Source organism: Salvelinus fontinalis, chromosome 8 (genome assembly GCF_029448725.1).
Source record: "Salvelinus fontinalis isolate EN_2023a chromosome 8, ASM2944872v1, whole genome shotgun sequence".
Classification (NCBI taxonomy): domain Eukaryota; kingdom Metazoa; phylum Chordata; class Actinopteri; order Salmoniformes; family Salmonidae; genus Salvelinus; species Salvelinus fontinalis.
The window spans coordinates 22,253,070-22,541,427 of record NC_074672.1 but is presented as its reverse complement, the minus strand read 5'-3'; the positions used below and the strand labels follow the sequence as shown (position 1 = coordinate 22,541,427).

At 42.7% G+C, this 288,358-nt stretch overlaps 3 protein-coding genes across 6 annotated transcripts; 1 reads left to right on the top strand and 2 right to left on the bottom strand.

The window, feature by feature from the left end:
* Positions 1-57,731: 57,731 nt before the first annotated feature.
* On the bottom strand, positions 57,732-265,981 carry nphp4 (nephronophthisis 4). Of its 2 annotated transcripts, none has more exons than XM_055931730.1 (29): positions 265,509-265,981; positions 265,164-265,322; positions 224,426-224,595; positions 220,700-220,764; positions 213,118-213,267; positions 205,297-205,433; positions 192,689-192,879; positions 187,831-187,960; positions 152,382-152,573; positions 152,067-152,211; positions 143,505-143,560; positions 138,349-138,486; positions 133,700-133,881; positions 130,261-130,452; positions 127,190-127,377; positions 123,410-123,570; positions 121,483-121,651; positions 91,406-91,543; positions 89,190-89,413; positions 84,614-84,840; positions 79,977-80,166; positions 79,527-79,610; positions 78,950-79,106; positions 78,555-78,631; positions 78,046-78,131; positions 73,742-73,913; positions 73,099-73,278; positions 71,416-71,559; positions 57,732-58,370 (listed from the first exon to the last, which is right to left on the bottom strand). In XM_055931730.1, the coding sequence occupies exons 1-29, from the start codon at positions 265,656-265,658 to the stop codon at positions 58,230-58,232; spliced, it is 4,395 nt and encodes a 1,464-aa protein (XP_055787705.1). In that variant the 5' UTR covers positions 265,659-265,981; the 3' UTR covers positions 57,732-58,229. The 2 variants fall into 2 exon arrangements, with proteins under 2 accessions (XP_055787705.1, XP_055787706.1); XM_055931731.1 differs by having other exon boundaries at positions 187,831-187,957.
* Positions 265,982-267,455: 1,474 nt separating this feature from the next.
* Positions 267,456-272,049, top strand: LOC129860867 (DNA fragmentation factor subunit beta-like). The gene is made up of 7 exons (XM_055931726.1): positions 267,456-267,646; positions 267,797-267,923; positions 268,366-268,551; positions 268,705-268,784; positions 270,286-270,459; positions 270,599-270,699; positions 270,860-272,049. Exons 1-7 carry the CDS (start codon positions 267,467-267,469, stop codon positions 271,062-271,064), a joined length of 1,053 nt encoding a protein of 350 aa, XP_055787701.1. The 5' UTR covers positions 267,456-267,466; the 3' UTR covers positions 271,065-272,049.
* On the bottom strand, positions 269,954-275,474 carry LOC129860868 (UPF0688 protein C1orf174-like). Of its 3 annotated transcripts, none has more exons than XM_055931728.1 (4): positions 275,172-275,474; positions 274,583-274,675; positions 273,458-273,817; positions 269,954-272,435 (listed from the first exon to the last, which is right to left on the bottom strand). In XM_055931728.1, the coding sequence occupies exons 2-4, from the start codon at positions 274,673-274,675 to the stop codon at positions 272,289-272,291; spliced, it is 600 nt and encodes a 199-aa protein (XP_055787703.1). In that variant the 5' UTR covers positions 275,172-275,474; the 3' UTR covers positions 269,954-272,288. The 3 variants fall into 3 exon arrangements, with proteins under 3 accessions (XP_055787703.1, XP_055787704.1, XP_055787702.1); XM_055931729.1 differs by having other exon boundaries at positions 275,327-275,474; XM_055931727.1 differs by having other exon boundaries at positions 275,021-275,473.
* Positions 275,475-288,358: the final 12,884 nt, after the last annotated feature.

Genomic DNA, 288,358 nt, shown 5'->3' with positions numbered 1-288,358 from the left:
TGTAACACAACTAATCGTGGAATAACTCAAGGGGGTTGAATACTTTCTGAAGGCACTGTATTCTCTCCATGAAAATGAATATTGTACTATTATAACATTTTACAAATGGTCTGCTATGCTTTTAGTCTATATAAGAGCTAGATAGGATCTTGTGTATTTCAATATGTAAAGAGGATTTTAAATCATATTAGAGCAATCTTCTCAATGTTACAGTGGTATAACCTCAATGTCAATAGTACACCATTGCTTTTTAACTCTCTGTTCTGCTCTGCTTTCAGTATATGAAGGGCTATAAAATATATAAGGCCAAGACACTGCTGTGCTGGCTATCACACGTGGCTCTCCCAGTGCCACAGAGGCTCCAGCTTGGCCCTTGGCCAATCCTTCCAATTAATTTAATCGATGCTAGCCCCTGCGAGAGCCCGCTTCACCTCTAAAATATACAGCAGGGTTGCGGCAAGCAGGACAATTATTAGAAATGCTGTAACGCGGGCTGACAGAAGTGTAAAATCTGGGGCCCTTCACTGGTCACAGTTCAAACTACTGTTGGAGATACGCAGGGGGGGCTGGATGCAGGGCCACAATTACTGGTAACTGGGAAAAATGTAAGCTGATCTGGCCATACTCTGCGTCCAAAAGAATCGCCTTGGCAACCGTTTAAACTGAACATGGGGAGAAGAAAACAAGATGTGTCATAAGTACGTGTTAGGATGTGATATTTCCATGGCTTGAGACACTGAATTATAGTGCGTTGAAAATTGAATTATGTAAAAGAGGATGTAAAGGTAAAACCTGAAATTGGCCCCCAAACAAATAGGAAAATGACACCGTAAATTCATTTTTCTCTCTAGGGAAAGGCAAGGGAGATTTGCAAGGTTCAGATGATAGTTTTCTGAGCCCTTCAATGCAATTTCACACAGTCTCTGAGTTTACCAAAACACCCTGTTTGTGTACAGTATCTCTGACCGAGGAATCACTTTATTCCAAGGAGAGTGTAAAAGAAAAAAATATATATAAAAACAACAGCTGCCACAAAACCATATCTCTTTTGAAACCCGGATCCAATCTTCATATCGATGTTATCTTTCCGATTCTAGAGACTACACTTTGAGGTAGAGTTTTTCAAGTACATTTTTACTTTAAAATGATCATCCTCAAACAGGCAGAGATTGTGCTGTGCATAGCAAGAAACCATATTTGTCTGATAAATTAGTCTTCAGCCTGGTATGTGTGTAGTGTCCTGTGGAGAAGGAGTGTGACACTATGTGTACAAAGGCAGCAGGTTAGAAGTCCTGACCTATGACATTGCAACTGCTGTGACTAAGATCACTTGGCTAATGTCCATCAGGTAGGCACTGCGGTTGGTGGAGAAGGTTGAAGGTTAATGACGAATGAATGGACTTTGCCTTATCCGCAAGCTGAAGGCTGTAGTTCACACTTCGAATTAAGTGTAAGCAAACCTGCAGTTTTTAGGGAGGCTAATTTGAATGAGATAATAAATATGTTTGAGTGACTTCTAAGGATGTACAGTGGGGCAAAAAAGTATTTAGTCAGCCACCAATTGTGCAAGTTCTCCCACTTAAAAAGATGAGAGAGGCCTGTAATTTTCATCATAGGTACACTTCAACTATGACAGACAAAATGAGAAAAAAAATCCAGATATTCACATTGTAGGATTTTTAATGAATTTATTTGCAAATTATGGTGGAAAAAAACTTTTGTTATTGACCAAATACTTAATCTCAATACTTGACAGTATTGAGCAATATTGATACAGTATTGAGCAATGACAGAGGTCAAACGTTTTCTGTAAGTCTTCACAAGGTTTTCACACACTGTTGCTGGTATTTTGGCCCATTCCTCCATGCAGATCTCCTCTAGAGCAGTGATGTTTTGGGGCTGTTGCTGGGCAACACGGACTTTCAACTCCCTCCAAAGATTTTCTATGGGGTTGAGATCTGGAGACTGGCTAGGCCACTCCAGGACCTTGAAATGCTTTTTACGAAGCCACTCCTTCGTTGCCCGGGCGGTGTGTTTGGGATCATTGTCATGCTGAAAGACCCAGCCACGTTTCATCTTCAATGCCCTTGCTGATGGAAGGAGGTTTTCACTCAAAATCTCACGATACATGGCCCCTTTGCAGAAAAGCAGCCCCAAAGCATGATGTTTCCACCCCCATGCTTCTCAGTAGGTATGGTGTTCTTTGGATGGAACTCAGCATTCTTTGTCCTCCAAACACGACGAGTTGAGTTTTTAACAAAAAGTTATATTTTGGTTTCATCTGACCATATGACAGTCTCATATGACAAAGTAGGCTTTGTTACTTTGGTCCCAGCTCTCTGCAGGTCATTCACTAGGTCCCCCCGTGTGGTTCTGGGATTTTTGCTCACCGTTCTTGTGATCATTTTGACCCCACGGGGGGAGATCTTGCGTGGAGCCCCAGATCGAGGGAGATTAACAGTGGTCTTGTATGTCTTCCATTTCCTAATAATTGCTCCCACAGTTGATTTCTTCAAACCAAGCTGCTTACCTATTGCAGATTCAGTCTTCCCAGCCTGGTACAGGTCTACAATTTTGTTTCTGGTGTCCTTTGACAGCTCTTTGGTCTTAGCCATAGTGGAGTTTGGAGTGTGACTGTATGAGGTTGTGGACAGGTGTCTTTTATACTGATAACAAGTTCAAACAAGTGCCATTAATAAAGGTAACGAGTGGAGGACAGAGGAGCCTCTTAAAGAAGAAGTTACAGGTCTGTGAGAGCCAGAAATCGTGCTTGTTTGTAGGTGACCAAATACTTATTTTCCACCATAATTTGCAAATAAATTCATTAAAAATCCTACAATGTGATTTTCTGGATTTTTTTTTCTCATTTTGTCTGTCATAGTTGAAGTGTACCAATGATGAAAATTACAGGCCTCTCTCATCTTTTTAAGTGGGAGAACTTGCACAATTGGTGGCTGACTAAATACTTTTTGCCCCACTGTATACTTTTCGGAATAACATGTAACGTGTTACAATGAAATTCTAAAATTAAATGACAGATTGCACCCCCCAAAAGTGAAACATTTATGAAATTATTAAACTGTTTGCAATGTACAGTACCAGTCAAACGTTTGATCACACCTACTCATTCAAGGGTTTTTCTTTATTTTTACTATTTCCTACATTGTAGAATAATAGTGAAGACATCAACACTATTAAATAACACATATGGAATCATGTAGTAACCCAAAAAGTTTTAAATATATTCTTCAAAGTAGCGACCCTTTGCCTTGATGACAGCTTTGCACACTCGGCATTCTCTCAACCAGCTTCACCTGGAATTATTTTCCAACAGTCTTGAGGGAGTTCTCATATATGCTGAGTGCTTGTTGGCTGCTTGTCCTTCACGCTGTGGTCCAACTCATCCCAAACCATCTCAAATTGAGGTTGGGAAGGCCAGGTCATCTGATGCAGCACTCCATCACTCTCCTTGGTCATATAGCCCTTACACAGCCTGGAGGTGCGTTGGGTCATTGTCCTATTGAAAAACAAAGGATAGTCCCACAAAGCACAAACCAGATGGGATGGCGTATCGCTGCAGAATGCTGTGGTAGCCATGCTGGTTGAGTGCGCCTTGAATTATAAATAAATCACAGACAGTGTCAGAAGCAAAGCACCCCCACACCACCTCCTCCATCCGTTCAATTACTTTGCGTCTCACAACGACACGTCAGTTGGAACCCAAAATCTCAAATTTGAGTTCATCAGACGAAAGGACAGATTTCCACCGGTCTAATGTCCATTGCTCGTGTTTCTTGGCCCAAGTAAGTCTCTTCTTATTATTGGGGTCCTTTATTAGTGATTTCTTTGCAGTAATTCGACCATGAAGGCCTGATTCATGCAGTCTCCTCTGAACAGTTGATTTTGAGAGATGTCTGTTACTTGAACTCTGTGAAGCATTTATTTGGGCTGCAATTTCTGAGGTGCAGTTAACTCTAATGAACTTATCCTCTGCATCAGAGGTAACTCTGGGTCTTCCTTTCCTGTGGCGGTCCTCATGAGAGCCAGTTCCATCATAGCGCTTGATGGGTTTTGCAACTGCACTTGAAGATTTTCCTGATTGAATGACCTTCATGTCTTTAAGTAATGATGGACTGTCGTTTCTCTTTGCTTATTTGAACTGTTCTTGCCATAATGTGGACTTGGTCTTTCACCAAATAGGGCTATATTCTTCGTACACCACCCCTACCATGTCACAACACAACTGATTGGCTCAAATGCATTAAGAAGGAAAGAAACTTTTATCACGACTTTTGTTTGACTGCGGTTACAAAGTTTGTATGAATCGACAACGCTATAGCCTACTCCAGGTGCACTCTGTGTGTCTGAGCGCGCTGTTTCGAGATACAGTAGCATAGGCCTACTCCTGAAATACTTTGAATTGATTGAGGAGCATGATAATGCTCGGAATTTATGAACGTTCTGTTTCGCAATTCACAACCATATCATTGGCGATCAAAGTTACTCTATCATTACTAAATATCAGTTTCACTTGCTGTGAAACCTTTAAATAGTGCCGCAGCAAAGCCGGTTTTGTGCCGAAAATCCCCCCTTCCAATTTCCTTAATTTTGTGGCTATAAACATTTCAGAACAACTATGATTGAATTATTATCCTTACACTCTCAAAAATACTAGTCGAATAAGATATGGGAGAGATTATGAATTTTGGCAAAGAGATTTATTTATAGACTAATACAAATCAGTAGGGGAATTAGGTACGGGCGACATGGACAGCCACCCAGGGTGGCATCTTGCCGCCCCCGGGGGCAGGCGGGCGCTTAAGGGGGTGCTCGTCCAGGGCGCCATACAAGCTAGAACCACCACACTTGAAAAAAATAGCCAAACCGACAACTGCAGACAAAAAATGCTTTCTGCTACTAAGATCAGTGAAATGTAAGCTAAACTGACAACGGAGCGAAGAGCAGAAATCTCAACTAGCAAGCAAGTCGCAGCAATGAAGAACGCGAAGGGGGGGAGAATTCTGTCAGGGGGAGATTTTCGGCACAACACCGGCAATGTGACGCAGCGACAATCTTATAATTGACCATATCTTGGTTTTAAATGCTTTAAAATGGCCACTTCTGTTTAAAAAAAAATATTGTGCTTAATCCCTACTCTGTGCTCTTTATCATGCTTGACCAAAGCCACCTTCATAATACGTTTGTTGTGTTTTGTCCCATTTCTTTCCCTTCCGTTTCTTTAAACCATCCGGTTTATGCCAACAAAAAAATCCTTTCCCCACATTAGTTACAAATCATTTTTTATGCACAATGGTTTCCCGCTGTCATGGATGGTGTTTCGGTAAATGTTGTATTTATCCTTTGAAACACGTCAGTAAAGTAGGTTTTCTAATTAACCTCATTGCATATGCGGATTGAGGCTAGTGGCGGCCTGAAACTAAACTGGTCTCAAATGTGTTTTCTATTTTATTAAGACCTAGTTATATAGCCCAAAACACAGCTAGTGTAACTGTGGAGTTACAGTAGCCTCCAGTATGCCTTTGCCAGAACTACAATGCTTTGAGAATATCCTCTAGTTTCCCTTTGAAAATGTACAAACATTTACTCTCATTTGTTTCACTCCTTTGCACTATAAAAACATACCATGTTATACTTTTAATGAAACATTAGCCAACTGATGAAAAAGCAGCAAACGATCTGAACATCATTGGCCCACTAACCAGGCTTTTTTCGTCAGACCCAACGTTCTGTGGCCCCCTCTTTTTTTTCTCCCTCCTCCACTGTTTCCTTCCACTGTGTGCTCTGTTTTCCACATCTTTTGTGTGCTCTCTCTAGTCTGACAGCCAAAATAACACATTTGATGACAGCTGCACCTTTGCAGTGTCAATGAAAGCCCTGTAGCCAAAGACCTTGGGGGGGAGACAGTTCCATCTATTATCTTGTTATCTCGTGTTAGGAAATTGAATTGGATGAGAGCGTCTATACAGTAATCATCCTGCCAGATTCTATACATTTTGTGTTTCAGTAAGCGTGATGCAAACAACCTCCTTGGTAGACTAGCAGTGAATATTTGTTCCGTAACTGTCGAAGCGCATATTATTTGACATTCTATCAGTTTGTCAAGACGCAAAGGAACAAATATTCCCTCCAGCGTGTCAGCCACGCTGGCAAGGAACAAAATAGAGAATGTGATATGAAAAGAAACATGTTAGTCGTTGTTAATATGGAATGGGAAATGTGTGGATATGTATTATATTACAGTTGAATGCTATGTGCAATAAGAAGACACTAGATCATCTTGACTCCAGCATACAGTATAGTGCAATTAACATGTCAAGTGACTCATGGCTGGAATAACTTATAAGCACTGTAGCACAATAGCTCAACAAGCCTGCATGTATGACTGATGTTTTCACTCTGTAAACAGCTTTGTTAACAACATTACAAAGAAATGGCAAAGTTCATGTTTCAAGCTGGGTGGCTGTTATGGTTGACAAAACATTGATCGATAATACTCAAACAAACAAGTAACATAACAGCTTGGAGGATGTTTATGGTTTATCATTTTGATTTATCTGCTTTCTAAAAATCTGTACCACAAAATGATGGAAAAGGAATCTGTATTTGTTGTATTTCCAAGAAGGTAACCTTGAGTGAAAGAGTGCATTGCTGGAAAACGAACATTGTCGCACAAACCTTTGCTGTTCAACTGAAATTCACATGCAGAGTGGACTATTTGTTTGAAGGTTGCTCCTATCAAACAACAGCTGAACAAAAGAAAACATTGTATATGTTTGCCTGCAGGATCATGACCCTGAGCGCATTTGATGTAAACATCGATTTAACAGACCGGCTTATCATGACCAAACCTTTGACTCAGTGTTGCCTTGATCAGAGGTTGCTTTGAATAAAAAATTGTGGCCAACACTATATTCCAAGCACTAAAAGTAATCTGTCCACAATGCATATTCAAAAGGTTAGACGTTACACTCAACATCATAGGCAGGACATACGCAGATCATGAATATGGACCCGATACATTTCTCCTTGATGCGAGATCATTTCATTCAGTCTGCTAGAGTCTTCCCATGAAAGGTAACAGGCATGCTTCATCCCCTTGAATATAAACCAATACTTTGTTATTATCTTTCCCCCCCTGAAGCTTAGGAGTAGGTAGACTAGGCACATCACACACAGACTGGGTTTACTTGATGTTCCGCAAACATCCCAGAAAGGAAAACCTAACAAAGCATGAGAGGGAATGTGAGTGGCACCTGTCACAGATATGGGTCAAAGCATGAGAGGGAGATGCCTTGTGAGTGACATATGAGACCCGAGCACAACATCGAGTGAAGCATGGCAAATGAAGACTGACACAGCAAAGTCAATATTCACTGTGTGTGCGCCTGCTCTGTGCTCGTTGGTCTGTCTGTCTGTTGCTGTTACGGTTGCTAATTCTACCGGTTCAAATGATAGGTCAAACATATGAATGACAACAGCGTGAATGGAAAATGCATCAACAATTGCTGTTTTGTGTACGAGGGGTACATTGGTTCAAATGTGCCTCTAAATATTTGCCTTTTATTCTAACAAATTGCGAGACTGTTTTATGTTTCTTATATCATCCAACTGCTACATATTTTGAAGCATAGAGCTCACACCTTTAGGGACTCAATCAATCTTGAGCTATGATTTCCATGCTACTACAGTACCTAAAATACAGACATAAATCTGTATGTTGCCAAAGTCAACTTGTCAGAGTTGTAGAGGAAATGTAAGTGGCTTGCTTTACTCTACTCCTACAATTATTCTATAATGGGACAATAACAATGTCCTTTTTGAAATGTAGCCATAATAATTTGTTGGAAATTCAAAATTGTAATAGAATGTGGGAAGATTACATTGTTGATATATTTGTTGTTGTTGCAATTGTTCACAAGGTCATGAATTCTGACCTTGGTTGATAATTCTTTAAGTGTTTGTGTTATCCAATCAGATCAGGGTTTAAATATCCACTCTTGGGAGTGCGCATGTTATTGTTTTAATACATAGGGCTGGTTTCCCGGACACAGGTTAAGCTTACTGTAGTCTTTGACAAAAAAACACTTTCAATGGAGATTTTCCACTTAGTATGCTTTTTAGTCCAGAACTAGGCTTAATCTGTGTCCGGGAAACTTGCCCATACTGTAAAGAAGCATGCACTTATTTGTTATGGGAATCCCCCATCATTCAAACCCATCATTCTATTGATAACATTTTGTGCAGGTTTTCATGTCCTTTTAGTTTCATAAAAGATTACAAATATAAACAGCCTTTTACATAACACAATTTGATATACTCTTATTAGCAAAGAGACTCAAAATCAATATGCAATACATTAAACATTGCCTTGTAAGATGTTTATTTTATTTATTTTTTGTTACGGTAGGAAAAATTAAAAAGGTTTTTGGGAAAAGTGTTATTTGGAACCTGGTATTGACCACTAAGTTAGGTGTAACATCCTGGCCGAAGGTTATTATTGAACTCATCCTAATACCATAGATCCTACTACACTCCCAAACAAAATTAAGCACATTTTACTGTATTTCAGTGGCTGTGAGATTACAGTAGAGCATAAAAACAACATTCATCAGAGAAATAAAAGATTGAGCGAGAATATGTCTACTACAGGGAAAAATGATAAATGAATAATATTATGTGCTATTGAGTAAGTGTAATGAGAATATGAGGAAAGATGGGTCATCCAGAAAATAAACACGCAATGAATGTTAAAGCCAATGTCAAACCCGAGCTCAGGCCAATCTGACATGTACGGGTGCGGAGACTCCGATGGCAAATCTCATTTATGTTTGATTGATTACTGCTCTTGCTACTTAATTGGGTAGGCAAGCAGGCTAATAACTGATGTAGATACATAGGGCCATTTCCTAGAGCCTCTTTGTACATGTCATCTGGCTAAGGCCACTTATCTGTTGGAGTTGTATCCTCCGTAATTTGATTAAATTGATAATCGGTTAATTCCATTCCCAATTTTGCAGGCACATGAAATCCATCTTTACTCAATGAACTCTGAGGTCTTTTACATGTCTTCCCTCCATGCCACAATCTTCCGTCAGGTATGTGAATGACCTCTCTGACAAACAATACTTGACCTTGTGATGCTTAAATCACGCAGGGAATTTACAGAGGACAGAGAGCTGTTGGACCATATATACACTGAACAAAAATATAAATGCAACAATTTAAAAGATTTTACTGAGTTACAGTTCATATAAGGAAATTGGAATACATTTATTAGGCCCTAATCCATGGATTTCACATGACTGGGAATACAGATACGCATCTGTTGGTCACAGATACCTTTAAAAAAAGGTAGTAGATCAGAAAACCAGTCAGTATCAGGGTGACCACCATTTGCCTCATGCAGTGTGACACTTCTCCTTCTCATAGAGTTGATCAGGCTGTTGGTTGTGGCCTGTGGAATGTCCCACTCCTCTTCAATGGCTGTACGAAGTTGCTGGATATTGGCGGGAACTGGAACACGCTGTCGTACTCAATTACCCAGATCATCCCAAACATGTTCAATAGGTGACATGTCTGGTGAGTATGCAGGCCATGGAAGAACTGGGACATTTTCAATCTCTAAGAATTGTGTGCAGATCCTTGCAACATGGGGCCGTGCATTATCATGCTGAAACATGAGGTGATGACGACAGATGAATGGCACGACAATGGGCCTCAGGATCTCATCACGGTATCTCTGTGCATTCAAATTGCCAATGATAAAATGTAATTGTGTTCATTTTCCGTAGCTTATACCTGTCCATACAATAACCCCACCGCCACCATGGGGTACACTGTTCACAACATTGACATCAGCAAACCGCTCTCCCACACAACGCCATACATGCTGTCTGCCATCTGCCCGGTACAGTTGAAATCGGGATTCATCCGCGAAAAGCACACTTCTTCTTCAGCGTGCCAGTGGCCAGCGAAGGTGAACATTTGCCCACTGAAGTTGGTGCAGTCAGGTCAAGACCCTGGTGAGGACGATGAGCATGCAGATGAGCTTCCCTGAAAGGGTTTCTGACAGTTTGTGCAGAAATCCTTCAATTGTGCAAACCCACAGATTCATCAGCTGTCCGGGTGGCTGGTCTCACGACGATCCCGCAGGTGAAGAAGCCGGATGTGGAGGTTCTGAGCTGGCGTGGTTACACGTGGTCTGCGATTGTGAGGCCGGTTGGACGTACAGCCAAATTTTTTAAAATGATGCTGGAGGCGGTTTATGGTAGATATCCAAAAACAGCACATGTTTTTTCTACCAACCTGTACATCATCTTCTCTCTTTTCTGGCACCAATGTGATGGTTTATGTCAGGGGAAATGGTTTTGCAGTAGTCTAGTGTGTGGTACGGGAATAATGACAAGCGAACCTGGGTAGCTTTGTGCCCACATTTTTCTAATAAAAGGGAACCAGACAGATAGAATTCAAGCGAACCGAACTTAGACCACATCTCGAGATGGTCTCAGTTCGGTTCGCTCCGGGGGTTCTGTTGAGGGATATGAGTCCCTTTGGAGTGTTCACAATGCACAAAACATGAAGTGAACTGCACTGAGTTTACAAAAAAATGGCTGAAAGGGAGCAAGTGTGAAACACTTTTGATATCTGTGCCATACTATGGACACATTCCAGTCAACTCAGAAAGTAAACCAAATTCCAATTCTAAATGTTGCCAATTGAAAAGCATTCAAGAAAATTGGAATTTCAATGCACATCCCGAGTTGACTTAGCCTTGTAAGAATCATCCTGATCTCGCGAGCTTCCATTCTCTAGTGAAACAAAATGTAAGCTCACCAGATCAGGATGGTTCGTACAAGGCTAGAATTGACCGGAATTGACCTCAACCCTGACTATAAACCTACTGTATAAAATAAGCTTCTGCATGCTTTCACAAAGTAGTTACTACATACTTAAAGTGTTTAGGAATCGTCAAATCACCACATTCTCACATGCAGCAGGGATTTCAAGCCAAGGTAAAGCATTATTAGCATGCACAGTTTGCAAACACAGCAGCGTTGAACCTCTGTTTTCTGATGGTTGAAGTGCCAGGCTTGGCTGATAGTGATGTGCCGTTCAGTTTTGAACAACCTTTTACTGACTCAAGACTCATGATTTGTTTTTATGAGTGACTCGTTCATTTTAGTCGTTTGTTTGACCTGCTAGTGGTGGCCGCAATGAGTCCTACGGCAGGATTAATACACGCTCCTCCGGCTCAACGGCTCCAGAGACGTTCACCAACCACCAACCAACTGTCTGTCATATGCGCGCACAGGAAAATAGATCATGAGTATAGAGAAGAAAAATATATTTTTTGACCAGGTAATTGTTTAGGCATGGTGCAAGAGTGACTGCAATTAATTAATTATTGAATGTTATGATGGACACAGCTTTGTAGAACCATAACATACACAGCCTCTGCTCAACAGACTCAAACTCAAGAATGAATCGGCATTGCACATCACCCTCACCGCAGTCAAGCAATGCATTCTGCCAAGAGTTGTTCACAATATAGTCGAGTTGCGGCCACAACTAGACCTCGTTTAAAATGTATCCAAACATAATCTTATTTGTATGCCTAGCAATCACAAATGTACATTGTTTAAAGCACACGTTTACAAATCTCAGTCAAAAAATGAAAGCTCCAATAAGTCACCTATGGTGAACGACGTAAATGAGAGGCTTGTAGAATAATGACTCTTTCGAGATTTCAGTTCATTGTTCGCCGGTAGGGGGTGCTGCGTGCTCTGGGCATGACTGACTCAAATGAACGAAATGAGTAGAAAGATTAGAGACAGTAAAAAGAGCCGAACTTTCCATCACTATTGGCTGAGTGACGTGACTGACTCCAGGAGATTGGACTGAATTCATTAGAAACTGTTGAGTGATGTCAGAAAGACAGATGGTAATGTAAGGAAATGCAAGACCAGACTCAAGCCATGACAGCACGCCACTGTGTGCTTTTGTAGAGTTGTTGTTTGGTCTGACCCTGGGGGGAAAGTCTTTCCACAGGAAGAGAAGCTCGTCCTGACATTGCCATGCTAACGGGGGGGGGGGGGGGGGGGGGGGGGGGGTGTTCAGGGAGGTGAAACATTCAGAACGTAGCAGATAAAGCTGATTCGATTCCGTATTCTACATAACAGACAATCTGCTGAACACAATACATTTTTATCTGAACTGGCCTTCTTGAAAAAGTAGGCGTATGTATACAGTGCATACAGTAACAGATGGGTTCCGACCTAGGCTTGAACCAGAGACCTTCTGCACAAAAACACGAAATATTCAATAAGCATCGTAAATACCACTGATGCACATAAACCAAGGCAGGCAACAGAATCCCCAAAATAGCCACAATCCGATAAATCGAACAGAAAAGAAAACCAAAAAATGATAACGCTTACCAGTTCAGCTCTGCTCAATGTGTTCAGTAAGCCAAAAGAAAGTCATTATTGTAATCCAGGAGGCTTTAGAAATAGCCCCCAGTCCAAACAGTTCCACAAGATCCACAGGAGAAACTTCACTTGATTAGCAACACTCTAAAGGTCCAGTGCAACGTGTGTTTTTCTGTGTTTTATATATATTTCCATACACACACACACACAGTATATACAGTTGAAGTCGGATGTTTACATATACCTTAGCCAGATACATTTAAACTCAGTTTTTCACAATTCCTGACATTTAATCCTAGTAAATATTCCCTGTTTTAGGTCAAATAGGATTACCACTTTATTTTGAGAATGTGAAATGTCAGAATAATAGTAGAGAGAATTAATTACTTCAGCTTTTATTTATTTCATCACATTCCCAGTGGGTCAGAAGTTTACATACAGTCAATTAGTATTTGATAGCATTGCCTTTCAATTGTTTAACTTGGGTCAAACGTTTTGGGTAGCCGTCCACAACCTTCCAACAATAAGTTGGGTGAATTTTGACTCATTCCTCCTTACAGAGCTGGTGTAACTGAGTCAGGTTTGAAGGCGTTCTTGCTCCCACACGCTTTTTCAGTTCTGCCCACAAATTTTCTTTAGGATTGAGTTCAGGGCTTTGTGATGGCCACTCCAATACCTTGACTTTGTTGTCCTTAAGCCATTTTGCCACAACTTTGGAAGTATGCTTGGGGTCATTGTCCATTTGGAAGACCCATTTGCGACCAAGCTTTAACTTCCTGACTGATGTCTTGAGATGTTGCTTCAATATATCCACATAATTTTCCTCCCTCATGATGCAATCTATTTTGTCAAGTGCACCAGTCCCTCCTGCAGCAAAGCACCCCAACAACATGATGCTGCCACCCCCGTGCTTCACGGTTGGGATGGTATTATTCGGCTTGCAAGCTTCCCCTTTTTCCTCCAAACATAACGATGGTCATTATGGCCAAACAGTTCTATTTTTGTTTCATCAGACCAAAGGACATTTCTCGAAAAAGTACAATCTTTGTGCAGTTGCAAACCATAGTCTGGCTTTTTTTCATGGCGGTTTTGGAGCAGTGGCTTCTTCCTTGCTGAGCGTCCTTTCAGGTTGTGTCGATATAGGACTTGTTTAACTGTGGATATAGATACTTTTGTACCTGTTTCCTCCAGCATCTTCACAAGGTCCTTGGCTGTTGTTCTAGGATTGATTTGCACTTTTCATCCAAAGTACGTTCATCTCTAGGAGACAGAATGCATCTGCTTCATGAGTGGTATGACGGCTGCCTCGTCCCATTGTGTTTATACTTGCGTACTATTGTTTGTACAGATGAACGTGGTACCTTCAGGTGTTTGGAAATTGCTCCCAATGATGAACCAGACTTGTGGAGGTCTACAATTTTTTTTCTGAGGTCTTGGCTGTTTTCTTTTGATTTTTCCCATGATGTCAAGCAAAGAGGTACTGAGTTTGAAGGCAGGCCTTGAAATACATCCACAGGTACACCTCCAATTGACTCAAATTATGTCCATTTTTTATGTCTAGTTTGAGAAACATACACATCACAAGTTCTCAACTAGCAGCTTCATTAAATAGTACCCGCAAAACACCAGTCTCAACGTCAATAGTGAAGAGGCGACTCTGGGATGCTGACCTTCTAGGCAGAGCTCCTCTGCCCAGTGTCTGTGTTATTTTGCCCATCTTAATCTTTTATTTTTATTGGCCAGTCTGAGATACGGCTTTTTCTTTGCAACTCTGCCTAGAAGGCCAGCATCCTGAAGTCGAGACTACTGTAGTTGCTATTGAAACTACAGGTTTTTTTCTTGGTTGGCTCTGGTGTGGCTGCCCTAATTTGCCTGAGTGGCCTCAGGTGTGAATGTGGCTCTGCAGCCTAGCTTGCTAGGGGAAGCAGCTTGTGGTTGGGAGTGGCTGGAGCTTGAAATAAAGGGCAATTCTCTGCCTGTCTGCCACAAGACAGACAGACAAAGCCAGACAGACAAACAGAACATACTAAAATAAACAAGAATCAATACAAGAATCAATGTATTCCCCCCACACCCACTTTATGTATTAATATCCTTGTGGGGACCTAACATTGATTTCCATTCAAAATCCTATTTTCCCTAAACCCCTAACCTTAATTCTAACTTCTAACCCTGATTGTAATCCTAAACCTACACGTAACCCCTAGTGGGAACCTGGGAAATATCCCCACAAAGGAAAATGTTCCATGTTTTACTATACTTGTGTGGACTTTCCGGTACCCATGAGGAATGTAATAAACCCCCCCCCCCCCCCCCCAACACACACACGCACTCACAAACACTTCTCAGGGGATACCATGCACACTAGCTTTTGATTTGAAAATAAACCAGCTTAATTAGAGGAAACTATTGGCTGTGCCCAAAGCCATAAATTACTTTTCATGACAAGGGCATGAATCGATTAGTTACATCTCATGCAATATCTATCAACTACTTAAATACAAGCAGCAAGTCCAGAAGTGGAGAGCACACAACAACCCTATCAGCTGAGATGGATGGCTCCACCCAGTGTAAATCAATATGTATCCAGCACATGCTGAGAATCAAGCTACTGCTCAAACTGAGCTGGCTTTAAATGAATCAGATGGATAATGTTGTGGTCAGTGTGCTTTGAGCAACTTCAAGCTCCGACTGTGGATTTCTTTCAGATAAATGACAGAATTTCTTTGAGACGTCTTCAACAGAACAGGAGCCATGTACACATACTGTAGGATGTGCAACTTATCACTGAAAAGAGAAACACAAAAACTAATATAATCAATGCACATGCTGTTTCAAAACAACGCAGAAGTGTACAGCCTATCATCAGAGGGCAAGATGAAAAAATGGCGCCGGAAGAAATGGCAGCCAGTTTACGGGCGCCTAACCAATTGTGCTATCATGTGGTTTTTTTTCGTGTCACTTGTAACTTATTTTGTACATAATACTCCGAACACCCGACAAGGCCAACATCCCAGTTATTGGCAAGAGGAAGAGACGCAGGTATAGAGGACGCAGGGCGGGGAGCCTTGTAAGGATCTGCCGACGGCGAGTGGGAAATCTGCCTTGACCATCAATACTACTTGCCAATGTATAATCATTGGACAATAAATTAGACGAGGTACGATCACAAATATCCTACCAACAAGATATCAAACTGTAATGTCTTATGTTTCACCGAATCGTGGCTGAATGACGACATGGATAACATTCAGCTGGCGGGATATACGCTGCACCGGCTAGATAGAACAGCACACTCCGGTAAGATGAGGGGGGGCGGTCTGTGTATATTTGTAAACAACAGCTGGTGCACGAAATCTAATGAAGTCTCTAGATTTTGCTCACCTAAAGTAGAGTATCTCATGATAAGCTGTAGACCACACTATTTGCTGTTTATTTAGCACCACAAAGCACCACAAAGCTACAGGACTGTTTTGCAAGCACATACTGGAATATGTTCCGTGATTCCTCCGATGGCATTGAGGAAGGAGTACACCACATCAGTCACTGGCTTTATCAATAACTGCATCAATGACATCGTCCCCACAGTGACTGCACGTACATACCCCAACCATAAACAATGAATTACAGGCAACATCCGCACTGAGCTAAAGGGTAAAGCTGCCACCTTCACGGAGCGGTACTCTAACCCGGGCGCTTATAAGAAATCCCGCTACGCCCTCTGACAAACCATCAAAGAGGCAAAGCGCCAATACAGGACTAAGATTGAAGCGTACTACACCGGCTCCACTCGTCGGATGTGGCAGGGCCTGCAAACTATTACAGACTACAAAGGGAAGCACAAACGCGAGCTGCCCAGTGACACAAGTCTACCAGACGAGCTAAATCACTTCTATGTTTGCTTCGAGGCAAGCAACACTGAGGCATGCATGAGAGCATCAGCTGTCCCGGACGACTGTGCGATCACGCAGTGATCAGGTCAACATTCACAAGGCCGTTGGGCCAGACAGATTACCAGTACGTGTGCTCCAGGCATGTGCTGACCAACTGGCAGGGGTCTTCACTGACATTTTCAACAGGTCCCTGATTGAGTCTGTAATACCAACATGTTTCAAGCAGACCACCATAGTCCCTGTGCCCAAGAACACTAAGGTAACCTGCCTAAATTTCTACAGACCCGTAGCGCTCACGTCTGTAGCCATGAAGTGCTTTGAAAGGCTGGTCATGGCACATTAACACCATTATCCCAGAAACCCTAGATCCACCACTCAAACAGATCCACAGATGATGCAATCTCTATTGCACTCCACACTGCCCTTTCCCACCTGAACAAAAGGAACATCTATGTGAGAATGTTATTCATTGACTACAACTCAGCATTCAACACCATAGGGCTCTCAAAGCTCATCACTAGCTAAGGATCCTGGAACTAAACACATCCCTCTGCAACTGGATCCAGGACTTCTTGACGGGCCGCCCCCAGGTGGTAAGGGTAGGTAACAACACATTTGCCACGCTGATCCTCAACACTGGAGCCCCTCAGGGGTGCGTGCTCAGTCCCCTCCTGTACTCCCTGTTCACCCATGACTGCATGGCCAGGCACGACTCCAACACCATTATTAAGTTTGCCTGATCACTGACAAAGACGAGACAGCCTATAGGGAGGTCAGAGATCTGGCCGGGTGGTGCCAGAATAACAACCTACCCCTCAACATAATCAAGAAAAAAGAAAATGATTGTGGACTACAGGAAAAGGAGGAGCAGGCCCCCATTCTCATCGACGGGGCTGTAGTGGAGCAGGTTGAGAGCTTCAAGTATCCACATCACCAACAAACTAGAATGGTCCAAACAGGGCACGACAAAGCCTACTCCTCCTCAGGAACCTAAAAAGATTTGGCATAGGTTTTCAGATCCTCAAAAGGTTCTACAGCTGCAACATTGAGAGCATCCTGACTGGTTGCATCACTGCCTGGTATAGCAATTGCTCAGCCTTCAACCGCAAGGCACTACCAAATGGTAGTGCGTACGGCCCAGTACATCACTGGGGCTAAGCTGCCTGCCATCCAGGACCTCTATACCAGGCGGTGTCAGAAGAAGGTCCTAAATATTGTCCAAGACTCCAGCCACCCTAGTCATAGACTGTTCTCTCTGCTACCGCATGGCAAGCTGTACTGGAGCGCCAAGTCCAGGACCAAAAGGCTTCTCAACAGCCTTTACCCCCCAAGCCGTAAGACTCCTGAACAGCTAATCAAATGGCTACCCGGACTATGCATTGTGCCCCCCGCCCCCCCCCGCACATTGACTCCGTACCGGAAGCACTTATATATAGCCTCGCTACTGTTATTTTTTACTGTTTTCTTTTTTTAATAATGTACTTATCTATTGTTTACCTAATACCTATGTTTTACTTGAGGGCTTGTAAGTAAGCATTTCACTGTAAGGTCTACACCTGTTGTATTCGGCACACGTGACAAGTAAACTTTGATTTGATGAGGCTATAAAATACCTTTGCTATCCAATCCTCTCAGATCTTCTGGAAGTTGAAGTGCATATGGGGTCGGGTAAAAGGGGTCGATTTGGGATTGGGCTTTTAAAGGGCATCTTGAAGTTAGGTTATCAAAGTTGCTAACAACCATATGATTGCTAGTGGATTCCAATGTCGCAGTCAATGTCTGCAAAGAGCAATTGTGCTTCTCCCCTGTAATATGTTTGCCGCAATCCATTTGAGCACAATATAGGCTACAGCACCTGTTACAACTGAAAATAATGACATTTTCTCACAATGTTACACATTGAGAAATACTCAAATATTGCCTAAGCAAAAGATAAATACTATCATGACTTTTGAGGTCTATCTCATCCTTCTCAACCATGTTGCAGAAAGTCCAAGGTCCTTCCCCTTAGGCCTTCTTCTACTTATTTTATCCAGATTGACTTACAGTAGTAGTAAGTGCATACATTTTTGAGAGCTTCAAGTTCCTTGGTGTCCACATCACCAACAAACTAACATGGTCCAAGCACACCAAGACAGTCGTGAAGAGGGCACGACAAAACCTATTCCCCCTCAGGAGACATGGGTAATGGGTCCTCAGATCCTCAAAAGGTTCTACAGCTGCATCATCGAGAGCATCCTTACTGGTTGCATTACTGCCTGGTATGGCAACTACTCGGCCTCCGACTGCAAGGCACTGGGGCCAAGCTTCCTGCCATCCAGGACCTCTATATCAGGCGGTGTCAGGAGAAGGCCCTAAAAATTGTCCAAGACTCCAGCTACCCTAGTCATACTGTTTTCTCTGCTACCGCACGGCAAGCGGTACCAGAGCACCAAGTCTAGGTCCAAGAGGCTTCTAAACAGCTTCTACCCCAAGCCATAAGACTCCTGAACATCTATTCAAATGGCTAACCAGACTTTTTGCATTGCCCCCCCCCCCCTTATACCGCTGTTATTCTCTGTCATCTATGCAGTCAGTTTAATAACTCTACCTACATGTACATATTACCGCAACTAACCAGTGCCCCCACACATTGACTCTGTACCGGTACCCCCCTGTGTATAGTCTCGCTATTGTTATTTTACTGCTGCTCTATAATTATTTGTTACTTTTATTTAGCATTTTTTTCTAGGTCTTTTTCTTACAACTGCGTTGTTGGTTAATGGCTTGTTAGTAAGCATTTCACTGTAATGTCTGTTGTATTCGGTGCATGTGACAACATCTTTGTTGTTGTTGGGATTTTATACTTTTTTTAATACTGGTCTCCCGTGGGAATCAAACCCACAGCCCTGGCGTTGCAAGCGCCATGTTCTACCAACTGAGTCACATGGGAAATTGTATTTGTCACATGCTTCATAAACAACAGGTGTAGACTAACAGTGAATTGATTACTCATAGGCCCTTCTCAACAATCCAGAGATAAAAAAAATATATAAATAATAATAACACAAGGAATAAATACACAATGAGTAACGATATAGGGAGTACCAGTACAGATGTGCAGGGGTACAAGCTAATTAATGGTAGATATGTATATATAGGTAGGGATAAAATGACTAGGTAACAGCATAAATGATAAACAGTAGCAGCAGCATAAGTTGAGTCAAAAGAGTTAGTGAAAAAAAGGTCAACGCAGATAGTCCAGTTAGCTATTGGTTAAATAGTTACCAATAGCTACCCGGACTAACTATTTAACAGTCTTATGGCTTGGGAGTACAAGTAGAAGCTGTTCAGGGCCATGTTGGTTCCAGACTTTCATCAGTACCACTTGCTGTGAGGTGGCAGAGAGAACAGTCCATTACTTGGGTGGCAGGAGTCTTTGACAATTTGTAGGGCCTTCCTCTGACACCGCCTGGTATAGAGGTCCTGGATGTCAAGGAGCTCAGCACCAGTGATGTACTGGGCCGTATGACCTACCCTCTATAGCGCCGTGCAGTTGGATGCCAAGCAGATGCCATACCAAGCGGGAATGCAGCCAGTTAAAGATTCTCATTGGTGCAGCTGTAGAACTTTGAGGATCCGAGGGCACACGTTGAATCTTTTCAGCCTCCTGAACGGGATGAGGTATTGGAGAAGGAGGCGAGAAGAGAGCATGAGATGAATCGAGGAAAGAAGAATTGGAAAAAGTCTCATCTGTTGCCATTCCCAAAAGTGAGTGATTTCTGTTCTTACTCCCGTTTACAAAGCCTCAAGAGGATGTTGATAATCACTACAATTAGCAGCCAGCTAATTAAAGACTAGCTTCCTGGTGCCTGAATAGGCACACAATACAGACAAATTGATCAGTGCTTGGATAACAAATCTGATTTGATAAAACAAGAAACCATTAATCTCCTGACCCAATGACAACACCAGACAAAAGTCTAGGAGAAGTCTGATTGGCTGCAGCTGAGATTGGCAAGGGTCCATTCTTAGCATAGCGCAAATAAGGCAGACCAACTTTTTTTCAGTGTTTGCTTTTGAAAATCAGTATTTGTATTGTAGGGAACGGTTGCATCTTACTGTACTTGTCAAAGTTCTTGTAAAAAAATCCTATGACAACTTTTTTTTCCTTCAAATTGTGGGACATAATGCAACTTATCTTGACAGCCTTGAGTTCCCCAGAGTATATCAAGCCTAAGGGTCTATACTGCTGTTTTGCCTGTTGTTTGTCACAGTACAGAACCAACTTTATAGCCACCCCCCCAAACACTAGTCCTGGAAACCGTAGATAGCAGTGTGACATCACATGTTCTGCATTGTTCCTTGGGATTTCAATACTCTTCTGCAGTATATCCCTTGGGAGATTCTCAATGGAGCAAAAGTCTGTCCTCTCCTCGACTTCTCCGTATTCCTCTCCTCCGTGGTCGCCATAGGAGAGCGTCAATTGCGCCTCTTCTCGATTGCCGCCTCCTGTGAAGAATGCTCAGGTGTATCCTGCCTTGGAAGAGTTATGAAATCCACCACACCAACCTTTAAAACAGATGTTGCTTTCTCAGGTGAGAAAAGTATGCACACGTTTAAAAACGATACGCTACTTAATTTTTTGGGCCAACTAGCTACATTTCTTTTTACCACTTTACAACATAATTTGCCTGATGACGTGCTAGAGAAGGAGTCTCATTTAATTCAAGCTCATTTGTTTCCACGTTTCCTCTCATCCACTCCTCAATTATCTTTGACCTTTTTCAAAAGGAGGCGAGGAGAGGATACGAGGAATCAAGGAAATCCAATTGAGATTCTCCCTTTGTTGTGCTTCCTAATGAGGGGGACACCACTGGGCAGTGTACGAAATGTGAATAACATTATCCTGACGTTGATCTAAAACCAGTGAGCTTGTCGCTGCCGTTGGTTGGAGCTCAGAGGAGGCTGAAGCCGGAGAACTGTGATTACTAAATTAAGCAGCAACCGACATGCTTTGTGGTGCAGATGACTCCCACTGAAACAGGTCAGACGTTAAGAACAGAATTTCACGTTTTGCACCACATTCCCAAAGCATCCCTTACTGGGATGGCTAACGTGTGATTGGGGGTGAAAACAAAGTGGATATTAATAAAGGTAGGCTTTCTAAGGGTTGTTGCCTTGATAATGTGCAGTGTATTAAATTCATGCTGTGCAGTATAGTCGTTTCATTCCCTAAGTCTCATCTCGTAGGATGAAGGAGGGGTTCTTGAATTCAACCATGGACATTTACTGAAACAGGTTTACTGCAACAATGTTGAATAGACACACATTGCATAATTGCAAAAACAAACATGTAGGCCTATCGACTATATCAGTCTCCAAAACCTTTAAATAACAAGAACCTTCAATTACCATGAACCTCTGGACCTTTACTGAGATTTATAGAAATGTATTGATTGCCTATGTATGAAATGAAGAAGCAAACACACTAATGGTCTGCTGTTCCATGTACATTGTATGGTAGTGTAACTATACATACTAGCAATTCAATAATAGTTCCATGAGATATTGGCAGTGAAATGATATACAATGTGACCACCATGGGGAATAGCACTTCAACCTCATCTCAGATATTGCTTGTTTTGTGCCTAGTCTATATGGTGGCAGCTCTATCTCCATGATTGATAAGTCTTGGGGGCGTGGGCCTCTGCTTTCCATTAGAGAGGATTGGCTCCCTACTGATTTATGCTGCCAAGTGAAGAAGCTCATTTCCTCATAATCCATTGTTTTCACCCATGTTTACAGGGATGGTATTCATGAAGAGGTATCCTCTCTCTCTGTGTTTGTGTGTGAGAGAGAAAGACCACACACACACACACACACACACACACACACACACACACACACACACACACACACACACACACACAGAGGGAGAGACCGACACACACAGATAGAGACACAAATGTACACACACACATCACCTCGTTAAATGTATTAAGGGGTCTTTGCTCCGGGGAAGTGTATTAAGTGTTGAATGCACTTCCTCGTTTCATTTATTTACCCATTTGAGCATGCAGCCTACACGCCTCTCTCTCCAGGCTGGGTAAGTTTGTCTGTTAGTCGGCTGACAGACATATTTATGGTGGGTGGGGGGGGGGGGGGCCCTGGGGGAGGGCAGGCAACATCTGTTTGAGGAGGTAGGCTCTCCCAAGCAGACGGAGACACCGGTTTCAGTACAGGAGGGCAGGGGCTTAAGGGATTGGCTGGGGGGAAGGAGGAAGGGAAGGGGGCATATTCACATTGCATTGCACCTTTTGGCAGAGGCTCTCTGTGTACATTCACATTAGGCGAGGGCTGAGAAAGTGAAGGGAATGTGATCACGGCAGCGCATTGTTTCTCCACTCTGTAATCATTATGCTGTCTCAGTGCTGCACCTACTAATTAGTCTCAGACGGAATTCTCCAGCGCATTCATTTCCTGAAATAATCAGGCATCTTTTCAATGCATTTTGGGGTGAGCGAATAATCACCTTAAAACAATAGGATTGTTAAAGTGGAAAAATTCAAAAACCTCATTCCTCAGCTCACCCAAAGTGCCGTTGCTGCGTTCCTCTCAAAACCCTTCCCTGATGCTACAAGAGAAAAAGAGGGGCCAAACACAAATTGCCGCTGTATTTAATTCCGTAAGTAATGAGTGCACACACTCAAGCTGCACTGGGATGGGCGAGCTGGAATTGTAAATGTGTTTTAGCAAACTGATGCGTGGGTCCTTGACATTCTGAATTCATTGTCAATATCCTTGGGTTGTAAATAAGATGCTTTGCCTTGTTTTGTAATACGGGTGCAGGCGGCTGGTGTGTCTCCGGTGGAGAGGCGATGTCTAATTGACTTCTCCAGTCCAGGGGTGAGGATGACAGCACAGAGCAACTGAAGTGCTTCAGACACTTGACTCGTGACAGAGGTCAATCAAAGATGGGAGGCCGGGGGGCAACCCAGCCCACACAGGTGATTTGAATTCATAAACACACACACACACACAGCAGACTACTCCCCGACTTAATATTATGTTTGCTTACCAAATTTTGTAGAGCAGCGTTATACGGTTTGACAGAACTAGAGCAAATACAGGCCACCACAAGAGTTCGCACACAACCATTTTGTAATACAACACCAAACTTCACACTGCATTAAAATAGCATGTCATAGTATTACAAATGAATGACGCAGACATGTGGGAGAAGTGAAAGAAGCTCAACTCTTTGTAGGGAGAATTAATAATTTAAGTGAGGCTGCAGGCAAATCAGTCCATAGGTCAATTTTAATCCATTTCCTGGTTGCTACTACTAATGATTCTACAGGTAACTGCCAAAATAAAGGAAACATTTGAGTAAATGAGGGATGCAAAGTATATTAAAAGCAGGTGCTTCCACACATGTGGTTCCTTAATAATTAAGCGGTTAACATTCCATCGTACTTAGGGTCACGTATAGAAATGCCTGTTGGCCATTATTTTTACTACCATGTCTAGAAGAAGAGATCTCAGTGACTTTGAAAGAGGGGTCTCAAAGGAGCATAGGGGTTTTAAAGGGTGTGTGTGTGTGTGTGTGTGTCTCAGTCACCAGATCACAACCCAATTGAACACTTGGGTTGTGATCTGGGAGATTCTGGGAGATTCTTGAGCGGAGCCTGAGTGGAGCCTGAGACAGCGTTTTCCACCACCATCAACAAAATACCAAATTATGGACGTTCTTGTGAAAGAATGGTGTCTCATCCCGCCAATAAGCTGTTCTGGCAGCTCGTGGTGGCCCAACACCCTAAGACAAATTGTTGATGTTTCCTTTATTTTGCCAGTCTGTATATCAACTCTACTAAAGGCTGTGTTGGAGGCGAAGAAAACATGCTTCAAATAAGGCCTTTGATTCAATCGCTGCGAGTTGAATTCCCTAAGTATGGATTGTTACCTCTTATGATCTATCTTTATTGTTCTCTGGATTTTCCCCGGAAAAGTTAAGTTAATGCAAAAAGTATGTTCCATATGAACCATATGTTCCTTTGAAGGTTGAACACAATCCCCTTTCACATGTTTTTCAGAGAAATTTCAGTTTGAAGTCGATCCCAAGTCAAACGGTATGTTTAAGTCACTGGCTGGATTTAGGGGATTTTTTGGAAAGCTATTACTCACATCTTCCTTAGACTGTGTTATCTCCATCTAAGACAAAATGAAATTGTTATACTGCAATACATAGCATCCACCCATACAAATATACATTATTACCATATCCATCAACTCAATCAACATTTAATGTCTGTAATCAGTGCGACAGCACGGGTGAGTTGTTTGTTGGGTTTACCACGCGAGTGTTCTGTAATTGTAGAAAAGAGCACTTGAAATCAGACAAAGCTGGTGGGAGGAGCTATAGGAGGACGGCTGGAATGGAATAAATTAAACCGTATCAAACGTGATTTTGTAACCCTCGTAATGTGCCCTCAGGATGAGCAACTGAGCTCCCAAGACCAATGAGTCAGAACTAATATTATTTTCTGAATGCCATGCAAGAGTGCAACAGGTACAGTATACTTGGCAATTGTATCCATATGACACTACTATATTATTGATAGGTAAACAATTGTCGTGTCTATGATTAAATGATATGACATGGTATTTTATCAAATCGATTACCTATAGTTCAATTGATTACGTGATTGAATTAAACCATGCAACAATTAAACCATTAATAAACCTTGGGCATGACAGAAGCATTCATTTATATAGAGTGGTTATCTCCCAAATCCACTCTCTTAAAGATATGAAGATCTTTTATATCAATAGCAGTCAATTATTAATCGGCACCTCGATCGGTCTAATTCTGATTGTCGTAAGTACTTGGTTGTCTACACAAACCTTAGCTAATGAGTTGAATCAGCAATGCACAAATTGGCTTAATTATTTATTTACTAAATACTTAAATAATCACACATAATTACATATATATACACAGGGGATAGCTCACACATCGATTACTAATCATGTCATGAAAAGCCACTAGTGGGCTAACCTGGTATGACGGCTGGTTACACAAAGAAGGGGGCTGGGTTTGAATGAAAGAGCGGGAAGACTGAGGGACAAAGGGATTGAATCTCTATCGGATCTTGAGAAGCTATGCTACAGTAAATACAGAATATTATGCATTCTAATAACTTCCCATTCGGAAGAGGAAAATGCAAGATATATATATTTACTCTGAGCTGCGCTTCGATAGATGGGTCGAATATGGAAAACTGGTTTACCCAGCAGAGATCGCAATTGTCCTTTGAATAATCTTTCTGGTCGTAGTGTTGTAGAGCGGATACGTTAAAGTACCCTGTCGTTCTTCGCAGATTGTCTGTCCTTTCCTAGGCCAAGTACATTTACAGCTGCAGCTGATAACTCAACGTCTAGGAGGTATTACTTCTTCTTTAGTGAATAATCATTCAAAGTTCATACCAAGTTGCCATAATCAGCTCGCGCTGTATTCTGGCAGGTCTAGTCGAAATTCACCATTCCAGTGTAGTGGTCGTCCACGTAGAAATTTGCCCTTTTAAACATTAGGACAGCAGTCCTAATATTTCTGGAACTAAATACTAATTTTGTTAGGTTGTAGTTGAAATTAGCCCTTTTAAACGTATGGACACCAGTCCTCACGTCATCGGGAACTAAGGTTTACTTCCATCAACAGGCTTTTGTACAGTGGGAGAGAAAGGCGTGTTTCATAGTTCTCAACCAATGTCTGTTCACTTGGGCGTGGCCACTGAGTGAGCATAGTTTCATCTTCTCACAAATAGTTTCAAATTTAAACATTTAAATTGCACAACAATTCCATGTGAATCTGATAACTAGAATGTGTAGACTTTCCAAGATACAATTTATGTCGTCCTATCATCAGATATAATGTCCCAGAGAACAACTGATCTGACATCATATTCTTTAAGTACCAAACGGACACTTTCAACTGGTTGAGAAAGGGAAATATTGTTCCATTCCCCAATCTTTTGATGTTACCATACTACCATTACCTCTCTCTATGTTAACAAAAGGCTTTCCAAGAGTCCATTCTGTAGAGTGGAGAGAAAAGGGGGAAATGTATTTATGAGGGGGGGGGGGGGGGGGGGGGTCATAAACCACACCCAACTGCAACGTCATGACACAATATTAACTAAAATATGCACAAAAATGCACCACTGTATATTAGGTTACTTAATTCATTGGGCACATTCCTATTGTGCAGGAGACCTTTGAAATGTTCTGAGACATTCATTTCTCCCACGAAAGGGAGTTGTGGCTCCTATTCTCAATATGTTCAAACTGTGTAAAAGTATAATTTGATCAAGCCTTTCAACAATGAAAATAACAGAGTTTGTTTATCAGATTTCCACCTGTCGCTGAGTAAGAACTATTGCCCTGAGGTGCTGTGTTGCCATTATGTAACAGCCAATATAGAGCATTGTGGGACTGAACTGGAAAAGACTGGAGGAAAGAAAACTTTACCTTTCTCAAGAGATACGATCCATGAGGCAGAGAAGGAAGCCATAAAATCTTCATCTCACTGTGAGAGGAAACCTCAAGTCGTTGTTTGACAGCTAGACAGTCTAGTATTGAAAGACCGGAATTACAGGCATGTAATTTGATAGACAATAATACACAGAGGGGGTGGCTGTAAAAGTTAAAATGTTGTGGAATAAGAAAATATCCTGTGGCCCTTTAATATATATAGTAGACAAAGCAACAGATTGTGGGTTTTGGCACAAACAAATAAATAATTGAGTAAAAATAAAAGTGTAAAATGTCATTTTACGAGGCCATGGTACACTCTCTTATCTTGCTGTGCCAATCAATGAAGAGCAAGCAAAGACAAAACCTAAATATTTTATTCACTGTGGTGGAGTGATATCAAGCCCTGTTGGAACCAAGCCCTCATCTGTCCCATGGGCCCAGACTTGCACTGTGCTAATGGATTTTGGATCAAGGGTGCAACTCTGGGCGGTTTGAAGATGCAATTATGCCAGTTATAGTGGTGCCACTGTAATATAAAAGCATCAGCAGGAGTGCAAATGATAATACACAGAACCCCACCAGTGTCCTGCATGATTGGTTAAATCACACAGCATTTCTGATCCAACCCACAATGGTCGTTCCTTTGTTGTCAACTGAGAAAAGAAGGGTTGTTCTGCCGCGAAACGTACAATAACAGTGATAGATAATCATGATCAAGATTATCGTGATTTCGGGAGCCGCAACACCTGTTGGGTTTTTGTTGATTATGATGAAGTGAGCGAGCAAAACAATCATATGGCTCTGTGCGCTGCAGGGCTAGAATGCATGCAGTGTCACCAGAGGATGCATTTTTCTTTATTATGCATGATGTTTTTGGAACCAGAATTTGAACTTACAGGAGATGTTGAATATGGCGATTCTCCTTTTAAGCCCAGGAAGCAGCCATTCACCAGCTTTTCAAGCTTAATAATGTCAAAATACATTCGGAATGGAGTTTCGCTGAGCAACTATCGTCTTTACTGCCGTTACAGACGGTATGTATTCCCCCCCCAAAAAAGTTACATGCTCTGAAAAAATGCCAATACTTAAAAAAATGCCTCAAGTATTGTTTTTGATCAAGTACGCATGCACCAAATCCACCTCTTGGGCACCTCCAATAAAATCCCTCATTAAAATGCAATAAGTAATGGAATTAAAATACACTACATAAAGCCTATCTAGAAATACACAATCACTGTAAAAACGTACCCTATACAGTGTTCAGAAGTTATTCACACCCCTTGACTTTTTCCACATTTTGTTGTGTTACAGCCGGAATTTAAAATGGGTTAAATTGCGATTGTTTTACACTGGCCTACACACAATACCCCATAATGTCAAAGTGGAATTATGTTTGGAGAATTTATTTTACAAATGAATTAATAAGTCAATAAGTATTCAACCCCTTTGTTATGGCAAGCCTAAATAAGTTCAGGAGTAAAAATGTGCCTAACAAGTCACATAATATGTTGCATGAACTCACTTCGTGTGCAATAATAGTGTTTTTCAATGACTACCTCCTTTCTGTACCCCACACATATGTAAGGCCCCTCAGTCGAGCAGTGAATTTTAAACATAGAATCAACCACAGAAACCGGGGAGGTTTTCCAATGGCTCGCAAAGAAGGGCACCTAAAAAAATCTGACATTGAAGCACCTTTGAGCATGGTGAAGTTATTAATTACACTTTGGATGGTGTATCAAAACACCCAGTCACTACAAAGATACAGGCTTCCTTCCTAACTCAGTTGGTGGAAAGGAAGGAAACCACTCAGGGATTTCACCATGAGGCCAATGGTGACATAAAAAAGTTTAATGCCTGTGATAGGAGTACACTGAGGATGGATCAACAACATTGTAGTTACTCCACAATACTAAGGAAGCCTTGCAGTGGCAAACAAATTAACTGTTCTGAATACAAAGCATTATGTTTGGGGCAAATCCAACACATCACAGTGTACCACTCTTCATATTTTCAAGCATAGTGGTGGCTGCGTCATGTTATGGGTATACTTATCACCGGCAAGGACTAGGGAGTTTTTTAGGACCAATAAAAACATTATATTTTATCTTACCTTTATTTAACTAGGCAAGTCAGTTAAGAACAAATTCTTAGAGCTAAGCACAAGCAAAATCTGCTGCTTTCCAACAGACACTAGGAGACAAATTCCCCTTCAGCAGTACAATAACCTAAAACACAAGGCCAAACATACACTGGACTTTACAAAGACAACATTGAATGTTCCTGAGTGGCCTAGTTAGTTTAGACTTAAATAGGCTTGACCATCTATGGCAATACTTGAAAATGGCTGTCTAGCAATGATCAACAACCATCTTCACAGAGCTTGAATAATTTTTGTAAGAATAATGTACACATATTGTACAATCCAGAAGTGCAAAGCTTTGAGAGACTTACCCAGCAGACTTACAGATGAAATTGCTGCTAAAGGTGATTCTAACATGTATTGACTACTTATGTGAATAGTTATGTAAATTATATACATTTCTGTATTTAATTTTCAACACATTTGCAAACATTTCTAAAAGCATGTTTTCACTCTGTGTGCAATAATAGTTTTTAACATGTGCAATATTCATATGTGTCAAAATACTGAATTGTAAATTGGTTAAGACCACCCAGGTTGAGGTCAATTTCAGTTGATCATGGACGTAGACACATGAACAAGCCAGTTACAGCTAGCTAATAAAGAGCTACGTTTTATAAAGAGCCTGTCATACTGCATTTTATTATTTTGTGCAAAGCGTGCAAAACAAGACATGGTGTCAGAGTAAAAGGACTAAAAGATGGATTTTGCTGGAGTTCCTATACCTCAAATGGACTGAGAGTCTACAAACTTACCCGATGCATGGTGTAAGTTCAAACAGCATGTGGAGCTAATGTTCACGGGTCCTCTGAAGGAAAGAGGAGAAGAGAGAGAGTGCAGCTACCTGCTCCTGTGGATTGGTGAAAATGGACATTTACCAAGGCTGAATCAAAAGTACTGACAACATACTACCACCGTTTTGAAGCATATGTTGTGCCAAAGACCAATACGATTTTTTTCTAGGTACAAATTCCATGAGAAAGTACAGGGAGCTAGCGAATCATTTGAACAGTTTTGACTGAGCTGCATCTGCTTGTGAAAGACTGTGATTACGCAAACAATGATGAGATGGTCAGGGACCGTATTGTATTTGGAATGCACTCACCACGAGTGAGAGAGAAACTTTAGAATTATTGGGTCTGAGCTAACGCCAGATCTCACGAGCTAGCACAGGCTCAGATGAAATCCATTTCGGGCTACAGCATGAGTGCACCCAGTCAGGCAGACATCAAAGCACACCTCCGGTGCCCAGAGAGCTTGCTCAGAATGGAGAGTGACAGAACTCCAAAACAGAGCGACACAGACTCAAAACCCCCCAAAACATGTGGATATTGTGGATACAAAGTCCATGGCGAACAAGAAAATTGCCCAGCTAAAGTCAAACAGTGTACTAAATGTGGAAAATGGAATCACTTTGTAAAAGCGTGCAAATCTTACCGTGGGAAAATAGTACACACAGTGAGTGAAGATGAAATCAAAGAGTCAATCAAATAGTCAAATGCTGATTAACTGTTACTGATTCAGTGGCACAGAAAAGTTGGATGTCAGATACAGAGCAAGCCTTTGCTGACATTGAGACAGAAACAGAAGGCACAGAGCTCAAGTTCAAACTAGACACTGGTGCACAAGTAAACATTATTTCTCTGAATAAGTACCGCAGCTTGACATCTGAGTGCGAGCTACAGCCCACCACGCGCAGACTGACTGGTTATGGTGGTGAACAGCTCCTAGTAAAAGGCACATGCAAATGCAAATATAAGCAAAGTGACATGATGTTGGACTTTTACGTTGTTGACACTAGAGCACCTGCAGTGCTAGGTCTTAATGCATGTTTAGACATGGACCTCATCAAGCTAGTTTTATCAGTGACAGCACCAGTAGAGACAAAGAATGTAATGGATGATTTTGCTGGTGTTTTTACAGGAAGAGGACTATTCCCAGGAGAATGTACCATTCACCTTGACCCAGATGCAACCGCTGTGGTCTACCCACCGAGAAAGAGTATATCTCAACCCAAGAGACTTGAACAAGGCTATCAAACTCCCCCATTATCCCTTACCGATGCTAGATGACATTACACACAAGCTAGTCGGAGCACACTACTTCAGTGTCATGGACTCCAAATCAGGCTACTGGGCTATTAAGCTCACAGAAGAGTCATCTAAGCTCACAACGGATGCTACAGGTTTTGTCACCTGCTTTTTGGGATTGTCTCAACCCAAGATGAGTTTCAGCGAAAGATCGACAAGATGTACGAAGGCCTTGACAGAGTTGTGGCAATTGTGGACGACATCCTTGTCTATGGTTGAACCACAGAAGACCAGGACAGAAACCTCCGTGAGATGCTGCAAAGGTCCCGTGAGAGAGGAATCCGGCTCAACCCTGAGAAGAGCACAGTCAGCGGTACAGAGGTCAGCTACTTACAGGTCAGCTACTCGGACATCTAATTACAGCGAAAGGAATCAAGCCAGATCCACGGAAGATCTCAGCCATAAAGGAAAATGGAGCCACCAAAGAACCAAGCAGAGATGTAAACTGTGCTTGGCATGGTCAACTACTTAGCCAAATTTGCACCCAGCCTCTCCAATGCAAACGTACCCCTGCATCAGCTGCTAAAGCAGTCCAGTGAGTCCCTCTGGGTCAAGCAACACGACATTGCTTTCCAGAAAGTGAAAGACTTGGGCCAATCCTTGAATACAATGACCCCAACAAAGTGGACGCGTCGAAGTTTGGACTAGGTGCAGTGCTACAGCAAGAAGGAAAGCCCATCAGCTACGCTTCAAAATGCAATCAAATATGCTCAAATCAAAAAGGATCTGTACACTGTTTTGTTTGGATGTAAGCGTTTCCCTCAGTACATCTATGGACAACAAGTCATTGTGGAATCCGAACACTAGCCCCTTGAGTCAATCATGAGGAAACCGCTACCCGCAGCCCCGCCAAGGATACAGAGAATGATCCTTCAACTACAAAAATACAACTTCACAATGTGAAGGAGATCCGAGCGGAAACAGAAAAGGACACAACTCACACAGCTGAGGAATGTCATACAGGATGGACGGCCTAAGGAGAGGAGAAAATACCCTCTGAGCATCTGAGTTCTGGAACCATCATGATGAACTTTCACAGATCAATGGAATGGAGAAAATCATAATTCCTACCAGTCTTAGAGAAGAGATTTTGACAAAGATCCATGCTGGACACATGGGCATAGAAAAGAGCAAACAGAGAGTACGGGACATTTTGTTTTGGCCCGGAATGTGCAAACAAATAGAGGACATTGTTGGTAAATGCCCCACCTGTCTTGAACGACGCCCCTCAAACACCAAAGAGCCAATGTTACCTCACTGTATCCCAGACCGACCCTGGCAGGTCGTGGCAACCGATTTGTTCACATGGAACAACTAGGGCTACATCTTACCAGTGGATTACTATAGAAGATACTTCGAACTTGACAAGCTTCACAGCACCACATCTGCAGCTGTGATCCACAAGCTGAAATCAGCCTTTGCCAGGCATGGCATTGTAGACTTTAAGATCTGACAATGGCCCCTGTTACAAATCAAAGGAGTTTGAATCCAACACAAAATCATTGGATTTCACACGTCACCACAAGACCACATTACCCTTAAAGTAATGGCTTTGCGGAAAAATCTGTCCATATTGCTAATTCACTCATGGACAAAGCAAAAGCTGACAAGAGAGACCCCTACCTCAGCCTCCTTGAGTACCACAACATTCTTTGGACATCTTAAAATCACCAGCCCAGTTGCTGATGAGACGCAGACTTCGCTCCATCTTTCCCAGCATCAACCAGCAGCTGCAACCTGAGGTCGTCAGCTACAAGGAAATGCATGCAACAACACCAAAAGCGATACTTTGACAGGTCAGCTAGACCACTACCACCATTGAACAACGGAGAGTCAGTTAGAATCCAGGGGCATGGCTACTGGAAGCCAGTAGTTGTCATCCAGCTAGCTGACAATTCCACAGACATGTGACAGAAATTGAATAATGTGACCCTGAACAAAGGGGGGGGGGGGGGGGGGGGGTCAAAATCAAAAGTAACAGTCAGTATCTGGTGTGGCCACCAGCTGCATGAAGTACTGCAGTGCATCTCCTCCTCATGGACTGCACCAGATTTGCCAGTTCTTGCTGTGAGATGTTACCCCACTCTTTCATCAAGGCACCTGCAAGTTCCCGGACACCTGCAAGTTCCCGGGCAATTCTGGGGGTAATGGCCCTAGCCCTCACCCTCCGATCCAACAGGTCCCAGACGTGCTTAATGGGATTGAGATCCGGGCTCTTCGCTGGCCATGGCAGAACACTGACATTCCTGTCTTGCAGGAAATCACGCACAGTATGGCTGGTGGCATTGTCATGCTGGAGGGTCATGTCAGCATGAGCCAGCAGGAGGGGTACCACGTGAGGGAGGAGGACGTCTTCCCTGTAACGCACAGCGTTGAGATTGCCTGCAATGACAACAAGCTCAGTCAGATGATGCTATGACACCCCGCCCCAGACCATGACGGACCCTCCACCTCCAAATCGGTCCCACTCCAGAGTACAGGCCTCGGTGTAACGCTCATTCCTTCAACGATAAACGTGAATCCGACCATCACCCCTGGTGAGACAAAACTGCAACTCATCAGTGAAGAGCACTTTTTGCCAGTTCTGTCTGGTGGTGCGACTGTGGGTTTGTGCTGTTAGTGTCTTAACGACGGTTCCACAGGTGCATGTTCATTAATTGTTTATGGTTCATTGAACAAGCATGGGAAACATTGTTTAAACTCTTTACAATGAAGATCTGTGAAGTTATTTGGATTTTTACGAATTATCTTTGAAAGACAGGGCCCTGAAAAAGAAACATTTCTTTTTTTTGCTGAGTTTATTTGTCCCCTTATTTTAGGCACTAAACTATCTCCATACATACAGTGTACTTAATTATTATTTTTTTTAATGGTCCTGGGGACCTTCAGATGAGTCTTATAAGGTTTGTGGGCGTCGTAGAGCAAAACAGAGAACACTTTTGTGTTCATGAGACTCTCAGCTTTAATATAGTGGTAATAATAGTCTCATGTTCTGACAAACACCACTTTAGCTCTGCCACCGTTCACTGCAGATATCAGTGATATCAGCAGATGCGGTGGATTGAGATGCAGCCCATGCAAAAAAACATCTCCAGTTTAAACAGATGAATTTTGATGGGGATTTTTAAAAATTAAGTTAATTAGATTTCCGCGATGGCGCAACCATTGTAGGCCAAGGGTTAAGGACTGGGAAGTTTTTCCAGGATAAAAAAAGAAACTGAATGGAGTTAAGCACAGGCTAAATCCTAGAGGAAAACCTGGTTCAGTCTGCTTTCCACCAGACACTGGGTAACGAATTCAGCGGGACAATAACCTAAAACACAAGGCCAAAACTTTACTGGAGTTGCTTACCAAGAAGACAGTGAATGTGTGGCTTGAAAATAATTTAAAAAAAGAATAATGGGCAAATGTTGCACAATCCAGGTTTAGAAAGCTCTTAGAGACTAACCCAGAAAGACTCACAGCTGAAAATCACTGCCAACGGTGATTCTAACATGTATTAACTCAGGGGGTTGAATACTTATCCAATCAAGCTATATTAGTGTTTAATTTTTCATAAATCTTTTACAAAAGTTAAAATTTTTCTTCCAATTTGACAGAGTATTTTGTGTAGATTGTAGACAAAACAATTCAAATTAAATCCATTTGAATCCCACTATGTAACACAACAAAATGTGGAAAAAGTCAAGGGGTGTGAATACTTTCTGAAGCGACTGTACTTAATCTACTTACATTAAATAGTATTGCTTTCCATGTAACGTGGAAGAAACAACAGATTGATATGACGTTCATACACTGTTGTAGGTGATAAAATCAATGACCTTTCCTGCTACTGGATAAGCCGACCTGTGCATGGCAGTAATGACAGATTTTATTGGAGGTGCAGAAGAGGTGCCGTAACTGTAGTAATGACAGTAATGAACATAGTTGCTCAGCGAAACTCCATTCTTTGGTAAGTAGAAAACATATTTTGACATTTTTGAGCATGAAAAGCTGGTGAATAGCAAGTTGAATGGCTGCTTCCTGGGCTTAAAGGAACATTCTACATTCAAGTTATCCTTTAAACCCAAATTCTGGTTCAGGTGTTTGTGTGAAAACATTGGACATGTCCTAAATAGTAGGCCGTTTAAGTATGCGAAAAAATAAAGTTTTATTGTATGTGACATTTGAAAATCAAGTATACTTTAAACACACGGATGTCATACTCATTTATGCTTTGACAACAGCTGATTAATTATATGAGGATGCGTTACCGAAAGCAACGAATAGCAGGAAACAACGCAAACGTGCATGACATAATCAGTACGCAAAAACATAACATTTTATAGTATGTGAATTTTCGAAAATCGAGTATGGTTTAAATGCCACAATGTTATACTCATTTCGGCTTTTCATCGAGTAGAATTAGCTGCACACATCCACAATGCATTTTGCTCCCGAGTGGTGCAGCAGTCTAAGGCTGAAGCGTCACTACAGACCCGGGATCACAACCGGCCGTGATCGGGAGTCTAATAGGGTGGCGCACAATTGACCCAGCGTCATCCGGGTTAGGGGAGGGTATGGCCGGGGGGGCCTTTACAACTAGGCCATCATTGTAAATAAGAATTTGTTCTTAACTGACTTGCCGAGTTAAATAAAGGTAAACATCTTTTTATTATTTTTTTTAATTTGGATTGTTAAGGTGAAACAGTAACGAGTGCAGATAACCGGTTATGGTGAAAGTAATGGTAATGTGCAATGAAACTAGCTAGACCCATTCAGGCTGTAACCGTTCAGGTAGAAACTAATATTGCACAGTACAATCAGCTCAAAACAGATAAACTGATGTGACAAATCAGGAGAACTGGAAGAAAAGAGAAGTGTTGGGACCAGCATGGCTGTGGAAAATAGGAATATAGGCTCCCACATTACTAACCTTAGCTACTGGCAGTGCATAGTGCAGTAGCAAGAGAGCTAACTATGGCCACATGACATACTCAAAACCTTATTTGCGGTGTTTGACCTTGAATTAAATGCCTGGTATTGTCACCAGACCATGCAACGGTTTGAACACAAGCCCTGGTATTTACAACAAGTAGCTAGCTAACTAGGCTAATGCTAAATATGAAGTTGTCGCTCAACAACAGCAAGCAAGAAACCCTATTGCAAGCATTACTTCCGAACAGTTATAACTTCTAGTCCTACTAAAGCACGTAGCTAGCTAGCTAAAGGCACGGCAGGCAGCAAGGTGCAAATCTGTATTCTTATTTTCAATGACGGCCTAGGGACAGTGGGTTAACTGCCTTGTTCAGGGGCAGAACGACAGATTTGTACCTGGTCAGCTCGGGGATTCGATCTTGCAACCTTTCGGTTACTAGTCCAACGCTCTAACCACTATCTACAGAAAGTTCAGACAACTCTACTTTGCTCATGTTTTGGTTAATGTTGTACGCGTCTTTTCGAGATCTACTTGAAGGAGTGTGAGCTGGAGGGGCAGCTGTCACCTGCATGGGTGAAAAGAAGTGGAAGAACCATAAGCAAAAATACATGGTACGCTACTGTTATTTTGACATTTATTGCTGTGCTGTAGTTGGCTAATAAAGTTCCCATTTTCTCTGAGAGCAACATCAATTTCCCATCTATTTCCTATGCTTCTTGTAAGTGTGAATATATATACACGGAGTGTATAAAACATTATAAACACCTTTCCACAGTTTCCTGTGTGTATCAAGAATGGTCCACCACCTAAAAGACATCCAGCCAACTTGACATGACTGTGGGAAGCATTGGAGTCAACATGAGCCAGCATTCCTATGGAATGCTTGACACCTTGTAGAGTCCATGGCCCGACAAATTGAGGCTGTTCTGAAGGCAAAAGGGGGTACAACTCAATACTCAGTGTACATGTTAGAAAGGTGCAAGTATTCAATAGAAATGTACTGCAATTGGCATAATACCTTTTACAGGGCTTTAAATGTAGTATGTTTGATGCCGAAAGATTACAATTTCCAATATTTTTCAGGAGTTGAAAGCTCCCTCCAGTCAGCATGGAGGGATGGGAGGCCAGCGCCATATCCTGGAAATGATATATGCTGATGGATGAGGAGCTGAGGGGCTGCCACTCCATCACCCCACCGGTCATCATCTCCTCCTCTCCCTTCCGGAAGGGTCCAGATGTGGATGCTGGAAAAGGAGTGGGAGGTGACTGCTAGGGAAGCACGACTTATGGACATTTGAGGCCATGATTAAGAAGTAGTTTTATGTATTTTGTAAAGTTAGATGAAGTGCTTTTTTTCCTTACCCAAAGTGAATTGCTGTTCTCCTTAAAGTGTTTATTGTTTGTAATAAAACAACATATTTGATATTGGTACATCTATTGTTGGTGGGTTTAACTTTCAACATAAAAAATGCACTCGCACATCCGAGCTATCTTGTTGCAGGTGCATGGTAACAATTAGATAAGTTGAAAAAAAATATAATAACCTGCACACTGCTAGTTAACTTATTGAAGCTTACGTGTTGGCATCTTGGCCTTTAATCAGAGCTTTTTGCTCTACTAAACTAAATAAACCAGCTTTGTTATAATAATAATTTATTACATTTCGATAGCGCTTTTCATAATCTCAATGCGCATCAAAAGCAAAAAAAAACAAGCAATAACTCGTCATGTGTAACATGGAAATAGTTGGCTAGGTCAACCAATAAGAGGCCAAGTCTGAGTGCATGCATCCTTCCAAAGATGGAGTTCATGGCTTGATCAGAGAAAGGTGGTCAGGGAGATGGTTGATGAAGATGGAGTCTGGTGATCATCTTGTAGAGGGCTAGATACTCGGGGAACCAGCCTGATTCGTGTATAACTTCACAGTATATGGCACCCACTTAGGTGATGCTTCAGCAGCTTTTGGCGGCAGAAAACTCAACACACAGTTCAGAGTAGTAGCCAGTCGTCCTAATTACGAGCCCTCTGCCTCAGCACTGCATTCCTTTACTGCATCTCCCATTCCTCTTGAGCTTCAGGTGACTCTCCAATAGACACAAGCTTAGGCCTACGGTTAACTCAAGTTTACTCCAAATACGTAAACTACTTAGCTAACGTTAGCCCAAAACAACAACATTCTGGTGCTCCGCTATAGTGAAAGGTCACTGGATGGGGCTACAGGCGATCCTTCTCGCTTCATATGCGAAGCCATAGCTGATGGTGTGTTCAAGACAACAAGGAACTCACTGGTCCCACCGGGAAAAATCGTTTTGAACGGTCATCCAACTCGCAAATACAAGTTGGAAACGTGGGCATCATCCTAGAGCTCCGACTTCTCCATCCTGAAGATGACTGACAACGCAATATTTCCCAGTCTGAGCTCGTTTTTTCTGTGTTCCCAATTGTCTTGAACGCACCAAAAGTAGTACGTTGCGGATTTTGCATACTGCATACGTTTTACTAAACAGTATGCGCTAAATAGTACGTAGTATGATTTGTACACAGTATGCAGTTTAAGTAAGTAGTAGGCAAGCCAGATTTAGGACATGGCCATTCTTTTACCGTGAATAAATTAATATTCTTACCCAAAAATTGGATATGTAGAGTAACAATTACAAGTAGAAAATGGTACATGACGAATCAAGAAACAATCCATGGATTCAATAAAAGGTTGCCAAGAGTGCGGTTTGCTTGTCGACAATGCGCCTTGATTGAATCCCGGCCCATGAAAGGGCATCATCAAATAACAGTATAAATACATTTACTTGGAAGATAGTGGAAAAGAGAGTTTTCTAGAGGTCACTTTGTCTCTAAGAGCCTTTGTTTTCAAAGGTAGGTCAAGGATTATTCTCAAGGTGTGTGTTAATATCTTCGCTCCTGGAAACAGGTTGATAGGGCCTGGGATGAGGGCTTTTGCAGATTGTTGTAGCAGATATATGTCCTTACAGTGAAATTGTTTTTCCCCCAAAGGTTTCCTGTTGTAGATTTTGAACTATCCCACTGGGCACAGACATCATTTCAAAGTCTATTTGGGTGACAAATAAATGTAAGGGAATTTAGTCTATGACTTTTTGCAAATCCAATCAGTTTCCCACACTGATTCAATGTCATCAGATTACATTTTTTGTTGAAAGAACATGGAAACAATGTTAATGCAACCAGTTTTTGCCGAGTAGGAGGCTATAAATAAATATAGTTGAGACATTGCAGACACTTTAAAATGTCCAAGACATCTCAGGTTATACAGTGATGGTGATTTGATTAAAGTTATGTCAGGCTCTTTTAAAATCTGTCTGTGACTGTGTGATGTGAAAAAAATCCAAAATGTGGTTTACTATTCGACATTGTGCATAATTCTTTTTTCAGTCCTGTACCTCAACTGTTTTAAAGCGCTCCAAAGACTTTGATTACTGTAGAGGGAAGTAGCGAGAGAACGGCTTTGATAGCTGTCACTGAAATGCCACTCAAACCAAGGAGCCATGTGTATTCACAAAATAAATCAGAAAGTACAGTGTACTATTTTTTATATTTTTTTGTTGTTGTTTTTTTTTTTACTTCTCAATGGTAGGCATATGTCTTTACCTTTGATAGCCTGGCAAAAAAATATTTCTCAAAATAAACATATTCAGAACCCAATAAAAGTCACTATTTTCACTTCAGAAAAGTGTAACTTTTTGGAGGGGAATGTATTCAGAAAAGCTTGGGCTTCTGTTCCCACTGAGGCATTTAGTATATAAAGTGCATTCTGAAAGTATTCAGACCCCTTCACTTTTTCCACATTTTGTTACGTTACAACCTTACTCTAAAATTGATTAAATCGTTTTCCCCCCTCATCAATCTTCACACAACACCCCATAATGATGAAGCAATCGATTGAATTTACCACAGGTGGACTCCAAGTTGTAGAAACATCAAGGATGATTAATGGAAACAGGACGCACCTGATCTCAATTTCGAGTCTCCTAGCAAAGGGTCTGAATACTTATGTAAATATGGTATCAGTTTTTTATTTTAATTTTATAAATTAGCAAACATTTCTAAAAACCTGTTTTCACCTTGTCATTATGGGGTATTGTGTGTAGATTGAGGAGAAAAACATTTAATCAATTTTAGAACAAGGCTGAAACGTAACAGAATTTAGAAAAAGGGAAGGGGTCTGAATACTTCCCGAATGCACTGTATATCCTGTTGATTGACAACAGAAAATGATAAATGACTGGTAAATTACCTGTGCCATGACAGTTGGTTGGCTTGATGACCAGTAAGAGTCAATTTATAGTTTTTAGAGTTAAAGGGATAGTTTCAAACTAAAAACTTCTACTCCGGTGAATTGTACTCCAGTGAATCACAAGCATGTCAGCTGGTAAACCCTGTACAATTGTGTTTTATTAAAATAACTTTTTCTTCAATAATTTTTGTGCAAATTAGATATGTGGATTACCCAAAGCATTCTCTCATTATCCTAAGCTCAGCCTCTAGTTTGATTCACTAGCTTATCTGAAGGTGCATCTGAGCAGCCAGTGTCACGTTTTCACCGAGACATGACTGGAATCTCACTGTCAGGGACGTGTAATGCGGGAGCACAAAGTTTGACAGTATTGTACCAGCAGGCCCTTGGTTGAGAATAAACACACATGAGAGAAATGGAACTGCGATCACTGTTGTCACGGATTGACGGAGGAGGTATGTGTTTGAATAGTCATGCCATTTTCTCAACATAATGAGCAATGTCATGTCAAATGTCAACGTCTCAGAGAGCTGAAGTCCCTCCTGCGAAGAGCATCGCAATAGAGGGAACTACTGACTGCGGGCAAAATGAAAATCAAGTACAGTACAGCTCAATAAGGTTCTTTTTAAACAGATTATGCAAGTCAATGAATTCCAAAAAGTCCTCACCAAAATGTCTTCCAAACAAAATATGTGCAAGTTTAATCAGTAGCAGCAGCAGGGGCAGACAGCTAGCTTACATGTTCAGTTCCCTAGACCCTAGGATCATCTCTATTCCTCCCTCTCACTGGTGTACCTGTCAGATACAAGCATAGATGACAGCATCAGACAAAAGCCTCCCTTCCTCTTGCTTGGTAGAACACTAAGAAGGATTTGGAAGGCATCCAGTGCAGCACATCTGGGGAAGCAGGTGGTGGAGAGGAAGGCCCTGGGGAGCAGCCAGAGGAAAGGGCCTGGCCCGTGGGCAGCCTACAGGTGCCTCTGCTGTCATGGCTAAAGTGACAGGCAGAGTGTCTTTAGTTCCCTTTGATAATGCCATACCTAAGCCCTCCTCGCACTCTAGCCCACTGCGAGGCAGCTACAGTGCATTGGGAAAGTATTCAGACCCCATGACTTTTTCCACATGCTGTTACGTTACAGCCTTATTCTAAAATGTATTAAATAAAAATACATTCCTCATCAATCTACACAAAATACCCCATAATGACAAAGTGAAAACAGGTTCTTAGAAATGTTTGCAAATGATTTACCTTATTTACATAAGTATTCAGACCCTTTGCTATGATACTCGAAATTGAGCTCAGGTGCAACCTGTTTCCATTGATCATCCTTGAGATGTTTCTACAACTTGATTGGAGTCCACCTGTGGTAAATTCAATTGATTGGACATGATCTGGAAAGGCACACACCATATAAGGTCCCACATTTGACAGTTCATGTCAGAACAAAAACCAAGTCATAAGGTCGAAGGAATAGTCCATAGAGCTCCGAGACAGGATTGGATTGTGTCCACCAATCAGGCCTTTATGGTAGAGTGGCCAGGCGGAAGCCAGTCCTCAGTAAAAGGCACCTAAAGGAAAACTCAGCTTGGAGTTTTCCAAAGGGCACCTACAGGTCTCTCAGACCATGAGAAACAAGATTCTCTGGTATGATGAAACCAAGATTGAGCTCTTTGGCCTGAATGCCAAGCGTCACGTCTGGAGGAAACCTGGCATCTTCCCTACGGTGAAGCATGGTGATGGCAGCATCATACTGTGGGGATGTTTTTCAGCGGCAGGGACTGGGAGACTAGTCAGGATCGAGGAAAAGAAGAACGGAGCAAAGTACAGAGAGATCCTTGATGAAAATCTGCTCCAGTGTGCTCAGGACCTCAGACTGGGGCAAAGGTTCACCTTCCAACAGGACAACGACCCTAAGCATACAGCGAAGACAATGCAGGAGTGGCTTTGGGACAAGTCTCTGAACGTCATTGAGTGGCCCAGCCAGAGCTGACAGAGCTTGAGAGGATCTGCAGAGAAGAATGGGAAAAACTCCCCAAATACAGGTGTGCCAAGCTTGTAGCGTCATACCCAAGAAGACTCAAGGTTGTAATCGCTGCCAAAGGTGCTTCAACAAAGAACTGAGTAAAGGATCTGAATACTTATGTAAAAGTGATATTTCATTTTTGTATATATATTTTTTTAGATACATTTGCAAACATTTGTAAAAATCTGTCTTTGCATTGTCATTATGGGGTATTGTGTGTAGAATGATAAAAACAAAACTAATTAATACATTTTAGAATAAGGCTGTAACTAACAAAATGTGGAAAAGTCAAGGGGTCTGAATAATTTCAGAATACACTGTATGTTTGCTATTTTTGTGCTATTCATTAAAAAACGCGTTCGCTGTTGAAGCTAAGCCAATCTTGGTGTGGTGGTGCGCACTGCAATTGGAGATCAAGTGGTTGCTTTTATTGGAGGGCCAGTAAGGTACCCTTCCCTCTGGTCTAGGAGATCCCCATACCATAGTAGTGCAGAGACAGGGACATGTGTATCATGAATGTAGGGATACCATCTACCATGAGGTCTTTCAGATGAGACTAACCTACCACTAGAACCATCTAGCTACAGCTACTGTAACGCACTGGCTTGTCAGCTATTAAACTTTTACAGGTGTAAACAATTTGACCAGTGCAACCTATTTACCCAGTCCAATCAATACACCAAAAGATTACCTGCATACATTTACCATAATCTGCAAAGGCAGGTCCACTCGTCCTTCCCTTGCTCATTACCTAGCAGTGTCTGAATACCTCGGAGTTCCAGAGCAATTGTTAAGATTCACACAATACAGCGACCATTATTGGCGGCCGAGGCGAGCGTTTGGGGAATGAACAGCCATCCATGGCAATGATGGAGTCAATTATCCCAGCTAGCCAGCAACTGACAGTGTGTAAGCATTCTCCACTCCCTCTCTCCCTCTAACAGACAATTCCCCCGCAGGTGGATTAGGCCTTAATGGCAGCTAAGGGACTGTGTTTAAAACAAGCCAAGAACACTACCAGTGGTGATGTAGCCCAGCTCCCTGTTGTTATTAAAGGCATTACTCTTCCACAGAAGTGGAGAGGAGGGGGGCTGGCGCTCAGCTTGGTAGCATCTCAGTGTTTAGCCCCCTGGGCTGGTGGCAACAGGAGGGTGACACATCCACGGACACACACCTGCTGGGACGTCACGAGGGCTCAACTCAATCCCAGACATAGTAGAAGGAAGATAGTGGTGCATCAGTGGAGGACTTGTTGTTATTACTCTGTCTCAATGAAAGCTAGCCCCTATGAGCAGACTTGCTGCCTCAAGACATCCATGTATGTGTCGCAATGATCAGATTTGTTAGGCATGGTGTGTTGTGTTCAGACACCATGCATTTACACAAATGCTTGGATTGATGTTTTCGTGGTTTTCCTCTCAAACCCAGACAACTATGAATCCGATAGTCAGTTTCATGCTGTTCTACTATATCAAACAAAGGCAGATGAATGTGCTGCTGATTCTCAAGTTCTTTCCACTTGGAAATTCCAGCACATCGGTTGGTCACGCTTTAATGTCATCATTAACATTCTAAAGTCTAAATAAATATTCATCCATATTTTGTTACAGCTTTATTCTAAAATGGATTAAATAAAAGATTTCCTCTGCAATCCACACACAATACCTCGTAACGACAAAGTGAACAGGTTTTTAGAATAAAAAAATAACTTATTTACATAAGTATTCAGACCTTTGCTATGAGACTCGAAATTGAGCTCAGGTGCATCCAGTTTCCATAAATCATCCTTGAGATGTTTCTACAACTTGATTGGAGTCCACCTGTGGTAAATTCAATTGATTGGACATGATCTGGAAAGGCACACACCATATAAGGTCCCACATTTGACAGTTCATGTCAGAACAAAAACCAAGTCATAAGGTCGAAGGAATAGTCCATAGAGCTCCGAGACAGGATTGGATTGTGTCCACCAATCAGGCCTTTATGGTAGAGTGGCCAGGCGGAAGCCAGTCCTCAGTAAAAGGCACCTAAAGGAAAACTCAGCTTGGAGTTTTCCAAAGGGCACCTACAGGTCTCTCAGACCATGAGAAACAAGATTCTCTGGTATGATGAAACCAAGATTGAGCTCTTTGGCCTGAATGCCAAGCGTCACGTCTGGAGGAAACCTGGCATCCTCCCTACGGTGAAGCATGGTGATGGCAGCATCATACTGTGGGGATGTTTTTCAGCGGCAGACTAGCAGACTGGGAGACTAGTCAGGATCGAGGAAAAGAAGAACGGAGCAAAGTACAGAGAGATCCTTGATGAAAATCTGCTCCAGTGTGCTCAGGACCTCAGACTGGGGCGAAGGTTCACCTTCCAACAGGACAACGACCCTAAGCATACAGCGAAGACAATGCAGGAGTGGCTTTGGGACAAGTCTCTGAACGTCATTGAGTGGCCCAGCCAGAGCTGACAGAGCTTGAGAGGATCTGCAGAGAAGAATGGGAAAAACTCCCCAAATACAGGTGTGCCAAGCTTGTAGCGTCATACCCAAGAAGACTCAAGGTTGTAATCGCTGCCAAAGGTGCTTCAACAAAGTACTGAGTAAAGGGTCTGAATACTTATGTAAAAGTGATATTTCATTTTTGTATATATATATTTTTTAGATACATTTGCAAACATTTGTAAAAATCTGTCTTTGCATTGTCATTATGGGGTATAGTGTGTAGAATGATAAAAACAAAACTACTTAATACATTTTAGAATAAGGCTGTAACTAACAAAATGTATAAATCTGTGTTTCTACAGCTTGATTGGAATCCACCTGTGGTAAATTCAATTGATTGGACATGATTTGATATAAGGTCTTACAGTTGACAGTGCATGTCAGAGCAAAAACCAAGCAATGAGGTCAAAGGAATTGTTAGTAGAGCTCCGAGACAGGATTGTGTCGATGCACAGATCTGGGGAAGGGTACCAAAACATTTCTGCAGCATTGAAGGTCCCCAAGAACACAGTGGCCACCCTCCATCATTCTTAAATGGAAGAAGTTTGGAACCACCAAGACTCTTCCTAGAGCACGCAGCCTGGCCAAACTGAGTAATCGGGGGAGAAGTGTCATGGTCAGAGAGGTGAAGAAGAACCAGACGGTCTCTCTGACAGAGCTCTAGAGTTCCGCTGTGGAGATGGGAGAACCTTCCAGAAAAACAACCGTCTCTGCAGCACTCTGCAGAAACAAGATTCTCTGGTCTGATGAAACCAAGATTGAACTCTTTGGCCTAAATGTCAAGCGTCACGTCTGGAGGAAACCTGGCACCATCCTTACGGTGAAGCAGGGTGGTAGCATCATCATGCTGTAGGGATGTTTTTCAGCAGCAGGGACTAGGAGACTAGTCAGGATCAAGGTAAAGATGAATGGAGCAAAATACTGAGAGATCCTTGATGAAAATCTGCTCCAGAGCACTCAGGACCTAAGACTAGGGCGAAGGTTCACCTTCCAACAGGACAACGACCCTAAGCACTGTCGTGTCTTTGGCATCATTAAAATTAAGACTGTTATTTTATCAAATCAATTCTCTGTAATTATTATTACGTGATTATTCTAATCATGTAAATGTAATTAACTTGGAAGTCGGGGCACCAAGGAAAATATTCACATTACAAAGTTATAATTTTCAAAATGTGGAAAAAGTCAAGGGGTCTGAATACTTTCCGAAGGCACTGTAAAGTCAGTGCCGAACATCCCTCTAGACTTCAACAACAAGAACTCTGCACGCGCTGAGTGCAAATCACCATAACAATGTAAACGCTCCACATAATATTTAGTTATCTGGATGTCGACGGTAGTAGGAAGAGATGTCCTGTTGGTTTTCTACTGGATGGATGCGAGGTGTCTTTTCTCTCCGCCTCTCTTTTCTAAAGCCCACGTTTTATCATAATTATTTCTAAAAAGATCTGTCAGCTGTATTTTGCAGAACGGCCATACCGGCTGGACCAGGCAAGAAGTACCCCCCCCCCTATTCTCCTTAGTAAGTGGTACCTTCTACGGTGCATGGAGCAAAGAAATGCCCAGGCAGGATGTTAGATACTGAAGTGTGTGCAGTATTGTCAGTGGAAGAGGAGAGTGTACACACACAGCTTTTGATTTGATTTTGCTGCCGGTGATGTGCAGGAGGTATTTTTGTAAATTAATTTGATCAAGCTATGTAGCCCAATGATTCCTTCTTGATGAATAAATAAAATGGGAATGCTTTGTTGTTTCTCTGTAATAATGGCCACCTCGCAATTTTAAGCTGAGTAATGGGCCTGGGGAAATGTAACCACTGAAATGTAATTGAATTAAAACTTAATTGAATTAAAACATAAGTTAGTTGAAATAAAATAAAATAATTTAAATACAGTAAGACATTGTTAGTTTGGCAAAAAAAAACTATGAGAGCTATGCATGCAAAGATATTTAGATAGTTCTTTTCAAAACTCAAATGAAAATAAATCGATACACAATTGACAAAAATTGCTTTTTTTTTTTAGAAAAAAATAAACATCCCTTTTCCAGGACTATGTCTTTCAAAGATAATTAGTAAAAATCCAAATAACTTCACAGATCTTCATTGTAAAGGGTTTAAAACACTGTTTCCCATGCTTGTTCAATGAACCATAAACAATTAATGAACATGCACCTGTGGAACGGTCGTTAAGACACAGCTTACAGACAGTAGGCAATTAAGGCCACAGTTATGAAAACTTAGGACATTAAAGAGGCCTTTCTACTGACTCTGAAAAACAGCAAAGAAAGATGCCCAGAGTCCCTGCTCATCTGCGTGAACGTGACTTAGGCATGCTGCAATGAGGCATGAGGACTGCAGATATGGCCAGGGCAATAAATTGCAATGTCTGTACTGTGAGACGCCTAAGACAGCGCTATAGGGAGACAGGATGGACAGCTGATCGTCCTCGCAGTGGTAGACCACGTGTTGCAACACCTGCACAGGATCGGTACATCCGAACATCACACCTGTGGGACAGATACAGGATGGCAACAACTGCCCGAGTTACACCAGGAACGCACAATCCCTCCATCAGTGCTCAGACTGTCCGCAACAGGCTGAGAGAGGCTGGACTGAGGGCTTGTAGGCATGTTGTAAGGCAGGTCCTCACCAGACATCACCGGCAACAACGTCGCCTATGGGCACAAACCTACCGTCACTGGAACAGACAGGACTGGCAAAAAGTGTTCTTCACTGACGAGTCTCGGTTTTATCTCACCAGGGTTGATGGTCGGATTCGCGTTTATCGTTGAAGAAATTAGCATTACACAGAGGCCTGTACTCTGTAGAGGGATCGATTTGGAAGTGGAGGGTCCATCATGGTCTGGAGCGGTGTGTCACAGCATCATCGGACTGAGCTTGTTGTCATTGCAGGCAATCTCCACGCCGTGCGTCACAGGGAAGACATCCTCCTCCCTCATGTGGTACTCTTCCTGCTGGCTCATCCTGACATGACCCTCCAGCATGACAATGCCACCAGCCATACTGCTCGTTCTGTGCGTGATTTCCTGCAAGACAGGAATGTCAGTGTTCTGCAATGGCCAGCGAAGAGCCAGGGTCTCAATCCCATTGAGCACGTCTGGGAACTGTTTGATCGGAGGCATAGGGCTAGGGCCATTACCCCCAGAATTGTCCGGGAACTTGCAGGTTCCTTGGTGGAAGAGTGGGGTAACATCTTACAGCAAAACTGGCAAATCTGGGGCAGTCCATGAGGAGATGCACTGCAGTACTTAATGCAGCTGGTGGCCACCAGATTCTGACTGTTACTTTTGATTTTGACCCCCCCTCCCCTTTGTTCAGGGTCACATTATTACATTTCTGTTATTCACATGTCTGTGGAACTTGTTCAGTTTATGTCTCAGTTGTTGAATCTTACTATGTTCATACAAATACTTACACATACCCATTTACACACAAATAAACACAGTTGACAGTGAGAGGATGTTTTTTTTGCTGAGTTTATACAGTTGAAGTAAGAAGTTTACATACACCTTAGCCAAATACATCTGAACTCAGTTTTTCACAATTCCTGACATTTAATCCTAGTAAAAATTCCCTGTCTTAGGTCAGTTAGGATCACCACTTTATTGTAAGAATTTGAAATGTCAGAATAAGAGTAGAGATAATTATTTATTTCAGCTTGTATTTCTTACATCTTAGGTTATGTCGATATAGAACTCGTTTTACCGTGGAAATAGATACTTTTGTACCCGTTTCCTCCAGCATCTTCACAAGGTCCTTTGCTGTTGTTCTGGGATTTATTTGCACTTTTCTCTAGGAGACAGAACACATCTCCTTCCTGAGTGGTATGACTGCTGCGTGGTCCCATGGTGTTTATACTTGCATACTATTGTTTGTACAGATGAACATGGTACCTTCAGGCCTTTAGAAATTGCTCCCAAGCATGAACCAGACTTGTGGAGGTCTACAATTCTTTTTCTGAGGTCTTGGCTGATTTCTTTTAATTTTCCCATGATGTCAAGCAAAGAGTTTGAAGGTAGGCCTTGAAATACATCCACACTGCCAATTCACTCAAATTATGTCAATTAGCCTATCAAAAGCTTCTACAGCCATGACTTAATTTTCTGGAATTTTCCAAGCTGTTTAAAGACACAGCCAACTCAGTGTATGTAAACTTCTAACCCACTGGAATTATGATACAGTGAATTATAAGTGAAATATTCTGTCTGTAAACAATTGTTGGAAAAATGACTTGTGTCATCCACAAAGTAGATGTCCCAACCGACTTGCGTGTGTTATAGTGTGTTAACAAGACATTTGTTGAGTGGTTGAAAAACAAGTTTTAATGACTCCAACCTAAATGTATGTAAACTTTCCACTTCAACTGTATATCAATGTGGCAGTTGTATTAAAGTCCTAAGACATAAAAGTTTAACGAATCAATGTGCATCATTAATTAAAATGACAATGGAACAGGTAAAGAAATATGCTTAGATAACATATGCAGAAAATACATAGTTTTGGTCATAGATTAAGGTAAAATGATTACATCTCTAGATTGCAGGAAAAAGCTGTTTCCGGTGTTTGAAAAAAAATGCAATTCTTCAACTTCCAGACCACACCCTCCTCCATCCTGACGTACTTCGTTCCCCCTCAAAAATAATGGGTGCATGACGTCCTTGGTCTCATGGATTATGTATCAAGGAAATTTGCTTAATGCCACATTTAAAAGTGGGATTCAATTTCACTGCAAAGCACTTAGTCCGATGGAAATAAACACTGGAAGTTGTGGGTCCTGTGCGATCCATTTAAGACTGGTGGAATAGTTATTTGTGTTCGAGATCAAGATGTAACTTTGAACTGATTCAATGGAGTTGATTGACTTGCCAGTCATCTTATCAAAGAGGAAAACTCATGCCAGGGCTATACTGTATGGATTTCATTATTTGAACAGAACTAGAATCACAGTAGAACACACTGTACATCGAGAACCCGTTATTGTTGGAATAATAATGTATAGTCGTATCATAAAGCATATGAGCTGTGTTTACAGTATGCTATGTATATGTATGTATGTATGTATGCTATGTATAAAGCAGCCTGACTAACAATGATCCCTTCCCAGCTCGTTATTTTACTGTATGGTAACATGCCCTCTCCCTCCATTTTTTCTTCAAAGTTATTTATAAAAGGTTGATGGATCGAATCCCCGAGCTGACAAGGTAAAAAAAATAAAAATCGTTCTGCCCGAGCAAGGCAGTTAACCCACTGTTCGATTAAGGAAGCTCCCCGCACCTCACTGATTCAGAGGGGTTGGGTTAAATGCGGAAGATACATTTCAGTTGAAGGCCTTCAGTTGTACAACTGACTGGGTATCCCCCTTTCCCTAATTCTTTCCTTGCGTTGGTGTTACCGCTCTAAAATGACAGGGGTACAACTATACGACTTCGTCCCTGTATAAAAGCAGAAGAAATGTGAAATTCCGTGTTGGTGAAGGCCCCGGGAGTGTGATGAGTTCAAGCTAAACCAATTGGTCTCAAATGATGTTGAACAGCATCAGAGGCATGCCAGGAAAAAACAAGTCTAATGTGATTACACTCTCAGTGTGTGTACCACCGACCCGCGCGGCACAGGACGTTCAAATTACCTCTGTTCCCGAGCTAGAAGAACATGCTTTAGCTTTTATTAATGATTATACAATTATTGTCGAAGCTCAAAACAGAGTGAAGGGAAAGTGCTGGAATAAAAGCTTTCCCTCTCTGACTATCTCTCTGAGGGCATTGTAAAGATACAGGGAGCTGTTGAGAAAAGAGTCTCAAAGAAAGATCACATCTGCTGTGGTTGTGTGTGTAGTCTGTTGACTTACAGAGTTGTGTAAACGTGTGTACTGTAGGTGTTGTACGGACATGTTGAATAAGTGTTGTTGCAGTGGTTCTCTAGTTGTGTGTAGAGCGTGTTCCTGTGTGTGTGTATGTGGGGGGGGGGGGGGGGGGGGGGGGATTCAACAAGCATCTACTTCATCAAGATTACAATTTGTAAATCGTCTTTGAACATGGATGGACGTGAATCTAAACATCTTTTCCCAATGTCCATAATAATGGAACATACCAGAACATAAACTCTCCCATTTTAAGTCAAGCCTTAAAACATGCAGTGTTTTCCTAACTGGGTGCATGTCCACACACATCTGATCATAAGATGGCTAGAGGGGAGAGGGGCCTCCATTAACTCTGAGCTCTGGAGGTGCAACAGGGGCGGTGGATTTGGCCCTGTGCATTTGGTGATGCTTGGCCCTCTAACCGGGAGCACAGCAGCAATCTCTCTAAAGCGGCGGTCAGGATGCAGAAAGCTCTGGGGGAACTGGACAACGTAGGCGCACAACGCTACAGCGGTTGGCAAGACAGGAAGTATACGCAACTATTTTGGTGGTTCATCTTCCTCATAAGAACTGAACTGGAAACTGAATTGAAAATGAACTTAATATAACTGATATTGGTGAGGCTACCCAGACTATTTGCATTGCCCCCCCACCCACCTTCTACGCTGCTGCTACTCTATGTTATTATCTATGCATAGTTACTTTAATATCTCTATCTACATGTACATATTACCTCAATTACCTTGACTAACCGGTGCCCCCGCACATTGACTCTGTACCGGTACCCCCTGTATATAGCCTCGCTATTGTTATTTTACTGCTGCTCTTTAATTATTTGTTACTTTCATTTCTTCCTTTTCGTAGGTATTTTCTTAAAACTGCATTGTTGGTTAAGGGCTTGTAAGTAAGCATTTCACTGTAATGTCTACACCTGTTATATTCGGCGCATGTGACAAATACAATGTGATTTGGTGAAATGTTGGTCTGCTAAAAGGAATGCGGACACCTGTTGAATCAACAAGACAGCTAAAGACATACAAAATGACGCACTAGAAGAACTAACATGATAACATGATGGTAACCATAAAAACGGTAACCATTTCACAGCAGATCGGCAATCGTCAACATGGGCCAATAAGATTACCATACATGTTGAGACGACTGCATTACTCTATCATAGCATGATATGAAAGCCAATAGCCTTGCCTTCTAAAATACAAAGTGTTCAAATAAATTGCAATACTATAACATACCGGTAGATAACGGACTTGTTGACCCGTGGATCTCAAGCAGGTAGTGCAATAGGGGTGTGTGTTACAAAAACCTAGTTGTCTGGTTAGACTGTAAACTCTCCATCCAGACTCACATTAAGCATCTCCAATCCAAAAAGAAATCTAGAACCGGTTTCCTATTTTGCAACAAAGCCTCCTTCACTTATGCTGCCAAACATACCCTCGTAAAACTGACTATCCTACAGATTCTCAACTTCGGCGATGTCATTTACAAAATAGCCTCCAACACTCTACTCAGCAAATTGGATGTAGTCTATCACAGTGCCATCCGTTTTGTCACCAAAGCCCCATATACTACCCACCACTGTGACCTGTATGCTCTTGTTGGCTTGCCCACGCTTAATTTTTGTCGCCAAACCTACTGGCTCCAGGTCATCTATAAGTCTTTGCTAGGTAAAACCCCGCCTTATCTCAGCTCACTGGTCACCATAGCAACACCCACTCGTAGCACACGCTCCAGCAGGTATATTTCACTGGTCATCCCCAAAGCCAACACCTCTTTGGCCACCTTTCCTTCCAGTTTTCTGCTGCCAATGACTGGAACGAATTGTAAGACTCCAGCTTCAGTGATTTTTGCATCTCCCTCACTAACTTTAAGCATCAGGTGTCAGAGCAGCTTACCGATCATTGCACCTGTACACAGCCCATCTGTAAATAGCCCACCCAACTACCTCATCCCCATAATTGTTATTTATTTTTGCTCTTTTGCACCCCAGTATCTCTACTTGCACATCATAATCTGCACTTCTATCACTCCAATGCTAAATTGTAACTATTTTGCCACTATGGCCTATTTATTGCTTTACCTCCCTAATCTTATTACATTTGCACACACTGTATATAGACTTTTTACATTGTGTTATTGACTGTATGTTTGTTTATCCCATGTGTAACTCTGTTATTTTTGTTGCACTGCTTTGCTTTATCTTGGCCAGGTCGCAGTTGTAAATGAGAACTTGTTCTCAACTGGCCTACCTGGTTAAATAAAGGTGAAATAAAATAAAAATAAAATGTATGTGTGTCTACAAGTGTGTATGTGTGTCTACAAATGTGTGTGTGTGTGTATGTGTGTGTCTACAAATCTGTGTGGGTGAGAGATTTTGCCAGAACACATTTCTCGCTGTAATGAAACTTCAATGACATACGAAAATAGGGAAGTGATGTAAAGTAGAAGCCTTCGATTACCCGTGGAACTAGCACATACTGGCAGACTGTGCCGTGACCACAAAATTATCTGACCTTTGACCCCAAGCCTGATGGGATGTCACATTGAAGCAGGGAGAGATCAGAGGGCCACATTATCTCTATGGGCCACAGGAGTGCTCTCTCATTTGTGAATATTTATAAGGAATAGAGGTCAGGATATGACTATACCTTCTAAGGCCATACAAAAGTAATTAAATGTTTGGCAGATTTTTTTTGTGTGAGGCAAGCGAGCGAATAAAGATTATTATTATTTTTTTTAAAGTGGACATACTTTTTAAAATACTATAGCGAGCTTAGTTCCCACCTAGCGAAGTAATCAAAAGACTTGAGCCTCTTGGGGAGGCCAAACAATTCTTTCAATTGTATAACATTTTTGAGAAAACAGAAGAGGGGCATCTGTAATACATTTAATTAAATTAATATGGCCTAATTGATGTTTAGCAAGGTGATTGGTTAAGAGGAGGGCGTAAATGTGTATTCTATAGAGTACCACAGTATGAGTCATAATACCCATAAAATCTAATAGTCAAACAAGGAAATGGTTCCAATCGTTTTCCCACTATTTATTTTAGAAACACCACATGGGACAAATGAGTGGTGGAAAAACAATTGGAACCATTTCCCTGTTTGACCGCTAGGAAGAATGGGTATTATGACAGCTCTGCTGTGGGGCTCTCTAACACTATAATCTAGTGGGTTACTTCCGTGTTAAAGGGCCTCTGTTAAGGCTGTTAGGATGACAAGTCAAAATATAATCATGCCGACACTGTGACTGACACATCAATCACAAAACAGACTTTGGTACACGTATGCCGGCACGCTTGTCTCTCTATGATCAATGCTGTCTTTGTTGTCAGGCTGAATTTGAATGCAGTCTTTGAGTGAATGAATAGTTGGGAAAATAAGACATATATAAAAAGAGTTACTGGCAGCAAGCTACTTTGTACTTTGACGCTGATGTGTGATTCTATGTATCCAAAATGACACTCTATTCCCTATAAAGTGCACTAGCAGAGCTTCAAAAATAGTGCATTAAATAGTGAAAAGTGTGCCATTTGGGAAGCATCCAGTTCCTACTGGATGGGGCCCCAGTCGCCGTAGCTACAGTAGCACCTGTTAGAACGGGCAGTGGGTCAGAGGTGGGATCCTTAACAGCCCCGCAACAGAGCAGGGAGGGGAGCTGCAAGCTGGAACAACATCAAAGCACCTCTCACTTTGAACATGGGGAACTATTGTGCCCGCTATCCTAATTATGCCTGAACATTCTGCTGACAGAAGGTGTACCGTCGGCCGCTATACCCCAATCAGGACTTCATATTTCATTTCCTTTCGCTACCGTTTGGACCGGCTGTATATTAAAACACATCTCCGGTGCCCAGTTTTCAAAGCCCCCCTTGATTAAATCCAGGAAATGGAACATGATTTTCCCATTTAAAATTCATAATGGGGAAAAACTTAAGTCATTTAAATCCCTTTCCACTGTTTGAGCAGTTGATATCTACAACAGATTGAATCATTTCATTTTAACATTACGACATTCCATTTCATTTTCATTCCGTCAAACAAGTTGATCAACCAACCTCATTTCATACAGAGGTATATTCAGTATTCTTTCTTTGCAAAAGGTTTGCCAATCAAAATACAATCATACTGCAACAATTTATAGTACTGTGTATAATTCAGTTGATGTAGCCTTTCCCATTCGGGTTGATTTTATTAAGACAGAATAAATATATTGGTGAACTGCTTGTGTGTATACACCATTACTGTTAAGAATGTCCTGAGCCTATTGTGCCTGTCTGTGCAACCTGAATTACATCCTCAATCTTCTGGGCACAATGACAGTCATGCTTTCATATTTCACATTGCAGTTCCATACAGGTGTCCTTTCATGAACCTAAAGCTGCTGTACTCAGTAAAGTGCTGTCCTTATGTGGAAAATACAGTGCATGTTCAGTATTTACTGATGGAAAAGATAGTGAATAGAGTAAACACAAATGCCTCAATCCAAGCTCACTGAAGCCAAGACAATAGTAGCTCACTGAGGATTTGAATTGCAACATTCACATGATTGGATAGGGGCCATGCTAGGGCCAATCAAATAGTCCTTCCGTAAACCTGAATCTGCTTTAGTAAGTAGTGTGCTGTCCTTATGTATCCTTACATGTACAGTATTCTCCCAAGAAAGACTAGTGAACAGAACGGACAAAAAGGGTTATTTCTATTGGTCGCCATCCAAGCTGATTGAAGCTGAGTTGCTCACTGAGTTGCTCACAGAGTTGCCCGCTGAATTTTTTAATGGCAACAACAATTAGATTGGCTGTGGTTATATCTGGGTGTCATGAGTCTATTAGTGGTTGTTATGGCTGTATCGATGGGTGTTATGAGTCTATTAGTGGTTGTTATGGCTGTATCGATGGGTGTTATGAGTCTATTTGTGGTTGTTATGGCTGTATCGATGGGTGTTATGAGTCTATTTGTGGTTGTTATGGCTGTATCGATGGGTGTTATGAGTCTATTTGTGGTTGTTATGGCTGTATCGATGGGTGTTATGAGTCTATTTGTGGTTGTTATGGAAGGCACACAGTGACAGTTTGTTGTTTGGTGAGACACTGCTTACAGAGAGCAACAATGTAAAAGAAAGGTATAACAAATAACATTCATTACTTGAGGCATTTTTGTTGTAAGCCCAGACAGTGGCTTATGTAGAGAGACCCTCAAGCCAAACTTTAGCTCCAGGACTATCACTAAAGAACACTGGGTTAAAGGTGTGTGTGTTTGTGTGTGTCTGTGTGTGCTCACAACTGTGGTACACTTTCACTGCAGCAGTACAGTAAGTAAAGTATGACCATTTCTCAGCAGTAAACTGAGATACACAGTTACATAACAAAAACATATTGCTTATAGAATTATAAATCAGTTTTCATAGATGTCCCGCCTCTATTTCTATGGTCCCATCCTTACAGCACTGGAAGTGAATTAAAGTGGTGCATATTGGCTGACTATATTTAGGATCTGACTGAATACAAGCTAGTGGCATACCATGCATGGACATCAACAGAACAGAGTTTGAAACAATATAACATGTATTACATAGCGCATGCAGGATTATCAAGTATATTATCAAAAGTATAAATACATTAACCAAAATAAAATACAAAAATCATGGGCACAAAAATGTAGCTCAATATGAAGTACAGAAAGCAGTCAAACATGCATCCAATCTCCGTAGAAGCACTAGATATTGAAGAGTTCCTCATCCAATTTGAGGTCAAAGCTCAAACGTCATTCAGAGGAGAGAGGAGGGGGATAGGGGAGGAGAGGGATGGAGCGAGAGACCACTTTGCTAGCTACAGCTCAACAGTATACTTGAGAATTGCTTGGAAAGCACAGATGCGCTGACCTTGCTGAATGCAGGTGTCAGTGTTCTGACAAGAGGAACATACAACTACTGGACCAGAAGCTAATGAGGTTCAGTATAGCAGTGCCCTCATGGGGGAGAAACACAGTGATATTGATATTCATGATTTCATTTTTAAAAAATGTCTCTTTCCGAATTAGCACTCCATTCCTAATATCATGTACCAAGTAGTGTATTAAGATTACACCCTATAGGGAATAGGGTACCAGTTAAAGCCTTAGAGGGTGGAAAATGTGAAAATGAACTGAAGAATAGTGGTGGTAGACGGTCCTAAGCCTAAAGAAGGAGGCTGGATCTTATATTAATTACACTGTCTATGTGAGAAGTCTTAGAATAGCTATTACATTTTTTTTTACATAAAAGGAGAATAAGAAATGGACAGCCCTCCAGCCGTGTAATATATGAAGCAATGTTAACTTCCCATTTTGTATCTTGAATTTAATCGCTTTTTTCTCCTTTCTCCTCCTCTTCTGAGTACAAGCAGTACAGGCTTTTTGCAGCCTGCATTCTAATGAGGAAGAGAGAGCAAGGTTGTGTAACGAGGCGGTATGCTTATATAAGACGGGGGTTGTTGACAGAATGTGCAGGACCTGGGCTCTGATAGGGAAAGGGAGGCATGTGGAAAAGGAGAGAGACAGCAAAAGAGAGAGGAAGAAGGATTTTTAAAAGGGGTGCTGCCCTTGCTAATAAGAGCTATCTGGAGAAACGCAAGCCTTGTCGGGAAAAAAGGGGGGTGGGGTCATAAGTAACAACTGTAGAGCATGGCACTTGCAACGCCAGGGTTGTGGGTTCAATTCCCACGGGGGACCAGTACAAATGAAAATCTATCCACTCACTACTGTAAATCGCTCTGGATAAGAGTGTATGCTAAATGACAAAAATTGTAGAAAGAATGAAATGTCTGGGAGTCTTCTGATGTTAGAAAAGATCACCCAAATAAAGGCATATCTGACCCTGAATATGATTGGTGAACTATTGCGTGTGTGTGTATACCTCTAGCTGCTGCATGAGATAACAGGCTCTCTCTTTAGGAGCTTTTATTTTGGCATCCTATACTGTATTTGAATTTGATTCTTGAAACATGACCTATTTAGGTGGAATGCTAAGCAAACACAACGGCATGGCTTCCCATCACATCACACTGTGCATTATAAAGTTGTTTTTACTCATACATGTATTCCTAGACATAAATATCTTACTTACAGATAACTCAATCAACACAGTCGCTGTGAAGCATCACTTCAACTTTAACATATACAAGGAAAATATTGTCTATCAAAAATATAGTCATATATAGTAAGCCTTCCGGTTATAGAGTACTTCATCTAGACTGCATGTTTGAATTATACAGTTGTTTATATGTAATAATATTTAAATTAGCCTACAGTCATATGTACCGGACCTTTCATAAAGTAACTCATCTATACTAAATATTCTACATTCATATGTATCAAGCCATCGTGTTACAATATATATATACACAAGTTGATGAGTACCGAATTGAGCAGTCTTTCATAAGTAGCAAAGTGTTGAGTTCTATACAGTAGTTGTTGAGAACATTGTTGAGCTGTCTTTCTTAGCAAACAGCATTGTTCTGTACCGTAGTAGTGGATGTGTACAGTACTGCGTTGAGTTGCCATGTGTTCAGGTGTATTTCACCTTCACACAGAAGGTCTCCTCCGTGGTCTCCTCCTGGTTGTTGATGTAGATGAGGATCTCCTGAGCACCAGGACTTTGGCTGGGAGCGAAACGCAGCCCGATGCGGTAGGTCTCCCCTCCCCCAATCTACAGGGAAAGAACAGGGTTGTGTTCATTAGGTACCAAATGGAAGAAGAAAAGGACAAAAACAGGGACGGATTACCTGAACTCGTTCAATAAGAAACTAAAATGTTTGGTTTTCTGTTGCACAAAGTTTTGTTAAGTTTAGCTACAGTGTGACATAATGAATGGCACCCAGGTTCAACCCACAGGTGCACTGTAGCAACTGGGTTGTGTTCAGTAGGGTGAACACGTTTTGAAACGGGGAGGTAAGACCTGATCTTGTCCAATAAGACAGTTTAAAAAAAATTTTTTTTTTATTGAATATCCGAAACATACAATATACTTACAGTGAAGCTGCTCAACAACTACATCATACTAGTCATCCAACAGACTCCCATTCAGAGCGACACACAGAAGCATCCAGGGTCAATACCCTGCTCAAGGACACGTTGACAGATCTCCCATCAGGCCAAAAAACATGAACCTGAACCCTCCAATATCCCTCCACAGTTCACCAATAGCTGTCCCTCAACCATTCGAGACCCATCCCACACTCTCAATATATTTTTTTAAATACAATGAATTCCATTCCCCACCCCCAAGAACCCCCAAATGCCCCAACAACCAAGAGAATGAACTACAGAGAAAAAAGAAAGACAGAAGAAAACAGCAAACAACAATGCAAAAAAACAACATAAAAACCAAAAAACTAAGGACATCAAGGACAACTAAAATCATAACAGCAATGCCAACTGTATATGTTTGTGTGCATGTCTGGCACTATTACATGTATGTGTGAGTTCTTGTATGCGTTTATTTGAATGAGAGTGTGTATTTGCATGTGTACAAACACCTGCACAGCATAGTTGTAAAAACACTGCCCCTCAGTGTCATTCAAACATACTTTTTATTATGTTTTATTTTGACTTTATTTTAAACTTTTATCATCATTCTATCTCCCGCAGAGCAACTCCACTCCCACTTGTCTCCAATTCCACATCCCAACCCTCAGCCCATCCCACCTATCTCTGCTGGCCACCTTTTTCAGATTTCTACGCAACACATACCTTTCAACTATGCTGTGATGTTTAACGTACAATTTCAATCTATCTAATCAAATAGAATCCACAGATTGCGAGTTGAAGATAAATACTTTTACTAAGAGTATTAGTATATTAGTAATTGACTAACATGGTCTCTCCAGATCTCCTAACAGTACTATTTCTAGGGTAAATTTTAGATCAATGCTATGCATTTTCAGTCATTCCAGAACCTGAGACCAGAAACAGGATACCTGAGGGAAATACCAAAACAAATGGTCTATTGATTCTGTATCCTCACAACAAAATCTGCAGAGCTTCGATGATTTTATGCCCTAAATATTCAACATTGTGTTGGTGGCAAGAATTCTAAATAATAATTTTAGCTGAAAAGCACAAAATCTTGAATCTTGCGTTGCTTTATATATCAACTCATACACTCTGTACCATGGAATCGGTACATCAAAAATCTCTTCCCAACTATTTTGCAATCTGTATGGCACAGTTGTCAACATCCTGGTCCTCAAATGAAACTGGTATGAAACAGACCAGTTCCCTACCTCCTCCTGCTGCCACCTCCCTCCTCCATTTTTGGGGTAATGTTGTAATCAATTGGTTGTACTCTTGGAATGAGCAAAACTTCCCGTACAATTATGATAACTCCATGAAGGACATAACTCTACCATTCCAATTCACAATATAATTTAACTTCTTATGGCTGGGGGCAGTATTGAGTAGCTTGGATGAATAAGGTGCCCAGAGTAAACTACCTGCTACTCAGTCCCAGAAGCTAAGATATGCATATTATTAGTATATTTGGATAGAAAATACTATGACGTTTCTAAAACGGCAGGCAATCCAACAAAAAATCCAACCAGGAAGTGGGAAATCTGAGGTTTGTAGGTTTGCCTATCCAATATACAGTGTCTATGGAGTCATATTGCACATCCTAAGGCTTCCACTAGATGTCAACAGTCTTTAGAACCTTGTTTGATGCTTCTACTGTAAAGGAGGGGGGAATGAGAGCTGATCGAGTCAGGGGTCTGGCAGAGTGCCACGAGCTCACTCAGGCGCGCCCCCCGTGAGAGTTAGCTGCGTTCCATTGCATTTCTACAGACAAAGGAATTCTTCAGTTGAAACATTATTGAAGATTGTTAAAAACATCCGACAGATTGATTCTATACATCGTTTGACATGTTTCTACGAACTGTAATGGAATTTTTTTACTTTTCGTCTGGCCTGCGCGTCATCAATTTGGATTTTGAAACTAAACGCGCGGAAAAAAAGGATGTATTTGGACATAAATTATGGACGTTATCGAACAAAACAAACATTTATTGTGGAACTGGGATTCCTGGGAGTGCATTCTGATGAAGATCATCAAAGGTAAGTGAATATTTATAATGCTATTTCTGACTTCTGTTGACTCCACAACATGGCGGGTACCTGTATGGCTTGTTTTTGTGTCTGAGTGCCGTACTCAGATTATTGCATGGTGTGCTTTTTCCGTAAAGTTTTTTAAAATCTGACACAGCGGTTGCATTAAGGAGAAGTTTATCTAAAGTTCCATGTAAAACACTTGTATCTTTTATCAATTTATTTCTGTAAATTGATGTGGCTCTCTGCAAAATCACCGGATGTTTTGGAGACAAAACATTACTGAACATAACGCGCCAATGTAAACTAAGATTTTTGGATATAAATATGAACTTTATCGAACAAAACATACACGTATTGTGTAACATGAAGTCCTATGAGTGTCATCTGATGAAGATCATCAAAGGTTAGTGATTCATTTTATCTATATTTCTGCTTTTTGTGACTCCTCTCTTTGGCTGGAAAAATGGCTGTGTTTTTCTGTGACTAGGTACTGACCTAACATAATCAGATGGTGTGCTTTTGTCGTAAAGCCTTTTTGAAATCAGACACTGCGGTGGGATTAACAACAAGTTTATCTTTAAAATGGTGTAAAATACTTGTATGTTTGAGGAATTTTGTTGTTTGAATTTGGCGCCCTGCACTTTCACTAGCTGTTGTCAAGTCAATCCCGTTAACGGGATCTCAGCCATAAGAAGTTGAAGAACAAAATACCCTTTTCAAACATCTTTTCCATAAATACAGGTATTTTATCCACCAGCACATTTCAGTTCAGCCATAATATTTGTTGTAATATTTGTTCTCTTTTCAGGGTTATGAAATTGAAATTGTAGCCAGATATGCAATGCTTGTTTGAAAAAGAGAGATACCTTGAAAAAAGTATCATTGTCAATTAATCAAAAATGAGACATGGCAATCTGCACAAAGGCAAAAAGGCAATTTTTTAACAATGCATGAGCATTTCTTAGTAATCTACTTGAGAAGCAATTAGGGTTCAAGTAAAACTTTTGAATAAGGGAAGCTTTTAGTTTAGCTTTTAAGGTTTAGTGCTTTTATATTTAATAATCTCAACCCACCCAATTCATATTCATTATATAGATAGGCACGCTTTATTTTGTCTGGTTTAGCATCCCAGATTAAGTGAAATATTTTTTGCTCATATGATTTGAAAAACTAATCATCAGGAGTAGGCAGCACCATATGTAAGTGAGTAAACGGAGAAATGACTAAGGGGTTAATCATGGCAATTTTCCCATAAATAGACAGGTATTTACCTCTCCAGGGTTGCAGGATCTTGTCTATTTTTACAAGTTTTCTATTGAAACTCATTGCGGAGAGCTTATTGTGAGCGGACCAAGTAATTTGGCGTCACTCTAAAGCGGAAAGGTGGAATAAACGAGTCAGGAGTAGGTTTTCTTGATTGAACACAGTTCTCTATTGAGGGAATTTGGTCAATACAAACACTCCAACATAATCAATGAACATCTCCCAAGGAAAAACATAAATCTTCTTCTCCAGATGAAACAGGAACACAATACAGTTAACCACCTAACTGAGGAACTCAATTTAACCTTGCGCAATACTCTAGATGCAGTTGCACCCCTAAAAACTAAAAACATTTGTCATAAGAAACTAGCTCCCTGGTATACAGAAAATACCCGAGCTCTGAAGTAAGCTTCCAGAAAATTGGAACGGAAATGGCGCCACACCAAACTGGAAGTCTTCCGACTAGCTTGGAAAGACAGTACTGTGCAGTATCGAAGAGCCCTCACTGCTGCTCGATCATCCTATTTTTCCAACTTAATTGAGGAAAATAAGAACAATCCAAAATTTATTTTGATACTGTCGCAAAGCTAACTAAAAAGCAGCATTCCCCAAGTGAGGATGGCTTTCACTTCAGCAGTAATAAATTCATGAACTTCTTTGAGGAAAAGATCATGATCATTAGAGACGCAGACTCGGTCTCAACCTTTAAGTCTTAACTGAAGACTTATCTCTTCAGTAGGTCATATGATTGAGTGTAGTCTGGCCCAGGAGTGTGAAGGTGAACGGAAAGGCTCTGGAGCAACGAACCGCCCTTGCTGTCTCTGCCTGGCCGGTCCCCCTCTCTCCACTGGGATTCTCTGCCTCTAACCCTATTACAGGGGCTGAGTCACTGGCTTACTGGTGCTCTTTCATGCCGTCCCAAGGAGGGGTGCGTCACTTGAGTGGGTTGAGTTACTGACGTGATCTTCCTGTCTGGGTTGGCGCCCCCCCTTGGTTTGTGCTGTGGTGGAGATCTTTGTTGGCTATACTCGGCCTTGTCTCAGGATTGTAAGTTGGTGGTTGAAGATATCCCTCTAGTGGTGCGGGGGCTGTGCTTTGGCAAAGTGGGTGGGGTTATATCCTTCCTGTTTGGCCCGGGGGTATCTTCGGATGGGGCCACAGTGTCTCCTGACCGCTCCTGTCTCAGCCTCCAGTATTTATGCTGCAGTAGTTTGTGTCGGGGGGCTAGGGTCAGTTTGTTATATCTGGAGTACTTCTCCTGTCTTATCCGGTGTCCTGTGTGAATTTAAGTATGCTCTCTCTAATTCTCTCTTTCTTTCTCTCTCTCGGAGGACCTGAGCCCCAGGACCATGCCTCGGGAATACCTGGCATGATGACTCCTTGCTGTCCCCAGTCCACCTGGTCGTGCTGCTGCTCCAGTTTCAACTGTTCTGCCTGCGGCTATGGAACCCTGACCTGTTCACCGGATGTGCTACCTGTCCCAGACCTGCTGTTTTCAACTCTCTAGAGACCGCAGGAGCGGTAGAGATACTCTTAATGATCGGCTATGAAAAGCCAACTGACATTTACTCCTGAGGTGCTGACTTGCTGCACCCTCGACAACTACTGTGATTATTATTATTTGACCATGTTGGTCATTTATGAAAATTTGAACATCGTGGCCATGTTCTGTTATAATCTCCACCCGGCACAGCCAGAAGAGGACTGGCCACCCCTCATAGCCTGGTTCCTCTCTAGGTTTCTTCCTAGGTTTTGGCCTTTCTAGGGAGTTTTTCCTAGCCACCGTGCTTTTACACCTGCATTGCTTGCTGTTTGAGGTTTTAGGCTGGGTTTCTGTACAGCACTTTGAGATATCAGCTGATGTAAGAAGGGCTATATAAATAAATTTGATTTGATTTGAATACGATTATCTTTAAACTACAACAAAAGTCACGGGATTGTCACCGTCTTAATGGTTCTCCATGGATAGCTCCCCTCTCTTGATGGCCATCCTCCAGAGATAGTTTTCCCCCCTCTTATCTGCTGGTTTCCCCTTTCTTATAGGGGAAAGAGAATATGTGCCTCTGGTTACCTCGTTTCACATGCCTTGTTGGGCTACTATCCGTGAGCCCAGCCTGCCCTCTGGTGGTCCTTCCTCATTATTTATATACACTGCTCAAAAAAATAAAGGGAACACTTAAACAACACAATGTTGGCCTGTCTCCTGGTAGCGCCTCCATGCTCTGGACACTACGCTGACAGACACAGCAAACCTTTTTTGCCACAGCTCGCATTGATGTGCCATCCTGGATGAACTGCACTACCTGAGCCACTTGTGTGGGTTGTAGACTCCGTCTCATGCTACCACTAGAGTGAGAGCACCGCCAGCATTCAAAAGTGACCAAAACATCAGCCAGGAAGCATAGGAACTGAGAAGTGGTCTGTGATCACCACCTGCAGAATCACTCCTTTTTTGTGGGTGTCTTGCTAATTGCCTATAATTTCCACCTGTTTTCTATTCCATTTGCACAACAGCATGTGAAATTTATTGCCAATCAGTGTTGCTTCCTAAGTGGACAGTTTGATTTCACAGAAGTGTGATTGACTTGGAGTTACATTGTGTTGTTTAAGTGTTCCCTTTATTTTTTTGAGCAGTGTATTTTATGATATGAATACCAAGTATGTCTACTTCACCATCAGCCCATTGTATAGGTAAACTGCAGGGTAATGTAAAAGTTGTATTTTTTAAAGATCCAATACGTAATATTGTACACATCATAATTAGGTTTTAGTCCAGAGAAGTTATCTAGATCTTCAATGAGACATTGCAGGGATTTAGTTTGCATACTTATTCTAAAACTTGAGTCCTCGGCATACACGTCCAACTTTGATTTTAAACCTTGGATTTCTAATCCTCTAATGTTGTTATTGGATCTGAATTCAATAAATAGCATTTCAATGGCCATAACGAATAGATATGGTGACAGCAGACACCCTTGTTTAACTCCTCTTGACAATTCAAAACTCTCTGAGAAGTAGCCGTTATTTACTATATTACACCTGGGGTTGCTATACATTATTTTTACCCTTTTTATTAGAGAATCACAGAAATTGAAAAAATCCAGACATTTATAAATATAATCCAGTCTTACTTTACAGTCTTACTTACTTCAAATGCCTTTTCAAAATCCGCTTTAAATACCAGGCCTGGCTTCTTAGATGTTTCATGATCTTCTATTATTTCTAGTAGTTGTCGTATATTTTCTCCAATGTGTCGTCCATGTAAAAAAACCTGTCTGATCAGGATGAACAATACCTGGTAAAACCCTTTTAATTCTGAGTGCTATGCATTTCGCTAGTATTTTTGCATCACAACATTGAAGTGTAAGGAGCCTCCAGTTTTTTAGATATAAAAACCCATTCTATTTGCCATCTGGGTCTTGTTTTAATAATAGAGATATCAGACCTTCCTACTGAGTACCTGACAGACTACCATTTCTATAGGAGTAGTTAAAACAAATCTAACAACGGAGCTTTTAGTATATCAAAAAAGGCTTGACATGCCTCTACTGGTACGCCATCAACCCCTGGGTTTTTTCCAGACAAAGGATGTAATAGCCTCAAAAAGTTATTCCTCTGTAATTTGGCCTTTGCACTGATCTTTCTGTAAATTTGTTAATTTTCAATTTTTTATATTATTTGGAAAGAATTCCTTACCGTAATCTTCATTCAGTGGGAGAGGATGAGACGGAAAAGAACATCTGCCTAAAATATTTAGCTTCCTCTTTTAAAATATAATTTGGAGAATCATAGATGACTGTCTTCAGTAACGAGTTTCTGAAAATTATTTTTGTTAGCGTTCCTGTATTGGAGATTTAGGAAGGATTTTGTGCATTTTTCTCCATATTCCATCCAGTTTGCTTTATTTTTGTAATAGATTACATTAGATCATTCTTGAATAAAATCCTCAAGTTCTTTTTGTTTTTCCTCTAACTTATTTTACATCTCTGTAGTATTGTTTTTATTGCTATCTACCTGTACTATTAGTTCATGGATTTCCCTTGTTAGTCTTTTCTCTTTAGCCAGAAACAGCTTTTTTATTATTGATGAATATTGAATTGAATGACCTCTGAAGGTACATTTAAAGGTAATCCCAAACAATAAGGGGATTTGCTGAACCTATATTATACTGGAAAAATGTAGTTATAAATTATTTTGTCTTAGTTAAAAATAAGTTGTCCTTCAGTAAACTTTGATTAAATTTCCAATATCTCCGTCCACGTGGAAAAACTATAATAGTTATGTGAATGCAAATTAGATGATGATCCGATCGCATTCTGACTCCTATTAAAACTTTTTTAACCTTTGATGCAAGAGAGAAAGAGACAAGAAAGTGGTCAAGACGACTAGCTTGATTAAGTCTCCTCCACGTATATCTCACTAGGTTGGTTTTTTTTAGTCTCCAAATATACACTATTTCTAATGTGTCCATAATATTTGTGATTTCCTTAAGGGCACAGTGATGATAGTTTGTAGAGTTGAGGTACTTAACACTGTGTTATAGTCTCCTACCATAATGATTTGATAATTTGTTGCCTGTAAGTTCAATAAATTGGTATAAATGTTTTTGTAGAAGTATGGATCATCTTGATTTGGACCATGTAGATTAATGAGCCAAATCTCTTATTTCGTCCACTTTCATATTCAAAAGGATCCACCTTCCTTGCGAATCATTCCTGACTATTTGCACATTCAGATCGAAATTGTTGTTAATTAATATCATCACACCTTTTGAGTTACTTAGTCCATGACAGAAAATGATTTCACCACCCCATTCCTTTTTCCACGCAACTCCATCTAAGGATGTTGTGTGTCCTGTAAACTGTATATGTTATATTCCTTTTTTTTAGCCACGTAAAGACTGATATTTTTCTATAATCTGCTAAACCGTTACAATTATAACTGGCTATACTTATTTCACCTCTTACCGTTAACTAGATACTATTCTCAGTCTAAATTGACCATAATTAGTGTTTGTAAAGTTACTGCCATCAGAGGTATTATGAAGGTCAAAATTAGAGCTTTCAAATGTCTGATATTTAGAATTCAAGAAATAGGTTCTTGCAATATTTGTTTTATTCCCTTGCCTGTTTGCCTGTGAGTCAATGCCACAGATGTTAGAAAATTGAGACAAGATATTATGTGTGTATCTTGTTGATGTGTATGATATTGGATGTGATTTAGTGAGAGTGTGTACGATGTCTGTATAAGAGTAAAACTATTATGTGTGCTGTCCAAATAAATAATAACTCTGTCAATTTGCATGGTTGAGTGTCAATGTGTGTAACATGTAGTGCGTATAGCCATGATATTCATGATGATAATTGTAATCCATATCGTATCACCGTCATAGTTGCATCATAATTACCTTTAACATCATTGAAAAACACATCCCAGCATTTCCATAGCAATTGACGTTTCACATGATCATGAAAGAGACCTTGCATTACTCTAGAGACGGCTTCACTACAGTACAAATGTATTCCGTACAATATGTTATTATTCCCCAATGCACCTATTCTGATATCTTCCCTTTTCTTGTTGTAAACATGTATAAACTTGAAGACAAATACATTAAAAAGATAGACAAACAAGACACATAAAATTTAATTACTGAACCCGACCCTGGACATATCTCTTCTTTTATACTGTGTCTTCAGAAAGTATTCACACCCCTTAACTATTTCCAAATGTTGTTGTCTTACAGCCTGAATCTAAAATGTATTAAATTGAGACTTTGTGTTACTGGCCTACACACAATACCCAATAATGTCAAAGTAAAATTGTAAAGCTGAAATGTCTGGTCAAGTATTCAACCCCTTTGTTATGGCAAGCCTAAATAAGTTCAGGATTAAAAATGTGCTTAACAAGTCACATAATAAGTTGCATGGACTCAGTATGCAATAATAGTGTTTAACATTGTTTTTCCAATGACTACCTAATTTCTGTACCCCACACATACAGATAATTGTAAGACCCCTCAGTCGAGCAGTGAATGTTAAACATAGTCTCAGTTTCAACCACAGAAACCATGGAGGTTTTCCAATGCCTCACATAGAAGGGCACCTAAAAAAAAGCCAGACATTGAAGCTACTTCGAGCATGGTGAAGTTATTAATTACACGTTGGATGGTGTATCAAAACACCCAGTCACTAAAAGATACAGGCTTCCTTCCTAACTAGTTTCCAGAGAGGAAGTAAACCGATCAGGGATTTCACCATGAGGTCAATAGTTACTTTAAAACCGTTATCGTTTAATGGCTGTGATAGGAGAACACTGAGGATGGATCAACAACATTGTAGTTACTCCACAATACTAACCTAAATGACAGAGTGAAAAGAAAGAAGCCTGTACAGGATAAAACATATTCCAAAACATGCATCCTGTTTGCAATAAGGCACTAAAGTAAAACTGCAAGAAATGTGGGAAACAAATTATCTTTTTGTCCTGAATACAAAGCATTATGTTTGGGGCAAATCCAACACAACTCATCACAGAGTACAACTCTTTATATTTGCAAGCTTGGTGGTGGCTGCATCATGTTATGGGTATGCTTGTCATCGGCAAAGACTAGGACGTTTCTGTATTTCATTTTCAACATATTCGCAAAAATTTCAAAAAGCATGTTTTCACTTTGTCATTATGGGTTATGGTGTGTAGATGGGTGAAGTTATTATTTTTGAATCCCTTTTGAATTCAGGCTGTATCACAACAAAATGTCCAATAAGTTAAGGGGTATGAATACTTTCTGAATGCACTGCCACCCTAATATTCTTAATGACATTTAAAAGAAGCATGTGTGATGCGTTTTTCAAACATTGCTTTTTAGGTGTATTTCACCAGAGTACTATAGTATATTGTTTATAATCCTCTGGCTATATATACGCCACTTGACTGTGATTACAACACATAACGTCTATTAGGGATGTGTGGCGATACGACAACAATAGATTTGTGTAAAACCTCAAATCAACAAAACAGTTTGCCACTATAATTGGCTCATTAGAGGAAAGTCAACCAGAATTAGAGTAATTTTGTAAAAAAGGGAAATTGTTTTCTACAACACCTGGTGTTCCCACCATAAATTGTAAGATTGTGAAACTACATGCTCTTTGTATTGTTGTTTTCTTTCTCCAAATTAACTACAGCCAGTGTGTTGTGTTATGCTTTGATTATTAGCGGATTTCATACGGTTATCGTTTGTTTGCGGCTCGCCACTCTGTTCATAAGGTCTTATTTGAACATTTTAATAAAAACTAATTTCCAATGGCTGCATTCCACATAATGGCCAGCTAAAATATATGGTTCAATGTGTGAGATTTATCCGGTAATTTCTGGAAAACTATAATATCAAGCCTTGCTCTGCTTTTTTTGCTTCCCAAATGTTTTTATTTTGGCAGGGTAGTTATTTTGTGGCGTAGGGAAAATTACTCTATTCAAAGTTTTTAAGATATAAACCCCATAAATTGTTTAGAGAGCATTGAGCCTGAAACTATGTTGACTAAATGGAAAACACAGTTGGTTATTTTTCTTGCCTCTCTCTCTCCCGCTGTCTCTCTCTATTTGGTTAAGCATCATCTAAATGCAAGTGGTAGAAACATAAACAGATTTTTTTTTTATCCCATTTTCTCCCCAATTTTCGTGGTATCCAATCGCTAGTAATTACTATCTTGTCTCATCGCTACAACTCCCGTACGGGCTCGGGAGAGACGAAGGTCGAAAGCCATGCGTCCTCCGAAGCACAACCCAACCAAGCCGCACTGCTTCTTAACACAGCGCGCCTCCAACCCGGAAGCCAGCCGCACCAATGTGTCGGAGGAAACACCGTGTATCTGGCCCCCCTGGTTAGCGCGCACTGCGCCCGGCCTGCCACAGGATTCGCTGGAGCGCGATGAGACAAGGATATCCCTACCGGCCAAACCCTCCCTAACCCGGACGACGCTATGCCAATTGTGCGTCGCCCCACGGACCTCCCGGTCGCGGCCGGCTGCGACAGAGCCTGGGCGCGAACCCAGAGACTCTGGGTTTAAGGCCTCCCACCCGGGAGTTAATGAGTTAATTTTCCATTTACACTGCTGCTTGCTCTATGAGACCGTCTTGCAAATGACAGCGAACGAAAGCCAATGATGTTGAGACGACTTGTTTATATCGAGATGTTTATGACCTGTTTATGAAGTCAATGAATCTCCTATGAGACACTGAGGCTAATGACGGAACATGGGAAAAAAATCAACAGCTATAATGGACGTGTTCTATTATTCATATTACGTAAACGTTATCGCAGGTGCAGCGAAATGCTTGTGTTTCTCGCTCCAACAGTACAGTAATACCTAGCAATAACAAAATAAAAATAACAATACACATAATCCAGAAAAATAAAGAAATGAAGAAATATCAGGATGAGTAACGTCAGAGACCAGAATATAAATATATCAAATATATAGATATATACTGAACAAAAATATAAATGCAACATGTAAAGGTCCCATGTTTGATGAGAAGAAATAAAACATCCCAGAAATGTTTAATACGCAGACAAAACGTATTTCTCTACAATTTTGTGCATGAATTTCTTTACATCCCAGTTAGTGAGCATTTCTCGTTTGCCAAGATAATCCATCCACCTGACAGGTATTGAATATCAAAAAGCTGATTGAACAGCATGATCATTACACAGGTGCACCTTGTGCTGGGGACAATAAAAGGCCACTAAAATGTGCAGTTGTCATACAACACAATGCCACAGATGTCTCATGCTGACTGCAGGAATGTCCACCAGCGCTGCTGCCAGAGAATTGAATGTTAATTTCTCTACCATTAGCTGCCCCAATGCCATTTTAGAGAAAAATGGGGATGGCGTCATCCGTGGATCTGTTGGGGTGAATTGTAGCACTTCATAATGACAGAAGTGAGTGCTAAGAGGCGATAATCATTTAGTTCAGTTACCTTCGCTTTCTTGGGTACAGGAACAATAGTGGACAGCTTGAAGAAAGTGGGGACAACAGATTGGGATATGGAGAGATGAAATATGTCCGTAAACACAAACTAACGACTTGTTAGTGTCACTGGTCTGTCCCAGAGCCAATAACTACAGAGGCAGAAGTCTTTCCAGTGTCAGTAATGAATACGGTCCAGGTACAATACTACACCCAATTACCTCCAGGCATGTTTGAAAATAGAAAAGGATGGTCTCCCCCCCTCCCTTCTCCCTCCCTCTTCCTCACATTCTCTCTCGCTCTCTTTTCCTCTCTCTCCCTGTTGCTCTCCCTCCCTCCGTTCCTCATTAAATGTCAGTTTGAACAGAGACATGACAAGAGGGCAGTGTTGTGCTTTGTAGTGGTGCTCACCTCAAAACGGTCCTCTTTAAACTGGAGCAGGTCAGGGTGGTCTGACCGTAGCAGGAGGACACGGCTGGTGGGGTAGGGGTTGGTGTAAGTGATCTTCCGGGTGCTCCCCCGACCCCCTCCCACAGGTGCACACATTTCAAAAGCCTGCCAGAAGAGAGATATACAACACATGTCTAGGATCAGTTAAGCCTCCTCAGAATTGTATCCTTAACCATTAGGGGGGAATAAAAAACAGACATTAGATCACGTCTGTGGGAGAAACTAAATGATAGAAACACACAACACTCCTAGTAGAAACAGGCCCTGAGAAACAGGTCTAGGATCAGTTTAGTTTTGATCAGATCCTAAACTCAACCATTAGGGGAAAAAAAGAAAGAAAAAAAGAAAGACTTTAGATCTGTCTGTAAAGAAAAAAAATAAATGAAACGAGACAAATCCAAATGGTGCAATAGAATTAATATCAGTGTAGAATGCAACAGAAAGACACATGACATTCGAAGCAAATAGCTGGTATGGATGAAACAGAGTCTTATTCATTAGGCACCAAACTGAACAAAATGGACTGAAACAGGGATGGACTACTACCTGAACATTACCAATAAGATACGCTTGTTTTCCTCTTCCGTTGCTAAACATTTTTCTACGAGTGCACTAATGAATATGAAACCTTATCTGTTCATCTTTCGCCCCTGAGAGAGAAAGGCAACGGGGCACACTATCAGATTGTGAATCTAAAATCACTTAGGTGATTATATCAATGTTTAGAAGAAGGTGCCCAGATTGACAATACAGAGAGATAAAACACTGTTAGAACCATTGAGGATTAAAGTCACATAACATTATGTGCATATAAATTCGTACAATCTCACAGACGCCCCAAAAACATATGATACTGTTATTGTGAGCTCCACAAAGATCTCACAAAAACAGTCTCTTCATTCATAATTTAGCAGAGGATCATAACAGTGGAGAGAAACCAAATAATGTTATTTTGGGTGTGTTTCTTGTCATCGTGACATCATAAGGGGAATAAAGTTCCACTGCATTGCACACGTCTGTGTGAGACTGCACTGCGCCATTCAATCGTTCAGACAGTTTCACTACCCATCTAGGAGATACTGTATGCTAAGGTTATTACAGCCAAACTATAGGAGACACCTTTAAAGAGCATGGCACTAATTCCAAATGGCACCGTATTCCCTATATAGTGCACTACTTTCGGCCAGGGGTGCACTACTTTTGGCCAGGACCCATAGTGCTCTGGTTAAAAGTAGTGCACTATGTAGTAGAATATAGGGTTGCCATTTGGGACGCAGACCATGTCTTTAGCCAGCCATCTCCGTTGCCAGGAATCCCTCTCGCTCCCTCTTCCTCTATCTCGCTCTCCTTTAACAGCAGGTGTCCTCTATTGAGCATTTTTTGGGGACACATTATCCTGCTTTGAGCCGCAGTGCAAGCGTCTGAGTGAGTGAGTGTGTGTAATAGGTCCATATGTCTGTGTGTGCGAGTGTGAATAAGTGTCTATGTGAGAGACAGAAGGAAAGAGAAAGAGCCAAAGACAAAGAGAGCAAGAGAGAGAAAGAAAAAGACAGAGAGATGGATAGATACTGAGAGAGAGTGAGAGACAGGCAGAGAGAGAGAGAGAGAGGCAGAGAAAGACAGAGCTTCAGTGGGTGGTTTCACCTTGGAGAGGATGGGCAGGCGACAGGTGAGGCTGAGGAGCCAGCAGGCCACCAGCGTGTGTTGCTCCACGTCCACCACGGTGAGGTAGCAGAAGCGGCTGCCCGCCCGCAACGGACACACACACAACTGCAGGTCCTGTACCACACCCGGGAGGAGGACAAACACCTCCGCTGGGTCCACCTGGGAGAGGGGAGGAGGGAGGGAGAGGGAAGGAGGGAAAAGGGGGGAAGAGAGATGAGATGGGGAGAGAGAGGAACATTGCTCCCATTTCAACCCGCTCAAAACACAGAACCTGCTCGATAGGTTCAACAGCCTTTGTAGGACTCTCTCTCTCATGTAACAATACATACTACAGTCAGATTACCTGCTAAGAGCAACAAAATAATCCATTGAAATAGTCTTTGAAATATAGATTAGAGCCAGCCTCTAAATTAGTTATTCATTAAATATTTATCTGTGGTGAAAACATATAAAACATGCATTTTGTTCTCTACAGTGAGCATGACTGTATTCCATTCTGACAACAACCCATAGGGCTCTAGTCAAAAGTAGGGCACTATGTAGTGAATAGGGTGCAATTTTGGACGCACTGTCTAACTTTATCAACCAGGGTGGCAGAGAGACACCGGACAGCCAGTTGTACCTTGAGCTCCTGTGGGTGCGAGGTGTAACACTGGACCTTCCGGGTGGCTTGGGTGCCCCGTATCACCAGTGATTGACAGGTCCGCTGGCCAGTCACACAGCTGATATCCACCCGTTGCAGGAAGTGCACATATACTTGCCAGACTTGGGCGGGCACCGCCAGCCACTTATCACTATGGAGACATCAGACGAGAAAACAATTAGGTCTCAGAGCGAATCAACTCATAATGAGAGGAGGGGCGGAACTAATGATGAGGTGATTTATCTCTGTGGCGATAAGAGACATCAACATTTTAGTCATTTTTGAGCACCTCGTCTGATAGCGGGGGCTACATCCCAAATGGCACCCTATTCCCTATAAAGTGCACAACTTTTAACCAGAGCTCTATGGGCCTTGGTCGAAAGTAGTGCACTATATAAGGAACGGGGTGTGATTTGTGAAGCAGCCCCGGGCTAGGAGATACCATAGGAATCATTTTCATTGCGTCGAGTTCCAGTTGACTCTGATAATGGTGATTCCAGAATGAGCTGTGGCTATGGAGGTCAAAGGATGCCTCTTAAGCCTAATCATCTCTCCCCTGAGAGTACAGGCCGGGGAGAAGAGAGAAGTCGGCCTGTTCGGAGATTGATGAGGAAAATGGATTCTGCCATGTGAAGCAATCAGCCTGGTGAATCCGACATACTGATTAAATCAATGAGATTAAGGCCCCGCATGAGCAATCTAATCAGAGGATCATCGCCGGAACCAACGGCCATCAGTTTCATCCACACTGGGAAGGGTAGGATGGTGTGTGTGTGTGTGTGTGTGTGTCAGTAGCGACCCGTTTATTAGGGCATTAGGGGATTGGTCCAAAAATGTATAAAAAAATTGTCCAAATATATTATTTGTACAATTTATATGGATCCAATTCTTTTTTGTACAATTTATATGGATTTTGCTTAAAATGCTCATAAAAGTGTGGTAAATGTGTGTACATTTTACTGTTTCAAAAATATATTGTTCAAAATAAGCTGTTCAGTTACTTACTACTCTGCCAGCAGCAGCCTGGTGTCCAGTGCTCGGATTGCATTGCCAGCTTTTACATTGCTTGTTATGTGGGTGGGGGGGGTTCAAGTCAATGTACAACGTAAACGGACAACAGTCGAAGGATACAGGAATGCAATAGCTAGAACTTTCTCACAGACCTGGTAGGACAAAAAAAGCACGGCTCTATGGCTGTCAGCAAAACTTTGTTTCCCCTGCTGTTCATCAGATGCTTACTAGTGGCGACATGTTGTGTGGACTAAAACAAGATAAAACCGGGTGTTTCACAAAGCATGATCAACTTAATTAGCCAGCTAGAGTAATTAGCTAATGGTAGTTTGCTATCTCGCATGCCAATTTCATGTGCATCTGAACTAATAACTTAACATTTGAATTATTGAAGATGCACTATGCAGAAATCACTCTGCCATTTCCTGGTTGAAAAATTCTAAATGGTTTGCCTCATTCCAATTTATTTGACAAAACAAGGAAGTATAGTGTAAAGAATCATTGTACCATCTAAACCGCTGTTAAATATATTTTCCATAACCAAAAATATTTTATTTTCAGCTGTTTGAAGCTGGTGTTAAAAAATGACATTAAAAGATGCAAAAATGAAACTTAATGAGAAGCATAGAAATAGTGCACATAGAACATATATACAGCTCCTTAGACTTGCTTTCAATGAAAATGACAGATACAGTACCAGTCAAAACTTAGGACATACCTACCCAGTCCAGGGTTTTTCTTTATTTTTACTATTTTCTACATTGAATAATAATAGTGAAGACATGAAAACTATGAAATAACACATGGGATCATGTAGTAACCAAAAAAGTGATTATTTAAACTAGCCACCCGTTGCCTTGATGACAGCTTTGCACACTCTTGGCATTCTCTTAACCAGCTCATGAGGTAGTCACCTGGAATGCATTTCAATTAACAGGTGTGCCTTGTTAAAAGTTAATTTGTGGAATTTCTTTCCTTCTTAATGCGTTTGAGCCAATCAGTTGTGTTATGACAAGGTATGGGTGGTATACAGAAGATAACCCTATTTGGTAAAAGACCAAGTCCATATTATAACAAGAACAGCTCAAATAAGCAAAGAGAAAAGACAGTCCATCATTACTTTAAGACATGAAGGTCAGTCAATACGGAAAATTTCAAGGACTTTGAAAGTTTCTTCAAGTGCAATCGCAAAAACCATTAAGTGCTATGATGAAACTGGCTCTCATGAGGATAAGTTCATTAGAGTTAACTGCAACTCAGATCGAAGCCCAAATAAATGCTTCACAGAGTTCAAGTAACAGACACATCTCAACAACAACTGTTCAGAGGAGACTGCCTGAATCAGGCCTTCAAGGTCGAATTTCTGCAAAGAAACTACTACTAAAGGACAACAATAATAAGAAGAGACTTGCTTGGGCCAAGAAACATGAACAATGGACATTAGACTGGTGGAAATCTGTCCTTTGGTCTGATGAGTCCAAATTTGAGTTTTTGATTCCAGCCGCTATGTCTTTGTGAGACACAAAGGTGGTGAACAAATGACCTCCGCACGTGTGGTTCCCATCGTGAAGATTGGAGAAGGAGGTGTGATGGTGTGGGGTGATTTGCTAATGACACTGTCTGTGATTTATTTAGAATTCAAGGCACACTTAACCAGCATGGCTACCACAGCATTCTGCAGCGATATGTCATCCCATCTGGTTTGCGCTTAGAGGTATTATCATTTATTTTTCAAACGGACAATGACCCCTCACACCTCCAGGCTGTGTAAGAGCTATTTGAACAAGAAGGACAGTGATGGAGTGCAGCATCAGATGACCTGGCCTCCACAATCACCTGACCTCAACCCAATTGAGATGGTTTGGGATGAGTTGGATCGCAGAGTGAAGGAAAAGCCGCCAACAAGTGCTCAGCATATGTGGGAACTCCTTCAAGACTGTTGGAAAAGCATTCCAGGTGAAGGTGGTTGAGAGAATGCCAAGAGTGTGCAAAGCTGTCATCAAGGCAAAGGGTGGCTATTTTGAAGAATCACTTTTTTGGTTACTACAGGATTCCATATGTGTTATTTCATAGTGTTTACGTCTTCACTATTATTCTACAATGTAGAAAATAGTAAAAATGAAGAAAAACCCTTGAATGAGTAGGTTTGTCCAAACCTACTTCGTCAGATTGAACCCGATGGTCAATCTGACAAAGCTCCAGAGTTCCTCTGTGGAAGAGAACATTCCAGAAGGATAAACATCTCTGCAGCAATCCACCAATCAGGCCTTTATGGCAGAGTGGCCTGACAGAAGCCACTCCTCATTAAAAGGCACATGACAGCTGCTTAGAGTTTGCCAAAAGGCACCTAAATACTCTCAGACCATGACAAACAAGATTCTCTGGTCTGAATGCCAAGCGTCACGTCTGGAGGAAACCTGGCACCATCCCTACGGTGAAGCATGGTGGTGGCAACATCATCCTGTGGGGATGTTATTCAACAGGCAGGGACTGGGAGACTAGTCAGGATCAAAGGAAATAAATGTTGCCCATGCTACGTCAATCGGCCGCGCGGTGTATTCTGGGCAATTCTGGGACAAAGAGCGCTCTCCTTCAAGGAGTGAATGAGAATCTATTGGGCGCTAGCTCAAAAACCCAACATTACCAAGAAGAACAACATGACAAATCTGTTATGAGATGTGAGATCTGTTCTGAAGTAGACAAATCCACTCATTTGAAGAGGAATAATGGTCTGGGACTGTTTTTCATGGTTCGGGCTAGGCCCCTTTGTTCCATTGAAGGGCCATCTTCAGCATACAATGACATTCTAGACAATTCTGTGCTTCTAAGTTTGTGGAAACAGTTTGGGGAAGGCCCTTTCCTGTTTCAGCATGACAATGCACCTGTGCACAAAGCGAGGTCCATACAGAAAAGGTTTGTTGAGACCGGTGTGGAAGAACTTGACTGACCTGCACAGAGCCCTGACTTCAACCGCATCGAACACCTTTGGGATGAATTGGAACGCCGACTGCAAGCCAGGCCTAATCGCTCAACATCAGTGCTCGACTTCACTAATGCTCTTGTGGCTGAATGGAAATAAGTCCCTGCAGCAATGTTCCAACATCAAGTGGAAAGCCTTCCCAGAAGAACTGAGGCTGTTATAGCAGCAAAGGGGGGACCAACTCCCTACTAATGCCCAACATTTTTGTAATGAGATGTTCAACGAGCAGGTGTCCACATGTAGTGTATCTATGTGTGCATGTGTCGTGTGTGTGCTTATGAAGGATACATACGTGAACACTGTGACGAAGAACTTTCGGATTTGCGGGCTCGGACTGCCCGGCACTTTTAAATACACATCTTGAGGCTCCCCTTGTGCCTGTCAAAGAGAAATCACATTGAGGTTTATTGAAGCATTCAGTGGAAATCCACTCTTTCGTGGAATGTTTTCAGTGGCCGATACCCATGTTATGCAATTACAAATGTCTTTCAAAACACAGCAGTTAGCCTCTTTTTGAATTCTGAAACCTTGCACATTTTAGTTTTTCTTAGCAAATCAGTTCCATAATTTAGTATCCATTCCTCGGGGAACACCTTTTCGTTTCATCCCAGCACTAACAATTTAGATGAAACTAATCAAGGGCTCGGTGAACAGATGATTAGTGCTGGGATAGATAGAAATGTGAACCCCCTGAGGTTACCCCGGGAAATGGAGTGAGAGCTGCCGGCGTAATTAACTCACACACCCCAGTTTCAGTGCTGGCCCGATTATCAGAGCAAATTATTCCATTCATTCTCTTACCAACATCTTTGTTTCACAGATGACGTTGGGGTCACTGCAGCGCACTGAGATCTGAAACCCAGCATCTGTGTCTCCAACTGGTGGCCCCGGCCGGGCCAACACGCCAGACAGAGAGAGAGAGAGAACATTGGAGAGGGAGAGAGATAGAGGGGGATAAAAGAGAGGGAGAGAGAACAAGCTGAGCATTTAGTGGACAACTGGTGACGAGTGTGTGTGTGCGTTTGTGTGTGTTTGTGTGTATGTCTGTGACTGCATCTCTTTCTGTGTGTGTGTGTGTGTGTGTGTATGTACAGTATGTATGTGTGAGTGTCTGCAATTGCATTCTGTGTGTGTTAGCGTGTCTGTCTATTTGTGTGTGTGTGTGTAGCTAGGCTAATGGGGCTAATAGTGGGCACCTGGCGTTCTCTCCCAGGGGGGCAGGCGCAGGGCCTTCTTCAGAAAGGACAACTCTGGCTGGTAGAAGCGGAATGTCTGGTCAATGACGTGCGGCGTGGGCTCCACGCTCACCTGGCAGATGGCCAGCGGCTTACCATCCTCTGCCCTGAATGTCACCTGCGAGTAGAGTTGGGGAGAGGGAAGGGTGGACGACAAAGGAAAGTGGAGATTTCATATTGAAAAATAATAATGCTTACTGCTGCCTGTAGCGAAAGTAAACAACAGATTATCGTGGATGCTGTCACTACTGGCCCACATAGACAACTCAAGGTAAGAGCAATTTAAGGTAGAGGAGAATGCTTTATGTATAGCAGTCTTGATACTTACAATAAACTTAAGACATATACTATTTGAACCCAAGTCTGGTATTAATACACATTGATATAGCATGCAAAGACAGGACCTCTCATTTGCGTTATCACGCATGCATGTACACACACACTGGACATCCTTTAAAACAGAAACCGCATTCATTCCAATGCAAAAAAACAACCCCTGGACATGATTTTATCCAGAGGTTGGGTTGTCCATGTATACCTTGATTGACTTGGCCAGCACAGTATTGGACAGATGTTTCTTGGCCACCTGAGTACTTCTGCCACTGGGTATGAGACACGGCCCCTGCAAGACGTAGATAAACAAACACATAAATAATACATGTATACATATTTTAAATCGACCAAGACAACTGGGAATGTACAGCAGGTTATAAAACTGTAAAGCACCAGTGTACAATCTGTAGGGACAGAGAAAGCCGATAAGATGTGCGGATAAGAGAAACTCTAACTTGGTATTGTTAACCTACACTCTCAATGACGTTAACCAAATCACATGGCATTAATCCTATTATATTTACCCTATATTTGCATTTTCTCACCCTAGTAATAGAAGTCAGGCTCTGGCTAATATCCCTGGGCGAACTGATGAACTAAAGCCTGTGTTCTAATGTCTGACTGGCAGGGTTGTCATGGCGATGCATTAGGTTACCTGGGGAACCACAGAGTTGTCTGAGACGAAGGTCTGGTATTTGAGGGGGACGTGCACACTCTCCTTGGGCCGCAGGTACACCTGGGGGGCAAGCGTGCCCTCTTTGAGGTGGAACATGTCCTCCTCCAGGGGGGTTAAGGTTTTGGTCAGTGTCTTGAAATACCTCCACTCGTCACAGTCTGTTATGACACTGAACAGACAAAGGGGAGTGAGAGAGAGGACTGTTAAAAGAGAAAGGGATGGGGGGGGAGGAGAGAAGAATATAGGAAGAGAGAAAGATGGAAAGGTAAGATAAAGGAGAGAGAGATGAGAAGATGAAAAAAGAGAGAAAGGAGCATCCTCGCTGGTCAGCAGTCGGTCACACTTCCAAAGGCCAACCGTTTACCGGTGCACTGCTCTTCTTTCAATTACATACGGCCTGTTTGGTAAACGGTAGGCAAGTCATTATAAATCTTCAAACCTCTCCACGTAATGGATTCCCGGGGAGAGATCTTGGGGAACAACAAAGTAACACAGACTGGCGGTATAGGGAAGTTATTTCTTTGAGTACACAAATTTAATGCGCAAATACATAAAGGAAAAGGGAGCTGCTTTTAACTTCAAAGGCTCAACCTCCAGGCATGGAGAAGGGACATTTCTCAATAGACGATGAAAAATGTATGAATTTTCTCCAAAACCCCACCTTCTAAATAAAGGCTGGAGCTAGTCGACCATTTCAATGAGCTCTTACTACTACAATTTCCCATTCTCCAGTCTGGTAGCTAATTAGAGAACAAAACTTTACACGCACACACACCTTTTCGACAAGTATAAAAAAAATGTATGTGTGCGTGCGTGCATGCTCAGTAGGGAATGAAAGGGCACCAGGAGCGGAGAAAGAGAGAACAAGACACACACAGAGAGAGAAAGAGGAGAGAGAGAGCGAGAGACACACACAGAGAGAGAAAAGAAGAGAGAGGGAGAGCGAGAGACACACAAAGAGAGAGAAAAGAAGAGAGAGGGAGAGAGAGAGACACACAAAGAGAAAGAGAGAGAGAAAGAGAAGAGAGAAAGATGACACAGATGCCTGATTAATAATACAGGGCCCACCCTGTGCTGGCTAAGATATATATTTTCCGTTCCAACTATTGTAGATGTGTAACCAGGCCAGCACAGTACATCTCAGTTTGGCTCAGTCGTGTGAAAAGGGTAATAGTATAATAGTAAGCATCTATGATTTGATAGAAAAGACCTCAATGTCTCACTGTTTACTCTCTAATGCCTCTTCGAGAGACGGCAGCCGGTTCTGTGTTAAACGTGTCGGCAGCGGCGGTGTGTCATATCTGGTGGTTAACGTTGGCACGCAGCCCTTTAAGCGGCCAGGGATAGGAAAGCTTGCAGATCCGTAGCACAGCTCTGGTGTTTCCTGATCCCCAATTAGACCCAGAGAGCCTGCTGGCCGGTGCTAATGCTATAATGATTCATTCCCCCATCACACCGCTACTCTCCTCCAGTCCTCCCTCTTCTGTTTATCAACATGAAGGATGCTTATCCATCTAACACCATGCAGATCTGAGAAGAATCCATAATGGGAGACTATGGTGGGGGAGTGTGGGGTGTGTGTAGTGGGGTATGTGTGGGTGGTGGTTAGTGTGTCTGTGTGTGAAATAATGGGTTATGGGGAGGAGGGAGAGAGAGACTGTATTTCTCCAGCATTATCTATGTATCTGGTTCAAGGGCAATTGATAGCCAGTGTAAGACTTCACCTGTTCTCTCCTGGTTAAATGTGCTGTGGAATATAAACGAAGTCAGATTCTGAATATAAACGAATATAAACTGAATATAAACAAAGTCTGATGGTATTTTGCAGCCTGCTTAAATACAATTGTTTACAATATTATTTTTCTCTCTCAACCCCCCCAATATAACACACAAACTCTAACAAACACCACACCCTGTGATCGAAAAAGCCTTGGCCTCATGCATGTCAACATCAGAAGCCTCCTCCCTAAGTTTGCCTTACTCACCGCTTTAGCACACTCTGCCAACCCTGATGTCCTTGCCGTGTCTGAATCCTGGCTTAGGAAGGCCACCAAAAATTCTGAGATTTCCATACCCAACTATAACAACCCAACTACACACCAACTACACTATAACCCAACTACACTTTCCGTCAAGATAGAACTGCCAAAGGGGGAGGAGTTGCAATCTACTGCAGAGATAGCCTGCAAAGTTCTGTCATACTTTCCAGGTCTATGCCCAAACAGTTCGAACTTCTAATTTTAAAAATTAATCTCTCCAGAAAAAAGTCTCTCACTGTTGCCGCCTGCTACCAACCCCCCTCAGCTCCCAGCTGTGCCCTGGACACCATCTGTGAATTGATCGCTCCCCATCTAGCTTCAGAGTTTGTTCTGTTAGGTGACCTAAACTGGGATATGCTTAACACCCCGGCAGTCCTACAATCTAAGCTAGATGCCCTCAATCTCACACAAATCATCAAGGAACCCACCAGGTACAACCCTAAATCCGTAAACATGGGCACCCTAATAGACATTATCCTGACCAACTTGCCCTCCAAATACACCTCTGCTGTCTTCAATCAAGATCTCAGCGATCACTGCCTCATTGCTTGTATCCGCTACGGGTCCGCGGTCAAACGACCACCCCTCATCACTGTCAAACGCTCCCTAAAACACTTCTGCGAGCAGGCCTTTCTAATCGACCTGGCCCGGGTACCCTGGAAGGATATTGACCTCATCCCGTCAGTTGAGGATGCCTGGTCATTCTTTAAAAGTTACTTCCTCACCATATTAGACAAGCATGCTCCGTTCAAAAAATGCAGAACTAAGAACAGATATAGCCCTTGGTTCACTCCAGACCTGACTGCCCTCGACCAGCACAAAAACATCCTGTGGCGAACTGTATCCATCCTGCCCTGCCTATCTAAGGTCTTCGAAAGACAAGTCAACAAACAGATCACTGACCATCTCGAATCCCACCGTACCTTCTCCGCTGTGCAATCCAGTTTCCGAGCCGGTCACGGGTGCACCTCAGCCACGCTCAAGGTACTAAACGATATCATAACCGCCATCGATAAAAGACAGTACTGTGCAGCCGTCTTCATCGACCTGGCCAAGGCTTTCGACTCTGTCAATCACCATATTCTTATTGGCAGACTCAGTAGCCTCGGTTTTTCTAATGACTGCCTTGCCTGGTTCACCAACTACTTTGCAGACAGAGTTCAGTGTGTCAAATCGGAGGGCATGTTGTCCGGTCCTCTGGCAGTCTCTATGGGGGTACCACAGGGTTCAATTCTCGGGCCGACTCTTTTCTCTGTATATATCAATGATGTTGCTCTTGCTGCGGGCGATTCCCTGATCCACCTCTACGCAGACAACACCATTCTGTATACTTCTGGCCCTTCCTTGGACACTGTGCTATCTAACCTCCAAACGAGCTTCAATGCCATTCAACACTCCTTCCGTGGCCTCCAACTGCTCTTAAACGCTAGTAAAACCAAATACATGCTTTTCAACCGTTCGCTGCCTGCACCCGCACGCCCGACTAGCATCACCACCCTGGACGGTTCCGACCTAGAATATGTGGACATCTACAAGTACCTAGGTGTCTGGCTAGACTGCAAACTCTCCTTCCAGACTCATATCAAACATCTCCAATCCAAAATCAAATCTAGAGTCGGCTTTCTATTTCGCAACAAAGCCTCCTTCACTCACGCCGCCAAAATTACCCTAGTAAAACTGACTATCCTACCGATCCTCGATTTCGGCGATGTCATCTACAAAATAGCTTCCAATACTCTACTCAGCAAACTGGATGCAGTTTATTACAGTGCCATCCGTTTTGTTACTAAAGCACCTTATACTACCCACCACTGCGACCTGTATGCCCTAGTCGGCTGGCCCTCGCTACATGTTCGTCGTCAGACCCACTGGCTCCAGGTCATCTACAAGGCTATGCTAGGTAAAGTGCCGCCTTATCTCAGTTCACTGCTCACGATGGCTACACCCACCCGTAGCACGCGCTCCAGCAGGTGTATCTCACTGATCATCCCTAAAGCCAAAACCTAATTTGGACGCCTTTCCTTCCAGTTCTCTGCTGCCTGCGACTGGAACGAATTGCAAAAATCTCGGAAGTTGGAGACTTTTATCTCCCTCAACAACTTTAAACATCTGCTATCCGAGCAGCTAACCGATCGCTGCAGCTGTACATAGTCCATCGGTATATAGCCCACCCAATTTACCTACCTCACCCCCCATACTGCTTTTGTTTATTTACTTTTCTGCTCTTTTGCACACCAGTATCTCTACTTGCACATAATCATCTGATAATTTATCACTCCAGTGTTAATCTGCTAAATTGTAATTATTCGATTTATTGCCTACCTCATGCCTTTTGCACACATTGTATATAGATTCTCTTTTTTTCTACCATGTTATTGACTTGTTTATTGTTTACTCCATGTGTAACTCTGTGTTGTTGTCTGTTCATACTGCTATGCTTTATCTTGGCCAGGTCGCAGTTGCAAATGAGAACTTGTTCTCAACTAGCCTACCTGGTTAAATAAAGGTGAAAAAAAAAAAAAAAAAAAAAAAACACACACACGCTCCACTCCCCCCAGCATCCCTACCCCCGCATACCTGAGCTCGGGGTCTTCGCTATAGATGGTGACGGTCTGTGGGGTGTTGAAGGGGTTGCGGAGGATGTACTCCAGGTACTCGGCGGTGCCCAGCGTGGCGTAGAGGGTGTGGTGTATGGTGATGGCCTGGCTCAGTATGTGGGTGATCCCTTCTGCCTTACTGCGTTCCCTGTAGGCATGCATCAGGCGCAGGTCCCGCGCCAACTGGGCACGCTCTGCTCGGCGGCCCTGAAGGTAAAAGAAGTGGAGAGACCATAGAATCAGTGCTTTATTTGAGCTGGATCCTGCCGGCACCGCTCATATTTGACTTTGTTTGTACGGACACTCATTTGCCCAGATCCGGTACCTCTTGCGGCTCGATTAATTTAGTGTCTCACTGTTAGTACTGTAAACATTATAATAAAAGCGATCAGAGTTAAATCAATTGCCTATTCGTTATATCTCCAGCCCCCCAAGAAAACCTTCACGTAAGAGTGTGATGATACTACTGTGTAATCATCCTATCCTGCCACACTGATTTCAGACCTGATCTCTTATTTGTACATACAGGTTATGGGGTAGGCCGGCCTGGTAAGTAACTGATCTTGAAACAGGTTTAAGTGGTGGTCGGCTAGTGAAGAGGTCCCTACGTAGTCACATCACGTAAGCCTAGGCTAGCTACCTGTCTCCCTTGTCTACTGATAATTCTGAATTTGAAACGTGGGATAGTCTCCTTGGTAAGATTAAAAAAGGATAAGAAAAGGCAATCTAGTTTGATGACGTTTGTCAAGTCCAACAATCCAAAGAATGATGGTGAAACATCTAACCTGAAACGAGCCAGAGAACTGCCAGAGAGGAGTGAGGAGCCATCCTGATGGCGCCATTCCTTAGATAGCTAACATCGCTGCTAATTCTGCATCACCACTGGCACCTCCACTAGCTAGTAGACCTACTAGCGAGACAGATTTGGCGCGAGAGGGGGAGGGGAGGACAGTGCATCCACCAACGAAGTGCCCGGAGCAGGTTCAATTTGGAGGCTCAGTTCAAGCGCAAGCAAACCAAGCAAGCAACTTGGCTTGTCATGCAAAATACGAGGCTGGGCTGTGCAACATGCAATAAAGTAGGGAGCTTGGGTCTGGAAAAGACTGGAGGGAGGAAACTTGCAAAAGAGCAGGTGGAGTGTACAGTAACCACCTCTGCCTCAGACATTACAAAAAAACTAAGAGCCCTCAGAATCTCTCTGCCAGCGGTTTGGCATTGACAGTCCATGCACGGTCATACAGGCATACAGACAGTACAGGGACACCAATGGTAAAGGAGATATTCCAGGTGGACTGAAATATGGCGGTCAGCAGTGCAAAATGCGAGTGGGGATTTTCTCAAAATAACCTGATTTGTACCTCAACCCATGCCTCCCTGTACATCTCCACCATATCAGGACTACTTTTTCCCACCCCTGACTAAATTCAACCCAGTCCCCTAAGTGAGATCATGGATTGCTAAAGGACACAGATGTGGCACAGACACCAAGAGCAAAATACGAAAGGGGGAGAAGACGCATGAGGGAATGGCTGTCTTGTGGGAGGTTTTGGAAAACTAAGGTAGGCACATCTTTTCTATTGACTGGTTCTGTGAAGTTAATATCAAGAGCATATTCAGATTATCACAAAGGCAGGAAACCTATACATTCTAATGTGTGTTCTGCTGTATTCTACATTGATGTATTTTATTTGAAGTTATATGAAGTTTGGGTAAGCCCCAAAGCTGAGTAGGGTTGCAACGGGTCGGAAACTTTCCGGTAAATTTCCGGTACATATTCCATGGGAAGTTAAGCCTGGGAATTTTTCATAATTTAATCAATAAAGTTAGCTTATAACAGTGAACCTTTATGTGGGATACACATGAGGCAATTCTAGGTCTTGTGGCATATTTTGGTTAAACTATCCACAATTCAATGGAATTGCAACCCTTTGCATGCATAGTGCATTCTTCCATCACATGTACAGCTGATTCTCAAGATCTTGCAAACTAATGAAATGCTATTGAGCCACATTAATACACTGTCTGAGCCAATGACTACATGCTTTCTGGCAAGTTTTGATTACAATACTGGGTGGGGTGAAACTATTTTATATGACATACATGATTATTTTGTTAGTAGTAAATAGTAGCCTACAGCAAAGTGTGTTTAAATCATTCCTAACTTGTTAACAATTGCGGCAAGTTAGTTTTTGCTACCATGTGACTCAATGGAGGAACGTAGTCAGAGAAATCCTGATGAATGTCTTGCTCGAGCTGTGTATGCAACTTGTTCACATCTGATGCTCACATGCAATGTGTATTGGAAGAGATTTCTGAATGATCTTTGCCCAGCATACACTTCTAACCAGACATGCTTCATCTACTAATTTGCTGGATGCAGAGTTCAACAGAGTTCAAGTGAAGGTCAAGCAAATCATAGAGAAAGTAGACTGTATTGCAATCATCTCTGATGGGTGGTTGAATGTTCGTGGGCAAGGAATAATTAACTACATCTCCATCCCTCAACCACTATTTTACAAGAGCACAGACACAAGTGAAAACAGACACACCAGTCTCTACATTGCAGATGAGCTGAAGGCAGTCATCAATGACCTTGGACCACAGAAGGTATTTGCACTGGTGCAGACAATGCTGTGAAAATGAAGGCTGCTTGGTCTAAAGTGGAGGAGTCCTACCCTCACATCACACCCATTGGCTGTGCTGCTCATGCATTGAATCTGCTCATCAAGGACATCATGACACTGAAAACAATGGATACACTCTACAAGAGAGCCAAGGAAATGGTTAGGTATGTGAAGGGTCATCAAGTTTTAGCAGCAAACTACCTCACCAAGCAAAGTAAGAAGAATAAGAGCACCACATTGAAGCTGCCCAGCAACACCTGTTGTCATCATGTTTGACAGTCTCCTGGAGAGGAAGGAGTCTCTCCAAGAAATGGCCATATCACAGTCTGCCGATATGGACAGCCCCATCAAGAGGATCCTCCTGGATGATGTATTTTGGGAGAGAGTGGTAAGCAGCCTGAAACTCCTGAAACCTATAGCAGTAGCCATTGCACGGATTGAGGGAGATAATGCTATCCTGTCTGATGTTCAGACTCTGCTTGCAGATGTAAGAGAAAGAATCCGTACTGCCCTGCCCACTTCACTGTTGCTCCAAGCGGAGAAAACTGCAGTTCTGAAATACATTAAAAAGCGTGAAGACTTCTGCCTGAAGCCCATACACACCGCAGCGTACATGTTGGACCCCAAGTATGCTGGCAAGAGCATCCTGTCTGGTGCAGAGATCAACAAAGCCTATGGTGTCATCACTACCGTGTCTCGCTTGTTGTGGCAGTCTGGCGAAGTGCACTTCCAAGCAAGGGCTTTGGGATGGAGATACAATATGGCAGTCGTGCCAACATATCTCATCACCCACAAGGGTGCGTTCTCAGCCCTCTCCTGTAGTCCCTGTTCACCCATGACTGCGTGGCCATGCACGCCTCCATCTTAATCATCAAGTTTGCAGACGACACTACAGTTGGTTTGGGAAAACACACACACACCAAAGCACGCAACAGGCTGACCAATACAAGGGTTGAAAAATTGGTGGCCATCCGGGAAAATTTGAGGCTTTTTGAGCCTGGCAACGAGCCATCCTCAACAAGGTTGGAAAGTGACAGTGAAGATGAGGCCTCAGAGTCTGATGTTCAAGAGGTGGACATTGAGAAGGTACCGAAAGAAGACATGGAAGCCTGAGAGGAAGACAACCAAATCTTTAGTTTCTAGACTATCATTTTAGAGATGTATGTTGAAAATGTTTTTGGGAGATGCGATGGATCATTGGGGATCATTCAATATTCCCTTTCTTTTGTTGTTCAGTGAAATCATCCCATGTGAAAAATCAACTAATTTAATTAAAGTTCAATTCGTAACTAAATAGTTTTTTAAATTTCTATTGGAACGATTTAATCATTTGCAATTATGTCTACTTATGATATGGTAAAAGGTTTATGTTTCTGTCTCCATATGATATGGTAAATATAACCAATGCAAAAAACATCTACATTTAAATGGTATTAATATTAATTTGCATATATTTCCATTAATTCCCACAGAAAGTTTCCACCTCTGAATATTCCCCAAAAAGTGCAACCCTACAGCTGAGTATAGGCATATGCGTATGGCGAGTGTTAAACAGTGATGTCTAAAATGCTTTGAGTTAACCAGCCCCTTGGAGAGTGCTGTCCATTTCAGCACCATAGATAGTAGCCTATAGGCTACCTGGCTGTTTGATCTGTCTGTTGCACTGCTACGTTGTTAGCCAATTTTTGTTCTTATATGTTCCGGTATTGTGATATGTGGTTTCTGCTGCTACATTGATGTCGTGAATATTATAAGAAATTTGGCCCTGTAAGCCCCACAGCTGCATGTGGGCATATCTATATGGCGTATGTTCTGCAGTGACGTCTAAAAGCTTTGCTGTACATTGATGTCTTTAAAATGATTTTGGGGGAAGGGGAGAAGGCCAAGTGGGCTTCTTAGTAGAGAGCCAGGTGGCCATGTTGTTGACTTTACCGTGACCTTCGTCTTGACCTCGCTGCCGGTGCCATCTTGTCCCCCCTCGTGCTGCCGCACGGCCACCATGCGATTGAGTTTGCGCTGGCGTACGTCGTCTGTCTCGCCCCACCAGGGGGTGTTAGTGAGGGGCGTCCCACCGCCCTCCTTCATATGGCTCTGGAGCAACGGCACCAGGTCCCCGTCCAGCTCCACCAGCCTCTGGGCCCGCGCCGCGTTACGCACTGCAACACATTCACAACAAGCCATCTTACAGCAATACATTAACAGCCTTACTGCAACGCACTCACAATATTAACAACCTTACCGCAATGCAATCACAACCTTACTGCAACACAACAAACAATTGTTTTGATCTGCGTTGACCAATTAACTTGCTGGGAGCATTCTTTAGTTTACTACTCCGTTAGTCAGCTCCTCTACCAACATTTTTTGGTGTCCGTCAGCTCATGCTTTTTAGTGCTAGGCTGAAACATCAGTGTACACACCCTGTGGCTCTCCAGAGTTATAGTCACCACTGTTGTAATGAAAAGTATCTTTGTAGCCATCAGCCGTAGACAGAGAAGAGACCTAGTAACGACCATGAGAACCACGAGCCATACATACAGTATTTATTTGCTTTGTCAGATGTTGCCAACACAGCACTTACTGTAATGATGCTGATGGGATTGAGTATGCATTAAGACAGCACCCTGAACCAATTGGAAGATAAAAATCTGACTGATATCAGCCCACAAATAATCTGGCAACCAAGGAAGGGGGGGAGGGGAGCAGCCCAATAATATAAGAGAGAGATAGATAAAGTAAGTGGAGGATCAAAGGAAGAGGGCCTCAAGTACTGTTTCTCATCTAAAGCCCTCTAAAGAATAGTGGAAGGCTCTGCTCCCACTCACTGATAACTCACCAGGGGGATATCTCCCCCTCCCTCTTTCTCTTGGCCTCTCCCTTTCTTATCCATCTTTCCCTCTCGGTCTCTCTTTCCCTCTCTCTTTCCCTCTCCCCTTCTCTTTCTACACGCCTTTCCATTGTTATCGTTACCTCTCCATCCCTCTCCCACCTCTCTGTGTCTCTGTCTCTCTACCACTTCCCACACAATCTCCATCTCTCCCGGCACTTCTTCGCATTCCTCCTTATCAGAATGGCGTCAGCGATCTGCCAATCACTTTGCTGGATAGTCCCCGGGTAGTAGGTATTCACTACAGGCTTGGAGAGAATGGTACAGTAATGGAACTGTAGTACTTCAGCGACTAACTGAACAGAACTACAATCCTTCTGTTGGGAAGTCATTGGCAAAAACGGCAATCTATAAAATAAACTGAATTTCTTATCGTAAGCACACACCATGGCCTGATTCACACTGTGGGGCAAACCGAGCCAAGCCAAGCTGTACTATACTGGCCTGGTTACACATCCACCATAGAACAATGTGAAAAGAAAAGCCGGGACAGTACGAGTCGGGTCAATCCTTTAGTGTGAATCAGGTATGTGTAGTTGTTTTCATACAGTGTTTGTAGAGTGGATTTCTTCGGTTTTGTTGGACATTCATTAAATGGATTGAGTCCCATCTACCTAATTTCTATGAGCCACCTCACAAGCTCTGCTTCAGCAACTCACCATGGCTTCACGTCCTCAGACACGTCACCGCACTATGGGGGACCGAGCTTTCTGCTCCCTTGCCTACGGAATGCTCTTCCTGATCATCTGAGAGCCACTCCATCAATCAGAACTTTTAAAACGGACCTTAAAACACATTTTTACAGCCTGTATTTCTTATAGTCCTAATCTGGAAAGATACTTTAGTTCCTAGCTTACTACCTCTATTTCCTGCCTTGATTCTAAATGTATGATGTTTATTGTTTTTTGTGGTTTTTCTTATCATTGTTTGAAATTTTCCTATGTAGAGCTTTGGAATAACACTGTAATGAAAAAAGTTATACAAATTAAATGTATTATTTTCAACTATTATTATTATTCTTCTTCACACCTCTGTTGTGTTGTGTGTGAGGCGCTGAACACTGTGTGCGACCAGCCACCAGATATGCTTGGGCAGGCTCAATTAGGCTGCAAATTGAGTGTCTCAGAGCTGAAGAGAAAGGGCAGAATGTATAATGGATCTGGATGAGACGGTCATGAATAACACCACCACCCTGTACATCAACCAACAGCTCACACAGATAAAAACACAAGTTCACATACACAAGGTGTGGGGGTCCTACCGTTGAATCGTTGGATGCTCTTGGAAGACAAGCTGCCCCCGGTGAAGCCACTTGTGGCATCCGGCGGTGAGATGATGTAGGAGCGTGACGGAGGAAGACACTGGGGCTTGTTGGGTTTGTTCTGGTCTACAGGACATCCTAGAGAAAACCAAGAAAACAAAAGGAAGCTATTTTGAAAGAGACAAAGTTCTCTTTATTTGAACAATTTCTCAAAAGGGCTATATTTTGGTATACGGGATCTGGACTTTGATATAACATGTTACTTCATTTACTTATTTACCTCGTGTTTTTGATTTCCGTGTTGTCGGACTGTGTTATTGGCTTTTTCTTTACACCTCAGGGTTAGCTAACATTAATTTAGCAATTTCATTTAGAAAAATCTATTTACCTCCAGGTATCATTCAGTACACTTTGCCTCCTCGGACACCAATTTGAGACCCTAACTAGTGGAATCCATGTTCGCTTCCCACTCATGGCGGATAAAGGGTGAGTTGTGCTCAACGGTGAACTTTGATTGATTCCAGGTTCTCCTCTGGCGGAGAGCAGACATTAATTCATTTAGTGCAGAGCTATAGTAGTTGTGTGTGGCAGTCGACTCGCCTGGGCTGTCGAGCAAAGCTTCACACCTGGTAATGGGGGAGTGGGAGAAGCAATTGCTCACTGTGAGGAGTAGTGTGAGTGCCAATGCCAAGCAGAGTTCGCCGGAACCTTCTATTCGCTGCCAATAGCAGAGAGCGCATTTCCCCCCAAAAAATGGCCTCAGAGAGATTGTTTTGTAATTGGCGGTTATGCTGTCTGGTAGATTCCAGATAGAATTACAGGAAGATGACTGAGGCTCTAATTAAAACTAAAGGTTAGAATTAATGAAATTGTTGCTTGCAGTCTTCTCTGCTACAATTCAGAGCATTTCACTCGAGTTTGGCAACATCCACTTTGGGGAAAGTGACTTTTCTAATGTCAAAATTTTACAGACAATTTTTTACTGTGGAGCTCGGAAATTATGCACTGCGGCCGTGGCGTACTTCATAAAGCATGAGCATTGCAATTAAGCCGCTTTATCACAGTACGACACATCTCCGTGGGCTTGTGGAGTTTTTAGTGGGAATTAAAACCACTCTCCGCCGCTCGGCATCCTTCAGAGCTCCAACTCTTTCATCAACAGCTGATAATAGGCAGGCCCAGTGAGTAACGAAGAGATAGGGTTGCCATGCAAACAGACACCGACAGATGCAATTGAGCAGATTAATGGCCGAGGTTTCTCTGCCTTCTCCTCCGTGATTCTTCCGAAATCCATCTTGTTATGTCGCCACTGCCACAATGGAATCCGACCGAATTATAAATATAAATGTCACATTTTGTATGAGTTATAATTCCACAGATATTATATAGTAAAGACATTACGTATTGAGTAAATGTCTTGGATTGGTAATAAATGCTATCCGGATGGCCATTCCACAAAACATTCGTTACATTCGTTCAGTGCATTCCCGCTAGCCAATTCTCCTATGATTGATAATAGTCCCTCACTAGGGCCTGAGACGTAGGCTAGCCTACATGATAAAATGAGTAATGACTGTCACAACAAACGACAGGGTGGTGAACTGATGGCACACAGTTTAATCATGCTTATTCATGAACTATAACCATGATTATCATCAAATTATGACCACTGTAATAATTTCGGGTGACATCGACAACAGTACTTTTCACCCTCCTGAGTAAATTTTAATTCCACACAATTTAAATCATTCTCGCAGTGCAAACAGTGTTGGGTCGTCCCTGTGAAATGGAAGCAGGGATGTATTCAGTGATGTGAAAACTACACGTTACAGATAGAAATATAATTTATAGAGTGAACATGATTCCCTATTCTACATGACAGACAATCATATCTGTTCTACACAAATACATTTCTTTCTGAACGTTCTGTTCTGGAGGAGGCTCAGGCATGTCTTGTGTTGGGCAACTGCTATAAGCCGTCTGTTGAGAGGAGACTAATTGTAAAGAGAGTGCCAGAGGGCTCAATTCTATTAAAATCAAATCAAATGTTTTTGGTCGCGTACACATATTTTGCAGATGTTATCGCAGGTGCAGCAAACTGCTTGTTTCAAGCTCCAACAGAGCAAATATATATGTGTTATTTCATAGTTTTGATGTCTTCACTATTATTCTACAATGTAGAAAATAGTAAAAATAAAGTAAAACCCTTGAATGAGTAGGTGTCCAAACTTTTGACCAGTACTGTATGTATAATATATATATATACAGTGCGTTCAGACAGTACTCATTCCCCTGTCACTTTAATTAAATGTTTACATACTGTTTTAGCCACTTCATATGTACACAGAGTATACAACACATTAAGAATACTCTCCTCTTTCAATGACAGAATGACCAGGTGAATCCAGGTGAAAGATATGATCCCTTATTGATGTCACTTGTTACATCCACTTCAATCGGTGTAGATGAAGGGGAGGAGACAGGTTAAAAAATGATTTTTAAGCCTTGAGACAATTGAGACATGGATTCTCTATGTAAGCCATTCAGAGGTTGAATGGGCAAGACAAAACATGTAAGCGCCTTTGAACGGGGTATGGTAGTAGGGGCCAGGCGCACTGGTTTGTGTCAAGAACTGCAACACTGCTGGGTTTTTCATGCTCAACAGTTTCCCGTGTGTATCAAGAATGGTCCACCACCCAAAGGACCTCCAACCAACTTGACACAACTGTGGGAAGCATTGGAGTCAACGTGGGCCAGCAACCGTGGCACGCTTTCGACACCTTGTAGATGGGCATGTCTCGACCAATTGAGGCTGTTCTGGGGGCAAAAGGGGGCACAGGGGTGTGCAACTCAATATTAGGAAGGTGTTCCTAATGTTTGGTATAGTCAGTGTATACTGTACATATTAAATAGGTAAAACAGTATGTAAACATTAGTCATTGAACACTTCATGACAAGATGGCGCCGGAGAACAAGGCTGATGTTTTACATATTCCTAACCAATTGTTTGTTTCTTTGTGTTGTTTGTAACGTATTTTGTAACTTATTTTGTACATAATGTTGCTGTTACCGTCTCTTATGACCGAAAATAACTTCTGGGCATCAGAACTGCGATTACTCAACACGGACTGGCAGAATCCTTTTTTCTTTTAACGAGTCCAACGAGCCTGACGTGAATGATATACTGCTTCCCCGGGAACAGGCCCAGATCCCCGTCATTTGAGTGAAGAGAAGGTGGAGAAAAAGGGGCCAGAGGGCGGGCTGCCTTCTGAGAATTCGTAGGCGATAGAATAAACCCGCACTTCCTTCCATTTTGCAAGCAAATGTGCAATCTTTGGAAAATAAAATTGATGACCAACGCGGAAGATTAAAGTACTAATGGGACATTCAAAACTGCAATATCTTCGACTCCGACTACATTGTCAACATACAGTGGCTTACGAAAGTATTCACCCCCTTGGCATTTTTCCTATTTTGTTGCCTTACAACCTGGAATTAAAATAGATTTTTGGGGGGGATTTGTATCATTTGATTTACACAACATGCCTACCACTTTGAAGATGGAAAATATTTTTTATTGTGAAAAACAAGAAATAAAACAAAAAACTGAACTTGAGTGTGCATACCTATTCAACCCAAAGTCAATACTTTGTAGAGCCACCAGCAATTACAGCTGCAAGTCTCTTGGGGTATGTCTCTATAAGCTTGGCACATCTAGCCACTGGGATATTTGCCCATTCTTCAAGGCAAAACTGCTCCAGCTCCTTCAAGTTGGATGGGTTCTGCTGGTGTACAGAAATATTTAAGTCGTACTACAAATTTTCAATTGGATTGAGGTCTGGGATTTGACTAGGCCATTCCAACACATTTATATGTTTCCCCTTAAACCAGTCAAGTGTTACTTTAGCAGTATGCTTAGGATCATTGTCCTGCTGGAAGGTGAATCTCTGTCCCAGTCTCACATTTCTGGAAGACTGAAACAGGTTTCCCTGTATGTAACACCATCCATCATTCCTTCAATTCTGACCAGTTTCCCAGTCCCTTTTGATGAAAAACATCCACACAGCATGATGCTGCCACCACCATGCTTCACTGTGGGGATGGTGTCTCGGGGTGATGAGAGGTGGTGGGTTTGCACCATACATAACGTTTTCCTTGATGTCCAAAAAGCTACATTTTTAGTCTCATCTAACCAGAGTACCTTCTTCCATATGTTTGGGGAGTCTCCCACATGCCTTTTGGCAAACTCCAAACGTGTTTTTCTTATTTTTTTCTTTAAACAATGGCTTTTTTTCTGGCCACTGTTCTGTAAAGCCCAGCTCTATGGAGTGTACGGCTTAAAGTGGTCCTATGGATAGATACTCCAATCTCCGCTGTGGAGCTTTGCAGCTCCTTCAGGGTTATCTTTGGCCTGTTTGTTGCTTCTCTGATTATTGCCCTCCTTGCCTGGTCCGTGAGTTTTGGTGGGTAGCCCTATCTTGGCAGGTTTGTTGTGGTGCAATATTCTTTCCATTTTTAATAATAGATTTAATGGTGCTCTATGGGATGTTCAAAGTTTTGGTTATTTTTTTTATAACCCAACTCTGATCTGTACTTCTCCACAACTTTGTCCTTGACCTGTTTGCAGAGCTCCTTGGTCTTCATTGTGCCGCTTGCTTGGTGGTGCCCCTTGCTTAGTGGTGTTGCAGACTCTGGGGCCTTTCCGAACAGGTGTATATATACTGAGATCATGTGACAGATCATGTGAAACTTAAATAAAGTCCACCTGTGTGCAATCTAACTATTTATGTGACTTCTGAAGATAATTGGTTGCACCAGATCTTATTTAGAGGCTTCATAGCAAAGGGGGTGAATACATATCCACGCACTACTTTTCATTTTGTTTTTCCCCCCATTTCACTTCACCAATTTGGACTATTTTGTCTAAGTCCATTACATGAAATCCAAATAAAAATCGATTTAAATTACAGGTTGTAATGCAACAAAATAGGAAAAACGCCAAGGGGGATTAATACTTTTGCAAGGCACTGTCTAGTAAGACAAGGGGTGACGGACTATGTATATTTGTAAACAACAGCTGGTGCACGATATCTAAGGAAGTCTCAACGTTTTGTTCACCTGAGGTAGAGTATGTCATGATAAGCTGTAGACCACACTATCTAAATAGAGTATTGATCTGTATTTTTCGTAGCTGTCTACATACCACCACAGACTGATGCTGGCACTAAGACCGCCGCACTGAAAGAGCTGTATTCCGCCATAAGCAAACAGGAAAACGCTCATCCAGAGGCGGCGTTCCTAGTGGCCGGGGACTTTAATGCAGGGAAACTTAAATTTTGTCTTACCAAACTTCTATCAGCATGTTAAATATGCAACTAGAGGGAAAAAACCTCTGGACCACCTTTACTCACACACAGAGACGCATACAAAGCTCTCCTTCGCCCTCCATTTGGAAAATCCAATCATAATTCTATCCTCCTGATTCCTGCTTACAAACAAAAATTAAAGCAGGAAGCACCAGTGACTAGATCAATAAAAAAAGTGGTCAGATGAGACATATGCTAAGCTACAGGACTGTTTTCCTATGACAGACTGGAATATGCTCCGGGATTCCTCAGATGGCATTGAGCAGCACACCACATCAGTCATTGGCTTCATCAACAAGTGCATCGATGACGTCGTCCACACAGTGACCACACAGTACATACACAAGCCAGAAGCCAAGGATTGCAGGCAACATCTGCACTGAGCTAAAGGCTAGAGCTGCCACCTTCAAGGAGCGGGACCCTAACCCGGAAGCTTATAAGAAATCCGTCTTTTCCCTCAGCCAAACCATCAAATAGGCAAAGCGTCAATACAGGACTTCGATCTAATCATACTACACCGGCTCTGACGCTCGTCGGATGTGGCAGGGCACGCAAACCATTACAGATTAAAAAAGAGAAGCACAGCCGAGAGCTGCCCAGTGACACAAGCCAGACGAGCTAAACTACTTCTATGCTCGCTTCGAGGCAAATAAAACTGAAACATGCATTAGAGCACCAGCTGCTCCGGAAGACTGTGTGATCACGCTCTCCGCAGTCGATGTGAGTAAGACCATTAAACAGGTCAACATTCACAAGGCCGTAAACCCAGACGGATTACCAGGACGTGTACTGAGAGCATGTGCTGACCAACTGGCAAGTGTCTTCACTGACATTTTCAACCTCTCCCTGTCCGAGTCTGTAATACCAACATGTTTTAAGCAGACCACCATATTCCTTGTGCCCAAGAACAAGGTAACCTGCCTAAATGACTACCGACCCGTAACACTCACGTCTGTAGCCATGAAGTGTTTGAAAGGCTGGTCATGGCTCACATCAACACCATTATCCCAGAAACCCTAGACTCACTCGAATTTGCATAACGCCCTAACAGATCCACAGATAATGCAATCTCTATTGCACTTCCCACCTGGCCAAAAGGAACACCTATGTGAGAATGCTATTCATTGACTACAGCTCAGCGTTCAACACCATAGTGCCCTGAAAGCTTATCAATAAGGATCCTGGGACTAAACACTTCCCTCTGCAACTGGATCCTGGACTTCCCGACGGGCCGCCCCCTGGTGGTAAGGGTAGGTAACAACACATCCGCCACGCTGATCCTCAACACAGGGACCCCTCAGGGGTGCGTGCTCAGTCCCCTCCTGTACTCCCTGTTCACTCATGACTGCATGGCCAGGCATGACTCCAACAACATCATTAAGTTTGCCGATGACACAACAGTGGTAGGCCTGATCAATGACAATGACGAGACAGCCTATGGGGAGGAGGTCAGAGACCTGGCCGTGTGGTGCCAGGACAACAACCTCTCCCTCAATGTAATCAAGACAAAGGAGATGATTGTGGACTACAGGAAAAATAAAAAAGAGTACCGAGCACGCCCCCATTCTCATCGACAAGGCTGTAGTAGAGCAGGCTGTAGTGGAGCAACTTCTCGGCCTCCGACCGCAAGGCACTACAGAAGGTGGTGTGTACGGCCCAGTACATCACTGGGGCCAAGCTTCCTGCTATCCAGGACCTCTACACCAGGCAGTGTCAGAGGAAGGCCCTAAAAATTGTCCAAGACTCCAGGCACCCTAGTCATAGACTGTTCTCTCTGCTACCACACGGTAAGCGGTACCGGAGCGCCAAGTCTAGGTCCAAGAGGCTTCTAAACAGCTTCTACCCCCAAGCCATAAGACTCCTGAACATCTAATCAAATGGCTACCCAGACTATTTGCATGCCCCCCCTTTACAGCACTGCTACTGTTGTTATCATCTATGCATAGTCAGTGTAATAACTCTACCTACATGTACACAATACCTCAACTAACCAGTGCCCCCGCACATTGACTCTGTACCGGTACCGCCCTGTATATAGTCTCGCTATTGTTGTTTTACTGCTACTCTTTAATTACTTTTTACTTTTATTTCTTATTCTTACTCAGATTTTTTTTTAAACTGCATTGTTGGTTAGGGGCTCGTACGTAAGCATTTCACTGTATTCGGCGCATGTGACTAATAAAATTTGATTTAATTTTTTGATTTAATTTCATTTTAATATCTACATAGGGCAGCAGTGTCTAAGCAGCAGGGTAGAGTACCGGGTGGTAGTCGGATAGTAACAGTGACTAAGTTCAGGGCAGGGTACTAGTGGCTAATGGTGACTACCGTAAAACTTAAATTTAACGGCGAGTCTCAAATAGCCGCCAGTCCCTTTTAATATCCGGGCAATGGCACACATTTCAGAAAATAAACACCTGATTCAAATAAACGCCCGGTTGTTTACAAGGTTTAGTTGTTTACAAGGTTTAATGTTTGATGTCACATAAAATTATTCAGACAAAAAAAAATAGAGGCATATTAAGACTAAATAAAGTGAATGCTGGATATAAACAATTAAGTATGCAAATGAGCAAAATATGTGTGTATTAATAGACGCCTGGCTCAAATCGAAGCCCGTCTCTAATAAGTGTCTGTTGTGTCCAGTAATTTAAGCAAATGAACGCTCAGGCTATTAATTTAAGTTTTACGGTATTTAACCGTCTGCTGGTCCCAGCAGCTTTGATGCACCTTTACTGTCTCCGCCTTCTAGATGGAAGCGGGGTGAACAGGCCGTGGCTTGGGTGGATATGGTCCTTGATGATCTTTTTGTCCTTCTTGTGACACCAGGTGCTGTAGAGATCCTGGAGGGCAGGCAGCGTGCCCCCGGTGATGCGTTAGGCTGACAGCACCACCCTCTGGAGAGCCCTGCGGTTGCGGACGGTGTAATCTGTTACGCAGAAATAAAATTTGCGCAAAGTTTACAAGTGAGATTACGGACAGTGCAATTAATGTAGCAGGCGGTGATACAGCCCGACAATATGCTCTCAATGGTGCATCTGTAGAAGTTTGAGGGTCTTAGGGGCCAAGCCGAATTTCTTCAGCCTCCTAAGGTTGAAGAGGCGCTGTTGCGCCTTCACCACACTGTGTGGATGGATCATTTCAGGTTATCAGTGATGTGCACGTCGAGGAACTTGTAGCTTTTCACCCTCTCCACTGCGGCCCTGTCTATGTGGATAGGGGCATGCACTCTCTGCTGTCTCCTGAAGTCTACAATCAACTCAGTGTTTTCCAACCTTGGTCCTCCAGTACCCCAACAGCACACATTTTGGTTGTAGCCTTGGACAAACACACTTCATTCAAGTTGAATCAGGTGTATACTCACTATGGGTAATTATATTTCTATGCAAAGAAAGGGGGGGTCCTGCGTTTACTCATTCCATTTCTTACTTACTAGAAATAGTCTGCATTTACAGAAATCCATCTCTCTAGATGCTGTGGTTCCATGCAGGCAACCTTTTAAAAATAAACCAATTAATTCTCATCTGGATGAAGGGGGCATGTGAGTGGTTTTGATATCTTTAACCTTAGATGGGCGGTGGTAGCATATTACATCACTCTGAAACATTTGTATCTGTGCCCTTTAGGCAAAGCGCACAAAGCACTTAATTCACCTTACAAATATTTGGGGGAGGGCAAATGTCCTCTCTGTGTTTGCTCCAATGTGTTGGTTTCAGGAGGAGTTCATGCGATTAGTTCCTCTCTCTCGCTCATGCTGCAGTCCTGCCAGGGCTTATCGGTCTGCTGCAGATGAGGAGTGTTGAAAAGGCCTGGAGATGGACCTAATCGCTCTTCTCTCCCAATGTGGCCACATACTATTCCCCCTGTGTGTGAATGCCTGTGTGTGTGTGTGTGTGTGAGGGAGTTCATTAATAATACACTGAACAAAAATATTAATGCAACATGTAAAGTGTTGGTCCGATGTTTCATGAGGTGAAATAAAACATCCCAGAAATGTCCCATATGCACAAAAAGCTTATTTCGCTCAAATTTTGGGCACAAATTTGTTTACAGCTAACATGTGTGGCATATCAAGAAGCTGATTAAACCGCATGTTCATTACACAGGTTCACCTTGTGCTGCGAACAATAAAAGGCTGCTCTAAAATGTCCAGTTTTGTCACACAACACAATGCCACAGATCTCTCAAGTTTTGAGGGAGGTGCAATTGGCATGCTGACTGCAGGAATGTCCACCAGAGCTGTTGCCAGATAATTGAATGTTAATTTCTCTACAATAAGCCACCTCCAACGTCATCACACAAAACAATTGACCAGGGCGGGGTTCAGACCCAGGGTCATGAGCTTAGTGATGAGTTTGGAGGGCACTATGGTTTTGAAGGCTGAGCTGTAGCTGATAAACAGCATTTGTACATAGGTATATCTCTTGTCCAGTTGGGATAGGGCAGTGTGCAGTGCAATGGTGATTGCGTCACATGTGGATCTGTTGGGTCGGTATGCAAATTGTAGTGGTTCTAGGGTGTTGGGTAAGGTGGATGTGATATTAATTAGCTTTTCAAAGCACTTTAAGATGACAGAAGTGAGTGCTACGGGTGGATAGTAATTTAGTTCGGTTACCCTCACTTTCTTGGGTACAGGAACAACGGTGGACATCTTGATGCAAGTGTCCTCGCCACGGGTGCTTCCTACTTAAGTTTCTGCCTATAGGTGGGAAGGAGCAGAAAGGAGGTGGGATTGGATTTGCCGAAGGGAGGGCAGAGGAGGGCCTTGTAGCCGTCCTGGAAGGGAGAGTAGCAATGATCTAGAGTCCGTGATGCGTGTGTGGCACAAGAGATGTGTTCATAGAATTTTGGTAACATTTTCCTCAGATTTCCTTTATTAAAGTGTAACTGACAGCGTTTTAACTACTTTGCAGATATGAAACAAACAGCCAATGATAATATCAGTCAAATATATCAAATTCCCAGTTTACGCTACAAAGACAACTTAAAGAGGTTTTAAAATAGGTTCTATTTGACTCAAAATTCCATGACGTAGAGTAGAGGCATTGTTGGCAGAAAAGATCGACAGTTCAATGCATGACTGCTATTAGGTTGTAAACCACAGCTGGCCTTTTACATCGTTTTCTACCTCCAGCCGTTCGGGATGCAGTTTCAGATTCAATGACAGAATATTTTGGACAAAAACAGACGAATGTAACCATGGCTGGGAATATCAATACAGTCAAACTAGCGAGGGCAATGATCACAAGTCAGTCATAATGTGGCTAATAGGCTAGCTTATCTATTTATGTAGCTTTTTATTTAGCAAGCTAAAAAGACTGAGCCTAATGATAGCTAGCTATTTTCTGGGAGGATGTCATGTCATTGGACGAGTGGGTCAGTGGCTGACCCCCATAATTTTTCTGTGGCTACAGCTAAAGATGCATGTGTCATTTGGTTAGCTAACAATAAAATTGAATCACTTTGCTAGCTAGCTCTGCTGAACTTGAAAGAATGTTATCCACAGTTAGCATATCTCTTCGTTGTCAATCAAATGATTTGGCATCGATCAAATGGGAGAGCAGGAAGGAAAGTTCCTATTCAGCTGTCAAAATGTGGGTTGGGACAATCATGCATTGCCAGGCAAGCTGCAGAAGGGCGAGCAGGCTACTATTCCCCATGATTTATCAGTGCAATTTTGTTGGACAACTAAACTCAGCAAAAAAAGAAACATCCTCTCACTATCAACTGCGTTTATTTTCAGCAATCTTAACATGTGTAAATATTTGTATGAACATAACAAGATTCAACAACTGAGCCATAAACTGAACAAGTTCCACAGACATGTGACTAACAGAAATGTAATAATGTGACCCTGAACAAAGGGGGGGGGGGGGGGGGGGGTCAAAATCAAAAGTAACAGTCAGTATCTGGCCACCAGCTGCATTAAGTACTGCAGTGCATCTCCTCCTCATGGACTACCCCAGATTTGCCAGTTCTTGCTGTGAGATGTTACCCCACTCTTCCAGCAAGGCACCTGCAAGTTCCAGGACATCTCTGGGGGTAATGGCCCTAGCCCTCACCCTCCGATCCAGCAGGTTCCAGACGTGCTCAATGGGATTGAGATCCGGGCTCTTCGCTGGCCATGGCAGAACACTGACATTCCTGTCTTGCAGGAAATAACACACAGAACGAGCAGTATGGCTGGTGGCATTGTCATGCTGGAGGGTCATGTCAGGATGAGCCTGCAGGAAGGGTACCACACGAGGGAGGAAGATGTCTTCCCTGTAATGCACAGCATTGAGATTGCCTGCAATGACAACAAGCTCAGTATGATGATGCTGTGACACACCGCCCCAGACCATGACGTACCCTCCACCTCCAAATCGATCCCACTCCAGACTACAGGCCTCGGTGTTACGTTCATTTTCTCTGCGATATACGCAAATCTGACCATCACCCCTGGTGAGACAAAACTGTGACTCGTCAGTGAAAGGCACTTCTTGCCAGTCCTGTCTGATCCAGCGACGGTGGGTTTGTCCCCATAGGCGTCGTTGTTACCGGTGATGTCTGGTGAGAACCTGCCTTACAACAGGTCTACAAGCCCTCAGTCCAGCCTCTCTCAGCCTGTTGCGGACAGTCTGAGCACTGATGCAGGGATTGTGCGTTCCTGGTTTAACTCGGGCAGTTGTTGTTGCCATCCTGTACCTGTCCCGCAGGTGTGACGTTCGGATGTACCGATCCTGTGCAGGTGTTGCAACACGTGGTCTGCCACTGCGAGGACGATCAGCTGTCCGTCCTGTCTCCCTGTCTTAGTCATCTCACAGTACGGACATTGCAATTTATTGCCCTGGCCACATCTGCAGTCCTCATGCCTCCTTGCAGCATGCCTAAGGCACATTCACGCAGATGAGCAGGGACCCTGGGCATCTTTCTTTTTGTGTTTTTCAGAGTCACTAGAAAGGCCTCTTTAATGTCCTAAGTTTTCATAACTGTGCCCTTAATTGCCTCCCGTCTGTAAGCTGTTAGTGTCTTAACGACCGTTCCACAGGTGCATGTTCATTAATTGTTCATGGTTCATTGAACAAGTATGGAAAACAGTGTTTTAAACCCTTTACAATGAAGATCTGTGAAGTTTTTTTTAGATTTTTATGAATTATCTTTGAAAGACAGAGTCCTGAAAAAGGGACGTTTCTTTTTTTTTGCTGAGTTAACAAGCTGAAAAGCTTTGAGAGGGTTTACCTACGGTCCCCTTGTTAGATTGTAGCTCATCTCGCTCTGGCTAACATAAATTGTTGATCTTGTTGTTGATGTGCATACGCAACTGAAGGAGAGATGGCCTACGTGTTCATGGTTGTTTGAACAATAGGACTGTAAAGTTACCAAATGTAAGAGGACTGCCATGGTATTTACATAGTTGCAGATATCCATTCAGGCATATTTTGTGGCTTTTGGTGAATGCTTTCAGTAGCTGTTGCTACTGCCTTAAAAACACAGTCCAGTTCAAAATTAATTATGGCAGGCCCATGTGACAAATGGCTTATTTGCATATAGGCCTACTGTAGCTCTGATTGGATATTGCACACCGGTCGTTGTATAGTCCGGTCCTGGACAAGACAGATGTTTTTATTAGGTTTCATTTACTGCAGTGTCTATTAATTGTCCAAACACACAGCCACTTTCACACTCAATAATACAATAGAAATTTCACAAATTGCTTACTCTACCTCATCCACAAACATTTTATGAAAGTATAAAAAAGTGAAAATGACCATATCTAAGTGCTCACTTCTCAAAAAAGAAATTGCTTGAAAGCTGTATCCAAATCTAATCGGATGTAGTGATCACAATACAGTAGCCATATCTAGGAAAAGCAAAGTTCCAAAGGCTGGGCCAAATATAGTATATAACAGGTCATACAAGAAGTTTGTTGTTGTAAAGAATATTTGTTGGTCCGTGGTGTATAATGAGGAGCAAACATACACTGCACTTGAAACATTTATGAAATTGCTTATTTCAGTTACTAATAAGCATGCACCCATTAAGAAAATGACTGTAAAAACTGTTAAATTCCCTTGGATTGATGAGGAATTAAAAAATGTTATGGTTGAGAAGGATGAGGCAAAAGGAATGCCAAAAAAAGTCTGCCTGCACAGATTGGCAAACGTATTGCAAATTGAGAAATCATGTGACTAAACTGAATAAAAAGAAGTAGAAACTACAGTATGAAACAAAGATAAATTAAATAAATAATGATAGTAATAAGCTTTGGAGCACCTTAAATTAAATTATGGGAAAAAAGGCAAACTCAGCTACATATTTTCAATTTAAGCCTACTAGAATGTGTGTGCCCCCAGGCTTGGAGGAAAGCAAAAGTCATTCCGCTACTTAAGAATAGTAAAGCCCCCTTTACTGGCTCAAATAGCCGACCAATCAGCCAGTTACCAATCCAGATACAATGCTATTTTACAGTAAACAAATTGACAACAAACTTTCAGCATGCTTGTAGGGAAGGACATTCAACAAGCACAGCACTTACATAAATGACTGATGAATGGCTGAAAGAAATTGATGATAAAAAGATTGTGGGGGCTGTTTTGTTAGACTTTGGTGCGGCTTTTGACATTATCGATCATAGTCTGCTGCTGGAAAAACTTATGTGTTATGGCTTTACACCCCCTGCTATATTATGGATAAAGAGTTAACTCTCTAACATAACACAGAGTGTTCTTTAATGGAAGCCTCTCAAACATAATCCAGGTAGAATCAGGAGTTCCCCAGGGCAGCTGTCAAGGCCCCCTTACTTTTTTCAATCTTTGCCACTGGCTTTGAGTAAAGCCAGAGTGTCTATGTATGCAGATGACTCAACACTATACATGTCAGTACTACAGCGACTGAAATGACTGCAACACTTAACAAAGATTTGCAATTAGTTTCAGAGTGGGTGGCAAGGAATAAGTTAGTCCTAAATATTTCTTAAACTAAAAGCATTGTATTTGGGAAAAACCATTCACTAAACCCTAAACCTCAACTAAATTCAGGTATGAAAACTGGTGAAATATGCAAAAAAGAATCCTGGGGCAAATGCGGATTAACTAATTAAACAACAAAAAATATGATCTACATGATCAGAATCTGTGTGTAAAATAAAAAGTGGTTAATGTAAACCTAACTCACAGTTAAAAATGTAAAGAAAGCAATCCAATGTCATTTGTTGCCTAGACTTTACTAGTCTTGAGAAAAAAACAATCCACTAAATATTGCAGGTAGCCATGACAGCCTTTATAATAGAACGCTTATGACCACACACATCTAAATATTGCACATCTTGAAGAAGAAATCGAATGAAACAAACATGCATTCTATTTTTGCTCCATTATAGTGGCCACTATAGTAGACATCGATCAAGTGCACAATGCTACATGTGTGCAAATATAACGTTCACCGTGTAAAACATTTTATAATCCCCCCCTCACTCACACACGTGTTACTGTCAAATTCAACACAACAAAAGCATTATCTTTGGGCTACACTGCACATTATTACATTGTACACTTTCTGCCTATGGACATCTGTACTACAATGTGCCAGTAGAGCATGATACCATTTGTTGGAATAATTGATCTCTTTCAGGCAAAGAGTACAGCTGGCATAACCCTTTTTAGCCACTGTATTAAAAAAGTGAGAAAGAGGGAAAGTCTATGGTGTTCCTTTCACCTCTATAGTGGCTTCCAGTTTAAGCCAGGCCCGGCTCCAGCTACACTTGCTTAATAACAAGCAACACCTAATTTTCACCTAATTCTCTCATTCTGAAAACTAATCACAAATTATATTTAAAACATTAGTTCACAGATAGTAGTTAGTTCGTTGGCTAGTTAACTAGTTAACAATTCACACAGATTGCCAGAGTACAGTAAGCAACTAATGCGTTATAACGTGAGGAACGGCAAGGAGTCGTATACCAGTTAACACTATAGCAAATTGGTTAGGTTACTAATGTTAGCTCATCTGATGTAACGTTAACTAGCTAACGTTAGCTGACTTTATTAACAAGCTAATTTTCACACCATAAACTCAATTATTTGATCAGATAAGTTGGCTAATGTTGCTCAACATTTCTCTGGCTTGCTAATGGAGAGTTCAATCCAGCTAGCAAGATACTTAACAATGCTAACAATACTTGTTCCACCACACTTTCTCCCTCACCTCAAACTTTCCAAATGCTAGTTGTTTTTCAGTTGCAGCTCATGAAGTACGCTTCATCACCTTCTCACCCCGGTCTCTGTGGTCAGGCTTCTCACCTAACGTTACCTCTTCGTTATAGTTCATGGAACATGCTGCTGTAACTGGCAAGCTGCCTTTCCACTCTCCGCTGTCTTCCCAGAGCGCGTGCTGATGCTGTAACTAGCAAGTTGGTTGTCTCTTCTCTCTTCAGTCGCGTGCTGCGGTGCATTCTGTTGTTATGTGAATGATTGGCTGAGCCTTGGATTCAGCCAGTATTGCTCAAAACGTGTATCACTTGTTCACTTACAGCCAGGAGTTATCCAAAGCCCCCACCCAAAAAAACTTTTCTCGGGATTGGAGGGACGCCATGTGCGACTGACGTGTTTTCTGTTTGCTCCCGTGGTATTTTTAAAGTTTATGTGAATTTTGCAGCAGAACCGTATTTATTTTCATATATTATTTTGGTGATCCCTTCCCGTAAAAACCAAGACTACTTTAGTTCCAAATGTCAGCATGTCGACGAAACATAAGGCCAAAAGCATGACTTTGAGAAAACCCGGCCTACAAGACACACTCTCATCACCGCCCTCCCCTGAGCCTGACGGCCCGGGGACTGATACTTTACCCGGGGGGGGGGCTTGGCCTGGCGGCGCTGAAGAGAACATTCTCGAGGCCATCAAACTACTACGCTCTGAGATAGTTGAAATGACAACGGAGGTGGTTGCTACGATTGAGGCCCGAATAAAGGAGGTTTCTGATACTTTAAAAGCAGATCTAACCATCCTGCGGAACGAGACGGTGCCAGCAATCACATCACTCAAAACAACAATGGCGTCGCACACTACAACGATTGCAGCACTGGAGACCTTCGCTACAAATGTCTCCGACTTAACTACATCCCTGGAGGCTGACGTGAAACGCCTAGCTGCGGATTTGAAAAGGTGAAGGAGAGCTGTGTAAGTTTAGAGGGATTCTCTCGCCGCAATAACCTGAGACTTGTATCAGTCCCAGAGTCAGCGGAAATTTCGTTTCTGGGCTGCTGAAGGATGTTCTTGCCTTAGATGAAAAGCCCCTGATTGATCGTGCCCACCGGTCGCTGCGCCCAAAGCCCCGGGATGGGGAGAGGCCCCGTGACATAATTCTTCGAGTGCACTTTTTCCATGAGAAGATGGAGATTCTCCGACGAGCCCGCAATACCACTCTGAGCTTTCAAGGACAGAGCTTCTCCATCTACCAGGACTACTCCCCCACTGTTTCCAGGCAGCGCGCAGCTTTCGGACAGGCCAAACGACTACTTCGGGACCATCCAGGTGTGAAGTACGGACTGCGATTCCCGGCCCGTTTATGGCTATCTCATGATGGTAAAGACTACACATTTGAATCTCCGGATGAGGCTCTCTCTCACATTCAACGTCACATCAAGAAGTCTTGAACTTGCTCATAGTTCAGCAACTGTTGCTTGCGAACTGTGGATAGTAAGTAACCCACCTGTGGTACAATTATGTTTAGCTACAACATGCTAATTTTGTATAGTTGGGGAGTTGGCGAACCCATTCAGGCTTATTTGATGTGATCTAATGTTTTGATCATCTAGTGTGCTTGCCTTACAAGCATTCAGTCATTTTAATTTCATTGTATTGAGGTTTTACTTTACTCCTGTGTTTTCCCAGGCTGTCTTGCTCACCTATTCAGTTTGTTTACATAGTGTCTCAGTGACTCAAAATATTCTTGGTTATTTGCTTACTGCATCCGTTTGCATTGACCCAGTAAACAGTAAATGCTTCCCGAGGCAACACGTTTTTTGGGGTCTTCACTTACATTTTAAAAGTTCTGAGCGTCATTTATGCCCAGCAAGCGTTCAACGTTGCGCACACGTAGTTTTTTGGTCTTGGTTGTAAGCTGTCTCAGCATTCAACTAGACAACTATTATAATAATTATTATTATTATTATTTTTGATTGTCTTACTACGATTTCCTTACTTCAAATTAGGTTTCCGGCTGAGAGCCTTTATACATTTTATTTATTTTCTCTCTCAAATGCCTGTTATAAGACTGGGAATATAATTATATACATCTACAAGTGGTGCTTTTGTAATTTCGTCTGCACAAGGGATTCACTTTTATTTTTTTTATTAAAAAAATGATTATCTCCTTTTGCTGTTTGATCCACTAACAAAACGCGACTTTAAAGAGCGGGACTGTGGGTTTAGGTTCAAGACCGCACTCTCACAGACATACTGTGCGAAGAGAACATGTTCTATTTAGGCTTGTACCTCGTTTGGGGAGGTATTGTCTGGGATGGGGGGAGGGGGTGAGGTTGAATTGTTCAGTTCTAATGTTGTCATTCTGTCTTTTTTTTTTCTCTGTACTTTTTCCAAACATCTACCACCGTACATTATTACTCTGAGACAAGTTATTCTGGGGTTTTTAGGCGCTCATTGCTTTTCCATTCTATGCTCTAATGACAGGGTTGTATAACGGGAATGCCCAGAGGGGCCGAAACAATGCGATCAAGTACATTTCGTGGAACACCAAAGGGGTTAATAACCCAGTGAAGCGTAAGAGGGTGTTGACACACTTAAAGGGTTTGAATGCAAATGTTGCATTTCTACAAGAGACTCACTTGAGGACTGGTGAGCACTTTAGGATGCGTAGGGACTGGGTTGGTCAAGTGTTCCACTCTAACTTTCATAGTAAATCAAGAGGAGCTGCCATTTTGGTTGATAAAGCCACTCCCTTTGTAGCTTCTGAGGTTATCGCTGATCCTAAGGGACGATACGTCATAGTAACCGGTAAACTGTTTAATACCCCTCTTGTTTTGGCTAGTGTTTATGCTCCCAATTGGGATGACAAGTTTCATTTCTTCCTTTTTGTCTGCTATACCCAATTTAGATTCTCATTTGTTGATTTTAGGGGGGGATTTCAACTGCAAAATGTCCCCAGTTCTTGACAAGTCCTCACGAACAACTACAGGCCCATCTAAATGTGCCCTACTTATTCAAGCCTTTCTTCAGAAATATGCCATGTTTGAGGCCTGGCGTTTCCTACATCCTACAGATAGACAGTACTCCTTTTATTCTCATGTTCATCAAACATACTCCTGGATTGATTACTTCTTTTTGGACAAAAAACTTCTGCCTAACCTTCGGCAGTGTACTTACAAGAGTATTGTTATTTCTGACCATTCACCATTAGTGCTTGAACTAGAGTTTCCCCAGCGACCTCCTATGTGTTATCAATGGCGTCTTAACCCCATTTTACTCTCAGATAAGGAGTTTGTCAATTTCATTTCTTCTGAAATCACCTTATTCCTAGAAACTAATTCAACACCAGGTATGTCCTGCTCTACCATATGGGAGTCTCTCAAAGCATACCTACGTGGCCAAATTATTTCTTATACAGCCAACCAAAACAGAGTTCGCTCTCAGCGACTTCGGGACCTGAGCGAATCCATAGCCACATTGGATGAGAAGTAGGCTACGGTTCCTTCCTCTGATCTGCATAAAGAGCGCCAACTACTCCAATCTGAATTTGATGAGCTTTCTACCAGGCAAGCTGAACAGTTACTCTTGCGAGCTCGGTACAGAGTGTATAAACAAGGCGACAAGGCCAGTAAACTCCTTGCACATCAGATCCGTAAATCTGAGGCCTCACGTTTAATCCCACAAATAAGGACCCCGTCTGTGCCACCACAGTTATACATAAAGATCAATGATCAATTCAAACAATTTTACTCTGCGCTATACACCTCTGAATCCCCTCAAGACCCTTTGCTGATTGATTCCTTCTTTAATGGCCTGAATATGCCTTCAATTGATACAGACACCCATGACTGTCTAGAAGAAAAATTTACACCTGAGGAGATTGCAACAGCAGTGTCCGCAATGAAAAGTGGTAAATCACCGGGTCCGGAAGGTTTTCCAACCGAATTTTACAGGACGTTTTCTGGTCTACTTTGCCCATTCTTGTCTCGACTATTTGCAGAGTGCCTTAATACCTCAAAGCTACCGCCTAGTCTTTATCAGGCTTCAATTTCATTACTATTAAAGAAAAACAAAGACCCCCTGGAATGTGGATCCTATCGCCCAATCTCGCTTTTAAACTGTGATTACAAAATCCTAGCCAAGCTTTTAGCCATCCGTATGGAAGGCTCGCTGCATCAAGTAATACACTCTGACCAGACTGGCTTTGTGAGAAATAGGCATTTGTTTTTCAATATTAGGCGCCTTATGAATATACTGTACTCCCCAGCGTCAGAGGACCCAGAGGTGGTGGTCTCACTTGATGCAGAAAAAGTGTTTGACCGCGTTGAGTGGGATTACCTAAGAGCTACCCTTTATAGATTTAGCTTTGGCCCCAAATTCATTGCGTGGATAAAGATTCTTTATTTTTCCCCCATGGCTTCGGTACGGACTAACAACTTGTCCTCTGACTATTTTCCCTTGCACCGCGGATCCAGACAGGGCTGTCCACTCTCCCCCTTGTTGTTTGCTTTGGCAATCGAACCTCTCGCCATTGCACTACGCTCTAATGATGCCATTCAAGGAATAATCAGGACGGGCTCAGAGCAGAAAGTCTCGCTATATGCGGATGACCTCCTTTTGTTTATCTCTAACCCTGATACCTCATTGCCACGCGCCTTATCTGTTCTTAAAAGGTTTGGATCAATCTCAGGGTACAAGCTGAATCTAGGCAAGAGTGAGCTTTTTCCTGTAAACAAGGCTGCTTTAAAGTGCTCTTTTACAAGTTCTCAGTTTAGGATTGTCCGGGATCAATTCACCTACTTGGGAGTTAAAGTGACAAGAAAAGAGTCAAATCTGTTTCAGGAAAACTTGGTTGCTCTAGCAGACAGTTTGAAACAATCTTTTACTTTTTGGAATGCGCTACCTCTTTCTCTTATCGGAAGGATTAATGTCATTAAAATGAGTGTGTTGCCCAAATTTCTATATTTATTTCAATGTTTACCCATTTTTATTCCAAAATCTTTTTTTATTTCACTGAATCAAACATTCATGCATTTTATTTGGGATGGCAAGGTACCACGGATTGGTAGAAAACATTTACAGAAGCCTAAGTCATTGGGGGGTTTAGCTCTACCAAATTTTCAGACATACTATTGGGCTGCAAATTTCAGAGCCCTTCTGTACTGGCTGCAGACTGATCCTACTGGCCCTAGACCACTCTGGGTCCAGATGGAGTCTGAATCGTGTAAACCTGCTGCACTTTCTTCTGTGTTGCGCTCGTCTCTCCCAGTGTCCCTAGGCAAAAGGTGTGTCAACCCAATTGTAAAGCAGTCTCTTAAAATTTGTAATCAGTTCCGTTTAGCCTTTGGCCTCCGAGGCTTTTCTCTATCAGGCCCAATCAATCAGAACATTTTATTTCCTCCATCTTTGAATGATGGGGCTTTTGGCATCTGGCACTCACTAGGCCTCTCCTCACTAGCCCAATTATTCTTTGATGATACATTTGCCTCTTTTGCTCAGCTACAGGAAAGGTTCAACCTCCCCCAATCCCACTTTTTCCGCTATCTCCAGACTAGGAACTTTGTCAGAGCTAACACACCTGAATTTCCCCATAGGCCTGCGAATACAGCTATAGAGAGCATCCTGGAGCTGAACAAGCTTCCTAGGGGCGCAATTTCAGATGTATATGCAATCATTCATGACTTACAGAACCCTTCTTTGGTGCCTTTAAAGACTCGATGGGAAAAGGATTTGGGGGAGGAACTTGGGGAAGACACCTGGGAATCTGTGCTGCGCAGGGTGCATTCGTCCTCTTTTAGCACTAGACACAGCCTCATTCAATTCAAGGTGGTTCACCGTATCCACTGGTCTGGGGCCAGACTTGGAAGAATATTCTCTGATTTTGATCCAACCTGTGTCAGATGTAAAATTGAACCAGCCACACTGTTGCATATGTTCTGGGGCTGTCATAAACTGTCAGGTTTCTGGGAATTAATATTTAAATGTTTCTCTGACATATATAACACTGTTATAGATCCCTCTCCCCTTACAGCCCTTTTTGGAGTACTGCCCATAGGTACCCCCCTGTCAAGAATCCAGTCGGACACTGTTGCTTATACAACTCTTTTAGCTACATTTACATTTACATTTAAGTCATTTAGCAGACGCTCTTATCCAGAGCGACTTACAAATTGGTGCATTCACCTAATGACATCCAGTGGAACAGCCACTTTACAATAGTGCATCTACATCTTTTAAGGGGGGGGGGGGGGCAGAAGGATTGCTTTATCCTATCCTAGGTATTCCTTGAAGAGGTGGGGTTTCAGGTGTCTCCGGAAGGTGGTGATTGACTCCGCTGTCCTGGCGTCGTGAGGGAGTTTGTTCCACCATTGGGGTGCCAGAGCAGCGAACAGTTTTGATTGGGCTGAGCTAGACGGCTAATACTACAGAACTGGAAGATGGCAGCTCCCCCATCTTATAAATATTGGGTGAGAGATGTGTTGTGCTCTCTGAAACTAGAAAAAATTAAATTAAATTCACGTGGGAACCCCAAACTGTTTAATGAGGCTTGGGCTCCATTCCGGTCTTACTTTAAACAGTCCATCCTCTGATGGCATTCCTATTAAAACCAAAATAAGTCTGTATTTGACCCCCCTGTGACTTAGAGGTTGGATGAGCTTTTCGCTGTGTTTTTTTCTGGGGTGGGGGTGGGGGGCATTAAGGTTGATGTGCTTATTGATTGTGACCTGCGGATGCCTTGTTCATCTTGCCCGGGCAGAGACTAAGGTGTGAGCTTGTTTTTCCCAGTTATTTTTATTTTTTAATTCTGTTCACGCCTACATAAAATTATTATTATTCATTTTTTATTTTAAAGCATTGTAAACTTTTTATTTTTGGTCCAGTGGATGGTTGGTCTGTGGCCTTGACTGTCTGTGAGTGGTTGCATTTCTCCACCCCATCCCTTGACTGTTTACAGGAGCAATGGTGAGGTGTTTGCTCTGTCCCTATACTATAGATTGCCCTTTAACCTTTTGTAGCCTTCTGCCTGGTGTGTTTAACTTGTCTAAAGTATGGTATCTTTAAAGTTATTTTTTTTATATGTATTATTTGTATTTTTTCTAGTTGAGTATATTATTTATATTGCTTTGTCTTGTCTGTGTGTGTGTGAAACTTAATAAACAGAGTTTTCAAAAAACTTTTCTCATCGGATCTATACGAATCACGTAGGTCACCTATTTTGGATTCAAAATGACGATTTTCGCCAAAAGGTGACTAGTTTGCATCCCTGTAAATCTTTGAGGAAGTTGAGGTGTGTCCATAATAAAGCAAGTATGTCCATAATAAAGCACTGCTCTAAATTCTTAACAGCACTATCAACAATGCAGGTCCTAGTTTTGTCGCACCTGGACTACTGTTCCGTCTTGTGGTCAGGTGCCACAAAAAATGACTTTTTTGCAATTGGCTCAGAACAGGGCAGCACGGCTGGCCCTTGGATGTACACAGAGAGCTAATATTAATATGTCAATCTCTCCTGGCTCAAAGTGGAGGAGCGATCGACTTCATCACTACTTTTATTTATGAGAGGTATTGACATGTTGAAAGCACCGAGCTGTCTGTCTAAACTACTGGCGCACAGCTCTGACACCCATGCATACCCCACAAGACATGCCACAAGAGGTCTCTTCACAGTCCCCAAGTCCAGAACAGACTATGGGAGGCGCACATCACTACATAGAGCCATGACTACATGGAACTCTATTCCACATCAAGTAACTGATGCAAGCAATAAAATTAGATTTAAAAAATATATATAAAAATACACCTTATGGAACAGTGGGGACTGTGAAGCTGTGTTAACCGGATGTTAACATCCGGTTTGGAGCGAGCGGTCGCATTTGCATTCGCTCTGCAGGTAGTATAACTTTTCATTACATTTCATTACATTTCATTATAGTACAACGGTTTAATTTGTCTAACCTTAGCAATTTCTTCTTAGCTAGCTACTTAGCCGTCTGTGTATAAAAGATAATTGCGTAATTATCGTATTTCGTCGCCTATCGTAGTCCACACTGCTATCTGCCCAGCAGCTAGCAAACGTCCACCGTCTACCGAATAGTAGTATAACTTTTCATTACATTTCATTATAGTACAACGGTCTGATTTTCATTTTCATTACAGTACAACGGTTTGATTTGTTTGATCTTAGCTAGCTACATAGCCGTCTTTGCATCAAACATAATTGTGTAGTTATTGAGGTTCGCCAGCCAGCTATTTTCGCCCTAACGTAACGCAACGTAGCCAACACTGCTAGCTAGCCAGCTTGCCACCGAATAGCAGCATTGTAGAAACGAGTGCATTACAACGGAACGACTTGATCAGTGTAGTGTTGGCTGACTACACAGTTGTCTTTGCTATCTTTGATTTGTATTTGTTCGATCTTAGCTAGCTACTTAGCTGGCTACATAGCCGTCTTTGTATCGGTGATAATTGTGTAGTTATCAAGGTTCGCTGAGGTTCGCTAGCCAGGTATTTACGCCCTAACGTAACGTAACGTAGTAAACCCTGCTAGCTAGCCAGCTAGCCACCGATTAGCAGCACTGTAGAAACGATTACATTACAACGGAACGACTTGACTTGTGTAGTGTTAGCTAGCTACATAGTTTTCTTTGCTATCTTTGTATCTAAGATAATTGTGTAGCTTTGAGTAATTATCGGTTAGCTAGCCAGCTATTTTTCGCCTGCCGCGCTGCCGTCCTCCTACCTAGCCAACACTGCTAGCTAGCCAACTTCTACCGAATAGCAGCACTGTAGAAACTTACATTACAACGGAACGACTTGATTAGCGTAGTGTTAGCTAGTTGTCTTTGCTGTCCTTGTATCCACGATAATTGTGTAGTTTAGAGAAATTTAGTGAAATTGTCGAGGTTACCTAGCCAGCTTCACTTTCAACAACGTAGCCACTGCTAGCCAGGCTACTTCACCAGCCAGCAGTACTATATCATTTTAGTCAATAAGATCTTGTATTTTATTTTTATTTTTTTGCAACGTAAGCTTAACTTTCTGAACATTCGAGACGTGTAGCCCACTTGTCATTCTAATCTCCTTTGCATTAGCGTAGCCTCTTCTGTAGCCTGTCAACTATGTGTCTGTCTATCCCTGTTCTCTCCTCTCTGCACAGACCATACAAACGCTTCACACCGCGTGGCCGCGCCCACTCTAACCTGGTGGTCCCAGCCCGCACGACCCACGTGGAGTTCCAGGTCTCCGGTAGCCTCTGGAACTGCCGATCTGCGGCCAACAAGGCAGAGCTCATCTCAGCCTATGCGTCCCTCCAGTCCCTCGACTTCTTGGCACTGACGGAAACATGGCTCACCACAGATAACACTGCTACTCCTACTGCTCTCTCTTCGTCTGCCCACGTGTTCTCGCACACCCCGAGACCTTCTGGTCAGCGGGGTGTGCGAGAACACGTGGGCAGACGAAGAGATCCATTCCACTGGATGTCATTAGGTGAATGCACCAATTTGTAAGTCGCTCTGGATAAGAGCGTCTGCTAAATGACTTAAATGTAAATGTAAATGTGAAGCAACACAAAAATAGGCACAGACGCATGCATACACACACACATAAACATGGATTTTGTACTGTAGATATGTGGTAGTGGTGGAGTAGGGGCCTGAGGGCACACAGTGTTTTGTGAAATTTATGAAAGTATTTTAATGTTTTTAAAAGTGTATAAAACTGCCTTAATTCTGCTTTGGCAGCAGCTAATGGGGATCAAAAATAAATAAAAATCCATGCTCGTGATAATTAAAACGGATATCATTTGATGTTTGATATATTTTCCTTGGATAATGACAGTCTTCCAGTCACTCTGTGTATACACACACTGTTTCCATATACTGTATTCACATACTATACTTCACATATACTGTACTTCACATATTGTAGCCCATTCTAATGTACATTACATGGCCAAAAGTATGTGGACACCACTTCAAATTAGTGTATTCGAATATTTCAGCCACACCCGTTGCTGACTGGTGTATAAAATTGGGCACACAGCCATGACATCTCAATAGACACACATTGGCAGTAGAAAGGCCCGTACTAAAGAGCTCATTGACTTTCAACATGGCACCGTCATAGGATGCCACCTTTCCAACAAGTTAGTATGCCAAATGTCTGCCATGCTAGAGCTGCCCCAGTCAACTGTAAGTGCTGTATTTTATTTATTTATTTGTGGGGGGATTGCTTTAATAATGCTGATAGATTGTAGCTGTCATCAATGTAATTGTCTGCATCACTTCCATCACTTCCAATATATACAGTACTAGTCAAAAGTTTGGCCACACCTACTCATTCCAGGGTTTTTATTTTGACTATTTTCTACATTGTAGAATAATAGTGAAGACATGAAAACTATGAACTTACCTATATGGAATCATGTATTAACCAAAAAAGTGTTAAACAAATCAAAATATATATTTGAGATTCTTCAAAGTAGCCACCCTTTGCCTTGATGACAGCTTTGCACACTCTTGGCATTCTCTCAACCAGCTTCACCTGGAACGCGTTTCCAACAGTCTTTAAGGAGTTCCCACATATGCTGAGCACTTGTTGGCGGCTTTTCCTTCACTCTGCGGCCCAAACCATCTCAATTGGGTTGAAGTCGGGTGATTGTGGAGGCCAGGTCATCTGATGCAGCACTCCATCACTCTCCTTCAAAGCGTGGCTACTTTGAAGAATCTAAAATATATGATTCCATATTTGTTATTTAATAATTTTGATGTGTACTGTACATCCACCCACACACATATATATAGACATATACATTAAAAAATAGATATATATTTTCCTTCATTACTTTCTAACCCTACCACCCCTCCCCTAATTGGAGTAAACTACTGAACAACACCACTTAGGCCTCTACTTCCAGCTTATACATACATTTTATGGACACAGTCTATTATACAATAGTTCTATTTTGTTTGTTTTTACTCCTGTCCTTCCTCTACCCTCATCTTCTCCCATCTATTTCTGATGTCCATCCAGTTTGATTTCTATTTGCCATATCTTTCAAACTGTGCTCTTTCACAAAAGTTCTTAACCTATAAACTTTTTATGGACACAGTATGTTTTGCATTAGTTATCTCGTTGTTATTAGTCCCAACTTTCAGCTCCATTCAACCCCTCCTATCTATCTTTTAAGAAAATTGTGATGAATTAAAAAGCTGTGTCATACAGATGGCAAAATAGTTAGGAAGACATTTCTGACATACCGATTCCATGGCACATGGTTTATGAACTGATATGCAAAACGACGTCGGATTCTAAACATTTAATCTTCCTATTTAAATTATTATACAAAATTCTTGCAACCAATAGAATGTTATTTATATGGGGGATACAACCTTCCCAGCTCTGCAGATTTTGCTGCGAAGAGATAGAATCATTAGATAATGTGTTTTGGTACTGTCCATATGCAGCTGGTTTTTGGTCACTGGTCCAGGAACATTTACATGGAAAAAACCCTGCAGATAGCACTACTGGGTGATCTGAAAAGTCATAGTCAATCGATCAATAATATAATAATACTTTTAGCAAAAAAATATATTTTCAATTTACTATCTGTAGAAATAATGAGAATAGCAAGGATATGCATATTCTTGATACCATTTGAAAGGAGAAACAGTTTGTGGAAATGTGAAATGAATGTAGGAGAATATGCGCAATTTACATGTTGGCCATTAGATGGCAGCAGTTTACGTGCAACGTTTTAGACTGATCCAATGAACCATTGCATTAATGTTCAAAATGTTGTATCAAGTCTGCCCAAATGTGCCAAATTGGTCAATTTATACATTTTCAAGTACATAACTATAGAGAACATAACAATTCTATGGTAATAATTGTTTTTAGTTTACACACTCCCAGGAAGGGAAACTAACCTTCACACATCTAGATTTGAATATAAAAATTTATTTTATCAAACAAAACTATGCTACATTTATCTCTGGGACCCTCAGTATGACAAATCAGAGCAAGATTACTGAATGTAAGTACATTATTTACCTTCAGAGGTGAATGTATCAAACCAGTTGCTGTGATAAAAGTTTTTGTTATTGTGCACTCTCCTCAAACAATAGCATGGTATTTTTTCACTGTAATAGCTACTGTAAATTGGACAGTGCCTTTAGACTACCAAGAATTTAAGCTTTCTGCCCATAAAAGACATGTCTATGTCATGGGAAATGTTCTTGTTACTTACAACATCATGCAAATCACGTTAGCTCAACCGTCCTGCGGGGGGACACTGATCCCGTAGAGTTTAAACTAGTTCAAACACTCCCCCCTATTTTCTCTTTACTTTTTTTGTCTTCTCTCTCGCCACCTCCTCGATCTCTCTCCGTTTCGCTCTTTCCTTCTCTCTCTTTCCCTCACTCTTCCCACCCCTCTCTCTCGCTTCCACTCAGAGAATCCCCCCCATTGTTGTTGGGGTACTGTGCCGAGAGATAGGGGCCCTGGTGAGCTTCACTAACAGAACATAAATCTCTCCACCACCTCCATCTGTTTTGGCAGTAGGTAAATTCCAGCTCTCCCTCAAACACGCTAATGACCATCTCTCACAGAGGAACAAATAAGATGAGAGATTCATTAAGGCTTGATGAGAGCCAACAGAGGAAGACGGGGAGGGTGGGTTAGAGAGAGAATTAGAGTTAGCAAGAGAGAGAAAGGAGAGATGGAGTGAGATAGAGAGTGGAAGCGAGCAAGAGAGAGTGAGTAAGGTAGGAATGGAGTGAAATAGAGCTAGAAAGAGTGCTTCAGAGACAGGGAGAGAGGAAGAGAAAGAGAGGTAGCTAAAGAGAGAGCACTAGAGAGAGAGAGAGAGAGAGAGAGAGAGAGAGAGAGAGAGAGAGAGAGAGAGAGAGAGAGAGAGAGAGAGAGAGAGAGAGAGAGAGAGAGAGAGAGAGAGAGAGAGAGAGAGAGAGAGAGAGAGAGAGATGGATAGAAAGAGAGAGCGCTACAGAGAGAGATGGAGGTGCTCGGTGTGCACAGGGCTGATTCATGGGCATCCTCGTCTGTTAATTGATTCCAACTGTCGGCTGCTGGGAGACAGAGCCAGGCCTGATGGATATCTAAGTCTTGATTGGAAATTACATGCCAGACGTTTCCAATTTCTCACCGCGCTCTTACCCTGCTTTAGGAGATAAGCAGGGAGGAAGCGAGTCGTATTAGAACCACAATTACTCTGTCGGAAAATTGGGCTTTCCGAGGCCCGACGGTGATATGTACTGTTTATGAGTGGGTATTATTTATTCCGACAACGAACGGCGAAACTATCGACAGCTGCCGTGACACTGTGGGGCTAAAACACAAAGCGGGCGTCGTGTCCCGAAAGTCCAGCACATAGACTACAATCCTATGTCCCCCAAGCACAGTGTAACGTATGTGAAATACAATCAAGCCTTACTACTGTGTGCTCCCATCCAAGTCTGTAGTTCGTTACAGTATGTGTGCTCTCCAGACTCCTTATCCCTATCCATATTGTCCTGGTAGACAGTATGTGTGCTCTCCAGACTCCTTATCCCTATCCATATTGTCCTGGTAGACAGTATGTGTGCTCTCCAGACTCCTTATCCCTATCCATATTGTCCTGGTAGACAGTATGTGTGCTCTTCAGACTCCTTATCCCTATCCATATTGTCCTGGTAGACAGTATGTGTGCTCTCCAGACTCCTTATCCCTATCCATATTGTCCTGGTAGACAGTATGTGTGCTCTCCAGACTCCTTATCCCTATCCATATTGTCCTGGTAGACAGTATGTGTGCTCTCCAGACTCCTTATCCCTATCCATATTGTCCTGGTAGACAGTATGTGTGCTCTCCAGACTCCTTATCCCTATCCATATTGTCCTGGTAGACAGTATGTGTGCTCTCCAGACTCCTTATCCCTATCCATATTGTCCTGGTAGACAGTATGTGTGCTCTCCAGACTCCTTATCCCTATCCATATTGTCCTGGTAGACAGTATGTGTGCTCTCCAGACTCCTTATCCCTATCCATATTGTCCTGGTAGACAGTATGTGTGCTCTCCAGACTCCTTATCCCTATCCATATTGTCCTGGTAGACAGTATGTGTGCTCTCCAGACTCCTTATCCCTATCCATATTGTCCTGGTAGACAGTATGTGTGCTCTCCAGACTCCTTATCCCTATCCATATTGTCCTGGTAGACAGTATGAGTGTGCTCTTCCTAAAACTCAGCCAACCATCTATTGAGGGTAAATAGAGTAGGTGTACTTTTCTTAATACTTACTTCCTTCCTTAGGCTACTTCACTTCTACCTTCACTCTTTGTGGAGCGCAATGCCTCACCAACCGTACCATTTCACTGTTCCAGTTTAATATTCCTGTTATTGATACCTGGTTTCAATTGTAACCCAAATACATCGGCATTGATAGTAAAAAGGTGAGACGAGTGGTGGATGGATAGAAGAGTAGATTAATATACTTCAGTAATAAATGCAGTGCTCTCGTCCTTACCCACGTTGCCCAGGCGCAGATGGAGCCGACCTTTGATGGTGGTGAAGACGCTGATCGGGTTGGGGGCCCGGTGCAGGCTCACCGGCACGCCTTCACCCATATACTCTGTGGTGATGACCTCCAGCTCATGAGTGGCCTGTACAGCTGGACGGCCCTGCCGCAACATATGCTGAATGACAGAGATGCAGGGGTGCGTTCAGAGACACAACAAGATAGGGGAGCGTTCAGAGATCAGGGGCAGAGATTGCGGCACGTTCAGATCCAAATAAATAAACAGCCAGGATGGCCCTGACACAACATATGCTGCCCGGAGACACAACACCAGACAAACTACTGACGCAACATATGCTGCACAGAGACAGGAGAGGCAGATCAAGATAACCAGATGGGAAAAAAACTTAACCTGACCATCCGTCTTCTGCTCCTACTGGCTTTTGCAGGTTCTGCCATTACTCTCCTGAAGTTGCCGGTAATAGGCTACATAAGAAGTCAGTGGCAGAGCTAGAGCGGTGTTTGTCAGACCATGAGACCCGAAAAAATTTTGATCCCGAAAATCGGTCTTCTCACGAAAAAGTCTGTAGCGTCCGAACAGTTTGACCTACAAACTAGTATGACCCCTCTATGGAAAGGGGAGACTCTCACAAACACGATGGCACTCTCCGTGTCAGGAGACTTGTCTGAAGTCGGTACCGTCGATGTGCCAACTTCTATTTGGTAGCGTCCGAACCGACTGGCCTACAAACTAATGGGACCCCACTGTGGATAGGGGAGATTCTCACAGACGATGGTGTTCTCCGGTACCGGATTTAAAAAACGATTAAAAAAACTAACGAAGTATGAAGGTAGTTCTGTGCCTACCTCAAAAAAGGGGTTATATTATATTTGGCAAGTCAGTTAGGACATTTACTTTGTGCATGACACCAGTAATTTTTCCAACAATTGTTTACAGACATTACTTCACGTATAATTCACTGTATCACAATTCCGGTGGGTCAGAAGTTTACATAAATGAAGTTGACTGTGCCTTTTAACAGCTTAGAACATTCCAGAAAATTATGTCATGGCTTTAGAAGCTTGTGATAGACTAATTGACATCATTTGAGTCAATTGGAGGTGTACCTTTGGAAGTATTTCAAGGCCTACCATCAAACTCAGTGCCTCTTTGCTTGACATCATGGGAAAATCAAAAGAAATCAGCCAAGACCTCAGAAAAACAATTGTAGACCACGCAGCCGTCATACCGCTCAGGAAGGAGACGCGTTCTGCCTCCTAGAGATGAACGTACTTTGGTGCGGAAAGTGCAAATGAATCCCAGAACAACAGCAAAGGACCTTGTGAAGATGTTGAAGGAAACAGGTACAAAGTATCTATATCCACAGTAAAACGAGTCCTAAATCGACATAACCTGAAAGGCCGCTCAGCAAGGAAGAAGCCACTGCTCCAAAACCACCATAAAAAGCCAGACTACGGTTTGCTACGGCACATGGGGACAAAGATCGTACTTTTTGGAGAAATGTTCTCTGGTCTGACGAAACAAAAATGGAACTGTTTTGCCATAATGACCATCTTTATGTTTGGAGGAAAAAGGGGATGCTTGCAAGACGAAGAACACCAAAAAGTCAAGGGGTCTGAATACTTTCCGAATGCACTGTATATACTATAACAAATGGGAAGAGTCTGGCCAAAAGTAGAGCACTTTATGGCGAATTGGGTAAGCCTGGTCAAAAGTAGTGCGAATAGGATAGCCAGAGTGCCAGTCTGTTTCTGCTCTTAGCTCCATGAGTTGGCAAGAGAGCAGAAACCGACTGGCACCCAGGCTAGATATAGTGAAACATAGGGTGTCATGTGTGGTAGAAAAAAACAAGGACAACTGCCAGTCAGAGTGTGCCGTCTGACCATGTGAGGTAAGGCTAATGTCTTACTGTACCTTGAGCCCCAGGGCTGTGGAGCCGATAAGCAGGAGGGATTGGCTGTCCCACACATCCACCTGCAGAGTGTGCAGGGCCAGGTAGCGCAGGAACCAGCGTCTCTCACCCGGCTGCAAGAATGCCCCGTCCACACGAAACTGCAGCCGGAGTCCCGGGGAGCCTGGAAAGAGGGACATGATACCATAGAGATCAAATTGTAAGAACTGCATCCCCATTCAAGTCAATGGCTCTGTAATGAGTGGAACGCCAGCCATCTTGAGTGTACCCGTAGTAATTATATTTCTATGAATGATATAACACATTGAGGAGGGAGGGACATGGATACGTACACATTCACATATTTAAAACACAGAAAAAGCATACACACTCATATGGAGTCATACTATACAGTTACATATCGGGATATTATTTTTGATGATATATCCTATCGTTTTGACAATATTGCAATATTATGTTTGCGCTAGTTGGCTGTACCTGCAGCTTTATAGCTTGTTCTCCAGCTTATTTTTAAAAAGGGAGGCAATTTGTTTTCATACTTTTATTTCCATAACTGATCAAAACGTGTTCTCATTACTCTCTCTTGTCCATTGGCAGAAGACACATGGTGAGTAATATGTTTGGAACATTGTATTGCAATAAAATCACAGTACCGAATCGCAATATATATATAGAATCGTGAGAATCTCAATACATATATCTTATCGGCACATAAGTATCGTGACACTATCGTATCGTGAGCTCCCTGGTAATTCCCAGCCCTAGTGTGCACACACACATACTGTCCTATAAGGTCAATTCAGGATAAGAGCTCACATTAAATTAGGCTCATGAATTGAAAATGGCCTTTTGTAGATTTCGAATTTCGATGAATCTAAAGACTGTGTGTGTGTGTGTGTGTGCTCGTGTTTGCCTGTGTGTATTTGGAAGCAAGGTGCGAACGTCCCGTAAACAGTGCCTCGTTAGTACATAACACATCAAACACCAAAGCAACCCTTCCAACCCCCCATCGACAATCGATGTTATACCAAGGTTACACCAATGTTGAATTGAGGGTTTAAAACAAAGAATTATCAAAAGACCAGACACAGCGGCCTCCTGGGTGGCGCAGCGGTCTAAGACACTGCTTCGCAGTGATAGAGGTGTGACTACAGACCCGGGTTCGATCCCAGGCTGTATCACTACCGGCCGTGATTGGGAGTTCCATAGGGCGGCGCACAATTGGCCCAGCATCGTCCGGGTTAGGGGAGGGTTTGGCCGGGGGCACTTTACTTGGCTCATCACGCTCTAGCGACTCCTTGTGGCGTGGGCCTGGCCATCAGTTGGCTGATCATGTTTCGGAGGACGCATGACTTGACCTTCGCCTCCCGAGCCCATTGAGGAGTTGCAGCGATGAGACAAGATTGAAATTGGGGAGAAAAAGGGGTACAAAAAAAATGACCAGAAATAGATGTAAGAACATGATCTTATTCCCACAAAAGCTGGTGAACGGAAAAAGAAAAGCCCTGGCCCCCTATGTAGTGCACGCATTAGTTTTGATCTGGGAATATAGGGAATAGGGAATAGGGTGTTATTTGGGATCCCTATGACGCATGTCCTCAGCCCCTGTGGCCTGCTGGGTAGCGCGAGACCACCTCTGTGCAGCTGTGTCACCCCTGACGTCACTAGCAGTGGTACAACCTTGCTGTATATCTTTCATGCTGCCATGGTACAGTACATCATATCTGGTCTAAGAGCTTCTGAGAAAAGCAGCTTTTACAATATCTTATGCTTTAAGACACATCTTGCATGCTAAAGACAATTCCATCCTGCTCTTAATTTGAGCAAGTTTGCTACAGCAGGAAAAAAATGATGTGTCCTGATGTGCAGGAAAATTCTCAGCAACAAATGAGTGGTCAAATTAAGATCCGAAATACAGTTACACAGACAGACAGACAGACAGACAGACAGACAGACAGACAGACAGACACAGACAGAGAGAGACAGAGAGAGACAGAGAGAGACAGAGAGACAGAGAGACAGAGAGACAGAGAGAGAGAGAAACAGCATTGTAAATACAACCCATATTTATGCCTATTTATTTTAACCTGTGTGCTTTAACCATTCGTACATTGCTACAACACTGTATATATATAATATGACATTTGTAATGTCTTTATTGTTTTGAAACTTCTGTATGTGTAATGTTTACTGTTAATTTGTATTGTTTGTTTCACTTTTGTGTATTGCTACCTCACTTGCTTTGGCAATGTTAACACATGTTTCCCATGCCAATAAAGCCCCTTGAATTGAAATTGAATTGAGAGAGAGAGAGAGAGAGAGAGAGAGAGAGAGAGAGATTGGAGCTTGCATACATATGTAAATGTGTTCATGTACAATATGTTCTGGGCACACATCATGGGTGGGTGCAGAGAAGGAGGTGGGCGTGGGATAGGAGCAGGGGTGTCATTCAATACCACTCAGGGATTGCATTCCAAATGGCACCCTATTCCCTATATAGTGCACTACCTTTGATAAGAGCCATATAGGCCCTAGTCAGAAATAGTGCACTATATAGGGAGAGGGTGCTATTTGGGATGAACACACTCAGTAGCGGTACTAATATCTAGGCCGTTTCCTTAGGCACTATGCATGAGCTCTATGATTGAGTAAGAGTGTTTGCAAATATTCAACAGACATGGGTTCAAATACTATTTGAAATACTTTGTGTTTTCTTTAGCCTGCTTGGAGTGCCAGATCAGCAGGGTTTGCAAGTTAGCGCAACTATTCTACTGGTTCCATTGAGCCAGGCAAGCTCAATCAAGCCCAGCTAAAGTATTTAAAATGATTTCAAATAATATTTTGTGGGCTATACTCGGCCTTGTCTCAGGATGGTAAGTTGGTGGTTGAAGATATCCCTCTAGTGGTGTGGGGGCTGTGCTTTGGCAAAGTGGGTGGGGTTATATCCTTCCTGTTTGGGCCTGTCCGGGGGTATCATCGGATGGGGCCACAGTGTCTCCTGACCCCTCCTGTCTCAGCCTCCAGTATTTATACTGCAGTAGTTTATGTGTCGGGGGGCTAGGGTCAGTTTGTTATATCTGGAGTAGTTCTCCTGTCTTATCCGGTGTCCTGTGTGGATTTAAGTATGCTATCTCTAATTATCTCTTTCTTTCTCTCTCTCGGAGGACCTGAGCCCTAGGACCATGCCTCAGGACTATCTGGCATGATGACTCCTTGCTGTCCCCAGTCCACCTGGCCATGCTGCTGCTCCAGTTTCAACTGTTCTGCCTGCGGCTATGGAACCCTAACCTGTTCACCGGATGTGCTACCTGTCCCAGACCTGCTGTTTTCAACTCTCTAGAGACAGCAGGAGCGGTAGAGATACTCTGAATGACCGGCTATGAAAAGCCAACTGACATTTGCTCCTGAGGTGCTGACTTGCTGCACCCTGGACAACTACTGTGATTATTAGTATTTGACCATGCTGGTCATTTATGAACATTTGAACATCTTGGCCATGTTCTGTTATAATCTCCAACCGGCACAGCCAGAAGAGGACTGGCCACCCCTCATAGCCTGGTTCCTCTCTAGGTTTCTTCCTTTGTTTGGCCTTTTTAGGGAGTTTTTCCTAGCCACCGTGCTTCTACACCAGCATTGCTTGCTGTTTGGGGTTTTAGGCTGGGTTTCTGTACAGCACTTTGAGATATCAACTGATGTAAGAAGGGCTATATAAATAAATTTGATTTATTTGAATTCACGTCTGGTTGGTACAGTTCAAAATGTTTCCTCTGGTCCCCCCTTACCAGAGTTGACTGTTCCATCCTTGTTAATGACGGCCAGGACACAGGGAGGCGTCTCGCTGGATTTCTTCGGCAGCTTGTCGATGCCCAGTAGTTTCAGGCACTGTGTGGTCACTGGTGGGAAGCGGTAGAGCTGGAAGGTGAAATGAACAGAGTCTGGCCAGTTGCTGCTCCCCCCTTGCTGTGGTATCCTGTGGGCAAACAGGAAGAGAGGAAACAAAGGTTACACCGTTTATTTATGCTAAACCCTTACATTACATGATGTAACCTGCATGTACTGTAGTACACACTATTCACACTGAACATTACTTCATACACTACAACATAGTGTTTATTCACACTAAACCCTAATGTTATATGACGTTGACTTCATGTACTCCAACATACAGTAGGTGCGATTCACATTTTTTAACCCTGACTTAGTCTACAATGTATACCACATTCACCATTCTCAATAAACTACACAATTACTATTACGCTAAATCAGTTAAAGTATGCCATCTTGATTTTTTATGAATTGATTACACTTTTGCTTGGCTATATGTTGTATATGTTCTATATCTTGTCCATGTACAGAATGTCTATTTTCCGTATAGCAAATTACCCCTTGGGGGATAATAAAGTCTGTTACTCAACACAGTACACAGGCATATGTTATATTCACTTTAATATTACGTTCTACTTGGAATATCATCGCTGAGCTCCTGCCAAGTATGATAATTATTTTATCGAACCAATCCATGTGCAGTGGGAGAAGCACATTTAGGATTTAATAACACCTATTTAAAAATGTCATTAAATCAAATTGAATCAGAGAGTCAGATCAGTCAATCATTCAGCTTCGTCGGTTTCCTGGAAACAAAAATCAACACTTTTCCCCCACATCCCCGTCCCTACACATGTGTCCTTTTTACAGTTCCTTAAAACGACAAAACCAATAGTGTTCTGAGATTAGGAGGGCTAAATCACTTAATGAAACCCCCATAAATCAGAGACTGATAGAAAAGGTGCCCTCTCAGCAGCTATAGGCTTACAGCATCATACCTTTTAGATGGATGGATTCATCTTCTGTGATAAAATCTATAAAAACCTGTTGTAACCCTGTATCTGGGGTTAAAAAATGTCTGTGCAATGAGAAAGCATGCTTGTTCTGATTGGCAGTGAGAAGTATTATTTTTTTAATTGTAATGATGGGAGCAAGTTTACTTGCTATCAGAGCAAGAGGAATGTAGCTTTTGTCCTAGTCTGGAAATCAACTATAGGTGGTAGAGTGATTGAATCTAAATCAGTCCTCAACTTTCTTCTATTTCACCCGATTTAAAACGACCACCCTCTGAGCGTATTAGCACTAAACACACACAATCTCCACACACACACTCTCCAAACCGTGGGTGGGCCCAAACTCTCGCCCGTCGTCCCCTCAGTCTCGGTGCTTGGAATAAATGAGCTGCGAGTGAGATTAGGGACGGAAACGATTACTTCTCTATTTCCTTGCGAGAAGATTAGCAATCAATCATTGGACATTATATAAATAGGAGGAGAAGCGTTTAGGGAGAGGCAGTCACTGTGAGGCCCACTGAGCACGAACGGTATCAAAACCACCACGTTGAAGTGGAATTTAATAAGAGCAAAGTCTGACCAAGGAGACACACAGGCAGAGATTCCCGTGATAAAGAGGCCGGCGCAAGCTAATGTCTCTATGTGGCTACAGAGATTGGGGCTGTGTCCCAAATGGCACCATATTCCCTATATAGGGCACAGTGCACAATATAGGGAATAGGGTGCCATTTCTGACACACCCAGACATTAATATTCTTCCAGTAAACAGACAAGATTGATAATTATAGCATTGTAGAGAGAGACGCAGAAATTATATCACAGTCATTCCGGAGACTCGTTGGTTCACAGTCATTCCCCCTTGCCCGCTGTACCCGTTCATCATGTTTATTAGGTAATTTTGTTAGGGAAACAAAGTGTGTCGTGCCCATTGTTTCAGAGTGAGCCGCGAATACCGAGGACTCTTGGAGATCTTTCAAGTTGGCATGAAGTATGTATTTGTGAGGTGGTTGAAATTGTTTTAGTGAAAATGCTGAAAGGCCTACAGGCCTGACAGTAGTGAGCAGCTGAGATGGCGTCAGCTTTATAAAATACCCTTTTTTTGGTTACAAATGTCAGATCCTTAATTTCCCCCCACTTATGGCACTTTTGAGCAGTATCTGTTGATTCCTTTTATGTGAGGTAAACTACTGTAAATTGCCAGCCTGCAATTCAGTCAGAGCGGTAATCGTCAAAACATAAAAGCTCCCATTATGTTTCAAACTGCGCTGAAGCCTCAAAGCTGCAGCCACAAAAGAAGTGGCTGTACCTTTGCTCGCAGGGCCGTCGGTGATGCATATGACAAATGCCTGATGCTTTTATCTTGGGGATGACAGAGCTGATGACAAAATAAAAGTCAGGCTTTGGCAGAGGGGACAGCTGCAGGACCTGGGATGTATTTGACAAGGCTTTGTGTATGTGTGTGTGTATTTTTGTGCGTGTGTGTGAGCCTTAAATCGCCAAGAGTAAGTGTGTGTAAGTGCACTGAAGTAATCTTGGCTGGACGTCAACATCACAAAGCACCTTATGTCCTTGGCTGGCGACCAAGTGCACACAGGAAATGTCTCTTCTTATATTTTCATACTAAGTGGTGTGGAGGCTCATATAAAATGTCATTTCTTTCAAGCCCATTATTCTTATTTGCAGACAAAAATAGTCAAGCTCAAATCCTCATATGTGGTTTCTTCACTATGGGGCGAATCCTAGCTTTCACTTAAGTCAAATGTTCACTTATTCGCCCAGTGAGATCAATGCATGACAAAGTGATCATTTGACTGAAGTTTTGATACACCCTTATACATACATTGCATTCTGGAGGCACAGGGCAAATCCATCCTATATGAACATTGGAAGACAATGTACAGTACAACAGAGTACATAACATGCTGGTTAGAATCAATATCAGCCTACACTATGCGGGTGATGTTTATGCATGGTGCCGTAGAGCCACAAACATGACCAGACGGCTGTGGGTTCACCTGGAAAATGCCAGAAACTGCAGCAGGAGCACATTGCCCTGCAGGGGATCCGCCTCCTCTCTCTGGGGGTCAAAGTTGACTGGTTCTGTCGGGTCCAGCACTTCAGCCACCAGCCCACTGGGGTCTGTGATGTAGGGGAAGCCGGCTGAGTAGAGGTGGGCCAGGGAGCTCCTGGAACTCACAGAGGAAGAGCTGCAAAAAAAGAGGAAACAATCCTCAAACAAAAAGAAGAATCTAGGCTTCGTCTGAAACGGCATCGATCCTATTCCCTATATAGCACACTACTATTGGACAGAGTCCGTTAGGAAGCCCATGAGGCTCTGGCCAAAAGTAGTGTACTATATATACTAGGGAAAATGGTCTAATTTCAGACACAGCCCCAGAGAGTACAAAGCTATTTGTATTAGCAAACAAACTTAATGGAAAAACGCAGTGACATGGGTTGGGTTCAATTCCAGTGACATAGTCCTAATACTATACTCTATAGTCATTATAATGTATTCAAAGAGGGTTTGTTTTCAATTCACGAAGAGAGCAATTGACCCCAACCCTAATACTCAGGTTGGCATTCGAAACATGGAGGGAGAATGATTAAGATGGTTTGAGGATGTTGGCATCCCCGCCCTGTTCATCGATAACATACGAAGAGAGAATCCCGTCTGGGGGGAGAGGAGGACCAGTGTCAAAACGCTCCCTCAGGATTTCAACCATAATCTGTAGATATCTCTAATCACAGTGGCCCACCTGTTTTTCTGAAACCATGGTAACATCCATAACTTATATTTTTGATATTGACATGGACTACTCCGTGCATGATAAGTAGCAGAGCAGCAGACACAGATGGTTGGTTAAAGTGCACATTCAGGGAAAGGAAAATTAACAATCTGTTGTTTACCACGAGAATGTCAGTAAGACGAATGTGACAAATCATATCAGTAAATACAATTTACTTCAAAAGTAATACGAAAAAACAGACTCATAACTAATTATGTTTTGGGCTTATTCAGAGGGTAATGCCAAAGACCTTATCAAATGGGCGAGTTTGCCATGGGTATATACACTCATTTCACACTTCCGTCTTCCCATCTTAATTCACCCCCGATTGTATTAATATTTGAGCCACTGTCTTAATTTCAAAGGGGTTCAATCTGACACACAGTTGTGATTATTGAAATTAAATTAAGAAAGTTATTTGAAGTTCATTGTGATCCTCCTCAAATAAGTGGGTCATTTCGCTCAGAAGATATATTTAAAAAAAAGACAGTCCCATACGTTACATCCCAGCGAACAGCACTACGCCTGTCTGTGTTCCAGACACTGCGTCTGTATCCTAAAGGACACTCTATTACCTACAGTATACTGTATACTGCATCCTTACAGTGCATTCGGAAAGTACTCAGACCCCTTGACTTTTCCCCCATTTTGTTAGGTTAAAGCCTTATTTAAAATGGATAAAATATAAACAATTCTCGTCAATCTACACACAATACCCCATAATAACAAAACGAAAACAGGTCTATAGAACATTTTGCAAAAGTATTAAAAAGAGAAAACAAAAATACCTTATTTACATAAGTATTCAGACCCTTTGCTATGAGAATCAGGTGCATTCTGTTTCCAGTGAGATGTTTCTACAACTTCATTGGAGTCCACCTGTGGTAAATTCAATTGATTGGACATGATTTGGAAAGGCACACACCTGTCTATATAAGGTCCCACAGTTGACAGTGCATGTCAGAGCAATAATCAAGCCATGAGGTCGAAGGAATTGTCCGTAGAGCTCCGAGATAGGATTGTGTCGAGGCACAGATCTGGGGAAGGGTAGCCAACAATGTCTGCAACATTGAAGATCCCCAAGAACACAGTGGCCTCCATTATTGTTAAATGAAAGAACTTTGGAACCACCAAGACTCTTCGTAGAGCTGGCCGCCCGGGCCACACTGAGCAATCGGGAGAGAAGGGCCTTGGTAAGGGAGGTGTCCAATAACCCGATGGTCACTCTGACAAAGCTCCAGTTCCTCTGTGGAGATGGGAGAACCTTCCAGAAAGACAACCATCTCTGCAGCACTCCACCAATCAGGCCTTTATGGTAGAGTGGCCAGGAAGCCCCTCATCAGTAAAAGGCACATGACAGCGTGCTTGGAGTTTGCCAAAAGGCACCTAAGGACTCTCAAAGCATGAGAAACAAGATTCTCTGGTCTGATGAAACCAAGATTGAACTCTTTGGAATGAATGCCAAGCGTCACATCTGGAGTAAACCTGGCATCATCCCTACGGTGTGTAGATTGATGAATTACATTTTTTTTTTTTACATTTTTAGAAAATAAGGCTGTAACGTAACAAAATGTGGAAAATGTGGAAAAAATGTGCTAAGTTGGTAGAGCATGGCACTTGCAACGCCAGGGTTTTGGGTTCGATTCCCACGGGGGACAAGTACGAACAATGTGAAAATGTATGCACTCACTACTGTAAGTCGCTCTGGATAGGAGCGTCTGCAAAATAACTCAAATGTAAATGTAAAATGTTTGTTTGAGCGCCGGCCGCCGTGTCAGTTATTTGCACGGCGTCATTTCTCATGTGGTATTCCTCTGTTACACCATGACTGTACTATATTATGACTGCTATTATGATAGCCTACCTCCTACATTATATTAGCTCTATATTATCTAGTTAGTAAACAGATATGATGTTAGTACTCACAGGTTATTTAAAGAATGGGCCCCCCCTTTAAAAATGACTGCTGCACACCGTCTTGTATCGTAAATAGTCACTTGAGATGCTATTTTAGAACAGGATCCTACTCCTCTAAATTGTCTCCTAACTGAATGTTCCACCTACTGTATACTACCCACTGCACATTAGACAAATTAGCTGACCCATAGATCTCTCGGTAGATAGCAAGACAGTAGAGAATTGTGGTGTAATGGACCGATGCCCAAACCTTTGGACGGAGATAACACGGCAGCTAAAACAAGGAGAGTGTTTGAGGCATGTTCAAAGCCACGGTGCGAGGCCGGTTACCATTCAATAGCCTTTTATCACACTTCAGTGACAGCCGCAAGTGTGGACCGTGAATGCTACTCAAGCCTGACTGATTAGATGCGAGTGACTTATCATGGTTGTAAAATACCAGGGTCGAGACTAGTGTAGAACTGCATTAGCGCCGGCGATAAAGCCCTTTAAATGACAACACCACTTGAGATACAGTACTACTAATCCAGCTGTAGTTAGCTTTGAAGGGTCACGGTTAACTAATTCATTTTGTCCTGCCGTTTATGCAATTTTTCCCAGGACACCTCCTTGTAACGTCGATATAAAGGACCTTGAGGACCCTATCCTTCCATTAACATGCAGGCGTTCTGTGAGGCACCCAAAGCAGACGAGGGACCGATGTGTGAAACCGCTGTCTGTGACAAGGACCCTGGCCTCTGGTGCTCACCTGGGCACAGCATGTGTTCCCATGGTGATGATGGGGGCATGGATGGGGGTGAATGGCAGCTCCTGGAGCTCCAGGTGGCCCTCGTTGGCCAGCATGGCAGATTGGTATGCAGGGAGGAGGTCCCTAGGGGACACGTTTAGGTCCACCTCAAGGTGGGTGATGTTGCTGGCAGCTGGGAGCTCCTATCACAAAGAGAGAGAGAGAGAAAAAGCGAGAGAGAAAGCGAGAGAAAGAAGAAATTAGCAGAAAAAAGGAGAGAAAGAGAGAGAGGCTGATCAACGTATAGCGGTTGACATCAAACCTTACATAGTCACCCTAAAATGACCTAATTACAGGAAATGTAATTAAACAAATTTAATTTAAAAAATTGTACTAAACTATTATTCTACTAAACAAACAGATTGGTCAGTTTCCCTTATTACGTTAATGGAACGCGTCTAGCTGGGTTCGTTGCACGTAGTTCAAGTAATGACAATTTTTATGGGGAACTTAATGTAAAATGTTTCCCCGAGAACGACTCCCCTGAATCATTGACACATGCATCACTGAGAACGATGTATCAGGGATGTAATCATTACCGCACACCCTAGCAAAACGGTTTGCAATGGAAAAAAGATCAGATAGTCCCTCCCCGTTTTTTGTCAATTTTATTTTGTTTAGTGGCTAATGAACACAACCTCGCTGCTAATTAGCTGTGTAGAGGTAATGGCGCCATTTTCCAGTCCAGTCCTCACTCTCCTGTCCTAGTGGTGATTGGTGGAAGAAAACACCTGCCAGAACATTACAAGACCTTCCACCACCCTCCTCCTTAATGACCTCCATCAAAGCCACACTGTGACACCCGCAACACACACCGCCATGATTGAAACCTATACAATGACCTATAGTAGTTAGTTAGGCCTACAGAAAAGCACTAGGCACTGCAGTCGAGGGTGATTCAAGTAAATGTAAATGTTGTTACGTTACAGCCTTATTCAAAAATGGATTAAATAAAAATGTTTACTCATCAATCTACACACAATACCCCATAATGACAAAGCAAAAACAGGATTATTTTTGTGTTTGCAAATGTATTAAAAATACTTTACATAAGTATTCAGACCCTTTGCTGTATGAGTCCGAAATTGAGCTCAGGTGCATCCTGTTTCCAATGACCATCCTTGAGATGTTTCTACAACTTGATTGGAGTCCACCTGTGGTAAATTAAAATGATTGGACATGATTTGGAAAGGCACACACCTGTCTATATAAGGTCCCACAATTGACAAAGCATGTCAGAGCAAAAAATCAAGCCATGAAGTCAAAGGAATTGTCCGTAGAGCTCCGAGACAGGATTGTGTCGAGGCACTGAGCAATTGGGTGAGAAGGGCCTTGGTCAGGGAGGTGAACAAGAACCCGATGGTCACTCTGACAGAGCTTCAGAGTTCCTCTGTGGAGATGGGAGAACCTTTCAGAAGGACAACCATCTCTGCAGCACTCCAACAATCAGGCCTTTAGTGTAGAGTGGCCAGACGGAAGCTACTCATCAGTAAAAGGCACATGACAGCCTGCTTGGAGTTTGCCAAAAGGTACCTAAAGGACTATCAGACCATAAGAAACAAGATTCTCTGGTCTGACGAAACCAAGATTGAACTCTTTGGCCTGAATGCCAAGTGTCACATCTGGAGGAAACCTGGCCCCATCCCTACGGTGAAGCATGGTGGTGATAGCATCATGATGTGGGTATGTTTTTCAGTGGCAGGAACTAGGAGACTACTCAGGATCGAGGTAAAGATGAACGGAGCAAAATACAGAGAGATCCTTGATGAAAACCTGCTCCAGAGCGCCCAGGACCTCAGACTGGGGCAAAGGTTCACCGTCCAACAGGATAACGACCGTACGCACACAGCCAAGACAACGCAGGAGTGGCTTCTGGATGACTCTCTACATGTCCTTGATGGCCCAGACAGAGTCGGACTTGAACTTGAACATCTCTGGAGACCTGACAGAGCATGAGAGGATCTGCAGAGAAGAATGGGAGAAACTCCTCAATACAGGTGTGCCAAGCTTATAGCGTCATACCCAAGAAGACTTGAGGCTGTAATCACTGCCAAAGGTGCTTCAACTAAGTACTGAGTAAAGGGTATGAATACTTATCTACTTATGTTTTTTATCAATTTGCTAAAACTTCTAAAAACCTGTTTTTGCATTGTCATTATGGGGTATTGTGTATAGATTGATGAGGGGGAAAACTTTTTTTTTTTATCCATTTGAGAATAAGATTTTAAGGTAAACTCTCAAAAAAGTCAAGAGTCTGAATAATTTCCGAAAGCACTGTACATGCAGGTTAGAGTTTTTTGTCATGAATTTAGTTCTGAAGACAGCTATGCAGAGTGGTCACTAGCTATCAAAGCCCTAAAATATGATTCTAAACCTAACCACACTGCTAAACCTAATGCCTAACCGTAACGTTAAATTAAGACCAAAAGGCACATTTTTCAATATAGCCAATTTCGACTTTGCAGCTGGCCCATCTAGGACAAGACTCATCCCAATAAATGTCAACCTGCGATCTTGATGTGGTTCTGGGTTGGTTGGAATGTTTGTCTTGAAAAAGGCCTACTGCCGGAGACCTGAGGTGGGTTTAACAAGGCTTTTGTTTGCAGAGAACATATTTCTTAGTAACAATTTCAGTTGAACGATTTGAATTGACATCCCATAATGTTACGGTGAAGTCGCAAATAGCTAATTTCTACTGTGGCTTTTTAGCAACAATATTCAAACTTCGCTATTCTTACTACATTTAATAGAAAGTCTCCATGGCCATTTGTATTTGAAGCAGCAGTTTAGACCCGAAACAGACACTTAGGTTAGCTAGCGGTTGCGAATGTTCACTGCTGACACAAAACAATTGAAATATTTGCTTACATTAGCTAACATTCACAAAACATTTCCCTTGAAGCACATCTACATATTTGTGTTAGCTCCCTGAGCAAATGCCTAAGCTTTAGCTCAGCAGGCTAACATTGTCTTGTGGCATACAGGAGACCCAGGTTCAAACCCTGTTTGTGTTATGCTATCTGCAATCTGTGTTATGTCTGTTATGCTATCTGCAATATAAATATGATGTGTACCAGTTCTGTGTCTCTCTACTGTCCTGGATACAAGAATGATAATGACATTGATTTGGCGATACAACAATAACACTTGCAGCTATGCATATCTTTAAGTCTGTGTGAAGAAGGATGTTCTTGTTGGCATCTAAATTAAAGAGACATATTGAAGCACATTTGAGTCAGTTTAAAACAGATTGTAATGAGAATGAAACACATATCCAACAGTTAAACTCAGACACCCCGAGATTAAACTCATACTGTACTATTTTCACACCATTCATTTAAGAAGAAAAAAACACATTGAATGGACGCCAAATGTACGCATCCTTGTGAGTGTGTGAGGAAATCAAAAACAACATGGTTGTAACAGGAAAAATGATTACCGTTCCTATTTTGCGAGAAGTTACTCAACACGATTAGTAACCCAGTTCCTGTTTCTGCACCCTCAGCTTTACAATGATCTTCTTTACAGTAACTGCCCAGTGTTTCCAGATTTCTTTGAAATATGACCTATAATTACTTACAATATGAGTGATATAGTTTTCCATAATTATTATTAATATTTTTTTATATGTTAAAAAGCAGCTTTTCTGTGTTGGAATGGCGTGGGCGTACCACAACAACAGAATGCTGTGGGAGTATACCGGTCATTAAACATATTTATGCAAGTAGACCACTGATTGGTTAGCTCATCCTCCTCAGGGAGATGACATCCTGTTCTATGAGGAAATAGCAAGCATTTTTTTAACTGTTAGAGGTACAAGTTTGAGATGTTTTTTTTAAAGTGTTTTTTAAAATTCAAATTATGCTTTGGGCCACAATTACGAGTATAGGACTACTCAACAACATTATTTGGATATGAATTAACAGAATATGACCTTTTACAAGTATGATTTTGACTGGTCAGTTACTTTAAAAGCCACAAAAACATTTTAACAAAACCAGTGAGAACTGGGTCTTATTCTGTAATCCGTATACTCAACATGAAAAGGCATCAAATTATCAGGACATGGACTTTGCATTAAATTTAGCATTGGGTTCAATGTCAAACTTGGAATGGAATGCATTTGTAGTGTGTCCAGGTAGTGTTAAATAGAAAATCCCAGCTTGTAAAAAACTGGATACCTTGAGAAAATTGGATCAGACATTGTACAATGATGTGAGTGCAGAGTCAGAGAGTGTTTATTTTGATTTAGAAGATGAAAAACCTTGTGTAGTCCCAAAGACAAAGAGCATGCCAGAGTTCAGCAAAAAATGTACTCTCAAGGTTGTGTGTGTGCCTGTGTGTGTGTGTCTGTAGGTGTGTCTGTACATAGCTTTGTGTTAGAAAGGTGAGTGAGCCTTTGAATTCAAATCGCTGTGGCTGTCTGTGTATCCATGGAAATTATACATGTGTGTGTGTGCGCACACTTATACGTGAGTGTGTCAGAGACCTGCAAAGTGCCCATATGTGTGTATGTAGCAGTGTGCCTGCGTGTGAGTAGCACTGTGTGTATCCCCATGCGTGTTTGTGTCGATGTGCGCGTGGGAGAGGGTACGGGGGTGGAATCTTACGACATGTGACAGCTGGTGGGCCGATGCCAATGGGGAAGGATAGAGCTGAGAGGAAAACGGCTGTTGCCATGGCGACACGGCAGTGGAGTGGCTCATGGTCGGGTAGCGTGAAGTAGCTGCCAGCTGAGACATAGAGAGCTAGGAGAAACAACAGGAATTCACATGAACTATTTAGACTTTATTAAAACAATATGACAACGCATATCACTGCTGCAAAATAAAGCAAGATTAGAGTCTTATTTAGAGCACTATGTGGGGAGCGTTCTCTATGGCTGGCATAACAGCATTGCCATATATACGCTTCTATAGCTGCAGCATATTATAACACGATGGGTGGGATTTTCGGGAATGTGTGTGTCAAATCATATCCACCTGTCATTTCAGTTTCCAATGAGACTGAACTTGACCAGACATCAAACAAACAAGTTCTAATAAAAAGGGACAATATTTAAATAACAGTGATGACAAACAGGGCCAGTACAAATACGTTAATTTCAGTCGAACAGTGACATGAGCCACCACCATCTCAGTGAGCAGCTGACTGCTCTGTTGTTGTCTTCTCTCCCATTATGTGTCAGGGCAAACAGGCTGGGTAGAGAGTGTTGGCAGTATGGCTCGCGCTCAAGCCTAACGCCACCATTAATTGCCTTCTTCTCTGCCTGTTCCCCTGCTCCTGTGTGTGTGTTCTCACACACAGAGGTGCCTCGCTCGTGTCTGGTGTGTTTCACACCCACAGTGGCAGGCTGTGGTGACTTGCGATGTGGGATTGTGTGTGTGTGTGTGGGATTGTGTGTGTGTGTGTGTGTGTGTGTGTGTGTGTGTGTGTGTGTGTGTGTGTGTGTGTGTGAGAGTGTGTCGCCGTTGTGGAGTCGACCTCTCAGCTGGCGGTTGTCATCATATGTCTCTTAGTAAGTGAGAAAACGAGAGGAGGTGGGAGACAGAAGGAAAAAGATATGGAGAGGGAAAAACATTTGAAGATTGACTGAGGGGGGAGAAGAAAATATAAATGTGTCACAAAGAGTGAGATGAAAATTGGAGAACATAGTTAGGGAAAGAGAGGGCGAGAAATGGAGAGATACAGAAATAGAAGAAAGAGAGACACACAGAGAGAGAGCGAGACAGAGAGCATCACCTCGGCAACACTGTTGACTGCCAACACAGGTAACAACAATAACATAACCCAAGACCGGCCTATGATGGAAGGGGGCATCCCAGGCAATACACACACACACAGTGCTCTATATATTATATATAAATAGTCTTATAGAGCCTTAGCATTCTGCTCAAAGTGAACCAAAAGTGTCAGGGATCAATAATTTATGCAGAAAAACAAAGTTGTCAGATCCGACAATGCTTGCAGATATAGCAGTGAATACATCTTGTTTACAGTCCTATTTCTGTGCCGGGTGGCATTGATTAAATGGTGTTTGACAGTAATGCAGGGTAGGAGACCGAGGTTGATTCCCAAATTGCACCCTATTTCCTATACAGTGCATTACTTTTGAACAGAGCCCTACCAGAGCCCTACCGTGTTCCAAAGTAGTGTACTGAATGGGAAACAGGGTGCCATTTGAGACACAAAGATATGGCTGATGAAGAGGGTTATTTCTATAGACATAAATTGGAACTGTGGATTAGGGAGAGTTGTGCCAAAATCATGAGTTATACTGTAGCTTTTATTTATTTATTCCCCGCATTGTTGAATACTCGACTTTGATCTGACATGTATACATGTAGCCTCGCTTCTATTGTTCTGATGGCTCAGTTGGTTGGTGCCTGGTGCTTGTGGTGGCGGCAGTTAGCCTAAGGCTAGAGAAATGGACGGTCCAAATACCAGCTCCGGGTTGTAAGCAAATACAAACATTTCTGTTCTTTCCTGCAAGATAATAGGCTATTATAAATTTTCTTTAAAAAAAACGGTGTATTTATTGCATTTCTGTATGTCCGTGAGTACGTTTGACAATAAGAACTGGGGCGCTGCAGGTACAAGGCTACTAGAATATGTTTCAGGCATTGAAACCAAAATTATTTTCCAATCGTTTCGACCAGCAAAATAAAGTTCTGAACTGGTTTGAACCCCGAAAAAAGTACAGGTTTATATCATTCCTTTCTGTTCCTTTTTAAACCTCTGAAATATTTTTTAACATGTATTTAACACAATATTAAATTACTGAATCAATCATGCTGTGCAGATAGAGAAGATTGCTGTGGAGCGGGCAAGGTATAGCTCAGTGAGTTGTTTACATGCGTGATGGAAAGACAAGTGCAGTGCGCAAGATGCGACTGAAATTTTGTGCGTGGGGAGAGAGCACGAGAACCTTGAAGCGCTGGGCATCTTGTTGTGATGACATGCATTATCTTCATTAGGCCCACAGAATTGTACCTACGGAGGAGCGGCTTCTATAAAGAAACTTTGAATGTCTTTGAACTTCAGAGTTGACTAAACGTTAGCTAGCTAACAAGCTTGTGTGTGCAGAGCAGCACCAGAATTTTTGTAGTTAATAAATACAATGTGAACTATAGTATCCCTAACTAGCATTGAAAAAGTGAATCCATTCTTCTCTAGCTACAAATTTCTCTACCCATCTTCTGAATCACGCTTGTAACGTCGGTAGGCTACAGATGGGTCGTTCCACCTTAAAAAGCACATAAGAGGATTTCGACACCCACCATCTCAGATTGTTCTGATATAGTTTATTTGTTATTTATTTGTTATTTAACCTTTATTTAACTAGGCAAGTCAGTTAAGAACAAATTCTTATTTACAAATGACAGCCTACCAAAAGGCAAAAGGCCTCCTGCAGGGATGGGGGCCTGGAATTAAAAATACAAATTAAATACAATATAAACATTTGACAAAACAGACATCACAAAAATGGAAACAACACAACACTACATAAAGAGAGACCTAAGACAACAACATAGCAAGGCAGCAAAACATGACAACACAGCATGGTAGCAACACAACATGGTAGCAGCACAAAAGATGGTACAACCATTATTGGGCACAGTTATAATAAACAGTTATAAACAGATGACAAAATAATATTTTGTTGAAATATAATTTGATATCTGAGAAATTAAGATAATTGAGTACATCCAAATTGGCCATTTTAATTTAAAGGATTAATATAACAGTCAATAAATATAGTACCTAACATTTGATTTGGACCAAACCAAACGGTCCCTCCACACCCCCCGCCAATCCCACCCCAACAACGAGAATCTAGTATCAGTTCTCTTTGTCTGACAAGTAGTATGGAGCTGCAGCTCTGAGTATTGTTTCTTCATCATATGTAATGTATTCCCAGTGATTTTTATTCATTTTTTCCTGTTCAGATAGATTTGTCATTATATTTACCATTATTTTAACAGGTAAATTGACTGAGAACACATTCTCATTGACAGCAACAACCTGGGGAATAGTTACAGGGGACAGGAGGGGGATGAATGAGCCAATTGTAAGCTGGGGATAATTAGGTGACCGTGGTGGTATGAGGGACAGCTTGGGAATTTAGCCAGGACACCGGGGTTCACACACATACTCTGACGATAAGTGCCAAGGGATCTTTAGTGACCACAGAGACTCAGGACACCCGTTCAGCATCCCGTCCGAAAGATGGCACCCTACACAAAATTTGTTAGGTATTTGTCCCATCCTACATCCTGATATTACCAGGTTCTGACTACTAGATGGTGCTGTTTCTGAAAAAAGTGAAGAATCCCCCACGCCCCAATGTTAAAGGGATAGTGGCCAGGTAAACGAAACCAAAGCATGGGTTAATGTCATAAATTGTCAATAGACTGCTTAAACCAATATGTAATTTGGGTGAAATATCACTTAATAGCAGGAACAGCACCATCTAGCGGTCAGAATCTGGTAATATCAGGACGTAGGATGGGACATAAACCTAACAGCTTCAATGACTCATTTCTATGAACGGGGGAAAAAACATCCCCAAATTCACTGAGAATACATTACATAGGATGAAGAAACAATACAATACTGATAATATACACTCGTATAGTAGATCCCTTTTGTTCCCGGTTCTGATTCTGTTCCTTGAAACATTTAGTTATTTTCCGTTTTTTTGGTTCTGTTCCCTTTACCTGTTCCAACCCGATATGTTTAGCTGCAAACTTAATCTAGAGGCAGGAGAGCAGACCCAGGCCCTCATTATGGCCCATAGATCCAGCACTGAGACAGAGCTAATCCTTCTCCTCTACTGTGTGTGTCTGTCTGTGTGTGTGTGTGGGGCCTTATCTCTGTGAGAGAGCTGCATCCATCAGAGGGCCCGGCCCCTCACTGACAGCCCCACTCAGCCTGAGAGACATCACTCACACCCCACAGCTCACCATGCCACACACACACACACACACTTGTGCAAACTCAGACACATTAATGTACATACATTTACAAACATGCAGAGACGCACACAGCAAACATGTACTCACATTCACATGTGCAGAAACACACACACAAGTACATATGTACCAGCACACACACACACACACAACTGAAAAACATGCGCCCATGCACGTAACACACACTCGTCATTAAAAACCCTCCCCACATATATTAAGTGGATGAAGCTCTCTGCTCCATAGTACCACATCATATGCTGCAGGATATTTTGATAGACCTGATCCCTAACACTTATGTACCAAACATCCTTACTTAAACAGCCCGTTAAAACAGAGATGACACAATGACGCCCTCCGACCATGTTTCTTTCAAGAGATAATCATGTAGAACTGGGGCACAGAATGCTGTTTGTTTATCTGACTTTCTTAGCATTAGGTAGCAAACAGAGCCATTAATATACATTATATATTATTGTGTAGTATTATAATGTAGTATTATTGTGGTAGCAACTAACACTAAGTGCTTTATTAGTTTACTAGTGAAGGCTCGTATTCATGAAGACTCTCAGATATGATCAGTTTTCCTTTAAGATCACAATGAATATGATTACATGGACAGGTGGGACCTGATCCTAGATCAGCACTTAATAAATGCTCAGGAGCCGTTATGACAGTATGGAGACCTATGCTTCAAAACAGAGTGGAGCTGACCATGGCTTCAGGGAACGGTTTATCCATGACTGATCATGTCTGACCATGTTAGCGGTAACTGATCTTTGAGACAGTCTTACCCCTGGGCCTTGTGGTGATCCCGGAGGAGATGCTTGAGAGGCACGCCGACTTCGACCTAAAGAGAAAAAGAAAAACAGTTAAAAAACACAGCTCTTATTTACTGTTCCTTTTACTTCCATAGAAATATAAATCCTAGAAGGGACATAGAACCTCTGACCATATCAATTTGACTGGTAAACGTATGGGTAGACTCAATATGGAATTCTATGGCTACTTCTCACATAACTATTCTCATTCAGCTCGCACAGTTTACAATTGGCTCATTCATCCCCCTCCTCTCCCCTGTAACTATTCCCCAGGTCGTTGCTGCAAATGAGAACATGTTCTCAGTCAACTTACCTGGTAAAATAACGGTAAAATAAAAATAAATAAATAAATAAAAAATTGCCTTCCTTCTGCCGTGACTTCTGTTCACTCTGCTAAAAACAAACACTTCTTCTTCATTATTCCTACGATCCAAAGTTAATAACATTGAGTCATTTCCTCCCCACGGTCCAATAATAGAACATAACCAGGGCTACGTCCCAAATGGCACTCTATTCCCTACATAGTGCACTACTTTTGACCAGAGCCCTATGTGCCATGTAGTGCATTATAAAGGGAATAGGGTACAATTTGGGACATATCCCAGGTGGTGAAGGAAAAGGGATGTAGTTAGCTGTAAAATGCACATTTTACTTGCACCGTCATATTCTTGACTGAATTTGCCATCCAATGACATCCCTATAAGATGTATACACAGTAACGGAAAAGTGACATATACATAGAACTACAATGATTTACAGTGCATTCGGAAATTATTCAGACCCCTTGACTTTTCCCCCCAACTTGTTATGATACAGCCTTATTCTAAAATGGATTAAATAAAAAATGTTCCTCATTAATCTACACACAATACCCCATAATAACAAAGTGAAAACGGGGTTTTAGAAATGTTTGCAAATGTATAACAAATAAAAAAACAGAAATACCTTATTTACATAAGTATTCAGACCCTTTACTATGAGACTCGAAATTGAGCTCAGGTGCATCCTGTTTCCATTGATCATCCTTGAGATGTTTCTATAACTTGATTGGAGTCCACCTGTGGTAAATTCAATTGATTGAACATGATTTGGAAGGCACACACCGGTCTTTATAAGGTCCCACAGTTGACACTGCATGTCAAAGCAAAAACCAAGCCATGAGATCGAAGGAATTGTCCGTGGAGCTCCGAGACAGGATTGTGTAGAGGCACAGATCTGGGGAAGGGTACCAAAAAAATGAAGACCACAGTGGCCCCCATCATTCTTAAAATGGAAGAAGTTTGGTAACCACCAAGACTCTTCCTAGAGCTGGCCGCCCGGCCAAACTGGGCAATCGGGGGAGAACGGCCCTGGTCAGGGAGGTGACCAAGAACCCGATGGTTGCTATGTAGAGATGGGAGAAACTTACAAAAGGACAACCATCTCTGCAGCAATCCACCAATCAGGCCTTTATGGTAGAGTGGAGAAACGGAAGCCACCCCTCAATAAAAGGCACATGAAGGCCTGCTTGGAGTTTGACAAAAGCCACCAAAAGACTCTCAGACCATGACAAAACAAGATTCTCTGGTCTGATGAAACCAAGATTGAACTCTTTGGCGTGAATGCCAAGTGCCACGTCTGGAGGAGAGATCCTTGATGAAAACCTGCTCCAGAGTCCTCAGGACCTCAGACTGGGGCTAAGGTTCACCTTCCAACAGGACAATAACCCTAAAAACACAGCCAAGACAATGCAGGAGAAGCTTCAGAACAAGTCTCTGAATGTCCTTGAGTGGCCAAGCCAGAGCCTGGACTTGAACCCTATCAAACATCTCTGGAGAGACCTGAAAATAGCTGTGCAGCAACGCTCCCCATCCAAGCTTGACAAGGTCTACTGAGAAGAATGGAAGAAACTCCCCAAATATAGGTGTGCCAAGCTTGTAGCGTCATACCCAAGAATACCCAAGGCTGTTATTGCTGCCAAAGGTGCTTGAACAAAGACTGAGTAAAGGGTCAGAAAACTTATGTATATGTGATGTTATTTTATTTTAATAGTCACAAAAAATGTTTTACCTGTTTTTGGTTTGCCATTATGGGGTATTGTGTGTAGTTTAATGAGGGAAAAAAACAATTCAATCCATTTTAGAACAAGGCTGTAAAGTAACAAAATGTATAAAAGGTCAAGGGGTCTGAATACTTTTACGAATGCACTGGATCGCTACAGAGATCTACAGATCTGCCAAAATAAAAGGAAACACTTTAGTAAATGAGGGATACAAAGTACAGTAACAGTCAAAAGTTTGGACACACCTACTCATTCAAGGGTTTTTCTTTAGTTTTACTATGTTCTACATTGTAGAATAATAGTGAAGGCATCAAAACTATGAAATTACACATATGGAATCATTCAGTAACCAAAAAAGTGTTGAACAAATCTAAATATATTTTATATTTGAGATTCTTCAAAGTAGCCACCCTTTGCCTTGATGACAGTTTTGCACACTCTTGGCATTCTCTCAACCAGCTTCATGAGGTAGTCACCTGGAAGCATTTCAATAGATTAATTTATTTCCTTCTTAATGCGTTAGGGCCAATCAGTTGTCTTGTGACAAGGTAGGGGTGGTATACAGAAGACAGCCCTATTTGGTAAAAGACCAAGTCCATATTATGGCAAGAACAGCTCAAATATGCAAAGCGAAACGACAGTCCATTATTAGTTTAAGACAAAGGTCACACAATGCGTAAAATTTCAAGAACTTTGAACGTTTCTTCAAGTCTCAAAAACCATCAAGCGCTATGATGAAACTGGCTCTTATGAGGACCGCCACAGGAAAGGAAGACCCAAGGTTACCTCTGCTGCAGAGGATAAGTTCATTAGAGTTACCAGCCCCCGATTGCAGCCCAAATAAATGCTTCACAGAGTTCAAGTAACAAACAAAACTCAACATCAACTGTTCAGAGGAGACTGTGTGAATCAGGCCTTCATGGTCGAATTGCTGCAAAGAAACCACTACTAAAGGACACAAATAAGAAGAAGAGACTTGTTGGGCCAAGAAACACAAGCAATGGACATAGACCGGTGGAAATCTGTCCTCTGGTCTGATGAGTCCAAATTTGAGGTTTTGGTTCCAACCGCTGTGTCTTTGTGAGACGCAGAGTAGGTGAACAGATGATCTCTGCATGTGTGGTTCCCACTGTGAAGCATGGAGGAGGTGGTGTGATGGTGCTTTGCTGGTGACACTGTCTATGATTTATTTAGAATTCAAGGCACACTTAACCAGCATGGCTACCTCAGCATTCAGCAGCGATACGCCATCCCATCTGGTTTGAGCTTAGTGGTACTATCATTTGTTTTTCAACAGGACAATGACCCAAAACACACCTCCAGGCTGTGTAAGGGCTATTTGACCAAGGAGAGTGATGGAGTACTGTATCAGATGACCTGGCCTCCACAATCACCCAACCTCAACCCAATTGAGATGGTTTGGGATGAGTTGGACCGCAGAGTGAAGGAAAAGCAGCCAACAAGTGCTCAGTATATGTGGGAACTCCTTCAAGACTATTGGAAAAGCATTCCTCATGAAGCTGGTTGAGAATATGCCAAGAGTGCGCAAAGCTGTCATCAAGGCAAAGGGTGGCTACTTTGAAGAAACTCAATTATAAAATGTATTTTGATTTGTTTAACACTTTTTTTGATTAGTACATGATATTCCATATGTATTATTTCATAGTGTTGATGTCTTCACTATTATTCTACAATGTAGATAATAGTAAAAATAAAGAAAAACCCTTGAATGAGTAGGTGTGTCCAAACGTTTGACTGGTACTGTATATTAAAATCAGGTGCTGGTCACACAGGTGTGGTTGCTGAGTTAATTAAGTAATTAACACTCCATCATGCTTAAGGTCATGTAAAAAAAAGAAAAGAAGACCAGTTACACATTATTTTGAAAACCATGGCTAGATGAGTTCTCATTGACTTTGAAAAAGGGTTCTCAAAGGAGATTAGGCGGTTTAGAGTTTGTGTTTGTGTGTCAGTCACCAGATCACAACCCAATTGAACACTTATGGGAGATTCTGGAGCGGCGCCTAACATGCTGACCACACCGCTCGCATTGCAAAAATAAATGTACACATACATGTTATTCAAATCATTGCACCCACACTGCTCGCATGCACCAACGAGCGTCTGCGTTGTCAAGTGCTAACATAGAAGTCAGTATTATTTGTGACGCTGAATGTGGTGCAAGTCCTGCCTCTCCCATGTCCTCATTAATGTATAGAAGCATATACCCACGTGCCATCTCCTTATTGGTTATACCCATGTGGGTGATTGACAGACAAACTGAGGCTGGTCGGTCGTGGTAATACACCTTCTTATGAAAGTTAGATGCCAATCGCCAAATAAAGTCCAAAGAAGAAAAATCCTGGAAGGAGAAGATGACTAGAAACAATTCGGTTGACCGTTTCATGTGTGGATTCATTGTCGGAGTAGAGGACCTTGTGCATTTCAGGCAAAATAACAACTTAACGTTTATATCCCAGAACAAGCAAGCTAGCTAGCTAAATTGACATAAATGTTTATTGATTTTCGACCTGTTCCCAAATTAATATAATTGGTTCAGAGTTTGTTTTGATATTCAACCTGTGTGTCGTGATCGCGTTTGGTGTGGGGGGACAAAATCAATTTGCGCATAATGGTGCACATGTGCGTCCAGTATGGGCATGGTGTGAGACACCGCTTTTCCACCACCATCAACAAAACACAAAATGATGGAATTTCTCATGGAAGAATGCTGTTTCATCCTTCCAATAGAGTTCCAGACACTTGTAGAATCTGTTCTATTTTATTAACACACTTTAAGTTGGTGTTTTCTTTATTTTGGCAGTTACCTACCCTATAGTGTAAGGTGAAGGTGGACCTAGACACTGATCATGGGTCCGTTTAGCATTTTCCTAACCAATTGCTAAGGTTGGAATTGGGGGAGGAGAAGCTGATCCTAGATCTGTACCTATAATGTCACCCCGGAGCTACAAGTAACTGCCAAAATAATGGAAACACCAACATAAAGTGTCTTAATAGGATGTTGGGCACCACGAGCCGCCAAAACAGCTTCAATGCTCATCAAACCATTCAGTGACTACTCGACTCGTGCTCTGTGGATGGAGGGATTGTCATCCACTCCAATCAGGATAGAAATTATTCACCATACTATAGGTTGTAAGTAATCACTCAAATTGGCTATGTATTTATTGCCGTTTACCTTGCCCTCTAAAAGGGTTAAGTGGACCTAAACCATACCAGGAAAATGCACCCCACACCATAAGAGCTGCCAGAACCCTCATTTACTCAAGTGTTGCCATTATTTTAGCAGTTACATGTTTTTCTACATTCAACTTCTATGAACCATTAGAATTGTCCTATTGTAGACTAGATAGTAAGCACACAGTGGAACATCACTCAGACAATCTGTGACAGTGTTGTCTTTTAGCCACAGTCACAGTCTGATTCAAATGTCTTATGCAACGCTGGGTGAACTGCATCGGTAGCCATAGTGATGGCGAAATGTAAGGCTCCCCATCTCACTCTCGCTTTTTTCTCTCTCTCTCGTCCTACCTCTGTCCGTTTTCCTCTCTCTCTTTCTATAACTCTCTCAGCTCAGTTTCTCTCTCTCACTCACCCCCCTTCTCTGTGACTCTCTCTCTCATCCTTTGTCTGCTGGGTCAGACTGGCCTTTTGGAAATGGCTGCAGTAGCCTGGGGTGCAGTAGCCTTGCTGTAGCATCCATCTGCTCAGACTACAGTAAGTGTGGACAGGAGGACACAGTAGTGCTGGATGATGAACTAGTACCATGACACTACCATGGCACCAACCTACTCTATGGCATCCATTTTGTTTGGAGTGCCTTTAAGTGGCACTGCAGACTCTACTTTTCAAATAATTAAGTGGATTTATCAGTGATAAACAGATGTTGACAGCTGAGAAATCAGGAAATTGTGAATAATGCAAGTTTGGGCCATTGGAATTAATGAATAATAATCTAAGAGGACACAGCTAGATGTTTTTTCCACTTTTTTCCCGGCTTTGCTTATCATTAGCCAAGTTGTACACGATGGCGGTCAAGCAAACAGTGCGGGTTCTGTAGCTACTTCCCTGATTAATGGGAGTGCATGGACTGTGTGAGAACGCATAAGTCACACCCCACAAGACATGCCACCAGAGGTCTCTTCACAGTCCCCAAGTCCAGAACAGACTACGGGAGGCGCACAGCACTACATAGAGCCATGACAACATGGAACAACATTCCACATCAGGTAACTGATGCAAGCAGTAGAATCAGATTGATAAAAATACACCTTATGGAAGAGCGGGGACTGTGAAGTAACAAACATAGGCACAGACACATGCATACACACACAATAACATACGCACTATACACACACATGGATTTTGCGTTGTTGATATGTGGTAGTGGAGTATGGGCCTGAGGGCACACACTTAGTTTGTTGTGAATTCTGAAATGAATGTATTGTAACGTTTTTAAAATTGTATAACGGCCTTAATTTTGCGAGACCCCAGGAAGAGTAGTTGCTTCCATGGCAGCTAATGGGGATCTATAATAAACACAAATACTGAACTCGGTTTAATGCCCATCATACATTTCTCATGGATACATCTAAAACGGTATGAATCGATAAGTGTCTTACTTTCCCTATTTCCAAATTACTGGCTGAAGGGGTAGGAATGCAATGTGGAATGTTTGATCCTCCTTTGATCCTCCTTGCTTGTCGGACGCAGCCATGGGGCGACAAAGACATAAATTACACAGCTCGGCTTGTAAATGAGCTGTGGTTTCTATCAGCCTTCTAGAGAAACATACAGATGAAAACACAAACAAACACACACACTTATACAGAAGCACACACACGTGGCCAAGAATGCAGAAAACAAAAATACACGAGCGCACGTACTGTACACACCGACACATACACCCCTCTGTCTAATCAGACAACAGTCAGCACTGTTCAAACCACCAAATCAAAATAATGACAGAGGTTCATGATATTGTACTTCCTTAACAGCAGCCAACACAAAATAATTTAGGTGACATGTTCAGAGAAGGCTTTTCGAGGACACTTCAACTGCTGATTCAACTGTCATTAAACAGACTTTGCAAAGAAGCAGCCACCCCAACTGAACCTCAATCAACTCCATTCTCCGCGTAGGAAGATAAGCTGACGAACGACAACATTAGGATGGAAATCATTGGCTATGTAGAGTCCACTCAGAGTCAAGATATACCCTCTGTCAACGACAATGGACTGAGTGTCTGAGTGCCAAGTGTTTACCAGGCTTTTATAATCAATTCTGTGACGGACAACTGCTCGAAGTTCCAATAAGTGACACTTGAAAGTTATTATTATTTTATTTCTTTTTATGTTCAAATAAAATGAAATGAAATAAAATAAATATCTTTCTGAAGCTCAGTATGGGAGATAAATAATGCAATTCAACTAACCTTTCTTTTACCAGGAATTCTCTCGAGGTTTCAACCTCTTTTCTGGGAAAGAGCTGAAATAATATAACTAATAGAACAAGAGATCTAATAACTGTGCCTTCAATATAGGTTGCAACTGTACCCTAATACAATAGTGTCATATCATTAGCCGTTGTTGTTATGAGTGCCATACATAGACAGTAACACATCAGTGCTTTCACGAATGATAGCAAAATATGTCTCCGGTTCTGCTGCATACGTAGCCTACCAAAAAGGCTCAAGTCTGATGAGTTCGGATTGCAACTCAACTCTTTTCCGGAGCAGAAGCTAGCGTGAGATACCGATGTCAGGCTTGTTCAAAATCAAGGGGCCATATCGAGCCCTGGCCAAAGTCTCTTCCGGATATTCTACTTCTTTGTCGGAGCATTCTAATCCTGTAGAGAGCAGGTGGTGCCAATGAGATAACACTGCGGTGGTTGGGAGTCCCATTATGCATATTGCTTCTGATGGATGGTAGTCAGAACTTTGAAGCCCTTCTCCAGGGGTGACTAACTGTGGCAGTGTGTGTGCCTGTAAAGTATGCATGTTGGTCTGCGAGCAGCCTTTCTGGCATGCCATGCTTTCCCTGTTACGATAAACAAAATCAGTTATGGTGAGGAAACAAACACAGGCAGTCACGTTTGGAGTGATTTCATAGTCCAATTCAAACTAGAAATAACCTTTTCTATGTCAGCCATTTTCAAAAGGGAATCTCTTCACTACTTAGGAGTTCAGAATGTGTCAGTCGTTTGGGGGGAAAAAAACTGTTTGTTTTTTAGAAGACTAAAGCCATTATGAGAAATAAAAGGACATTGTGACTGAGGCTACTGATACATGTCTGCTATGTGATTAAGACAACATAGAAAAGCAGAAAAAACTGGATATTGGCTATTGGATACTTCAGTTCAAATAAAAATGTTAATAAGGATAATGTCCAGAAAAGCAGGAATTCCTGATTAATCAGGAAGAGTCCCATCCATGACTGATACAGATGGAGATATCCCCCCGTGATGATATGTACCTGGTGAGGGAGGTTTCCTCTGCTGTGCTGCCATTTCCTCCTGTCCTGTCCTGCTCCTCCTCAGAGACACGGCTGTGCTGGACGAGGCCTTCTGCACTGAGCTGGAAGACAGACGGAACCTGACCATGTCCCTCTCATCGACCACCTCCGAGAGAGGACCAGAGAGACAGACAGAAAGCGAGAGAGGCAGAGCGAGAGAAAGACAGAAAGGGAGATAGAAAGAGAAGTCAGTGTGGGACTGCCAAATGAGCAGCTGATCCATCATCTCATCTAATGAATTGGTTAATATCACACATTATGAGAAATATGTGTTACCTGGGCAGGACTTTGGCTGTTGGAGGAAGAGGTATAGGCCATGACTCCATAGGGGTTGGGCGTAGAGCCGCCCTGCAGACTAAGCTTCACTTCTTCGGCCCTCAGGGCACCCCACTCCTGGAAGGGGCACCACATCCCCCAGCGCAGGCACTGCATGAAGGCTGTCCGGGAGATTGTGGAGGTCGAGGAGAGCTTTGGAACCCAAAAACACCCAGAGTCAGTAGAACCTTTAGAGGTAAAGAAAAACTTCAAGCATTATATGTAGTGCGAGGCCCAACACTTTGCCAGACAGGAAGAAGTGGAGAGCTCCTTGTGACCTTATGTTCCGAAAGGGATGAAGAGGATTCATAAAGTAAGTAAGCAAGCATTTGTAGTCTATATGTTATAACTGCTGCTACAGAATAATTAAATGTAGAAAAATAACTGAATACTAGCCATCTTTGTTTGTGGGAGTTTATACCATTCCTGTTAGTATTCCGATCAGGAGCAGCGGAAATTGTTTAGAAGTCAGTATACCGTCAGAGGTCCTTATCAGTCAAAGGTCTTCTCGACAGTCGAAAAAAGTTCCATTTGCTCCAATGGCTTTCTCCGCAAATATTGTATCATGGTTGAAAGAGACGAAAATGAAATGGCTGAGGAAAAACAATAGTGGTCCAGCAATTCCAATTTGAGGGCATTGTCCTTTCGCTTCAGGCAAGACTGGAGTCCAAGGTTATTATAGTTGTGATTTTCTATTTGTTTTTATTTCTATTAGTTTGTTTATTTCTAGTTTAGTTTCAGTTAGTTCATTCTTGATTTACTAATTTTGTTTTAGTTTGAGTTTTATAACTTATTATATTATTTAGTTTCAGTTTTAGTGTTAGGGAAAGAAAGTAGGTAGGCTAGGAGCCATTTATGTGTTGTATGCCTACAGTTTGTGTTTTGGGGGATATCAAATGTTCCCACTGTGGGGCCGTAATACCCAAGGTGATGGGTCAGGTCATAGGTTTGGTTGTGTTTAAATTATAAATCAAATCTTAATGAGACTTGACTATGTTGCCCAGTTGTCAGTTATGACGAGTAAGACCTTCTCTTGTAGGTTGAGCAACACACATGCTGTGCTTCGTTGAAGCAGGCTGATATGCCCATAAACGAAGCAGTCCGCCGTCCTTTCTTGATACATCCGTCTACACACATGGTTATTTCGATGTCTCTTTCAGAATCTCCTTAACTTTCTGGGTTGCTGTATCCATTTGCAAAGCAATCCCCCCGTTTAATCTAGAAGCGCCAGGAGTATTACATTTGGGATCAAGTGTTTGGTTGAATTTTCTGAAGGCTGGCTAATAGCACAGTCTTGTGGACTTGCCAGACTGGATGAATAAGTTAATGAGTGCTTCTTCTATTTATTTTTTTAAAACTCATTTGAATTAGGTTGCCATGTTTCTGTTATTTACAAGCAAATGGCTAAAGTGGATTGTCCTAACGTTACAGTTGATGTGCAGCTACTAAGAGCTGGTGACTGTCTCACCTTGTCTTTATCCTGAAATTGTTTGTATTTCTTTGTGGGTACTGTTCAGATGAACTTTGAGGTTGGTTGGCTTTTCCCAGTTCCACACACGCTGCTGATACTACAACACATTTGCTTTTGTCCTTTCCAGCATTGTTTAACTTTTTGCTGCCACCATTGTTCACACCTATGGTTCACACTCAAGCACGCCCTCTGATTTCTTCCCTATTAGAGCTATCACTAACTCTACTCATAGCTATAGTGATGCACAAGCTAGCCTATTTGAAATGTCGGCATATACTGGCAGCATTTACCCGCCAGATTCAGAAGCTTGAAAACTCCATAAAAAAGTAAGATTGAAAACCCACTTTCATTTTGAAGTTTAGAAGGAAAAAAAACTAAAACATGTTTTTTATTATTTTAGTTCATTTTGCAGTCAAATATAGTTTCAGTATTGTTATAGTTTTTCAAATGTTTTTCTTAATTATTTTATTTCAGTTTACTAAATTGTTTTCCCATTTTAGTTTTCATTTTAGTTTCAGTTTTCCTTTAATATAATAACCTTGCTGGAGTCCCAGAGGAATGTTACTAAAGCATGTCCAGTCTATAGGACATTGGTCTATAGGCCATAGTATGGGCAATGTGGTCATGATCAGGGGTTCTGTAACTGGGGGTCGATAAAAACTAGACGAACAAAGAGGTGTAATGGGTTCGCACTCAAAAATATGTTGCATAAAGCTTACTTCATTATTCTCTATTTTACTGCATCAGTGATAGTGTACACTGACATTTCAGATTTACAGCCTTCTTCAGTGTGTAGGTACAATTAGATGTCAATCTCCTGGGATTTCATTTGTTTACCTTGTTAACCACCTGAATCGAATTCAGGGATAGTTTTGGTGTTTCAAATGAAGAGGGAGGCTTAGCAAGTAAACTAAAATGGGAAAAAAAATCTTTGAAGGCAAACTGAGGGGGAAAGAGGACTACGTAGAAAACAATATATACCATTTAAAGGGATACTTCAGGATTTCGGCAATTAAGCCCTTTATCTACTTCCCAAGAGTCAGATTAACTCATGGATACAATTTGTATGTCTCTGCATCCAGTATGAAGGAAGTTAGAGGTCGTTTTTCAAGCCAATGCTAACTAGCACAAGCACAATTACTGGAGGTCTATGGTATCTACTAGCATGCTAGCAGTTACAATAGAATTCTACAGTATTTCAATGAATTGTTTCAAGTGGGGACAGTAACATTAGAATTACACTTAAAGGAAATTGTTTATATATATCTTAATTTAGTTAGCAACTTCCTTCAAACTGCACCAGAGACATAAAAATGGTATCCACGAGTTCATCGGACTCTGGGGAAGTAGATAAAGGGCTTCTTTGCCAAAATCCTGAAGTATCCCTTTAATGTTCATGTTGTGATGTTCAGCACTTGTAGTATTCATTGATATTTGCGTCATATTAATTACTGATATTGCACAACTCCTCAAATATCATGAGCCTTCTATGTTTGAACTAAGGAACGAACGCACACACGCACGTGCACTTCCTAGCTAGCCCCGTTCTACAGTAGGCCTTAATACAAGTGATACATCTCCCCCCATTACCTGAGAACAGTCACACGTGCACTTTAGGAGCAGATTTGTTGTGCTTAAACATGATTTACAATGAGTCCCGTGGTGCCTCTACTTCCCTCTGAAGACAGCCATTCATGGAAAAAATGTAATTCCCGTGAGCAGTTTCGCAGAATCGATTATTAAGCCGGTCAGCCTCAGACCAAAGTAATCAATCACAGGTAGGGAGGACGAAATACATAAGAAATCCTGCATGTGCCAAGGCCACGTCAGATACAGTATTCTAGAGAAATAAAATCATTCTGAAAGTGTTTCGTTCAACAACAGATGAATAATGCCCCTCAAGGTTGCATCCTGACCAATTATGTATACAGCATAAATAAACCCTGGATTGCTGATGCTATGTATTGGCCAATGAGAGGCTTTGAAGCCACCGGTCCGCCATACAGAGCTCGCCAGCTTGTAGTCTTAAAAAACGGAAATGAGTTACATCAGATTTGTTCAGCAATTCCAATGTGGAAAATGAATTGGGAAAGAATAGAGTTTTGGGATAAACGCCGAAAATAAGGTCTGAGGTTAACACAGGCTTAGGATACATTATTTTGTGCTTTCATCCAATAACACTACAAAAACTCCATTAATTTCCCCATAGGCTTTGGTCAACAAGCCATTGTGGAGTTAGTGCCTACAAATAGACGCTGTTACTATTGCTCTCTATTGGCACTCCCCAGAAGAAGCAGGCTTTTCATAAGAATGAATGGAATTCTACAGTATTTCAATGAAATGTTTCAAGTGGGGACAGTAACATTAGAATTACACTTAAAGGAAATTGTTTATATATATCTTAATTTAAAAAAGTTTAGCACACAATATAATTAAAAATGATTCATTAGGGTGTCTGTAATAGAATAAATGTGGCAAAAACAAATGTAGACATTAATAAATGCATTTCTATAGGTTCCCCAAAAATGTTACAATGGTGGGGGAGTGTCAAGATGAAGGTGCAGTGGCTTTTAATGGGACCCATTGAGTATTGTGCAAAAAGCACCTGAAAGCAACTGGATGATCAAGACTGTTGGAAGAATGGTCTATGGACAGATACATCAAAAGCATAACTTTTTGGATGACATGGGTCCCATTATGCCTGGTGAAAATTATGGTTCTGGGATGCTTTGCTGCCTCAGGACCTGGACAACTTGCCTTAATAGAATGAATAATTAATTCTGCTCTCTATCAGAGAATTCTACAGAAGAATTTCAGGCCATCCGTTTGTGAGCTGAAGCGCAGCTGGGTCATACAGCAAGACAATAATACAAAACACACAATCAAGTCTACATGAAAATGGCAAAAAAAAAAAAAAACATTTTAAGTTTTGGAATAGCCTAGTCAAAGTCCAGACCTAATCCTAACTGAGTTAAAGCAGTTCTGCATGCAAGGGTGGGCCAAAATTCCTCCACAGCGAGACTGATCAACAACTACAGGAAGCATTTGGTTGCAGTCAATACAGCTACTTAGTGTAAGAGGGCAATTACTTTTTCACACAGGGGAATTGGGTGTTGCATGACATTGTTAATTTTTTGGTTATTTGTAAAATCAGATTCTCTTTATCTAATATTAGGTTTTGGTTGAAGATCTGATAACATTCAAAATCAAACATATGCAAACATTTAGAAAATCATAAAGGGGCAAAAACTTTTTCATGTCATAAAGTGCAGTCGGAAAGTATTCATACCCTTTTTCCACATTTTGTTACGTTACAGCTTTATTTCGAAAATGGATTAAATAAATAAAAAGTCCTTATCTACACACAATACCTCAATGACTGTAACGACAGCCTTCCTCCTCTTCGTCTGAAGAGGTGTAGCAGGGATCGGACCAAGACGCAGCGTATTCCGTGTTCAACATGATTTTAAAAAGAGACGAATTACGTGAACACTATACAAATACAAAAATAACAAACGTGGCAAAACGAAACAGTCCTATCTGGTGCAGAGAAACACAAAGACAGGAAACAACCACCCACAAATCCCAACACAAAACAGGATACCTTAATATGGTTCCCAATCAGAGACAATGACAAACACCTGCCTCTGAATGAGAACCACATCAGGCCAATTGACAATCCCCACCCAACACAAAACAAGGAAAACACACAAGAACTATGGTCAGAACGTGGGCATCTCTCCACGGTGGCGGCTCTGGCGCTGAACGAGGACCCCACTCCACCATTGTCTTTGTCCATCTCCCTAGCGTCCTTTGAGTGGCGACCCTCGCCGCCGACCTTGGCCTAAGAACCCTAACAATGGGCCCCACCAGACTGAGGAAACTCCTCCGGACTGAGGAAACTCCTCCGGACTGAGGAAACTCCTCCGGACCGAGGAAACTCCTCCGGACCGAGGAAACTCCTCCGGACCGAGGAAACTCCTCCGGACCGAGAGGTAGCTCCGAACTGAATGGCGGCTCCGAACTGAATGGCGGCTCCTGACTGGCGGGCGGCTCCTGACTGGCGGGCGGCTCCTGACTGGCGGGCGGCTCCTGACTGGCGGGCGGCTCCTGACTGGCGGGCGGCTCCTGACTGGCGGGCGGCTCCTGACTGGCGGGCGGCTCCTGACTGGCGGGCGGCTCCTGACTGGCGGGCGGCTCCTGACTGGCGGGCGGCTCCTGACTGGCGGGCGGCTCCTGACTGGCGGGCGGCTCCTGACTGGCGGGCGGCTCCTGACTGGCGGGCGGCTCCTGACTGGCGGGCGGCTCCTGACTGGCGGGCGGCTCCTGACTGGCGGGCGGCTCCTGACTGGCGGGCGGCTCCTGACTGGCGGGCGGCTCCTGACTGGCGGGCGGCTCCTGACTGGCGGGCGGCTCCTGACTGGCGGGCGGCTCCTGACTGGCGGGCGGCTCCTGACTGGCGGGCGGCTCTGGCGGCTGGCTCCTGACTGGCGGGCGGCTCTGGCGGCTGGCTCCTGACTGGCGGGCGGCTCCTGACTGGCGGGCGGCTCTGGCGGCTGGCTCCTGACTGGCGGGCGGCTCTGGAGGCTGGCTCCTGACTGGCGGGCGGCTCTGGAGGCTGGCTCCTGACTGGCGGGCGGCTCTGGAGGCTGGCTCCTGACTGGCGGGCGGCTCTGGAGGCTGGCTCCTGACTGGCGGGCGGCTCTGGAGGCTGGCTCCTGACTGGCGGGCGGCTCTGGAGGCTGGCTCCTGACTGGCGGGCGGCTCTGGAGGCTGGCTCCTGACTGGCGGGCGGCTCTGGAGGCTGGCTCCTGACTGGCGGGCGGCTCTGGCGGGCGGCTCTAGCGGGCGGCTCCTGACTGGCGGGCGGCTCCTGACTGGCGGGCGGCTCCTGACTGGCGGGCGGCTCCTGACTGGCGGGCGGCTCCTGACTGGCGGGCGGCTCTGGCGGCTCCTGACTGGCGGGCCGGCTCCTGACTGGCGGGCGGCTCTGGCGGCTGGCTCCTGACTGGCGGGCGGCTCTGGCGGCTGGCTCCTGACTGGCGGGCGGCTCCTGACTGGCGGGCGGCTCTGGCGGCTCCTGACTGGCGGGCGGCTCTGGCGGCTCCTGACTGGCGGGCGGCTCTGGCGGCTCCTGACTGGCGGGCGGCTCCTGACTGGCGGGCGGCTCCTGACTGGCGGGCGGCTCCTGACTGGCGGGCGGCTCTGGCGGCTCCTGACTGGCGGGCCGGCTCCTGACTGGCGGGCGGCTCTGGCGGCTGGCTCCTGACTGGCGGGCGGCTCTGGCGGGCGGCTCCTGACTGGCGGGCGGCTCCTGACTGGCGGGCGGCTCCTGACTGGCGGGTCCTGACTGGCGGCGCGGCTCTGGCGGCTCCTGAGTGGCGGGCGGCTCTGGCGGCTCCTGACAGACGGGCGGCTCTGGCGGCTCCTGACAGACGGGCGGCTCTGGCGGCTCCTGACAGACGGGCGGCTCAGATGGCGCTGGGCAGACGGACGGCTCAGATGGCGCTGGGCAGACGGGCGGCTCAGATGGCGCTGGGCAGACGGGCGGCGCAGGCGGCGCTGGGCAGACGGGCGGCGCAGGCGGCGCTGGGCAGACGTGCGGCGCAGGGCAGATGGGCAGCGCAGGCGGCGCTGGGCAGACGGACAATTCTGACCTGCTGAGGTGCACAGTAGGCCTGGTGCGTGGTGCCGGAACTGGTGGTACCGGACTGGAGACACGCACATCAAGGTTAGTGCGGGGAGCAGGAACAGGGCACGCTGGACCCTCAAGGCGCACTGTAGGCCTGGTGCGTGGTGCCGGAACTGGTGGTACCGGGCTAAGGACACGCACATCAAGGCTAGTGCGGGGAGCAGGAACAGGGCGTACAGAGCTCTGGAGACGCACAGGAGGCTTGGTGCGTGGTGCCGGAACTGGTGGTACTGGGCTGGAGACACGCACCACAGGGCGAGTGCGTGGAGGAGGAGCAGGGCTCTGAAGAAGCACAGGAAGCCTGGTGCGTGGTGTTGGCACTGGTGGTACTGGACTGGGGCGAGGAGGCGGCACCGGATAGACCGGACCGTGAAGGCGTACTGGAGCTCTTGAGCACCGAGCCTGCCCAACTTTTCCTGGTTGAATGCTCCCCGTAGCCAGGCCAGTGCGGGGAGGTGGAATAACCCGCACTGGGCTGTGCTGGCGAACCGGGGACACCATGCGTAAGGCTGGTGCCATGTACACCGGCCCGAGGAGACGCACTGGAGACCAGCTGCGTTGAGCTGGCTTCATGGCACCTGGCTCGATGCCCACTCTAGCCCGGCCGATACGTGGAGCTGGGATGTACCGCACTGGGCTATGCACACGTACAGGAGACACCGTGCGCTCTTCCGCATAACACAGTGTCTGCCCGTACTCCCACTCTCCACGGTAATCACACACCTCAGGGCGAGTACCGTGTATACTACGCCAAACCAACAGCTCTCTCTCTTCGGCCTCCTCCAATTTTACCAACAACTCATCGAATGTCTCATAATCTCCCATCCTTTCACTTTTCTCCAATCTGTCCAATAACTCCTCCACATTCTCAGACTCGTACCTCAATTTCGCCAACTGCTCCATATGGTAAGCACGGGGAACTGGCTCAAGTCTCCTACTTGACCCAGCCACACTCCCCGTGTGCCCCCCTCCCCCAAGACATTTTTGGGGGAGCCTCTCGGGCTTCCAGCCGCTCTGCCTTGCTAGCTCCTGCCGCTGCTGCCGCAGCTTCCTGTTACCGCGCTGCTTGGTCCGAGTTTGGTGGGTGGTTCTGTAACGACAGCCTTCCTCCTCTTCGTCTGTAGAGGTGTAGCAGGGATCGGACCAAGACGCAGCGTATTCCGTGTTCAACATGATTTTAATAAAGAGACGAATAACGTGAACACTATACAAATACAAAAATAACAAACGTGGCAAAACGAAACAGTCCTATCTGGTGCAGAGAAACACAAAGACAGGAAACAACCACCCACAAATCCCAACACAAATCAGGCTACCTTAATATGGTTCCCAATCAGAGACAATGACAAACACCTGCCTCTGAATGAGAACCACATCAGGCCAATTGACAATCCCCACATAGAAACACAAAACATAGAATGGCCCACCCAGCTCACGTCCTGACCAACACAAAACAAGGAAAACACACAAGAACTATGGTCAGAACGTGACAATGACCAAGCAAAAACAGATTGAGAAATGTTTGCAAATTAAGAAAAAAACAGAAATTCCTTATTTACATAAGTATTCAGACCCTTTGCTATGACTCGAAATTGAGCTCAGGTGCATCCTGTTTCCATTGATCATCCTTGAGATGTTTCTACAACTTTACTGGAGTCCACCTGTGGCATGATTTGGAAAGGCACACACCGGTCTATATAAAAGGTTGACAGTGCATGTCAGACCAAAAACCAAGCCGTAAAGTCAAATGTATTGTCCGTAGAGCTCCGAGACAGGATTGTGTCGAGGCACAGATCTGGGGAAGGGTACCAAAACATTTCTGCAGCATTGAAGATCCCCAAGAACACAGTGGCCACCCTCCACCATTCTTAAATGGAATAAGTTTGGAACAACCAAGACTCTTCCTAGAACTGGCTGCTGGCCAAACTGATCAATCAGGGGAGAAGGGCCTTGGTCAGGGAGGTGACCAAGAACCAGGTGGTCACTCTGACAGAGCTCCAGAGTCCCTATGTGGAATATCTCTAGAGACCTGAAAATAGCTTTGCGATGCTCCCCATTTCAACCTGGCAGAGCTTGAGAGGATCTGCAGAGGAGAATGGGAGAAACTCCCCAAATACAGCTGTGCCAAGCTTGTAACATCATACCCAAGAAGACTTGAGGATGTAATCGCTGCCAAAGGTGCTTCAACAAAGTACTGAGTAAAGGGTCTGAATAATTATGTAAATGTGATATTTCAGTTTTTACTTTTTTTTTATTTGGAAACTTTTCCAAAAACCTGTTTTTGCTTTGTTATTATGGTGTATTGTGTGTAGAATGATGGGGGGGGGAAACTATTTAATCCGTTTTAGAATAAGACTAACATAACATAACAAAACGTGGAGGGTCTGAATACTTTCCGAATGCACTGTATTCCCCCCGCAAGTGCAGACATTAACTGCTACTTCACTAAATTGAAACTCGAAAATGGGGGCCGTAAAACAGATAGCCATATATATTCCCAGGAGGCACTGCCTGTTTTTCCATTTCACGAGGTCGAATTAATAAGATGTTTCATAAGAAATATTAATTCAAGCGAGTCCATTTTGAAAGTGATGATTATGTAAGTAAATTTTAACTAGGGAGAGATACGTTTATTGTGTGGTGGAAGTAGCCAGTAAAAAATATGAGGCAATTTATCTAATGTCTGTTTTCAACACCCTCTCTTTTGAGCTCTCGCTCAGAGCAGACTGTCGTGTCTAGCACATGGTCTAACACTTTGTTCTGTAATGTTTAATGAATATTCTCGGTTTGGGTTTGACCTGTGGGAAGAAATGCTGGTTGGATATCTGAGGAGCAAATGTGAGGGGAAACAAAGCACCAATTACAGGCGTCTTCTACAGTGCAGAGAATGCTCTTATCTGCCCAGCGTTCTCCTCTTATCACAAACTTCCAAAGTCTTCCAACTCTAGAAAACGGCTCAAACTTGACTAAATTACTGTTAGTGCATATTAAAGACAGGCATTTTATATCCACACGAGCTGGAGGCGAACAACCCTTTGAAACTGGGCATGTTTCTGCATAGATAGCTCTTCAGCACAGCCTTCAGAATTCAGAACTGCCACGATAGCATCAACATGAACCCAAACACTCTTGTTAACTGGCACAGAGAGGGTTCTTTCAACAAGATACATTCCAAGAACCCTTTATTACATAGTTAACCACCATCAAACACAGCCCATGGATAGTATACAAGCAATGGAACAAAAGGAACCCATTCAGGGGACAGTTAACTCCCTAACCCAATTTTCTGTGTGAGATTTTGAAAGAGCACTCCGTATAGGCATCAAAGTGGTGTGATCTACACAAACTGCATAGAGCAGCAACTCAACTGGGCAGATAAAAGCATCTTGTGGAGATTCTCAATACGGCTTTTCAATCATCATCTGAGTAAACAAACAAACAGGGATATTATAAATAGGTACTGTACGGCTGAAGCCGGGAGGGAAATGCAACATTTATTATGCGGCTAATCTTTGAACACGAACATACTGTATACAGACAGTCAACATCGTTCAATGGCAGAAGTAAGCTGAAGGATTGTGTTCTCTCACTGAGTGAATATTGCAATCATCTAGTAGAGGGAGCTCAACATTATGCCAAGGAGCGGATGTAGGCGGTTTAATTGTGATGGCTTGAGGGGGGACATTTGGCCGTTGGTCTTAGTAAGCTCAAGCCCCCCTCCTTGGATCTACACAGTACAAATGAGTAGGTGACACCTCCAAGATCAGGGGCACTGACTCATTCTGTAATCTTACTCAGTGAGTCATGTTCAGCTACAATACAATGAACGACCTGTCGTGACAACAGAGCGATGTTGTATCCATGCCATCAGATTCTAGGGTGATAATACTGAATGTTGGTCTATGCCCTCTACTACCATATTCAGATGAACTGATAAAAAAAAGCTTGCCTTTAGCTATGTAAATGTGTAAATGTTATGTGACAGTCATTGGTTAGAAAAACAATCCTTTCAGAAACTAGGGTCAAGAAATCCCTTCAGATATTTTGAAAATATATACCGGTAGTCAAGAAATTGGGTGTATATTTTAAAAAAAAGGGGGGAAAAGTGTCATTAAATTGCATTTTGGAAGTAAACACGCATATGGTAATGCAACAACAGTGGAGATGAGAGAGAAAAAGAGAAAGTGTCGCCTGAGGCAAAGACGAGCGAGAGGGAAACTTTTTCAGAAAGTTATACAGAAAACAATAATAGCAAGCGATGTCACTGCACACATAGGCCTCATTGCTGAAAATGGCAAAGAATTTTTCTGGGAGAAGAATCCATCAAGCGTGTTTAGTCGAGTAAAATGCAATGTTTTGGCATCCGCAGACAAAACAAGTATTTCATTGTCAAATGTGAAATTGGGGGAAAATATAGATCTCATGTCTATAACCTGGGGCCATGAAATCTTCAAACTTTGAAAGAGAGACAACCTAAATTACAGACAGCGACCAATTCTGGGCCTCTAATACAAAGGTTAATTTATTAACTTTTACTGAGTTAAGCACATGCTGACTAGACCGGCCACGTGGGTGAGTCCACCATCACGCGCATGTTAATTTTGTACATCCACTCCAGAAATGATTGCGACGTGCAGGTTGAAAAAAAAGAAGAAAAAACTCTAACCAACTACACTGCTCAAAAAAATAAGTCAATCACACTTCTGTGAAATCAAACTGTCCACTTAAGAAGCAACACTGATTGACAATAGATTTCACATGCTGTTGTGCAAATGGAATAGACAAAAGGTGGAAATTATAGGCAATTAGCAAGACACCCTCAAAAAAGGAATGGTTCTGCAGGTGGTGACCACATACCACTTCTCAGTTCCTATGCTTCCTGGCTGATGTTTTGGTCACTTTTGAACTTTTGAATGCTGGCGGTGCTTTCACTCTAGTGGTAGCATGAAACGGAGTCTACAACCCACACAAGTGGCTCAGGTAGTGCAGCTCATCCAGGATGGCACATCAATGCGAGCTGTGGCAAGAAGGTTTGCTGTGTCTGTCAGCGTAGTGTCCAGAGCATGGAGGCGCTACCAGGAGACAGGCCAGTACATCAGGAGACGTGGAGGAGGCCGTAGGAGGGCAACAACCCAGCAGCAGGACCGCTACCTCCGCCTTTGTGCAAGGAGGTGCACTGCCAGGGCCCTGCAAAATGACCTCCAGCAGGCCACAAATGTGCATGTGTCTGCTCAAACGGTCAGAAACAGACTCCATGAGGGTGGTATGAGGGCCCGACGTCCACAGGTGGGGGTTGTGCTTACAGCCCAACACCGTGCAGGACGTTTGGCATTTGCCAGAGAACACCAAGATTGGCAAATTCGCCACTGGCGCCCTGTGCTCTTCACAGATGAAAGCAGGTTCACACTGAGCACATGAGCACATGTGACAGACGTGACAGAGTCTGGAGACGCCGTGGAGAACGTTCTGCTGCCTGCAACATCCTCCAGCATGACCGGTTTGGCGGTGGGTCAGTCATGGTGTGGGGTGGCATTTCTTTGTGGGGCCGCACAGCCCTCCATGTGCTCGCCAGAGGTAGCCTGACTGCCATTAGGTACCGAGATGAGATCCTCAGACCCCTTGTGAGACCATATGCTGACACATGCACATTTGTGGCCTGCTGGAGGTCATTTTGCAGGGCTCTGGCAGTGCACCTCCTTGCACAAATGCGGAGGTAGCGGTCCTGCTGCTGGGTTGTTGCCCTCCTAGGGCCTCCTCCACGTCTCCTGATGTACTGGCCTGTCTCCTGGTAGCGCCTCCATGCTCTGGACACTACGCTGACAGACACAACAAACCTTTTTGCCACAGCTCGCATTGATGTGCCATCCTGGATGAACTGCACCAACTGAGCCACTTGTGTGGATTGTAGACTCCGTCTCATGCTACCACTAGAGTGAAAGCACCGCCGGTTTGTAGACGAGCGGTGCGGTCGCATTCGCACTTCGCTCCGCAGGTAGTATAACTTTTCATTACATTTCATTATAGTACAACGGTTTGATTTGTCTAATCTTAGCAATTTCTTCTTAGCTAGCTACATTATCTAGCTACATAGCCGTCTTTGTATCAAAGATAATTGCGTAATTATCGTATTTCGTCGTCCTAACATAGTCCACACTGCTATCTGCCCAGCAGCTAGCCAGCTAGCCAGCTAGCAAACGTCCACCGTCTACCGAATAGTAGTATAACTCGTCATTACATTTCATTACATTTCACTAGTACAACGGTTTGATTTGTCTAATCTTAGCAATTTCTTCTTAGCTAGCTACATAGCGTCTTTGTATCAAAGATAATTGCGTAATTATCGTACTTCGTCGCCCTAACGTAGTCTACACTGCTATCTGCCCAGCAGCTAGCCAGCTAGCCAGCTAGCAAACATCCACCGTCTACCGAATAGCAGCACTGTAGAAACTATTACACTCAACGGAACGACTTGATTAGTGTAGTGTTAGCTAGCTACATAGTTGTCTTTGCTGTCTTCGTAGCCGAGATAATTGGGTAGTTCAGAGTGTGTAGTTTTAGAGTGATTATCTTAATTTACCGAGGTTAGCTAGCCAGCTATTTGTCGTCCTTAAACACTGCTAGCTAGCCAACAGCTAAGCCAACGTCTACCGAATAGAACTTCCGCATTCAACAACCCGGTCGCATTCCGCTTCGCTCCACAGGTAGTATCACATTTTCATTTCATTACAGTACAACGGTTTGATTTGTTTGATCGTAGCTAGCTACATAGCCGTCTTTGTATCAAAGATAATTGTGTAGTCTAGAGCGATTTTCTAGGTTAGCTAGCCAGCTATTGTCGTTCTTTTAACGCAACGTAACGTAATCAACACTGCTAGCTAGCCACCGAATAGCAGCACTGTAGCAGCACTGTAGAAACTATTACACTCAACGGAACGACTTGATTAGTGTAGTGTCAACAACGCAGCCACTGCCAGCTAGCCTACAAAGTCAACAACGCAGCCACTGCCAGCTAGCCTACTTCAGCAGTACTGTATCATTTTAATCATTTTAGTCAATAAGATTCTTGCTACGTAAGCTTAACTTTCTGAACATTCGAGACGTGTAGTCCACTTGTCATTCCAATCTCCTTTGCATTAGCGTAGCCTCTTCTGTAGCCTGTCAACTATGTGTCTGTCTATCCCTGTTCTCTCCTCTCTGCACAGACCATACAAACGCCTCACACCGCGTGGCCACGCCCACCCTAATCTGGTGGTCCCAGCGCGCACAACCCACGTGGAGTTCCAGGTCTCCGGTAGCCTCTGGAACTGCCGATCGCACACCCCGAGAGCAGCTGGTCAGCGGGGTGGTGGCACCGGGATCCTCATCTCTCCCAAGTGGTCATTCTCTCTTTCTCCCCTTACCCATCTGTCTATCGCCTCCTTTGAATTCCATGCTGTCACAGTTACCAGCCCTTTCAAGCTTAACATCCTTATCATTTATCGCCCTCCAGGTTCCCTCGGAGAGTTCATCAATGAGCTTGTTGCCTTGATAAGCTCCTTTCCTGAGGACGGCTCACCTCTCACAGTTCTGGGCGACTTTAACCTCCCCACGTCTACCTTTGACTCATTCCTCTCTGCCTCCTTCTTTCCACTCCTCTCCTCTTTTGACCTCACCCTCTCACCTTCCCCCCCTACTCACAAGGCAGGCAATACGCTTGACCTCATCTTTACTAGATGCTGTTCTTCCACTAACCTCACTGCAACTCCCCTCCAAGTCTCCGACCACTACCTTGTATCCTTTTCCCTCTCGCTCTCATCCAACACTTCCCACACTGCCCCTACTCGGATGGTATCGCGCCGTCCCAACCTTCGCTCTCTCTCCCCCGCTACTCTCTCCTCTTCCATCCTATCATCTCTCCCCTCTGCTCAAACCTTCTCCAACCTATCTCCTGATTCTGCCTCCTCAACCCTCCTCTCCTCCCTTTCTGCATCCTTTGACTCTCTATGTCCCCTATCCTCCAGGCCGGCTCGGTCCTCCCCTCCCGCTCCGTGGCTCGACGACTCATTGCGAGCTCACAGAACAGGGCTCCGGGCAGCCGAGCGGAAATGGAGGAAAACTCGCCTCCCTGCGGACCTGGCATCCTTTCACTCCCTCCTCTCTACATTTTCCTCTTCTGTCTCTGCTGCTAAAGCCACTTTCTACCACTCTAAATTCCAAGCATCTGCCTCTAACCCTAGGAAGCTCTTTGCCACCTTCTCCTCCCTCCTGAATCCTCCCCCCCCTCCCCCCCCCCTCCTCCCTCTCTGCAGATGACTTCGTCAACCATTTTGAAAAGAAGGTCGACGACATCCGATCCTCGTTTGCTAAGTCAAACGACACCGCTGGTTCTGCTCACACTGCCCTACCCTGTGCTCTGACCTCTTTCTCCCCTCTCTCTCCAGATGAAATCTCGCGTCTTGTGACGGCCGGCCGCCCAACAACCTGCCCGCTTGACCCTATCCCCTCCTCTCTTCTCCAGACCATTTCCGGAGACCTTCTCCCTTACCTCACCTCGCTCATCAACTCATCCCTGACCGCTGGCTACGTCCCTTCCGTCTTCAAGAGAGCGAGAGTTGCACCCCTTCTGAAAAAACCTACACTCGATCCCTCCGATGTCAACAACTACAGACCAGTATCCCTTCTCTCTTTTCTCTCCAAAACTCTTGAACGTGCCGTCCTTGGCCAGCTCTCCTGCTATCTCTCTCAGAATGACCTTCTTGATCCAAATCAGTCAGGTTTCAAGACTAGTCATTCAACTGAGACTGCTCTTCTCTGTATCACGGAGGCGCTCCGCACTGCTAAAGCTAACTCTCTCTCCTCTGCTCTCATCCTTCTAGACCTATCGGCTGCCTTCGACACTGTGAACCATCAGATCCTCCTCTCCACCCTCTCCGAGTTGGGCATCTCCGGCGCGGCCCACGCTTGGATTGCGTCCTACCTGACAGGTCGCTCCTACCAGGTGGCGTGGCGAGAATCTGTCTCCTCACCACGTGCTCTCACCACTGGTGTCCCCCAGGGCTCTGTTCTAGGCCCTCTCCTATTCTCGCTATACACCAAGTCACTTGGCTCTGTCATAACCTCACATGGTCTCTCCTATCATTGCTATGCAGACGACACACAATTAATCTTCTCCTTTCCCCCTTCTGATGACCAGGTGGCGAATCGCATCTCTGCATGTCTGGCAGACATATCAGTGTGGATGACGGATCACCACCTCAAGCTGAACCTCGGCAAGACGGAGCTGCTCTTCCTCCCGGGGAAGGACTGCCCGTTCCATGATCTCGCCATCACGGTTGACAACTCCATTGTGTCCTCCTCCCAGAGCGCTAAGAACCTTGGCGTGATCCTGGACAACACCCTGTCGTTCTCAACTAACATCAAGGCGGTGGCCCGTTCCTGTAGGTTCATGCTCTACAACATCCGCAGAGTACGACCCTGCCTCACACAGGAAGCGGCGCAGGTCCTAATCCAGGCACCCGTCTGGATTACTGCAACTCGCTGTTGGCTGGGCTCCCTGCCTGTGCCATTAAACCCCTACAACTCATCCAGAACGCCGCAGCCCGTCTGGTGTTCAACCTTCCCAAGTTCTCTCACGTCACCCCGCTCCTCCGCTCTCTCCACTGGCTTCCAGTTGAAGCTCGCATCCGCTACAAGACCATGGTGCTTGCCTACGGAGCTGTGAGGGGAACGGCACCTCAGTACCTCCAGGCTCTGATCAGGCCCTACACCCAAACAAGGGCACTGCGTTCATCCACCTCTGGCCTGCTCGCCTCCCTACCACTGAGGAAGTACAGTTCCCGCTCAGCCCAGTCAAAACTGTTCGCTGCCCTGGCCCCCCAATGGTGGAACAAACTCCCTCACGACGCCAGGACAGCGGAGTCAATCACCACCTTCCGGAGACACCTGAAACCCCACCTCTTTAAGGAATACCTAGGATAGGATAAAGTAATCCTTCTGACCCCCCCCCCCCCCCCTAAAAGATTTAGATGCACTGTTGTAAAGTGGCTGTTCCACTGGATGTCATAAGGTGAATGCACCAATTTGTAAGTCGCTCTGGATAAGAGCGTCTGCTAAATGACTTAAATGTAATGTAATGTAATGTAAAATCAGCCAGGAAGCATAGGAACTGAGAAGTGGTGTGTGGTCACCACCTGCAGAACCATTCCTTTTTTGGGGGTGTCTTACTAATTGCCTATAATTTCCACCTTGTCTATTCCATTTGCACAACAGCATGTGAAATTTATTGTCGTCAGTGTTGCTTCCTAAGTGGACAGTTTGATTTCACAGAAGTGTGATTGACTTCGAGTTACATTGTGTTGTTTAAGTGTTCCCTTTATTTTTTTGAGCAGTGTATATTAATTTGGGGACAAGTCGAAAACACATGAAACAATCATGGACATTTAGCTAGCTAGCTTGCTGTTGCTAGCTCATTTATCCTGGGATATAAACATTGAGTTGTTATTTTACCTGAAATGCACTTTGGAACTTTGTAGAATTGTTGAATAACATGTACAGTATGTGTAAATGTATTTTGCAATGCTCACACACTCAACGCGAGCGGTGTGGTCAGCATGTTAAGCAGTGGAATCTATGGAAAGAGAAAAACAATTATGCATTAATGTATACAGCCTTTGAGATTCCCAAAAAGGAGCCCGACTTTCAACAACTCGGGCTTTTTCGCAAGCAGTGGGAGATTGGGAATTATTCCTAAATTAGAGGAAAGCGCATTGATGGGAGACTGAGTCTGACAGTTATTACTATTAGTGCAGTCTGCTGGGCGGTTGGAGTCATTATTTCAGCCAAAACCCTGTGACAGGAAGCGGCCCAGAGCTTTCCACTACTTATTCTCCACAATGAGCAGCCCTGCAGAAAGTGAAGAAACATGCACCGAGATCATTAACTTAACATTTTCATCCATCTGCTAGAAGACTCAGTCACTCAGATTCTGTGTTCTTTTCAACTCAGCCCCACCAAGACCAAATAATGCTTAGAAGACTTGAGTCGGGTGTCAGATTCAGCATTCGCTGATTGCAGAATCCTCAAGGAGAGTTCATGAGAGCTGGGACTTTTGCTGAAACCAATTTATTGTGGAATAAACAGTCATTGTTATTTTCTGGGGATTCCAGTGCAGGCCTGTGGAGTGAACATGCATGTAGTCTATTCATCTGTCTACCTTGTGAAGTGAACATAAGTGCAAAGAATACAAACATCCAAAAGCATCACAGGGATTTAATAACGGGGGTGAAGGCTTTGCCATAGCATAAAGAAGGGGATCACCTCTTCTGCGCCAAAGCAAATATTAGTATATCAACCACGTCCCTTCAAAGCAGTCAGTGGGCACAATCTTACTTTTCATTTAGCCCAGCATATGATTGAATAAGATGTCTTTCGGAGGGTAGAATTGTCGAGTATGTGAGAAAAAGTAATTATAACTACCTCTGGCCATTTCTGCACATCAAATCAAACTGAAAAACCAGCAAAGGATTATGTAAAGGGTACAAAAAACAGTCTGTAATTGTATAAGGGTACACGTGTACTGTAGTAAAGTACTGGAGCGTATCCATTCCATTAACTGTACTGTTCCATCAACTACTGTAAACCCAAGCCCTTGTTTTTATTTGTTGGCTTTATGTAGGCTATTTTTACATAGTTGATAATGGCAATATCAGTTACTTTTTAGGTTTGTATCATTTTTATTTAGGTTTGGATATAATTTTTATTAACTACATGACAATGACTTTGCGATATGAAGACGTTATTATAAATTAAATGAAACTATTTCACAGAAATTTGCATAATGAAACCATAACTGGTAAGCAGAACGGTAGAAATTGTAAGATAAATTGGCATTCCACCTGAGAAAGGTTGCCGACTACTAATGCAGCCTATTAACGGGAACTTCAGGAGTAATGGAAGAATTTGACAAAGCCAGCCGGAGCGGGAGGAGAGTAGAGTAGTTGGGTCAGGTTAAGGTGTTTCTCATCTAGATATATGGCGCCCTCGAGGCGTGTGTCTTATTTCATCAAAAAGTAAGCTTAGTGTCAGACTAGCACAATGCATATAGTTAATTTTATTAAAACACATAGGGTGTGTCTATACAGTGTATTCGGAAAGTATACAGTCGTGGCCAAAAGTTGAGAATGACACCAATATACATTTTTACAAAGTCTGCTGCCTCAGTTTGTATGATGGCAATTTGCATTTACTCCAGAATGTTATGAAAAGTGATCAGATGAATTGCAATGAATTGCAAAGTCCCTCTTTGCCATGCAAATTAACTGAACCCCCCCAAAAAAATCCACTGCATTTCAGCCCTGCCACAAAAGGACCAGCTGACATCATGTCAGTGATTCTCTCGTTAACAAAGATGTGAGTGTTGACGAGGACAAGGCTGGAGATCACTCTGTCATGCTGATTGAGTTCGAATAACAGACTGGAAGCTTCAAAAGGAGGGTGGTGCTTGGAATCATTGTTCAACCATGGTTACCTGCAAGGAAACACGTGCCGTCATCATTGCTTTGCACAAAAAGGGCTTCACAGGCAAGGATATTGCTGCCAGTAAGACTGCACCTAAATCAACCATTTATCGGATCATCAAGAACTTCAAGGAGAGTGGTTCAATTGTTGTGAAGAAGGCTTCAGGGCACCCAAGAAAGTCCAGCAAGCGCCAGGACCGTCTCCTAAAGTTGATTCAGCTGCGGGATCGGTGCACCACCAGTACAGAGCTTGCTTAGGAATGGCAGCAGGCAGGTGTGAGTGCATCTGCACGCACAGTAAGGCGAAGACTTTTGGAGGATGGCCTGGTGTCAAGAAGGGCAGCAAAGAAGCCACTTCTCTCCAGGGAAAAACATCAGGGACAAACTGATATTCTGCAAAAGGTACAGGGATTGGACTGCTGAGGACTGGGGTAAAGTCATTTTCTCTGATGAATCCCCTTTCCGATCATTTGGGGCATCCGGAAAAAAGGTTGTCTGGAGAAGACAAGGTGAGCGCTACCAACAGTCCTGTGTCATGCCAACAGTAAAGCATCCTGAGACCATTCATGTGTGGGGTTGCTTCTCAGCCAAGGGAGTGGGCTCACTCACAATTTTGCCTAAGAACACAGCCATGAATAAAGAATGGTACCAACACATCCTCCGAGAGCAACTTCTCCCAACCATCCAGAAACAGTTTGGTGACGAACAATGCCTTTTCCAGCATGTTGGAGCACCTTGCCATAAGGCGATAGTAATAACTAAGTGGCTCGGGGAACAAAACATCGATATTTTGGGTCCATGGCCAGGAAACTCCCCAGACCTTAATCCCATTGATAACTTGTGGTCAATCCTCAAGAGGCGGGTGGACAAACAAAAACCCACAAATTCTGACAAACTCCAAGCATTGATTATGCAAGAATGGGCTGCCATCAGTCAGGATGTGGCCCAGAAGTGAATTGATAGCAAGACAGGGCAGATTTCAGAGGTTTTGAAAAAGAAGGGTCAACACTGCAAATATTGACTCGTTGCATCAACTTCATGTAATTGTCAATAAAAGCCTTCGACACTTATGAAATGCTTGTAATTATACTTCAGTATTCCATAGTAAAATCTGACAAAAATATCTAAAGACACTGAAGCAGCAAACGTTGTGGAAATTAATATTTGTGTCATTCTCAAAACTTTTGGCCACGACTATACACTAGATGCTTTACAGAACCCTTTAATTTTTCCACATTTTGTTATGCTACAGCCTTATTCTGAAATTAATTAAATAATTTCCCCCCCCATCAATCTACACATAATACCCCATAATGACAAAGGAAAAAAAGCTTGTTAAACATTTTTGCAAAATATAACATTTACATAAATATTCAGACTCTTTACTCAGTACTTTCTTGAAGCACCTTTGGCAGGAATTACAGCCTCGAGTCTTCTTGGGTATGACGCTACAAAAGCTTGACACACCTGTATTTAGGGAGTTTCTCCCATTCTTCTCTGCAGATCCTCTCAAGCTCTGTCAGGTTGGATGGGGAGCGTTGCTACACAGCTATTTTCAGATCTCTCCAGAGATGTTTGATCGGGTTCAAGTCCGGGCTCTGACTGGGCCACTCAATGAAATCACGAAGCCACTCCTGTGTTGTCTTGGCTGTGTGCTTAGGGTCGTTATCCTGTTGGAAGATCAACCTTCGCCCCAGTCTGAAATCCTGAGCAGGTTTTCAACAAGGATCTCTCTGTACTTCGATCCGTTCATCTTTCTCTCGATCCTGACTAGTCTCCCAGTCCCTGCAGCTGAAAAACATCCACACAGCATGATGCTGCCACCACCATCCTTCACCATAGGGATGGTACCAGGTTTCCTCCAGAAATTACGCTTGGCAGTCAGACCAAAAGTTCAATATTGGTTTCATCAGACCAGAGAATCTTGTTTCTCATGGTCTGAGAGTCTTTAGGTGTATTTTGGCAAACTCCAAGCAGGCTGTCATATGCCTTTTATCGGGGAGTGACTTCCCTGTGGCCACTCTACCATAAAGGCCTGAATGGTAGCGTACTGCAGAGATGACGGTCCTTCTGGAAGGTTCTCCCATCTCCACAGAGGAACTCTGGAGCACTGTCACAGTGACCATCGGGTTCTTGGTCACCTCCCTGACCAAGGCCCTGCTCCCTCGATAGCTCAGTGTGGCCGGGCGGCCAGCTCTAGGAAGAGTCTTGGTGGTTCCAAACTACTTCCATTTAAGAATGACGGAGGCCAATGTGTTCTTGGGGACTTTCAATGACGCATACATGTTTTGGTAACCTTCCCCAGATCTGTGCCTCTACACAATCCTGTCTCAGAGCTCTACGGACAATTCAATTGACCTCATGGCTTGGGTTTTGCTCTGACATGCACTGTCAACTGTTGGATCTTATATAGACAAGTGTGTGCCTTTCCAAATCATGTCCAATCAATTGAATCTACCACACGTGGACCCCAATCAAGTTGTGGAAACATCTCAAGGATGATCAATGGAAACAGGATGCGCCTGAGCTCAATTTCGAGTCTCATAGCAAAGGGTCTGAATACTTACGTAAATAAGGTATCTGTTTTTTATATTTAATAAATGCGTAACAATTTCTAGAAACCTGTTATCGCTTTGTCATTATGTGGTATTGTGTGTAGATTGATGAGCATTTTATTTTATCCACCTTAGAATAGGCTGGAAAAAGTCAAGGGGTTTGAATACTTTCCAAATGCACTGTATAACCCTAACCCATCTGTATAACCCTAACCCATCTGTATAACCCTAACCCATCTGTATAACCCTAACCCATCTGTATAACCCTAACCCATCTGTATAACGCTAACCCATCTGTATAACCCTAACCCATCTGTATAACGCTAACCCATCTGTATAACCCTAACCCATCTGTATAACCCTAACCCATCTGTATAACCCTAACCCATCTGTATAACGCTAACCCATCTGTATAACCCTAACCCATCTGTATAACGCTAACCCATCTGTATAACGCTAACCCATCTGTATAACGCTAACCCATCTGTTTAACCCTAACCCATCTGTATAACGCTAACCCATCTGTATAACCCTAACCCATCTGTATAACGCTAACCCACTGTATGCCCTAACCCATCTGTATAACGCTAACCCACTGTATGCCCTAACCCATCTGGACAAGAGGAATACCTATGTAAGAATGCTGTTCATCGAATACAGCTCAGCATTTAACACCATAGTACCCTCTGTGCAAATGGGTCCTGGACTTTGATGGGTCGCCCCCAGGTGGTGAGGGTAGGAAACAACATCACCCAGCTGATCCTCAACACTGGGGCCCCACAAGGGTGCCATCTCAGCCCTCTCCTGTACTCCCTGTTCACCCATGACTGCGTGGCCATGCATGCCTCCAACTCAATTATCAAGTTTACAGACGACACTACAGTGGTAGGCTTGATAATCAACAATGACGAGACGGCCTACAGGGAGAAGGTGAGGGGCCTCGGAGTGTGGTGTCAGGAAAATAACCTCACACTTAACGTCAACAAAACAAAGGAGATGATCGTGGACTTCAGGAAACAGCAGAGGGAGCACCCCCCTATCCACATCGACGGGACAGTAGTGGAGAAGGTGGAAAGTTAAGTTCCTCGGAGTACACATCACAGACAAACTGAAATGGTCCACCCACACAGACAGCGTGGTGAAGAAGGCGCAACAGCGCCTCTTCAACCTCAGGAGGCTGAAGAAATGCGGCTTGTCACCAAAAACACTCAAACTTTTACAGATGCACAATTGAGAGCATCCTGTCGGGCTGTATCACCGCCTGGTACGGCAACTGCTCCGCCCACAACCGCAAGGCTCTCCAGAGGGTAGTGAGGTCTGCACAACGCATCACCGGGGGCAAACTATCTGCCTTCCAAGACACCTACACCACCCGATGTCACTGGAAGGCCAAAAAGAACATCAAGGACAACAACCACCCGAGCCACTGCCTGTTCACACCGCTACCATCCAGAAGGCGAGGTCAGTACAGGTGAACCAAAGCTGGGACCGAGAGACTGAAAAACAGCTTCTATCTAAGGCCATCAGACTGTTAAACAGCCATCACTAACATTGAGTGGCTGCTGCCAACATACTGACTCAAATCTCTAGCCACTTTAATAATAAAAAATTGGATGTAATAAATGTATCACTAGTCACTTAAAACAATGCCACTTTATATAATGTTTACATATCCTACATCACTCACCTCATATGTATATACTGTACTCTATACCATCTACTGCATCTTGCCTATGCCGTTCGGCCATCGCTCATCCATATATATTTATGTCCATATTATTAATTCCTTTACACTTGTGTGTATAAGGTAGTTGTTGTGAAATTGTTAGATTACTTGTTAGATATTACTGCATGGTCTGAACTAGAAGCACAAGAATTTCGCTACACTCGCATTAACATCTGCTAACCATCTGTATGTGACCAATACAATTTGATAAGATATACAGAAACGAGTAACACTTGCACACCACAACGCTGACCCAGGGGACTGAGTGATCTCGCTCTCAGAGGCCATGAGTAAGGTTTTTAAATCAGGTCAACACTCGTAACGCCGCGGCAGGCATATTCACTGGCAGGCAACCTCTTATCAGAGTCCGTTATCCCAACGTCTGAAGCTCACCAAGAACTATAAGGCTACCTGCCACAATGACTACCGCCCTGTAGCACTAAAATCAAGAGGGCGCTGAGAGTGCTAATAAAATCAACCCGCAAAACACCAGTCTCAATGTCAGCAGTGAAGAGACGACTCTGGGATGCTGGCCTTGTAGGCAGAGTTCCTCTGTCCAGTGTCTGTGTTCTTTTGCCCATCTTAATCTTTTCTTTTTATTGGCCAGTCTGAGATATGGATTTTTCTTTGCAACTCTGCCTAGAAGCCCCGCATCCTGGAGTTGCCTCTTCACTGTTGACGTTGAGACTGGTGTTTTGCGGGTACTATTTAATGAAGCTGCCAGTTGTGAGGCATCTGTTTCTCAAACTAGACACTCTAATGTACTTGTCCTCTTGCTCCCACTCCTCTGTCTATTCTGGTTAGAGCCAGTTTGCGCTGTTCTGTGACGGGAGTAGTACACAGCGTTGTACGAGATCTTCGGTTTCTTAGCAATTTCTCGCATGGAATAGCCTTCATTTCTCAGAACAAGAATAGACTGTCGAGTTTCATTAGAAAGTCCTTTGTTTCTGGCCATTTTGAGCCTGTAGTCGAACCCACAAATGCTGAAACTCCAGATACTCAACTCGTCTAAAGGAGGACAGTTTTATTGCTTCTTTAATTCGGACAACAGTTTTCAGCTGTGCTAACATCATTTCAAAAGAGTTTTCTAATGATCAATTAGCCTTTTAAAATTATAAACTTGGATTAGCTAACACAACGTGCCATTGGAACACAGGAGTGATGCTGATAATGGGCCTCTGTAAGCCTATGTAGATATTCCATTTTTTTATCAGCCGTTTCCAGCTACAATAATCATTTACAACATTAACAATGTCTACACTGTATTTCTGATACATTTTCTGTTATTTTAAAAATGGACAAAAAAAATAATTTTCTTTCAAAAACAAAGACATTTCTAAGTGACCCTAAACTTTTGAACGGTAGTGTATATATTATAGTACTACTGCATTGTTGGGAAAGGGTAAGCCAGAAATGCATTTCAATGTAATAGTGCACAAGACAATAAAATCTTGAAGTCAAACTTGCATGTGGACAATGTTCTCACCGGGTTCATTGTCAGTCGTGATAGGCAGTGAACGTCTCCACAGGGCAGTTAGCAATTCTGACGCCTCCCATGTGGAGTAAGCAAATGGGCCAGCCAGGGCATAGCGCTTTTCTACACTGGCAGCAGGCTTCAGAACTAGGGCCCGGCCACATGGCGTCCATTAGGCACACAAACATCGGTCCCCTCTCGCTCGCTGCCAAGGCGGCATGTACCCGTCTGGAAAAGGATGGCTTCGCTGGCACGCTCTCACAGGGTAAGACTCACTCTGGGCCCATCAGGGGAGATTGATGCACTTCTCAGTGGGGAAAGCTGACATTCATTTTAATTAGGCCAAGCATTGTGTCTCCAGCATCATGGTCTCTGCTGTTCTCTTCCAGCCGCTTCCCTCAGCGTGGAGATAAAACCCCAGGGAGAAATTACCTCCAGCATCAGCCGAATCAGCTAAATACATCCTTTCAAAATCCTGATGACATTACTATGTGTATGATGTTTGATTAACATTTAATTAACATTTATGTGACATTTGAGAGGTAGGAACATAACAACCAGTTTTTATTATATTTTTCACGCTAGGGCCCACGCTAACCTGAAGACTCTTGAGTCTTGACATGCATCTCACCCAGAAAGCCAGGCTGCCAGACAACCGGGGTTAGGGCAAGAGGGGGGTTATTGTAAGTGGCAATTTTTTAATGAGCATGTGAATGGAGAGATTTAAAGAGGTTTTCATTCAGCAAACATCATTAAAGCCTGCAGGGACACACGTCTTCTTAAGAGAAGTCACAGAAAACACACACAACGATCCATACAAAGTGTACCTGCACTGCAATCCAATTAAAATCCAAACAAGAGTCTCTAAGGCACAGAGGAGCAGCCATACCAAACAACTTTTAACAACCACCGGCACCCATGTCAGTGGTTCCTGATCTGATGTTGTTGTTAACATTCTATCCCTTTGCAATCATATTAGAAATATAGATACAAATACATGAATAGATACAGAAAGAAATACACAAACTAAACTAATGAAAATATTAAATCTGAGCTTTAATTACTAAGCCACAGTCAAGAGGAAACCATCCACATACTGTATATTCAGGCGGCTACAATCTACCATTCCCAAAACAAGCAGAAGATTACTACTTTCACTCTCATTTCCTGGACTTTGAGTTGATGTAGATGTCACTTTCCTTAGGAGGCCTCCTGCTGTGTGTGTGTGTGTGTGCTTGTGGTGCTCGCATAGTTAACACTGAGTGAGCTGGGTGGTGGCTGTCTGAAATTAGCTAAAGACACATAACCACCCTGTGTCACTGTGCGCCCTTGTGTGTGTGTGTGTGTGTGTGTGTGTGTGTGTGTGTGTGTGTGTGTGTGTGTGTGTGTGTGTGTGTGTGTGTGTGTAGCCGGGTGCTCGGTAAAGGGCACATCAGTGCTCATGTTTAAATCACTTTTGGAGGAATCAGAAAGGTCACACGTTAATGGTTACACTTCCTCAGACGCTCTAATCAAGCGTGCCAGTCACCCAGCCAGGGTCAAAGGGCACCTGAAATCAGACGTGACTAGTGGCACATTCATTACCAGAAGCTAGCTTTCAGCTTCTCTCAGCCTCCTTAACACAAAGCAGTTTCTCAACAGCCTGCGTGTCACAACTGTCAGGCCCCCTTCTATTTCTTGACACCCAGTTTACTGCAGTGTAATAGCCTTGGCGATTAATTACTGATTTGGGTGTGTGCCTCAGCGAGCGAGACAACAACAAGGATGAGAGACGAGGAGGGGAGGATGAAACGGGCCCTCATGACAGACGCCACCACCGCTATTCTGCCTCAGCCTCTCAGTCTGTGACCTGGCGCAGTCACTCGTTCCTCGTGTCAACGTCCTGGATAACTGCAGCTGTCACGCTTTTCCAACAAATTGCTTCGAGGCAAAAGGACAGGAACACATGGCCAGCGAGCCTGCCTTCTCCCAGACCGACCTCCATTAGAAATGAGCTAGTGCCTGTCAGAGGGAGGCAGACAACAATAAGCGCCATCGTCTTACATTAGGCTATATGACTGTGTTGCATGGCTCAATTGACAAACTGTGCCGCCGCTAACTGCGTTTGATAAAGGTGGTGATTGAAGGGAGCGGAGCGAGGGTGGGGAATTACAGCAGGGCTAAATTGATGTTGACAGAATGAAATTAGTAGCCGTCGACGCGGCCGTGTATCAGTCCCCCGTTCTAGTCATATAGCTATACTGTAGATGGAAACCTACAGTGCAGTAGTCCAAGGATGACATATGTGATTAGCTCACATACATATGTGATGTACTGTGCTGGGTATTTTCATGCACTTTTCATGGCTGGTTGGAAGTGAAATGGTTTGATTCTATTGGTGAAGATGTAGGGTTCACTTCAAATGCATGATTTTTTATTTAATTTTGTCTTTTTACCACTACTTACTAAAATCTTTCCACTTAAGTTTTTTATCTCATTCTAAAGGTTGATGTCTATTTACAGTGCCTTCAGAAAGTATTCACACCGCTCGACTTTATCCACATATGGTGTTGTGTTACATCCTGAATTTAAAATTGATTCAATTGCGATTTGTCACTGGCCTACACACAATTCCCAATGATGTAAAAGTGGAATTGTGTTTTTATACATTTTTACTGGTTAATTTAAAAATAAAAAGCTGAAATGTCTAGAGTCAATAAGTATGAAAGTATTCAACCACGAGGCCAATGGTGACTTAAAACAATTACAGAGTGTAATGGCTGTGATAGGAGAAAACTGAGGACAGATCAACAACATTTTATTTACTCCACAATACTTACCTAAATGACAGTGAAAAAAAGGAAGACTATACAGAATGAAAATATTCCAAAACATGCATCCTGTTTGCAATAAGGCACTAAAGTAAAACTGGAAACAATGTGGCAAAGTAATTAATTTAATGTCCTGAATACAAAGCGTTATGTTATGTTTGGGGCAAATCCAACAAAGCACATCTTCATATTTACAAGCATGGTAGTGGCTGCATCATGTTATGGGTATGCGTGTCATTGGCAAGGACTAGGGAAACAGAATAGAGCTAAGCACAGGAAAAATCCTAGAGGAAACCTGGTTCAGTCTGCTTTCCAACAAACACTGGGAGACAAATTCACCTTTCAGCAGGACAATAACCTAAAACACAAGGCCAAATATATACTGGCGTTGCTTACCAAGACAACATTGAATGTTCCTGAAAAGCCGAGTTAGTTTTTTTTTTTACATAAATGGCCTTAACAAAAAACAAAAAATGGCAAGACTTGAAATGGTGGTCGAGCAATAATCAACAACCAATTTGACAAAGTTTGAAGAATTTGAAAAATAATAAATGTGCAAATATTGCACAATCCAGGTGTGCAAAGCTCTTAGAGTCTTACCCAGAAAGACTTTGAGCTTTAATCACTAACAAAGGTGATTCTAACATGTATTGACTCAGGGTTGTGAATACTTATTTAAATTAATTATTTCTGTATTTCATTTTCAATACATTTATAAAAACACATTTTCACTTCATCATTATGGGGTATTGTGTGTAGATGGGTGTGATTTTGTATTTATTTAATCCATTTTAATTCAGGCTGTAACAACAAAATGTGGAATAAGTCAAGAGGTCTGAAAACTTACTGAAGGCACTGTATGTGGCTATATGAAACGTGCACAATGTGTATGACATGGGTAACGTGCAATGTACGTATTATGTTGTGTGTGTAATATAAAGTTTATATTATCTATACAGCAGTCTAAGACAATTTCCCCCTCGGTGACATTAAAGATCATGATGTCCAAGAAAGGGAGCATATTAAAATACAGCATCTAAATCAGTGCTTCCTAAACTTTTTCACTCATGCATCCCTTTCATTATTGGGCAACATCCAGCAACGGCATAGAACTTCTCCCATTTTTTCCCAACGACAAATACTAAGCAAAATAGTAAAAATTAACCACAGCTAAATAAAAAAACTTTCGCAAAGAGATTATACATCTACAGTGCCTTCGGAAAGTATTCAGACCCCTTGACTTTGTTCACATTTTGTTACGTTACAGCCTTATTCTAACATTGATAAAATAAAAATAAAAATCCACAGCAATCGACACACAATACCCCATAATGATAAGGCAAAAATATGTTTTTCAAATGTTTGCAAAAAATAACTGAAATACCTTATTTATATAAATAATCAGACCCTTTGCTATGAGATTTGAAATTGAGCTCATTTGGCATTCTGTTTCCATTGATCATCCTTGAGATGCTTCTACAACTTGATTGGAATCCAGCTGTGGTAAATTCAATTGATTGGACATGATTTGGAAAGGCACACACCTGTCCATATAAGGTCCCACAGTTGATGTCAGAGCAAAAACCAAGCCATTAGGTTGAAGTAATCGACCGTAGTGCTCCGAGACAGCATTGTGTTGAGGCACAGATCTGGGGAAGGGTACCAAAAAATGTCTGCAGCATTGAAGGTCCCCAAGAACACAGTGGCCTCCATCATTATTAAATGGAAAAAGTTTGGTACCACCGAGACACTTCTTAGAGCTGGAAGCCCTGGACAAACTGAGCAATCGGTGGAGAAGGGCCTTGGTAAGGGAGGGTGACCAAGAACCCGATGGTCACTCTGACAGAGCTCTAGATTTCCTCTGTGGAGATGGGAGAACCTTCCAGAAGGACAACCATCTCTGCAGCACTCTACCAATCAGGCCTTTATGATAGAGTGGCCAGACGGAAGCTACTCCTCAGAAAAAGGCACACGACAGCCTGCTTGGAGTTTGCCAAAAGGCACCTAAAGATTCTCTGGTCTGATGAAACCAAGATTGAACTCTTTGGCCTGAATGCCAAGCGTCACATCTGGAGAAAACCTGGCACCATCCCTATGGTGAACCATGGTGGTGGCAGAATCATGATGTGGGGATGTTTTTCAACAACAGGGACTGGGAGACTAGTCAGGATCGAGGGAAAGACGAACGGAGCAAAGTATAGAGAGATCCTTGATGAAAACCTGAGTGCTCAGGACCTCAGACTGGGGGCGAAGGTTCACCTTCCACCAGGACAACGACCCTAAGCACACAGCCAAGACAACGCAGGAGAGACTTCGAGACAAGTCTCTGAATGTCCTTGAGTGGCCCAGCCAGAGCCCAAACTTGAACCCGATCGAACATCTCTGGAGAAACCTGAAATTACAACAACAATACTCCCCATCCAACCTTACAGAGCTTGAGAGGATCTGCAGAGAAGAATGGGAGAAACTCCCCAAATACAGGTGTGCCAAGCTTGTAGTGTCATACCCAAGAAGAATCAATGCTGATATTTCAGATCTTTTATTTTTAATAAATTCACCAAAATATCTAAAAACCTGTTTTTCTTTGTCATTATGGGGTATTGTGTGTAGATTGATGAGGGGAAAAAGCAACTGAATAAATTTTAGAATCAGGCTGTAATGCAACAAAATGTGAAAAAAAGTCAAGGGGTCTGAAAACTTTCTGAAGGCACTCCCCAAATATAAGTAAGAATTGCCCCACTTTGATATTGCACATTAGGGTAACATAATATTGTGGTAATTTATGGGAGTGATGTTTGAACGTTTAAACAAATTTGGGATCGTTAGTTTAGAATTATACTTTTTTTTACCAAATTAAAATCACAGTGAAGTTATCACAAAACTACCATTAAAAGGTCCCAATCGTCATCATTAACAAATACCTAACGCAAAAATTCTGTATATAGGAGGAGATATGCATCTTTCAAATTATTTGCCACAGATATAAAGCTTAGTTTGAACACATTTTCCTGGTCCTAGAGTCATGAAATGTTCAGAGTACATTGAGGGGAGTTTTTACTTTCAATAAATGTAAAAAAAAAAAAAAAATGTTGTTACGAGGCTTTCATCAGACAGCGAAGTAATTACAATAATACTATGGTACCAGAGACCGAGAATTACCACTGCTCTATCACTATAATATAACACATTGTGGCAGACGGTAATTACAGAGTATACCAGGGCGGGTAATTGCACGTTTTCTGCACACGTTTTCCTTGCTCGCCAACATTCTGTGTCTCAGACCTTCCTCCTGTGCGGTTAAAGGAAAAATCCACCCAAAAACTATCTAATTGTATTTATTTTTAATTAGTCCATTGTTGATACAGTCCCAAAATGTTTTGTATGTCAGCAGTCAAGTTTTCAAGATATTGGAATTTCAAGAAGCAAAGTGTCACTTGCCACATCATCATGACATTTTGGGACTGTATCAACAGTGGATTAATAAAAATTATATATCTTTTTTTTCCTTTTCATTACTCCACTGTTGAGTGATACTGCACTAGTTTTTGAGTAGAGTTTTCCTTTAAGTAAAGTAGAGGTGGGGGGACCCTCCCTCTGTGTCTGTCTGAAGCCTATGAAGGCCCCTATGAAGGCTACGAAGACCTAGTAAGCTGACTGAAGATTGCTGAGTAATGCAGGCCCTTAAGGAGCAGAGAGAGAGTGGGCAGTCGATCCGTTTGACTGCAGGCAAAGTTGCTTGTTTGAAGTTCGTCAACCTCAGTGCCCGGAGAAGCCTAGCCCAACCAGCTCCCATGCCTCTCATCTCCCCCTCTCTCTCCATCTCGCTCTTTCCCTCCCTTCCTCTCTCGCTCTCTCTGTCTCACTCGTTCCCTCCGCTGATGGAAACATAAAAAATGTGGGCTAAAACATTCTCAGGGAGAAAGGGAAGAAAATAGAGAACTGGGGGTGAGGGGAGGGAGCCAGCCAGCCAGCAGAGGAAACTCTGCAATTAAAAATCAAATGAGGAGAACAACAATGACACAGCAAGGTTTTCCTTTTGGGGGGCTGGGGGGAGGCTGAGTGGCCAAATAAGTTCTTGCGAAATGAAGGACGTCATCCACACCCTCAGGACGAGTCAAGACTTTGTCTCACTTTTCAATCTGCAGCTGGTGAGTGATGCAGTGTTGGAGGTGATCAGAGCGTGTGAACTGTGGCAGTCTGGCCGTCGAGTCACTGTTGAGCGATTGGTACCCGATTGCGTTGTGTTACCATCTGAGTGAAAGTATTTTAAAAGTTGTTTACTCCACCACCACCACTACCTTGCTCTGCAAATCCATCAGAACAAATCAAAAGAAAGAATTCCACTAAATTTCAGTCGACTCCAGCAGCAGCAAAAGCAGATCAGATACTTAAATGGCCACAAAGTGGAAATGCATATGTATTAGGCCTAATTTGCCCTATACAACTCCACCTAGTGACCCAGCAGAGCTTTATGAGAAAGCCAAAGTACGATGGAAGGTAGACAGAATAAACATTAATGGACACAAGAGTACATTTTAGGGGAGAATGTCAAGGCACCCAATGCATCACTGTTTCATGGTGAGGCCCAAATGCCAAACAATATTCTAGTTTTGTCTGACACTTTGTCTAAGAGCTTGCCATTAAAGACAGTGATAAAAATATGGTAAAAATTGGAAAGAAAATTAAGCAAAACATTAAGAACACTGTTCCCATGCCATAGACTGACCAGGTGAATCCAGGTGAAAGCTATGATCCCTTATTGATGTCACATGTTGAATCCACTTCAAATCAGTGTAGATGAAGGGGAGGACACAGGTTAAAGAGACAATTGAGACAATTGAGAAATACTGTAGATTGTGTATGCCATTTAGAGGGTGAATAGTTAAGTGCCTTTGAACTGAGTATGATAGTAGGTGCAAGGTGCACCTTGGCTGGACATCCAGCCAACTTGACACAACTGTGGGAAGGATTGGAGTCAACCCTTTCGACACCTTGTAGAGTCCATGATTGCCCCAACTCAATATGAGGAAGGTGGTCCTAATGTTTGGTATAGTCAGTGTATAATCACCAAAGTAAGCAGAACACATACACGGTCATAACAGGAACCAACTTATATATACAGGATAAATGGGGTTTTGGCAATTTGGTCAAAGAGTACAAACATAGACAATGCACAAGGAATACTTGAATATGGTAGAACAGCGAATTAACTTGATGGATGGAAGTGGGGCTCGAAACCACGCTGCCAAAAGGCTGAAATGTCCTTAATGACAGAAACTGTGGTACTATGAACGCATAAACTGTATAAGTTACGAACGACACCATCAAATGTGAGAACTCATCTACATGACAGCTGAACAAAGCTAAAGGCAGCTTGCCACTTGCAGCACAGAGACAGAGTATCAAAAGATGTGTTATCTGAGGAGTTTGACATCGATGCACAGGGTCGTTGTTGCTCTCACTCCTCTCCTCCGTTCCCCATCGATGGAGAGATAATAGACCCCATCAATATTCCAGACCTCCCTGAACCTTGGAGCGGGTCACAGCCCCCCATGCCCCCCCGCGCGCCTTCCACCATCCTCAGGTGGCGATACCTACCCGCTCCCCTCATCACTCACCCTCAGGCGGATCATGACAGAGCTCTAAATATACCTACGCACCGCTGACTGCAATTAAGCTCCCTGCCTCCCTCTCACAAAATAGCTCTCACCTCATGGAATATTCATGAGGTGTGGTGCTGTTGGGTGAGGGGGTTTGACATGTCACCAACACTTCTTGTCTATCTTCTCCTCTGAGTGACATATGTGACTATGTGCAGTGTGCAAGAGATAGGGGATAGGATCGATACAGGCTACGGTATACAGGCCACCTGTTTTCACAGTAACTGTCTGTTTTCTTGCTTGTTGTCTCTCTCTCTCTAGCCATCTTTGCATCTCTCTCCCTCTCTAGCCATCTTTGCATCTCTCTCTCTCTCGCACTCTTCGCATCTCTCTCTCTCTCTCGCACTCTTCGCATCTCTCTCTCGCACTCTTTGCATCTGTGTGTGTGTGTGTGTGTGTGTGTGTGTGTGTGTGTGTGTAGCAACTGTTGTTTTTTTAATCCGTTTTTGAACCATTAAGCATTATCCAAGCAGGCAAGTCAACGGAGAACCTGTTTACATCAACAGTAAAAGTCTGACTGGCTCTCGAGTGGTGAGATTGTGAGGATGGGCGTCAGTAAGTGGCTGCGTCCTAAATTACCCTCTATTCCCTATATAGTGCACTACTTATGACCAGAGCCATATGTGCCCTGGTCAAAACTATTGCACTATGTGCACTATATGTAGGGAATATGATGCCATTTGGGACGCAGACAGTGAGTGAGGCCTACAGTATACCGTGTACATGGAGTGGAGTGCTTGTTATTGTTTTGGTTTTAATTGGTGGCTCATTAGCCCGGGAGTTTGCAAGGGACAGCACATTCACAGACACTAAGAGCGCCCACCCCTAGCACACTGCATCAAGGCTAAAGCCCACCAACACACATAATTGGCCAAATATTTGGTGTTGCCATACCGTCTGCGTCTAGCTAACTAAACCACCCGCATTGTAAATTACTTCCCTAGGGACATTTTGATTCTTGGATTGTTGATTTTTCTCTCTCTTTCTGTGTTGATGATGTCTCTCCAACAGACTCTTTCTCTTCCAGTTAGCCTTTTCGTAGAGAACGGGTGCCTACCCTCATCCTGGTTCCTCCCGGTTTCAATTGGGAGGGGATAATCCTTCCCATGCTCTCAGGCCATGCGTGTGTATATGTGTGTGTACACGTGTATGAGCTAGGCAGCAAGGATGAGAGGCTACCTTGGCTCTGTTCTCCTCAGCTGCTTGCCTTGAAACCTATCCTCTCTTCCCCCTCTTTCTTTTCTCTGCCAGTGTTGTGTTTGTTATTTTACTAAGGTTGTCTGGCCAAGGATGCCTCTTTAATTTCCTCTGGGAGGAGACAAGGGGAGATGGATCCATGCTCCAAGGACAGGAGAGGATGGCTGGCAGGACAGGGGGCAGTGGGGGGGGGGGGGGGGGGGGGGGGGGGCACAGCCAACAGGGAAAGATGTTCAGTCCAAAGTGCTTGGATCTGTTGTTCCTCTGACTGGGGGATTTCTTAACGGAGCAGACAGAGGAACCGGAAAACACACACACACTACCCCCTTACCTTTCCGTCACCGATGAGCGGCGAGGAGAAGACATACTCAAGCTGGAGGGCGATCCCCACAGCCTGGTGACTGGGCAGCTTGAGCTCCAGACTGCTACGTAGAGCCAGGCTCTGACTAGGACTGGAGCTGCTGGAAAGATAGCACAAAGGGAGAAAGAGAGGGAGACATTAAAAGAAAGAGGGAGAGAGAAAGAAAGAGCGATGAGGGAGAGAGAGAGAAAGGAGATTGATGTGACAAGGGTTGCGAGTGGACAAGTGATCCATGTGGCAGTCACCATACAGTACATGACAGCTTGTCTTGCTAACAGAATAAAAATACAAATCATTCTACACCAGGTATTCAACCTGGGGTCCTCTAGGGGTTCCACAGAGGTACTGCAGGGGGTTCGCAAAAATATACAAAATAAAAACATGGAATTTGTATTTTATTAGAACGTTTTTATGAATATCGCTAGCAACAAGATTTAGAACACTTACTCATTCAAGGGTTTTTCTTTATTTTTACTATTTTCTACAAGAATCGATCAAGACAAGATGGACAAAGAGTGAATCACAATAGACACTGATACATTTTCTTAGAAAAGCTTCTTGTGTGTCTATTATACGTTTTTCAGCTTTATCTGTGGATGTTAGATGACTAAGACAGGTGTCACATTAAACACAAAGTGCAAGGCACTTCTCTGTCTGTAAAGTCAGGCTATGTGCAAGAGGCAGGAGCATTGGAAAGTTCAAATCATTTGAACATGGCGCTTGGGCTCGGCGATATTGCCCAAAAATCATATCTGGATTTTTTCAAACTTATTGGCGATTCATGATATATAGTACCAGTCAAAAGTTTGGACACACCTACTCATTCTAGAATTTTTCTTTATTTTGACTATTTTCTACATTGTAGAATAAAAGTGAAGACATCAAAACTATGAAATAACACGTATAGAATTATGTAGTAACCAAAAAAGTGTTAAACAAATCAAAATATATTTATATTTGAGATTCTTAAAATAGCCACCATTTGCCTTGATGACAGCTTTGCACATTTGGTATCCTCTCAACCAGCTTCATGAGGTAGTCACCTGGAATGCATTTCAATTAACTGGTGTGCCTTCTTAAAAGTTAATTTGTGGAATTTCTTTCCTTCTTAATGTGTTTGAGCCAATCGTTGTGTTGTAACAAGGTGGGGGGGGGGGGTGGGGGGGGGGGTTACAGAAGATGGTATTTTACTAAATAGGGCTAAGTCCATATAATGGCAAGAACAACTCAATAAAGCAAAGAGAAACGGCAGTCCATCATTACTTTAACACATGAAGGTCAATCAACACGGAAAATGTCAAGAACTGAACGTTTCTTCAAGTACAGTCGCAAAAACCATCAAGCGCTATTATGAAACTGGCTCTCATGAGGACCGCCACAGGAAAGGAAGACACAGAGGTTCCTCTGCTTCACAGGATAAGTTCATTAGAGTTACCAGCCTCAGAAATTGCAACCCAAATAAATTATTTGCAGAGTTCAAGTAACAGACACATCTGAACATCAACTGTTTAGGGAAGACGGTGTGGATCAGACCTTCAAATTGCTGCAAAGAAAGAAGAGACTTGCTTGGGCCAAGAAACACGAGCAATGGACTTTAGACCGGTGGAAATTTGTCCTTTGGTCTGGAGTCCAAATTGGAGATTTTTGGCTCCAACCGCTGTGTCTTTGTGAGACGCAGTGTTGGTGAACGGATGATCTCCGCATGTGTATTTCCCACCGTAAAGCATGGATGAGGTATTATGGTGTGGGGGTGCTTTGCTGGTGACACTGTCTGTGATTTATTTAAAATTCAAGGCACACTCAACCAGCATGGCTACCACAGCATTCTGCAGCAATACGCCATCTTATCTGATTTGGGCTTATCATGTGTTTTTGAACAGGACAATGACCCAACACACTTCCAGGCTGTGTAAGGGCTATTTGAACAAGGAGAGTGATGGAGTGCTGCATCAGATGACCTGGCCTCCAGAATCCCCCGACCTCAACCAAATTGAGATGGTTTAGGATGAGTAGGACCGCAGACGGAAGGGAGTGCAGGCAAGTGCTCAGCATATGTGGGAACTCCTTCAAGACTGTTGGAAAAACATTCCAGGTGAAGCTGGTTGAAAGAATGCCAAGAGTGTGCAAAGCTGTTATCAAGGCAAACAGGTGGCTATTTGAAGAATCTGAAATATAAAATATATTTTGATTTGTTGAACACTTTTTTGTTTACTTCATAGTTACTTCATAATTTTGATGTCTTCACTATTATTCTACAATGTAGAAAATAGTATAATAAAGAAAAACCCTTGAATGAGTAGGTGTTAACTTTTGACTGGTAGTGTACCTATAGTAGAGAGAAAGGATAATATATTATATCGAATTATGTCAACCTTATTTCTCAACTCCTAATACTGAGCTAATTACGCTCACTGGAGTATCTGACATAGACTTTGAATAAGCAAAAGCAAGTACCAGTCGTGGCAAGTGTACTTGGAAATACATTTTTGCCAAAACACATCTATAACCTTTGTTTAACCAGCTTTGTTTAACCACCATTCTAGCTAATAGGCTATGCTAGAGTTTACACTTCCTCTTCCAATTATAATGTGGGGAGGTCAAAATAATGAAAAGGGATCTACCAAAACTATTAATTTTTAAATTGTTCTTGCCATTATCATTCACCTGATGATAATACCAAGATGTGAAAATACATTTTTTGCTAACATATAATGGGGCTCCCTGGATCGCCAGTTTGCCTGGGCGGGTGTCCTTAGAAAAGAAAAGGTTGAAGGCCCCTATTTTACACACTAAATACAAAATCAGTCTTACTCCGGTCCAGCACCTCAAACTACAGAAAGGTATCCAAATTGCCCAAGAATCCACTACACAACAGTATTGTAACTATTCTGAGAGTAGTGGCACAGAAATAGCTGCAACAGTCACTTGTCAATTGAAAAGTTTCTATTTCATGTAGTTTGTTAAAATCATTAAGTCTTCTTTCAACCACTGCTAGAATCATAGTAAAAAAAGAAAGTTAAATAACTAAAGTAATCATCGTTCAGACTGAAGGTCAAACAATGGCTCTACCTAAAGTAAACGATGGACTGTTCAACTGAACGTTGTGCCTACTTCCTTGCAATTGTTCTAGCAACTGTATTAAAAAGGTACAGGGAAGTGGCGTAATTTCTTCTTAGAAAATCACTGCCGATGACAATGATGTTGAGCGGTGCCCACTCCACGCGCCATGTGTTACTGGCCCCATGTGAACCACGCATTCATATTATTTAGATTTTCATCATTCACAGTTTGCATACAGCCCTGACTGCCAGCATATTGACAAAGGTGAGGAAATGTTGTGAAGGTCAGCCGAGTTGCGCTACTCTCCGCAGGCAGAACCCCCCAGGAGATAGGAACAGGCGTTGCTTTGAACTGGGCCCACGAGCAGCCCTGTGTGTGTGTGAGCGTTGGCTTCTTTCTCGGCGAAACGACGACAACAAAAAAAATCTCCAGAATAATTAAGGCCTACGCTGTGCTATTCATAACAGCGCTTTCAAATTCTGTGTGACCAGCGGGGGGAACAAGAGATTTCTACCTACCTCTTTAAAAAAGGAACTAAAACACAAACGGCAGTAGCGTCGGATAATGTATTGTGTCATTTTGATTATTATGGTTTATTATGTACGTAGTGCAGCCCAAATGGCACCCTATTCCCTATAGAGTCCACTACTTTTCCACAGAGCCTTATGCGCCTTGGTCAAAAGTAGTGCACTATATAGGGAATAGGGTGCCATTTGGGATGCATTCAAGGAGGTGATAGAAACAGGGAGGCCACTTTATCTGATGAGGGGGGAGCATACTTGACACGCCCACATAGTTGCTATAAATGTGGCAGCATCAGACAAACAGCTTTATTATAAGCGATAAGCGATACGAGATTAATTGATGTTTAGTTTCCTTTTGTTGGGTAAATTGTGTGACACCACTCACAAATACCTACTTTGATTGTCACATGATGATCAAATTAGAATGGAATTAATTTTGTTCGATGTGCGTTCACTAATTCTAAACTAATAACTGAACCAACTCATGAAAGCTGATTTGAATATTGTGTCTTGCCATTTCTAATATGTTGGTATGTGGCCTTATACAAGCACACAGTCATACAAAGTAGTATGTGAGCATCTAAATCTTGATTGGTAATTTGTCTATTACTGTCTATCGATACAGTATATAGATCATTGGTCTAGAGATGAATCGTTGAATACGGTGTTTTGGTGCTCTGCACAAGGGTTGGTGATCAGTGATCTAAACAGTGTGTGTGTTGGTTTTTTCCTCTCTCATCTAATGTCAATCCAGAGTGACTCCATCAGCAGCACAACACTGTGGGTTCAGCACCACAAGGAGGCCACTATCACTATGTCAATGGCAGCAGGGTCACACTGATTAGTGCACACTGTAGCAAAACATTTTCCAACAAAAGACAAAAAAAAAACTGTGTTTCTTATTGGACAATTTCAATTAGTAGTCCCTTGCTGTTTCAGTCTGTTCTCTTCCTTATAATGCCAAGTGAATAGGACCCAGGAAACCCATGCGCTTACAAATACATGAACAGAAAGTGTCAGAAACCCATGGTGTCGTAACAACCCTTGTTGTAGGGTTTGACGTGCTGAAGCCATCCGTCGGAAGCTGATTATGTGTGTTTTAGTGCTGATCAGAGTGGAAAAGGGTACGGAACCTATTGCTGACCTTGCATGATCAAACCCAGTTAACGGGGTTAATGTACCAAACCCTGCACTCAAGGATGTAGCCTACCGCTACCAGCCCAGTGAGGCTCCACTCCACTCACCAGTCTCTGGTCAGTGTGCCTTGTCGGGATGTGCCCCCTCTGGTACGTCCCCTGCTCCAATCGGTGGCCTCGGTTGTCTCCAGCACCACCACCTGGGGGCGCTCCAAGAAGCCCCAGCCGTTGTGGACCCCCACGTGGAGCCTCCGCTCCTGGATGACCACCACCGCTGAGCTCTCCGGACCCGAGTGTTTCTGCAGGAGAGAAGAACAGATCCAATCAGGATGTATTGAGCCAAGGTAGCTCCTCATCCTTGCTGCTTAGCCACACACGTGAGCAGACACACACCCACACACTTGGAGTGAGAAGATCTCTAATTGCATGTTGTATAGATAATGAATAAGATCTAGCATAGATGGGGATTTAAATGACACATACATCTGTCAGGTTGTAGTTGAGGCCATTAAACTATAAAAGTTGGATTCAACTAGGCTATAAAACATTGCTCACAGACAGTACAAATGTATTTTTAGGTCTACAGAACCCTCTCTACAGCATTCCTCCTGGCACCACCCCAGGACACTGTCACCGTCCCCGTGTGATGAAACATGACGAGACGTCACCCTCACAGCCCGACTTCTCAGCCCATCTCACAAAGTCTCACACACTCTGAGGTCTCACTGATTCTCCACTGATTGCTCTGCTCTGCTAGTACTTTGACTCTCCTCTCTGTCTGCTCATTTCATCTGCTGCTCAGCCCCTTAGTGGAGAAGGGGAAAGACGAGAGCCCCATACATGTTTAAAGTAGTGGACCCTTTGCATATAATGGAAAAGGTAAACAAAAAATAAGATGATTACACTGTGCACAAAAGCATACAATAGCATACATTTTTTAATTGCTTTCTTGCGGCCCTGTTACAGCGTATACATTATCATAATAATAGCAATGATTCATACTAATGTTGTGATTACGCAAATTGTAACTAATTAATAAGCTAATAATTATTTCAAATCAAACATCTGGGGAACCACTGGTTCTTTTTTTGCATTTTGTTTTTCACGAGCTCTAATAACGTGACAATCAATCACAGATAAAGCGTCATTACAAGCTACCGTATGAAATGAAAAATGTAAATGCAAATGAAGAAGTCAATGTGTTTAACAAACAAGTCAATCAACGGGCGGATTGGTTGTCAGCTGTTTTGGGAGTTTGCGCTGCAGCGTGGCACTTGCAGCTGCTAAGTAACGCGGAGTGAGCAGTGAGCGAGATGATTGACTGTAAACTCTCTAACCCTGGGTTCTGGACCTAACTGCTGTTCCTGTGTTACTGCCTGCCTCCCCAGCTTCTGCCTCCCTCTATCTTTCTCATTGCCTCTCTCTCTCTCTGCCTAAACTGTCTCCATATCCACCCACACCTTCCCAATCCAATTAGCATATCAATTGAGCATCGGTATTATATGCAGCTGCAGAGCGTGCAGCCCACGTATCCTCATCATTCTCTCCATCTTCCTCTCTCCACCTCTCTTACTCTCTCTATCCCCCTCTCTCTCTCTCTCTCCCTCTCTTCGCGGCAACAGTAAACATCTCTCGAGTCCATCTCTCTCAAGTGGCCGGGGAAGATACAGTAGTTGGGGCTTGTTAATCCTCAATGGGGAAATTATGTTTAACATCTGAAACCTTCCCATTTAGATCCGTCAATGCCTTTCGAGGGTCTGCGATAAGATAGACCCGAGGCACAAACACTGGAAAGTTGTGAGATACACTACATGACCAAAAGTATGTGGAAACCTGCTCGTCGAACATCTGATTCCAAAATCATGGGCATTAATAAGGAGTTGGTCCCCCTGTTGCTGCTATAACAGCCTCCACTCTTCTGGGAATGCTTTCCACTAGATGTTGGAACATTGCTGTGGGGACTTGCTTCCATTCAGCCACAAGAGCATTAGTGAGGTCTGGCTGAAAGCACAAAAATTACTAGAATGTCATTTTATGCTGTAGCACTAAGATTTCACTTCACTGGAACTAATGGACCTAGCCTGAACCATGAAAAACAACCCCAGACTATTATTCCTCCTCCGCCAAACTTTACAGTTTGGGCAGGTAGCGTTCTCCTGGCATCCACCAAACCCAGATTAGTCCGTCGGACTGCCAGATGGTGAAGCGTGATTCATCACTCCAGAGAACGTGTTTCCACTGCAACAGAGGACAGACAATTTTCACTCACTACGCGCTTCAGGACTCGGCAGTCCCATTCTGTGAGCTTGTGTGGCCTACCACTTCGTGGCTGAGCCGCTGTTGCTCCTAGACATTTCCACTTCACAATAACAGCACTTACAGTTGACCAGGGGAGTTCTAGGAGGGCAGAAATATGCCGAACTGACTCGTTGGAAAGGTGGCATCCTATGACGGTGCCACGTTGAAAGTCACTGAGCTCTTCAGTAAGGCCATTCTACTGTCAATGTTAGTCTATGGATATTGAAGGGGTGTCCACATACCTTTGGCTATGTAGTGTATGTGGACACCCCTTCAATCTCCATAGACAAGCATTGGCAGTAGAATGGCCTTACTGAAGAGCTCCGTGAACGTGTAGGCCACACAAGCTCACAGAACGGGCCTGCCGATTTTTGAAGGCCGTTATTCTCATAGCTGAAAATGCAATATTTTTGGTTATGGAAAGATACTTTTGGCTATGTAGTGTCTTTCCATAACCAAAAATATTGAATTTTCAGCTGTTTGAAGCTGGTGTACAATCCTGAAAGTAAAAGACGCAAATACGAAACTTAGTAACAGGAAGCATAGAACAGATCTACCGCTTCTTAGACTTGCTTTCAATGAGAATAACAGCCTTCAGCAATCGGCGGTCCCGTTCTGTGAGCTTGTGTGGCTTACACGGTCACCGCGCTCTTCAGTAAGGCCATTCTACTACCAATGCTTGTCTATGGAGATTGCATGGCTGTGCGCTCGATTAAGGCAGCCGACCCGGTACCTCTCTGATTCAGAGGGGTTGGGTTAAATGTGGAAGACACATTTTGGTTGAATGCATTCAGTTGTGCAACTGACTAGGTATCCCCTTTCCCTGAATATACACTGGCTCACTATGCCTAGCTCGGGCCTATGGGACAGCCACAGTATGAGGCACAGAGGCAGTCATTTTCTGGGCCATTGCCTGTTTGAAATAAAACGCCCATAAAATGTTACATACGATTCTTCTACACCTAAATCTCATTTGTTTTTTGGCATTAAAAAGCTTTTTTTTTTTAAAGCATATGAGCCTATTTTGTTAAACGGAGTGGCTGCAGTTCCGGATTCTCTGGAAAACCGATTTGCCGTGGCTAAAGATACTGAGATTTGTATTTTTTGATATAGCTGGTGCCCACCTCCACTGCCTATTTAGCTGCTCCTCTGTGCTCCACTGCTGCTTCCCCCTCCTTGAAAGGCGATGAACGCCTTTGTCTGGTGCAGCCTACAAACTTCATGTTGTACACAAAGTCCATGTTCTAACTAACTACGGCATTCCATGCTTCAGTAGGCTATTAAGCATAAGTGCGATTTCATGTTCTTTTTCTCAGGAGAGGAGTTAGGCTACATGCAGCTATTTACATGTTGTACACAAAACATGATTAATCCCCCCCCCCAATGCAAAACTCAAGTCGTGAATTACATGCAGCCATCTAGGCAGCATATCAAACACGAGCAAGACACAGACACGCAGTCTAATTAGCAATTGAAAATGTATTTTTTCTTTGCAAACATTGGCTATGCAGAAGGCAGACAGGCAGTCAAAGTAGTAGTGTTATTCATCAGCGTCTCTGGCTAGTGGCTACGATATGGCAGCTACTACAAAAATCTGCCAACATCATCACACAAAACGCAGATTGTTTTTGCTCCAGTGCAATGTGTAGGGACTGCATCCTGCTTGTGCAACTGCAATATCCATTACAACAGATAGAGAAGGCTTTAGCCTTCATAATGGCCTTGAATGTTTAGCTGTGCAGAAAAATTAAGCAGACATAGGCTGGGTTCGAAAGCATCAAAACTGTGATGTATCATGGGTAAATTGTGGCTGACTGATTGATCTACAAATAATCTTTATTTTTGATGCAAGGTGATTTGTAGATCAGTCAGCCTCGACTCGCCTTTAAAGTTGGCTGCAATGTTGAACGTGTCCACAGGCTACATCATGGTTCAGAAGAGGGTAAGTAAAGAGAGAAACGTGAAGAGAGGTGGAGTGTGAACAGCAGCGACGTAGAAAAAAATGTGTGCCTAAAACAACCCGTGGAGAAAAAAGATTCCAGAGGGGCGGGGTGAGGGAGAAAACTCTGTATTCACAGCCACGGCCTTAAAACAACAGGCTCCATCCTCTAAATACCCATAACCTTTTTCAGTCAAATACAATTACCAACAGTCCTCATCACAAACATAGCATACAGTTCGAGTATGACAACCATGACAAGAAAATAATGCTGAGATACAAACAAAACAGCCGTCATTCTAATTACAATTCATATTCTATCTATGCTGGAGGCACCTCAACACTGTGATGATTTTTTTAAATCATTGCCTCTAAGTTCCTTCTGACAACAGAGTGGCGGCTAGCAGTATAAGTGTTACAAGAACCCCACAAATGATTGCTTTCAGCTACATTTAGATTACAATTATGATTATGCCTTCTCTGGAATCTATCTGTTCGCTCACTCTTTCAACATCTCCAGTGTGAGGAGATGACAGGAGATGGCACTGTTTTATCTAGGACAGGACTGTAATGAAGTGATTGAGGGAGAGAGAGTGCAGTCTGAAGCTTCTAACAGGCAACATCTGTTAAAACCCATCCCCTTTCTGTCGCTCCTTCCACACGCACCCTTCTCTCATATCTGTCTATCCCCCTCTCTCACTCCATCTGACACGTTTCTTTCTCCAATATCCCTTCCTCCCTCAAACTCTGTCTATCCTCTGGCTGCTGCCATCACAGATTTGTTTGGCGATCCTAAAATGTCAATATTTTAAAGCTTACAGGGAACAATTAAATGGTCCCTAAGTTAAATTATACTCCATTTCCTCTGTCACAAAAGAGGGGAGTCGTCCGAGTGATGAGCGCGTAGCGTGGAGCACAGACAATCCAGAGCTCAGGACACCCTGCAGCTCCTCTCGCTCTCTCCCCACTAGACCGCTTTTATGTATCATCTGTAAAAAATGGTGAAAAAAATCATGATGATGTAACCCGTGACACTTTGCTTCATGAAAGTCCAATATCTTGAAAATATTACTGCTGACATGTGACTTTATCAACAGTGGACTAATGAAAAAAGTTAATTTCCACTTTAACTGGCCAGCCACGGAAGATGTCCATGGGTCTCTATCGCTCGCTCTCTGAGAGTCACCATCCTTTGTTAACAGTGGTGGTAGAAATTGTGACCTGGTCTCATCATGCTACCGTGCGTGCATACAGCGTGGTAGACTAGTCGTAGACACCTGAGCACAGTGGACCAAGACGCTGTGACAGCGCAAATGTCTTAGTTATTTAAACTACCAGAATTACAGTTTGTTTTAAAAAAGAGAGTCTCATTTGCGCATATTAGGAGGCAATTTATTGCCATGCTTTGTTAACAGTGTAAACAAAGTTGTTGGTTGCTAGAGAGTAGGGTTGTTGTTGTTGTTTTTAGCTTCCAATTAGTGCAGTAGCCCAGTGTGGGAGTTGTTCAGAGAAACCAGAACATTCTGTTCAGTCAGGAGTTCAGAAGAGGAGAAAATTAACTCTTCTACATTCCAGCTTTTTCAATGGCTGTGTACGTCTGTTATGTCGTGTCAAGAGTAAGAAAATGATGCCTTAATAGACATGGCCTTGGGGGCCACGAGAATAAATGCTTTTTCTCTGCAAAATACATAGGTTCTTAATGCTCCTTAGAAATCAGCGAGAGAAATAAACCCCCTCCTACAAGTCAAAGATAACTATATTAGAATAAGATATCTTATCTCTTCACAGGGGAAAAAAAGGAAAGAAAGTGCAAGCTATACATTCATGCTGAGTGCTGTAGTGGTGCACATGAAGGTAACACCTCAGACCCACCTTGGGATGAGGCTTGAGACATATTAGCACTTTGCTTTCTTTCTCAGGGTTTCAATGTTTACATTTCGATTACAATTAAAAACAAATCCAGGATTTGAACAAACATCTCGAATATTATTAGCCTGTTTCAACCCGGCATTTAAAAGGAGACCAAGGCGTGATCTCTGTTACTTGTCGCCAGTGCAGAATCTTGTTGATTCAAATGTGTACAATGTACTGGCTTGGCAAAAATTGAAATATTTGGTAAGCAAAATGTACTTTTACAGAAAGAACTGTCAGTTGAATAACATGGAACTGACTAGAAAGTAAGGTAATTTAAACAAGGGAGAGAGCAGGCAGTGTGCAGAGTCTTGTGCTGTTCATTTTGAAGAAATTAAATGGGATCTTTAAGGAGAATAAATTGTTTTTTGAAGGTTATTTGTGTTCTGATGCTGCAGATGAAGTAAGTGTGCAAGTTATTTGATTGGTTGAGTTGGGGGTTTTAGTCAGTCAGACTGAATGAGACTATAAAGTAGGACCGGAGTCTGGAGTACAGAGGATTTAATAACATGACATAATACCAGTCGTAACCATTCATACACGCTTATGTCACCCCTAAATCATGTCTTTATGTTTTGGCACAGAGATTAACTTGATGTCAAGTGCAAAATTCAGCAAATACAAACTGTGATTAATATCAAACTGTGATTAATATCAAAGTTCAGCAAGCTGCAATGTATAGTGTTATAAAACTATGAAGGCATGTGACATAACGAGTTGGGCTGAAAAGGCTGAGTCAACCCTGAATAAAATCCATATAAGAGCAATCTCAATAAGGGGTTAAGTCTCAGAGCATTCATCTGAAGAATGAGGGACCTTCTCTGAAACAACTAAATGAATCTGAAATGTAAAATCAGCTAAATAATTTAATTGCTCCAGGGACTCAAAGGCTAATTATTTTCAAAATGTTTTATTTTTACACTAATCTTAAAGATATGAGAATCTCTGTCATTGCCGTGTGCATATATAAACGCATGCTAGCATGTGCTAGCATGTTCTAGCATGTATCTGTGAGCATGCTATCATGAGTGTTTGTGCTAGTGTGTGTGTGCGAGCATGTTAGCATGTTTGTGTATGCGCATGCTAGCTTGTGCGCACGTATGCTAGCATGTTTGTATGTGAGTGCAAAACATGCTACCATATATGTGTGTCTGTGTGGCGGTGGAGGGAGATGCCCACGCTGTGGACGTTAGCTTCCTCACACCGAGGTGAGTCATCCTTCCCAGGAAACACAGTTGAACCATCATTAGCATGCTGTTGTCATCCGCCCACTCCTCTGCTCCTTAACACATTTTAACTGGCATATCGCTTCTGCTGATGAATCGCATTGCCCTCCTGGTAAAAAACGCAGCCCACGATTCACTACCAGAAAATATTGAGTCACAAGTCGACCAATATAGCCAGCTTATTAAATTAGCCCACTTTTTTGTTGCTACCCTTTTCACCAGAGTATACTGCTTTAGTTAGGGTGGTTGGGGTTTCAGGAGGTACCCTATTCCCTAATTTAGTGCACTACTTTTGACCAGAGCCCATAGGGTTAAAGGTCACTTGAGATGGACAGCATTGAGTGTTCCCTGACGTTTCAAACAAACGACTCAACTTGACTAGACACTAAAATCACTGGCAGGAGAACATATTAACATAAGGAAATCTTTTAGGAGGTGGTAATGTCTATTGATCACACTCCTGGCCAGGAGGGTTCGGTCAATGGCGCCCACTCACGCCGCTTCCCTAATGCTCATTTGTTTTGACTGCTAAAGTGAGACAACACGCGCTTGAAGATGATTAAAAAGAGCCGGGTCCCAGACTGTCCCATATAGGTTCAGATGCCATTATAGATTTGAGTATTCTGCATTATAGTTGTTGATACAGAATGCTGAATCTGGACACCTGCTAACCTCAGCTCATTATTAGAAGGTTCAGATGTTTCCTAGAACACTCAGGTCTTCCCTTTGCATGTCTTTTTTTCCTCCATTGCTCATGTTGTGTAAAACAAATACCCTTCGGTGCAATAAAGGTTTCAATATTCATAATCATCATAGAACCCAGAGGAAGGAAGAGCTATAATAATGAAATAATAAACAGAACGTTCAGAGACTTTGTATGGGGATGGCAGGTAGCCTAGCCATTAGAGACGCGGGCCAGCAAAGGGAGGGATCGTCGGTTTGAATCCCAGCTCCGACTGAAAAAATCTGGTGCGGAGTGAGCTGGCAAACGGAGAGTTTTGCGGGTATCATTCACTGCCCTTGAGTAAGGCACCTGCTACAATTGCTCTGGGGGCGCGGCACTGTGGCTGACCAATTACTTCAAACCGCTACGGTGTGTGTGTGTGTGTGTGTGTGTCTCAGGTGTTTGGGTTGTGAGCATGAAGATAAGTTTCTGTTCTCTGTAAGTTAATGGACAATAAGGTATTCTTCTTATTGAATTTTTGGGGGGAGTAATATTTTAGTTATTCTTCTAGAGAGAGATAGCGAGGGGAGATAGGCTTTATAAACGTCCAATACGGGCAGGCCTACTGTATTCAATCACACTGCTCGTTCTATAATCTGCTTTGGAAGTTGTAATGATTAAGGATAGCAGGAGTCAGTAGGCATATGTAGAGGTGTACCGTACCCTAACCCGTCCAAGCATTCTCACAGGGCAGAAAAAGAAAACGTTTCTGAATGGCGTTTTCCTTTTGGGCTCTTTCTTTGGCACATAAACAGCAGGGGCAGTCCTACTTTGAGCGTGTTTCCTTTTATTCTGGAAATGAAAAACTTTATTGAGTTTTTGCTTTGCTTCTCGCAATTGATGAGATTTGCCTAGGGGCATGCAGTTTTGCCTGCGGCACGGTGTTTGTCCTCTTGCTTCTTTTTTCTTCCGCTCCCATTTCGGTCCTTTGATCGCTCGCCAAGACATTGGATACAAACATCATGGGTCCTGACTGAGACAATGGGCCTGGCCTGATTTACTGTTCTAGGTCTAGGAGCTCTGCTGGCTGTGAAAGCATCTAGGGGTAGATTAGACAAATACAGTTTAAGTGTCCCCAAGCCTAGGGCCTATGTTCAGGAGGACCAAATAAAGAGAACACTTTGATCGACTCTCTACCCTACCTTATCACAGAGGGTTGTAAGAGCCACCGAGTTCTATGGATTCTGGATGGCTCAAGCTGCAGAATGTAAAGACAAAATAGCCTGTCAAGATAGCAGTTAGGCAAGTGTTGGCATTCTAATTGCACTACAACAAAGCCATGACATCTACAGTAGCTACAGAAAACCTAAAAAACAGATCCACAAGGCCTTTATACTGTATGCCAAGTGAAAATGTGCATTTTCAATGTTGTTTTGCTCTCAATACAATGTATTTAAGAACTGTAAAGGGAGACATTTTGGAAAGAGAAAACAAAGACTCTCTCTTCCTTCACATCCACCGTTCTCCATTTGTGCTTTAGTCTGCCTTTTACTGAGCACTTGAGGCTGATGTAGCAGGTACGGTGTCAGCATCACCTCCCAGATAGCTGGATGATCACAATCTAGCACAAGGAGTCGCACTTCTCAAGAAGGTCACACACCCGTACATACATTCGCACACAGGTATGTACGCGCACAATCGCTAATTAAAGTCTGCCGTCACCCTCGATGCTGCATGTATTAGCACCTTCCTCAAGATGAGGTGCCGAGAGAGGCGTCAGCCCCACTGAAGTTTCACAATAGAACACATACTGAAGTCAATCTGACTGTTTTAACAAAATCCACATTACCCAGTTATGAAGACCAACAAAGGAACAAAAAGGTGTCAATGCTGAGGGAGATAATTTGTTTCTATAAAAGTGATTAATTTCATCACACCTGTCTTCCTAACTCACAAAAGGCAAAAGGAAGTATTTTTGTCCAACAGCCTTTCATTTGAGCCGTTCTGCCTCTTCTACTCTACCGGAGATGTGTTTCTCATAGTTTCATTTCAAAGTGAGCTAGGCCCAGCATGTGTAGCTTGGTAGACACCAGATTATTTTTCAACAAGACATGGTACTGGAGATAATCATGTTAAAAAAGGCTACCCCGGAGCCGCCCAAATCCCAATTGTCCAATCAATCTGGATATGCACGCTCACCTGTCCAATGACATCCTTGTTAGTGTCCTTCGAGCGACAACAATAGTTAGTTTGCTTCGTATGAGACACTAATGAGAAATCCATGTACCAGTGGGTCTTTTGTTATGAGTTGTTCTGTACAGTGCAGATTGGTGCATTGACTAGCGTAAAGCACTTATAAAAAAAAACTGAGAGTAATGTCAGAACTGATCAATGTATGAGTACATGAATAGCAGAGCAAAATACAGGCCTGCTAGCTTTGATTTTTAATCTCCCTCACTGTATTCAAGTTCACAGGTTCAAACTGTACTGACGGAACACTTTCTTTATGAAGTGGAAAAGCTTCAGGTAAAATGTCGCTTTAATTGCCTCTACTTAGAAGGTTACAGCCAGGTTATGCTCACCAAAGATGAACATATCGATACACTATCTTTTGTAATCCATAACGGACATACATTCTACTAAACTGTCATTTCAGTGTGCACACCAATGACAATGTCTGCCTGTGTCAGAGTTGTGTGAAGGAAGATGACAGATTGAATGACCACCTATCAAACACATATCTTTAGAAGGTTTATGCCAAAATTGCCAATTTGCAAATAAATGCAAATAATACAGCACCAAAAGGCCAAGGTTCTGAACAATCCAAAGTTCATGACACTATATTGCTCAGAGGGTGTACTCCAAAACCTGACGCACACTAGCACAGCCTCTAATGGCCAAGATACTACAGTGAAGCCCTTTATAAAACATAACGGTGAGACGTGCCTTATCAAAACTGCACGTGGCTCAATACTGCTCCATCAGGAGGGAACAACAGCGGGGGAAGAGGCCGTGCTGAACACTGGGACAGAGATAAAGGGGACTGACAGCATCATGATATCAATTTATCAATTTTCTGCCGCACGTCACTTAAGATAGAGCAGATAGATAAATAGGACCGACACAACTGCACTGCGCACAGAATAGCGAGCGCATGGCTGCACCTGTCAAACATGGTTACGTCTCCTTAGACGAAGAGAATAGACAGGCCCTGATTTACTTTTGGTAGCTATAAAAGGACTGTGTTTGTGACAAGTTTAAGGGCAAAAATTGAAGGAAGGTAATTGGAAATCCGTGTTTTGTATTGAGTGAGAAATGCCTCTTGCATGTGTGTAGATCTTTGTTTTGGTCGCACTGTGTGATGCGTTGTCATCTACTTCTACACGTGGCTGCAGACGCGTTACATAGAAACAGCTAGTTCTTGCAAAGATGCTGGGAAATGCTAGGTGTGCGGCAGCTAAGAACCTTCTCACACAGTACAAAAAATGGACATATCTTTCTATGTTTTCTCAGATTTTTGTAGAACCACCTGCAACTGGACACAGACATTTATAATAGGGCCAGGATGATACCAGTATCGCGATACTCGTTAGTATCGTGGCAAGGAAATAAAACACAAAGCGGATTTAACTTCTTTAGGAAAACAGTGAACCTTAGTTCCTTTTTTATGTCTCTATTTTGGTTTGGTCAGGGCGTGAGTTGGGGTGGGCATTCTATGTTTTGTGTTCTATGTTTTCTATTTCTGTGTGTTTGGCCGGGTGTGGTTCTCAATCAGAGGCAGCTGTCTATCGTTGTCTCTGATTGAGAACCTTACTTAGTTAGGTAGCCTTTTCCCACCTGTGTTTTGTGGGTTGTTGTTTTCTGTCTTTGTGTCTGTACCAGACAGGACTGTTTCGCTTCCGTTCTCCTATTTGTTGTTTTTGTTCGATTTGGTTTTTTGGATTAAATCATGAACACTTTAAACGCTGCACCTTGGTCCACTCTTCCTTCAGCCCACGAGAAACGTGACAGAAACAAACCTCGTTATGTTGTCATCCAGTCACATTAATTTATTTTCCAAGATATAGCACACAATATTTTACATACAGCAGGTTTTTAAAAGACCAAAGTATGGTCCTGCTTCGTGTTTTCATTTTTGCCATGGAAAAAATATTGCGAAACTGGCATCGTCACAGCCGCAATTTATAAGACACCTTTTTCTCCGAATCAAGAAGGAATACAGTATTGCCAAGAGCAGGTTAGTAGAATCTGTAGCTAGGATCTGAAAATATTCTGTTTGGAGGAATGGTCTAAGATCCCTCCCAACATCCAATCTCATAAAACAATTTTGAAAAAGGCCCAGTGTCGTTATCCTCGTAAGGGGAGGGTGCTAGAGTATTGAAAACAGGAGTGCCAATAATTTTGACCCCCATCTGTTTTGCATTTATTTTTATTACTTGTTAAATAAAATCTCTGAGAAAAATAAAATAACTTCACAATTTTTTGGACCATGCAGAATAGCTCAGTATTTGTATTTATTTTATACACAGTTTTTTTTCCTCATCTCTATCAACGCTGCCAATAATTATGGACCCCACAGTACGTCAGAAAAACTAATAATTATTGTAAACGATCACAACAAACGGTGCCCCATGTGAGTAGCATCATTTCCACTCGGGTCATGTAACATGGTTCTTACCGTGTTGTGGCAGTCCATGCTGACATGCTGCAGCAGCTGGCTCTCAAACTTCTCCAGGGAGGGATGCAGAGAGATGGACAGCCTGTCCAGGAAGCAGGTGAGGCTCTTCACCATGTGGGGCTTCAACAGGGAATCTCCTAGAGACAAAGTACAGGTAACTGCCAAAATAAAGGAAACACCAACATAAATAGGGCATTGGGCCTTGGCATAGATTTTACAAGTGTCTGGAACTCTATTGGAGGGATGCGACACCATTCTTCCATAATGTTGTGTTTTGTTAATGGTGGTGGAAAATGCTGTCTCAGGCACCGCTCTAGGGCAGCCCAGCCCCTAAAGTGACTCTTTACACTATATAGGTTTTGTCTTCTCAGGAATTCAGCCTTCTCTGTGATGCTCTCCACATCCTGTCACACCTCTGTGAAGTTTCTGTTGTCTTTACATCCTGTAGGTCTGATATCTGATTGGAAGTTCACTTTTACAGTAATACTATTGGCCAACAACTCCCGAGTTGGAATCCAAACAGCTCTGATGTTATGAAAGGGACTCAGATTCATTGTCTCTTCTCTATATTTTTGACATGCTGTGGTGAGATACACTCTCAATCTTCCTCCCTCTCTCCCCCCAGAGCTATGGGCCATTGGTCTTGCTATGGTCTCTCTCTCTCTCCACCCAGAGCTATATGGGCCATTGGTCATGCTATGGTCTCCCTCTCTCTCCACCCAGAGCTATATGGGCCATTGGTCATGCTATGGTCTCTCTCTCTCTCCACCCAGAGCTATATGGGCCATTGGTCATGCTATGGTCTCTCTCTCTCTCCCCCCAGAGCTATATGGGCCATTGGTCTTGCTATGGTCTCTCTCTCTCTCCCCCCAGAGCTATATGGGCCATTGCTCATGCTATGGTTTCTTTCTCTCTCTCTCTCTCACTGATCATGCCTAGACTAATGCTTGTTAATGCCTTGTAACTTAAGCTTTATGCTTTTTATAATGTAATCATTCATTAATTCTAAAATATTATTAAATCTATTTGACTAAGTATTCCATTCTCAGACCCTTCTTGACATCCCTATTACTATAACTCAACTATAGTTACTTGCATATTGCTAAAACATCTTTATGGAGTCCGATAAACATTTGAATAGACTTTGTCATATTAATACATAGTCTTATTATAGGTCACATGAGGTATATACTGTATATAATATAGCCTATATGATAAATATTACTTCAATACACACACACACCATTTAAAAAGGCAATGCAGCCCCTATTTCAACGTAATTCCTGTTCTAGAGCAGCGATGCTCGTTTAGGTTTCACCTCCAAAAAATTACGAATTGGGATTGGGGAGGAGTTATAGATATCTTTGACCGATGTCCCCACTTAGGGGATGCACAGTTGAGCACTACATCCCGAGGGGTCAGTGCTGATTGTACAGAGATTGTGACAGCTGGTTAAATGGCGTCCCTTGACAAGGCAAGAACAAGATGTATGTCAGGAGAAGTGCAGTATTATCAAAAGGAGAGTTATACTTGGAATATGGAGGAGGAATGCAGGGGAAAAGAGGCAGGAGGTCGTCAAAGAAAGAGAGGGAGGAATTACAAGGAGCTTGAGTCAGTGAAAAATGGCAGGGGAAAAAGGAGATGGTTTGTTAAAGAAGAATGGTAGAAAGTGTAAGGAGAGTGAGCTGAAAACAGGAGGAGAAATGGAAGTGAATGAGGTCAAAGTATAGGAGGTGGTAGGTGTGTTGAAGTTCCTGGAGCCCGAGGCTTGCACCAAGGGTCAGGATAAATGTGAGTCTGACAGTAGGAGGCAGTTAAGAAAGTAGGGGAATATGTGTCAAGGGGGAGGGGTCCTGAGAGGAGTGGTTTGAGTAGTAGATCTGTACCAGTACAGAGGGGTAGGCCAACAAGTGATTATATGTTTCAGAGAGATTGGAATTTTGCATTTATAGTAATGGTTATCAACGGTCCTGCAGGGATGGAACGTAAGTCACAGAAAATAGAGGTTGTGGTGGCAGCTGCAGAGGTATTTGGGAGTGCGAGACTTGACATCAGAAAAGTTACACGGTGTGTTAAGTGGTGGTGTCCCATCCTTTCAGGCTGTTGGCCTGAAGTAGGACTAAATAGATTGAAATAGTGGAGTAGGGTGAGTGTAGTAGATGGTAGGGTATTTGTTTGTTTTTTTAAAGAAAAAAATTAAGCAAAGTATAAGGGAGTTATACTCCAGTCTAGTAGGTGGCAGTAATGCAACATTTATTGGATGCAAACCGCTGTATAACCTCATCAAAGAATGGATTGGGAAGGAACGTAGAGGGATTTCTACGTGGAGTGGAGAAACATCAACAATTAGGGCATTAACAGCCGTGAGTGTAGGTAGCTAGCATGCCAACCTCATCTAGTTAGCTAATATTATCGTGTGTTGCCGTTTTTGTCCTGCTAGCTAGGCTATGGCTGGTTCTGGATTTATCATACGCATTTGGGGAAAACTTTGCCAGATGAAAAACAGTATCTTTCACTTCGCCATCTATTGTGATCTCCAAAGTTTTGGCATTTTCCATAAATTGCGGCCTCAAATCCGACATAGAAATAAGGAAGATGAAGCTCAGGTAATATGGATAATAGGGATGTAAGAATTCACTGATACGCATCGGTCCCAGGTTCAAAAAGACATGAGTGCATCGGTCCATTGGAGCCCAAACCAATCCAAATTAAGCATGCTTTGGTCAGAAAACCAATTCTAACATTATGAATCACGGTTTCACAAATGATTTTTTACTCATATTGTTCCTATTCTGAAAATACCGCTTATCTGTTGTGACTGAATTGATGCGTCCTCTCCTTCAGTTCAGTAGCCCTGCCTTTCCAACTTGTATGCATGTAACTGCCTATGACTGTTCGATAACAACAGTGCGCACACTGCGGGAGACAGCTGCTCGCGCCAACGAGAGGTAGGCCTATCCCTGTTCTAATAGCTATTCGTACATCTGCGCAACACTTTCAACATTCAGATGCTTTTAAAATGGCTTTTGTAATGTCAAATCCTAGGCTTTATTAGTTGAGTGACAACCAATGGAATTTGCTTGGTCATTGTCACCAAATGCGCTGTAGAAAATTGTGTTTTACAGTAGTTGTGTAGCCTACCGGAGTGGAAGCAACTCACATCCAACTGCTGATTGGGGTTTTCAATCATTGTATTTAGATTGTTCAGGATCACCATAATAAATAGTTTTGCTTTAACTTGTCAGTGTATTTGGTCATTTTTACATGAACTGTGTAATTTCATAAAGGACAGAAATATTTCTTGCGAGCAGTGCATGGTCGCATTCATTGGTCAGAGCAGGAGAAGCGCGCCATAAATTCCAAACGGTCTAAACCATTGGCTTTTGAGACTAGATTACAAATCCAAAGCTGCATTACATTAATTGTCTAAATGCCATTCTACTTTCTAAAGATAAATATTGACATAGTACTAGCTAAAAACATTTATCTACAAAAACGACAAGTTAATCAGTGGGTGATGGTGATTTCAGATAAAAATTGCCCCCACCCATGATAGTGGGTGGTAGATGCTCTGTCTGCCCTTTTGGTTCAGCTCAGGTGCACACATGCACAAACATGGCCACTCAGTTTAGAGAAGTAATTTCAGACAGATCCAGCTTAGAGGGCCATCCCATCATCAGCATATATTCATTTAAAATGACAAATGTTTTCATGCAAAACATTTGCGGATCGAATCATATCACATCAATTCGTACCCTTAAACTGAATCGCACCGAATCGTTTCAAACTAAAACATACCGTTCCTGTATCGGAACCCATATATCTAGATGCGTATCGAATCGTTCATGAAAGGAGAGATGCACATCCCTAATGGATAACTATTGAAAGGTTTAGAGACATGCGTTGTTCTACATTGTAATGGACACGGTGCAACCTTTGGTAGTTAGGCTGTTGGCAGGCCTCAGCTGCAGTACAGCGAAGTGAAATGATAGGCTGCAATGACTTTGCTCATGACATGTAACAACACCGAGAGCATCGGACACGAAACACCAATACAAATGTAACAACAGCTAAACAAAATAGATAAACAAGTTCCTTGAATTTTCTTTTGCTGGTGCCTTTTCATTATAGGACGGACACTTGTGGTTTCAAGCGGCACCAATCAAAGTAGTGCAGCGTCAAAACCACATATCTTGGGGTGATATTAGTTTGCACCCTTTATTTTAATTTGCTCCATGGCTCAGGCGGCCAATTCGACCCAAGGCTGTTTGTCTCAGCTCAGTTGCGGAGTGGAAGAACTCTGCAGCTGTTTCTGAATAATAAACAATGCCATGCTGGTGAGTGGTAACATTCAAATAAAATCCAGCAATGAAACCAAACGTTGTCTCAAAGGGAAACACACATCATTGACACAGATTTCCCACTTCAAACTCAAATATATACTTTGACAAAAAAAGTGACTTATTGACTTAAATCATTGTGCGACAAAAATGGTAAAGCTCCAGGCATTGTCTTTCAGTTAAAAAAAGGAATTTCTGCTGGTACTTTAAACCTCCTATGCTCCTTTGAGTCCCCTCTTTCAAAGTCACTGAGATCTCATGGTAGCCAACATAATGGACAACTGAGCATTTTTATACATGACCCAAAGTATGATGGGATGTTAATTGCTTAATTAACTCAGAAACCACACCTGTTTGGAAGCACCTGCTTTCAATATTTTCAATGGACACTTATATCCCTCACTAGCTTTAAGCACCAGCTGTCAGAGCAGCTCACAGATTACTGCACATAGCCCTATATCTATAATTTAGCCACTACCTCTTCCCCTACAGTATTTATTTATGTATACATTTTGCTCCTTTGCACCCCATTATTTCTATTTCACACATTCTTCCACTGCAAATCTACCATTTGTGTTTTACTTGCTATATTGTATTTACCTCGCCACCATGGCCTTTTTTTTGCCTTTACCTCCCTTATCTCACCTCATTTGCTCACATTGTATATAGACTTTTTTTTCTACTGTATTATTGACTGTATGTTTTGTTTATTCCATGTGTAACTCTGTGTTGTTGTATGTGTCGAATTGCTATGCTTTATCTTGGCCAGGTCGCAGTTGCAAATGAGATCTTGTTCTCAACTAGCCTACCTGGTTGAATAAAGGTGAAATAAAAATGTATTTAAAAAAATATATATAACTCAAGTGTTTCCCTTTATTTTGGCAGTTAACTTCAGCTACATGGAATCAAGTGTAACAGTGACTCTCCATTTTAATTTGTTTTAATCATGTTTAATGAAGTTCCTGTTAGCCAGAGCTGACCATGTACAATTAAGTCTGTGTCGGTCCTCATACTCATGTTCACAAAATGGATGTTTGGGGTATATTTGAAACTTGTTTGTTCTCAGTTTGAAGGACTCCAATGCTAGGATATCTGCACTGTTGAACTGGTACACAAACAGTACATCTCATTGATAAGACAGAGCATGCCCTGATGTCCTATGTGCAAAGTATACAGTCGTGGCCAAAGGTTTTGAGAATGACACAATATACATTTTCAAAGTTTGCTGCTTCAGTGTCTTTAGATGTTTTTGTCAGATGTTACTATGGAATACTGAAGTATAATTACAAGCATTTCATAAGTGTCAAAGGCTTTTATTGACATTACATGAAGTTGATGCAAAGAGTCAATATTTGCAGTGTTGACCCTTCTTTTTCAAGACCTCTGCAATCTGCCCTGGCATGCTGTCAATTAATTTCTGGGCCACATCCTGACTGATGGCAGCCCATTCTTGCATAATCAATGCTTGGAGTTTGTCAGAATATGTGGGTTTTTGTTTGTCCACCCGCCTCTTGAGGATTGACCACAAGTTCTCAATGGGATTAAGGTCTGGGGAGTTTCCTGGCCATGGACCCAAAATATCGATGTTTTGTTCCCCGAGCCACTTAGTTATCACTTTTGCCTTATGGCAAGGTGCTCCGTCATGCTGGAAAAGGCATTGTTCGTCACCAAACTGTTCATGGATGGTTGGGAGAAGTTGCTCTCGGAGGATGTGTTGGTACCATTCTTTATTCATGGCTGTGTTCTTAGGCAAAATTGTGAGTGAGCCCACTCCCATGACTGAGAAGCAACCCCACACATGAATGGTTTCAGGATGCTTTACTGTTGGCATAACACAGGACTGATGGTAGTGCTCACCTTGTCTTCTCCGGAAAAGCTTTTGTCCGGATGCCCCAAACAATCGGAAAGGGGATTCAGAGAAAATTACTTTACCCCAGTCCTCAGCAGTCCAATCCCTGTACCTTTTGCAGAATATCAGTCTGTCCCTGATGTTTTTTCCTGGTCCTTTTGTGGCAGTGCTGAAATGCAATGGCAGTGCTGAAATGCAATGTTTTTGGGGGATTCAGTTCATTTGCATGGCAAAGAGGGACTTTGCAATTAATCTGATCACTCTTCATAACATTCTGGAGTATATGCAAATTGCCATCATACAAACTGAGGCCGCAGACTTTGTGAAAATTAATATTTGTGTCATTGTCAAAACTTTTGGCCACGACTGTAGTGTGGACCCACAGCTTCATTCTTTGTAATGCGTTTCTAAATAGTTTACTTTGCCACGGGTAGCTGCATACACACCACAGCTACAGCTGAATCACTTGCCCATCGATTGAACTAAGCCAACAGTGTCGGTCCTGAACTATTTATGAGATTGGCCTGAGTACCAGTGCCTAAGATCCCACAACTCAGGTTCTGTCTGGAATGTGGATCCATATTGGAGGTAAAACATTAGTTAAAAAAATTTAAAATTAAAAAAGTATGAGGGACAATGGATAAGCTGTGATTGTCAGTGAAGCTGCTTGCCGCCGTGTACTACAGCAATCACCTCTTTCAAACACCTCAGATACCAAATCTCGGGTGATTATACTCGTCTCCAGTACAAAGCGGCAGCGAATGTGAATGAACTAAATGCAGGTCCAACATCCAGACAGTGGCAGCTTACTGTAGGTCGGTATGCTTATAGACCCAGAACAGGAAAGGGAGGATTAAGCTACCCAAAACCTTCCACGGACTCATCTTATAATAAACCCCACACTGTCAAACGGCATTACTGTACATCCTTGTATAAACTTGGTTTTACTCAACATTTCAACTTTGGAGGATGATTTTTTTTAAAGTGTGTTGAGAGATAGCCTCCTTGAGAAATCCTGTGAAGACAACTACCTACGTCACAAAAGATGAAATGAGAACGCTGTTGCGAAATCCTCCCGCTGTCGAACATAGTGGGCCGAATGGAGAACGCATTTCAAATCATTCCATTTTGAGTGTGTGACTTTCGATTAACGCCCAAATGAGAGCAGCTGATTGTCTATTAAATGTTTACATTCCCAGCGCCTCTGATTAGTTTTTTCAATTTGGAGACGGTGCTAAGTGGTTGAAGGATTACCTCCAGATTGCACTATGGGATTCTTTCAAATGGCTTTACTGAGGTGTTTTTCAGTCAAATATTTATATAAATTCAGCAGAAGATTACATTACAAAAGCTTTTAAAATGAGTTTGAACTAAGGTAAGCAAATGCATTACTGGATTAACAAAGGAACTGTCGGTAGTTTTATTTTTGTTAATCAGTTTTTATTTTTGTTTTCCGGTTTGATGTTTTGTTAGTTGATGTGCGGAAATCCTCAAAATATATTGGCCCGCCAAGTTACAACATCACATATATTGAGACGTGACATAGCTTGACAATGGGCCGCCTACTGCAAATAACAACAATGTTAACTGTATGAGAGAAACACTGGCCTGCGGTTTCCACTGTAGTCTTACCAGTAGGGGAGGGCGTAACCCCAGGGATGTTCTCATCTCCAGACACCAGCATGTTCTGGGGGAAGAGGTGCATGGCAGGGGCTAGAGCAGGGTGAGGCTTCAAGCTGCACACCAAATGAGCACCATCGATGGGCGTCAACAGCTTGTTCTCTACACAGACAGAAAAAACACACAAAAGGAATATTGATTAAAACAATGTGTTATCGCAAGAACTTTCATATTACTGGCAATGTCACCAGAGGACTTAATGTTCCGCCACTCTGTAAATTAATATATGATTCCAATCAGCTTAATAGGGGACATGGAGTATTGCCTGTCACGCGCTCCTCACAAACAACTGTCACTCGTCCTGCCGGTGTTAAATAGGCTGCTGTTCAATATCTAAATATTCTATTTGGCTGCCGAGACCCAGGTCCACGCTCCATCACGTTGGGGGGCTGTTTGCAGGTGAACCTGGGCATGTGGTTTGCGAAATGACAGCGTGGAAAAGCATTCCCTCGTCCCCGGAGAGGATATGAAAGAGGAGCGCGGGCGGCTGCTTAGGAAATGGCTCTGTGATGTGAGGGACGGGTTGACAAGTCGATTCTTCAAACAGTCATCCAATGAAAAACCCGGCCCCATGATGCTTTTCATCAACACACAGTCGACGGTGTTGAGCAACAACCTGAGAAAGGCTGCACAGTGAATTTCATGGGTTCTGTGTGTTCAGCAGTACATCCCAGGATCTCTGCCGTGGAATGAGTGGTAATCGCTCACTCTGACAGCTCTGATAATTACATCTTCAAAGGAGACAGTGATGATCATTAATCGAAGCTCTATTCACTCCCAGTGACCGCCTCTTTATCAGGTTGACAGTGATGATGTATTTGGGAAGCGCCTCCAAATAGGACATTTGGAAAGGTTAATAGGGTTAACTGATGACGGGTTGGTTTATATTCAATTCGATAATCAATGTAAACATGGGGGGGGCAGGTGGGAGTGACAGTGTGTTACACCTCCATGGCATCATACATCTCCCCTGAGTGGTACACTACATCACCAAAAGTATTAGGACACCCCTTCAAATTAGTGGATTTGGCTATTTCAGTACACACCCATTGCTGACAGGTGTATAAAATCAAGCACACAGCCATAAAATCTCCATAGACAAACATTGGCAGTAGAATGGCCTTACTGAAGAGCTCAATCAACATGGCACCGTCATAGGATGCCATCTTTCCAACAAGTCAGTTTGGCAAATTTCTGCCCTGCTAGAGCTGCCCCGGTCAACTGCAAGTGCTGTTATTGTGAAGTGGAAAATGTCTTGGAGCAACAGCGGCTCAGCAGCAAAGTGGTAGGCCACACAAGCTCACAGAACGGGACCGCCGAGTGCTTAAGCGCATAAAAATCGTCCGTCCTTGGATGCAAGACTCACTACCGAGTTCCAAACTGCCTCTGGAAGCAACGTTGGCACAATAACTATTCGTCAGGAGCTTCATGAAATGGGTTTCCATGGCCGATCAGCCGCACACAAGCCTAAGATCACCATGCCCAATGCCAAGCGTCAGCTGGAGGTTTGTATAGCTTGCCGACTCTGGAGCAGTGGAAACGCGTTCTCTGGAGTGATGAATCACGCTTCACCATCTGGCAGTCTGACAAACAAATCTGGGTTTGGCAGATGCCAGAAGAACGCTACCTGCCCCAATGCATAGTGCCAACTGTAAAGTTTGGTGTAGGAGGAATAATGGCCTGGGGTTCTTTTTCATGGTTCGGGCTAGGCCCCTTAGTTCCGGTGAAGGGAAATCTTAATGCTAAAGCATACAATTAAATTCTAGACAATGCTGTGCTTCTAAATTTGTGGCAAAAGTTTAGGGAAGGCCCTTTCCTGTTTCACCATGACATTGCCCCCGTGCACAAAGCGAGGTCCATACAGAAATGGTTTGTCGAGATCGGTGTGGAAGAACTTGACTGGCCTGCACAGAGCCCTGACCTCAAGCCCATTGAACACCTTTGGGATGACTAAGAATGCCAACTGCGAGCCAGCCATAATCGTCCAACATCAGTGCCCGACCTCACTAATGCTCGTGGCTGAATGGAAGCAAGTCCCCGCAGCAATGTTCCAACATCTAGTGGAAAGCCCTCCCAGAAGAGAGGAAGCTGTTATAGCAGCAAAGGGGGGACCAACTTCATATTAATGCCCATGATATTGGAATGAAATGTTCAACGAGCACTTTTGGTCGTGTAGTTTGTTTGATTAGGGCTCATTCAAACCTGGTATACAGTTGTTTCCTGTGTGACACCATTGTTGCGCAAATGTGCAGGTACGTTACTTTGGGTTAATTTCACATCCATCAATTCCATCTTTACGATGTGAAACTGTACTGGATGGATGTTCATTTAAAATGCTTTCACTGTGCAGTCATATTATAATTTTGTCTTTTCCAATCCCAGCAACAGGGCCCAGGGGTCCAACCATAGCTCCAAATGGAGGTTGGTACAATGTTGTAGGAGGGTAGGAGCCTTGGAGGATTAATTTCCAATATATGTCCACAATCCAATATATCTATATCAGCAGCAGGCAGCTTTAAGCCATTCCTATAGGCCTCAGAACCTTCAAAGCCAATGATAGGGATTTCAGAGTTAAAGCGGTGAAAAAAAGAGGAGGGATATATCCCTGTTTCCCCAAACCGTCTCACCCCAACCTTTAACTTCCTCTGACAGGCGGCTGCTCGCAAATTCACTTCATCAGGGGAAAACTGCTTAACTCAAAATGGTGCACTCAAATGTGATAAAAAAGTGAACAGAACACTCAAACATGGTTTGAGGACGTCATTGAAGCCACAGCTACACTTGCTGCGCGGCAATTTCAGCGTACGGCAGTGCTTTCATGGAAAACTGGCTCTTGCTGTAGTGGTAAAAAAAAAAAAATATGGAGGCGTAAAAATGAAACATTCAAAGCATCTAGCTAGCTGAACACAGATGGGCGCACAGGTGTCGAGATCTCTAACTTTTTCATCATTTATTTCATATTATTCATAATGCATCAAGCTTGCCTCTCTGACGCAGCACATGGATTAGGGACTCCAGAAATTCTTCAAGCAGACATCTTGGTACCTTCGTGTCAGGCGAGCAAACTTGGCAGGAGATGAAGCGGAGGTAAAAATGGAAAGGTAGATCAGCAGCATCAGAGGGCTGGTGGATTTCCACGGGTGACGGGGAAGAAACTGCGTAATAATCAAGATGAATACCAGATGGACTCCATGTGAAAAGAGGGGCTTTATGGGCAAAGTCAGACACTGTTGCATTGATTCAGGCTATTCAAAAGGAGAAACAAAATAGCAGATTCCGGTAGAGTAGCAATGATGGCTCAACCGAATCCTTTCAGTACAGTGGTCATTAAAACAACATATATTTTACATTTCAGCCCTATATTCCAACTCTGCATCGATTGAGTTTCGCAATGATGACAAGCTAAAACCCAAAGCACTTTCCAATACGTGGCAGCAGTGGATTTCAATACGGTAATGTGAACACAATGAAGTCTCACTGCACCAAGGAGCACTGTGCCATCTGGTTGCCCTCCATTTCCAGAGTGGGCCCCAGAGCAGCCCATTCTCCCCCCTCTCTTTCTCCCCCTCTGCCTCCCTTCCTTCTCATACTCTGCTTCCCTCCCGGTCAGTCTGGGATTGGGGCTTAGGTAAGCCATAAAGTAACCATCTCCTCCATGATCCCTCCACCCCCCAAGGTCAGTCAAGGAGAAGAGCTTCAGTGGGCCCCAGAGCGACCCCATATCTTCCTTCCCCACCCCCTTCTCTCGTTTCCCCAGGTGGCACCGGCAGAGGGGCTTAGGTGGCGGCTGGCCGGGGCTCGGCAGGAGAACACAGACTGAGGAGGCTGGCAAGCAGAGCAGCACAGAGGCTCCCTTGGTTGCCACGGTCCCTGTCCCCCCTCCTCCTGGCATTGAATAACCCCTACCCCAGGCACTCTACCTGGCATTCTGGGCACACACACGTGCAACGTGATCATGCACGCAGACGCAAACACACAGTGCTGATTTGGCAGGCTGACTGGAGGGGCCCCATGTGAAGAGCCCTGCACAGGCATGAATCTTAATGCACGAGCCCTATCCATGTCTGTGACGTTCAGGCCCTATCCTACCCAGGCCCGATTTCTTTTGACAAATTTAAGACCCGGCCCAAAAATCTGAAATAACTTCCTTCGTTAGTATCCATTAGCTACTCGTCTCGTTCTGTCCTCCCCCTCCCTGTGTGCTCTGCTACTGTGTGAGTATCCATAGCAACAGCCCCGCCTTGGCCTGCTCAATGACGAGAGATAACTGTTAACTAGCTACTTTTCGTCACATCTAAACTCCGGAAAAGTATTCTTTTCTGTGAAATCATTTCTTCTGTCGACTCTGACAATGTTGTGGTATTATATTTGATAAGGCTGAAGCACTTCTGACACCATGTTATGATCTTAGTAAGATATCACTGTAGGCTACTGCTCAGCAGAGCACGAGCAAATGGCTCAGATTCAAAATGTTAGTGTTCAATTTAGTGATACCCAAGACCTGCCCGTACACTAGTAATTGATGAAAAAAACTGTCCGTAACCTGATGTATAGTGTCGGGGCCGTCGGCCTCGGACCGGGTAGCAGAGCTCTACCCAGGTGTAGACTGTGCACTCCAGACCCGTCTTCCTGTATGTATGTCTGTCTGTCTCTATCGGGATGAGTAGATGATTAGGCAGGAGTGGAGGCTAGATTGAGGAGTACACACTAGAGGAGAAGTGAGAGGTCTACTGGAGGGCATTGGACTCAAAATCCTGGCTCAGTGGGAAGAAAATACCACAAGTAACTAATGTTGAAGCAATGCCTCTTTCGAACTCTCTTCATTTCACAGCACGTCCTCTTCGAGGTAAACAACACTTTTCTTCAAGTGTGAAGAAGACAATATGCTCTCTTCCAACGAATAGCAGATGAAGCTCTTCCTCAAGAGAACAGGACAATACACGATTGCTGGCCTTCGGCTCCAGAAATAAGTCTCCATTGTGAAAATTAATAGGGTTTCCTTTGTTTGGTCTTGTTATCCAAAGCAGCAAGGTAAACAGCTGTCCTCCTCCTGCCGTGTGTTTGAGGAAGAGAGATGCCTGAACATGAAAGCACGCATCGTCGACACGGCCTGAGTGAAAACAAAAAAAGCATCCTACCCCCCAACAGACACTATTTTAATAATTAAATGTACACAAAAGTCCATTTGAGAGAAAGATGCCTTTCCAATATTCATGTGACAAGATAGCAAACACTGCTCCTTTGGATTACAGATGTAGGATCTTAATTTGATCACACAGTTGCAGGAGAACCTTCCTGCAATACAGGATATTTAAAACTTTGTATATTTAAGGTTTAAAAAAAGCTTCTGAAGATTTCAATTTTCAGACTAGATTTTCCCTAAAAATTTAGCAACCCCTAAAAATATTTAATTTTAATCCACATTACTTTCCTGCTGTGGCAAACTGGCTCAAATTAAGATTCTACATCTGTATGTTGTTATTCATACATGAGCACAGGGGCTCCCAAACTTTTTGGGACCACGGCCCCATTTAGAGATTAAAAAATAATGCGACAACCACCATGTAAAAAAAGTTATGTAATCAATACACTGTTTCCTGTTTTTATTGAGGCTACGAGTATTACAAATCAGTCTGACCGTACTTTTGACAGCATTTCAATCTGAAGGAAGTATGGTTTGAAGTGACAAATGCATCAGAAAGGCATTGGGAAGTTCAGAAGATCATCATGCAATAATTTTGTATGATCTTCTGTATAATCAAATCAAATGTATTTATAAAGCCATTTTCTACATCAACAGATGTCACAAAGTGCTTATACAGAAACCCAGCCTCAAACCCCAATCAGCAAGCAATGCAGATGTAGATGCACAGTGGCTAGGAAAAAGTCCCTAGAAAGGCAGAAACCTAGGAAAGAACCAGGATCTGAGGAGTGGCCAGTCCTCTTCTGGCTGTGCCGGGTGGAGATTAGAAGAGTACATGGCCGTTAAGGCTAGATTGTTCTTCAAGATGTCCAAACATTTATACATGACCAGCAGGGTCAAATAATAATCACAGTGATTTTAGAGGGTGCAACAGGTATAAGAATGATTAATTCCCCCCCAGTCTGAGTGCCTATTCTTGTCCACTCTGTTCTAATGAGTTCTGTGCAGCTTATGGCATTGTAGAGGGAAACAGACACATGCGTGTTCCTGAGTCTTATCCTTCAGTGATGGGGTCATACTATTTTGTAGCTTAAACCGTTCAAAAGATAGAACCACTTTTGTAGTAAGAAAACAGAAATTGCTCTGTTTATTACAACCACATCTAGTGGCTACCGAGGTTATATGAACCAAGCATAAAAAACATTTTTTACAGTTTCTCTTGTGACCCCCTTTTCAAATCCGGTGACTCAACATGGGGTCACAATCGCTAGTTTGGGAAACACTGCATTAGTAAATTGTACTTGGCAATTCTTTGCATTACATTGGTATTATTCTGTCACTGTAAGGCCTTTTTTCATATTCATAGGAATGACATTCCTGAAGGGCCTGAAATTAGCTCAATAGCAACAGAGTGGCTGGTGAATGTTTTTGGAGCAAATGGTCCATTTCAGGCCACAGACTAAGTGTAGGCTATAATATGGAAGATACAGCATCTTCTTGTTGATAGTGTATACTGCACCCAGTGGAATAAAATGTTAACATTTTATTAAATATTGCACAGCTGAATAAGGTAGGCCTATTCTAACATGGTTCAAATTTAAGATTTGGTTAACACACGCTAAATTGTGTTCATTCCATTTGAATTGGCTGAGATGGTTGTGGCTCACTAGACTTACTAAATGTTAGGGTTGTGGTACCAGTATCGCAATATTTTTCCCATGGCAAAGATGAAAACACAAAGCAGACTAAACTCTTTGGTCCTTTAAAAACCTGCTGTATGTAAAATATTGTGTGCTATATCTTGGAAAATAAATAAATGTGACTCTGGATGACAACATAACGAGGTTTGTTTCCAATATTAGGGCTGTTTTCCTAAACAAGTTAAAAGCGCTTTGTGTTTTGTTTACTTGCCACGATACTAACAAGTATCGCGATAGTGGTATTGTCCCGGCCCGACTAAATATGATACATGTAATCAGACAGTGGCACCGCCTTTCCCAATTAAGAAAGCTTTGTCATTGGCACTCGGGCGCTGAGATCTTTATTAAACACAGCAGACAAAACACAGTGTAATTATAATCAACACAATTGGGGCCCACTACACTTGGATTAGAGTGTGTCTGCAAGGGTTCCTCGGAGACTCAATGTTGACATCAACTAGTTGAATTGAATTGCAAAGCGGACCGCAGCGTTTCTGAGGCGGTCATAAGATCTAGCTTAGTGTATCGCCTGTGTGTGTCAAATGGCATCCTATTCCCTTTATAGTGCACATCTGGACCAGGCCCCATAACAAGTAGTGCACTATAAAGGGAACAGGGTGCCATTTGAGACGCACACTTAGTGGTTGTTGAACAGTGCGCTGTTATAAGAGAGCATATAAAAGACACTTACGCTCTATAGGGTCCCTCACTAGTGGATGGAGTAGGGTCCTTGGTGTTCCGTGGTACAAACTTAGCCTAGGGACAACAACAAAAATGACGTTGAGAATCAATCAAGACAAGATGGACAAAGAGTGAATCACAATAGACACTGATACCTTTTCTTAGAATAGCTTATTGTGTGTCTATTATACGTTTTTCAGCTTTATCTGTGGATGTTAGATGACTAAGACAGGTGTTACATTAAACACAAAGTGCAAGGCACTTCTCTGTCTGTAAAGTCAGGCTATGTGCAAGAGGCAGGAGCATTGGAAAGTTCAAATCATTTGAACATGGCGCTTGGGCTCGGCGATATGGCCCAAAAATCATATCTGGATTTTTTCCAATTTATTGGCGATTCATGACATACAGTACCAGTCAAAAGTTTGGACACACCTACTCATTCCAGAGTTTTACTTTATTTTTACTATTTTCTACATTGTAGAATAACAGTGAAGACATCAAAACTATGAAATAACACATATGGAATTATGTAGTAACCAAATAAAGTGTTAAACAAATCTAAATATATTTTAGATTCTAAAAATAGCCACTATTTGCCTTGTTGGCAGCTTTGCACACTCTTGGCATTCTCTCAACCAGCATCATGAGGTAGTCACCTGGAATGTATTTCAATTAACAGGTGTACCTTGTTCAAAGTCAATTTGTGCAATTTCTTTCCTTCTTAACACACGCTAATCGGTTGTGACAAAGTAGGGGTGGTATACAGAAGCTAGCCCTATTTGGTAAAAGACCAAATCCATATTATGGCAAGAACAGCTGAAATAAGCAAAGAGAAACGACAATCCATCATTATTTTAAGACATAAAGGTCAGTCAATGCGGAAAATTGAGAATTTTTTCAGTTTCTTCAAGTGCAGTCGCAAAAACTATCAAACTGGCTCTTATGAAGACTGCCACAGGAAAGGAAGACCCAGAGTTACATCTGCTGAAGAGGATAAGTTCATTAGAGTTAACTGCACCCCAAATAAATGCTTCACAGAGTTCAAGTAACAGACACATCTCAACATCAACTGTTCAGAGGAGACTGCATAAATCAGTCCTTCATGGTCGAATTCCTGCAAAGAAACCACTACTAAAGGACACCAATAATAAGAAGAAACTTGCTTGGACCAAGAAACATGAGCAATGGACATTAGACTGGTGAAAATCTGTCCTTTGGTCCGATGAGACCAAAATGTAGATTTTTGGTTCTAACAGCCGTGTCTTTGTGAGACACAGAGTAGGTGAACGGATGATCTCCGCATGTGTGGTTCCCAAAGTGAAGCATGGAGGAGGAGGTGTGATGGTGTGCTTTGCTGGTGACACGGTCTGTGATTTATTTAGAATTCAAAAGGCACACTTAAACAGCATGGCTACCACAGCATTCTGCAGTGATACGCCAAACCATCTGGGTTGCTCTTAGAGGGACTATCATTTGTTTTTCAACAGTACAATGACCCAAAACACACTTCCAGGCTGTGTAAGGGCTATTTGACCAAGGAGAGATTGAGTGCTGCATCATAATCACCTGACCTGAACCCAAATTGGGATGAGTTGGACCGCAGAGTGAAGAAAAAGCAGCCAACAAGTTCTCAGCATGTGTAGGAACACCTTCAAAACTATTGGAAGAGCATTCCTCATGAAGCTGGTTGATAGAATGCCAAGAGTGTGCAAAGCTGCCATCAAGGTAAAGGGTGGCTACCTTGAAGAATCTAAAATATCAAATATATTTTGACATGTTTAACACTTTTTTGGTTACTACATGATACAAGTGTGTTATTTCATAGTGTTGATGTCTTCACTATTATTCTACAACGTAGAAAATAGTAAAAAATAAAGAAAACCCCTTGAATAAGTAGGTGTTTACGAACTTTTAACTGGTGCTCAAAATAAGCGTTGTACAATTAAAAGGTCAAATACACTGCATTTCAAACAGTCAGTAATAATCTAATGAATTCAGGACTTGTGAAGTTATACCTAGGCTATAACTACAAGCCTTCCACAACCATAAAGACCCACCAATAATTTAATTATTTTATCAAAATAGTTTAACCTGCTTTATTTGCAATAATCAATGATCTTGTTTTCAAGGTTGTCTATGAAAATGCCCTTTGTTGTTAAATTTAACTAGAACCATGCATAATGCACATTCACTAATAATGATTAACTTCTTGCCGTATGCATTAGACTACAGAAAATTAACACAGGTCTCACCAACAATCTCTGAAGTCCACGTGCTAGTGATTAGCCAGCTAATCTTTATATTTCAAGTTTAGCCAAAGCCCAACTTGGATCTATTTGCTAGCTAACAAGGCAGGACAGTGTAATTGTTATGAACACAGCCTTCTGTCGGTCTCCAACTGTTTGAACAGCATGTTGGCCTGTCCACTTTGTTCACATGTTGAAATCAAGTGGTCTACCTTATTTCTCAGAATGAGAACGAGTTGCCAATTCCTTATATAATTGTGTCTTATGCTTATTGCAAATTTATAAATAACAGACTAGACAGCTAGTATGACAGCCTGGCTAAAATGCTGCATGTGGTAACCCCAATGCCGTGCGTGACAAACGTAGCATTCATTTTCCAGAATCAATGTTCATTGATACTCTTGTTTTGGTGGTGTCTGCTCTGTGCACAATTTGAGTAGTTGAGACAAAAAAAGGGTATCGTTAGAAAAGGTACTTCTCCTCTATTACAGTAAAATAATTTCTCAATGTGTTTCAGTGTCCATATGACCCATTCTGTTGGATCAAACCTCAAATGCAAATAGCAAGTTGAAACCGCTTGTCGGAGAGGAAGATGTGATCTTTCAACTTTGTTGGCCTGAGGGGCATTGTGTCTGTGTAACCCAGAGGAAGGGGGCAAAGCAAAGAGTGAGCTAAAATCTGTCCAAAATAAGGCCAATGCGTTTCTATGGGGTTATTTTGGACCTAAGCTTATTGACTGCCTTTCCGCCTTTGGGACAACTCCCATTGTTAGGGCGGAGACGTGCATCTTGTCATTATATACAGATCTCTGTTGTAAATGGGAAGGTGCACATAGCACATAGGACCGAAAGAGACGAGACCAAAAATACAACAACACGAGAACAAGCAGACAACCACTCATAAAAAAGAAAAATAACAAAACCTTGATTCTCATTAAAACATACATTTAGAATGAATTAAATACGTGGCTCAGCCCTACTCGGAGCCCCCAAATACTCTCAGCACGTGACACTGATATAAATGCCACCCTTCAGAGCCTATGCTCCTCCTCCATAGGAAAACCAATGGCTGGCCCAATGCTGTTGATGCAAATGTAATGCGAAACTCTAAGGCTATTAGAGGTACAAGTATACAATAATAATACAAGTATTATACCTGTCGGGTTTAAGTGTTACACAACATTAAATAAACCTATTTCCTACAAGGAAAAGTACACTGGATTTTTTCTTCCCTCAATGACGGAAGGGGTCTTGATTCAGTATCAATCAATTCAGGAATCAAATATTTTTCTATTGTTAAATTTACATTTAAATTCATCTTTCTTCATGTGCTAAATTGATGGTGAATTGACCTCAACCCTGTAGTGGTCTAGACCACAGACTAACTACGAGTTGATAATCTCCCATGATAATCCTTCACATGGCTCTTGATGGGAAAATTCTGAGACTGTAATTAAGGTGTGTGTTGTGTATCGGGACATAGATAATCACCTTCTGTCCCCCTCGGTGGCCTGAGGTTCTGTCATGCTGGAGAAGAGGTGCAGGATGGTGAAGCCACACCCCAGTGCATGCTGGGAGCCGTCTGCCCTGGGCTGTAACGCCACCAGCTCCACCACGGCCACCACGCTTGGCAGACGCAGAGAGGTGTGGAGGTACACCACCTTCAATGGAACACACACAGGACAAGACATGATTGAATGAGTGAGTGCCAAGATCATTAGTATTGAGGTTAAACAGTGGGGTACGCAAAGAAAACAGACGGGCACAATTTATCATGAACTACAACACCACAAGGTAAAAGAAAAGTGAGCTAGTACCGAGAGATAAATGCATTTTGAGGACAGTTCAGTTAAATTTTTTAATAATCTATCACGGTTTTCGATTTAGTTTCAATAAAATAAAATAAAATACACAATTAAAAGTCCTATGATGGTATTAACCATCATTTATTATATAATATCAGTTGTGTATATTAGATTTGCTTTATTTGCTGACTTTATTTCATTCCAGGTCATCATCTCATCTCTATAAAGCTGCTGCCTATGCTGTCTGACAAAATCAATATTTTAGTAGTTCTTCAAAATAAATAAGGTATATTTTTGACTGCTAAATACCAACGATCAATCACTTCGATCATGCATTTTCAGGTAGAGATACCTCAAAGCAACTGCTCTCTATCCCTCTCGATCGTGCATTCTTCCGTCTCCCTCTCCATGTCTGCCCCACACTAAACTAACGTAGCAGGCGTAATAGAAACACACAGACCAGACAAGTAGTCCCGCAATGGATTACGGTCATTGTAATTAATTACCTCGGTTTCTGCGCTAAACTACTTTTCTGGTGACATGACATGCTTTGCTGGTGACACTGTCTGTGATTTATTTAGAATTCAAGGCACACTTAACCAGCATGGCTACCACAGCATTCTGCAGCGATACGCCATCCCATCTGGTTTGCTATTAGTGGGACTATAATTTGTTTTTCAATGACCCAACACACCTCCAGGATGTGTAAGGGCTATTTGACCAAGAAGGAGAGTGATGGAGTGCTGCATCAGATGATCTGGCCTCCACAATCACCTGACCTCAACCCAATTGAAATGGTTTGGGATGAGTTGGACCACAGAGTGAAGGAAAAGCAGCCAACAATTGCTCAGCATGTGGGAACTCCATCAAGACTGTTGGAAAAGCATTCTAGGTGAAGCTGGTTGAGAGAATGCCAAGAGTGTGCAAAGCTGTCATCAAGACAACTGGTGGCTACTTTGAAGAGTCTAAAATATATTTTTATTTGTTTGACACTTTTTTGGTTACCACATGATTCCATATGTGTTATTTCATAGTTTTGATGTCTTCACTATTATTCTACAATGTAGAAAATAGTAAAGAAAAACCCTTGAATGAGTAGGTGTGGCCAAACTTTTGACTGGTACTCTATGTTGAATATTGGCCTGTTGGAAAGTACAACCCCCTACTACAATCGCACAGTTCGGTCTTGATCTGATTTATTTCTAGAGAAAGCGAGTGTTCATCTCAAAGTTAACTGAATGACTGACACATTGAGATACAGATGAGCTACATATTACATTCAGGTACTTATGATAAATGTAGGTATTATTGCACTTGATGTGAAGGAACAGAAACATACACTTTCAAAGAGAAAGAGCCGTGGATGTGAAGAATATGTACGAAGTGGGTGAAGAAGATATCAGAAAATCACACCTTTATTTTCAAGCAAAGAGGTAGCCAAAGTCCTCACATTCATCTTGATAATAACAAGTATTTTCAATAGCTTAATGCAGTTAGTATGGGGTGATTCTTTCTCATGAAAACATGTGTTCTTTTATATTCGTCCTTTTTGGTGAAATTCTCTCTGGGTATGCCAGTGCAGTCTGTCTCCAGGTATTTCCCTGGTTTGTAAATGAGAGCTAAACATACACCCAGGGTTGCAGAGATCCTATCTCAGTGGGGGGAGGTGAGCATCAAATATAGCATCCTAATAAAGAAGGATTTTCACAGGTACACCCCCTGGTAAGACAGGGGCTTTTTGGAAATTCTCACTTAACTTCAAATTTGTGGATTCGGCTATTTCAGCCACACCCGTTGCTGACAGGTGTATAAAATCGAGCGCACAGCCATGCCATTCTCCAAAGACAAACATTGGCAGTAGACTTTCAACATGGCACCGTAATAGGATGCCACCTTTCCTGCCCCGGTCAACTGTAAGTGTTGTTATTGTGAAGTGGAAACATCTAGGAGCAACAATGGCTCAGCCGTGAAGTGATAGAGCACACAAGCTCACAGAGCAGGACCGGCGAGTGCTGAAGCGCTTAGTGCGTAAAAATCGTCTGTCCTCAGTTACAACACTCACTACAGAGGTTCAAACTGCATCTGGAAGCAATGTCAGTACAAGAACAGAGCTTCATGAAATGGGTTTCCATGGCCAAGCAGCTGCTCTCTCAAGCCTAAAATCACAAAGCTCATTGCCAAGTGTCGGCTAGAGTGGTGTAAAGCTCGCCACCATTGGACTCTGGAGCAGTGGAAACGTGTTCTATGGAGTGATGAATCAGGCTTCATCATCTGGCATGAATCTGACAGACGAATCTGGGTTTGGCGGATGCCAGGAGAACGCTAACTGCCCGAATGCATAGTGCCAACTGTAAAGTTTGGTGGAGGAGGAATGATGGTTGGGTGCTGTTTTTCAGGGTTCGGGCTAGGCCCCTTATTTCGTGTGAAGGGACATCTTAACGCTACAGCATACAATGACATTCTAGACAATTCTGTGCTTCCACCTTTGTTACAACAGTTTGGGGAAGGCCCTTTCAGCCTAGTGGTTAAAGCGTTGGGCCAGTAACTGAAAGGTTGCTGGATCAAATCCCCGAGCTGACAAGGTAAAAATCTGTCGTTCTGCCCCTGAACAAGGCAGTTAACCCACTGTTCCCCGTGCGCCGATGACGTGGATGTCGATTAAGGCAGCCCCCCGCACATCTCTGATTCAGGGGTGGGTTAAATGCGGAAGACACGTTTCATTTGAAGGCATTCAGTTGTACAAATGACTAGGTATCCCCCTTTCCTCTTTCAGCATGACAATGCCCCGTGCACAAAGCAAAGTCCATACAGAAATGGCTTGTCGAGATCAGTGTGGAAGAACTTGACTGGCCTGGACAAAGCCCTGACCTCAACCCCATCGAACACCGTTGGGATGAATTGGAACGCAGACTGCGAGCCAGGCCTAATTGCTCAATATCAGTGCCCGACCTCACTAATCCTCTTGTTGCTGAATGGAAGCAAGTCCCTGCAGCAATGTTCCAACATCTAGTGGAAAGCCTTCCCAGAAGAGTGGAGGCTGTTACAGTAGCAAAGGGGGGAGCAACTCCATATTAATGCCCATGATTTTGGAATGAGATGTTTGATGAGCAGGTGTCCAAATACTTTCGTCATGTATTGTATTTCCCGAAAGAGCATTGCTAGCCTATGCCTTCATAACAAATTAGACTAGGAGAATAATAATACAGGTTAAAATAACCATCTTCGATGCCACACACAGCCTATAGTCTATATTTGCATTGCTTTAAATGTACAGCATGAGAGTTAAGCATGGTAAATTAGCCAACACATTCTATGATCTATTGGTCCCGTAAGCCTGTTTGTTTCTAACATTCAGAACAGGAAAAAATGTAATTGAGTGAAAGACGACAAGAGGTGAGCAAGCTTGAAATACAGAGGCAATTTCTGATGACCCCCCTGCCTCAGCCTGTTCCTTTTACTCTGTCGGCTGCTCCGAGTAGGCGGAGATGTATTCAAATTTTAAACCACAGGGGCATCGCATTTTACCCACATCAATCTTTTATCTTCGCCATTGAGTGCACAACATGTTTTAACTCAAAATCACCTCCTGGACGTTTTTCAAATGCAGCTGCATAAAAATGGAGAGAAGTGAGAGGTAAAAAAAAAAAAAAAGGAAAGAGAGGTTGGCTTGTCAGCCAGGCCTTTGCTATTCGGAGGACAGCATCAAGTACATTGTGCCTCGTAGTTTAAAGATCTCGACTTGGTACATGATTCATCATTAACACATTATGCACTTGACCTTGTCAAGAACAATTCAATGATCCAGAAAGTGATGGCTGACAATGTCTTAGAATTCTGCATGGCTGACTCTGAATTAGTATGGAGAAATCCAATACTAAAACACTATGGAAAAGTCAGATTAGAAATTATGTAGGACAGAAAATGAGTTTGGGGGTGCATGAATTGAAATAGATATTTTTAAAATGGTAATCTTGTCTCGTTCTAGAATGGCCATCGTGCACAGCTTCCGTGCGTGTATGTGTGCGTCGAAAGCTCAGAGAAATGTGTTGGCAAACACAAAAACCGGCTAGGCTTAGGAAATGTAACCCCCCCAAAGAATGTATTTAATTCAATATCCATTTATTGAAAACTTTCCCTCTACTTGGTTTGAATAAACAGAGTTGTAGGAATCGATATTTCCTATAATGTTTACTCAAGTTTACTCCCCTGCGATAATACTGATTTGAATTGTGGTGGACATGGTTCTGAACATGGATTTCCAATTCAAAGACGGAGTCCTCCTTTGTCTAGAGCTTCTCTTTGATTCTCCTCCAAATTGATTCCCTTCCAATTCCTCTAAATTCAACTGCTCTTATTCAAATAGCCTTTCTCAATTTGCAGGGATTCCAATACCTGGAGGACAGAGTAACAAGCAAACGCAAACTCTAACATGATTGAGATCTTAAACAAAAGAAGGGTATCAACGGGTGCCATGTAACTTTGACCCCTTCAAACAAAAAGGCAGTTTTCCAATCCCAACATCATCATTCGTCAGAATATTCTTCACTATACATCTATAGGCTATTATTGTGAGGGGCAGGCCACACATCCACCATCAAATAGCAGATGCTGACACTTGAATTACATTCTAATTGACTTCAGTGAAACTTCAAATCACTAACCATAGAATTAGAATACTAGACATTAACCTTCTTATGATGGAATAAAGGTCAGACATTTTGGTCAGGGAGTTGGTCAACCATGGTTTGCCAGTGCTGTGGTAAGATATGTAAAGTTACCATCTAGTTTTACACTGAATTGAGTTGTGGAGCATGATTTAGCTCTTGCAAAGCAGTTACATTTAGTCAAAGTTAAATGTAGTAAAATAATTGTTATGATTACTTTGATATACTAATATATCAACCTTATTACTGTAGGGCAGTTAAATCAAATTTCATCAGAAATAACTACACTCGGATTACTACACTTTTATACACTCTCCTACTAGAATACCACAGTATATGACAACTGTAGTGATAGAGCACAGAAGACAACTGAGGCATTGTTGAAGTTTTAAATAATTAAAACACTATTTTTCACAACATATTTTGACTAAGGTGGGGGGGGGGGTCGCTCTCAAAAATCACACTTTTAAAGATCGCTTGCCATTTCATGGTTGCAAAAAATTCTAATAATGCGCTTAATTTCAGTTTGTGACAAAACAAGCAAGTATAGTGTAGAGGATCATTGTACCATCTAAACCGCCATGAAATACACTACATGGCCAAAAGTATGCTCGTCGAACATCTCATTACAAAATCATGGGCATTTATATGGAGTTGGCAAACAATGCAACCGAGGACAGACTATTTTTAATCCCTACGCGCTTCAGCACTCGGCGGTCCCATTCTGTGAGCTTGTGTGGCCTACCACTTTGCGGCTGAGCCGTTGTTGCTCCTAGATGTTTCCACTTCCACATTTGCTGAACTGACTTGTTGGAAAGGTGGCATCCTATGACGGTGCCATGTTCCAAGTCACTGAGCTCTTCAGTAAGGCCATTCTACTGCCAATGCTTGTCTATGGAGATTGAAGGGGTGTCCACATACACTACATAGCCAAAAGTATATTTTCCATAACCCAAAATATTGTACTTTTCAGGTTGTGTACAAAACTGAAAGTAAAAGGTGCAAAAAGTAAACTTCATAACAGAAAGCATAGAACAAATCATAGCGCACATAGAACAGATCTACCGCTTCTTAGACTTGCTTCAATGACAATTACAGATCTATAAAAAACGGTGAATTCGTTTGGGTTGCACAAAAAGTTATATATTGCAGGTTTTAAAAAATTAAATAAAGATTGGTCCACAACAATGCTTAAACCACATCAGGAGACCACTTTTAAGGTCTGGAAAAAAATAGAACACTTTTGGATTTATGGGTGTAGTGATCTTTTAGATGAAGTGCAACAATGTTCCTGTAGCGCTCATGTGATTGAAGAGTTAGCAAAACAAATTTCCATTTGATGCAATTTATAATGACATCATTCTGCCAGGTAGGCATGGGCTACTTTTGTAGGTTTTTGGGAAAGCCTTTCCATGTCTACCAGAATAAGTTTATCATTAGCGTTATCGCTAACAGCTACACATGTGCGAGCACTGCACACACACAGACAGGGGCACTCCTGTGCCGTTTCAAAAAGTTGCAGGAAAATACAAAACACTGATGCTTACTGACTAAACGGAATAGGCTACAGAAATGTCTGAACTACAGTTGTGTGTGAAAACTGAAATAAGTTCACACACACACACACAACCAAACTGAAATAAGTTTTCCCCTTTAGCCTACTTATCAGATTAATATACTGTGTTGTTATTAGGGGTGTGACAACCTGGCTATACTTCTAATCGTATACATAAATTGACAGATGATAATCGTGATCGGAATAAACGGATGTGTTTATTATGCCTAAGTAGATGTTATCAAAATATGTATCTCCCTGCAGGGTTACAGTCCAAAAAAGCTGCAGATTAGGAGCAGAGCGCTTGGAGGTGTCTGTGTGTCATGTCCTCAAAACTTGCAGCGGCCAGACAAGTTTGCTGTAACTCAGAATGCACATTAACGTTTCTTCCTAATTTCTATGTTGTGTAATAATTTTTAAAAAGACAGGAAGCGAAGTGTTTGCAATGACATCTTCAGTATGCATTGTGTGATTTTAACCAATTATGAGTAGGCCTTACGTGGAAACACTTATTTTCCTCTATCTTTTTACCTACAAAAAAAATAGTATAGAAATCTGCCCATCACATATGTTGATGTTGGGGTGGTGCTGGAGATGATGTATATGAAGCAGGGAAAAAATAACATTTTGAATTAAAACAGTGTAAAAGTAGCATGCTAAAAAATAACTAGATGGTAACATTACATGAAGTAAAGTTGTTGAATTCAGAAAGTATTCAGACCCCTTCACTTTCTCCACATTTTGTTACATTATAGCCTTATTCTAAAATGGATTAAATAAAACATTTTCCTCAATGTGCACAATACCCCATAATGACAATGTGCACAATACCCCATAATGACAATGTGCACAATACCCCATAATGACAATGTACACAATACCCCATAATGACAATGTACACAATACCCCATAATGACAATGTACACAATACCCCATAATGACAATGTACACAATACCCCATAATGGCAATGTACACAATACCCCATAATGGCAATGTACACAATACCCCATAATGACAATGTACACAATACCCCATAATGACAAAGCGGAAAAAAGGTTTAGACCTTTTTGCAATTTTATTGAAAAAAAAAAAAACTGAAATACCCTATTTACATAAGTATTCAGAACCTTTGGTTTTCAGTAGAGCTCCGAGACAAGATTGTGGCAAGGCACAGATCTGAGGAAGGGTACCGAAACATTTCTGCAGCATTGAAGGTTCCCAAGAACACAGTGGCCTCCAACATTCTTAAATGGAAGAAGTTTGGAACCACCAAGACTCTTCCTAGAGCTGGCCACCCGGCCAAACTGAGCAATCGGGGGAGAAGGGCCTTGGTCTGGAAGGTGACCAAGAACCTGATGCTCACTCTGACAGAGCTCCAGAGTTTTTCTGTAGAGATGGGAGAACCTTCCAGAAGGACAACAATCTCTGCAGCACCACCAATCAGGCCTTTATGATAGAGTGGCCAGATGGAAGCCTATCCTCAGTAAAAGGCACATGAGAGCCCACTTAGAGTTTGCCAAAAGGCACTTAAAGGACTCTCAGACCATGAGAAACAAAATTATCTGGTCTGATGAAACCAAGATGGAAATCTTTGGCATGTATGCCAAGAGTCACGTCTGGAGGAAACCAAGCACCGCTCATCACCTGGCCAATACCACCCCTACGGTGAAGCATGGTGGTGATAGCATCATGCTGTGGGGATGTTTTTCAAGGGACATGGACTGGGAGACTAGTCAGGATTGAGGAAAAGATGAACGGAGCAAAGTAAAGAGAGATCCTTGATGAAAACCTGCTCCAGAGCGCTCAGAACTTCAGATTGGGGCCAAGGTTCACCTTCCAACAGGACAACAACCCTAAGCACACAGCCAAGACAACGCAAGAGTGGCTTTGGGGCAAGTCTCTGAATGTCCTTGAGTGACCCAGCCAGAGCCTAGACATGAACCCCATCTAACATCTCTGGAGTGACCTTAAAATAGCTGTGCAGCCATCCCCATCCAACCTGACAGAGCTTGAGAGAATCTGCGAACCTCCCCAAATACAGGTGTGCCAAGCTTGTACCATCATACCCAAGAAAACTCAAAGCTATAATCGCTGCCAAAGGAGCTTCAACAAAGTACTGAGTAAACGGTCTGAATAGTTACAGTTGAAGTCGGAAGTTTACATACGCCTTAGCCAAATATATTTAAACTCAGTTTTTCACAATTCCTGACATTTAATCATAGTAACAATTCCCTGTCTTAGGTCAGTTAGGATCACCTCTTTATTTTAAGAATGTGAAATGTCAGCAAAATAGTAGAGAGAATGATTTATTTCAGCTTTTATTTATTTTATCACATTCCCAGTGGGTCAGAAGTTTACATACAATCAATTAGTATTTGGTAGCATTGCCTTTCAATTGTTTAACTTGGGTCAAACGTTTTGGGTTGCCTTCCACAAGCCTCCCACAATAAGTTGAGTGAATTTTGGCCCATTCCTCCTGACAGAGCTGTTGTAACTGAGTCAGATTTGTAGGCCTCCTTACTCGCACGCGCTTTTTCAGTTCTGCACACAAATTCTCTATAGGACTGAGGTCAGGGCTTTGTGATGGCCACTCCAATACCTTGACTTTGTTGTCCTTAAGCCATTTTGCCACAACTTTGGAAGTATGCTTGGGGTCATTGTCCATTTGGAAGACCCATTTGTGACCAAGCTTTAACTTCCTGACTGATGTCTTGAGATGTTGCTTCAATATACATTAATTTTCCCACCTCATGATGCCATCGATTTTGTGAAGTGCATCAGTACCTCCTGCAGCAAAGCACCCCCACAACATGTTGCTACCACCCTCGTGCTTCACGGTTGGGATGGTGTTCTTCGGCTTGCAAGCATCCCCCTTTTTCCTCCAAACATAACGATGGTCATTATGGCCAAGCGGTTCTATTTTTGTTTCATCAGACCAGAGAACATCTCTCCAAAATGTATGATCTTTGTCCCCATGTGCAGTTGCGAACAGTAGTCTGTCTTTTTTTAATGGTGGTTTTGGAGCAGTGGCTTCTTCCTTGCCGAGCGGCCTTTCAAGTTATGTCGATATAGGACTCGTTTTACTGTGGATATAGATACTTTTGTACCCGCACTGGGTTTGATGGTAGGCCTTGAAATGCATCCACAGGTACACCTCCAATTGACTCAAAGTATGTCAATTAGCCTATAATTTTCCAAGCTGTTTAAAGGCACAGTCAACTTAGGGTATGTAAACTTCTGACCCACTGGAATTGTGATACAGTGAATAAGTGAAATAGTCTGTCTGTAAACAATTGTTGGAAAAATTACTTGTGTCATGCACAAAGTAGATGTCTTAACCGACTTGCCAAAACTATAGTTTGTTAACAAGAAATGTGTGGAGTGGTTGAAAAGCGAGTTTTAATGACTCCAACCTAAGTGTACGTATACTTACGACTTCAACTGTATATAAACGCAATGTTTTTTTTTGCAAAAATTTCTAAAAACCTGTTTTTTGCTTTGTCATTATAGGGTATTTATTGTGTGTAGATTGATGAGGGGTAAAAAAAATATTTTATTCATTCTAGAATAAGGCTGTAACGTAACAAAATGTGGAAAAAGTTATGGGGTCTGAATACTTTCCGAATGCACTGTAACGCTAGATTTAGAGATATTGGCAACTTTAGTTGGGAATGATACAAACCTTAATGTCTTAAAAAACAAAATATATATGGGCTGCATGATGAGACAGACTATAAGCGATTGATGATTTGAGAAAGTCGCCAAAAAAGCTTGCGCTCTGTTCCTTGCCTCAGGCTGCACAGCTGTTCTCTCATCAAGTGACCATATTTTCACCCATCAGACTATTCTCAATTTAATATTGTCTTCACTAATATGTCAAATCAGTTAAGATTCAGAATGGCCCATTATCAAACGGACAGGAACAGGGCCAGGGGAAAAAAACACGTCATCTGTATGCACTCGAACAGCAAACCACCGGTTGGTTTTTCAATCATGCCAAGTAGACTACTCCGTTTATTTCACTCCACACATGAACCACTGTTTGAGAAGCATGTGGCCTCTCTCGGCGCTACAGCTGATAGCCTATTCCGCCCAAACTCTGCATGCCATGGGCTCACCAACCCTGTTCCTGCAGCTACCCAGTGCTTAAATTTGGGAATCCAAGTGAAATCTTTTCGGGAACATCGATAGTAACATGTTGTTTTCACAATGAAACATATTTGATTAAACTGTTGGCAGCCCCTCTCTCTGCACGCTGGAGAAGGGAATAAAGGACAGAGAGAAGGAGATGGTAACACACGGTGATGAGATATTCTGTAGCTAAAAAAGGTAAATGTGTCAGCCTATTATGAAAATATAAAAAAATGCCCTATTACTTGGCTATTCAAAATCAAATAGAAATTAATTATAAATGTAGGCTTCCTCTCTCTGTAACCTAACCTGCACAATCAATGAACCAACAGCATGGCCTAGGCCTATATGTTTTCTCGCAGACTCATGGATAGAACACTTGGAGCATTGCATAAGCTAACCAGCCCCATTATGCATAATAATACAGTCCACACAAAAGGTGATTACTATAATTGTTTACATTTTGGAGTACAGGCTAGACCAATTACAGTACGTAACAAAACCCTATTTTTAAAAAATGTTTTTGTGCTCATAATATGGGGTAGACTATGCATTATATAATGGCACAGTCATTATTTTAATTTGGGGGGGGGGGGCTTGGGCTCATATATAGGTCTATGTACATGTATAAGCTCTAATATGCGTATGATTGATTTGAATGAATCATCACCTTAGAAATTGCTGTCCATTTTGTTTTGTTAGGCTTTGAAACATCCACAACGACCCTGTTTTTCTCTCATTTTCAACCTGTTGTTGAACTTCTTTCTTCAAATTGCTCGATCACAGTAAGATGAGTTTTAAAGCATGATAATGTTTTGATGATAAGTGATAGATGTGATTTTCGATATAATTTGCATTAATATCAGAATGGTTAGAGGGACAATAGAGCCCTGAGTACCAGGCAATTAGCGACCTGATGTTCATTAGTGAGTTGGGTACTACCAATGCATGACCAGAGAGCATAAAAGGAGATATCCTGTGGAATTCTACTATGGTCATGACTCATACGGTCACCGCAACAGCCCTAACTATTCCCAGTGTTGTAAATCATCATCATTACACAATCAAATCAATGATGTGTGTGTTCTACCTGTGTTATCAATGATAATACCACAAATGATTGTGAGTTAACTGATTAATATAATGCTTGATTTAAATGCTTTGCAAGAATAATTTCCCTAATAATCGTGTTCACATGAGCACATTTGATGATCAGGCTACCTGATGGGACATTGAAAAATGAAACTCAAACAAATAAACAATGTAGTGTTTTGAAAAATAGTAACCATATTTCAACTTGTTTCACCACAAGAACACCACTAAACCCATGTTAAGTTTAATCATATAGGTTAGAGCTACATAAAAGCAAAATAATCCATTAGAGAGAGTCCACAAATTTACACAGCTGTGTGCAGGTTACCTTTGAACTGTAAAAACGGCTACTAAATGTCATCCAACACTATATTGTGTGGCTTACCTCTGTGTGAGTGTGTGTCCTTAAACTGTGAATAGAATATGATTGAGTGAGAATATTACAATTTCTAACTGAATCTATAGGATTAAGTGTATGTCAATCACTGTAAATCACAGCCTGTTGATTTACTTTCTGGCAATGTTTATGACATTTTAGCTGACTTACGAATGGTGAAAGCCACGAAAGATGTTCAGATTTAAGGGTTGGGTTAAGGGTTGGGTACCCAGGTGTGTGTGTATGTATGAGTGTTGCTTGTTGGGGTACATAACTGTTAATTGCTACAGTGTGTAGTGCGAGGTGATATGTGATTATTCACTGAGGATATAGACCTAAAGCAGATGTGCAAGGACAGAACATCCTTGCCGGTCGTTAACTACTCCAACAAACAGTCTGGAATGGATAAATGCTTCGGAGAAAGAGAGTTGTATAAAAATGTGTCCATTTCCAAAGATTAAAAAACATTTATATTAATCACACAATCAAAACAATAATGCAATTAATTGTGTGTTCTGCTTGTGTTCTAATCTGTTGTCAATGTTCATAAACACACACACAGAGACTGTGATGATGACACTGCTTAAGATAACCACACTAACCTAAATATGAAAGGGAAAAGTAGAAAGAATGACAGCCAAGTCTTTTACTCAAGCTACAGGTCAAATCAATTTAGTTAGCTAGTTACAGACAACATGAACAACAAGCAAGCTAACGTTACTCAAAGTTCATTAGCTAGCTAGCTAAATAAACCCACAGGTCAGGCTAGCTAGCTAGCTAGCTAAAATTATGAACATTAGTTAAATCATGTGCATTACACTCAGACATTAGCTAGCTAGCTAACGTACATTTAGCCAGAGAGGAAAATAATACAGCTGGCTAGACAGCTAACTAACATTAGCTATTATAGCTAGCTAGCTACTAAGTTAACACTAACACTAGCTAGTAACACTTGTCTTACCGATCAAACCAACGGTGGAGGACACTGTGGAATATATGTTTTATTAGTTAGCTATCTCGTCAGCTAACGTTGGATAGCTGCTGCTTAATCAACTAGCTAGCTACACTAACCAAATCCAGGCAGTCAACTAATGTTATAATCAGCTGTGTGTCTCTCTGTGGGTAGCCTGTCTGGTAGTCCTAAAGTTAGTTTGGAATTTGTTTGCGTGCTTGGAATCTTAGCTGTGTGGGCACGTGATGTTGTGTTCCATCTTTTACATTGTCGACAGTGAATGTGTAAAGTAAGGTGTGTGATAGATGGCTAACTAACCAAAGGTACGCGAAGCATCCAGCTAAAAGATACTGATAATTTAGCTACCTCAGTACTATACCCCCTAGCTATGGCATGATAGACCTTTCAGTGCAACCTGTTTGTCACTAGGGTTTATTCACTAGGAAACAAATACGATGAAATGGAGAGGGACCATACCAATAGAACCTAGAATTTTATTATATAGGAATCACCTTGTCTTGTTGGCATTATGCAGTGTAACATTAGTCAGATGCAAAAGTAGCCGTCTCATTTTCCTTCATTCATTCAAGCTTTGCTAACATGCTGTTTCTGGTTGTTGTGGCCCGTCAAAAAGTGCAGTCGGTGTTGAAACGAGAGAAAATAATGACGGTTCTGCGAATGAGTATACATAGTAACAGACATGAGAGCTGTTACTTTTCAACACCCTAAACTCTGATAAACAGCTGTAACTTCATTGGTAGATGATATTTCTGTTCTGATTTTGAGATTTAAATAGCAGAGAAGTAGACAAAGATTTCATATGCTCGAACTTGTCTAACTTGTTGGGGGAGTGGTCAAAACGGCAGTTGTTTCTAAAAGTTCACAGAAAATGTTGTCAATGCGGTTACTAAAACAGCTGTAACGTTTGATCAGTACCAGACCATTTTGTTACGATTTCAGATTTGAATAGCAGTGAAGTAGTCAAAGATGTCATACCACCTAACTTTTTGTCTAGGTTGTTGGCAAACAACTGCAAAGGTTGCATTGTTTAGAGTGAATAGAATAGCATGTTGGGAGGGAAGCTGTCACAAAGGGACCTTTAGAATGCTGAAGAACTCCCATGAATGTGGATGGAAGACAAATAGAAGCACAAAAAGTTGAATAGCTTAAAAAGTATGAAAGATATCAAAAAGTTGTATACAAGCAAATCAATCCAGACCAGTCTACACGTTTTAAGAAGTTTGAACTGCATTTCTAGCTTAAACGGTAGAGGAGTAGCGTTCCAAATAATAAGAAGTATGTAGAAGATTTAAAGTGGGGACTCCTGCTTCACAAGCCCCATTTATAATGAATGTATCTGCACTGTATGTTTCTTATCTAGGCAGCCACACAGTTTTAGAGAAATTATTGCATACATTTTTTCTATTAACTACCAATATGCGACCATTCCATTCAAACAATGCAGTCAATCCACAGCCATACACTTAGATAAGTTATAAATTAAAAAATACTGATGATATTGTATAGTACCACTCAAAGCTTTCCAAGAAAAGATACATTCTGACATTTATGGTCTGTTAACATATACAGTGCCTTCAGAAAGTATTCACATTATTTTGTTACAGCCTGATTTCAAAATGGATTAATTATATTTTTTTCTCACCCATCTACTACACACAATACCCATAACGGCAAAAAGAAAAAAAATAGTAATATTTGAAAATGTTTTGAAAATGAAATACAGAAATCTATCATTGACATACAGTAAGTATTCATACCCCTGAGTCAACACTTTGTAGATGTCACTGATCCCTATGGAGCTGTCATTACACACACCTGGCCCCTATTCCATTTGATTAGTATTTGTATAAGTGTGCCCTTTGTTCACCCTTGTCCTGTCGATAAATGTTACAAAGTCCGTTGGTCGTGTGAGCACCTGTGCTGTGTTGTTTTTGCTTTCATCCCGGGTGTATTGCACAGATGATTACGGGTCTCGTCCCGTGTGATAATCATTGTTCGATTGTGTATTTATTCAAGGTACTCCTCGCTCTTTTCTTTGGCTTTCTACCCTGTGTTTTGTATACGTATTGGTTTGGTCACCATCCCCGTGCCTTCACATGGCACAATGTAATTTGGGTCTATAAAAACCCCTATTACGCATTCCTGCGCCTGTCTCCCGATCCTTAAAACCAGCCTGACAGTAGAAGTACCTTTGGCAGCGATTACAGCTGTGAATCTTTCTGGGTAAGTCTCTAAGATCCTTCCACACCTGGATTCAATGGCAGAAAAAGTACCCAAATGTCAATGAGTAAAAGTAAAGACACCTTAACAGAAAATTACTCAAGTAAAAGTCACCCAGTAAAATACTACTTGAGTAAAAGTATTTGGTTTTAAATATACTTACAGTGCCTTGCAAAAGTATTAATCCCCCTTGGCTTTTTTCCTATTTTTTTTGCATTACAACCTGTTATTTGAATGGTTTTGTACTTGGATTTCATGTAATGGACATACAAAGTAGTCCAAATTGGTTAACTGAAAGAAATAACTTGTTTAAAAAAAATAAACTGAAAAGTGGTGTGTGCATATATGTATTCACCCCCTCTGCTAGGAAATCCCTAAATAAGATCTGGTGCAACCAATTACCTTCAGAAGTCACATAATTAGGTAAAGTCTACTTCTAATCTAAGTGTCACTCTAATCTAAGTGTCACATGATCTGTCACATGATCTCAGTATATATACACCTGTTCTGAAAGGCCCCAGTATCTGTAAGACCACTAAGCAATGGGCACCACCAAGCAAGCGACACCATGAAGACCAAGGAGCTCTCTAAACAGGTCAGGGATAAGGTTGTGGAGAAGTGCAGATCAGGGTTGGTTATAAAAAAAAAATACCCGAAACTTTGAACATCCCACGGAGCACCATTAAATTCATTATAAAAAAATTGTAAGAATATGGCACTACAACAAACCTGCCGAGAAGACCGCCCACCAAAACTCACAGACCAGGCAAGGAATACATTAATCAGAGAGGCAACAAAGAGACCAAAGATAACCCTGAAGGAGCTGCAAAGCTCCACAGCGGAGATTGGAGCATCTGTCCATAGGACCACTTTAAGCCGTACACTCCACAGAGCTGAGCTTTATGGAAGCGTGGCCAGAAAAAAGCCATTGTTTAAGGAAAAAAATTAGCAAACGCGTTTGGTGTTTGCCAAAAGGCATGTGGGAGACACCCTAAACCTATGGAAGGTGGTACTCTGGTCAAATGAGACTAACATTGAGCATTTTAAACATCAAGGAAAACGCTATGTCTGGCGCAAACCCAACACCTCTCATCACTCCCGAGAGTCCCATCCCCATCGTTTTTCCCATCGGCAGGGACGTGGAAACTGGTCAGAATTGAAGGAATGATGGATGGCACTAAACACAGGGAAATTCTTGAGGGAAGCCTTTTTCAGTCTTCCAGAGATTTGCGACTGGGACGGAGGTTCACCTTCCAGCAGGACAATAACCCTAAGCATACTGCTAAAACAACACATGGGTGGTTTAAGGGGAAACATTTACATGTCTTGGAATGGCCTAGTCAAAGCCAAAGACCTCAATCCAATTGAGAATCTGTGGTATGACTTAAAGATTGCTGTACACCAGCAGGACCCATTCAACTTTAAGTAGCTGGAGCAGTTTTGTCTTGAAGAATGGCCAAAGATCCCAGTGGCTAGATGTGCCAAGCCTATAGAGACATACCCCAAGAGACTTGCAGCTGTAATTGCTGCTAAAGGTGGCTCTACAAAGTATTGACTTTGGGGGGGGGGGTGAAAAGCTTTGCACACTCAAGTTCTGTTTGTCTTATTTCTTGTTTGTTTCACAAGAATTAATATTTTGCATCTTCAAAGTGGTAGGCATGCTGTGTACATCAAATAATACAAACCCCCCCAAAATAAATTACATTTCCAGGTTGTAAGACAACAAAATATGAAAAATGCCAAGGGTGAATACTTTCCCAAGCCACAGTAAGTATCAAAAGTAAAGCATAAATAATTTCAGATTCCTTATATTAAGTAAACCAGATGGCAAGATTTTCTTGTTTTTATAATGTATGGCTAGCCAGGGGCACACTACAACACTCAGAAATCATTTACAAAAAAAGCATTTGTGTTTAGTGAGTCTGCCACAGTCCTGCGTGTCAGGGAAAATGTATGGAGTAAAAAGTACATTATTTTTATAAGGAATGTGGTGGAGTAAAAGTAAACCACAGATATTGGTTAAATAATTAAAAATGATTTAAAGTACTACTTAAGTACTTTATACCGCTGCCTGGATTGTGCAACATTTCCTCATTATTCTTTTCAAAATTCTTCAAGCTCTGTCAAATTGGATGTTGATCATTGCTAGACAACCATTTTCAGGTCTTGCCATAGATTTAAGTAGATTTAAGACAAAACTGTAAACTCAGCCCCTCGGGAACAGTTTCTCCTATCACAGCCATTAAAATCTGTAACGGTTTTAAAGTCACCATTGGCCTCTCGGTGAAATCCCTGAGCGGTCTCCTTCCTCTCCGGCAACTGAGTTAGGAAGGACGCCTGTATCTTTGTAGTGACTGGGTGTATTAATACACCATACAAAGTGTAACTAATAACTTCACCATGCTCAAAGATATTCAATGTCTGCTTCTACCAATAGGTTCCCTACTTCGAGGCATTGGAAAACCTCCCTGGTCTTTGTGGTTGAATCTGTGTTTGAAATTCACAGCTCGACTGAGGGACCTTACAGATAATTGTGTGGGGTAAAGTGATGAGGTAGTCATTCAAAAATCATGTTAAACACTATTATTCCACACAGCGTGAGTCCATGCAACTTATTATGGGACTTGTTACTCCTGAAATTAGGCTTGCCATAACAAAGGGGTTGAATACTTATTGGTTCAAGTCATTTTAGCTTAAATTGTTTTATTAAATTGTTTAAAAAACTATTCAAATACATGATTCCACTTTGACATTATGAGCTATTGTGTGTAGGCCAGGGACCAAAAATATCAGTTTAATCCATTTTAAATTCAGGCTGTAACACCACAAAATGTGGAAAAAGTCAAGGGATGTGAATAGATTATAAAAGGCACTTTATTTTAGAGGCTATTTATACGTTACAGAAAATTGATAGGATCTATGTCACCAACATTGTCTAGGCAACAAGCAGAGGCAACTCGTTCCAAATAGGCCTACTAGCACCGCACCGTCACACACTCAGAACCTTGCAGAAATGCTGTTTGATATCTTGCCCCTTCCCGTCGCCACAGGAGTGCGAGAATGTCAATGGGAAAACAGCTTGCGCGCCGGCAATGCCAGGGATAACATATGTTTCACCTAATGAGAGGTTATTCTCAAGCAACTTAGTCAACAAAACCATTAATCGAGTGTCACAGGGGTAAATATTCCTGTGAATATGACAAAGGCAAAAATAACTGTAATAGGGCTGGATTCAAACATCATCATCTAGACTATAGCTCTAAAGCCCAGGCAGCACCAGCAAAGGCAGAAGCAGCAGCCTGTCAGTGTCAGCATATAGGGGATTATAGTCAGCCGCTGTGTTGTGGGTGACAGATAAATTAACTGTGTGAGAGGGGGTTTGTTATACAACATTGAGTACATATCGTCGGGGCTCTCCACGTTATAACAAACCAGCGCTTTTTACTGTTTTGTGGGACGATGTTATATGGCATCTGACTGCCATCGTTGTAAATGTGCCGTGTTTGGAGCGAATTAATCCCAGACCAACATGGATGTGATAGGAGTGGGCCCTAAACTACTGCCTCACTGACATTTCAAATTCATCACCTGCGTATTTCCTCTTGGATTTTGGGGTAGACGTCCTATCCCCTTCGTATTATTGTTTAGAATGTAATTGTTATTATAAAACCTAACAAGTTAAGGTAGTGGTGATAGCTTTGGGCCAGTAACGGAAAGGTCGCTGGTTCGAATACCTGAACTGACAAATTGGAAAATGTACACTACAGCTCAGAAGTTTGGGGTCATTTAGAAATGTCTTGTTTTTGAAAGAAAAGCAAATATTTTGTCTACTAAAATAACATAAAATTGATCAGAAATACAGTGTAGACATTGTTAATGTTGTAAATGACTATTGTAGCTGGAAACGGCAGATTTTTTATGGAATATCTACATAGGCGTACAGAGGCCCATTATCAGCATCTATCACTTCTGTGTTCCAATGGCATGTTGCGTTAGCTAATCCAAGTTTATCTAATTTTTGCAATTATGTTAGCACAGCTCAAAACTGTTGTGCTGCTGAAAGAAGCAATAAAACTGGCCTTTTTTAGACTAGTTGAGTATCTGGAGCATCAGCACTTGTGGGTTCGATTACAGGGTCAAAATGGCCAGAAACAAAGACCTTTCTTCTGAAACTCGTCAGTCTATCCTTGTTCAGAGAAATGAAGGCTATTTATTCCATGCGAGAAACTGCCAAGAAATTGAAGATCTCGTACATCGCTGTGTACTACTTCCTTCACAGAACAGCGCAAACTGGCTCTAACTAGAATAGAAAGAGGAGTGGGAGGCCCCAGTGCACAACTAAGCGGTAGTGTATATTTTTTCTCCTTCCCCGTTTCAGTCCATTCTGTTCCATTTGGTACCAAATGAATACAACCCAGGCTGAGCACACGGGGGACTTCACTCATACTGAAAATACAGTAAACAAAGCTCTTGTAAATGTCTTTTAGAATGGAGGGTTCTTTGTAAGGACGCTCTAATTAACAGAGGCTGGTCGTCAAACCAAGGAGATTCCCCATGAGAAAGAGAGAGAGAGACAGAGCAAGAGACGGGGCGAACACAGGGCATTTACATGCAGGACGTGGAGACAGGCACAGGTAACATGAGTCAGCTACCTGAGCGTCATACAATAGCAAAGCCGTAATGAGCAGAGCAGGAATCATCTGTTCATTTGGGCCGAACATGTACATACGCTGCCCTTTGGACATATTGCACTAAAACACTGCTATGTAACCTGAGTGAGCAAGTGAGCTCCAGTCGCTTCCAGAGAATATTTAAATATGCAAGAGCTGGGTAATATTCATTAGGCCAGCAAATGGACTGAAACAGGAAGGGACTAGCTGAACCTGTCCAATAAGAAATGCTTGTTTTTGTTTTCCATTACAATTTTTTTTGCTAAGGTACAGTGAGCCCGAATGAATACGACCAATACTTCATTCTGTGATTTAGTCCATGTGTCGGTCTGTGTGGTAACATAGGGTTTTACATTATTCACTTGCTCATTGCTGCTTAGAATATACAGTCCATTCAGAAAGCAATCAGACCCCTTGACGTTCTCCACATTGTTACGTTACAGCCTTATTCTAAAAGGGATTCAATTGTTTTTTTCCCCCTTATCAATATCAATACACCATAATAACAAACCAAAAACAAGTTTAGAATTTACTAACTCATAAAAAATGTAAATTAACTGATATCACATTAAATAAATATTCAGACCCTTTACTCAGTATTTTGTTGAAGTACCTTTGGCAGCGATTACAGCTACAAGCTTGGCACACCTACATTTGGGAAGTTTCTCCCATTCTTCTCTGCAGATCCGCTCAAGCTCTGTCAGGTCTCTCCAGAGATGTTTGATCGGGTTCAAGTCCGGGCTCTAGCTGAGCCACTCAAGGACAGTCAGAAACTTGTCCCGAAGCCACTTCTGCATTCTCTTGGCTGTGTTCTTAGGGTCATTGTCCTGTTGGAAGGTGAACCTTCGCCCCAGTCTGAGGTCCTGAGCTCTCTGGAACAGGTTTTCATCAAGTATCTCTCTGTACTTTGCTCTGTTGATCTTTTCCTCGATCCTGACTAGTCTCCCAGTCCCTGCAGCTGAAAAAAGAAATCACACCAGCATGATGCTGCCACCACCATGCTTCACCGTAGGGATGGCACCAGGTTTCCTCCAGACATGAAGCTTGGCATTCAGGCTAAATTCAATCTTTGTTTCATCAGCCAATAGAACTTACTTCTCATGAGAGAAGCAAGCAATCATGTGCTTTTTACTTTGGAGTGGCTTCCGTCTGGCCACTCCACCATAAAGGCCTGACTGTGGAGTGCTGCAGAGATGGCTGTTCTTCTGGAAGGTCCTCCCATCTCCACAGAAGAACTCTGGAGCTCTGTCAGAGTGGCCATCGGATTCTTGGTCACCTCCTTGACCAAGGCCCTTCTCCCCCGATTGCTCAGGTTGGCCGGGCGGCCAGCTCTAGGAAGAGTCTTGGTGGTTCCAAACTTCTTCCATTTAAGGATGATGCAGACATTTTTTGGTACCCTTCCCCGGATCTGTGCCTCGACACAATCCTGTCCCGGAGCTCTACAGAAAATTCCTTTGACCTTCCTTTGACCTCATGGCTTGGTTTTTGCTCTGACATGCACTGTCAAATGTGGGACATTATATAGACAGGTGTGTACCTTTCCAAATCATGTCCAATCAATTGAATTTACAGGTGGACTCCAATCAAGTTGTAGAAAAATCTCAAGGATGATCAATGGAAACAGGATGCACCTGAGCTCAATTTCAAGTCTCATAGGAAAGGGTCTGAATATTTATGCAAATAAGGCATTTCTTTTTCTTTTCTTTTACCAGTTTTTTCACTTTGTCTTTATGGGGTATTGTGTGTAGATTGATGAAGAAAAATTATTATTTAATCAATTTTATTATAAAAGGCTGTAACGAAACAACATTTGGAAAAAGTCAAGGGGTCCTAATACACTGTACCTCAAAGCAACCTCCTTGCCATGAGACTGTGCCTATGACTTCTTGTTAAAGTGAATAATAAAAATAGAACTGGTCACTCAGTGCATGAAATCCTGCACTAAGACATGTGCTCAGCTGCGTTTGACGTTACCGTCACTAGTACAACCATCAGGTATGGTGATTAGCTTTCTTAATTGTGTGTTTAAGCATTACACAAAGGTTCATTAGACCTACTTATCTCACATGTAACCACTACTGAACCCAAGACATGGGAACAAAATCTATTTATCAGAGGCTACATTAGGGAAGGAATCTAAAGTGTTGATGGGTCAAAAGAACATCGTTAACAAGCAGTGGCTGCTAAATGATTTCCCAGGTGACCCATATCTCATAATTACTGCCTTGCTTTAAGTTGCATCTCCTCATTTAGTGTCTTGCTTGCCCTATTAGTGACCGTAAATTGCTAGCAATCATGCATTTTAGGTCCAGTATCAGGAGCAAGGCTGGGGTTAATGTACTGTAAAAATGGCTTACCTTCATTTAGGAGAGCGTGAGTTCTGGCATGTGTGACTCAGAGGACACACACATGCGTGCGACATGTATATACACACACACACACCTGCTCTCTCATCCTTGAGATGACACAATATAATTTTTGGGGGGGGAAAGCGACTTTCATCATCTTTGTTTCATGTTTTGCTCGAGGAGACATCCTAGCTGTCCACATAGTGTGACAAATGAAGGACATCATTGCAAATTAAAATCATGACCAAAAATGCATCCGGTGGGGTAGGCCTACAGTATATTCCATTAAACAAACTGAAGCCTACTAAAGTCCTCTCAATCAGCAAAGTTCTTGTCAGCTGTGCCCCATATCTCCTCTGCTGGCTGTCATTCCCAGACAACAACAACAACTAGGACTTTAAATGCCCGCAGCTATGTCACAATGACAGAATCTCATACTCGTGGATGAGGTGTCAATATGACGGTGTCAATATGTCACCGGGTCGGCCCTGACACTTTAGTCCCAGGCAAAGAACTGCCCCCTAATCTCTGACAGGGACAACAGGCTGCTGCATGCATTCTGGAGAGGCATGGAAACAATGATAAGGGGCTACTAATGCCACTTCTCCAACTCAGCCCAGGGAGAACATTTACATGTCAAAGCCCCAAGCCACTCTGTACTGGGAGAGGAGTCGCTTCTTCTCTCCCTCCCGAATCTCGCTCGTTCCCCTGTTCCATCCCTATTTCGCGGTCTCTCTTCATCCCCACACAGTCAGAGCAGACCCCTGGGGAGTGATAGCAGAATAATGGGCCAAGCACATAGCATTGTGTGTGTGTGTGTGTGTGTGTGTGTGTGTGTGTGTGTGTGTGTGTACGCACGTATGTCAGTGAGAGGGAGGGAAAGAGAGTACAAAATAAGAGAGAGCGAGACCTCTCCTCTCATCGCCCCTCTGTCCTGGCTGCTCTGGTGACGATGGCAGGGTCTGAAATGCTCTCTGTGGTCACACAGCGGTAGATTATGGAGCATGCCACTGGAGTGTGGAAAACCTTTAAGGAGCAGCTGCTCCACGGGATGTTTACTCCCACAGGAGCTGAAATATTGATCACTCCCAGCCAGGCAAAGCACAGGCCCCAACCAGCTCCATGTATAATTGAAGTGGGATCTCTCTTGAGCACGGCAGTCAAAAAGGGAGAAGAGGAGTTAACCAGAGAAACCCAAAGTCCCACCAGTTCCCTTTTTGATGTACAATAAATCATATGGAATTTCAGAATTGTGTGTGCTTTGATCAGTCATCCTGTGTGGATTGGGGGAGAGCAGAGGTGAGAAGAGTACAAAGGGATGTAACATGTTGACGAGAAGTTGGGAAGTGAGCAACTTGGGTTGTTTGACAACTGGTTGCACTGGTTTTATTTGATCAATTTTGGTCCGGGGGTTAAGTTTAGTTAAATGGACAAATGTGTGATGTCTACCATTACCGCACATCTGCTATTATGTGCTAAGCTCAGTGGGGATTTCTCCTTAAGAAACCACTGTGCTCTTTTGAGAGCTCGAATGCAAAAAACGAATTATTCTACTCACTGATGTTCAAATGTTCTCCGAGTAGTGACTCACTGCCTTTCAATACGTACCGTTTTGAAGCTATGTAATGGTGTGTGTTCAGAACAAAAACACCTATATCACTCAAACATAAAGTACAGTGCATCAAAGCTGTGCGTCCTTCCAGGTACAATTTCTACACTATTGAATTGTGCTTGTTTTTGGAAAGAGATGGAATAAAATGGAGTGATCAGAATGAGAGGATGAACTACAGAACAGAGCTTCCACCTCCATTAGCCTAGCTCAATCCTCAGGCCACCTATGGCACAACAGTGCCATCTACTGCCCAAAACTGACATTGTCTCAAACTTACTTGAGGTGAAGAATGAGAACTGTTAATATCACCAGAGGAAGAGGCGAAGCGAGAGAGAGTCCACACCCATCAGAATCTGTCCACGTGGAAATACTGCGATAAGCAGACAGTCTGCCTTTCAGTCTTCAACTCCCATTGTTAGGACGGAGACAAGACCATCTTGTCATTATATAGAGCATCTCTGATATCACCAAAACAATTTAAAAAGGTCAAGTTTCACCAATAAACTCAACAGGTACTATTAACAAGGCCTACAGACAAAATGAGTGAAGGAGCTGGTTTACATAACTGGAACACTTGAGGAACCAGTTAATCATGAATTAAAGCATAAATATCATGCCCCCAAAAAAATTCTAACCTCCCCTTTTATTTAATTGTTTTACCTTTATTTAACAAGGCAAGTCAGTTAAGAACAAATTCTTATTTTCAATGACGGCAGTGGGGGAACAGTGGGTTAACTGCCTGTTCATGGGCAGAACGACATATTTGTACCTTGTCAGCTCGGGGATTTGAACTTGCAACCTTTCAGTTACTAGTCCAACGCTCTAACCACTAGGCTACCCTGCCGCCCCAAAATGGTGAGATTAGCCTGTCTTGGGGGGTATGATATTATTCCCGATTCATTCAGGATTATCTGTAATCATGGTAGCATCCACATTCATGTAGAAGTGTTCAGAAACATTCTATTCTTATTTACAATAAAAGTGACTCCAAAATGACACAATACATTATTTACCATTCATTTCTATTGGGCACAAAAAATATCTGAAACGCAACCAAAACAAACAGCAAATGCATCCAACAAGTTTATAGAGAGTCACTTGATGTAATCATTGCGTGCTAGGAATATGTGGCCAAATATTACAACTTTTGACTACTTTAATACATATAAATGAATTTGTCCCAATTCTTTTGGTCCCCTAAAATGGAGGGACTATGACAAAAAGTGTTGTAATTTCGAAACGGTTCACCTGAAATGGATAAAAATATCATCAAATGAAAGCTGACAATCTGAACTTTAACCTCATAGTCATTGGAGAGAAAAAAAAGTGTCCCTGTCTCAATACCTTTGGAGCTCACTGTATGCATCATTGTATTCTATGGTTGCAAATGCAATTGCAAACCTTACGATCGCTACAATCTTTTAATGACAGCATTCAACAAAACATTATTTCTGTTTTCTCTGCTCATGAATAGGCAATTAAGCAACAATAGCCTACATCTCAAATCTAAACATGGAAAGTTAAACACTGAAATAAAAGTAGTTATTCTGTGATTAAAAGTTCCACCTGAGGAGGCAATTCTGTGTCCATAAGCACCTTAAAAACATGAACATCCTCATTGACATGATGATAATGCCTCACTTATGTCTGGAGAAAGAGCGAGTGAGACAGAGAGGAGAGATTTAATAGGAGCTTTTTCCTTCTGCCTTTAATCCCTCTGATTGTTTGAGTCATTCTCCCTGTCTGATATTAAAACCAATCCATCATGGCTGACAGGACCTATGCAATTTCACTGAGCTCCCCCGCTGCTCAGCTAGAATGCCGAGACTTTATTTGGATATCAAACAGCAATTTGCCACTCATAAACACCAACATGGATGCAGTGCAGCAGCCCAAATCAAATACAAATGAAAGTGCCTCTTGCAGCCTGAAACAACCAGACCTTGGCCACTTTATAATCCTGATAAGATGTGATATGTGTTACGACTGTCTGGGGCTGATGGGATCTGAAATGCGATTTGTTAATTGTTTCTGACCATTCATGTGGACCTAAACTATGCCTTTTGCACGAGTGTAGCCTACAATATCTTTGGTTAATATACCAGGAGTTCTGAAACATGGTCAATTATTTCAGAGCATCTATCGTCAAATGTCTCAACATCCATAGTAATGATTTCCTGTTTCAAGTCATTCCAAATTTCATCAAAAGAACATTCAAAGTGCATTCTACATTTTTTTTGCATTAAAGTGGCACGTGTTTTGTTCCTTATCATCATGACTTGAAATGTTTGAACAATATGAACAAGACATTCATAAACCAAGGCATGTAAAAGAAAGGTGGAATTATAGAAGTATGTGTCTGACTGTTGAATGCAGTATTTTTGCTGCTTAAATGGTGTTTGAACAATAGGCATGGGGTTAATTCAATTTTATTCAATTAAAGATCAATTGAAAATTTGCTTAATTTATTAACTGAAAATGGCCATTCATTTCATCAATTGAATGAGCACATCATCCTAAATTGACCCCAACCTTGGTGAAGAAATCTATTTACATCACTGTTATTATTGTGTTATTATCAAGCGACTGTTTAGTTTTATTATCAAGCAGCTTAACAAACTCAGTCTGTGAACATGCCTTCAGGGTTAACATCATATAAGGCCAGCTATTAAATCCTAACAAAGGTTAGGCTACTCATAAAAGTTGATGGCACCAGCAAAACTTCTAGATTGGTTTTTGCAGCGGGAACACAGGCCCAGTCATAAAATAGCCCTTCAGCAGAGCAAATAGATTAAAAACATTGAGTGCTAAAACATTGTCACATTCTTAATAGCTTGTCGTCTGAGGGTTCTAATGTGAAATACATATGACATATTGAGTCAAAACAACATTGGCCAACAGCTAGCCCAGTTACCCAGCTACCAATTCTAGGGAGAGAACGTTTTGTAATGTCATGCGTAATGTTTACTTGATGTTTGAATGTCCAGTTTTACATTAATTAGGGGAACATTCTACAATATGTTACAACAAAAAACAGTGAGAACCTATTTAGAATGTTTTGGCATTAGTGTTAGGGAAACCTTTCCTTCGTGTCAAACTAAAACATACCCAGAATGTGGTTACCATGTTCTCAGAATACCCAATATTAATGTTCTAGACACGTTTCATGGTACATTGCAAAAACATTCATGTCTCCAGTAATGAGAGTTAGGAGAATATTCCATCAACGTCACACCAACAAAAAAAAACACAGAACATGGTTGCCATGTTCTCAGAATATAACATCTGTATCAAAATGTTATTTGTCACATTCCTTGAATACAACAGGCGTAGATCTTAAAGTGAAATGCTTACTTACAAGCCCTTAACCAACAATGCATTAAGAAAAAGTTAAGTAAAAAAAAAAATAGTTAAGTAATAAAATTGAAAATAAAAGTAACAAATATTTCAACAGCAGCAGTAAAGTAACAATAGTATGGCTATATACAAGGGGTACCTGTACAGAGTCAATGTGCAGTGGCAGCGGTTAGTCGAGGTAATTGAGGATAATGCTCTAGACACGTTTCATGGGACGTTGCAAGAACATTCATGTCTCCAGTAATGAGAGTTAGGAGAATATTCCATCAATGTCACACTAAACATACACAGAACATGATTGCCATGTTCTCAGAATAAGACATTAACCCAATGAGTCCCATCGGCGTGATTTAAGGATTTCTAAACCCTTTAAACAGTGTGATTAACAGGGACTGAGAGTTTGTGAGGCATGGGCGGATCCCTTCTTACAAAAACCTATGAAGGTTTGAGCTACAAACGATTACAAGCTATCTATGAGAAGCTGAGACTCTTTGCTCTATGATGCTCACAAGCTACACGAGTCATTAGAAGGTAAGGAGTTCTTCTAGATAGAATATCACAGGAAATCCCAGGACATAGTGCCTATAAGCTCACATAGTTGTTGTCACAAACTACAAACTCCACACAGTTGTCACTGACTAGTTGGATATTCATTTCCCACTGAGCAAACCATTTCTGTACTTACAGCATTCATATACATTCCTTTTTACAGACTTTTGCTTTGGCGGACCTTATTTATTAATTGACATTTGTCAATAAAACTAATGTATGCAACTGTTTCATGCCTATCGGTCTATAGGTTAATAAAACCGGTACACTGTCAGAGTCTACCAGATAACGGCTCTGTCTCTAGTCAGAGTGAGCCATGAGCAAACCAGAGAAGACTCGTTGCTAGGCAACTCAGATGCAGGCTGTGGCACAGGGAGCAGCAGCGCAGAGGGAGAGACAGAGAGGTGCAGCATACATGCAGCAGCTAACAACAGCTAAGCTAGCAACCAAAAAAAAGTTTCTCTCCTGTTCAATTGGTTTTTATAATCAACTTTCTGTTGTTGTCCAGAAGCCAAACGCATTATCCGAGTCATATCAACAACCCATGGTAGATGTTGAATATTTAGATGTTGATCTCTGTTTTATGACACAGCTCGCATTATATGGGTCTTTTAGAACAGTGTTTTCCCGCAAATTGCATTTTGGTAAATGTAAAAAAATTACACTATATATTACAAAAGTATGTGAACACCCCTTCAAATTAGTGGATTCGTCTATTTCAGCCACACCCGTTGCTGACAGGTGTATAAAATCAAGCACACAGCCATGCAATCTCCATAGACAAATATTGGAAGTAGAATGGCCTTACTGAAGAGCTCAGTGACTTTCAACGTGGCACTGTCACCTTTCCAACAAGTCACTTCGTCAAATTTCTGCTCTGCTAAAGCTGCCCCGGTCAACTGGAGGTGCTGTTATTGTGAAGTGGAAACGTCTAGGAGCAACAACTGCTCAGCGAAGTGGTAGGCCACACAAGCTCACAGAACAGGACCGCCGAGTGCTGTCCTCGGTTGCAACACCCACTACTGAGTTCCAAACTGCCTCTGGAAGCAACGTCAGCACAAGAACTGTTCGTCGGAAGCTTAATGAAATGGGTTTCCATGGCCGAACAGCCGCACACAAGCCTAAGATCACCATGCGCAATGCCAAGTGTCAGCTGGAGTGGTGTAAAGCTCGCCGCCAATGGACTCTGGAGAAGTGGAAACGTTCTCTGGAGTGATGAATCGCGCTTCACCATCTGGCAGTCCGACAGGACGAATCTGGGTTTGGCGAATGCCAGGAGAACGCTACGTGCCCCAATGCATAGTGTCAACTGTACAGTTAGGTGGAGGATGAATAATGGTCTGGGGATGTTTTTCAAGGTTCAGGCTAGGCCCCTTAGTTCCGGTGAAGGGAAATCTTAACGCTACAACATACAATGACATTCTAGACAATTCTGTGCTTCCAACTTCGTGGCAACAGTTTGGGGAAGGCCCTTTTCTGTTTTAGCATGACAATGCCCTCGTGCACAAAACGAGGTCCATACAGAAATGGTTTGTCGAGATTGGTGTGGAAGAACTTGACTGGCCTGCACAGAGCTCTGACCTCAATGCAGGCCAGTCAAGTTCCTCTGTGCAGGCCAGTGAAGTTCAAGGTAGCTATAGCAGCAAAGGGGGGACCAACTCTATATTAATACCCATGATTTTGGAATGAGATGTTTGACGAGCAGGTGTTCACATACTTTTGGTCATGTAGTGCATGTATTACATTGTCTACTTACAGTAGTTCAGTATGTTCAATAATAAGAGCCGATAGACTTGCTATTGTCTAATGCTGACCCCACTTAGTCGACTGGTCGATTGTTTGGTCAATAGGGTGTTGATCGACAGATTTTCTTTTTGTCGACCAGTAGCAAATTTATTATTTTTGATGGCACGAGACACCCGTCTGATTCGCGCCCATCTCAGTGAACTAATCCATTGTAGAGACCAGGGGGATGGAACAGTCCAAGATGAAAGGGGGTGTGGCTAAGATGTCTTTCTCCAGAATGTGCTCTCTCCCGCCAATTTGTGCACAGTCATTGTTTCATTACTTCAGTTCATGAATTGTTTGCGTCTATCAATTCCCCATTACATATATCACCAGTAGTTCATTTACCATTAATCCCTCTAATTTCCCATCTACAATATTTGTTTGGTTATGGGGCGGCAGCTAGCCTAGTGGTTAGAGCATTGGGCCAGTAACCGAAAGGTTGCTAGTTCAAATCCCCGAGCTGACAAGGTTAAAATCTGTTGAACAAGGCAGTTAACCCACTGGGTTAACTGCCATCATTTTAAATAAGAATTTGTTCTTAAAGAACTTGCCTAGTTAAATAAAGGTTCATGTCTGAGTGGACACGTTGTTTACAGAGCGCACCACCTATGCTACGCTTGTGAGAAACAAGTTTTGGTTTATTTCATTCCATTTACGAGTTTTGTCAATTTAGTCATTCTCTTTTGTTTGGAGCGCTCCTGTCAATGTTGAGCAAGAACACGCACCTGATCATGCATAGAAGTAGGCCTATAGGCTACCTGGCCTAAGCACAAATATAGGCAAATAAATGTGCCCATTTGGGGATCTGATAGTATTTCTCTTTGGCTTAACAAAGTAACTTTTCATTCACCTCAAACAGCAAGCAAACAAAGTCTGTTTTTACACGCATTGAGAATGACAATAGTTCCTTAATGTCTTGGAAAAATCTTTCCAGCTCTCTCTCTTTAGATAACCACTCAGCGTGAAAGGGAAACATGTAATGCTCTGATCCAGTGGAAACGTCATAAAACAGGCCTGCCTGATTTACTTCTTATCCCTTGCACAAATAGCCTACAGCTGTGTCTGTCCCGAGCTTTGAGAGCCCAGAAAATGTTGTACAATGTTGCAAGTTTTCTAATGCAAGCTTCAGGTTAGACCAAGTTAATAGTTGATACAATGCTTCAAGTTAGTTGCAGACAGGCCAACCTAGCCAATGTAATTCATATGATATTTATTTTTAAAATCAGGATATTTTCTACCTGCAGGCTGCAATGTTTTTATTTGTTGGTTTTATGTAGGCTATTTTCACATAGTTGGCAATGAAAGTTACTTTTTAGATTTGGATATCCTTTTGATTAACCACATGACAATGATTTTGAGATACTTTTGGTCATGTAGTGTATGTGGACACCTGCTCGTTGAACATCTCATTTCAAAATCATGGGCATAAATATGAAGTTGTCCGCCCTTTGCTGCTATAACAGCATCCACTCTTCTGGGAACGCTTTCCACTAGATGTTGGAACATTGCACTGATGTTGGGCGATTAGGCTCGCAGTCGGCATTCCTAGTCATCCCAAAGGTGTTCAATGGGGTTGAAGTCAGGGCTCTGTGCAGGCCAGTCAAGTTCTTCCACACCAATCTCGAGAAACCATTTCTGTATGGACATCGCTCTGTGCATGGGGGCATTCTCATGCTGAAACAGGAAAGGTCCTTCCCCAAACTGTTGCAACAAAGTTGGAAGCACAGAATCATCTAGAATGTTACTGTATGCTGTAGCGTTAAGTCTTAAATCCAAGATGGCGTAGGAGTCAGACGTCTTTGTCTTGTCTCGTCCCATGTATATATCTTTTTATATATTTTTCTTCGCAATCTTTTTTATATTTTTCCTAAAAATCAACTTCAAAATACTCTCCTGCAACACGCCTCACCCAATGTGGTGTGGATAGCTATCAGCTAACCTTTAGGTTGGAAAGCTCTCGCCAATTCGTACAACGCGTTTCAAACCAGAGCATACCGGACCTATTTTTCTCTCCATATCCCCGGATTCCTACCGCAAACTCTGAACCCTTTCATCTGGATCATGGCAGCTAGCTAACCGCAACCCGGGTTGACTACTCCTGGCTAACGTTTCTGTCCCGGAGCAAGCACCAACTAGCCAGAGGCTAGCCCATGCTAGACCCATCTCCTGGCTAGGGCTCCTAGGCTACTCCTGAAGCCCACTCCTCGGCTACAATAACAGACTTTTCCCCCATCGCGACGTCCTGCTAGGCCCGGCCTGCTAACTGTCTGAATCTCCATGTCCCCAGCCAGCCCAACCACTCACTGGACCCATACAATCACTTGGCTACGCATGCCTCTCCCTAATATCAATATGCCTTGTCCATTACTGTCCTGGTTAGTGATTACGGTCTTATTTCACTGTAGAGACTATAGCCCTGCTCAATATGCCTTAACCAACCATGCTGTTCCACCTCCCACATATGCGATGACATCAACTGGTTTAAACGTATCTAGAGACTATATCTCTCTCTTCATTACTCAATGCCTAGGTTTACCTCCAATGTACTCTCTTCCTACCATACCTTTTTCTGTACATTATGCCTTGAATCTATGCTATCATGCCCAGAAATCTGTTCCTTTTATTCTCTGTTCCCAGCGCACTAGACGACCAGTTCTTATAGCCTTTAGCCGTACCCTTATCCTACTTCTCCTCTGTTCCTCTGGTGATGTAGAGGTTAATCCAGGCCCTGTAGCGCCAAGCTCCACTCCTACTCCCCAGGTGCTCTCATTTGATGACTTCTGTAACCGTAAAAGCCTTGGTTTCATGCATGTTAACATTAGAAGCCTACTCCCTAAGTTTGCTTTATTCACTGCTTTAGCACATTCTGCCAACCCTGATGTCCTAGCCGTGTCTAAATCCTGGCTTAGGAAAACCACCAAAAACCCTGAAATGTCCATCCCTAACTAACATTTTTCGCCAAGATAGAACTGCTAAAGAGGGCAGAGTTGTAATCTACTGCAGAGATAGCCTGCAGAGTTCTATATTACTATCCAGGTCTATACGAAAACAATTCAAGCTTCTACTTCTAAAAATGCATCTTTCCAGAAACAAGTCTCTCACCGTTGCCACTTGCTATAGACCACCCTCTGCCCCCAGCTGTGCCCTGGATACCATATGTGAATTGATTGCCTCCCATCCATCTTCTGAGCTCGTGCTGCTAGGTGACCTAAACTGAGACATGCTTAACACCCCGGCCATCCTACAATCTAAGCTTGATGCCCTCAATCTCACACAAATTATCAATGAACCTACCAGTTACAACCCCAAATCCGTAACCACGGGCACCTTCATAGATATCATCCTAACTAACTCGCCCTCCAAATACACCTCTGCTGTTTTCTTAGCGATCACTGCCTCATGGCCTGCATCCGTAATGGGTCTGCGGTCAAACGACCACCCCTCATCACTGTTAAATGCTCCCTAAAACACTTCTGCGTACAGGCCTTTCTAATCGACCTGGCCCCGGCCAGGTCATCCCATCAGTAGAGGATGCCTGGTTATTCTTTAAAATTGCCTTCCTCACCATCTTAAAAAAGCATGCTCCATTCAAAAAATGTTGAACTAGGAATAGATATAGCCCTTGGTTCACTCCAGACCTGTCTGCCCTTGACCAGCACAAAAACATCCTGTGGCATTCTGCATTAGCATCCAATAGCCCCCGTGATATGCAACTTTTCAGGGAAGTTAGGAACCAATATACACAGGCAGTTAGGGAAGCTAAGGCTAGCTTTTTCAAACAGAAATTTGCATCCTGTAGTACAAACTCAAAAAAGTTCTGGGACACTGTAAAGTCCATGGAGAATAAGGGCACCTCCTCCCAGCTGCCCACTGCACTGAGGCTAGGGAAGACACTGTCACTACTGATAAATGCACAATAATTGAGAATTTCAATAAGCATTTTTCTACGGCTGGCAATGCTTTCCACCTGGCCACCCCTACCCCGGTCAACAGCCCTGCGCTCCCCACAACAACTCGCCCAAACCTCCCCACTTCTCCTTCACCCAAATCCAGATGGCTGATGTTCTGAAAGAGCTGCAAAATCTGGACCCATACAAATCAGCTGGGCTAGACAAGCTGGACCCTCTCTTTCTAAAATTATCTGCCGAAATTATTGCAACCCCTATTACTAGCCTGTTCAACCTCTCTTTTGTATCGTCTGAGATTCCCATAGATTGGAAAGCTGCCGCGGTCATCCCCCTCTTCAAAAGGGGGAGACACTCTATACCCAAACCCTGCGTTTCTAAGGTCTTTGAAAGGCAAGTTAACAAACAGATTACCGACCAATTTGAATCTCACCGTACCTTCTCCGCTATGCAATATAGTTTCAGAGCTGGTCATGGGTGTACCTCACCAACGCTCAAGGTCCTTAACGATATCATAACCGCTGTCATGACATTGGCCTGGGGGTAGGTTTATGACAGTCATAAATACCTCTTCCCCCCCCTTTTTCCCTCTCTCTATCCTACTGACGTGAAATTTGAAAACCCCTTTGTTAACATAGAGATTCTGGGAACATCAGAAAGGTGGGGGGAAATGAACTATATTCTGGTAATTCGACCAATTGAACATATGCGGTGGTACTTAATGTATATTATGTCAGTTCGGTTGTCATCTGGCACATTCTCATCAATGATAGAATGACAAACTCTACAGTGGAAAGTCTACACATCAGAGTTATCGGATTCACATGGAATTGTTGTTCAATTCAAATGTTTGAATATGAAATTATTCGTGATGGGATGAAATGTGATTTTATCTTCTAAAATGTGAGAATTGGGTTTTCATGAGTGAATTAGGCCCGACTCAGTGGCCCGCCCACATGAAGAGACATAGGTTGTAAATTATGAATCACACCCCTTTTCTCCCTCCACTATATAAGCCATTGACGAAAATGTAACCTCCTGTTCCAAGGATGTGAGGACGACGGTCCCTACGTTAAAAAGGACTAACATGTCAACTACAGAACTAAGCCAACATCAGCGTGAGCTTTGGTTGCGAATGGTATGAACTTTGAACTCTTATTCACTACAGAAGTGATACCTCCTAGACGTGGAGTTAGCAACAACAGCTGCAAACGTAAATTAGGAAAGAACAGACCGAGTATCCCGTCTACTACACAACGACGTTACTCGCGGTGACGACATCGCGGTGATGTCATTTACAAAATAGCCTCCAAAACCCTACTCAATAAATTGGATGCAGTCTATCACAGTGCCATCCGTTTTGTCACCAAAGCCCCATATACTACCCACCACTGCGACCTGTACACTCTCGTTGGCTGGCCCTCGCTTCATACTCGTCGCCAAACCCACTGGCTCCAGGTCATCTACAAGTCTCTGCTAGGTAAAGCCTCACCTTATCTCAGCTCACTGGTCACCATAGCAGCACCCACCCGTAGCACGCGCTCCAGCAGGTATATCTCACTGGTCACCCCCAAAGCCAATTCTTCCTTCAGCCGCCTCCCCTTCCAGTTCTCTGCTGCCAATGACTGGAACGAACTGCAAAAATCTCTGAAGCTGGAGACTCTTACCTCCCTCACTAGCTTTAAGCACCAGCTGTCAGAGCAGCTCACAGATCACTGCACCTGTACATAGCTCATCTGTAAATAGCCCATCCACTCTTCAACATCCCCATACTGTATTTATTTATCTTGCTCCTTTGCACCCCAGTATCTCAACTTGCACATTCATCTTCTGCACATCCTACCATTCCAGTGTTTAATTGCTATATTGTAATTACTTTGCCACTATGGCCTATTTATTGCCTTACTTCTCTTATCCTACCTCATTTGCACATTCTGTATATAGATTTCATGTTTGTTTATTCCATGTGTAATGCTGTGTTGTTGTATGTGTTGCAGTGCTTTGCTTTATCTTGGCCATGTCGCAGTTGCAAATGAGAACTTGTTCTCAACTAGCCTACCTCGTGAAATAAAAAAAGATTACCCTTCACTGGAACTGAAGAGCCTAGCCCGAACTATGAAAAACAGCCCCAGACAATTATTCCTCCTCCACCAAGCTTTACAGTTGGCACTATGCATGCATTGGGGCAGGTAGCGTTCTCCTGGCATTCGCCAAACCCAGATTCGTCCGTTGGACTGCCAGATGGTAAAGCGTAATTCATCACTCCAGAGAACATGTTTCCACTGCTCCAGAGTCCAATGGCGGAGAGCTTTACACCACTCCAGCCGACGCTTGGCATTGTGGATGGTAATCTTAGGCTTGTGTGCGGCCGTTCGGACATGGAAATCCATTTCATGAAGCTCCCAACAAACAGTTATTGTTGCTTCCAGAAGCTGTTTGGAACTTGGTAGTGAGTGTTGCAACCGTAGACAAATGATTTTCACTTGATACGCACTTCAGCACTCGGCGGTCCTGTTCTGTGAGCTTGTGTGGCCTACCACTCCGCGGCTAAGCAGTTGTTGCTCCTTTCCACTTCACAATATCAGCACTTACAGTTGACCGGGGCAGCTCTAGCAGGGAAGAAATTTGGAAAGGTGGCATCCTATGACAGTGCCACGTTGAAAGTCACTGAGCTCTTCAGTACGGGCCATTCTACTGCCAATGTTTGTCTATGGCATAGCTGTATGCTCGATTTTATACACCTGTCAGCAACGGGTGTGGCTGAAATAGCTGAATCTACTAATTTGAAGGGGTGTGCACATACTTTTGTAAATATAGTGTATGAAGACTTTATCATTAAATTAAACTGTTCCACCAACATGTGCATATGAAAACCTTAACTGGCACACAGATCGGTAGAAACAGTAAGATAAATTGGCATTCCACATGAGAAAGGTTGTCGACTCCTCATGTAGCCTATTACCGGCTACTTCAGGAGAGTAATGGCAGAACCTGTGAAAGCCAGCAGGAGTGGGAGTAGAATGGTCGGGTCAGGTTAAGGTTTTTTCTTCTGGTTATCTTGCTCTCTAGCTCCCTCGAGTCATTCCTGTTTTATTTAATCAAAAAGAGAACTTAAAGCATCAGACAAGCTCAATGCATATACAGTGGCAAGAAAAAGTATGTGAACCCTTTGGAATTAACTGGATTTCTGCATAAATTGGTCATCAAATTTGATCTGATCTTCATCTAATCCACAATAATAGACACACAGTATGCTTAAACTAATAACACAATAATGTGTATTTTTCTTGTCTATATTGAATACATAATTTAAACATTCACATTGTAGGTTGGGGAAAGTATGTATGTGAACCCCTAGGCTATTGACTTCTCCAAAAGCTAATTGGAGTCAGCTAACCTAGAGTCCAATCAATGAGACGAGATTGGAGATGTTGGTTTGAGCTGCCTTGCCCTATAAAAAAAACCCACAACATTTGAGTTCGCTATTCACAAGAAGCATTGTCTGACGTGAACCATGCCTTGAACAAAAGAGATCACAGAAGACCTAAGATTAAGAATTGTTGAATTGCATAAAGCTGGAAAGGGTTACAAAAGTATCACTAAAAGCCTTGATGTTCATCAGTCCGGTAAGACAAATTGTCTATAAATAGAGAAAGTTCAGCACTGTTGCTACACCCTAGGAGTGGCTGTCCTGCAAAGATGACTGCAAGAGCACAGCGCAGAACGCTCAATGAGGTTAACGCTTCGAACACACCGACTGCGTGTTTGCGTTTCGATACACCAGAAGTACATTCATTTCCAATGGAACGCTGCATTTGCCTTGCAGCATTGCGTTGCAGAGGCAGTTGCAGTGCGTTCTGTGTGGTGCATACGTTCGATAAATCGAACGTATGCATCAAATTGTATGAGTGGACTTGACAGAAAGTAGCAAAATATGAATGTAGATTTTTTTTGCACTTTCAGTAAAAATTTGGGATTACATAAAAACATAGACATGCATAGACATGAACATGATAAGCCAAACCATTACCTAGCATAACTATAGTTATTAGATAGCTATCATGGAAATATCACCTACTGTACACAGACACACACGGTTATTTGACCAAATTATCAGGGGTACAGTAGTATCTACCATTTCCATTACTATTTATCTAGCATTCACATTCTTTCAAACATGAACATTTGGTAAAGTTATCAGGGGTAGTAACTAGCATCATTTATTTGACTATTTCTTTCACACACACCTCATTGGCTAGGTTAGCAAGCTAGGTTAGCTAGCTAACGCTAACTAGCCACATCTAGCACAAGCTCACTACTAAACTGACCTGGCAATCCTACTATCGTGGACACTTGTCTCCAAGCAGCATTTTTTGGTGTTTATGTCCCTGTAGCTGTCAGCAGTTGTGTCAAAAAGACACGGTTTTGAGGATACTGCGAAAATGATTCTCTCTTCCATGTGTCCAACCGCATGCGACCATTTGCAAAAGGTACCTGCATCAGTATAGTTGCCTAGCTGGGCAAAATGTTATGCAGCAGTGATGCAATGACGCAGTCGGTGTGTTCGAAGCGTAAGAAGAATCCTAGAGTGTCAGCAAAAGGCTTACAGAAATCTCTGGAACATGCTAACATCTCTGACGAGTCTACAATATGTAAAACACTAAATAAGAATGGTGTTCATGGAAGGACACCATGGAAGAAGCCACTGCTGTCCAATGAAAAAAACATTGCTGCACGTCTGAAGTTTGCAAAAGTGCACCTGGATGTTCCACAGCGCTACTGGCAAAATATTCTGTGGACAGATGAAACTACAGTTGCGTTGTTTGGAAGGAACACACAATGTGTGGAGAAAAAAAGGCACAGCACACCAACATCAAAACCTCCTCCCTACTGTAAAGTATGGTGGAGGGAGCCTCATGGTTTGGAGCTGCTTTGATGCCTCAGGGCCTGGACAGCTTGCTATCATCAACGGAAAAATGAATTCACAAGTTTATCAAGACATTTTGCAATTGAAGCTCAACAGAAGTTGGGCGATGCAACAGGACAACGACCCAAAACACAGAGGTAAATCAACAGCCGAATGGCTTCAACAGAAGAAAATACACCAGTCAGAGTTCTGACCTCAACCCGATTGAGATGCTGTAGCATGACCTCAAGACAGCAGTTCACACCAGACATCCCAAGAATATTGCTGAACTGAAACAGTTTTGTAAAGAGGTATAGTCCAAAATTCCTCTTGACCGTTGTGCAGGTCTGATCCGCAACTACAGAAAACGTTTGGTTGAGGTTATTGCTGCCAAAAGAGTGTAGACATGTAAACGTATAATTGTTTGTGTTGTTAGTTTAAGCAGAATGTTTGTCTATTGTGACCTAGATGAAGATCAGATAACATTTTATGACCAATAAAGGGTTCACATACTTTTTCTTGCCACTGTAGTTGATTTTATTTAAACACATAGGGTGTGTCTATATATGGAAATACACATTTACAAATTTCAACCAATTGATTGGTCAAAAGAACAGACGACTTTTGGTCGACTAATATTTTTATTTTTTTGGTAGGGTCGCATGTTTTTTAAAGCTCTTAATTAAACTCCTTTCCTTGTTCCCATGCATAATATTTTATGTTGGTCATTTTACTGTTTGGAACAAAATGTAACAGTTTGTTAACCTGTTAATGGGTGTTGGTTAGTCGGCAGCCAAATGGACTGAAATTGGCATGCCTATTACATTGTGCATGTTGATTTATAGTCGACCGCTCTGCACCGTATTGTGATGTTTTATTGATAATTACCTATATTTTCCTAACCCTCAGAAAAATGGACACTGGCATATTCTTGCAACGTTCCAAGGAAACGTGTCTAGAACATTGATATTGAATATTCTGAGAGCATGGTAAACACGTTCTGGGTAAGTTATGTTTGACATTAAGGGAATGGTCTCTTGGAAACAATCCTTTTCAATAAAACATCACAACACGGTGCAGAGCGTTCGATTTGGCTGCTGGGGGTCAAGGAGACCCTCAGCTCTGCTAAAACATGTCGTTTTCAAGGGATTGTTAAATACATTTTAACTATTTGGTTTTAATATCATCACCTCTTGAAGAGCCTAGTCTGAGCTACACATTTCCGATTATTCCACATTTAGCTCTATCAGAGTTGAATATTCAGAGAACATACTGCATGCTTTTCATGATCAGTAAACATCAATTCATCATGTATTTTCAGATACGCGAGGGTAGCCTCTCCATTTCCTATGAAAACATTAGGTAATGACATGAGACTCCTAAAGGAACGTTCTCTAAAGTTGTGGGAATGTTTGTTGTTAGCAATTCAGCTTAGTTCAGTTTCAGTTATTAGCAATTGTGGACCAACTCTCCCTTGAACAAACTCCTGATAACTGGTGTAAATACTGACCAATGGAAGCCTTTTTTGACACTTCCATTTTCCTTGGACATTCTAGCCCAGTCCAAAAACAACCATTGGCCTAGCCCATGCCCTTTTGGTGCCTGCAAATTTGAACGGACTAGTACAAACTGCTCGAAAACTAAGGCTCTCGTACCAGAGATTAGAAAAAAAGTTAACTTTTTGACATGTTACCCAACTGCCTTCGGTTCTGCAGTCAGCTTTGTTGGTAATTCACAGAGAATCAATCGTTTGTTTCTTATCATCGGTCTATGGTGCATAAGTACAAGGTATCAATCAAATCCAACGCAAATGATTGGCTTTCTTGATTTGATTGGTACCTATGGTTATGGAAGTAAAGAAATATTCCAGCGAGAACATTCAATCAACTTAAAACGGTTTCCTCGAGTTTATTGAATAGGGCACTGGGTCTGGCCTCTTAAGCCTGTCAAGGCAACACAACACGTAAAGCTGAAGCCAATGAAAGACTGTGGGCTTGTTTGACATTACAAGCGACTCCCGACTGACTGATCTACAAACCACCTTGCATGCTTACATAATTACTTATTTGTATTGTAGATCAGCAAGTCACACTTTGTTCACAATACATCACAGATGTGATGCTTTCAAACAGGGCCAGTCACTTTAGGTATCAACGGAGTAGGCACAAAGTGTCAACAGGGTGTATCAGCGTAAACCGCTCCTTTATCATACTAAAACCACTCAGGATAATGTGGTTGACAATGTTAACTGTGTGTTTCCATAGAACAGTTGTGTACCTCATTAAACATTGCCCTGTGGACACCACTCATCTGTTGGGGCGAGCTCTTCCACGTTCTCCCGAAGAAGTGCTGGTGGCTGGTATCAAACAGGGAAACACTCAGCTGGTACTTGACTGGTCCCCTCTTTCGACTCCCTTCTGACTCCCCTTCCTTCTCCTAAGTGATGAGGGGAGTAGAAATGTTTGTAACTGGAAGTCAATTAGAAATGGGTCACTAGCTAAACATTGGCAACTCTACTAACGTTTGTCTACCTACCAGGCTGGGCTAGAACCAAACTTGAGAATGGCATTAGCTAGCTAACTCTTCGGATGCCAGGTTTATGCACATAAGGCGTAGGCCTACCCGTTGAATGTGAGGTCCATCAAGATGCTTCAGAATGATTTGGAAGCCTTGAGAATGGGTGTGGGATGAGTCCTGTGCCTGTCGAACAGTCTGGCTGTGTGGAGGAATCACCCGTCCTCTCTCAAACAGTCCTTTCCAGTCGTCGGTCATTGAGAGGATATTTCGAGTCTGCAGCAAAGTCAAATTTCGCTAGCTATATTTGGCTAAAACAACAACACCTAGCTTGCTAGTTAGTGGGTTTGGTTTGGTGAGTTTGCTATCAGTAAGTAACGTTAGCTAACATTAGGACTTGTTCATTAAGATACCAAAGCGAACGTTGCACTATTCTCAAACCTCAGAAAATAAGATTGTTACCCTAACTAGCTATGCTTGTAATTGTAGCAAGTAAAATGTCGCGCAGTTGTATAAAAATCACTGTTTACCCTCGCTTATTTGAAATCCTAGCTATCCAGGCTTGTTGGCAACAGGGGAAGCAAAATAGCTGACTTTCAAAAGGGGGTAAAGATTTAAAAGGTAATTAAATGAAGGTATGAATAGTAAAACATATTTTATCAAATCAACTGATATATTCAAAGACTAAAGATTTTCATTTTAAAATGGATTATGTAAATGCTGGATTACCAAAATAACCTGAATGAAATTGTTCTATTACCCTATGTTCCCTCTAAATTGGTTTCTCCCGTAATTTGGCATCGGTTACTACGGTGATATTAACGTTGCTATGCCTTTACTTCTTATTCGTTCAAAATGTACTAAAGAGATAGCGGGAGACCAGCACGTGTCCATATCGCCACCCTCTGGTTTGGGAAGGATACATACTGTTGGACATTACATGGCATTATATTCTCTATGCAAAACGACCCTCATCCACAGACCCATTTAGATTTAAGTACGGCCTTGTGTATACTGCAGGGATCAGGGTGAGGAGGACCATAACAAATCCTAATCAATTGGACATCATCTTCTATCTTCCTAGGGATTGACTGTTAAAATACACTGGCCAATGCCACCAATAGGAGAAATGGGGAGAACTCGCATAGCACACTCACCAGCTGTTTTATTTTATTTAACCTTTATTTAACTAGGCAAGTCAGTTAAGAACAAATTCTTATGTACATACAATGACGGCCTACCAAAAGGCAAAAGGCCTCCTGCGGGGACGAGGACTGGGATTTTTTTTTTTATGAATTAATAGAGGACAAAACACACATCACAACAAGAGACAACACTACATAGAGACACCTAAGACAACAATATAGTAAAGCTGCAACAAATGACAACACAGCATGGTAGCAACACAACATGGTAGCAACACAACATGGCAGAAGCACAAAACATGGAACAAACATTATTGGGCACAGACAACAGCAAAAAGGGCAAGAAGGTAGAGACAACAATACATCACGCAAAGCAGCCACAACTGTCAGGGTGTCCATAATGGAGTTTTAAAATGAAGAGATTGAGATAAAACTGTCCACTTTGAGTGTTTATTGCAGCTCATTCCAGTCGCTAGCTGCAGCGAACTGAAAAGACCAGCGACCTTTAACAGAATGACTGACAGAATGGGTGTTGTATGTGGAGGGTGAGGGCTGCAGTAGATATCTCAGATGGGGGGGGGGGGGGGGCCTAAGCTTAGCTTGATGGTCTGTGAACTGAACTCTGGTCTAAATATGTCTATGCTCTGGACCAAAACTTGCATCCTAGAGAGCACATTTGTAAGAACGGATGTGGCCACACAATAGAATCAAGTAGGATACGGTTACCTATAAAATCAGGCCCCTGACATACAGAATATAAGTACTATAACAATTGAGATCCTCTTCACCTTTTTATCTGCATCTGCTACAGGATATTCTAGAAGCAGCTGAGTGACACTGTCAACTGTGTGCACGTGCTGTTCTAAAACGCTAGATGGCAGTATATTGGATAATTTTCCAACCTATCCTGTAGCTGGCAGCATGCATCGTTTCTTTTGTGTGTTTCTGTACATTGGTCTTCATAGAAGAAAAGGCGCAATGTTTGGACTTCAGAGAAAAAAACAAATTGTCAAAATAAGAAGTCTGAATGATACAAAAAAATATGGGGTGGCTGCAACAAGTCTGAAAGAGCTTCTCAAAAAGGGGAGTAAACTTCTACAGGTACGATTTCGTCCAGTAGCTTGCCATGTTTAGCACATTCTACTGCTACTACCAGACCATAGCAGCGGGTCTAGACTTGCAACCAGGAAGTGGCGATAATGAAAGTTACATTATTTTGTTTAAATTATAATGTGAATCATTTTCTTCTAGGTTCCACTCGTCGGTTCGCACATTTCCTTGTATGAAGATGGAACAGAATTGACAGAGGACTATTTCCGAAGTCTTCCAGACAATGCTGAACTTGTCCTTCTTGCCATGGATGAGAGGTGGAACGGATGTGAGTGAAACATTAAAAGTAACTAAGACTGTAAAAAAGAAACATAGTAACTAGCCAACTAACAACCTCAGACTTGGTGGCATGCACATTCATATAGGGTTTAGGACCTACTTTATGTAGCTGTGCATGGTAAATAAATGATAACAATACCAACTTAAATATGCACTTATACAAATATGCATAACCTTGTGGTGATTGATTTGAAAGGGATGCCTTTGTAAAAGTAATAGAAATATAGCCTTGCTTTCACTTGTAGGAAGAGCGGTTAACCACGCTCACGTATTGAGTAGCCTAACCATGCCTGCCAGTGATACTTGCCAGTGGGGCTATCTGGGCTTCAAATACAGTCAGTTACATGGGTGCCATGATTTGGATGTTTAGGTTAAAAGAGGTTGTTCTGTGAACCAATTAAAATAACTGTTATGATTTGTGATTATTTCAGTTGTCTGCGACATAGGCCGGTTGCTGGACACCGACAGGAACTCAGATCTTCTGATTGATGCGGCTAAGTGGCTTCTCTCAGACGAGAGGTCTCCAAAGAGACGCAGACTCCTGGGGGACCTGCTCCTGCACTTGAAGGACAGCTCTGAGACTGAAAACAGAGAAGACGATGAAGACTGGTTCCAAGGTAACAAGTCCTCAATCTTGGGATGGATAGAAATTCTGCAGGAAATTATGTGGCAGCCAAAAGAAAGATGGAGAAATATAAGATTTTTTAAATTTTTTAATCTGAAATAAACTGTCTCTTTATGGTTATACCGTTCTATTTTTGGGCTTTCAGGAATTGATGACAGATTTAAGACCAAATCGGCCTACATGAAGTACAACTGTGAGAGCAGGATTCGTGGATACATGAAGGAGGTGAAGCTACAGTGCCTTCAAAGTATTCATACCACTTGACTTATTACACATTGTGTTACAGCTTGAATTCAAAATTGATTAAATATTTTTTTTATACATCTACACACAATACCCTATAATGACAAAGTGAAAACATGATTTTAGAAATGTTGGCAAATGTAATACAGAAATATCAAATTTACATAAGTATTCACACCCCTAAGTCAATACTTTGTAGAAGCACCTTTGGTAGCGATTCCAGCTGGCAAGTCTAAGAGCTTTCCACACATGGATTGTGCAGCATTTGCCCATTATTCTTTTCAAAATTCTTCAAGCTCTGTCAAGTTGGTTGTTGATCATTGCTAGAAAATAATTTTCAGGTCTTGCCATAGATTTAAGTAGATTTAAGTCCAAACTGTAACTCGGCCACTCAGGAACATTTGGCTTTTTGGTTAGCAAATCATGTAGATTTGACCTTGTGTTTTACATTATTGTCCTGCTGAAAGGTGATTTAATCTCCTAGTGTCTGGTGGAAAGCAGACTGAACCAGGCTTTCCTCTAGGATTTTGCCTGTGCTTAGCTCCATTCCATTTATTTTTTTATCCTGAAAAACTCCCCAGTCCTTAACGATTACACGCATACCCATACCTACATGATGCAGCCACCACCATGCTTGAAAATATGGAGAATGTATTGTATTTGCCCCAAACATAACACTTTGAATTCATGACAAAAAGTTCATTGTTTTGCCACATTTTTTGCAGTATTACTTTGGTTCCTTGTTGCATGTTTTGGAACATTTTTTTTATTCTGTACAGGCTTCCTTTTCACTCTGTCATTTAGGTTAGTATTGTGGAGTAACTACAATGTTGTTGATCCATCCTCAGTCTTCTATGCCATTAAACTCTGGCTCATGGAATATTCAATGTCTGCTTTAAAAAAAATAAGTAATCTATCAAGGCATTGGAAAACCTCCATGGTCTTTGTGGTTTCATCTGTTTGAAATTCACTGCTCGACTGAGGGACCTTACAGATAATTTTACATGTGGGGTACAGAGATGAGGCAGTCATTCAAAAATCATGTTAAACACTATTGCACAGAGTCAGTCCATCAGTTCATGTGACTTAAGGACATTTTTACTCCTGAACTTTAGGCTTTCTGCAAGAAAGGGGTTGAATTCTTGACTCAAGACATTTCAGCTTTTCCTTTTTAATTAATTTGTTAAAAAAAACGTTAAAACAGTTCCACTTTGACATTGAGGTACAGTGACAGCAACAATCTCAATTTAATACATTTTAAATTCCCGGCTGTAACAATGTGGGAAAAAGGGTGTGAATACTTTCTGGTGGCACTGTATATTACTGATGCTTTGGTTTTATGCTGAAAGTGGTTGGCACTGTCAAGAAGTGATCCTCAAAAGCCGTACCTCATAACAAGCCTACTCCATACATACTATAAATTGTAATCTGCCCTATTTTCTGAGGAAAGAATACACGTGACAGACTTTTCTCTTATTCACAGGTGCATAGTTATGCTCAAACCATCCAAAAACCTAAACTCAAGGACGAATACAAGAAGACTGCAGAGTGCTTAGTGATGCAGCTGAAATCTGACAAGTACAATGGTTGCTACTTCAACAGGAAAGAAAAGGAACAAAATCGACTATGCACCCAGGAGGGATGGTTCTCCTGTCAGGTAACATTGATGAACCCGAAATTGGCTAACAGTGTCAGCTCAGAGATTATAATGGTAACTAACAGGACCAGATCATGTTTGGCTTAGTAGCATCCTGTCTTACAGCCTGTGTCCTTTCCCATCTCTCTCCTTTCCTCAGGGTGCTTTTGACCATGATGAATGCAAGTCCCTTCACTCAATCAACCCCTATGGAAACCGAGAGAGCAGGATTCTCTTTAGCACCTGGAACTTGGACCACGGGTGGGTTTAGTGAATAAAGGTTATAAATATTCAGAATGTTAAGCTCAAAGTTGTTTGTAAACAGTAACAAAAAAAGCTTGCTTGATTATCAATTGCAATTGTTAAGGTTGTTTAAGGACAAGTTTTATCAAATCTAGACTGAAATCTCTTTCTGTCCCAGGATTGAAAAGAAGAGGACAGTCATTCCTACCCTGGTGGAAGCACTGCAGAAACACAAGAGCACCAACATAAATCTGGACTATTTTTACAAACTGCTGTTTACTCGGGAGAATCTGAAGCTGGTACATATTGTATGCCATAAGAAAGGTGCACATGACTTGCTCTGTGACAAAAGGAAAATTTACAAACAGGGCAAACGAAAATGATTCTCTAAAGTGAAGATGCAGGGTAGGGTATATGTTTTTCTACTGTTTATTCTTGAATTTTTTATTTCTTTATTAACTAGCTAACGGATAAAGTGCAAGACGCATGATAACTGGTAAATAACTAATTGTAATTATGGGCAGGGAACATTGTTTTCTGCTACTAATCAGAACAGCTTATTTATTGATAATTTTGTGATAGTGATTTTAAAGCACTTCATCATGAGCTATTGTTTGGGTAATAGTCAACGGACCAATCGCAAATCGTCCCGAGCCCTACACACAGGAGTACGTTCCGTTCAACATTTGCTACGTCGCGTGTCAGTTTGTACTGAACGACACGTTTCCCCCAATACATCGCACACCAGTCTTCAACAGCCTTTGAGGTACATTTGGTGGGTGTGGCCTGATCAATATGGATGTAACCATTTCAAATGGCAAAATGTGTCGCACACACCGTACAGTCGCTCTCTGGGCCACCATAATGACACCGTTCAACTATTCACTCAGAACAAAACTGCTTCCGTTGAAATGAAATGCTTAACATTGTTCTGTACTACTGAATGCACCCCTGGTGATCTGAGAGGATTTGATTGGTATAAGCAAATGGTTAAACTTCCACCCAGCCTATCAGAGGGCTAGGTGGAGCTATTACCATATTGATTACATCTGTCAAATCCTCTGCGCTCCACAAGTGCATAGGGTGGGGGCGTAAAAATATTTAAGGTTTTACTATTGTTGGAGTCAAGCAGATTTGATGATTACAGATGATTTGAGCTCAGCTCTATCGCCTGTAAGTGTAATTAGATAATTATGTGATAAAGTTCTGCTTAGTTTCAATAGCACAATACAAAACAGCAGACAGGTAATTGAAACTTAATTTAAGTTTCCTTGTATTGGCAGTGCAACTTTGACTACAAATATTGTGCATACATAAGGCATTCAGTAACAATATTGTAAAAGATACAATAAAAAGAAAAAAATCTGAGCACTTAACCTGTACTATTTAAACAATATACCGTATAGATAATTGAAAAGCGAGAAGTTTTGTTAGTGCAAATATCAATACAAAAATGTATAACTTTAGGGTATATGCTGGCAAAACATTAACGTGATACCCTGGTTCTGTTGAACGAATCCACTTTATCGGGCTCAACTGTGACATTAGGGTCATTTAAGGACAAGTTTTATTCTATCCCATTGATTGGAATGAGTTACTTCTGTAAATTAAGTGCCAACTATTTCATCTTGATGCATTTCTGTGTAGCCCACTTCATCACTGTCATCTTTGGCATAGTACTGTTGTCTCCTGTGTCGTCTCCTGTGCTCCCTCCTGCTGAAGGTCGAAGTGGCCGTAGATCTCCGTGGACAATCCTACAAGGCAAATAACAGCATGTCAATAACCATGTTTCCATTAGGTTTTTATGCGAAAAAGGTCATACCATATAAAAAGACGATCACGACAGCTGTGATGGAAACAACATTTTGGTACAATTTTATAAATGCAGACAGAATTTGTTCGTTTGACATGGTGGGATCTTTGTCAGTGAAATTAATTATGCAAGAAGTGGCTATGGAAATATTGATAGAATAACTATCATATCGAAGTAAACTTGGGAGTCACGCGATGTTATGGTGTGTGTGATCCTCCCACTACAACTCTGGAAACCATGCAGTTTTAGGCTACAGATTAAATAAGTTATGATGAACTTCACAAGGTGATGAAAGTGCACAGTGATCCTGATGCTCCTTTCCAATAAATATAGATGGGTCGGATTCTGGTGGCATGATCGATGCTTGACAAATAAAAATATTCTTGCACTTATCCATAATAATTTCATCATGTAGACTATACCTGCACTGTATCTATGAGCTGTTGGCTAGAGAGCACATGCCAAGACCAGAGTGGGTACAACATGAGTTTCTGCTGCCATTTCTCACAATTTTACAGACAAAAAGATCCCACCTTGTCTAGCGTATTTAGTTTTGTAGACATTTGGAAAGTTTACCGACATACGTTTCCATCAGGCCTGTTCTGAATTTCACGCGCTTGTCGGAAATAGGAAACTCGGAAATGTTTAACTTGCTAACCTGTTATAGTGATACACGTGCCACATTCAACCAGTTAACTGTGAAATTTCCCACATGCTTTCTTGTTCCGACTAGCACATGAAAGCAGAATTACTCACATAAAAAGGTTGGATGGAAACCGTTATTGGTTGCGTTTACACAGGCAGCCCAATTCTGATCTTTTTCCCACCAAAAAAATAGCTTTTTTTATGAAAAAAAATCTAAATAATTGGGCTGCCTGTGTAAAACGCAGCCATTGTGCTCCAAACATCAGACCAGGATCTTGTTTATCACACCTACCACTTGTTATAAAAATCTTGTCTCACCTGCACAACTTCCATGTTTCCGAAGAACTTTTCCACAGGAAGAACCTGGTTACTGTCATCATCAAGGAAGACGCTCTTGTCAATCACAACACCATCTTCTGCCATCTTCTCTGGCAACCCATTTGTTCGACAGTAATTCAACTCCAATCGCACACCGTTCTCTTTACCCTCCCACAATTCCTCCAGGTCTGGTGGTGCTCCACAACTTGTCTTTTCAGGCCTCTCGCAACCATCACAGCTGAGCCTCTCAGAAATGGTTGTTGACTCCCTACAACCACCAACCATCCAGTCATTCAGGGGCATTTCTGTTTTTGAGTCTTCAATTTTCATTTTTTTAACACGCCTCCTCTTCCCTGAACTCTATAAAGTCAAAACACAACTTATTAAAAATAACAGGCTTCCATGACACTTAATGACAATCCCAGTGGTGGAAAAAGTACCCAACTGTCAAACTTGTGTAAAAGTAAAGATATCTTAACAGAAAATGGCTCAAATAAAAGTCACCCAGTAAAAAATACTACTTGAGTAAAAGTATTTGGTTTTAAATATACTTAAGTATCAAAAGTAAATGTAATTGCACTGTTGGTTAAGGGCGTGTAGGTAAGCATTTCACAGTAATGTATACACTTATTGTATTCGGCACGTGACAAAGTTTGATTTGAATTGCTAAAATATACTTAAATATCGAAAGTACAAGTATGAATAATTTCTAATTCCTTATTAGGAAAACCAGATCACTATTATTATTTTTTTATGCATGGATAGGCAGGGGCATATGCCAACACTCAGACATCACTTACAAACAAAGTATTTGTGTTAAGTGAGTCCGCCAGATCATAGGCAGTAGGGATGTTCTCTTGGTAACTGTGAATTGGACCATGTTCTGTCCTGCTAAGCATTCAAACTGTAACGAATACTTTTGGGTGTCAGGGAAAATATATGGAGTGAAAAGTACATTATTTTCTTTAGGGATGTACTAAAGTTTTTAAAAAATACATAGTAAAGTACGGTTACCCCAAAAAAACGAAGTAGTACTTTAAAGTATTTTTACTTTAGTACTTTACTCTTGCGTAATCCATAATGTCAAATGAAAACTGAGAAGAACTAAAAACAACATTCACCGACCTTATCTGAACTCTTCACCTCGAGATGGAAACCGCTTGAGGCAACAGTGCACATCCCCTTTCGCCGCTTCAAGTTGCTAACTCGACTCCGCATCTGAAATGAGGAGTTCACACATTTTGTTAACTCAGTTGGACAACTGGACATTAGCTAACACTTCTAGCTGGCTAACCAACTGTAAGATCAAGCCAACTAACACTACTGCCCCACTTTTAGCCGACGAACCTCCGATATTACTACCCCACTAACTTAGCTAACAGACTAACGTTAGCTAGTTAGTAAGCTGATAAAAGACTAAACAATTCCCAAAGACAATGGAAAATGTAATAGATAACTACCCGAAGTGTTAAAAATAATAGAAATACTGTTGTGGGAGGTTAACTAGTTAACTTCACGTTAGTAGCTGCAGTAACTAGCCGACTCTGACAAGCTTAACGTTACCTGGATAGCTATGTCGGTCGCTGGCTTGCAATCTTGTAAACAGTCGCTTTTTTCACAAAGTCAGTGGATGTAGCTAATAAAATCCAGTAATTTTATTGTAAATACAGGTAGTCAACAAACTGTAAAATCGTGGTTCTGATAAAGCACGCACCAAGCGACACCGTGGTGTTTTAGAGTCTGAGGAGTGGTGAACCGAGACAGCTTCCGAATCCGACAAAATGTTTCTGTATAGAAGTCACGTGCAAGTAAAACATTTCCCGTTTCAAGATTTGGAGTACAAAACAGCATATGCGTCAGTAGGGTTACCTCGACACCGGGCTGATTGAGGTAATCTGCTGGTTTCCACTAGTTAGTACAGCCACAAAGTCAAAATTGAGAGGGGGCCAGTTGCGACATTATCTCAGTCATCCATCAGGGTCTCTGCTGTCACCTACTGATATGCTGCCACCTACACTCAGTGCAGTGCATCTCTCAGGAATAGTGGGGGTGTCGAAAGGAGTGGGCGTTTCGAAAGGAACCATATAAGGATTAAATAAATTAATGTAGCTAACGTTAGCTAGCATTTACATTTACGAAAAACGTAACATTACGTACACGGCTACCTGAAGGTAATGTTCAAAGACAACTCACAGTGAGTTAATATTGTTTGTTGTTGCTGCATAACTGATATTCCTTAATTTAATTTCTGCAGACCATGACTGACGTCAGATAACCCAAACGACGTCTTGAGTTCCCCACTTCTCCTTATTGGTTCCTTTCGAAACCCCCACTTTATCTGAGAGATGCACTGCATTGAGAGATAACATATTAGGCAGTAAAGGTAACCTGCCTAAATGATTACTGCCCGTAGCACTCGGTACGCCATGAAGTGCTTTGAAAGGCTGGTCATGGCTCACACAAGTGCTTCTACACCTGCATTGCTTGCTGTTTGGGGTTTTAGGCTGGGTTTCTGTACAGCACTTTGAGATATCAGCTGATGTAAGAAGGGCTATATATATACTGTAGCGACCCGCACAGACAGCTGTGTGTTATGTGTTAGGCTAGTAGGTGGTTGTGTTCGCGGGGTCCGACATGTCAGTCAACCTGCTATCTGCCAATCACGGGAATGCCTGGAATGTTCTGATGCCGGGCATCCTGGTGGTTGGCGGAGTGGCGTGGAGGGGGGTTGGGCAGGGGGATGGAGCATTGGAAGTTAAGACCAGGTTTTGCCTTTGTTCTCTCTCTTACGTCTGGGCTTCACAAGAGAAGGTCACGATTGGCTTGTGGGTTATCTTTCATTTATTTGGCGTGGGCTACGGCCAAACAGTAGCCTGTGTAAAGTTGGTTTAATAAACCGTCCATTCGTAAACTCAATCCTCTGTCTGGACAGTCGTTCTTTTATGATCTAGTCAGGTCATTACATTGGTGTCAGAAGTAAAAACGTTGATAAAAGTTTGCCAGCTAGCTAGCTGACTTATGTGGCTAGCTACCGTAGGTGAGAACGGGGGTTGAAAATGCTTCGAGGGAATCCGAAAGTGAAGGTGGAGGTAGGGGACGATTATGGCCAAGGAGATACGTGTGAATGGACGTCGGAGGTTCTGGTTGAGGAGATCGCCAGGGCGTCGGAGCGCAGAGGCCGCTTGAGGGAGGACGCTAGAGTGATGGCGGCTGAAGCGGGCATGAGCGCCTCGTCGACTGTGTTTCGCACGGATTCTGGTGGGCGGGCCGAAGTGGTGACGTCGACGCGGCGGGACGAGGAATCTGGGGCTCAGGATGTAAACAAACATGGCGGCGCCCAGTTCCCGGCTGCGTCCGTATCTGTTAAGACCCCGAAGTATTCCGGTAAGGCGGATTGGGAAGCTTTTCATGCTCAGTTTGAACTGTTAGCTCATTTTAGGGGGTGGTCGGATGAAGAAAGGGCACTGCAGTTGGCTTTATGCCTCACGGATGAAGCTCTGGCCTGTTTGATATTGATTAACCCCGAGGACAGACATGATTATGGCGCTTTAGTGGGAGCACTGAGGAGGCGCTATGGACAGTGTGTACAGCCCGGGCTACTGCGCTCCGAACTGAGTAATAGACGCAGGCAGCCTGGAGAGCCTCTACGGGTGCTAGCTAATGACATTGAGAGCCTCTCTCGGCGGGCATATGCTCACATGCCCCCCTCCGTGCAGAGCGAGCTAGCACGGGACCAGTTCATACAGGCGCTCTCTCTTACGGAGCTGCGCATACAGACCCAGCTGGCTCATCCTGAGTCATTGCAGATAGCCTTGGAGATGGCTTTGGAGAGGGAGCTGGTGTGGGCTGGGACTTCAGCTGGGGCTTTGGTGGGGGTGCAGGGAGACACACCCTCTGTGCAAGCTGGGGGGCAGAGCAGCCCGGAGCCGGAAAAGCCTGCATGGGTGGCTGAAATGACAGAACTCATTCGTGCTGTGTCGCTACAGGCGGCACAAAACACACACCCTGGTCCCAGGGTCTGCTGGGGTTGTGGCCAGCCAGGCCATCTGCGCCGAAATTGCCCCATGTCCCCCAGAGCTCAGGGAAACGGCTCGGGGTCTGCATAGACCGGGTAGTGCGGACCCCTGGCTTTCTATCCCAACCACCATCATCTTCAGGAGGAGCCCACCGGCACAGACGGGGAAGCAAGGCTCCACTTCCCCCAGAAGCAGACGAGAGCAAGCGAATGGAGCCTGTTGTTGTGGTGGGCCGGACCTGTGTTGGGGACTTTTGTCATGTCCCTGTCACTGTGGAGGGTGTGCCCTGCACCGCCCTGGTGGACACTGGGTCCACAGTAACCCTGGTGAGGCCAGATATTGTGCCAGGTTGGACTCAGTGTGAGCCTACAACTGTGCAGCTCCGCACAGTCACAGGTGAGCTGGCACCCATGAAAGAGAAGGGAATAATGACTCTGACAGTAGGGGGCAGGACTGTGCGTCATCCTGTGTGGGTGGCGGCTGTGCAGGACCCTTGTATCCTGGGGTTGGACTTTCTTAGGAGCACAGGCTGCCAGTTAGACCTAAATAGGGGCACACTGAGCTTCCAGGGAGGGCCGGAAGTCACCATGGCCCCCCCTAATGTCACATTCACTCAACCCAACAAACCCTTTACTCCAACAGTTAAAGCAGCAGAGACTCATGGCTGCCCCCCCTCCCCCACAGCTGTGTGTGACTTTTCCCCAGCCCCCCTGTCACCTACTGCGGTGTGTTACATTCCCCCAGCTACCTCCATGACACAGCCCTCTGTGAGCCCAGGCCGCGCCCCCCCAGCCCAGCTACCCCAGATGGGAGAGGAGAGGACACTGTCTGCAGTGAGGGAGATATGGGGGAGGAACTGTGTTGGTCTTGACCCCGAGCAGCAGGAACGGTTGTGGCAGTTGCTGTTTGAATTCAGAGACAGCTTTGCGCTGAGTGAGGAAGAGGTGGGTCAGACTCATCTGGTGCAGCATGAGATCGACACAGGTGATGCTCGACCCATCAAGATGCGTCCCCGCCGTATCCCGCTGGCACGCCAGGAGGCGGCAGACAAGGCTGTGTTGGAGATGCAGCGGGCAGACTTCATTGAGCCCTCAGACAGCCCCTGGGCGGCGCCAGTCGTCATGGTTCCGAAGAAGGGGGGCAAGCTGAGGTTCTGTGCGGACTACAGGCGGCTGAATGAGGTAACCAGGAAGGACTCATACCCCATACCACGTATCGATGAGTCGCTGGACCTGGTTAGGGGGTCCTCCTGGTTCTCCTCACTAGACCTCCGCAGTGGCTACTGGCAGGTGCCCCTCTCCCCAGAGGCCAGAGCCAAAACTGCATTCTCCACTAACAGAGGACACTGGCAGTTCAAGGTCCTGTGCTTTGGCCTGTGCAACGCTCCAGCTACTTTTGAGCGTTTGATGGACAGAGTGCTGGATGGCATCCCCAGACAGCAGTGTCTGGTATACCTCGATGACATCCTGGCCCATGGCAGCTCCTTCCAGTCAGCCCTGGGGGCGCTACGGCGTGTGCTGGAGAGGGTGGCTGCCGCAGGTCTGAAGCTCCACCCCGAGAAGTGCCACTTCATGAGGAGAGAGGTGTCCTTCTTGGGCCACCGAGTGGGGAAGGAGGGGATCAGCACCATGGAGGACAAGGTAGGGGCTGTCAGAGACTGGCCCACCCCCACCGACCAGCGTCAGCTGAAGAGCTTCCTGGGCCTGGCCTCGTACTACAGGAGGTTTGTACGGGGCTTCTCAAGCGTTGCTGCTCCACTGAACCGCCTGCTGCCGAAGGACAAAGCTTTCACTTGGACAGTGGAGTGTGAGGAGGCGTTCAACACCCTCAAACGTGCACTGATCGAGGCCCCCGTGCTCGCCCCCCCTGACCTCACCTTGCCCTTTATCCTGGACACAGACGCGAGCAATGTGGGCATGGGTGGGGTGCTGGCCCAGGCGGGGCCAGCGGGGGAGAGAGTGGTGGCGTACTTCAGCAAAACATTTGACAAACATGAGCGCCGCTACTGTGTCACCCGGCGGGAGCTCTTGGCTGTTGTGGCTTCCGTCAAACACTTCAAGTACTACCTGGGTGGTCTGCCCTTTACTGTAAGGACTGACCACTCTGCTCTCCAGTGGCTCATGTCTTTCAGAGAGCCAGAGGGGCAGGTGGCACGCTGGTTGGAGGAGCTTCAGCCGTATGACTTCACAGTGGTGCACAGGGCAGGGGCACGCCACTCCAACGCCGACGCCATGTCCCGTCGGCCCTGTACTGCAGACGGCTGTCGCCACTGCGAACGGAGAGAGGGACGGGAGAGAGAGCTGTGTGCAGAGGGGGTCTGTGCCACAGTGTGTCGGGCGAGCGGGCCTGTCTGCTGTGAGCTGCAGACTGTCGACGTGGCTGAATGGCGGCAGCAGCAGGGACGGGACACAGACCTACAGCCAGTGCTACAGTGGGTAGAGGCGCAGGTGAGGCCACCATGGGAAGAGGTGACAGCGCTCTCACTCGCAACCAAAGGGTTGTGGTCAAAGTTTGAGAGACTGCGGCTGGCTGATGGCGTGCTACAGCGGGCATGGAAGGAGTCAGCTACGGGAGAGGAGAGGTGGCAGGTGGTGGTCCCAAAAGCATTGCGGGAGGCTGTGCTCCAGAGTACTCATGGCGGGGTGGGGACTGGACACTTTGGGGTCACAAAAACACTGCGCCGTCTCCGTCAGGGCTTCTACTGGGGGCAGCACAAGAGGGATGTGGAGGACTTTTGTCGCCGCTGTGACAACTGCACAGCGAGAAAGGGCCCCCCAGGCCGCTCTCATGCTCAGCTCCAACAGTTCCCAGTGGGGGCTCCCATGGAGAGGGTGGGAGTGGATGTAGTTGGGCCGTTCCCCACCACAGACAGTGGAAACCGCTGGGTGCTCACGGCCATGGACTATTTCACAAAATGGCCCGAGGCTTATGCTCTGCCTGACCAGGAGGCAGAGACCATCGTCGACGCCCTGACAGCGGGGATGTTCAGCAGGTTTGGAGCTGCAGAGTCCATCCACAGCGACCAGGGCAGAAACTTTGAGTCCCGTGTGTTCGCCACCATGTGTGAGAGGCTGGGTATGCACAAGACCCGCACTACTCCTCTCCATCCTCAAAGTGATGGCCTTGTAGAGCGCTTCAATAAAACGCTTGGACAGCAGCTGGCCATCGTCTCTTCCAAACACCAGCGTGACTGGGACAAGCACCTGCCTATGGTCCTCATGGCATGCCGCTCCGCTGTCCAAGACTCCACCTCCTGCACGCCTGCCCTCCTCATGCTGGGGAGAGAGATCCGCACCCCTGCGGAGATGGCGTTTGGTCGGCCCCTGGATAGCCCTCATGTTCCCCCGGGGCCGGAGTATGCCCGGAGACTCCAGGATTGCCTGGAGACAGCCCACACCTTCGCCAGAGAGCAGCTGGTGAATGCAGGTGTGAGGCAGAAGAGGAACTATGACGTGCACACCCGGGGAAGGAACTTTGTGGCTGGGGAGCTGGTCTGGGTCTACAGCCCGCTAAGGAAAAAAGGCAGATGCCCCAAGTTGGACAGTCACTGGGTGGGACCCTGCAGTGTCCTGGAGAGGGTAGGGGAGGTTGTTTACCGGGTGCAGCTTCCTCCCAGGGGGAGAAAGGTGGCACTGCACCGGGACAGGTTAGCCCCATACAGAGGGGCCTCTTCTCCCCAAACCCCAGGAACCCCCACAATTCCCCTCTCTGGCAATGCCATTCTCCAGGCACCCACCCCCAGGTGCCGCAGACAAGGCTCCAGACAGCCCACTCCCCCTGTCTCCCCCCCTGTGTCACCGCGTGGTTCCCCAGAGCCACGGACTGTATTACCCGTTCCCGCTTCCTTGTCCCCCATATCCCTGCCTTCATCCCCTGGTTCCCAGAGGGGCACTCTGCGACCATCACGGCCACGCAGGCAAAGGAGACCTCCGGGTCGCTTCAGAGACTTTGTTTGTTCCCTCGGGGACGAGGGAGGGCTGTGTAGCGACCCGCACAGACAGCTGTGTGTTATGTGTTAGGCTAGTAGGTGGTTGTGTTCGCGGGGTCCGACATGTCAGTCAACCTGCTCAACCTGCTATCTGCCAATCACGGGAATGCCTGGAATGTTCTGATGCCGGGCATCCTGGTGGTTGGCGGAGTGGCGTGAAGGGGGGTTGGGCAGGGGGATGGAGCATTGGAAGTTAAGACCAGGTTTTGCCTTTGTTCTCTCTCTTACGTCTGGGCTTCACAAGAGAAGGTCACGATTGGCTTGTGGGTTATCTTTCATTTATTTGGCGTGGGCTACGGCCAAACAGTAGCCTGTGTAAAGTTGGTTTAATAAACCGTCCATTCGTAAACTCAATCCTCTGTCTGGACAGTCGTTCTTTTATGATCTAGTCAGGTCATTACAATACATTTGATTTTATTTGATTTGGCATCAACAACATCATGCCAGAAACCCTAGAACCACTCCAATTTGCATATGTAACGGATGTGAAATGGCTAGCTAGTTAGCGGGTGCGCGCTAGTAGCATTTCAATCAGTTACGTCACTTGCTCTAAGACATTAAGTAGGGTTGCCCCTTGCTCTGCAAGGGCCGCGACTTTTGTGGAGCGATGGGTAACGCTGCTTCGTGGGTGACTGTTGTTGATGTGTGCAGGTTCGCCTGGTTCGCGCCCGTGTCGGGGCGAGGGGACGCCGTAAAGTTACATCTGTTACACATACTTCACCAACAGATCCACAGATGATGCAATCTCCATCGCACTCCACACTGCCCTTTCCCACCTGTACAAAAGGAACACCTATGTGAGAATGCTGTTCATTGACTACACCTCAGCATTCAACACCATAGTGCCCACAAAGCTCATCACTAAGCTAAGGATCCTGGGACTAAATACCTCCCTCTGCAACTGGAACCTGGACTTCCTGACGGGCCGCCCCCAGGTGGTAAGGGTAGGCAACAACACATCTGCCACACTGATCCTCAACACCCTCAGGGGTGCGTGATTATTCCTCTCCTGTACTCCCTGTTCACCCACGACTGCGTGGCCAAGCACGACTCCAACACCATTAAGTTTGCTTACAACACAATAGTGGTAGGCCTGATCACCGACAACGATGAGACACCCTATAGGGAGGAGGTCAGAGACCTGGCAGTGTGGTGCCAGGACAACAACCTCTCTCTCAATGTGAGCAAGACAAAGGAGTTGATCATGGACTATAGGAAAAGGAGGGCCAAACAGGCCCCCATTAAAGTTGACGGGGACTGAAGTGGCCACCTGGACTATTTACATTGACCCTATATACATAATAAACAGCAATTAGCAGCAGTTTATCTATGCATAGTCACGTTACAAGTCACCTTGACTAACTTGTCCAACTGCACATTGACTCGGTACCGGTAACCCCTGTATATAGCCTCGTTATTGTTATATACATTTCTTGTGTTACTTTTTGATTGATTCGTAGATTTTTTTAACTGCAGTTTATTTAGTAAATATTTTATTAACTCTATCTCTTGAACTGCATTGTTGGTTAAGAGCTTGTAAGTAAGCATTTCACGGTAAGGTCTACGTTATATTCGGCGCATGTGACAAATACAATTTGATTTGATCAGTAGGTGGCAGCATAGAGACCCTGAGGGATGATGACTGCTCTGAGAGATGAGGTCGTAGCTGGACCCTATTGGGGATAAAAATTGGCTAGATCGTAAAAATGCTGGGGGGGGGGGTATTTTTTTTTGCTTTTGGGCTTAATTTAAGGTTAGGCATAAGATTAGCAGTGTGGTTAAGGTTAGGATTAAGGTTGGTATAAAATCACATTTTAAGATAACTTGTAGAAATAGGCAGGATTTATTGAGGGCTTCCACAATGCTTCTGCCATTTTAAAGTTGTAAACTGGGTGGATTACTATAGATTGTAGCCTCATTGGCGCTGCCCAAGCTGTCACAAACTCTATAGTGGCACAGATATAAAAATGAGTCCTCTATCTATCTCTATGGCTTGACAATCTCAGATGGACTGTGCTGGTCAACCCTTGTGGATCCACAATTGGAAGCAATCCCAGGTCTTGTGGCGCTTTCAACCTGTGTGAAGCTAGCCACAATAAGGATTTGCCACAATAGTGGAATTTGCAGTTTGCCTTCAAAATAGAGTCCCCCATTGAAACTGATACAAATGGATACAAATAGTGGAATAATGCCTTATTTGGATTATATAATGCAAAACAAGGTTGGACTGTTGTTATATACCGTGAACCATCAGATCCTCCTCTCCACCCTCTCAGGACTGGGCGTCTCAGGCTCTGCACACTCCTGGATTGCATCCTACCTGGCAGGTTGCTTCTAGCAGGTGGCTTGGATGGAATCTGTGTCTGCACCACGTGCTCTCACTACTGGTGTCCCCCAGGGCTCAGTTCTAGACCCTCTCCTCTTTTCACCCTGAAAGTGGTTGGCACTGTCAAGAAGTGATACTCAAAAGATGTATCTAAGTTTACCAAACATATTCCATACATACTGTAAATTGTAATCTGCCCTTCTATTTTCTGAGAGGAAAGAATCCATGTGACAGACCTTTCATTCACTTATTCACAAGTGCATAGTTATGCTCAAACCATCCAAAAGCCTAAACTCAAGGACGAATACAAGAAGACTGCAGAGTGCTTAGTGATGCAGCTGAAATCTGACAAGTACAATGGTTGCTACTTCACAGGACATAAAATCAATAAAATCGACTATCCCGCAAGAGGGATGGTTCTCCTGTCAGGTAACATTGATGAACCTGAAATTGGCTACCAGTGTCAACATAGAGATTATAATGGTAACTAACAGGACCAGATTATGTTTGGTTCATGCCGCAGCCCACCTTGTGTTCAACCTTCGAAGCTCTTCTCTGTCCTGGCACCCCAATGGTGGAACAAGCTTCTCCATAATGTCAGGACAGTGGAGTCCCTGCTCATCTTTCGAAAACATCTGAAACCTTACCTCTTTGAGGAGTATCTTAAATAACTCTCTCTCACGGCGCCTCTCTCTCACGCCCCCCCCCCCCCCCCCCTAACTAGCCCTGATTTTGCAGAGAAATACTTTGTTGATGGAAAGTGTACTTGATATGATTGATGTGTTGCTGTCTCTCCTAGCTATCTTAAAACTTCTTTGGGCTGCAAGCCCGAAGCCGGGCACAATACGACAGCAGCCACTTCAAGTGCAGGGCACGAAATTCAAAATATATTTTTTAGAAATGTTTAACTTTCACACATTAACAAGTCCAATACAGCATATGAAAGATAAACATCTTGTGAATCCAGCCAACATGTCCGATTTTTAAAATGTTTTACAGCGAAAACACCACGTATATTTATGTTAGCTCACCACCAAATACAGAAAAAGGACAGACATTTTTCACAGCACAGGTAGCATGCACAAAACCAACCTAACTAACCAAGAACCAACCAAACTAACCAAGAAACAACTTCATCAGATGACAGTCTTATAACATGTTATTCAATAAATCTATGTTTTGTTCGAAAAATGTGCATATTTGAGCTATAAATCTGTTTTACATTGCAGCTACCATCACAGCTACCGTCAGAAATAGCACCGAAGCAGCCAGAGTAATTACAGACACCAACGTCAAATACCTAAATACTCATCATAAAACATTTCTGAAAAATACATGGTGTACAGCAAATGAAAGACAGGCATCTTGTGATTCCAGCCAATATTTCCGATTTCTTAAGTGTTTTACAGCGAAAACACAATATAGCATTATATTAGCTTACCACAATAGCCAGAAACACAAGCCATTCCCCAGCAGCAAAAGTTAGCGATTGTAACAAACCAGCAAAAGATATATAATTTATGACTAACCTTGATAAGCTTCATCAGATGACAGTTCTATAACATCAGGTTATACATACACTTATGTTTTGTTCGAAAATGTGCATATTTAGAGCTGAAATCAGTGGTTATACATTGTGCTAAAGTAGTATCTTTTTCCCAGAATGTGCGGATATTTTTATGACACTCAACTATTCTGACCAAATAACTATACATAAACGTTACTAAAAAATACATGTTGTATAGGAAATGATAGATACACTAGTTCTTAATGCAATCGCCGTGTTAGAATTCTAAAAATAACTTCATTACGACATCCAGCTTAGTTATAGCGAGAGAGTGCCCAAAATCTGGGCGCAAACTACTAGTACAACATGTTCGACAGATATATGAAATAGCATCATAAAATGAGTCCTACTTTTGATGATCTTCCATCAGAATGTTGTACAAGGGGTCCTTTGTCCAGAACAATCGCTGTTTGGATTTAGAATGTCCTCTTCTCCAGTCAATTAGCACGGAAAGCTAGCAAAGTAGCGCGAAGCTCTCCTTCGTGAACAAACGCAGACAAAGCAACACGCCTAACGTCCCGAAAAAATTTCAATAATCTAATAAAACTATATTGAAAAAACTTACTTTACGATGATATTGTCACATGTATCAAATAAAATCAAGCCGGAGATATTAGTCGTCTATAACGACAGCTTTTCAGAAGGCAATACCAGGTCCCTTCTCGCGCGCTCCAGAAAACAGGAAACTGGTGACACGTCATACAAAGAGCTTTTATTCGACCCCAGATCAAGTTATACACTCCATTTCTTCTCTCACTGCCTGTCGACATCTAGTGGAAGACGTATGAAGTGCATGTATACTAATAAATATCAAGGACATTTATAGGCAGGCCCTAGAACAGAGCATCGATTTCAGATTTTCCACTTCCTGTCAGGAAGTTTTCTGCAAAATGAGTTCTGTTTTACTCACAGATATAATTCAAACGGTTTTAGAAACTAGAGAGTGTTTTCTATCCAATAGTAATAATAATGTGCATATTGTACGAGCAAGAATTGAGTACGAGGCCGTTTGAAATGGGCACCTTTTATCCAGGCTACTCAATACTGCCCCTGCAGCCCAAAGAGGTTAAGATGAATACACTAATTGTAAGTAGTTTTGGATAAGAGTGTCTGCTAAAATACAAACATTTTACATATTAATATAATAATTCATAAACAGTTCACTCAGTGGCCTGTTTATTAGGTGCACCCATCTAGTACCGGGTGGACCCCCTCTAACCACAGAAGGATGCACCTGGTCAGCAACAATGTTCAGATACGCTGTGGCATTAATTATTTGGTATCAAGGGACCTAAAGTGTGCCCGGAAAACATTCCCCACACCATTATACCACCACTACCAGCCTGTACCGTTGACGCTAACACTGCCATCAGACAATGTTTTTCCACTCCTCAATTGTCCATTGTTGATCCCATGCCCAGTGGAGTTGCTTCTTCTTGTTTTTAGCTGACAGGAATGGAACCCTGTGTGTTCGTCTGCTGCAATAGCCCATCCGCGACAAGGACCGACTAGTTCCGAGATGCCGTTCTGCACACCACTGTTGTACTTGTCCGTTATTTGTCTGTTTGTGGCCTGCCTGTTAGCTTGCACAATTCTTGCCATTCTCCTTCAACCTTGCTCATCAACAAGCTGTTTTTTCCCACAGGACTGCCTCTGACTGGATGTTTTTTGTTGGTTGCACCATTCTCGGTAAACCCGAGACACTGTCGTGAGTGAAAAGCCCAGGAGGCCGGACGTTTCTGAGATACTGGAACCGGTGAGTCTGGCACCTACGATCATACCACACTCAGTTGCTTAGATCACTCGTTTTACACATTCTAACATTCAATCAAACAATAACTGAACGCCTCGATGCCTGTCTGCCTGCTTTATATTGCAAGCCACGGACATGTGACTCACTGTCTGTTGGATCGAACCACAGCCTTACCTATGGAGTGTGCACCCATTAAATGGGGTATCAGCCTACCCAGTGACACCAACAGAACACAGCTATGTAGAGTTTACACCAATATTAGCGTCATAGCTCTTATTGCAGGCCTCTGAAACCACTGTGAAATGAGCCACATTTGCTCACCCGTATTGAACATTCATATTGGACTATACAGTCATAAATGGCAACCATACTGGCTTTGTCCAAATCTGGTAGTCACTAATTGCTCTGCAAGGACTGGTAAGGGATAAGGGAGGTGGTGGGTGATTGGTGTCTTTAAATAGTATCTACGCTATATGAATGGATGTGGTGTGTTTCATTTCACAAAGACATTCAATGTCTTCTTGGTCAGCAACTTTAGTGTAGATTTGGCCTTGTGTTGTAGGTTATTGTCCTGCTGAAACTTGGTTTTCCTCTAGTATTCTGCCTGTTTCTTTTTATCCTCAAAAACTTGAGTGTTTGCCAGTGTCAAGCATACCCATACCATGAAGCAGCCACCACCATGCTTGAAAATAAAGAGGCAGTTACTCAGTAATGTGTTGGATTTGCCCCAAACATAAGGCTTTGCATTTAGGCCAAAAAGTGTGTTCCTTTGCAGTATTACTTTAGTGCCATACAAGATGTAGATTTGTATTATTTTCACTCTGTCATTTAGGTCATTATTGTAGAGTCACTACAATGTTGTTGATCCATCCTCAGTTATCCCATTACAGCCATTGAACTCTGTAGCTGTTTAAAAATCACCAATGGTCTCATGGTAACGTGTCTGAGCAGTTTCATTCCGGTCCTGAAGTTCAGAAAGACAAGTAACTTGTATGTGCCTGGGTGGTTTAATACATAATCCACAGCATAATTATTAACTTGACCGTACTTAAATATATATTAATTTGTTACGTTATAGCCTTATTCTAAAATGGATTCAATAGTCCCCCCCCCCCCCATCAATCTACACACAATACCCCATAATGACAAAGCAAAACACATTTTTAGAAATGTTTGCAAATGTAGAATTCATTTGTTGTTTGAAATATCTCATTTACATAAGTATTCAGACCCTTTACTCAGTACTTTGTT

Coding starts and splice junctions, on each gene's coding strand:
- nphp4 (XM_055931730.1), bottom strand. CDS start 265,658: ATGACCGACGACTGGAAAGGACTGTTTGAGAGAGGACGGGTGATTCCT. Junction 121,652..123,409: donor CCACAGCCCTGGGGCTCAAG/GTACAGTAAGAC, acceptor TCTGTCATTCAG/CATATGTTGCGGCAGGGCCG. Junction 73,279..73,741: donor CGCACCCACAGGAGCTCAAG/GTACAACTGGCT, acceptor CCCCTCTCCCAG/GTGGACCCAGCGGAGGTGTT.
- LOC129860868 (XM_055931728.1), bottom strand. CDS start 274,675: ATGCGGAGTCGAGTTAGCAACTTGAAGCGGCGAAAGGGGATGTGCACT. Junction 273,818..274,582: donor AGGTGAAGAGTTCAGATAAG/GTCGGTGAATGT, acceptor TTGACTTTATAG/AGTTCAGGGAAGAGGAGGCG. Junction 272,436..273,457: donor GAAACATGGAAGTTGTGCAG/GTGAGACAAGAT, acceptor TTTGCCTTGTAG/GATTGTCCACGGAGATCTAC.
- LOC129860867 (XM_055931726.1), top strand. CDS start 267,467: ATGCATCGTTTCTTTTGTGTGTTTCTGTACATTGGTCTTCATAGAAGA. Junction 270,460..270,598: donor AGGGATGGTTCTCCTGTCAG/GTAACATTGATG, acceptor TCCTTTCCTCAG/GGTGCTTTTGACCATGATGA. Junction 270,700..270,859: donor ACCTGGAACTTGGACCACGG/GTGGGTTTAGTG, acceptor TTTCTGTCCCAG/GATTGAAAAGAAGAGGACAG.